We start from the raw sequence: 288,358 nt of genomic DNA, 5'->3' as shown, positions 1-288,358 counted from the left end.
TTTTTCTAAAATTCACTTTCATTTTAAACCAAGGTCAGTGTTGGGGAAAGTTACTCTTAAAAGTAATTGATTCAATATTGTGTTACTGCCTAAAAAGTTAACTACGTTACTTACAGTAGTTTCTTTTTATGAAAAGTAATTTTGTTACATTTTTGTGTAGCTTTTACGTTACTTATTAAATATAAGCAGGGCTTGGTTGTTTTTAATATACAAAATTCTATTTAAAGCATATGGAAAATCCTTTTTTTTACACCAAAATGTGTAAGGAATAAACCTCAGGCTGAAGGAAAAGTAAATTCATGTCTGTACAGTACAACACAGGAGAAGACGGTTCAACACTGTTCAGCAATAAAAAAAAACAATGATGAATGCTAAGTCAGTTTTATTTATTTATTTTTTTATTTTATTTTTGTGTGAGTGGGATGAATTAAATCACATTCACATTTAGTCTAGAACTACAGTAACATCATGTTCACACAACGACTCTGTACTTCCCATTTCTCCCAGTATGGGGACAGGAGACTTGTCAGTCAATAAATGGGAAAACAAAGTAACTGGTGTTACTTTTTTGAAAAAGTAACTCAGATATTTTCTTGTAAATTAAAAAAGTAATGCGTTACTTTACTAGTTACTAGAAAAAGGTAATCTGTTTAAGGAACTAGTGTTACTTGTAATGTGTTACCCCCAACACTGACCAAGGTATTTGGTTTCATTCAGTCATGTTAAATATTGTCTTTGCCTTTATATAACTAGTTAATTATAAACAGTCCATTATTTCTAATATAAACTCTATTTGTTAATGGATAAACCACTTGCCAATTCAATACTGTAAAAAGTGAAAATGTGCACTAAAAAAATCACTTTTGTTGTAAACCAAGGTATTTATTTGGTTTCATTCAGTCATATAAAAATACTTACTTTGACCTGGATAAGGCAATAATAGAGTAACTTTTCAGTAAAACCTGTTTTCAGAGGATTGTGATCTCTCATTTTGTTGTAGACCACAGAAGTACAAAAAAGTGTTAACCTCTGTAAAATACATACCTTACTGTATTACATGAAGATAGATGAAAGTTTTATATTTTTATTTTCATAATTCAAAATGTCCCCGAATGCATATTTTATTTGTCATAATTCAATTGCAGGCCCTGAAAGTGACAGTGTTTTTTACGACTTCAAGTATTCTCACGGCGCGTCTCTCAACGGACCCTCGTTCAGCAGAGGAGGAAACATGACAAATGGGGTAAATGTCATTAAATATGTATATATATATGTATATATAAACATTTATTTGTTCCATATGCACTCAGCATGTGTTTGCACATGTGTCTTTGTACATCATCAGGTGTGTGTGAACTAATTCTGCATCTCAGTTTCCCACGGTTGGGTGGGTAAAACACATTTTTCCGATTTCAGGATGACAATGGAAACACGTTAAATGTCAAATGGTCTTTAGCTTGTATATAATAACCTGGTTACACGTATATTTTTACAAATTTGAAATGCTATTCTTATAAAAACAATAGTTAATAGGACTTGAGAGCGGAAAACATCCATCAAAGACGTCAGTGGATGAAAAGCAGTTATACCTTCACCTAATTTGACATAGTTAGTCTGTAGTGTGTCCATATAGTCCAGTGTGTTTACTTTTATACTACTTGCATTAAAAAAAATACTTAAATTTGCAACTTTTACAACTAAATTTTTCTATATAGAGTTATTGCAAGAAATAACAGAAAAAGGCTAAATGAAAGCACTCCTCTCCTTTACTTTTTATGACTCATACCAGTGTTGTATTACCAAAAGTTTCTACGTATTCTGCCAACCCTTCTTTACATTTGGGCGTATCCGCTGGAATCTTAATGCCTTCTGTGTTTTTTAAATGGCTTGTATTTTTTTTTTTACTTCAGTGGAGCGTCTAATCCCAGCTGCATTGTGTTACTTAATTTATGCTTTTTTAAAGTGCATAAAACCCTGTTTTGACATTCTGCAAAAACAGTTTTGTCATTGATTTATTCACAGACATACTTGTATACAAATCATTCAGTTATTTTCTCTCAAACGGCACACTGTTGCTTCATTGTTTGAATAGACGTAGAGCTACTTCGCTTGGATTTTAATGTATGGACATGCCCATAGTTATACTTTCGGCTAACACTCTTGTTCAGGCAAAACAGTGCCATGGATTAAATTAAAATGATTGTTTTTTTAGCATTTTAAAGTAACATTAACATTGTATTTCTTTCCATTACAAATTGTGTATTTAGCATGAAAATTCAAGTGAAAAATCAAACCGTTTCTATCTCCAGACTATGCAGATGTGTTTCTGTGCAGTGTTTTCTGTGTTGTATCATAAAGTTATGACTAAAATTTGATAGTACTTAAAATGCTCTATTGTGCATTTAATTATAAATAAATTTTTTTTGCATTAAATGCAGTCAGGCTTACGGAAACAGCAATGTCCCCAGAATGCCTAACAGCAATCAGGCCGGCGCCATGTAACGGACCGTGAGACGCCCGTCTTCCCTGCAGTTTTTGCGTTAAAATCTTTGTATTTCGTGTTTTTTTTTTTTTTTTTTACAAATTAGGATCTCGGCATTAACATATAAGTGAAAAATTGACTGTTGATTGAAGGTTGCATTCAGATTTTTTTCATTAGAAATTTTAATCAAAATGAAACATTTAGTGAAAAATGTACTTATCTCTATGCGCAAACTATGATGTTTTCTGTGTATGATTATAAGATTAGGACTAAAGTATACACAGAATGATAACACTAGCTAAAATGCTTGATTTTGTATTTAATTTAAATTATTATATATCTTTTATTATTATTTATTTATTTGAATTTAGATTTTTTTTCAAATAACAAACTCGGAAAATAGCATAAAAATTTGAGTGAAAATTTTAAAAACTTCTCTCTTCAGGCCTATGAGTGTTTTCAGTGTATTATTCCAGAATGAAGACTAAAGTATACACAGTCTGATGGCACTATTTAAAAAGTTCTATTTTGCTTTTAATTATATATTAAAATGTAGTGTTGAATTACTTTTTTGCATTTCGATTTTTTTATGCCAAATTATCATATCAGCACAAGAGAAAAGGTTAATTTGTTTCTGTGTCCAGGCTATGCAAAGACAAGGCTTTGTGCGCCAGGCTGCCAACTCCCGCAGCTTCAGCGGTCAGCGGGTGACCAGCGGCCCCAGCAAAATCGATCGGCCCTTCTACAGTGCTACAGGCACCCTCCCTGACCAAACCCGGACCACTAACCAACTGTACAGCTACAAATCCACTCGCAGCGCTCCAGACCTGGGCTTCCAGTCCATCGGCAACACCGGCGCCACCGGCGCCACCGCCGCCAATATACGCACCCAAACCACCAGACAGACCCTCATCAGAGTGCCAAATACTCAACCTGCCCAGGCTTACGGAAATGGCAACGTGCCCAGAATGCCTAACAGCAATCAGGCCGGCGCCATGCAACGGACCGTGAGACGCCCGTCTTCCCTGCAGTCCAACGGAGAGTCCAGGATGTCCATGATCAGGACCGGACAGGCCAAGGACATCTCGTGAGTTTGGTAGTGTTACGATTATGATGTGATAATCTGTGACCGGTGTCTCACTCACTCGTTGTCGATAGGATGAACGCAGAGAAGCTTCTGGCCGATATGACGATGCAAGACGCAGTCGACTATCTGTTCAGCACGGATGAGAGCTTCCAGCTGTGTGGAGCCGCTTACATCCAGCACAGCACCTTCACCGATGACAAAGCCAAGCAAGAGGTCTGGACCATTGGTTTTATCGTGTTTTTTAGGCATATACTGAAGAAATTATTAGTTTTTTTGGACATTAACCATGGTATTCACATGGTATTCCTTTAAGTATATTTGATAACCCTGTCAACACCATAGTATTTGAGTTACAATATATACCAAAGCACCATCTAATAACATCATGGTATTTCTATAGAATATTTTTATGAGAATACCATGGTGTACAGTATCTTTGCATTGACAAAAAATTACCACGTTATAAATCAGGCTACCATCGTATTACCTTGTTTTTTAGACCTTGAAATAATGCTTTTTTTTGTACATGGTATTAACATGGTATTCCTTTATAAATATTAGTGTACTGTATAAATACTGTAGTATTTGAATTATATACCACAATACTGAATGAATGACTGATCTATGTACTATGATTGTGTTTCCATAGTATATTTTTATGAAAATACCATGGCACATTTTCTATGGATTGCCAAAAATGTACCATACTATTGCCATGATTCTTCTGGTATTGCCATGTTTCGTAGAAGTTATGTTTTTTTAATATTTACTATTAACATGTTATTAACATGGTCTTCTTTTACATTTTGAATTTTACAGTGCCGTGAAAAGGTTTTTGCCCCCTTCCTGTTTTTTTTATTTTTTGCATATTTTTCACACTTAAGATTCAGATCATCAAACAAATTGTAATATTACACAAAGATAAATACAAAATGCAGTTTTGAAATATTTATTTTATTTATTAAGAAAAAAAAAACCCTAAATTTAATAACTGGCTGTGCCACCCTTTGCAGAAACAACTGCAATCAAGCATTTATGATAACGGGCAATGAGTCTTTCACATCACTGTGGATGAATTTTGGCCTACTCTTCTTTGCAGAATTGTTTTAATTCAGCTACATTGGAGGGTTTTCGAGCATGAATGGACTGTTTAAGGTCATGCCACAGCATCTCAATTGAATTTAAGTCCGGACTTTAACTTAGCCAATCCAAAACCTTCATTTTGTTTTTCTTGAGCCATTCAGAGGTGGATGCTGGTGTGTTTGGGATCATTGTCCTGCTGCGTAACCCAAGTGTGCTTGAGCTTAAGGCCACAAACAGACAACCAAAAGTTCAACTTTTGTCGCATCAGTCCACAGAATATTTGCCCAAAACTCTTGGGGATAATCAAGATATTGATGGAAAATGTGAGATGATTCTTTTATTCTTTTTGTTCAGCAATGGCTTTTGGCGAGGATCTCTCCCATGGATGCTGTTGTTGTCCAGTCTCTTTCTTATTGTTGAATCATGAACACTGATCATAATTGAGGCGAGTGAGGCCTGCAGTTCTTTAGCTGTTGTTCTGGGTTCTTTCATGACCTCCTGGATGAGCCAATGTTGTGCTCTTGGAGTAATTTTGGTAGATCCGACATTCTTGGGAAGGTTCAGCACTGTTCCACATTTTCTCTATTTATGGATAATGGCTCTGTTCCTGGTTCACTGGAGTCCCAAAGCCTTAGAAATGGTTTCATAACTCTTTCCAGACTAATACATGTCAACTATTTTGTTTTCTCATCTGTTCTTGAATTTCTTTCGATCGCAGCATGATGTGTTGCTCTTTAAGCATGCTTCACTTTGTCAGACAGGTTGTATTTCAGTGATTTCTTGATTCAACAGGTCTGGCAGTAATCAGATCTGGGTGTGGCTAGTGAAATTTAACTCAGCTTTCTAAAATAAATGTGTTTAATCACAGTTCTTTCATGATTTAACAGGAGGGAGCAGTTAATTTTTCATGTAGGGCCAGGTAGGTTTGGACAGCTTTTTTTCCTTAATAAATTAAAATATCATTTACTCAGGCTATCTTTGTGTAATATTAAAATTAGTTTGATGATCTGAATCTTTTAAGTGTGACAGATACACAGAAAAAAAAAATTTGAAGGGGGGAAAAAACCTTTTCACGGCATGAATGTATAAATGTTAGAGCAAAGTACCATTGTATACTACTATCTGATTGTGTTACCATGATGTTTCTGTAGTTTGTTTTTTATAATACCATAGTAAATCTATTGTAATATACCATGGTTTTCATGAGATACTCCATGGTACTCCCGTGGTACTGTAATGTTAATATCAAGCTATATAGACAGATACCATGTTTCTACCATATTCTTTGATATTTTTTAAATGATTTATTATTGTTCGCTTTAATTTTTATATTTTAATTTTAATTGTAGTTTTTTAGAAATTTTGTTATATGCTTAGTTTTTTTAATACTTCAACTTATTGTATATCAGTTTTCTAAAGTTTCTCATCAAATTTTTTTTTGTATCTTATGTTACTTTACCTGTATTTCAATTTAAATAATATGTTTAAGTTCACAATAGCAGCACTGCATCTGATTGCATCAGTGTACTATGGTATCACCACAGTAGGGTTGCACTTTCTCATTGAGTGTGTCCTGCGTCACAGGTGCTGACCCTAAAGGGCATTCCTCCGCTGGTCAACCTGCTGAACAGCCCCAGTCCTCAGGTCCAGGAGACGGTGGCTGCTGCTCTGAGGAACGTGGTCTTCAAAAACCAGGCCAACAAAGAGGAAGTGCAGCGCTGTGGAGGAATCACACAGACTGTGCAGCTGCTCGGAGACACCAGCTCTGAGACACAGAAACACCTGACAGGTGGCCAACCGTCACATTCATGTCACACACACATGTGCTGATAAGAGGAACCATTCAAAGCACATGACAAGATACTAGACCACTCTACTGTATGCGTGTCCTCCACTCTAACTATGACAGTTAATTAATTAATCGGGGAAGTCGTGGCCTAATGGTTAGAGAGTGGGACTCCCAATCGAAAGGTTGTGAGTTCGAGTCCCGGGCCGGCAGGAATTGTGGGTGGGGGGAGTGCATGTACAGTTCTCTCTCCACCTTCAATACCATGACTTAGGTGCCCTTGAGCAAGGCACCGAACCCCCAACTGCTCCCCGGGCGCCGCAGCATAAATGGCTGCCCACTGCTCCGGGTGTGTGTTCACAGTGTGTGTGTGTGTGTTCACTGCTCTGTGTGTGTGCACCTTGGATGGGTTAAATGCAGAGCACGAATTCTGAGTATGGGTCACCATACTTAGCTGAATGTCACTTCACTTTCACTTTCACTTTCACTTAGTAATTAAGGTTTTTATGTCACTTTACGTTACTTTTAATATAAATTTAATTAGAAATTTAGCATTGCATTACAGGAATTTAATTTACTACATTTTAAAGTATATTTAAATAGGAAACACTTATTACATTTTTTATAATATTTCACAATATTAGTGCATTTTTTATTAAATAAGTGCAGCCATAGTGAGCACAACAGACTGTGTCACAAACAGTCGAGTAGTGTAATTCATAAATAAAGGATTGTTCTTTGGTAATTCATGTTTGTTCAGAAAACATTGGCTAGTGTTCGTTTGCGTAACTTGAAATGCTAAAAATGCATTAATATATGTAAAAAAAAAATAGAAATAATAATAATAAAAAAAACTAGATTACCTAGTCATACTATAACCAAAATACTTGGTTATTAGAATACTATAATTCAATTTTTTGGTTCAATTGAATTTTTATCTATTTTTTTAGGTTTGTTTTTAGTAGTTAAGTAGTTTTTATTTAGCTTTAGTTTGTAATTTAATGTTGTCCTGCTGAAAATTGTAATAATATTTCACAATATTACGGTTTTTACTACATTTGTAATCAAATAAATGCAGCCTTGGTAAACATAAGAGACGTTTTTTCAAAAACTTTAAACGCTAAACTTCTAAACAGTAGTGTTTGCATCTCAAGCTCTGTGTTGGGCTGTGTTTGTAGCAGTCTGATCTGATCCGTGTTGGTTTTCTGTGGTCGTAGGTCTCCTGTGGAACCTCTCCTCTGCGGATAACCTTAAGCCGGATTTGCTCCGCGTAGCCTTGCCTGCGCTCACTGAGAAAGTCATAGAGCCGTTTTCTGCAAGTTCAGATGACAACTCCAACAGCAGCCTGGCACCAGATGTCTTCTACAACGCCTCGGCATGCCTTCGGTAACATCACCCACACTGCATTCTGTTCTGACCGCTGTATGCCATGTAAACAAGGCAAACGTCACTACTGACTCCACGCATAATACTACTATTGTTGCTGGAGCCCTTATCTGACGCTGGCTAGATTTTCACCTGTAAGCTGTTCAAATATTTTATCTAGATTCATACTGACTTTGGCAAACCTACAGACCATCTAGAGTTTGAAACCTGTTGGAAACAAAACTGTAAATCACTTTCTGGATTATTTTTCAAGCTCTAAATTGATCGGCTGGCTTTATGTACAGTACCTTTTTGATGCACTTTTTTACAAGCTCTTCCAAGGATGATGAAGTCTGCCAGGTTAATGATACATTAAGGCAAGACACTACAGGCATTGGTCAATTTTGAGATTTTGGCTTAAGAACCTCATTCAGGTTTGGAACCTCTTGAGTGTGTTAGTAAATAATGACAGATTTTAAATTTTTGGGTGAACTGTCCCTTTAAGTTTTTGGACCATCAGAAATGTATAGATGACCACAAGTTATTTCCTGTGTAAGTGCGTGGATCTTGGCCAGAATGAGCTGCAGTGTTAAACTCGCTGTGTAATATTGACATCAAGCGTTTTTTGCATTACATGAATGTGCCGTTAAGTTGGTGGTGAAGTAATTGAGCACCATTTTTATAGGCTCAGATTATCGAACTAGCGTATACACATGGTAACAATCTGTCTTCAGATTGTTTGTTCCTTTTATGAATTATGAGATCAAGTTGAAGGCAAAAACCCAACATGACTGTTTCTCCTGTTTGTCAACAGCAACCTAAGCGCCTCCAAACTGGCGAACCGACATGCCATGCGCAACTGCAAAGGCCTCATCGACTCGCTCATGCGCTACACAGAGAACTGTATAAATGCCGGGACACCTGACAACCAGGTAAACATCTACTGAACACAACAGATCATGAAAAATCAAGAATGTATGAGCAAATCGATCTGTTGCTTTGTTTAAATTTAAGCATTATGGTCTGAATGGCTCTGTTACGAGTTGGTCTGAATCAAAAGATCTTTTAAAGCGTGTATCCTAATTAAAATAGGTAAAGTCAAAAAGTGTGATAATTTTCTCTCTAATCATGCAGTAAAAGAGTTTTGAGATGGCAAGGGTTTTTTCTAAGCAAGCGTCTTTATAGTGTGGGTGGAGTATGTTGGTGTGGCATTGATGAATTAATAGTGTTTTTTTTAAGTTATTATGTAGTGATGCCCTAAACTTTAAAATTCCCTGAAGGAAAGCGTGTATGAACACAAGGCGTTTCCAGCAGCTAAACTCATGCAGTCAAACTCTATTGTTGTGGATAGAAAAAATGCTGGATTACTCACATTTAATTAACGGCCAGATTTGATCAGAAACTCATGAACATGTCTCAACATCTGTGCTCTGTTTCACTTGATATGCAAATAATCAGTGCATGTCAATCTCTAAACAACACATTAGCCGTTTTTCCGCTGTCAGGCCAGTGCGAACCAGTGCTTGAAACGGGCCGGGCTAATAGCCTCGGACCTGTAGCACCGAGCCCAAAATCAAGATGCGTTTCCACCGTCGGGCCAGAAGCTCCACTGTGCTTCTCTAAAACCCACCCTTTACACACCTCTCAGGAACAATGTCATGCAACTCCATCATTTCACCAACATACAGAAGATTCATCAGAAAAATAATCAGAAAGTCACTGGAACTAGAGCGCTCACAAAATGAACATGATGAGAGCGGCCGTTTGTTTGCATGCTTTGTTAAATATTTAAATCCAAAAGCAACAATGTTTTACAATAAGTGATACATTGATCATATAATGAATTAATGTATCAGGATTGAAAATTAGTCAGAAATAAAAACGGTAGCATATGAATTATGCCTACTTATTCAGTCGAGTCTGTTTATGTTTATATGTCACATATTTTTTTTCCCATCAAAAATAACATAATAATAATAAACAAACATTGCTTGTAATCCTCCAACAAATGCATAATAACTATACAATAGCTAATTAAAATACTTATAGACGACTGGACACTACTGTTGCTGCTTATTTTAATATCTACATTCCTAAATTTTTGTGATAATAGTGGTTATTTGTGTTCTTGTTTTCCAGTCTTTGGAGAACTGCGTCTGCATTCTGCACAATCTCACCTACCAGCTGGAGACCGAGATGCCAACTCTCTTCACTAAAATAAACGCTCTGGCCAGTTCTGCTCGCAATCGCTCTAGCCCTTCAGAAACTGGTCCAATCGGCTGTTTCAGCTCCCAGAGCCAAAAACTGCAGCAGGAGGTCTGTGGTTTTACGCTTCATTAAAGCTTGCATTTCACAGTGTGATTGCCAGCTTAATACTTCAATAAAACTATAAGGTTCTTAAAATAATACTGAGATATTTGAGACATTTGCCAAAAGCATTGCATTACTGTGTGTGCTAGTTTTTATTGTGTTGTCCTTCATGTTTGTCATGTCTGGTTGCGCAGCAGAGCGTCTTTGACTATCCAGTGATGGAGGACAACAATCCTAAAGGTGCCGGCTGGCTCTTCCACTCCAAAGCCCTGCAGATGTACCTCAATCTGTTGAGCTCCAGTGAAAGAGACGCCACTCTTGAGGCCAGCTGTGGAGCGCTGCAGAACCTCACAGCCACTGATGGCTTGGTAAGACATCAATCACTTTGTTTTAGCATGCACATGTTCATAGGTTGGATTCAGAGAAAAAGGAGTCTGCTATATTTTAAATATGTTTTAAATAATAATGCTTTGTGTTATAAGCATTATTTTATTTTATTTTATTTTATTTTACATGCACCTCTTCATGGGTTGGACATAAACATTGTATTGTGATATATTTCAATAATAATGTTTTGTATATTAATAATTATTTTATTTATTTTGATGTAAAAAAATTTTTATAGAATGCACTTGTTCAAGGTTCAAAAAATCAAGTGCATTTCATTTTTTTTTTGCATGCATGCATCTATCAGTCATGAGTTGGACTCACAGATTTGATTTCAATATTATAATTATTTTTATTAAATGTTTTATATTAAGCATTGATATATCTATTTGCATGCACCTGTTTTTTTTTTTGGCTGAGCTCAAAAAGAAAAACCAAGTATATTATTTTATTGTATTTTAGTACTTAATGTTTAGCATTTTTATAATATTTTTTAAAAATGTAAGAATTTTTATTTTATTTTAGAGTGCACCTGTTCATGGGATGTATAAATGTATAGTGTGCATCTTTTAATGAATTGGATTCAGTCGTTTTATTTAATTTTATTATGATAATTATTATGATTAAATCATATTTTATATATTAACCATAGTTTAATTTCATAAAATATTTTGGGAAAATTTGAGATAGATCTATGAGCCCCTATCTTATTTTGCAGGTATCGAATGTATTGAGTGATACGATCATCCAGAAGCTCAACGGTCTTAAGTACATCAGTCCATTGTTGCAGTCGCCCAATTCTGCTCTACAGAAAAGTGCAGTCGCTCTGCTTGGGAATCTGTCCAGATCCACACGTACAAACAAAACCATGGGTAAGCCAATGTGTGCCATCACTCAAGGATAATACTGCGTAACATTGACGTGTTATTGTTTGAAGGAGTAGCATCATGGTTGCCGGTCTGTTTTGACTGCTTGTTCTTGTTTTGCAATCCCTTCTGATTGCTTTGGATCTCTGTTGCTGTTTTTGTCTTTAAGTTTGATTATTGCCTGTTGTTGTCTTTATGTTGTGTTCTGTAGTTGTGTCTGCTTTAGCACTGTTTTTGACCCAGTGTTGTGGTGTTTTTGATGTAGTGTGTGTTTTGCGGTCGTTCTGATGATTGTTTTTGTTCGTGAAGCTCGGCAGACTCTCCCGCAGCTGGTCGGGTTCCTGAATGCAGGGTTCACGAAGGGCGACTCCTCGCCCGAACATGACAGCACCATGGCCACAGCACTTCACAGCGCACACACCCTGATGAAGGCGGACCCTGAGATCAGCAAGAGTCTGCTGAACAACAGCCTGATCAACTCCCTCAACAACATGAGTCTCAATCTGTGAGTACGCACTTCCTACTGCTCATTCATCTCAGTAAACAGGGTTATTCTTCATATATAAATCAGAATAGTTGAATTAAGAAGGCAAAACAAAATATAAAGACGTAATTCCTCCTTGTTTTGTATTTTTATTGCACTTTTTAATATGCATATTGTTCCAAAGAAACATTTTTATAATAACATTAAATCGATTTTAATTTAAAAATATTTTATTTTTATTCTCTTGCATTTGCTTTTTTTCCCAATGCCAAATGTTTGTCATTTTTTTGTGATTTACCAGGGATCTGCCAAAGTCCAGCACTGCAGCAGGAGTTCTTCTTCACAGTCTGTGGTCAGAAAAGAATTTTCAAAGTTTCCTTAAAAAGGTAAGAATGCAAACATAATATTTGCTAGAAATGTTTGCTAATACCAGAAAATTGCTAAATACCAGAAAATCTGTGGGTTCTTTGCAGCAGAGAATTCAAATCGAGAACAATTTTTCTCTCTACAGTATAAGTTTTGTGAGCTGCTCTATGGTTTTTTGGAAGTGTAAAAGGTCATTATAGGTTCCTTTTGACCAGTGTTTTGGTTGATTTATTTATTTATTTATTTATATAGTGCTTTTTGCAATACAGATTGTTTTAAAGCAGCTTCACATTAATAGAAAGCAAAACAACAGTGTATATATTGTAAAATTTCTCAATTATGAATCCAAAACATCAATCAATTTCAATTACAAATATTTGTATTTTTTTCCCAAATGTTTATCATTTCAGCTTTAATCAGCTCTATACAGAAGATAATATTGTAAAGTAGTGGTAATATTGCTTAGTCTCTTGATCTACTTCAATACGGTTCATATTTTGTTCTCCATAATTTAAAACTGTATAATTATATTTTAGTATGAATTCTTATGAGCAATATTTTTTGTATCTATTTTTATTCAAATATTAATCGTCTTTTAAACTCCAGCTGAGCAAGCCAAAGACAACATTGGTAAGAAAAACAATGTTTGATCCCTTTATTCTAGGTGTGGATTTATAAAAACAACCGTTTTTCCTTTAAAACAGCTGGTGATTTAACACCGAGTCAGAGCGTCAGACGCTTCATTCCTGTGGGTGTGTGTTTGTGTGTGTGTGTGTGTGTGTCAGGCGGTTGAGGGTTTTGGGTGTGGTGCAGAGAGCTAGGTGTGTGTGTGTGAGTGCTTACGGGTGAAAAGCAACCACGCCTCACCACACCGACCCTGCAGTCACAGCTTTGTTTCGGTCTCAATAACCTGAAGAATCCAGCCTCACTGGTTTCACTCAGTGATCAGACTCAGATAATGTCATTCTAGCTGTGAAGTCAGACTTTATATAAACATACATCGGTAAATTCTGATGTGAGGACATGTTTACTTTTATTAATATTGGTTTGTGTCATAATATTTGACTGACCTATGTGTGTGTTTGTGTGTTTGTCTTGCAGCGAGGCATGATTAAGAAGTCTTTTGTGAATGACACAACGTCAGCTGCTTTCAAATCTCTTCAGGTGATCGACTAAGAAGCACTTTACAAACAAACTGCATTTTAATTGCATTGCATTTAAATTTTGGTTAAGTATTGCAGAAGAAATGGTGAGAATGAGCTTTTATTTCCTTTGGGGCAGGAGACGCTTTTTGCAACAATGCATAACAAATGCAATAATAAAAACATGATTTTATTTTTTTCTACGACTCGTAGTATTTTCATTCAGTTAAGATGATTTTATATACCTTTGTTTGTCTTTATAATATGTTCTAAAATGCAGATGATTTTATGAGAGTATTACAGGTTGTTTGTGCAAGTTTAAGATGTTATATGTTATACTGTATGATATATTATATATCAGACAATATAAATATGTATGTGAGTATGTCAGTAAGTCATCGAGTAAAAGGAAAGATTCTAGGAAGTTTCTTCATTTTTCAAGTTTCATCATTACAAATATGACTTGTAATGGCTGTTGTGTTAAGGGTGTGGATCAGTTTGTATGTTTCAGCTCACAGCAACTTCAAGCTAAGTTTCAATAAAGTTTTCAACAGCACTGGTCTGTGTCACATTTTAATTTGTATATTACATTTACAAAATCACTGTATTATGCGTGCATGCAAAAAAAGGGCATACTAAAGCATATGCTTAGTCTAAAAACGAATGTATTCTAACATATATACTTCATCATAATGTTTTGTAAACATTCATCATGCTTGCAATTCTCTGAAAATGCATACAACGCTTTTAGATTTCAATTATATCTCTTTTCACTTCACGGATTATGATTCATTAACATTGAATCAACAATATAATACAATCATAAATGACAGCTATACACATCATGGCACTTTCAGTATGATGACATGCATTTAATTAATACTGAAAAGAGTCATTCATTTCAAATGGCAAGTTATTTATTAGTCACTTTAAAACCAACTTCAGTGATACATATTTCAGTCAGATGGCTGTTTTTATTCTTTTTGTAGTGCTTAAAAAAAAGACGATTACATGAAAGCATATTATTTATGATTAAATCATCAGTGTGGTAGACGTTGCTGGTGTCTTAATGAAGCTGCTTTATTTACGTAGTCCTCTCTTACTCTTCGGGCCTTTGGTACTTAAAGAAAAAAAAACATTTTAAATAAAAGTTAATTATGCAAATGATCAGTGTAGCATGATATGGTTGCCTTTTTGTTTTTGGAGAGACCTGTGACATATTTTGGGGTCATGAAGAATACAAACGTTTTTTTTGCTGGATTTAAAAAGCTTCTTTGATGGCTTTCGCCTCAGTCTTTTTAGATCTGTTAATATTGTTTATTTTTAAGAATATGTGACCTTGCAGCACATAAGCAGTCTTAAGTCGCTGGGTATATTTGTAGCAATAGCCAAATATATATATATATATATATATATATATATATATATATATTGTATGGTTCAAATTTATAGATTTTTTTATTTATGCCAAGAATCATTAGGATATTAAGTATAGATCATGTTCCATGAAGATATTTTGTAAATTCCCTACCATAAATATATCAGTACTTAATTTTTGATTAGTAATATGCATTGCTAAAAGCTTCATTTGGACAACTTTAAAGGCGATTTTCTCAGTATCTAGTATTTTTTTTTGCACCCTCAGATTCCAGATTTTCAAATAGTTGTATCTCTGCCAAATATTGTCCTATCATAACATGTAACCATACATCAATGGAAAGCTTATTTATTCATCTTTCTGGTAATGTATAAATCTAAATTTTTGAGATATATCATGACCCAAAATACACACCCTTACAGTAGGTGTTGACAAAATCCATCTTCCTTTATTTAGCTGCCTCAGATTTGACTTATTTTGTACAGGTGGATTTCAGCATGTGTTGTCTTGATCTCTGGCAGTAGCGAGGTCAGATCAGATCTAATCTCCCATTCTTCTAGTTCAGGAGCCCCGGGTCTGTCTGATCCCCTATAACTTCCTCCTTAACCCCTGAACAGCTGCCGGATCTGTCTTTATTCTATGTGTGCCCTTCATAACAGAGCCATTAAGTACACTGGAGAGCCTGTGAATGTGGATCCTCTCAGGGAAACGCTTCGATAAATCATCTTGGAAGAGAATTTGCAGTATCATACCTATAGTTAACTACAGAAATCCTCTGTTAGACACCACTTATTCCCACAGATGAGCCCGATGGAACATCCCAGCTGTATTTCGGCTCAGTTCAGTACCGGTCGGTCGCATTAACAGTAACAGCTCGGCAAGTCCAAACAGATTTGGCATGAGTCAGAAAGAAGTCATGAGTTTGGCGTGAGATACATCACCTATCCGACAAACTACTACAGGGACTACAGGGATTTGTTAAGTCCGTTGAATGACTGGATTGAGCGCTGGGTTTGGAATAGCAGCTGTTCGTTATATTATGGTGCTTGTGGTCTATTATTAAAATGAATTAAATTGACTTCCAGAAGGCTCGAACAGATGACCACATTCTTGAAAAAAAGTTCCATGTTTAGTAGATACTAAATTAGTCCCATATACGTTGTAAAAAGTAAAAATGTGCATTTAATTAAATTATTTCTGTTGCATTAACTTAACTATTTAAATCAGTCTACTTTGATTAATTCCTTATTATTTTCCTGAATATTAAATTATTTTATTGCATTTACTTAATATCGTCAGATTGATTCATATATATATATATATATATATATATATATATATATGAATCAATTTGACGATATTAAGTATATATATATATATGATATAATAACTGTAATCTATATCAATATATATTGTTTTATATCAATATATTTTTGTTACCTCACCAACATTTTTTTTGCAAAAAAATATAAATATATTGTTGCATTAGCCGAATTGCATCAAATTGATTCAGTAATTTAAAGTTATATTTCTTTCTTAAATTAAACTAGTTATTTTGGATTAGATTACAAAACTTTTTTACAGTGTATATTTTTATATATTGAATAAAATATAGGAAATTATTATATAAAAACATGATAATACCATGTTATTGGACACTAGCATGATGGTATTTTTTGTAAGTCCATTATAGATTAAATAAATATTTTGACATATTGACATATTTGATATATTTTAAGTTTACAAAAAATAGTGTCTGTGTGTGTGTGTGTGTGTGTATATATAATTTATTTATTTATTTATTTTGTTTGCATAAAAATACAACCCGAATTCCGGAAAAGTTGGGACGTTTTTTAAATTTTAATAAAATGAAAACTAAAGGAATTTCAAATCACATGAGCCAATATTTTATTCACAATAGAACATAGATAACGTAGCAAATGTTTAAACTGAGAAATTTTACACTTTTATCCACTTAATTAGCTCATGTAAAATTTAATGCCTGCTACAGGTCTCAAAAAAGTTGGCACGGGGGCAACAAATGGCTAAAAAAGCCAGCAGTTTTGAAAAGATTCAGCTGGGAGAACATCTAGGGATTAATTAAGTTAATTGATATCAGGTCTGTAACATGATTAGCTATAAAAGCTTTGTCTTAGAGAAGCAGAGTCTCTCAGAAGTAAAGATGGGCAGAGGCTCTCCAATCTGTGAAAGACTGCGTAAAAAAATTGTGGAAAACTTTAAAAACAATGTTCCTCAACGTCAAATTGCAAAGGCTTTGCAAATCTCATCATCTACAGTGCATAACATCATCAAAAGATTCAGAGAAACTGGAGAAATCTCTGTGCGTAAGGGACAAGGCCGGAGACCTTTATTGGATGCCCGTGGTCTTCGGGCTCTCAGACGACACTGCATCACTCATCGGCATGATTGTGTCAATGACATTACTAAATGGGCCCAGTAATACTTTCAGAAACCACTGTCGGTAAACACAATCCGCCGTGCCATCAGCAGATGCCAACTAAAGCTCTATCATGCAAAAAGGAAGCCATATGTGAACATGGTCCAGAAGCGCCGTCGTGTCCTGTGGGCCAAGGCTCATTTAAAATGGACTATTTCAAAGTGGAATAGTGTTTTATGGTCAGACGAGTCCAAATTTGACATTCTTGTTGGAAATCACGGACGCCGTGTCCTCCGGGCTAAAGAGGAGGGAGACCTTCCAGCATGTTATCAGCGTTCAGTTCAAAAGCCAGCATCTCTGATGGTATGGGGGTGCATAAGTGCATACGGTATGGGCAGCTTGCATGTTTTGGAAGGCTCTGTGAATGCTGAAAGGTATATAAAGGTTTTAGAGCAACATATGCTTCCCTCCAAACAACGTCTATTTCAGGGAAGGCCTTGTTTATTTCAGCAGGACAATGCAAAACCACATACTGCAGCTATAACAACAGCATGGCTTTGTCGTAGAAGAGTCCGGGTGCTAACCTGGCCTGCCTGCAGTCCAGATCTTTCACCTATAGAGAACATTTGGTGCATCATTAAACGAAAAATACGTCAAAGACGACCACGAACTCTTCAGCAGCTGGAAATCTATATAAGGCAAGAATGGGACCAAATTCCAACAGCAAAACTCCAGCAACTCATAGCCTCAATGCCCAGACGTCTTCAAACTGTTTTGAAAAGAAAAGGAGATGCTACACCATGGTAAACATGCCCCGTCCCAACTATTTTGAGACCTGTAGCAGAAATCAAAATTGAAATTAGCTCATTTTGTGCATAAAATTGTAAACTTTCTCAGTTTAAACATTTGCTATGTTATCTATGTTCTATTGTGAATAAAATATTGGCTCATGTGATTTGAAAGTCTTTTAGTTTTCATTTTATTAAAATTTAAAAAACGTCCCAACTTTTCCGGAATTCGGGTTGTATATTAAATATCAACATGAAAATTGCAATGTTTGTGAAAACTAGCATGATGGCATCACTATAATATTCTTTAAAGTATCTTAAAGTGCCTTTAAAGACCATATGGTATACAAACTTGATCATTTAATACCTTGATATATATCAAAATAACAGGGTATTACCATGACACTAAACCATTTTTATATATATATATATATATATATATATATATATATATATATGATGCTATGCTAGATTAGCCTTTAGCGGCATTACACTTCTTAGCTTGGTCTTCACCAAGATCTGTCACACACTGAGGTCAATACTGTATGTTATTTCAGGACTATTGCTCATCACTATTCATATCTGAGCTGAAGGTAACATGTTTTACTGTTTAATCGTTGTTTGATATTTAACACCTGTAGGGGCTATGCAGGTTTTTAGCTGTTCACGCAGCTGAACGGGGTCACATCTGTTTTCTTTTTTCCCTCATGTAATGACAATATCACACTGAATTCAATTTGAGCTGCCTTCAAAAATATCGGATTTTTTGCAACATGACTACAACTTTAATGTTCAATGGACATTCATGATTGCATGATTGATTACTTGGCGTGAATCAAAAATAATTAGTGAATTATGAGGTATTGTACAAACTGTATGTTTACAATATAAATCCACATATAAACTTTCGTGCAAAACATTTGAAAAGAAATTAATACTATTATTCAATAAGGATGCATTCAATTGATCAAAAGTGACAATAAAAGCATTTGTAGTGTTATGAAAGATTTCTATTTTAAATAGATGCTGATGTTTTGAACTTGCTATTTATCAAAGAATCCTGAAAAAAATGTTCCACAAAAATATTCAGCAGCAGAACTGTGTTCAACATTAATAATCAGAAATGTTCATTAGCAGCAAATCAGTATATTAGAATGATTTCTGAAGGATCATGTGACACTGAAGACTGGAGGAATGATGCTGAAAATACAGCTTTGTATCATGGGAATAAATTATATTTTAAAATATATTCAAATATAAAACAGAGATTTTAAATCGCAATAATATTTCACAATATTACTGTTTTTACTGTATTTTTTAAACAACTAGATGTAGCCTTGGTGAGAAAACATTACAACATTAAAATCCCAAACTTTTTGCTATTGTACATTTCATCTAATTTCACATAGGCAAAAATATGATGATTAGTGTCTAAAATGTGGGCCAAATTAAATAGATCATGTGAACAACCTCACAAAAATAAAGGAGAAAATCTAAATTCTAGCACTTTGGTTAGTTGTATGATCGTAGATGCTTACTTTTTCTGATGGTCACTGACCCGATTCCTAAGGACGGTGATCTATGAGACAAAAAAAATATCACACGCATGAATCTGTCTCGGTGAATCATCACCGTAAAAACTTTTCTTCCTTCTCATGTCAATCAAACAGTGTTTCCGGGAACCGGCCCAGATCATTGTTCTGCCAAGTCTGTGCTGGGTGTGACTGCTTGTGTGTGTAATTGATAGTTGTACCGTACTGTACATCCCATAAACTCATCTTCTCTTAATATTACGACACCTCTAACATCATGTCAGGCTTTGTGGATGTGAAACCTCACCTGGTATTTCTGGCACATGTATCTGTATTGAAGCTCAAACTTCTCGGCTTGAAGTTGGCACATCCACTTCCAGAGTTCGTTAGCAGTTTCTCTGCATAAAAGCACATGAGGAACATGACTAACCAGTCCATGAGTGTGAAGCAACAGTCTGTGGCTTCATGCCTCAATGCATGTAATGCTACTTCACTATAGTTTATGTATGTGCTGTCATGTTTTAATAACTCCCTCACCTCAGTTTATCGGCACTCAGGTTTTCGATATTCAGTTCCTTACGGCGTTCACTAAGAATCGTTTTTTTCTTCTCCCTCTCTGTTTGCTTCTTAGGCCGACCCCTCTTGTCTGTCTGTCAATCAAAACAAAACAGAAAATAAGCATGTAGTGACAGTGCACCGTGACCTTTGACCTCTGAGCTCATTACCCTTTGCATGTATCCGGTGTACTGGAAGCTCGCGAGAACCTTCTTCTTCTTTGCGTCATCGTCAGCCTTCCTCTTGGCCTCTTCCTCCTCTTTTCGTGCCTTTTCCTCCTGAAAGATATATTAATTAAAAGGGTCGCGATATGAGAAATTAAATTTGCCTTGATTTTTTTGGCATATAAGAGTACCATTAAAACATCTTGCACGTTTCACAGCTTAAAACTTCCTCCTCATTATAAACAAAGCATTTGGTTAATCAAGCTCTGAAAAATGGCTCGTTTGGATCTGAGGCGCATGATGACATCACAGGGGCACAAACATTTGCATAAACTCCGCCTCCAGAGCAAGGTATCGACGAATAGTCTTCTTCTCACCATAGGCCAATGCAATGACATCAGCCAATCATAACAGTGGCCGATCACTGAGAAGCCCCTTAAAACAGGTCGTTTTAGACAGAGGGTTCAGAATGAGGGTTAAAAATAATCATTTTCCCACATATTTTCTTTCAGTGCAAAAAAAAAAATTAATAAAGTAAAATAAAGTAAACCTCAAGAAATATACATATAAAAAATACTTTTAAAAAAATCCATGTCACGACCCCTTTAATAATCATATAAAAGCAGGATGTGCGAAATGTCTGGTGACATTTGCTTCCAGTTATTTTAGCATAACCAGACCGTAGCAGATGCTGCTTGATATTGCAAAGTGGTATTAGTTATCATATTATATTAATTTATTATTGTAATCATAAACAGAATGGTTTGTAGCGCAAACAGTTTTCCCGTTGATTGCACTTTCGTTAATCATCTAACGTTTTTTTTTTAACCTGTAACAGCTAATGATTTGGAAGTCTCGCACATTCAAGGAAAATAGCTTATCTCCACGTTGTAAAATAGAAGGTGAACAACATCGATGTGATGGCTACTTTAACGAACTTACGGCTAGTTTGTTGTGCCGCTCTTTTTCGCGTTCTGTGTGGACCCGGTGCTGCTCCGCTCGTTCTGCCCTCCGGTTCTCCTGATGGTCAACATAGACAACAGGTACATTTACCCCACTTTGAAGAGGCACTTATCATATTTAGCACATCTGAAAGCTTTGAAACATATTTAGAGGCACTTACAATATCAGTTGGAATAGAAGATTTGTAATGCTTTTGAAAGAAGTCTCTTTTGCTCACCAAGGCTGCATTTTTTGATCAAAAATTCAGTGAAAACAGTAATGTTGTGAACTGTTTTCACTTGAATACATTGTAAAATGTTACTTATTCCTGTGATTAAATCAATATGCTGCTCAATAAATGTTTTTATTGATATATTGTCATTGATGAAAACAGTTGTGCTGCTTCATATATTTTTGTTGAAACCATGATACACTTTATTTTTCAGGATTTTTTGGTGAATAGAAAGTTCAAAACAACAGCACTTATTTGAAAGAGAAAGCTTCTGTAACATTATAAATGCTTTACTGTCACTCTTGATCAGTTAAATACATCCTTGATGAACAAAAGTACTTTTTTCTTTTCTTTTTTTTTAAATCATACCAATCCCAAAGTTTTTAATGGTCATGTCTCACAGTTTCCATTCGGATCTATTTGGTGATAATTTCACTTTAAAATTAATTTAACAATTTAATATCAAATACACTCACATGAATGCAATCGTTTTCAGAAGACTCACATGTAGTTTGATTTTGTTTACCAACAAAACCTAGTAAATCAATAGCATTTTTTCAGCAGGGTGATAAAAAAAGGGTTCACTTGCTGTGGTGAGGGTTTGTTTATTTATTTATTCTGTAATGTGTGACAATAGTTATGAAGAAATTAATTACATTTTTATAAGATTTTTATATATAAAAAAAGTCTTACAATCCTTTGGCTGAGGTTGATCAGCTCTTCTTCTTCTTTCTTTCTGCTCTCAAAGTGAGCCTCGATGAGCGTCTGTAGCTCCGTCAGGTCTTTCTCCATACGTTTGCGGTGAATGTCCTGAGGATACGTGTTCAAGGTAATTATATTATAGTGGTAATGTACAGTACAGTAGAAACTACTCTTGGCACATGTTTTATGACAGGTGCAGGTCATAAAACACTGTTTAGTTTGGTAGCAGATAATTCAGAGTGATTTATTGGCATGACAGTTATTAACATATATCTGTATCGCAAAAGCATTTGGAGAGCATTGTTGCTGACATGCACAACACGGCAAAGCAAAATTGCAGTAGTAAACAAATTAATGCAATGTAAACAAATTAAATGAAGTATGATGCACCATAAAATAAAATAAAATACTCACATCAAAATCAACTTTCTCTCCATCAGGTATTTTGGGAGGCACCAAAGCTGGCACAAAGGGTCTAATAATTAACAACAATGCCTTAGTATTTTTTTTCATGCTAATGGTCTTACATTTGGAAATGCATTGTTATACATTATACTTTATACATAAGCTATTTCATGTATAATTTTTTTTTGCATACATTTGAAAGTTTTACTTACTTATGTTTTGGTTTTGTTTCTCCTGCATCGTCCAGTTGGCAGGAGAGTAAAGAAAAAATTACAAATGTATGATTTAGTTGCAAAAGATTTTACTGTCGTTTATTTTAAAGGGGGTCAAAGGTCATCAGGGCTCAGTTTCTAGGGTGAAACCAGTTTTGAGTGAGTCTGATGTTATCACTTTACCTTCTTCCCCAGGTTCCTCAGCAGCATCTAAATGAGAAAAGACAGCTATGACAGCAATGTAAAGATCCACAATAGATACAGAAGCCTTGCAGGCATGTTTGTTATCAGAAACTAAAAGGTATTTTGTCTAAACTGTTTAAAAAAAAAATAAAAGGTCACCATTGTTTTCAGAGTATTTCATCTTAACAAATCTGGAAGTGTTCGAAGCTTCTTAAACATAATGGATGTGTTCCATTGAGCTGACAATAGCTGACATTGTTCTAAACTTCATCCCAAATGTGTCACCCTTCAGTGACGTATAATTATTGGGTGTTGTTGATCGGATTATAAGCACTTGTTGAATAAACCTTTATTTTATTACCTGTATGATGTGGATTGGGTGTTTGCTTCCTACTGGCCTCCACAAGCCCTAAAAAATAACACATAAACAGGAGGATTTACCTGGAAACACATAATGATCCGTTTGAAGTCTTGCCCTGTGTTTCATTATACACTAACTGTATATGCTGCTACATTACTTAGTTATTAACCCTGAGTGATTATAATTCTGAAGTACTAATATATTAAAATAAAAATGGTGTAGGAGTTACTTTGAAACAATTTTAACTAAGAAATTGGTAGTAAATTTCACAAATAGTTACAAAGAAATGGCAAATAACACACTGAATTAAAGTAGAAAGATAGTGAACAGTGAACCTAGCTAAATAACAGTTGTTTAAAATGATAAATGTTTTACTTTTAGAAATATTAACAGGCATTATCCATTTTATAAAACAAACAAATTAAGCTAAGAGGGTTTTATTTTCAGTCTCTAATCAAAAGAAACTAAGAAATTATATGATGCATGAAAATGGCTTAAAAATTGACCATTATTTTCATTCTTTTAAATTCATAAATTAAGGTACATTGTATTTGTTTATCCAAATATAATTTACCCTTGTTTTATTTCGGGAAATGCTCTTGACAAACTTTTTGAAATTTACCCAACCACATAATCTGTTCTTTTCTGAGTCCATGATGGCAAACATTTTTCATCACAAAAAATAAATAAATTAATAAATAAAATGAAAAAAAGAGGTATAATTATGACTTCCTGAATTTATATCTCTATTCTGTATCAGAATTGTAAGATATAAACTTGCAATCTTTATTATTATTATTATTATTATTACTCCAGTGCAGAAACAAAAAAAGCAAACAAACAAACAAATAAAAAATTAGGTGAAAATGTAAAGTCATAATTCTGTGGAAAATAAAAAAGGACTTATGCAATAAAAAAGTAACAATTAACTTTTTAAAAATTTTCATGCATGGCAGAAAAAAAGCTTGCACACAAATCTCATTCATTATTAGCTGTGGCTTTAGCAATAGCATTAGAACAAGCGCCACTACCTTCTACCTCCTCAAGCACCTCCTCATCCCACAACTCCTCTGAGCAAAGCAGACTCAGACAGCGTGAGAACATAATCATGCATATGCTTGCAAATGAGCAATGCATGCATGCAAAATACACAGACTCTCAAACACACACTTATCTGAATGAGGCCATATGTTGCTTTTATTAATATTGTTATTGTTTTTGTTTTGTTTTTTGACTTATTTTTTTAAGAAAAATATATTTCTTCTATAGACAATAAACCATTTTGTTCATTTTAGGATGTTGTCAGATTTAGCTCACTACTAGGGATAGTTTTGTCGCCAAAACAACTCCAAAATCCACACATACTTCAGCCTCATTTAAAGGCACAATATGTAATTTTTCTGCTTTAAAAATAGCAGAAATCACTATATCTATGTTATATATATTTTTTTAGTTGTGTACTTACATTATCCCAACAGTTTCCACAAACTTTTAAATTCTGAGAAAATTATAGTTTAATTAGAAGACACGGCACGTTTCTTTATTTCCGTTTTGTCGCCCGTCTATGGCGTCATATAACCTTTGACCCCTCTAGTTTATCTAACTTCCTGCGGAACCTGGCGGAATGCCAAATACAAAGGTGAACAGAGGCAAAGAAGAGACGAAAATGAAAAAGTAGTAGCTAGCCTTGATCGAGACTATTATATTTTATATTTATATTGTTTATATTAGTATTTATACCTCAATCAATAACTTAGTTATGGATCATGATTATGCTCTGCCTGCACGTTCTGTGAAGCGCAAACGTATGGATGAAATAAATGATCCAAGAAGGTTTTGGCACAAGAGAAGAAACAAGACACAGGTAAACATTGGAGCTGCATTTCCATGATAGAGAGAGCTTCGTGACAAGCTGAAACTACAGAGAGATGCCGAACACGCTTGCATTCTAATAAACAGGTATGCATCCATTCAGCTAACTGTATCTATCCGTATATTTTGTGAAACGATGATGTCTTGTGTAAAATGCAGACGGACTAGCTCTCATGTATAGTATAATGTAAATCCACATTTGTTCTATATCTAGCTGGATAAAGTAGCTTCAAATGCAGTTCACTATCTTGTTGAATATCATAGTACAAACTTAATTATAATTATTAATGAAAGGCGACCAGGTTTTTTACATATATTACTACTAGCTAGATGGAATATTGATTTGATAGGGGTCTGATAATTCATATATCTCTCCGTTCGAAAAGACTTGATTGTCAAAATACTATGTTAGAATGAGTGCAGAATGTGGGGAGCGACAGAGCGCGCGGTCCAATAACAAACAACTCCCATGAGCCCACGCTCTTTCTCGACGTCATCAAAGTACGTCTTATGTTATTATTTTGATTGAGTGACCCCTGGTGGCCAAAAATCCCATACTGTACATTTAACTCTTTGAATGCATATAAGGCGTTTGAGAGTAGATGAAGCAAATCAGGCCTCATTTAAACAATAAATTCTAAGAATCGTGAATGACGTCACGCAGTGCTGTTACATAATGTGGTTTGGGAAACTACTGGTCCTGATACTCCACCCTCGAGCTAATCCAGCCCATGAACACAACACATAAACTCCTCTGATATCGGTTTGTGCTGCCAAAGAACATGATCTCACAACACACACCCCAGCGCTGGGACCAAATGTTACTTTAGAAATATTCAGTTTAAATGCAGTACATGTACAAATATTTGTATTAATAAGAAAAACATATTTTTATTATATATAGATATTACATTTACACATTTACATAGATTTATAACATCAGTTATTGAGATTATGTGTCTATTTATTATCTATTTTTTATTTTAGGGTCATTGATATACTATCATGTTTTTCTTAATATTTTGAAATAGGTTTAAGACTTTTTGTTTTCACTTCAGTTTAAGGATTAGTAATTTTCTTGTGTTTTTTTTTTTGTCTTTTTGTACAGTTTTTTTTTATTAGTTTTCATTTTGATAGCTTTAGTTTATTTAATTTTAGTTGTTTTATATATATATATATATATATATATATATACTGTATATGCTTTGGATAAAAGCGTCTGCTGAATGATTAAATGTAAATGTAAATGTTTTAATATGTGTTTCATTAAACAAAAACTAAAGTCTTGGCAGCTTTTTTTATTTAAGTTACTTTTTATTTTTATTTTCAATAATTATAAGCCTGTCTATTCCCGTAGAATAACTATTTTAAGGTGGCAATAATTGTATTTACTAGCTACTATGCAATACTATATATAACAGAGTAGTAGGATTTGTCCCACTAATGCTTCGAAAAGTCATGGGATACCAAAAAATGTGGAAAGTGTCAGCTAAATTCTTCTGCTGATCCCTTATCAGTTTCTGTGGGTGTAATTTCAGTGGGCTAAACACACATTCCTTTCACATGAAGGGACGGTTTGTAGTCAAAATACATGTCTTTGTTCAATGCGTCCTCATTCGCTGTGAATCTCACTCTCTCCTCTACTGGTCAATAAAGGTAACATTTAACTGAGGTATCAGGGTAAAAGCCCAGGAGCCGATGTGCAAACTGAATCATCTTCAGGGAGGAAACCTGATTCCCATTTGGGCCGGCCGAGAGAGGGAGAGACTGAGATTGCCATTGTGCTCCAAACAACAGCCCTTCTCAAACACATGAACCTTTCTCTGCTTAAACTATGGTTTTAGGAAAAACAGCAGTAAAATCATAGAAAATTAAGCCTATCATGCATGCTTTTTAATCATTATGAATAATCAGAAGAATCATCAAATGCATTTGTTAAGTGTCTCTAAATAAAGTGTATTTATACTGAGTCACGCATGCATGTTTAATAAAACCGACTATTAAGTGAAACATCACTGCTATGCATTTGATCCCACAATAGCATAGATTTAGATTAGAGCCATAATTATAGATGTCCAAAAATCGGTGTAAAAAGGTGTGGAAGCTCAATTCTGCCGTATAGAAAACATCAAAATAATGGCATGCAAATCATAATGACAAAAAGTCGAAACTAAGAGAAAAAAGGTCATAATTATGGCAAAAGATTTATAATTCTTTTTTGTCATAATGACTTTTAATATCAATGACTTTTTAATTTCATAATTTCATTTTATGTAAGAATTTTGTCGATTTGTCATAATTATTATTTAGAATATGATTTTTTTCTTATGTGGTGGAAATGACTTGAAAAAAGTGAAATGTTTTATTTGAGAGGGTGTTTGTGTGAACATCTTTTAGAAATCTCATGACAAAAAAAGCTTTTTTTTTTCTTATGTGGCTGATGTAAAAGTTAAGATGTTCTATTTTAAAGTTGTTTATTTGAATTGATCCTTTTAGCAATTTCAATATGCTAGTTTTTCATCTACATTAAAAAGGTATTTTTTTGGGTTATCTAAATTATTATGTTAATTCAGTAAAAATCTAAATTAACTATTTAAGTGAAAAATAATACTTATTGTAATATTTCTATATTATTATATATATTATTTGTATAATAAAACTATTTATAGTTTTGGGGGTTTTAGGCAAAACTGAGAGTTTAAGATCTACAGTAACTCAGTGCAGATTTATTATTTACAGACAACCAAAATTTAAGATGAAAACTTACCCTCTTTCTCCCTGGACAGAAGCAAACAAGATGGGAACATTATATTAACTTCAGCAATCCCTATAAACATGTCAGTGATTGAATGTTTGTCTGTGAATAGACTTCATGCATTTATTACGCAATGGATATAAATGCTCTTAAATGAAGCACAAAGACACTTACTCATACTCCACATCCTCTCTGTATGACATGCTTAGATTAAGACCTGTTTCATATACAGATTACAGAAGATTTTGTCAGCTTTTTCAGTGATTGTACTACAATGACGACATATTAAAGGATCAATCCCTATCATGCTTTTGGTGGAGTTGTGCAGATATTGTTCTTACCTGTCTTTAGGTCGGTCAGGATGAGGTTACTCACCAGTCTGTTACCAAAGGCAGTTTGCTCTTGAAGATGATCTGCAATGATGTATAAATTGTCCCAAGATTACATGGCTATATATGTGATGTTTGGTTGACAGAGGGTGGGCTGGACATGCCTCCGCACATACATGCACCTATGAACACACATAATACATGCACAATGAAAACAATTGACACATTCTCTGTGTCTGTGCATCGTGTCTATTCTTAGATCGGCTGACAACTGTGTGCTCATATGATGATCTTAGAGCTCGGACTGTTTTGGAGTGATAGTTTTTTTTTTTTACAAAATAATACAGTGACTTAGGTAGTATAATATTTAGATACTGGTAAATTAAAGGAATAGTTCATTCAAATGTAAAAAACTTCTGAAAATGTACTCACCCTCAGGTCATCCAGTTTGTAGATGGGTTTGTTAGTTCATGGGAACAGATTTGGAGAAATGTAGCACTGCATCACTTGCTCACCAATGGATGCTCAGCAATGGATGGGTGCCGTCAGAATAAGAGTCCAAACAGCTGATAAAAACATTACAATAATCCACAAGTAATCCACACCACTCCAGTTAATGTCTTGTGAAGTGAAAATGTGTGTTTGTAAGAAACAACATTAGGATGTTTTAACTCTTAGATTGCACTTCTGGCTAAAATATGTGGTCATAATCCTTAATATTGTTTTCTTCATTGAAAAAGTCATCGTGAATCAGGAGAGAAATATGCACAGATCAAGTCCTCTAAAACAGTTTTAAACAAAGATTTATTTTTGTATTTTAATGTGAGAGAACAACAGAAGATTGGAGGAAGCGTTATTATGGATTATGGATTGATATTTTTGGCCAGAAGTTTTAAGTTAAAATGTCTAAATGATAGATTTGTCTCTTACAAACACAGCTTTTGGCTTCTCAAGACATTAACTGATGGACTGGAGTGGTGTGGATTACTTGTAGATTATTTTGATGTTATTACCTGCTGTTTGGACTCTCATTCTGACGGCACCCATTCACTGCAGAGCATCCATTGATAAGAAAGTGATTTAATGCTACATTTCTTAAAATCTGATGAAGAAACAAAGTCATCTACATCTATGATGGCCGGAGGTATATACTATTTCTGAAATTCATGCACCAAGGTCTTTCACATCTGTGAAGACTTGCATCTGTCTAGGCCATGGTAAAAATGTCTAGTAAATCTAGTTGAGCAGAAATCTGTCTAGGCAGCGCTCATAAACGTTCAGTCACTTTGACTTGACCTGTGGCTCATTTCCTGTGCCTGTTTGAAGGGTCAAAGCATGTCAAACCCTGCAGGTGAGAATATTAACACAATCACAGTTTCCAGTATTCATTCAGTGAGTAACTAATGTGACAAGTGTGACCTGCTGGAGAATCTCTACTCTTTATTGTCTCACTTATTAGTTTTTATTAGTCTTATAGAAAGTTTGAAGCTGGTCAGTCTCAGTAAACAATAGCTTCAGTGTACTGTATGTAGCCAGACTGCACATGTATTATTATACAGTTGTATTTGTACTGATTCCTCTTCTTATTCTCGTCCAATGGGAGTCTATGACAGCCCTATGAACGGAATATATAGGAAAATGACGAAAGTTGGCACACTTGTAGTGATGGTCATGAATAGTGATCTGACCAACTTTGGGGTCTCTAGGACCAATTCTATATAGCGCCACCCCCAGTTCAAAAATTCAACATTGAAATGGTAATAATTATATAATATACAACTCAATTTTTTCTGAAATTTGGCAGAGATAATCTATGGACCAAGCCACATAGAAGTGACTGAACAGGTTTTTGATATTCATTTCCATTCCTGAGAAATAGCCTACCTCTGGGACTGGCCTTGTATCCCTGCTTGCAGCTCTATTTATTATTAATAATATTTTATTAATTAATTTTTTCGAGACCACCTACTATAAAAAGTATTCTGTAAATTAGGTTGGTTTTATTTTCTTTATTTGTGGTTTGTTTATTTATTTATTGTTAAATTACAGTATATAATTAGTTAAATAAATAGCTAAAATGTATCTCACATGAAAAGATTGAAACTTGATTTAAGCCACCACTGTCATCAATACAAAATATGAGTAAAAAAACTAACATTATTATTTCTATTATTATATGGGCTGCATAAAGTAAAATAATAATAATAATAGCCTTTTTTATTAAACAATAATATCACAAATAATATCTATATCTATATATCTATATCTCTATATATATATATATATATATATATATATATATATATGTGACAATAAAATATGTGAGATATATAAATATAAATATATGTCATTTAAATTATAAAGTTTTTTATAATAATATTATCACAAAGAGATTCATTAAAAAATATGTAAATGCATTCTCATCCTAATAAATCACTATAACATTTTATTATGATATATACAATATATTATGTATTATATAAAAAAAAATAGATTTTTAAAACTGTATATTATCAGTGCTGATAGAGAGACTGTCTTCCTGTCCTCACTTGCTTATTAAAGATGAAATACTGACCTTTAAATGGCCTGCTCTTAAAACATGTTATTTGTTATGTCGTTGGATAAAAGAAAGAAGAATGTAGAAACTAAGCACAATGAATGCAGAACTGTACTGAGCTGGAAACGCTATTCAGACAGTTAATCCAGCACTAGAGTAAAACTTTATTATGTTCTAGTCTAGTGAATGCAGAGGTTATGTGAAGGACATAAAGGCAGATCTTTCATATTTCAGAGGTGAGTCATGTGACCAGGAATGGGTGAATGTCACAAAAATGAAATTGAAATCATGAAATGTTTCTCCTTTTCGACACTCTGACCTCGTGTGAATGTCCTGGACAGTGAGCAGTGTTTGGTCTTAGTAACTGGTTTTGTTGGACTTCTACAGCTGGTTATGTGTTTGGACATGTTTTGGATGAATGGCTTTGGCCTTGCATTTTATGCAGTTTTTCAGTTTCAAGTATGACTTATTAACAAGCTTTTTAAAGATCACTGTCAATTATTTTCAGTGCACTCCTAAGAATAAAAGCTCTTCACTATAGTTGAGATGTTTTATAGATATTCTTTATAGAGATAAAAGTGAATGATGTTTTATTTTCAGCTTCTTAACATCAGTGCTTTGGTTTTCTGGGTCTATATATACATTTTTTTTTTCAAACTGTGAAACCGTGTTTGGTCATAATTTGAACGTTTTGAAAGGTATTAGGAGCTATTGCTTCATAAACATAATTTCCATCATAAGAATAAATGACCTTGCAGCTTCTATTACTACTAAGGTTATTAATGATTAATACATTAAAGTACATGGTACATGCATTTCACGCACTTTTATCCAAAGAGACTCACATTGCGTTCAATGGTACCCATTTACCTTTAATAAGTTCTTGTTTTTCCTGGGAATCGAACCCATGACCTTGTGGTTGCTGGCGCCATGTTGTGCTGTTTGTGCTACAGGAAAGCTATTTAATAAATATCGATCAATTAGTGTATAAGTAAATAAATATAGATAGTTTATTTTAATACAATAAGTTCTAGCAGATAAATGCTGCCCTCTAGCAGCTGGTAAGTGTAGAAGCTAGGATTTTACTGATGGTCTTCATCTACTGGTATTGAAGATGAAATTAGGCTCTATTAAATACATTGAGAAAATACAATCCATTCTTTGTTTGACTGTAATGCAATTTAATCAAATATTGACTGCTAAACTGAGAAATATGCAGCGAAACCACTGGAATAGTCATTTTGGTCTTATCAGCACATCATGTTTTCCTGTACAGACTCACCATGTAAGTCAGCATGAATCATTTTATGAAGCAGAAAGGGCTACATACAAGAGTACATATTCTCCTCAGCTTTAGTCATTACCTTACCAAACATTTGTCCATTAAAAACATTCAGATGAAATGATAAATCACATGATAAACCATTTATTTACAGGACAATGTTGATGATGCTTTTCACACGAAGTTCAACCCTTTCTGACAACTTCATCACAGGGTTTTTAATTTGACGTATTTAATGTACACACTCACAAATCACTTGGTATTTTATAATTAGTTATCCATGTGTAACTTTTACTCTCTCGCATGTTTGCAGATGTTGATTGCGTTCACTCGTTTACTGTGCAGCATCAAACATTTTCTTCCTTCCTTCCATTCCAGACATGGCCTCCACATTTTTCCTCCAGTCACTGACCTCCACTGTCTTCTCCTACATCAAACACAAATGCAGAACAGAATTATGTCACAATACTGTGCAGGAGCGAGTAACCTTTAACGCTTTCATTTCAGCCATGGTGGACCCCCAGCACACCTTCTCTGTGTCTTCCTTCTTGACGGACTTGAGGTTTGCTCTGAGGTCCATGGACACCTTGTGTTTGGAGCCCAGCAGAGAGCGCAGGATGGCATCAGCGGAGACTCGGACTCTCCTCAGGCTGGGACGCTTGAATTTGCCTCTCAGGTCCAGGACTTTGATGTTCAGGTCCTTGATCTGCAGCAGGTTTGTTTAAAAGTTTCATCATTCGCTAGTTGTTATCAACTAATTTGGTTCCTGTATGAATATGATGTAATTCCAGAGTTCTACCTGATTAACATTACAGCATTATTTAGGAAGAATGAAAAATCCTAAACAGGTGCGACTCAATGAAAACAATTTAATGTCTTTTTTTTAAAGCATTTGCAATGCTTAATTTTTATCATTTTATTATTTATTTTTTTTCCTTTCAGTTTTCATAAAATGTTCTGTTGTTTTTCATATTTTTTAAACCAAGTAATTTTTTATTGTTATTATTACTATTATTATTTTTACCAGTACATGGTTTTAATATGTACTGACAAATTAATACTGAAAACGTGTTATTTCATGTCTGTTTCAGGGAGTTGCTGTGATTGTGAATGGCCAAAAAGACATTTTATTTTCCTACAGACGTGGCGTGTTGTTAAAGAGCTAAACTGTTTCTTTACTTCTCTTGTGTTGTGAAGCACTTTAGCCTCGATATCATAGCGCTCCTCGTCCACCACGTCGATTTTAGCGTGTAGTTCCCGACACAGCTCCTGATAGAGAGAACAAATATAGTGTTTACATGCCTGCAACTGTTTCTGCCGATGGTTGAAGAGTATGATTTTATATATACAGAACAATATTATTGTTTGTTTACAATATTCATGGTTCTTAAATAGCACTTTGGGTTTCCATGTTATCATTTTTGGTAATATCATGGTATTTTGTAAGGAATTTATTTATATCAGTAGTATGAGAGTGTTTTGCGATGTGTTGTGGATGATGTACCTGAAGCTCAGCAAAAGACATGCCACTCGTCTGTAGCGGAGGAGCTTTCTCAGACAGATATCTGTCCTTCTCTGCCTCTTTATCTACCAGCTCCTGCTCTAACTCATCCTTTGCTTTAGCTACCATAAGACTCTGATGAACACACAGATATTCACACTTTAACATCTAATATATGCTAGGAGTAAAAGCTTTTGAATGCACTTTCTTAATTTGTGATGCTTGTTCAATTTTGCTTTATTACATTTCATAAATGCACTCTACAGAAACACTACTTATGTTGAGTAAGAAAATGACAACTTTTGCAATGCAGTTGTACCTTAAGCATCAGCTTGCGAGATGCAGAGATCTTGGACTTTTTCTGTCAAATTTAAAATAAGTATTGGTTAAACAGAGCAAAGATTATTTATGCTGTCATCATTCTCACATCAAAATATGATTTGTTATGGTTACAGATCAGAAAAAGAAGTATTGAAAAAGTGGCATTCAGTGATGGCTTGTCACTCTCACCTCTTGCCTGCAAAAGAATAAAGACACACAATAAGATCATAAAATATGATTCTTGTTCATAATTAAACTTTTAGTTTCAAGGCATACAATGATGTCCAAAAGTCTAAGACCTCAAGAGAAAATGCTTTTATTTAGCATTCCTCAAACTAATACATTTTAAAAGAATATTTTAGTGATTTTTATAAAAAAAAAAGTGGATTGAGCGAAAATAATTTGATAATTTTTCAAAGTTACAATTACATCAAAGATAATTGGAGTGTTTTACAAGAAAATATTAATTATTTTAATAATGAAAATGCAATTATTTGTCTAATTTAAGTATGTTTTAACATTTCAGTCTTTCTGCTTATAAATGTCATGTCAAATTCAATGTGTGACTGCATTTTGAATTATTTTCTTTATATTATTTGTTAAATTTAGCACTATCTGAGTGAAAATTGGAAATCCTACGCAACAGTTTTCTTGTTTTTCAGATTTTGTGCAAAAAAATAAAAAAATATTTCTTAAGATGACATAAACATCTTCCTGATTGTCTGAGTTATTTGGCATAAATTGAGAAGCAAGAAGCAGAACAAATTATTTAATGAATTATTAATTTAACTATTGATAAGTGACCCAGAAATAGTGTAGAATCTTTATATATATATATATATAATTTTCTTTCTCAGAGTTTCAGTGTGGTCTCAGATTTTTGGGCTCCATTGTATTCACAGACTCCTAATCAGGCTTCATTAATTTTAAGGCTTTGAGTAAAGACATCACAGCCGGTAAATCCAAGAATAGAGCACATTTGTTGAGAGAGCCATAAGACGTCTAAGATGACGAACAACAGAAAGCAGAGACACAATATACTCACTCAGGCATCTTTACAATGGTGATTCAACCTAAGAGATAAAAATAAAGGCATTTGTTTCCAAAGGGCAGGACCATTGGGAAGATTTTCAAGGGGCTCAAGTATCAGACAGCTTTTCTAGAATCAGACGTGCTAATCAGATGTGATTATACCTCTAACAGCAGCAGCCTCACATATTTCACTCTTGAACTCATTGCGGGAATGATATGTCGACCATTTAGGTGTTGCTTTTTAAAATAAATGAACTGCTGCTAATTGATTGATTTGGCGTCTGTGCTGCATGTGTTAACCACTTCAAAGTCCTGACAGCGGCTGCACACACACACAGATGAAGTGGGCCCATAGGAAAAAAGGTGTTGGCAGAAGCCTATCATGGCGCAGTGATTTTGGCATGGTAACTATGCCTCACCGATAACAATCCCAGCTTTCTCCAGCCCATATCCACTTGCAGTGTCCCATAAATAGACCCGCACCAGGCTTTAGAGGCTTTAACCCAGCCCAAGTTTCCGCTCGATGATGTAAAACCGGTCTAGAGCACTTACGAAAACAAATATGGTAAATTACGCAATAAAAAGCGAGCATATCATCATAAATCTGGAACTGGATAGGTTTATTTAGCCGAACGTCAAATGTGGTTTCCAAAGTAATGTTTTTGTGATGTTTGGGGTTTCTGCTATTTAAATTGAGGTTTTATGCAGCTTTGAACTGGAAGACTTAAAGTAAATGTATGAATCAGCAAGATAAAGGGGTACTTTTTTAATTAAATGATCTGAGAGATAAAATCAAAGTGATTTGGGCAACGGAGAAAGATTATAAATCATAAAGCACTTTAGTAAATAAAATAAATTAAAGGAAAGAGTCAAATTTACCATGTGTATTGACGTCTCTCTAAATAAGTTGAGCAATATGGGTTTTTCCAATGACAGTTTCTTGAACCATTACATTTGATGACAGTAATATTGAATATTTGGTTACACATTTGGCAATATTAGCAAATACTGAGAAGGAAATGTTCATGCAGTATTCAGATTTATTTTTTATTTTTATATTTTGTTTATTCTTCTTAGAAATGAAGAAAATTGCAATGCAGACTAACCTTCCTTAACATGGAAGCAAACTGAATGAACTTACCTTGCGGTGCTCAGATGGGCAGAGAAGTGATGCTCTAGAACAATGCCTCTCTTTTTTAAGACACCCTCTTATTGTTCATCTCGGCCTGTTACTGGATGATATTATTAGCACACACACACACACACACACACACACACACACACATATAAAGCTTTTATCCAGCACTTGTGGAGGGCTGTTGTTGATAGGCCTTGTGCTGCACTTATCAGCCATCACACAGCTGTGGACTGTGGTTCCTCATGATGTTTCGGGCCTGTCGCACAACCTAATTTAGCTTTCATTTAAAGAAATTTCCACTGATCTTTTTAACATGTCCACAATGAGGTATATCTCTGTTCAAATCTTCTCTTGAGAACAAGCCTCTAGTAATCCATGGGTTTTGGACAAGATCTGAAAAAAGTCTTCCAATTTGCTATAGTGATCAGCCTCACTTCATGTTTATCAGTTGAATTCATAAGATCATTAAAAAGAATATATAAAGTTTCTCAGACGGTACTCTTAAGAAAAAGCCTCTGTACTGTGCAAATAATTTGTAAATAAAAAAAAGGTTATTGGACTGTGTTTTAAAATAAAATATGATTTCAGTATTTCCTATATTAAAAGTTTCATGTTTTACTTCAGCGTGTTATTTGCTATTTATTTGTTATTTGTGAAATTTAAATTAAATTAGCAAGTGAAATTGTTACAAAGTACAATACAAGTAGAGTAAAATTCACAAATAATTACAAATAAATGACATGTAACACTGTATTAAACATTACATTTTGAGATAAGACTGAATAGTATTTCTTGTAAAACATGTTTCAGTCATCTTTGTTTTATTCATTTTGAAAAACTTTTACAGTTTATAGCTCCAAACTTACTGTGTGATTAATATCGATCTCATTTGTAAAAGGAAGTTGACTCTTAAATGAAACTTATGAAAAAAAATGAAGTATAATGAGGTATAAAAGAGAAATCTTTGAGCATTAAAATCTTCCTTTGGGTTTCTCAGAAGATGGAAACTATCTTTCATAATCAATCAAATAGTTGACTTTAGGTATAAACTTCGTGGGTATCAGTTTGGCCTTTTGTATAATCATTTTTACATTTATATAATCATTTTAAACACATTAAATCTGCTGCTTCTGGGATGTTTCTCGTGAGAAAAAGCCCTGAATGTTTTGGAAGAGATCTCTACAATGTCTCAAACTGGCCGAGAATCCAAAGTCTACATCTCATTCAATTCTCCTAAGATCAAATGATCTGCTGTCTATATTACTTCTATAGCCACAGATATACTGATAACTACTGTTTTGATTTGTTTTCCCACTGGAATTTCAGAAGAAACATCTGAAATCGAATGAAAATAAATTGAGAATTAAATGAAGTCATAAGCTATAAAAGAGCAACATCTGAGCATAAAAATCTTCCACTGAGTTTTGCATAAGATTAATATTATCTCCCAAGTCTGTTTTACAGTAACAATTTGCTTTAGGGATGGGTTTTGCCTTATATCACCATTTTTTTCGATTATTTTTTTTTAATTCTGTCACATTGATTTGTTGTATCAGTGGAGCCATGCTCTACGTTTGACCCTGCTCTCTGATTAAAATATTAACTGTAGACAGCAATAATCTTTGTGAGAGATTATGACAGGAATGCAAAGTTGCCCATAGGTTGGCATAGCTAAACATAGAGCAGTCAGACAGCTGTTAACGCCACTCTGGTGTTTGTGAGATACTACGTAAAAGCTATTTTGATGTCTCGAGATAAATGCATGCATGCAATGCTTTTATCTGTGCTTAGGTTTTGCTTGCTTTCTCCAGGTGTTCTTTGCAGTTATACAACATCCTTCCAGATATCATAGTTAGAGAGATTACCGGCTTTATCAGGCCTGGTTGAAGTGTTCAAGCTGTACTGTCAAAATACTTTCAAGATTTCCATTATAAGTGATAAAATATGCACTTGTTTTTGTCTCTGTAACCATGTTACCAAACTCTCTGTGGTTGTGGAAAGCATTCGATCAATGCCATTTCTTGGCTGTATTGTGTTTGTGTGGGTGTAGATGTGTTTGTTTTTTTTTGCATCGCTTTCTCTTATCTGCATGTCAACTGGAGCATCATTTCCAGGACCTGCTTTCTGAGGGACATAACATAAGCTCTTCCATCATGCAGGTATTGTAACATGACTCAGATGCTGTTATTATGTCAAAAGGGCTTCCCAGATTGTTAGCTGTAGAGAGTTCTAGAAGGGTCAGTTGTGAGTAGCACCTGTCCTGTTTACTCTCATAAAGAGCTCTGCTGGATTTGGTTCTTGGCTGATGTGGAAACGCAGGATCATAGATGCTGCATGTCGGTCGTGATCGGACCGTATTTAGAGTCGCTGTTGATATTGACCGTTGGTGTGAGAGGATTAAACATCATTTAGTATGTGCTCGTGTTATTTTTTGCCTATAGAGGATTTGTTTTTATGTGGGATGAAGACAGGGGCTAGTTGTCACACTTTTTCCAGGGTGGGTTTATTTATCAGCCAGTTTTTGTATATGCAAAACCTTAAAGTATTGGCTACAGAAATGATTGATCATTTCCATTTAACGGGGACCAGCAAAAAAATAAATAAAAAAAAAGTGATTACTTCTTGTTGGTGAGGCATGTTGTCACATTATATGGGGTATAAGATATTGATGTTGATTTGAGACGAATAAATAATATGAAAAAGGAATAAAAAAAATTCAAAAATGTATTTTGTATGTATTATAGGGTTTTTATAAATGCTCTTTATTAATTTTAATGTATGGTTAATGTATAGTCAAATAATGTATAGTTATTTGTATAAAAATATAAAATATACAATGGAAATGTCTCAAATCTTATGTGTAATATTTATAATATATTTATGAAATTAATATTTATAAAAATAAAATAATAAATATTAAATTAATTTTAAATGATAAAGTCATATCAAATAAAACACTTTTGACAACTTTATATAAATGTTTAATTTTTTATCTAACTAGCTACACACATACACACACACACACACACACACACACACACACACACACACACACACACACACACACACACACACACACACACACACACACATTTTTCCTTAAAAATCACATCTTTACAGACACGAAGACCTTCCCTTGTGTGACAACTAGCCCCAGTCTCTTCTGCTGTAGTTTAATAGAATCATTCTTCACTCTGAAAAAAAGTCTGTTAAAAATTCAGACCTCCAGACAGCCAATTATCACTGGCTTTTTATAAACTGTTGAGCACTTGTAAAAACACAGGCCAGACTCATGTTGGTCTTTCTGTGTCTAGAGAGTGGAAAATATGTGGTGGTGGTTTTATACTTCTTCAGTGAGAAATAATGGTTGTGTTTAATGTTCAATTCAGCTCAATTCATTTTAACATATCTCTTTGACTCATTATTAAATCAAACTTTTTTTTTTACATTTTTTACATTTTTTTTACTTTTCCCGCCAGCATTTTTGAATAAAACTGCTGATGATTGATGATTTTCACTGCAATCTGATAGCTTCCAGTATACAGACACACAGTATACCACTTCCTGGATCAACATTTTATTCCATAACATTATGCAGTTTTCATTTACATGCTGTCTTTTGCTGATGATTTCATTATTTTTAATATGCATCTGTTTGAGATCTCTCGTTTCTCCGTCCTGTTCACGTGTGTTATTGTTCGGGAGGTTTTGTATTTGTTCAGAAGATGTGTACTAATAGCACACCCGGAAACACAAAAAGCCGTAAAAACTCGTCTTTGGCGGGAAGCATTGTCTTCTAAAAAATGAGATAACTTGTCAATGGCAGAGAACAAGTTAAATAATTTATGAATGTAATATTAAATGCTCGAAAATTTTGAGCTCACTAAATATGCAACATACAGTTGTGAGGTCATGTGACCTTGACTCAAAAACACTTCATTGTTCATTGCTATGTAATGTGTATTTCTGCATATTGTATTGATTCACTTGGCATAAACTTGAATTCTTAGCATAGCTTGTGTTTTTGCTTCTGGTAGATATTTCCTTGATGATGGTGGGAATAGCCTTCTGTTTCCTCCAGCAGCTGCTCTGAGACCAGTTTTGTTTATTCGTTTTCATTGTCTAATTCTGAGTTTGTTAGTCTTTAGTCTGTAGATGAAAGCGTAGTCTCTCTCTGATGGTGTGAGTCGGTCTGTGGTCTCATTAGATCAAGCCTGTGACAGGCTCAGAGACATAAACACACTTTGTTCTCATCATGTGTGTGTGATGTCATGGACAAAACAAGCCAGTCATCTGAGAGCGCAATCAAACCGTGTCTGTTCACAAACAATTCTTTGAGTCGTATTTGTTCAGATTATAACTGCATTCTTGCATTGTTAGTTATCATAGCATAATCCAGAAAATACTTAAATAAAAAATTCTAAATCCCAGTGCCCATGTAAAAATAACCCAGTTTTATTATTGGAAAAATGTCAGTTGATAATAATATTTAGATTCACAATAAAACTGTTTATTGGATTTAGTATAAACCGAACACCAAATTAGGCACTGATATGTGTGTGTATAACATTTATCAAACATGTTTCTCATGAAAGTGACCAGTCTGTCCTTCTGGCTGTATTTCTACTGAGCGTGAGCCAGAGCACCAGCTCCCTGACCAAAGCCAAAGCCCTTCGGTCCAAAGTTTTTAGCATAGCACCCTATATAAATAGAAATAAGTGTAAATAATAAAATAAATAATGTTTTATAAAAGCATATAAAAAAACCTGATAAAATTATATAACATGATAAAAATGCATTATACATACTAATTATAAATTATATTTTATAATATAACAATATTTATATATTAAATTGAAATGTTCTAAATTATAAGCATAATATTAAATCTAAATAATAAAATAAATATAATTATTTGAAATATAAATACAGATTAAATAAACAGTATTATCAATAGAAATTAAAATTTTCTGTTAGAATAGAAATGCTATAAAAATATAATAAGTAAATATAATATTACATTTAAATAATATTAAAATGTTATTATGACTATAAATTATAGAGACATTAAATAAATATTCTGTTAATATAGAAATGTTATTAGAAATATTAATTATATAAATATTATAAATAGCATAACACAGTACTATTGTTATATAGAAAATGTATTCTAAATCTAAATGATATAAATACACCTTAAATAAATTAGATTTTTATTAATTTAAATGTAAATGTTCTTTACTGTTTATATTTTTGCCTATTTCTCAACAAATCCTGAATATCCTAATATTGAACAAAAATAAACACCTGTATGCATGATATTTGATACTGACCTTTACAGTAAATCTCTCCATCTTTATCTGCTAGAGTTGTGGACTCCAGACTCTTTCCACACTTTGCGCATCTGAAGCAGCTCTTATGCCAAGACTAAAGGAGATGAAAAGTGATGCACGAGATTTCATTTTTCACGGTCAATTAGTTGGTTTTTATTGTCATGGCATGCTGTTTGGCAGTATATAAAACATCAGACATGTTGGGATTGGCAGTGATTTGTCAGTTTGAAGCATTAGTTGACTTTCAAATGAGAGCAGGTGAGGACACGGTGGAATTATGTTGGCATTGCATTGTTTTTAGTAGTCGATAATGAGGCTATTATGGCAACCAAGCCAAAACAATCAGTTAAATTGTTGGGTTAACCAGTTTGGTAGGGCAATACACCCGGGGTAATGTGAGTGTATCTCCACAAGTCTATTCAAGAAAAATGAACTCACGTTTCCCCCTCCAACCACCTTCTCTGCCGCGTACACAGCGCTTCCACAGCGAGGGCAAACGTCGGAACCGCCGAGCTTCTGCGCAAACTTTGATGGGTTGGGGTTGTTGGTTGCACGATGAGATGTTTGTCTGTGTGACAAATGCAAACTGGCTACTTTAAAGTACACTGGTAAAGACACAATGCAAATGAAAACATCCTACTAACCCGGCCGGTTTGATCCCGAGAGCTTCGCCCGTGTCCATGCTGAGGGTTCCCGCTCCTCCACCGAAGCCATAGCCTTTTGGGCCATATTTCTTGCCATAACAGGACTTGCAGTAGATCTCGTCCTGATGCACAGCGACTGTTGTGCTGTCCAGATTCTTTCTGCACACCACTGCAGGCCACATAGATGCACATGCATAATCAATACACTGCTATGCATTAGACAATTTGCTTTGTAGATAATGTTGCACTTCAGAGCAAAATAAATGCTTGCTTTTTCATATATTACAAATGTCTAATTCTCACAGAAATCAAATTCTCCCTTATCTTTAGACACAAGAGGTCCTTCCCATACACAAATGCAATTTCTTTAGATAACATATTAAATTTCCTTATATGAAATTTAAAGTAAAAACATATATGAAATCTATTATCTGGAACATTTTCATGTATTGTAAATTCTTAACCCATAAATATATCTATGTTTATTTGTGTGTAATACATTTTGGACGTTTATGTCATATATATGAAAACATGTAAATACAGGTGGATGCTATGCAAATCTAAAAGTATTAAAATATTAAAAAAAATATTACAAGAAAATAAACATACAGATTGCAACATACAAGTTGCATATAGAGTAAAATATAATGTATATTGTTGACATACAGGATTGCTACATATAATGCAATGTAAAAAAAAAATCATCATATAGATATTTTTAACATATGTACATATACAGATGTTGATTTTATACAGTATATGTTATATGAATTTATATTTCTATCTAAATAGAGAATGTACATATGTGAAAATTAGATAAATAAAATGTCACTCTTGATTTAGGAAAAAAAGTGTTAAATAGTTGTACCATTTCTTCATTCAAAAAAGCAGCTTTTATTGAAACCAAACTAGCAAAATGACTCATTTGTAATTTTGCAACTATACATTTTGCAACTATACAAACAATCGAGCAGATGAGATTTGATAAACACTATTAACTTATGCAAGTATACTGTACATACATACACATCCAACTTTATATAAAGAGCTTGGATTTAAAAGATTTAAAATAAAATAAAATGTCTTTATAGTATACTTCTTTACATTATGTTTGCAGTTAAGTAAGATGTACTGTATATCCAACTTTTAATATTTCAACAATTCATGGTTTGTTAATCTCAGAAACTGTAAAATAGCATTTTATTTATGCATTATTTTGATGTCAATATCATACTTACATTATATTTGCAGACATGAAACATTATAGAATTAGAAATGCAGTTCATGCCTCTGGAAAATCATTAACTGATTATGCAAGCTATCTCAGTTTGGTTGTGTCATAAGTAACAGGGAATTAGAGGAGACATGTTTGAATCCATATTGAGATATCTGAATTTTGAGGCAAACATTTGTGTCTCTGCTAATCTGAGCACAGTTTGAGACTCTTGAGATCTCTTCTAAAACTCTAGTGGATGTAGCTGAGAACCTTTTCTCTGGAGAAGCATCTGGAAAAAAACTTTAAACATATCCACTCTCCCTACTGTTTGGTGCCATAATAACTTTGAGAGTTTGGTGCATCATCAGTGTAAGTGTGTCTGCAAGTGTCATCTACACATAAACATCCATTTGTTCCACAGATCTGCAGGCAGATGCAGATGATGTGCAGCCATAAAAGGCAGACCAATCCACCGGGATTTTCGTTTGTACAATACCTAATATAGACATGCTGTTAAACGGGAAAGATTTACATGCTGTTCAGAGTTTCATTTCCAAACTCACTTTTGTCATTAGTTCAGAAGCACAAACTACTGCTAATGATGCAACGGTTATTACTTGATTTACTACAATAACTAGAAATAAAACTGAAATCAAAATTTATGAAAACACATTAAATATATTTAAGAAAAGCAAAAGTGATAACACAACAAAATTACAAAAACTTTCTCCAAAAAAAAAAAAAAACTAAATATTAATAAAATCGTGTATCTCAATACTAAAAGAACACTTAGTCATTCATAAGTGCAAGCTACTATTAATTATCGACGTGTATAATTCAGGGTTATTATAGTTAACTAAAACTAAAACCATATAAAAATAAATAAATAAATAAAAGATACAAAACTTAAACGTAACTCATTTTCGTTCTTTAACTTCATGTAGTACAATTACTTAAACTAAAACTGAAATAAAATGAATAAAAAAACTAAATAGGTATATTTAAGAATTAACACAAAAATTACTGAACTTTCAGAAAACTTTGTGTAAAATTGAAAAGAAATAGCCTATGAACAATTTACAAATAAAAACTAATTCAAAATAATAATTATTACTGTAATACTGCAGATATACTGGTACAGTTAAGCAAGCAATTTAATTCATGCATTTAATTCATATATATATTAATACTTTTTTTAGGACAAAAAAAAGAAAAATCATTAATTAGATCCACTGGCAGTGTTTGTGGAGATTTGTACCCAAAGAAGAACAAACTATATAACATAATAAGAATTTCCTCTGGGCTGGCATCATGCTATCACATTCACAGCTGACTATTTTCCGTGCTATATATGACCATCTGCATGAATAATTTTCCATTTTCCGGTTAACACCCTCTCTCTGCAGGACTAACCTTCACCACCCATTTCCACAAGGAGAATCTCACGCTCACATGCACATCCTTTCTACTTAAAATACTCCATCAGAGCACTGAAGGTGTCAGAAGAACATTGGTGTATCGATATGTGTCTGTCTGTCTCTAACAGATTCCCCGCTTGAGCTTAAACATCTGCTCCTATCTCACACATTAGTTCACATACTGTGATGTGAATACAGAGCATGAGTCTCGGGACAGCGGTGTGCATGTGTGTGACTCACTGCACAGAAAGCAGGACTTGTGGAAGCTTTGTCCTTCACACTGAACCTCTTCTGCGAAATACACCGTCTTCTTACAGCAGCCACACTTGTTTCCTCCTCCCAGCGGCATCCTGACAGTATCAATGCATGCAGACTTTAAAACATGCGTAATTTCTTCACAAATGCATTAGCTTTATTGCATTTGCATATTATTTTTGCAATTTCTGTTTATTTGTTTTCACAGTTTCAATTCAATTATTTTTCAATATGAAGATACATTTTGACTGGATAAAAGATAATTTGCCTATGCCATTGTTTTTAAAGTACAATCAAATGGCTGTTTTTGGTAAGTCATGGAAGAATATGCACATAATTATGGATGATTCATGTTAGCTAACATGAACTACCAATTAAAACAGTTATTTCAACAATTTCAACATTCACAAATATATATATATATATATCCCACTGTTACAAAAACATTAGTTTATGGAGAGTAACAGTAAAGCTCTCACCTGCAGTGATAGTTAGTCACTAGAAGAGAGAGTCTGGAGTGTTCCGCAGAGTCTGAGTCCTCAGATGAGTCCAGAGAGGATGAGAGACTAATGAAGAGATGAGGAGCTGAACATGAGAGAGAGAGAGAGAGAGAGAGAGAGAGAGAGAGAGAGAGAGAGAGAGAGTCATGTCTAACCCATCTGGTTCTTCTCAAATCACTATTTGGCAGTGATTTATGTCTATTATGTTATATATTGTTAGGTGGCCATAACAGGTGGATGATTTTTTACTATCTATCTATCTATCTATCTATCTATCTATCTATCTATCTATCTATCTATCTATCTATCTATCTATCTATCTATCTATCTATCTATCTATCTATCTGTCTATCTGTCTATCTGTCTGTCTGTCTGTCTGTCTGTCTGTCTGTCTAACTAGCATCAATTTACTATGGCCAACTAACAGTTAGTAGTCAATGTACATCTCTTCTTTAAATCTTTAACAGTTGATTTACCAAACAAACTAGAATCACCATGAATCAGTGAACACAGTAATACAGTTTATGTATATTATTTTCAGAACGGCAATGCTGTCATGAAGGAAGACAGTGTTGTAGTGGCCTGTTGAAAAGCTTACACGTGTGTTGTGACCTTAAACGGTGTTTGTTAGGAGGACTGGAGTCGCTCACTCTCCTCATTCCAACACAATGAAGCACAGCTGGACCTGCTGGAGCACAGAACTCGGCAGGAAATGAGAAGCGGAAGAAAGTCAGCTAGTTAGTTAGCTGGTTAAGAAATAAAGCATCTTAGTTAGTTGGTTGATTATTTAGTTATCGACCATTGTTGCTTTTGGGAAACACACCACCAATTAGCTCAGAAACAAAGTTACGTAAGCAGATTTGTTAGTTAAGAAATAAAGTTATTTGTTAGTTAGTTAGGAAATAAAACAAATTGGTTTGTTAGAGCAATAATGCAGATTTGTTAGTTGAAAAATAAAGCTAGTTAGCTAGCTGTTAGTTAAGAAATAAAGCAGATTAGTTTTAGTTTGTTGATTAGTTTTAGTTAGAAAGTGCTTGTTGTCTGCTTTTTGGAATCGGCCATTGTTTTGACCATTGTTGCTTTTGGGAAGTGCACCACCAATTAGTTCAGTTAGTTATTAGGAAATAAAGCCAATTAGACAGTTAAGAAATAAAGTTAGTTTTAATTTTAATTTAAATTTTTGTTAGAAAGGTGCTTGTTGTCTTCAATGTTCACATCTGTGCATATATATTACGCTTCTGAACTTGTCAAGTAACAAATAAAAGGCAAATATTGGTAAAAATCTAGTTAGTTAGTTAGTTAGTTAGTTAGTTGGATATTGGTTTGTATCTGTAAAACCAAATCAAGGCGAAATCAAATTGACAAAGTATTATGGTAATATGATAATAAAATGTGATTCTTGTAAAATTATCTTACAGTAGCATGTAATTACCATGAAATGCAGATATGGGAATCAATTTGTGCCCTGGTATGTATGTATGTATGCATGTATATATATATATATATATTTCAAAGCATGGTACCACTTTTCTACAGCACACATCTTCTGTCTGCTGATGGTGCTGTTCTTCCGGCACTGATTCATCTGATGCAATGACTTCCTTCCATTGCTGATGCAAAGAGGATGTTGAAAACTGATCCATAGCCTTGAGACTGAGAAAGGAGAGTCCTCAAGCTCTGCTTTTTCTATACAGCTCTTTGGTCACACACAGGGTCTGTCTCCTCTGGACGTCCACTATGAGAACGAGTGTGTGACCAATGCATTAATCCACCGCTGGAGAAACAGAAGTCCAGGACAGGAAGGTTTTCATGTAAATCTGAGCATATGTTCAGGCCTGAGAGACAGAGAGCGTGACTCGTGTGCTCTGAAGTTTATGTGATGAATTAAGGTGCTGCTGCTTCATTTATTCAATATTCTGGTCTGAATAATACTGTCAGTGACTCTACATCAGCATCTGTGAGTAAATTATTATTTTATATTCAGTAGTGCATTCATTTCCATTTTTTTAAATTTGCTGTTGGTTTGTAAACCCGTGAAAACCTGTGACAAAAATAATTAATATGGATGTTAAATTTAATGTGAAATGATTTTGCTTAATGGTTTGTTAAATTGGCGTTAATTAAATAAGTGAAGGTAATTATTAAAGAGTGGTTTGTATAGTTTTGTAAGTATGTGGCCATCTTGGAGCAGCTAAAAGGGATAATTCCATTAAAAATGAAAATTTATCATCATGTTGTTTGAAATGATTATGAGAACATTTTTATTTATTTTTTTGGTCTTCATCACACAAAGCTATTGAATAGTTTCGGAGGACTAAAATATAGTCCACATAATGTACTTTTATCACACTTTTCGATCTTTTCAGAGCTCTGTAAATCTGCTTTTGTGTTCCACAGAGGAACAGAGATTTAGAATGACATAAGCATAAGTAAAGTATGACAGAAAAATAATTTTTGGGTGAACTATCCCTTTAAGGAAAAATCAATTGGAGGTGTTGAATTAATTTGGGTCACTTACATTTGAGTCAATAACTTTTCTAAAAATATTTTGGAATATATTGTTTAGAATTTTAGGACGGTTGGGGAGAAAATTATTCCAGATTTAAGCAATCATACTTACATAGAAGTAGCCATAAATAAATGAATACAAATACATAATACAAATAAAATAAATTAATAAAATAAAACATAAAATATAAAGTAAAAAAGAACGGCATGTGTCTTGAATGTTCACTGCTGTGCACAAAAATTATGCATTTTCTTTAGGTCACTTACATGTCAGTCAGTAATATTTCTGAAAATATTTTTAAAATATTGACTAGGATTTTAGGATGGTGAATTATTAGAAATTTGAGAAATAATACACAGAAGTAGCCATAAATAAGATAATAATAAATAATTAAATAATCTTTAATAAATTAAAGAGTTTATTGACTGCCATTATTTATTTACGGTTTTATTTATTTATTTATTTATTTATTTTGCAAGTGTCTTGCACAGCTGTACAATATAAGTGTCTGCTCAGTTTCAGAGAACGGCCAGAAGAGGGCGCGCTCACTCTTCAGGACTGACGTCATGCAGCGCGACACACCCTTTCCTTCTTGCTTGTCTCTTTCACAATCACTTCGTCATCATAGCACCAGCATATTTACATCAAACCGTCTATGCTTGAAGTACATCACTCTAGATTTTGTTTTGTTCCTTGTACATATTTTCCCACCACAAAACAAGCAAAGCACGTGTCGAAGCCGGATTTTTTTTTTCTAGTACTGGTGATTTTGTGTGGGAGACCGTCATTGTAATTATGACTGTGGTCTTGATGGAACAAGCAGAGTTAAAGAGCATGAGCTGAGCAAATGAAACATGGCTGATGTGAACCAGAGATGTGATGGTCAATCAGTGTGTGTGTGTGCGTGTGTGTGTGTGTGTGTGTGTGTGTGTGCGTGTTGGTTGTGGATGCATCACTCCATCATGCTCAGATTAGATTCAGTCCAGTAAAGCCTGATAAACGAGCGGCTGCAGTTCTGCCTTTAATGCGGCTGAAACTTGAGTCTGTCTGCAGAGAGACTCGCCCTCCATATAAAGCATCTCACAGTCTGAAGGATGACATGCCACTTTAATCACCACCTTCATCATCATCATCATCATCATCCACAACAACATCACATATGGGTAATCAGAATCATCATCTTGATGTGATCTTGATATTGATGATAGTGTGGTGGGTGGTGATGATGATTTTGAATTGTGATATGTCTAATGTACTTTAAGACTTCGACATTCTGCTGTAGAGAGGAACATCCTGTACATGATAATCTGAAATAACCATCGTGATCCATTTAAATCCGAACCGAACGTGGCCTAAGAGCTCTAGACATGCAGGTACTGTAGGATCCATATTCACTTCTAATGGTCTTTATAAAAATATCCATCTAACCTGGACATACGCCAGCTGGTCCATTTACTAGTAAAGAGAATCTGTATTTCAATGAAGATGCTGGGCGAATATTTAAGAGGAGAGAACAGTACCTTTTGATTCAGAGTCTGGAGCAGAGATGGTGACTCTCCCCTGAATCACTGCAATGTTATAATTATCATACTTAAATAAAGGTTGGACGCTTTCCTTAGTATCTTCTTGAATGCAACTGGCAAGACTGTCTACACTGGAGCTGGGACGTTTCTCTGCCCTTCGTTTCTACATCAGTGGGTAAGCTGGTTAACAAATGCAACTAGTTACAGTACGTATGTAAAGTTAGCACAGCCTGGAGATTATTATTTATTGTTTTTGGGATGTTTCTTAATTGAAATGTATTACGCAAACATCCCTGTGCTTAACTAAATCCACACTAATGAGCATTAGACGGATAATGTTTAGGCGGCTGGCTGCACTTTGGGTTTTGACTGCATGTGAGTTGGATTTGCTTTCGGCAAAAATCCCATGATCTTAACATGTGCCTTGTGTTTTGTGGCTTGTTATTTGGTGTTTTAAAAGCCACAGGCAGTATTAGGATGACATCAGCACACTGGTATACATGATGTTGTGGTGCAGTGTTGTCATACAGATATAGAACATCCAGATGTTGCTAAGCTGACAGTTCAACCTTCTAATAGGCATAAATGAACACAAATATTGAATAAAATATTGTTTATTTATTTAATAGCACTTGTTATTTCATCCTGTAAATTTGTATTAAATATAAATATTATACTATATTTTATTAAATCCTGTAAATATTTATTAATGTTATTTATTTTTTAACCATTTTGTTTATTATTTACATTTCCTTTTAAATTTACTTTTGTAATTTTGTATTCGTTTTTGCTGTCATTTAAATATGCCTATATAGTTTAAATACATTTTATTTCAATTTTACTAATTACTAGTACTTTAACTCATATATTTCTGTAGCAAGAGAAGTATTTTTTTTTAATTTGCGGTTTTTCATCATATTCATATTTTGTATTGTTTTATTTCAGCTTTATTTTAATCACTGAAAATAATTGCTAATTGTGCCTTTATGCTGTATGAGCGGACTTAACTCGACTGGGTAAAGCCACTTTTTTGGCACATTGCATTCTGGGATTGCAAGAAAAAGTTGCATACAATGCTGCCTTAGCATTTTGCATCTTAAAAAAACAGCATAATGATGCTGCCTCATTTTTGTACCAGTATTCATTTTGCCTGTGATGCTTTAAATGCTGTCCAGGTAGGCAGTATATTTGGTTTTGGAACAGAACTAATAGTTCTTCCACTGTGTATGACCTCAGGGAGAGAGAGGCGTAATGTAATACTAATCTATATTCTGTATATGTTCCATTAAACAAGAGAGCTGCTTAAACGTTCAGTAAGGTCACATGTATGAGCGTTATTTCCTCAAAGTGAAGCTGGAATTGTCCTGCCCCTCAGGAAATGTCCTTTACAAATGATCACATGATGTTTAATAATGACATTTTGATATTTTAAGGCTTATTAACTACACTCCCTCTCACAACGTCACATTATTCCAGAAAATAATCCACAACTCATATAAAAGTACAGAGTTACACCCATCACAACATTCATTTTCCACTAAACGAATGATATTATTTGGAAGCTGAGGGAATTGGTGCTGTTGCTCAGTTGATTATTTTCCTGTTGGTTTTATGTTGTAAAATGAAGCCATTAAAGTCTCTGGACTCTGTTGGTTTTAAGGACGCCGGTAAATCTCCTCAAGTCCTCCACAATATTGGTTTTAGAGCCCGTCCCTAGTCGTCAGATGACTCATCGAGAGGAAAAGTTGAGTCGTGTTGGATTATAACATGAGCTGATCTCTCATGAAGGCTTTCAGAAACTTCTAGGGTGATCTGCTATGTCGTGTCGTTTCTAAGCTTTAAAGCCTAGTGTACCTTTTATTTTTCTGTCTTGAGTATCTGTTTAATACTGAACATTTTCCATAGTAAACTAAATTTGTTCTCGCTGCCATAATGATAGGATGTGAAACATGGTTTGATCTCTGTTTGATCAGAGCAATTACAAACAAAAAGCAATGGGCATCAAGGCTATAGTTATTGGTATTAAAAATGCTCTCAGAATAACGTCAGCTGTGCCAGACGGTGCTGGACTGTAGCATTGTAGTTAGATCCAAAAGAGCAAGTCCCTCGAGCTCGAACATCAAGTCCACTATTTATATGATTACTGCAGTGGATTTACGCTTGTTAATGCCCACCAGACTGTAATGCATTTGTCAGTTGTGTCACTGTGAGGTTTTCACTGCAGTTCACATGTCGCATACGAAGCTCCTCTATTATTTTCGTCCTTTAAAATATGATTTTTATCTTACGGGTTTGTAAAGCTACAAGTCTTGATCTTGTGGTCTCGCTCTTGTGTCTTGAGACCACATGAATGTGGCTTTGGTCTGAGTTTCATTATTTAAAGACCACAGTCTATTTCGAGTGTACTAAAGGTGATTATTACTTCAACCACTAGTTGGCGCAGTATCTTTACCTTTATGTTGCTATTGAATCTCTCAGTTGAGTTCTTTACAGTGAGCGTTCTGGCTCTTGATCTCGATCTGGACCACGATTTTACTTCTCAAGGTTTTGATGTGAGATGAATTTTATTCGCATGTAGTGTGGGCTGTAGGTTTATATAGCTCATTCGCTCACGAGAGAAGAAACCTTGAGAACATGAGCTTTAATGAAGTCATCAGGGTGGAGTGTATTTGTTTATAGGTCTAATCAATAATTGTGTCTCTGATTGTCTGCAGACAGTAGTTCAGATTATACTGTAATGTCTCCAGAACATTTAGGCCAATATTACTCTTTAAGTTTTGTTATAAAACTGGCCTATTAAACTGCATCTATTAAAAGACTTTCCCTATCATTAACATTCGGTGCAGCTCGTTTTATTGCTGGAATCAATCTAATATCCTGCTGTAATGTAAAACCTATGAAATGTCTTGTCTGGAGATGTTCTGAATAATTAAATGTCTGCTTTGGCCTGCTGCTCATTTCAAGAGAACAGATGAGTTTAAACTGCAAACCAGTGGCCGGATTCACGAAAGAGTCTTAAGAAGAAATATCCTCTTAACTGCCTTTTTCTTATTATTTTTGACGTAAGAAAAAAGTTATATTTTGTGTTGCTAAACATGCTGTTTCAAGAATATTCTTAACTTTTTTCTTGTTCTTAAGATGAAACTAAAGAAGAATTCTAAAGGAAAACTAAAGAATTTGAAATCAATTTTCTTAAAAAATCATTGTAAATAATTTGTTAAATTTAGGACACCCCCAGACTTGTCTTAAAGGGTTTGATGAAAATGAAAATTATGTCATTAATTACTCACCTTCATGTTGTTTCCAAACCTGTAAGACATCTTCGGAAAACAAGATATTTTTGATGAATTCTAAGGGAGGGTCAGAGAACTATCAGACAGCAATGTAATTACCTTGATCAGCGTCCAGAAACATGGCAAGTAGATCGGTAAAATAATCCTTGTGACATCAGGGGATCAACCCTAATTTTGCGAAACTACAAGAATAGTTAAAATACTTAAAAAATTAAGAAAATCAAAAATGATGACTTTATTCAACAATTCGTCTTTTTCAAGTCATCCTGGTGCCATTTTGGATAAAAAAACATTATGCTGTTATTTACTTTTATTATGCATATTTTATTGTCAATTTCATGGTATTTGTCATTATTTGATATAAAAACAGGTGCAGTGCAAATTATTTAATTATACACTATATATGCACAGTATATGTATGTATACCAGATAAAAGTCTACATTTATAATTATATGCAGATTTTAATATATAATATAATATAATAAATATATAATACAACTATATTTATATAATCTTGAATAGTTTGATTTTTCTATATATATATATATATATATATATATATATATATATATATATATATATATATATATATATATATATATATATATATATATATATATACATGTACAGTATATACTGTACAGAGGTGCAGCAGAAGCTAGAACTAAAATGAATAAATATAAAATACAAAATAAAGAAGATGGTGCATGAAATGCATCAAATTGGTCTCTTGTCACATTAGAAGGCAGCTGACTATGTAGACAGTAGGCAGTGAGAGGGTTTGGTGCAGATGGGACAGTGTGCAGTGGAATGGACCATTAAGATTCCTGTGGGAAACAGCATCAAGTGTTTAAATCGTGTTAGTTGTATGACAGACAAGGGTGTGGGCCGAGTCGATTGGATAAGGAGTGACTCGCTGTAGGAAATGCCCGTGGATCGTTGGATGTTGGATCCTTTTAGCCCACCAGCACAAAGTATTACTGCCATTAATGATGTCACGCTATCGTGCTGTTTTCCTGATCTCATAGAAATCCACACTGACAGGGCCGGTTGGTAAATGTTTTTTTCCCTTGCATGAGGTTGTTTTCCTTTGATAATTGTATGCACCACCTCTAGAAATTCACATTTCAAAACGATTAAACATAATTACTTAATTACAGTTTTCCTGTTTTATCCTGGCTGGTTGTTAGTAATAGTGTCTGTGCTTTAGATGACAGATTTAGTTTGATTTCATGAATACATGTACCAGCTTGTTGAATATGGATCTGAGCTCATATAAAAACAAGTATATATAATAATAATTTGTCCACCAAAAATGTATTTACTTATTTTATTGAAAATATTGAAAATTATTTTATTGAAAATCACAGGAATTTATTCTAAATTTCCAGCATCATTCCTCCAGTCTTCAGTGTCACATGATCTTTCCGAAATTATTCTAATGTGCAGATTTTCTGCTCAATAAACATTTCTAGTTATTATCAGTGTTGAATACAGTTCCTGCGCTTCATATTTTTTGTGTAAATTGATACATGATTTTTCAGGATTCGTCGTTGAATGGAAATTTTAAAAAGTTTGCTCTTTGCTGTCATTTTTTGATTGATTTAATGCATCCTTGCTGAATAAAAGTATCAATTTAATAAATAAAAAAAAATCAAATAATAATAATAATAATTTTAAAAACAATTGCCTAAAATACAATTTATTAATAATTTATTTAATAATACTTTTTTTAAATTATTTATTTATTTATTGATACTTTTGCTTATACATTTGAAGTATATGATTATTTCTCTTCATCCCCTGTTTTTCTGTTCTGTACTGCCTCTGTTGGATAAATGTGATCTGAAGCATCTTCTGGCTGGTTTGACCCATGCTCTCTCTCTCTCTCTTTCTCTCTCTTCCTCTGACAGACTCAATCTGACATAGTGTAGAAGTGGCAAAAAAAAAAAAATTATTGAATCTGGGCCTCGGGTCTAAATTTAACGGACAAAACCAGGTCTGTTATATAAAGCTAAGACAAGTCACATGAGGACAGCGACTGCTGCAGTATGAAGAGCCCAAATCCCCTGTCCACACTGACGAGGACCAAGCCTTCATGTGTTTCACAACTAGATGTTTCGATTTCAGGAATATCAAATGTTGTTATGTTTGTATAGGCAAAATTGAGAGGTTTTGCTATGCATTTGCTAGGATGTCTCTAAGTGGTTACTTGAATGTTATGGGTGGTTGCTAGGGTGTTCAGAGTAGTTGTAGGTGGTTGGTAGGGTGTTCTGAGAGGTTGCTAAATTTGCTTGGTGATTGCATTGAGTTAGTTGTTTCATGCCAATGCTAACGAATGGTAGTTTGGTGTAATGTAATGCTGTATGCTTTCATGGGACACGTCCTCAAGAGACCGCCTTTGGCATGATGTCATGAAAAACATAAACATGAGTTGCTGGCGTGTGTTTGGGTTTGAGGAAACACTGTGTCAGTGTGTCTCACGCTGAGGGGAGGGAGAGCAAACGTCTCCTGCTCTCTGTTTGTCTTGCTCATTGGCTCGAAACGTGTCCTCACTGTCTGCTCTTTATGTCCAGATGTCTTGAGTCTCCGCCTTCCCTTGAGATTCTGCAGACAGCAGTAAAGGTTATCACAGGGATTCTGGATTTCAATGCAACTCCCAACAAGAGGTGAGATTTAATGGTTTTTATTCAAATAGTTCATGAGTCTGTGTGCTTTGTGCTTTTATAGGTTGTGCATTGAATATTTTAGGAGAGATCATAGAGTTGATCTTTCTGTCTGTGCATGCGTGTGTGTGTGTGCGTGTGTGCGTGTGTGTGTGTGTGTATGTGTGTGTGTGTGTGTGTGTGTGTGTGTGTGTGGTAGAGACTGAATTCAATCAGCAGCTGCTCAGTAGTTGTTTTCTGGACACTTATCTAAAATCCTCTTCCTCTGAGTTCGGGACTGCTGTGTCATGATTACTCCGACCTGGCTCTGCGTTTGTATTGATTTATGCTGAGTCTGAGGTAGTGCGGTCATATGCATGTGATGTGATTCACTCAACATGTTTTTCAGGTGCTTTTTTCCACTTTTTTTTTGTGTTGTGATGCATTAGGTATATTTGTTGCTTATAAGGGAGAACCGGGCTAGTTGTGACAGATTTATTTCATTTCTTATTTCCCACAGGAGATTATTTTATATCTGTATAAATGTATATAACTTGAAGCATTTGTTTAACATTTCCAACATTGATTTAATATAGCGGGGCATGTTGTCACACTATATGGGGTAAGTTGTCACATTGGGTTCCTGCTGTTTATTGGCATGGATGTGAAAAAATAAATGTCTTTGTTTGAATTGTAAAATATTGTCTGAAGTAAAATAAAGTAACATAGCACAACATCTGTATTTAATCTATAGATATTGTTATGAATTTCTTTTAATGTTTAACCTTTATCATCTTTAGATTGCCAGTGTGGGTTTTATTGTGTATGATGAAATATGAAAATATCCTTACAAAAGGATCCTATTTTGGTTTGTAATGATAAAAATATGACAAATTATCAAGCTAAATATCTCAATGTAAGATATGTATTTCATATAAAGTCAGTTGCTTATCTAACAATTATTACAAATATAATTAAATGTAAAATATGATTGCAGAAATCATGAAAGTATCATAATTCACAACAAAGCATACTTATTTAATAATGTTTATTTAAGTCATTAAGTATGTGTCAGCTGCAGTATTTAATTTAATGTAATTTAATTAAATGTTTTTCATTTCAGTGGAGATGATGAAATTATAAAATAATAGATACATTATATTATATAAATTGTACAGTATAAATTATATAATATAATTAATTTTATTGTATTTTATGCATACTTTAGGGTGGGTGTAGTGGAAAATAAGTTATACGTTTATTAAGAAGTTTATTATTAAATTAAACTACTGCTAAAAAGCAAGCATTTGTATAATAGGAATTTGAGTCTATATTGACTGAGATATAGCCCTTCCACATGTGACAACTTGCCCCTTTTGCATGACAATATTTTAAATTAGTTTGAGTCCCTGTCTTTTGTCAGAGAACTTATAGCCAAGATGTACTTATGCACACACACACACACACACACACACACACACACACACACACACACACACCACATGTGCTGCCATGCTGGCTTGGTCATATTTCCAAATGTGGCACTTGTCAGTGCAGATAATAAGCACTAATAAGATGTGACGTCTCTGTCAGGTCACCAGAGCCCTGCCGGTCTCATTATCAATATCTCTGTCATCAGTCCTTACAGAGCTACTGCTGATCTGGAATCAGGGCTCATGACCTACAAGACAATCTGCAGGAGTTCAATGAAAATCCAGAGTTAATATATGACCATTTTCATATAGATTCATGTGGCCAGAAGTGACCGCTACAGTCATGTGAATCTCCGTGGTCCTTATGGCACAGGATAAATCAAAACAATTAATTTGAGCAGAAGTGGACAACAGTGAGACTCTACAGGCACAATAGAGGTCCTATTATTGGGAAGAAGGGGATGGTTTTGGTGCCAGACACTGGAAAAGCTTGAGAGATGGCAGACAGGGCTGGCAGTGCATGCTGGGAGTGCCAAGTGGTGCCAGTCTGTCAGCAGACCTTTGATCAAACCCCTCCAGAGAAGAGCATCTGGTCCGGCCAAAACGACTGCTATGTGTCACTGAGGCCTAATTATTATCAGCTATACAAATGACCTTGAAAGTGAAGGGAAATAAATTCATTGACCACATTTATAGACATTTTATCTATCGGTCTATCCAATCCATCCATCCATCCATCTAGTATATATATATTTTTTATAATGACGTATGAAAATATGATTACAAAAAAGCATTTAAAATATGATTTTTGTTTTCATATTAATGAACGATTAAAATGTCCTTATTTAAGATAATATATTTAACTATGTGTTATATAAATTTCCCCCACCTCCAGTTCTTATTTAGTTTTTATATTCTATTTATTTTTATTTTTATTTCATTTGATTTTGTACTTTTCTTTACATTTGATTAGTTTTGTGTTCATTGTATGTGGGGACACTGTGTGTGTTTATTTTATTGATTTGTTTTACTCTGTCTTCTGGTGTATTTTTTATATATTTTTTTATTTATATTATGCTTTTGATTATTTAAATTTACAACTATAACAACTATTGATTTTTTTAATTATTTAAATTATATTATTTATTGGTTATGTGCCTTTCTCTTGTACTGTATAAAATAATATATTATAAAATTATATTTATTTTATTAATTATTTAAACAATTATTATTTACACAACCTCGACTGATGGTTTTATATTTTATTTTTGGGATACATTTTTTATTGCTCTTGCACAGGTTTTATATTTTAATTTATTCATTTTATATTTAATATTTATACATGCACGACCTCCACTGATTATTTTATTTTATGTTGTAGCATTTACAGTATTTTACTCTCTTCACTTGTACTGTATGAGAGTAAACCATTCTTAAAATGCAAACAATGCTGTCAGCTTGCTTTCTTATGTTTATTCATGATTTTAGGATAAATATAACTAAATATAGTCACATGGTTAGATTAAAAACAAATAATTTTATCGAGCTGTCAAATCTGATCATGTTCTCTTGACGTCTTCTCCCAGAGCTTGATCTCGTGATCTTCTTGGACCATGAGTGGTGTTGTGAACCTGAAGACGGTGTCTCAGAGCGGCTCTGGTATTCCTCTGCCCCGGAGCCTCTCCAAACAGGACACCAGAGTCTTGAGGGGCGCTTTACTGGGTCCAGTCGCCCAAAACCAGCTGTCTGGACGAACATCCACGTTATCTTCCTCAGCCTTATCCATATCATCTCTATCAATCTCAAAGGAGTTACTTCGAGGGTCTTCACAGGGAACACATGGGACGTCCGGTGGCACAAAAAGGCCCTCTTTTGCTCCCCGTTCAGCCCACAGCAGCCCACATGTGCCCAGACGAGAGATGATCCCATTCAAAAACAGCCTCCGGAGGAGCTCGTTGTCTCAGGATGGATCCAGAGACCTAGAGAGACACTCCAACAAGAACTGGAGATCTGGCCATCATCACTTCAGGAGTCTAGACAATGAGGTTGTTGAATCTCCTCGAGAGCAACAGACGGGTCAAGCGCTTCGCAAGCCTACCAACGGGAACATGATTTGGGAAACGTCAAATGCTGTTCAGAGGGACTTTCAGAAGCAGCGGATGAAAATGCTGGCTCATGGTTACGGCAACAGAGGAACGATTGCGTCTAAATCCCAGGTGAACGTCACAAATGAGGGTCCTCCACGCATGGCAGCGGTGGCACCTTTCAGATACGGGTGAGATTGTTTTTTTTTTTCTTATTGCTATTGGTTTGTATTGGACATATTTAGCCTATATTTAATAGCACATGCTCAATTTCTCAGTATTTTTTTCTTTTTCTTTTTTTTTGCTTGCATTTAAATGACTTTGGCTGTCATCTAATGCATTCTTTATATAGACTTATAATGATAAATATTTACTGGCTTACTGTATTGGCCCAAATAGTAAAATTGGTACAACAAATAAGAACTTCTTTTTTATTTAATTTTTAACGTTTGAAACGTTTTAACGTTTAAAAATACTGACAATTTAGTAACACTAGGTGCGTTTATATGGACACTTTTGGCTTCCATCGGAATGAATTCATTATGATTGATGAATCTGAATGTAGTGTTTACATGAAAGCTAAATAAAGTGATGGGGTTGATATGCGGGTTTATATGTCACAAGCTTTACAAGCAAGTGATAAAGATCAGATTTACTCTTTTGACATGCACACACTTCTGTTGTCGCATGCTGTTTTAAAAAGCACATGTGATATTTATCTACTTCAGGTTCTAAGTCACCTCTTAGAAAGTCAAACAAATATTCATTTAAATACCAATAATATTGCTACAATATATATAGAATTAATGGAGCTGCAATTTTTTTATAGCTCTGTATGATCAGCTATTGTCTCATTTGTGGCTACTATTTTTAGATAAATTTATTTGCTGAAATATAAAGTCTCATCCATAAAAATTCCCTTTAAGAATGAATAAGCTTCAAACTTTCTTGTTGTTCTGTCTGTGCCTCAGGCTGCAGGTTGGAGAGGACACTGAAGCTTCTCTTGAGGATCTGAGCGATTGTTCCTCAGACTCTGTGGAAGTGTGCTGTGAGGATTTCGGTGAGTCTCTTCTAAAAAAAAAAATACTCCAATATTCATGGCTGCAGGATTTTTTTTTTGGAATGGCCATTCTCATAGAGGACTGTAGATGGTAGTGATAATTAGGTCTGAGGCTGTGGTTGGTGTCTGATATCATCACAGTACTTTTGTGTGGGATGCTATGATTCAGATCGATCAAAATATGAGCAAAAGTATGAGTAAGTTTCCAAAGTCTGAAGCTCTTTTCAGATTCTTGATGGATTCAGTCAGACCTCATGTAGACCTCAAAATATTAGTGAAAAACTGTCAGCTCATATTGGCCAGACATGGTAACGAACCGAGACTGATCTATGATTTGGGATCGTATTTAGTACTCTGACTAAGTAGTGTTTTTTGTGGAAAATAGTTTTTGAGAAATGTGTTTAAGATGTTAAATGCCTTGATAATGCGTGGAAAGATTTGCAATTTATAAAAGTAGCTGTTGCAGTAGAAAGTTGTGTTTGCATATTTAACAGTGATTTTGTTGCTTTTAGGCATATTATATATAATGTTTTATTTTATTTTTTATTTTTTGCATCAAGCAAATTACGTAAAAACCTAATTCTAAATGTTTGCATTCTAACATTTTTTAATCAGGATTAATTGCTCTTCCCTTCATTTGAATTATTGTAATCTCAATGAATTAAAATACATATGCATATAAAAAACTTACATATATATTAAATATGTGACCCCTTGAGCACAAAACCAGTCTTTTTTTTAAGCATTGTATGGGTCAAAATGATCTTTTTTTTATGCCAAAAATCATTAGGATATTAAGTAAAGATCATGTTCCATGAAGATATTTTGTACATTTCCTACTGCCAATATATTAAAACTTAATTTTGATTAGTAACATGCATTACTAAGAACTTAATCTGGACAACTTTAGAGGTGATTTTCTCAATATTTTGATTTTTTGCACCCTCAGATTCCAGATTTTCAAATAGTTGTATCTCAGTCAGATATTGTCTGATCCTAATAAACCATACATCAACGGAAAGATGATTTATTCAGCTTTAAGGTGACATGGGAGTAAATGTACAAAGGATAATTAAACAATGTGTGTATATACGTATATATATATATATATATATATATATATATATATATATATATATATATATATATATATATAGCCTACAATGTGTAGAAGAATGTAAAGCAAATCGTCTTATTACAGAAATTCTCAGATATGGGAATAATGTGCAACACCGTGAGTTTACAGACTGTGTTCACATGTTTCACATTAATATACCACATGTGTGCACTGGAGACAAAACCTTTTGTGACCTTTAAAGTGTAAGATTTATATTGTGTCACTCAGTAATTCTTGGGAGGGGTGTGAATTTAATGTAGGAATGATGGCATGTGAGCAAACAAACAAACAGACAAGCACAGCCATATGTTGGAGTCTCATCCGCACACAAACCCTGAATGAAGCCCGGTCTGAGTAATATATCAGTGTGGTGTAATGGCTACAGATGCCAGCAACCCAAGGGATGTTCTCATGTCTGCAAACATCTGCGCTGCTGGCCAACCACAGCCTCCGGATGGGATCCAGATGATTGGAGAACCTTAGGCTTTCTCAGGAGAGAGGGCTGTGGACACATCAGGACGTGTGTTTCATACGCTGAGGTCTCTCACCTTATGTGTGGCAGAATCCAGTACTGTTTCATGTGAGTGTCGGAGCATAGTGAGTGATATGATTTTTTTAAATACAATTTTTTTAGACAGATGTGTTGACAGGGAAGTTGATTTAAGACTTTTGAGATCTCTTTATAATTGGTCAGGTAATATCTCAGTTATTTCTTTTAGACATAATTGAGATTAAACATAGTTTACAGATTTTTATTTTGTATTTTTTATAGATTTTTAATATCTTAGTTGTTGTTCTTAGAGATAATTAAGATTAATTGGATAGCCTACTTTTACTTTTAATTAATAATAATATTAATTTGATCATTTATGACATTATTATTATAAATTATTTCTACACATCATTGAGTTTAAATTTTGTTTTTATCGATATCTTTTTAATACTTGAAGATATTTAATATCTTTATACTTTATATTTTATATCTTTATATCTTAGTTGTCAAGGCCTAAATCAGATATTTTTAGTCTCTCTTTTTACGGTATTTTAAATTTCTCCGTCATTATTCTTCAACATATTTGAGATTAAACATATACTTTAAATATATACTATACTTTTAAATGTAGCTCTCTCTCTCTCTCTCTCTCTCTCTCTCTTTTGTTTATATTTTAATATCAGTTGTTTCTTTTAAAAATAAATATTTTTTAATAGATATTGTAAATGATTTTTTATCATTTTTCTTAGAATTGAGATTAAATGAATACATAGATCTTTATATAGTAGTATTAATAATCTTTAATATTGGTAATATCTCTATTGTCTGTTAGATATAATAGAGATTACAGAGACTTTTCAGGTCTCATGTAATTTTATGAATATCATTTTTAAATATATTATTTTTAGACGTTTTTTTTTTTAAATGATTATGATTTCTAATAAATTTCCTTACACATAATTGAGAATAAATATACACTTTTTTTTGGATATCCTTAATATCTCAATTGAGAACAAATGGTGACTTCTAATCTTCTTAGTGTCTCAAACTGTGCTTAGATTTGTCAAAAGTTAGCCAATTAAACCTCAGAAACCTCAGTACAAATGCAAACGTTTGATCTAGATCTAGTTGACCTGCTTTTTATTGATCTAACTAAAATAAAGGACTATTTAATCTTTTTGGGACAACAGTTCGGTCCACAGGAAGTATGTTCTTCTTTTAATGATGTCAGTGGAAAAATCCCCCACAGAATGACACGGCCACTCGTGATGAGTTCAAGCAGAACACCCCATTCTTCTCAGCCCAGTAACATCAGAATTACCTCACATGCCCCGGGACTAGCATGTGTTTGGCCAAGTGTCGGGACCCCCTGCAGGAGCGCTGAGCTTTTGATTGAGTCATTGTACCAAACTGGTCAGTTGCATCAGGCCGGTTATGTGCCTGCCGGGCTCCTGTCAGACTAACAAGGCTCGTTTGTGAAGTGATAAAGACAAACAGAAAGTGGATTTATGGCATGCTGTTACCTTATTTACGGTGGAGAGACTCAGCCGTCTTAATGGATGTAGTGATGTATGTAGCAGCGTTGCTATGGTGACGCTTTTCCAGCGAAGCATTGCAGAGAACTCCATAGAGAGATGTGTATGGAATATCATGAGCGATGATGCTAGGGACCTAAAAACAACACTGTGGTTTTATGAAGTGAAGATGGATGGGTTGGAGGTGTGACGGAAACTATCTGGACTTGATTGATTTATTATAGAAAATAATTAATTCCCATACTGCAAAACAGTCCTATTCTTAATTTATTGGCTTGTTTGTTATATGCATATTTGAAACAAGTTTAATTTACTTTTTTAAATCTGTAATCATAACATATGCACTGTGCATTGCGACTGTTTTGTCTTGATCCATTGGCTCATTTAAGGATTAACTTTGAGGATAAACACCACTAAATGTATTTAATTGATAATTTCTGACTCTCTAGGTTTGCAGATTTAAGAAAAATCTTGACCTTGAGATTTTTCTTTTCAAGGGTTGCACAGGTAAAGTTTGCTGACAAATATATCTGGATCATTTGCAGATCCTATTATGCTGAAAATATTTTATTTTGTTTATTAATGTTTTTTTTTTAATTAATTAATTATTTTTTTGCATCATGAAAATTAAGTGTGAATTATATTTCTTATTGTTTTGCCAGATTAATCTTATTATATATATATATATATATATATATATATATATATATATATATATATATATATATATATATATATCATTTCTTTTGTTTTGTTTGATTATTTAAAGAATGAAATAACTAAAATGATGATTATATTGCATTTTTGTATTATAGTACTAAAACAATGTACACTGCATTTGCATTAACAGATTGCAAATAGATAGATGGATATGTTTTTTGTGTTAGATTATTTGCAGAACTATAAAGCTAGTGTATACATTATTATATTATACCACTAAAGGCAAGATAGATAGATAGACCCTGGAAGGGGGAGGGGCCAATCAATGGGGATGGAGGAATAGTGTGTGTGAAAATATACACTACGGTGTACTGGATTCATTTCATATTCTAGTGTTGCAATTTGTCATCTCCCCCTATCAGCTCACACTTTCTGCTGAGGCAGAGAGACGCACCGGAAAATGCAAGAGAGAGAGAGAGAGAGAGAGAGAGAGAGAGAGAGACGGGGGAGGGACTGTTGTTTCGTGCAGCACTGCTGTCATTTGGCTTCTGCACAGCTCAGCGGTAAGGCGGCCTGGCGAAGGGAGGAGAGAAAACGAGGGAGAGAGAGAAAGAGGAGAGAGAAAAGGAGAACCAGGGCGGCAGCTGCTGCAGCCTGACAGGAAGGAACGGGAAAAATAAAGGGTGCACGAAATTGGCATTTTCTTCCTGTGCAAGAGAGAAAGAGCTGCACATTTGTCCTCTCCTCCATGCTCTCACTCTTCTCTCATCCAGCCCTAAATGCTCTCCGGTAGAGGAAGACGCTTGGGGGTTGAATAAAAGGCAGGCAGAGCAAGGGCACATCAAGGGAAGGTACAGCCATGGCTGCCAAGAGAGGCAAATCCGGTGTGCCACAGAGCGTGGCACGGAGCGAGCTGAAGATGTACCGTGTGGGCAGCATGGAGGGGCGCATCCCGGTGCCATCCAACCTTCGCAAACAGAGGTCCCTGACCAACCTGGCCGTGCTGACAGATGCAGAGAAGAAGATGCAACTCTATGAGCCCAAATGGTGCGACGACATGAGCAAAGCTGCCTCTGGACACCTGAAGATAGGCAAGCCCAAACCTGTGGGTGGCGGAGGGACGGTGGGTTCCCAACTCTCTCGAAACCTGTCCAAATCCGACCACTCCCTCTTCCAGGGCAAACCCAAGACGTTCACCCCTCTCGCTGCACCTGGCACCTTGGGAAAAGGCCAAAGTCGGATTCCTCGAGGCCCTTACGCGGAAGTAAAACCCTTGAGCAAGACGTCCGATGACTGCAAGTCCGACGACGATATCCTGTCCAGCAAAGCCAAAGCCAGCGGGAAGAAACCGGCAGCTGGGAGCTCTGGAGACCCGGAGGCAAAAGGTCAAGGTGAGGAAGGTGCCGATAAACCCTTCCTCAAGGTGGACCCGGAGCTGGTGGTCACCGTACTTGGTGACCTGGAGCAGTTGCTCTTCAGTCAGATTCTCGGTGAGTACGGATTTTCCGCTTTCATGCCCACTTACTACCAGCTGCAGTTGGTTGCTGAATCCCACAGATTGACTGGAAAATATCCCACCGAGCGCATGCTGTCATGATTCTAAAGGTGGTCTCGGACAGCTGGACAATGTAGGGCTTTGTTCTGGGTAGCATGTGCGTTGTGCACCCGCCGTCTTTTGCTACTGATGGGCTAGAAATCGTGTTCATAGATTATTCCAGTTGGCGTGTGTCCAATGATTGAATGGCACACTGATCTGCTTTTCGACGCCAGCCTGGTGCGGTGTGCTGGTGTTGCCGATCTGCTCTCATCTGTGATGAGGTAATGGCTGCTATATCAGGGACACTGGTGGTACGAGAAAAGGAAGAGGCCGTGGAATACATAAAGGGAGCATAATGAATTCAGTTTGTAGTTTGTCATCAGCCTCCTTTGACTGCGGCTTGATTTGTAGACGTTGCTAAATGTTGTTGTCGAGCACATGAACAAAAGCATGCATGATCACCTGTCACACTGGATGAAATGCACCTAGGCTTTCAAGGGATAATTAGCAGTTTTATGCATACTGTAGAATTTGATTATATATTTTATATATAATCGGATCTGGATACTGTTTGTTATGTCCATGTCATTAATCAGGAAGTATGTTTGTTGCATTTAAAACAAATATCTCATTTTGTTTGTGCTGTCTTCTAAACACAGCATGCCCTGCATTCAAATGAATGACCTCTATTTCAACCATGTCCAGACCTCATATTTTTAAACAACCAATTTGGGCCTGAATACTTGCAGTTGTTTGTGTGGAAACCTAGATTCTTATTCTCCATGCATGGCAATGCACAGTATAATTCGGTGGATGAGAGTAAACGAATGACCTGGAATAAACTCTATATCAAAATGCTCTCTGTAGCTCTTGCTTAAGTATCCATACAGGATTCCGATCGGAATTATAATTTGAAAAACAATCCTGCAGGGAATCCTAAAGGGAATAAAAAGCAAGAACTTGAGCTAGAAATGCTGGAATATTTCTAGCAGCACTGCATTTCCATTAGGATGCTTTTGGAATTTAAAATTTTAATTAATAAGAAATTTTTTAAATGTATTTAATTTTGGTTTGGTGGTTTAATTTATAATTTGGTTCTGAACTATAGCAGAAAATCCAATAGGAATCTTGCATGCATTCTTTTGAGATTTTTTGCATGCTTTTATATAGACTTTTTCATGCAGGACCTTTTAATCACAAGGTCTCTGTTAAGAATAATCTGTTGAATCTCTATATCAAAGCACTTTATTTTAATATATATAATCATAATTACACAGAGTTCATGCTCATTTGTTCTGCATAATAAACTGCTGCATAATAGACTTCCTTATGAGTTGTTCTTTTGGACCACATAACATCTGCACACCACTTTTGGGAGATATGAGCTTTTATGAGGCCACTCTAATCATATTGGTTTCCTTGACTGTGCTGTGGGTTTTTAAGTGGCTGATATCCATATCAATATCTAGAGGGAAGGGTGACTGAAAACTGATGATTTACTGTACTATTGTAAATATGCTTTTTATTTGTTCCTTCTTTTACGTAGTTAATTTCTAAGTAATATATTTTGGGTATGGTTCACCCTTAGGTTGTTCTAAACCTGGTATTTTGAAGAATTCTTTGGGTCACCTATCTCTTTAATAAAATAACCTAAGAAACTGCACTGCATAAGATACACATTTTGGAGTATATTTGTAATTTTGTTTTACAGCGCTGATTTGTTTTTCAGTATGAACAGATTTAAAACAAGTGGAAATACACTTTTTTTTTTTTATTATTTCTCTTAATATCTTATGCAGAAGTAAGTCAGTCTTATTTTCAGTTTTTTTTAGATGCTTTATCTGGAAAAGGAAAAATACTGTATCATTTATACGGCACATAAACATTTACTACGCATTCACTCAAAAATACTTGGAAAAAAAATATATGTATTATATATTAACAAAACTGCTAGTAGAATTGATCTTATTAATCGGTTATGTTTATGCATAATATTAAAATGTATGTTAAACTATACTAAATGTATACAAAATGTTTATTTCAGCGTAGGTAGCAATGCGTGATATGAAGGTGTTTATAATATATGCGTAATGCATTTAAATGAATCAATTTATCAATTTAAAATGTGTTTTGTGCTGGCTCTTTATTTGACCATTATGGTAGAAATGAACGTTTTTAGGAGGTCAGGACACAACACAGGTGAAGCTGGCTGATTTGTAATAGTTATGTACCTACTTTACAATGAAAATGAATGAAATGCTTTCATCTGATTTACTAATTCCACCATGCAAGTCTAGTGATGTAATTAGCTAGAGCATGTGTAAATTCTCTCGTGGGAATGAAGTTGATTGACATGAGTTATCTGCTGTCCAGTAATGCTTGTAAACCACCTCTCTCTCGCTGTCTGTAAAGCAGTCCAGTCGTTAATAAATGTCAGGCCAGGCGTCTTGCCTAACTGCACCATGGGATTGATTGGGCATGCTGTTGACATGCTGATCGCTCGCCCACGCAGGTTTTCAGGAGATTGTGGGGCAGTTTACAACTGTTTGAACAGAAAACATTCATTTATTTGGACGAAAGCAGACTTTTATCCTTTGTTCTCATTATTGTGATTTGAGACTGTCTGGCTCTCGTAATCTCATTGTTGGCGTTTGGTTCATTTAATGCTGCCTCTGTCCAAGACTGTTAGCTTTCAGCAAAGCCAGGTGATTGATCAAGCCGAGCTGTTTTTAACATCTGCTTCACCTTTGTGACGTACTGTAAATGAAAGGATGTTGGCTATTTAAAAACAAAGACAAACACTTTGAAATGTCAGCTTCGTGATTCAACAGGAAGTACAAACTGGTTTTTAGTGGCGAATAAAGTTCTCAATCTGATCTTTGACTATTTGAAGAAATTTTGGTGTAGAAACAAACAATATGTTTTTATAAAGATACTAAGTGTGAGCTAATTTTAAACTGTTTTATTTTAATAGTTTTAGTTTGTGTGTTTTTTTTTTTTACAATATTAATAGAATACTGTTCAAAAAGGGTGAAGTCTGTAAGATGTTATATAAATGATTGATTACATTTATCAAAAATACTGTAAAATTTTACAATATTATTAGGATTTAATGAATTGTTTTCTGTTCTGAATATATTTGAAAATAATTTATTCCTGTGATGCAAAGCTGAATTTTCAGCATCATTACTCCAGTCTTCAGCATCACATGATCCTTCAGAAAACACTCTAATATGCTGATTCGCTGCTCAAGAAACATTTCTGCTTCACATTGATGTGGAAACCACGATACATATTTATTTTCAGGATTCTTTCATGAATAAAAAATTCAAAAGAATAGCATTTATTTGAAATATGCATCATTACTGAATAAAAGTATTAAGTTATTTAAAAAACTAAATTACTGACCCCAAACTTTTGAACTGTAGTGTGTGTGTATATATACATATATATAAATGCATGTATATATATATATATATATATATATATGCATTTACAAGACTTAAACTGAAAACAACTGGCATAAAATACAATATAAAATGTGATAAAATGGTGCAGATATTTAGATTTGCATACTTACTGTACATGTTCGTTATGTGTGCAGATCCCGAGTCTCAAAGGAAACGGACGGTTCAGAATGTCCTGGACCTCAGACAGAACCTGGAGGAAACCATGTCCAGCCTGCGAGGGACTCAGCTCAGCCAGAGGTGAGTGAGAACCAGCACATGTTCATGGCATGAAAAATCACAGGCAGACTAATTCACGAGGATGCCAACTGCTGCTTTTCAATGAATCGTAAATCTAGGAGAACGCTCCACGATGTTCTTTGGAAACATTCTTCACGCACATTTGTGTCACAAAAGAGCACGAATATAAACAAGGTTTTACATTATACACAAACGATTACTTTTTCCACAACCATTCAGCCTCCCACGTCTTTTGGGAGAGTTGCCCCTTCAGTCGTTCAGACACCTGGCTGCCACATTCACAAATGCACAATGAAACACTTTCCATCAGTGAATAACAACAAACACACAGAAATCAGCTGGACTCCAGGTTTTGCACGGTCAGATATACAGCAATACTTTTAGTCTTTCTTTCTTTCTTTCTGAAAATGTTCTTTCTCTTTGTTTTGAGAGTGAGTGTTTTTTAGAACATTTCTATGTGGTTGTTTAAACATAAGATGATCATTTTTATTGTGAATGAATACAGTATATCTCATATACACATGAATCAAAAACATTTGCTATGCTAGTTCCCGATGGACGGTTTTCCCTTCCCCACAGGTGTGCTACAATAGATGTGCTTAGCCTAGCAATTCTGCTAACTTTGATCTCAGTACCTTCCTGAGTTTCACCCCTAGAGATCTCAACCTGTCCTTCCTCCTAACATCAAACCTTTCCCTGCAGGCTAACCATTCACTCCTCTACTACTCTAAGTTTCAGAGCAGAAAACTTTTGTAGTAGACATATAACACGCTTGAGACCTGCAGCTAATGCTGTCTCCATTTTAAAAGCAGCGCTTGTATAAGACGGATGAGCTTCCAAAGACTTGATGGCGCAGGCGTAAAAATGATTCACACCAGATTAACCGCACTGAAGCCACAGATTCAAAGCCACGCTGACGTATGTGTGCATAATGAGCTTTCCTGTAATGGGATACTTCTGTTAGCCTTCAAGACATAGAGATGCATGACCTAATACGACTCAGAATAGAGGTGCGCTGTTTGATTTTTATTATCGTGTCGATTCACATCATACAGAACACCTGCTCGTCGGATCTGGATTCTGTCCAGATGTGCACTTGAATTGGAAAATGTGATTAGTTAATCACCGAACCACATGGATGCTTTTAAGTTCTCATGTTCTGTGTTTGTTTAGGAAATTGTTTGTGATGTGTTATGCTTTCACAAACAAGCCTTTTATCAGTTCAGCATGTTTCCGTAATGATGTGTGATGAGTGTTTAATCAAAACCCACAACATCACAGTGGTTTAGAATCATTGATGTACTATAACAGTTTTTATTTTAAATTAGCTTTTATTTTTAGATTGTTTAATTTTTTTTTTTAATTTACATCAAATTTTTGTAATTTTGTTGTGCTTTTGCCAGTTTTCTTCTTCTTCTTCTTCTTTTTATTTTAGTTATTTTAGTACATCAAGTTACACTAAATGAAAATTGAAAAACTGGAAAGCAGCTGAAAAAAGTTATACTATAAAATTTAGTTTAGTACATTATGAAAATGAGAAATGCTGCCTTCAAAACTACCTTAATAAAATAAATAAAATTTTAACTAAAATATTTTATTTAAGGTTTTAGTTAACTATGACAAGTTGTTCAATTTGAGGTATCATATCATTGTCTAAGCAATCCAACTAACAATTTTCATTAAAATTTCAGAAGGACGGACCTGAACCATCTCGCATCATCGTAACAACTGCATAGCAATGCACAATCAATCACTCAGAGCACCTTAGCAACTGTATACAACGCCTTGGCAACCACTCACAACATTATGGCTTTATGCTGGTGAAGTTTGCATTTTCAAACACAGTCATTGTAGAAATGTAAAATCTGCTTAAAGCCTGCTTTTGCCATTACAGTCATTGTTGATTTTAGTAATGAGAAAAATTCTATAAATGTTCTTGCCACATCATGTGCGCCGTGGAGAGAGCAGGACCTTTGCTTTGGCTTCATGTAGGATGTGATGTGGCACTGAAAGTGAATGGAAAAGCAGCTCATGAGGTTTGGGAGTGGCTGCGCTGTCTCTATGAAAGGTCCAATGCAGTGAAATGAGGCTGTATGTGTGTTATTTTCAGATGTCTTTTGAAAATACCGAGAAATGAAACATTTATCCTGTCTTGAAACTCCCATGTGGTCCTTTATTGTCAGTCCAGGTCTTCTTCTAGTAATGCCAGCTGCAATGAGAGCCAGCAAGAGTCTAGATCATTCGTTCCATTTCTTAATCAGCTCAACTGATATAGAATTCAGATGCATGCAAATTACAAATATGTGTAAAACTGAACTATTTTTTTTTCCACTGATGCAATTGTTGGGCCGAACGAATAGCCTAGGACTGAACAATTAATGAAAATAAAATCGCTTTTTACTAGTGTTGTCAAAACGATTAATCCCATCCAAAATAAAAGTTTTTATTTACATAATATATGTGTGTGTACTGTGTATATTTATTATGTATATATGAATACACACTCATGCAATATTTATCTTGAAAATATTCACATGTATTTACATGTATGTATTTATATTTATATAATTGATATTATAAATATATTTAATATACAAATATAACATATAACATAAAAAATTGCAATCTGATTTTTTTCTTCCCCGAATCATTCAGCCCTTTAATACTCCATTGACCACTGAACAAAATTGTGAAAAATTATGAGGTAAACTGCAATAAAAAAGTTGTTTTAAGGCTCCTTGCAGTATTATTTTATTTTATTTTATTTATTTTTTGCTGAAATAAAATACAATTATTTCTTTGCATTAAATACACATTTTTACTTTATAGTTCATCATCATCATTATAATAATAATTTTATATAATTGTTCCGGCCAAATTGTGTCGCTCTAAAATCAAGCACAGCAAACCTGAGCTCTTTTTTAAAAATGAGTTTATTCCATTTGTTCATTCCAAATAATTTAATCATTAGTATTTTTTCCCCCAAATCACTCAGTCCTAAAATAGCCCATCAACAACAGACAGAAATGATTAACAGACCTGCTGGCAACCAAGTTACATTGACCAAGCGACCCATTTTTGCAAGAATAACAGACCAAATAATCCTCCTTCAGCTGCGTAACACTAACCAAATAACCCAATGCCAGTGTTCGTGTGCTGTTTTTGCCTCAAGCGCATCAAATATTTCAACCCACAAGTGTGTGTTTTCTGCCATTTCGCAGCTGTCTGATGGATTATACTGAGAGAAGTGCATAAAAATAGCTCTTCCATGTTCATGTGGTAAAGGAAGTTGTTATATTATTCATTTGAGCTGGTGCATCTGGTTATGCAATCTTCATCCTCAACAGATAAATTCTCCCACAGATGCATCCTTTTCTTTAGTAGGCCATGAGTTCCTGTGGCTCAACAACCTTATTATGTTGTGTTTTACATGCACCAGCAACTCTCTATTTCTATCTACAGTTGTCTGGACAGCAGCGTCTGCTACGACAGCGATGAAACCAACGCTCGTAGTATCTCCAGCCTCTCCAACCGCTCCTCTCCTCTCTCCTGGCGCCACGGACAGTCCAGTCCTCGTCTGCAAGCAGGCGATGCTCCTTCCTCAACGGGCAGCAGCTATGTGTTGGGCAGCAAGGCCTCATCTCAGTACACCTCTCACACCATGCCTGCCCGCTGCTCCAGCCGCCTCAGCCACACGTCACGCAGCGACTTCATCGAAGGCCTGGACCCCGGAGACAGAGACCTCAAGTCTGGTTACCTGAGTGATTCTGATGTACTCTGCAAGAGCCTTAATGACGACGACGATGAAGACAATCTGGCCAATGGGTGAGCGTCTGCATGTGTTGCTTTGCTAAATATCTCTAGTTTACTACACTATATAAAAAGAAAGCTTCCAAATAGGGCTGGGCAATACATCTAACAATATGACCATGCGCATCTAGTCAGTAAATCTGGTTCCTTGATTACCTCTAAATCACCATCACCTGCTTATAATTGGAGCGGCATTTAATAGACAGAACCGTAGATCCCTGACAAGCTATGCAATATCACGTTCATTATCCCAGATGAATCGCCTTCGATAATGAACGCGATATTGCGTAGCTTGTAAGTGATCTACGGCTCTGTCTATTAAATGCCGCTCCATTTGAAAACAGGTGATGGCGATTTAGCGCTAATCACAGAACCAGATTTACCGACTAGATGCGCATGGTCATATCGTTAGATATATCGCCCAGCCCTACTTCCAAAAGTAGGTTTTCATAGCGATGCAATAGAAGAATGCTTTTGGATTCCTCAAAGAACCTTTCTGTGAAAAGTTCTTAAAATTTTTTTTCAAAATTTCTTATTGTGAAGAACATCTCAAGACACCTTTTCCACAATAGAGAACCTTTTGTGCAGTGGAATAGTCCTATGGATGTTAAAGGTTCTTCATCAATGTCAATAAAGAAGCGGCACTTTTGAGAGTATAAGAACCATTTTGGGTTCCAAAAGAACTTTTTAGTTAACAGTTCTTAAAAGAAGCATTTGTTCCTCAATTTTGAAAAACCTTTTCCCACTATAACGAGTTTGTGCAGTTGAAAGGTTCCATGGATGTTTAAGGTTCTTCGTCCGTCCATTGATGCGAATAAAGAACCATAATTTTTGAGAGTGAACCATTTTTTCAGTAAAATGTGCTTAGAACCATTTTAGACATCTAAAGACCCTTTTTCCATTATAAAGAAACGTGGAAATGTTTCATAGATGTTAAAGGTTCTTCATGGAACCATTGATGCCAATAAACACAACTTTATTATTGAGATTGAACCATTTTTTGGAACCATTTTGGTTTTCAGTAAAATGTGCTTAAAAAAACAAATTTTCCTTCAATTTAAAGAACATTTTTCCATTATAAAGAAACTTGGGAATGTTCCATGAATGTTAAAGGCTCTTCATTGAACTATCAATGTCAATGCAATCACTTTTTAGTGAACAGCTCTTAAAATAAGCATTTGTTTCTCAATTTTGAGGAACATTTAAATAATCTAAAGAATATTTTCCTACTATAAAGAACCTTTTGTATAGTGGATTGGATCCATGGGTGTTAAAGATTCTTCATGGAACCATTGATGCTAATATTTCAGTACAAAGCTCTTAACAGATTTTTCTTCTTCTTCTTAGTTTAAAGAACATGTTAAACATCTAAAGAACCTTTTTCCATTATAAAGAAACTTGTTCCATGGATGTTAGAGGTTCTTTCTGGAACCATCAGTGCCAGTGAAGAACTTTTATTTGTAAGAGTGAACTGGCAGGCTTTATGAAGACATTCATAATGTGTTAATAATCTCATGAATGGGACTGTTATCCTGCCATGTAAGTATGCTAGATTAAAAAGTCAACAGTGAGCAGGGCATCAAAGAGGGCTTATGCTAATGAGAGGCCTGCAGAGATGCCCTCCTCCTGGCACAGCTTCATAACGTTACTACAGGATTCTCAGACATTTAAAAAGGATGCTCTAAAATGTATAAAACTTGTGTAGTTGGGGCTCAATGCATAATATTTTCACTGCAGCTGTGAAATCTGTATAGACTTCAAAGTTTGGGGTTGGTAAGATTTTTAAAATATTTTTGACTGAAGTCTCTAATGCTTAAAATACAGTAAAAAAAATATATTATTACAGTTTAAAATAACTGTTTTCAATGTGAATATATTTAAAATAATAATTGATTTCTGTGATGCACAGCTGTATTTTCAGCATCATTACTCCAGTCTTCAGTGTCACATGATCTTCAGAAATCAGAATAATTTGATGATTTACAGCTCAAGAAACATTTCCGATTATTATCAAGGTTGAAAACAGTTGTGCTGCCCAATACTTTTGTGGAAACTTTTTTTTCTTTGATGGATAGAAAGTTCAAAGAACAGCTTTTATTTCAAAATAGAAATATTTTTTAACATGTCTTTACTGTCACTTTTGATCAGTTTAATGCATCCTTACTTTATAAAAGTATGAATTCCATTAAAAAAAATCTTCTGACCCTAAACTTTTAAACACCAGTGTGTGTTGACTGTCACTCTTGGTTCAGTTCAGTGATATTGATTATTAAGTATGGCAGATTGTGGGATTGACTCTGGAAGATGTGTTGTGAGCATCAAAAAGATTAATTCTCAGCTTTATGCAAATGAGAAGCATAGAAACATATTACTTCAAGAGAAGGAACATTGGTTGTACCCTATAGTAATGTATCATAAATACACAGTTGTAATCTCCGTCATGCTCATGCATCATATTTTGTGAGAACGCTTCACTACTTGAGTTCCACTTTAAAAAATAAAAAAATTAAAAAAAATCGGTGTTTTTTAATTTTTTAATCGGTGTTCCAAATTTCTAAAGATTTCATTTTTTCATGGTATTATAGATCAAAGCACGCGTTGACATCTTCACTTCCCTCTTTGAACTGTCTCCAAAGCCAAACTTTTTCTGTGCAGCTTTAGCAGCGAACCTGCAGCGTTTCAATGCATCCAGTAACATCCAGTATTTTCAGATGTTTTTTGAAAATACTGTGAAATGAAACATTTATTCTGTCTAGAAACTCCCATGTGGTCCTTTATTTTCAGTCTAGGTCTTCTTCTAGTAATGCCAGCTGCAATGAGAGCCAGCAAGAGTCTAGATCATTCGTTCCATTTCATAATCAGCTCAACTGATATAGAATTCAGATGCATGCAAATTACAAATATGTGTAAAACTGAACTATTTTTTTTTCCACTGATGCAATTTTTGGGCCGAACGAATAGCCTAGGACTAAGTGAAAGTGACGTGACATTCAGCCAAGTATGGTGACCCATACTCAGAATTCGTGCTCTGCATTTAACCCATCCGAAGTGCACACACACAGAGCAGTGAACACACACACACACTGTGAACACACACCCGGAGCAGTGGGCAGCCATTTATGCTGCGGCGCCCGGGGAGCAGTTGGGGGTTCGGTGCCTTGCTCAAGGGCACCTCAGTCGTGGTATTGAGGGTGGAGAGAGAACTGTACATGCACTCCCCCCACCCACAATTCCTGCCGGCCCGAGACTCGAACTCACAACCTTTCGATTGCCAGTCCGACTCTCTAACCATTAGGCCGCGACTTTCCCCAATTAATGACAATTAATTAAAATAAAATAGCTTTTTACTAGTTTTGTCAAAACGATTAATCCCATCCAAAATAAAAGTTTTTATTTACATAATATATGTGTGTGTACTGTGTATATTTATTATGTATATATGAATACACACTCATGCAATATTTATCTTGAAAGTATTCACATGTATGTATTTATATTTATATAATTGATATTATCAATGCATCCAGTAACCATCCTTGTCATTCTGCAAGGTCATCTCAGATTTATCATCACTCAATGATTTTATTGTAATTTGCATGCCATAGTGACCTTGTGCTCCTCTTGGACTCGGTCAGCACGCAGCAGCAGGAGTGACAGCAGGTGTCTGCTCTGAACTCAGTCACCTCCAGATTTGAGGACCATAGCCACTCCTGTACTGGCCTCGATTGTCTTTCTAATTCCTCTTTTTCAGCAGAGAGTTTGAAGTTTTTAGCACAGCTCACTTCTCGGTCACACCCCCCCCCCCGAATACACACGTTGCACGCGTAGTAAGATGATGAAATCCAGGCCAGGACTCTTGGGCGTGAATCTGGGCTTTATCTGGGAGGCTCATGCGGAGGGATTTAGCGAGTGCCGCATGATGGTGGGGTGATCAAACCCAGCCCCCGTTCAATGCAGTGAGAAGAGAGAGCGAGAGAAACTTACATAAGAGAACAGCCCTCAACAATACAGATCATCAGAGAGCTTTGGGTCAATTGAAGGAGCTGTGGCTTACATTATTGGGCTAGATTTATCCCTCCTGTTGTGTTTGAGTCAATTTGACCCACAATTAATTTTAAACAGTTTATTTCTACTTGAAATTTTGAGAGTGCTTTCTATTAAGGATCATGGATGTGCATGCAAAGCTTCGACACATGGATGTGTTTTGGATAGGCTGTATATTATATAATATTATGACTCATGTGTCGGAGTCATATTGACCGCTATTGTTTTTAATGCAATTTTCCCAAAATCAACACTATATAATCACTAAAGAGTCAGGTAAAAAACTAAAACCTTTATTGTATTTTGTCAAACACTAAAATATACAATACAATATGAGATTTAGGACTCAAAGTATAAAAATATAACAAAACAAAATAGAAAAAAACAAAAACAAGGAATTGTTACATTTTTTCGCAGGTTTTAAATTCTCTAACAAGCTACAAGAGTGGGTTTCTGGTTTCACGTTAATCCTCTTTTGTGTTTTTTTTTTGTTTGTTTTGTTTTTTTGCAAATTGCATTGAAAAGTCCATTTGACCTCCAACACCAAAGTTCTTCTCCATTTTCGAACACAGTGGGTTTGCACATGCAAACACTTAGATTTGTTGGATAAATTCTTCATAGTTGTCAAACTAATCTAATATTTTAAAAAAATCTGAAATTATAAGAATTTCCCTCATTTTCTGCTTGCCATTAATCTAAAATAACACAATTGCTGAACATTTAATAATACAATTTTTAACATTTAAATATATAAACAAATATTTTTTTGATGCATTAACTGAAACTGCATTCCCAGCATATTTTGCATAGGACTGAATTGGGAATGTAAATGTCTTATTTTAAAAGTGTTATTTTATGCAAGGAATAATTTAGTAAAATCTAAATTATGTATGTATTCATTTAAATCTACTTAAACTTAGTTAACATGTAGTTACTCCTATAAAATTTTCTTAAAATCTAAGTGTAAAAAGGCTTGTTTCAATTGCATTAAAAAGTTCTCCTGAATTTAATTCAGCTCAATGTATGTTTATAGCTTTTTTTAACATGTTCATACTACATGCTTGCAGTAGATTTTTGTAGCTTTTGACAGCGAGTGGCATGCTGGTGATTTGAGCAGAAGAACTGCAAGAGTTAATTCAGTGAGGACGAGTCTGGATGTGGTAACCATGGAGATAAACTGATGAGGAGATGGAAGGAAACGGTGAGGTTTTCCCTCACAGATGCTTCAGTCGCATACGATCAATTCCATGTTCTTGTTGTTGTGAGTGTGCATGTGAATACATATCATGGTACTTTTGATATGCATCATGAAATGACTGATTATGATACAAGACAACAGAAAGGCTGTGATTATGTTGGAGGTTTGTGTCAATAAAAGTGGAGAAAATAGCACAGTTTAGCACATATCACATTTGCATGAGCTGAGCTGGAAGATGACAGTATATTCACTTTTGCTAGATAAGTAATCGTAGCTAAGAGCTGGTTTGGAAGCCAGCTGCTGAAGTTTGCTGCTCCTCAGTTTATAAATACAGGCAAAAAGCTAAGACTGTAGTTAGACAGATAGCATGTATTGATTGTGTCTGGCCTTAGACGAGCACATGTTAGCGTCTGTTGCTGTGTGCCTTTTTCCCCTGAGAGTGTCATTGGATAGTGACCCGTTCTGTTCCTATTCATGGTCAAACTCATCCTGGATATTTAATGGTAATGCAAAGTGATTTACTGATTTTCAAGTGCTATGTTTTTAAGACAAGTAGCATGTTTTCCCAGCATTAAGACCAGCATTAGGGCAATTAAACATACTTCCACTCCTGCTAATGGAAATAAGCTAATTTTTTATTTAATTCTTATATTATATTATATTATATTATATTATATTATATTATATTATATATTATATTATATTATATTATATTATATTATATTATATTATATTATATTATATTATATTATATTATATTATATTATATTATTTATTATATAAATGTGATATGTTAATTACTTACTATATAAAATAATATTTAATTTATTGTTATAAAAATATAATTTAGTACTTAAATATTTTAATAATTAAAATGTTACAAAACAAATATTTATAATTTTAAATGTATCATTAATAAAGTTAATAATTAATAAAACAAAGTAAAAAAATAGATATATTTTCATATAAAATAAATATTTGCATGGTAGTATTTTTATTTGTGTTGAATCAATTTAAACGAACAATTTATAATCGTGCTATTTAGTTCACAAAATGAAAGTATCATGCGTTTTGTTGATGGGATTTCATGGTAAAATGTGCTTAATTGCTGAAATAGAAGAATATCTTAAAATGCTCCAGTTTGTATGCTTTTTATTTACTTATTTAGATTTTTTTATGGCATTCATTCACTGAAGAAAATGATTCATTGAATTTACAAAAAAAAATGTATGGTAAGTGGTTGCAATCTTTTTATTTTAGCTATATTTAAATAAACTAATTTAGTTGATTAACTTTCAGAAAGAAATGTTTATTTAAATGTAGCTAAAATAAATTGATTGCAACCACTTACCATACTTTTTTTTTTGTAAATTCAATGAATCATTTTTTCAGTGCTCTTGCACAATACCGCTGCAAATAAAGCTTATGAAGGTTACTTTAACCTTCTTTGTATGATCTCATGTTCTGAGGTCTGAGTGCTGTTCCATGTTCTGGTCTCCATATGTCCCTGTGGTACAGATATTACGCTCTCATATTTCACCCTAAAGCTTGACCACACAGTACATACGAGAGGATGATTTCAGTGCTGATATTCCTGTTAGTCACACTGTCTCTGATGGTCAATGCTCCGAGATGCTGAAAGATCACAGGCTGAGCAGCTTGACCTCAAAACGTCTATCTGACACTTTCTGAGAAGAGAGCGAGCCATTCGTTTGGCAGTTAATGACCTGATGATTTATAATACACACAACAGCAGCAGACACTACAGCAACTTGTTTACATATTTGTATATAGTTGTATTTAGATGATCCTTTCTGCAAAAGGTATTTTTATTGGCCACTGGGTAAAAAGTGTAATAATTGATATTAGTAGTAGTAGTAGTATTACTTTATTGTTCACCCTAAGCTGAAAATCCATCTTTGGTCTCACCATACAATCACAAAACATTTAACAATACACAACATTCAATAAATACATCTAACCATACACAACATCCACAATGACAAAATTAAAATATACATTTCCTGCCTCTCATTCAAAAGACTTATTGCATTTGGTACGAAAGTTTGTTTATAAATTGCTTTAATTGCTTTTGGTGTTCTGTAACTAGGACGTGATGGTAATATTTCAAAAACATGATTCAAGGGGTGTTTTGTGTCTTTTGTTACAATCAAAGCTTTTCTCTAAACAGCAATTTGGTATAATGGAGCGAATGACTTTTGCTTTTTATAAGCTACTCTTATAATTCTGTCTAATTTAACTTTATTCGCAGAAGTAACTCGTCCGAACCACACAGTTATATTATACCCTAAAACACTCTCAATTAAACCTGTATAAACTCTTTGCAACACAGCTTTGCTCACACAAAATTCTTTCAGTTTCCTTAGCAAGAATAGCCTTTTATTTGCTTTCTTACAAATGAGAGCCACATTATCAGAGAAGTTCAATTTACAGTCAATCATGATTCCTAAATACTTAAGTCGTCACTGTTTCAACAGTTTGATCACATAACATTATGTCTGTTAGAGGCTCTGAAATTTAAAATCAACTCTTTTGTTTTACTTACATTTATCAATAAATAACTTTCTTCACACCATATTAGGTTTAGTTTTTATTTTCAGGTTCCTGATCTGTACTCTAAGATATCTGCAGTAAAATATCTGAAGGGTTAAAGAATATCTTCGTCTGGTTGTCTGTGAACATGCAGCAGCTGTAGCGGTGTCGATGCATGGGCTGGGATGTGTTGCCATGGTAACCCCCATCATCCTGACTCTCGTTGACCCAGTGAAGCCGTGTGTGTGTGTGTGTGTGTGTGTGTGTGTGTGTGTGTGTGTGTGTGTGAGTGCAGATGGAAAATGGCTGCTGATGAACGGCTGCATGCCACTGATTCTGGATGTGCTAGTAATCAGTTCAGCTATGGCTTTTTTCTTGTTTCTTTTCAGGCAGGGTTTTTACGAGGCATTAGGAGTGCAAATTACGTCTGCAAACTGCATTGGGATTGTAGCATTAATGGTTATTAAAATGAGGAGTAAAAAAGACATCTCTGCATTTCTTCCCTTCTCCAGCTTGTTTTCAATCTAGTTGTCTTATAAACCTAGCATTGTGCGTTACGATTATTGTCAGCTCTTTCATTGCTTTGTTCTTTTGTAAGTCGTTTTTGATAAAAGCGTAAGCGTTTTGTGCATAAATGTATTGTTGCATAATGTAAGTATAGAATTAATGTGTATTTACTGTTCATTTATTCTATAGAAAATAAGCACTGTAAACAAAATATATAATAATTTAACTGAAAGTATTGTAGAAATGCATCAATGTTACCTTTTATATTTATACAGTTTTAGTATGAAATAATATTTTTAAATATTTTGTTGTTGTTTTCATTATTTTTATTTGTAATTATATTACAGAAAATATATTTAAGACAATGCCTTTCATGGAAAAGAATGAAAGTATTTATAATAATATTAATTATTACTGTATAGAATGATATTTAAAAGCACAAAAGTAGTCATATAATTTATTTATATTTATAAACTTTATTATTGCAATTATATTTTACAAAACAATAGATGTCATGGTAAAACAAAAATATTTATTAAAATAACAGTATAATTTTGAGAATAATGAGAAAAAAATATAATTAATTGTATTATTTACATTAATATTTAACAATACAATACCTGCAATAGCAATCCCTAGCAACTACTAGCTAAACTTAGTTCAAGCTAAATGTATATGCAGTTTGTTAGAAATTCTAGACACGCAAGTATCTCTGCAACACAGGATTTAGATATTTTCAAAGCCTCATTCACAAGAAGCTTTCACAGGATGTGATCCATTAACCATAGGAGGAAAGATGACCAGATCTCTGAGCATGTGGTTATCAGCTGTCCTCCAAACAAATAAACACACCGTGAAAACATCTGGAGAGGTGTCTGGGGTCTTGAGGGGTGTTATTGTAAGACTCCCGTTACATACACACTCTCTATGTGTGGTCAGGCTGAATGCTGGACGCATCAGTAACTCTACTGCATCAGTCTTGTGCAGGACAGACTTCTCTGTGCTCATAACAGAGGGTGTGACGAGGTCTTACTTCACATGTTGTGACCCCTGCTGGAGACATACTGTAGCTGAAGAAGCCTTTAGTTTAACATGCAAGTCTTTTTTATTTTTCAAGATGTGCAATGCAAAGCAAATGAGATTTTAAAACGTAGAGAAGCACAGAAGCATGTGAAATGCATGTGTGTGACACACCCGTCGGTGAAATATTATAACAGCTTCTCTCTGCTGTGGGTGTCTGGTGTGGGTGTCAGTGAATTATCGCTATTATTAGGTTTCTGCTGTGCTGGTGCAGATCCGTGTGCTGTGCATTGACATGGAATTGCCGATAAACAAGTAAATAATTAAAGAAAGGTTTTATCTCCATGCAGAGATTTAAAATGAAATGGAGACTTTTACAGGAATAGTTCAACGAAAAAAATAAAACATTTAATTTGCTGAATATTTACCCTCAGACCATTCAAGATGTAGATGAGTTTGTTTCTTCATCAGATTTGGAGAAATGTAGCATTTCATCACATGCTCATCAATGGATGCTCTGCAGTGAATGGGTGCCGTCAGAATGAGAGTCCGAACAGCTGATAAAAACATCACAATAATCCACAAGTAATCCACACCTCTCCAGTCCAGCAATTAACACCTAGTGAAGCCAAAAGCTTGTGTGTTTGTAAGAAACAAATCTATCATTGAGATGTTTTTAACTTCAATCGATTGCTTCTGGCTAAAATACCAGCCCATAATCAATAATAATGCTAAAGTAATCCCATCTGAATCTGGATGATATCCACACAGATCAAGCACCATTTACAAGTCTAAAACAGCTCTAAAGAAATATGTGAGTGGATTTTAATGTGAGAGGACAACAGGAGATAAACTTTTCCACAGGAGGAAGCGTTATTATGCCGTAGATTATAGACTGTCACTATTTTAGCCCAAAGTAACAGTTTGAAGTTAAAAACACCTCAGTAGTAAATTAGTTTCTTACAAACATGCAGCTTTTGGCTTCACAAAACATTAATTGATGAACTGGACTGGAGTGGTGTGGATTATGATGATTGTTTTTATCAGCTGTTTGGACTCTTTCTGATGGCACCCATTCACTGCAGAGCATCCATTGGCGAGCAAGTGGTGTAATTTCTCCAAATCTGTTCCCATGTACTCAGATTTGCTGAAATATAAAAATATGCAAATATGCAGAGATCCTAATATGAACTTGAGAATTTCTCATTAAAATTTCTTCCCAGAGCAAATGATCTGATGAGCTATCCATGCTCATTTTATAGCTCTATACACTTTATATTATTGTCTATTGACTCATTAGTGTATATTTTATTACTATAAAAATAAAAGGAGAACCATTTGAGATGAAGTTGATGTCTAAGTGATTCATAACTGAGACATATATATCCTGAGCAATGATTTTTCTTCTGAACATGTTCATAGAAAGTGTATATCTCTTTTATTAATGTTCCAGGCTTGAGTTGCTGTATTGTGGTTTGAGATATTCACAAAATTTGTTTCCAGTTCTGTGAACATAACTCACCATCTTACATCTTGATCTAACAGATGCTTTGTGTAAAACACTTTCTAAAGCACTTTGTTACATAAAAGTCAGTCAATTACCACACAGTAACACGTGCATGTGGAGCATTTGTTCATGCAAAAGTGGTTTGATGGGTTTGAAGTCATTTGATTTATAGTTTGACTGAAATCTTGATTTAATAATTGGGTATAAAGTGAATGATGTGTTATTCATGCACTGCATTGGTCTGAATCGCAGAGTTCAAAGTAGCCTGATGTAGTGATGTTATGCATTTATCATAATGCCAAACAACAGAAATAATTATCTAATGCACAGAAGTAAGTATTTTATAATACTCTGTACTGTATTTTATTGCTTTACTGAAAAAACAATTGCAGTCTATTTTACTTCCATGTGTTTTAGATTAAAACTAAGGAGCCCCACACATGACATGCAAGAAAAAAATTAATAAATCATTCCCTCGATGTACTTAAACGTGCACATGACTACTATTTCGTTCCCTTGATTTACTGAATCATGCACACAATTTATAAATCGAGGTAACGAAATAGTCTACTTTTTTCTTCTGAATGCCATACTAAAACTGAAAAAGACGGTTCTAAATTTGAGGTTGCACTCCTTATTCTTAACTATTTAAACATTAAGGTATTGCATTATGAGAAAACATTTTTTTTTATTTAATGTCTTAATCTGACTCTTTTTATAAGCCTTAAAATATATTTATAGGGCTGTAAAGTTACTGTAAAGTAAATCCGTTTACTATTTACGGAAACACGCTGTTTACACATTATGATTATCCATGCTTAGTAATCATGTGCATGCATAACCTCATGGCTAAAAGAGCACGGCCACACACAGTGTGTTTGGTATAGATATCTGTGTGTATATGTGTAGACATGGTTCGGCACCACTGGAGCCACATGAAAGAAATGAATGACAGCAAACCATCCGAGCTTCATTTCACTCAGTAACGTGCTCACAGCTAATATATTCCTGCATTTCCCTGTCCTTCTCACGCTCACATGGTGCTCATTGAGTCTTCCCCCTCCAGACTCTGGCGTGAATGAAGCAGAAGCTCGAACATCAAAGGTGAACAGAGATAAAAGATATTCACTGTGAGTTTAGCCATCTGGAAAAGCCATTAAGGGACTGTCATGGAAAGTTTGTGTGTTTCTGGCTTCAGCTGCTTCAGACACAGCCAGAAGTTTATCTCACCAGTATTTCAGTAGATGTGGGTGTTGTAAAAAAAAACCTTGTACTGTAAACTGTACTGTACATTATAACAGGTACTCCGCTTGTGCTCTGTGATGATATGTTGATTTGATACACTACCATTCAAAAGTAAGATTTCTTATAAAGGCTGCGTTTATTTGGTAATACGGTAATATTGTGAAATATGGTCAAAATGTGTATATATAGTCAAATGTAATTGATTGCTGTGATCAAAGCTGAAATTTCAGTAGGACTGGAGCTATCGATTATTTTAGTAATTGAGTATTCTACCGATTATTCCAATGATTAATCGAGTACTTCGGATAAGAAGTGATTTTTCTTTATTAAAGAGCAATGCTAAATATACAAGAGAAAATAAGATAGGTCTCTTAAAATAAATCAACTTATTTGTTTCCTTTTCATAAAAATATACTGTTTTATTGCTGAAATTGCATGCATTAATAACCATGAAAACTAAACCCATTTAATGCATTTACCATAATTGCCAAATTACATACAAAATGCAAATACAAATGTATCACAAAAAAAGAAAAAATAATAATATATATATATATATATATATATATATATATATATAAACAACAACAACAACAACAAGAAATAAATACAAATAATAATAATCATATCTAAACATTGCATTTATTTTGTGCAAATTAACTTCCGAGTTTCAGCCTAACTTAAGCTCAAGCATGACATAAGCCTTTACTGTCTTCTTGGAAGGCTTTGTAAGATGCAAAAATCAATGGACAGGAAGATAACTTGGAACAAGAACATGAGTCCAGACACAATTTCTAAACACATTTTTCTGTAACATGAAATTAGTTATTTGGAGAATATACCCTCTTAAATGTCTCTTTGTGTGTGTGTGTGGGGGGGGGGGGGATTATTTATTACCGTTTTACCGTAAATTAACGTTTATCGGGTTGTGCGTCAGTAATAATGGTCCGTGAGGAAACACAGTGTTCCATGTGTAGTTAATGGACTAAACAAAGCATAGATTTTTTTATTTTTATTCGAGTTACTGAAGGAATCATTTTAGCCCTAATTTTCAGCATCATTACTCTATTCTTCAGTGTCACATGATCTTCAGAAATCATTGTAATATACTGATTTGCTGCTCAAGAAACATTACTGATTTTTATCAGTGTTGAAAACAGTTGTGCTGCTTCATATTTCTGTGTAAACCATGATATGTTTTTTCAGTGTTCTTTGATGGATAAAAAAGTTCAAAAATCGCATTTATTTGACATACAGTAGAATGTTTTGTAACATTCTAAACATATTTACTTTCACTTTTGATCAATTTAATGCACCCTTGCATGAATAAAGGTACAACCGCAAGCTTTTAAATAGTAGTGCATACAACATACTGAATGATTACAATATTCATGTGCCAGGATTTACAGCATATGCTACTCCAACATACCTAAAATACTGTGCCATTACATGCACAACAAAGTGTGCAATAACCATAAAGTGATGCATGAAGAATTAACAAAAGTTATGCTGTTTTGCATTATTTTATTATTTTTGTTATAACTAGAAGGTTTAGTGATAATAATAGTGAAGTGACATTCAGCCAAGTATGGTGACCCATACTCAGAATTTGTGCTCTGCATTTAACCCATCCGAAATGCACACACACAGAGCAGTGAACACACACACACACTGTGAACACACATCCGGAGCAGTGGGCAGCCATTTATGCTGCGGCGCCCGGGGAGCAGTTGGGGGTTCAATGCCTTGCTCAAGGGCACCTAAGTCGTGGTATTGAGGGTGGAGAGAGAACTGTACATGCACTCCCCCCACCCACAATTCCTGCCGGCCCGAGACTCGAACTCACAACCTTTCGATTGGGAGTCCGACTCTCTAACCATTAGGCCACGACTTCCCACGTTTACTAGTGATACTGGTATTAGTTATACTTTAGACAGATACTTTCAATGTATGCAAGTTGTGTGTGTGTGTGTGTGCGTGCGTGCGTGCGTGCGTGCGTGCGTTCGCGCGCGCGCGTGCGTGCGTGTGTGTGTTCCATATACACACACATATATATATGTAAGGTTTGATAGAAATGTCCTGCAGTCAGTAAGTGACTGTAAGTGCAGCAGTCGGTCGTCTTCATCAGGTCCAGCAGTAACGTATCTGTACTGGCTCTCGCTGGACGCTGCTGCACATCTGGATGTGATTACAGCTGTCCGGGAGGTGGGGGTGTTTAACGGGGGTGTTGCCTGTGTAAGAGGGACTCCTGGTCTCAGGCGGATAGTTTCTGTGGATGTGAGTTGGATTAAGCGTGAACAAAGACAGGATAACTGTGCGTGATTCATCAGCGATGAATGAGGGATTCGCGCGCAGGGAGTTTCGCCCTCTGACGACATCCGCGTGTCTGAACAGGACCATGTTCTTTTCAAAGTAAGTAAAGTTTTGTTTTTTTTGGGCAATTATGAAAGGAAAAAACTTTGCCAGCAATATTTTTTCTTTTACTAGTCCCCTGTTATTTTAAAGGATTATCAGTTGTGGACACTGTTCTGTATTACTTACAGTTCTAAATTCTGATTGGATGAGTTGCGTTGGAAGCCAATGTAAACAAACATGTGACCACACATTATAGTCGAATGCTGTATTAATGCATCAAGTTGCAGCCTACAGTTGCTAATTAACCATGTTACTTGGTGGAATAATTGTTTATTATAAATAATATTAATATTAAAATAAACATAACTGGACATAAGTGTCTTTTTGTACAGTGTGTTTTTGGTATAGTTTATATAATAATATGTTTATTGCTATTTTGAATTAGTTTTTTTAGTTTTGAGTTTTAATTTTAATTCATGTTTTAGTAATTTTATTATATGATTTAGTTTTTTAGTTTCTGTTTGACTTAACCTTTACAATTTTATTAAGTATTATATTTAGAATAATGTTATTATTATATTATTATATTTATATTTTATGTATATTTAAATTATTTATATATATATTTTGCCCCTCCTTGAACTGCCACCTTAACGTGGTGGAGGGGTTTGAGTACCCGAATGACCCTAGGAGCTATGTTGTCCGGGGCTATATGCCCCTGGTAGGGTCTCCCAAGGCAAACAGGTCCTAGGCGACGGGTCAGACTAAGAGCGGTTCAAAACCCCTTATGAGAAGGAACAATCAAAGAACCGTGACGTCGCCCGGTATGGCGCAGCCGGGGCCCCACCCTGGAGCCAGGCCCGGGGTTGGGGCTCGTATGCGAGCGCCTGGTGGCCGGGCCTCCCCCCACGGGGTCCGGCCGGGCTCAGCCCGAAGGAGCGACGTGGGGCCGCCTTCCCGTGGGCTCACCACCTACAGGAGGGACCGTAAGGGTCCGGTGCTTAGACAATCGGGTGGCAGTCGAAGGCGGGGGCCTCGACAGCCCGATCCCTGGACACGGAAACTAGCTCTAGGGACGTGGAACGTCACCTCACTGGCGGGGAAGGAGCCCGAGATTGTGCGTGAGGTAGAGAGGTTCCGACTAGCGATAGTCGGACTCACCTCTACGCACAGCTTGGGCTCTGGTACCACACTCCTCGAGAGAGGATGGACTCTTCACCACTCTGGAGTTGCCCAAGGTGAGAGGCGGCGGGCTGGTGTGGGTTTGCTTATAGCCCCCCAGCTCAGCTGCCATGTGTTGGAGTTTACCCCGGTGAACGAGAGGGTCGCTTCCCTGCGCCTTCGGGTCGGGGATAGGTCTCTCACTGTCGTTTGTGCCTACGGGCCGAACGGCAATGCAGAGTACCCAGCCTTCTTGGAGTCTCTGGGAGGGGTGCTGGAAAGTGCTTCGACTGGGGACTCCGTCGTTTTACTGGGGGACTTCAACGCCCACGTGGGCAACGACAGTGACACCTGGAGGGGCGTGATTGGGAGGAACGGCCCCCCTGATCTGAACCCGAGCGGTGTTCAGTTATTGGACTTCTGTGCTAGTTACAGCTTGTCCATAACGAACACCATGTTCAAGCATAAGGGTGTCCATCAGTACACGTGGCACCAGGACACCCTAGGCCGTAGGTCGATGATTGACTTTGTGGTCGTTTCATCCGACCTCCGGCCGTATGTCTTGGACACTCGGGTGAAGAGAGGGGCGGAGCTGTCAACCGATCACCACCTGGTGGTGAGTTGGATCCGATGGCGAGGGAGGAAGCTGGACAGACTCGGCAGACCCAAACGTACTGTGAGGGTCTGCTGGGAACGTTTGGCCGAGTCTCCTGTCAGAGAGATCTTCAACTCCCACCTCCGGCAGAGCTTCGACCGGATCCCGAGGGAGGCTGGAGATATTGAGTCCGAGTGGACCATGTTCTCCACCTCCATTGTCGAAGCGGCCGCTCGGAGCTGTGGCCGTAAGGTTTCCGGTGCCTGTCGAGGCGGCAATCCCCGAACCCGGTGGTGGACACCGGAAGTAAGGGATGCCGTCAAGCTGAAGAAGGAGTCCTATCGGGCCTGGTTGGCTTGTGGGACTCCTGAGGCAGCTGACAGGTACCGGCAGGCCAAGCGGACTACAGCCCGGGTGGTTGTGGAGGCAAAAACTCGGGCCTGGGAGGAGTTCGGTGAGGCCATGGAGAAGGACTATCGGTCAGCCTCGAAGAGATTCTGGCAAACCGTCCGGCGCCTCAGGAGAGGGAAGCAGTGCCCTACCAACGCTGTTTACAGTAGAGGTGGGGAGCTGTTGACCTCAACTGGGGATGTCGTTGGACGGTGGAAGGAATACTTCGAGGATCTCCTCAATCCCGCTGTCACGTCTTCCATTGAGGAAGCAGAGGCTGAGGGCTCAGATGTGGACTCGTCCATAACCCAAGCTGAAGTCACCGAGGTAGTCAAGAAACTCCTCGGTGGCAAGGCACCGGGGGTGGATGAGATCCGCCCTGAGTACCTCAAGTCTCTGGATGTTGTGGGGCTGTCTTGGCTGACACGCCTCTGCAGCATCGCGTGGCAGTCGGGGACGGTGCCTCTGGGATGGCAGACCGGGGTGGTGGTCCCTCTTTTTAAGAAGGGGGACCGGAGGGTGTGTTCCAACTACAGGGGGATCACACTTCTCAGCCTCCCTGGGAAAGTCTATGCCAGGGTACTGGAGAGGAGAATCCGGCCGATAGTAGAACCTCGGATTCAGGAGGAACAGTGTGGTTTTCGTCCAGGCCGTGGAACACTGGACCAGCTCTATACCCTCTACAGGGTGCTGGAGGGTTCATGGGAGTATGCCCAACCAGTCCACATGTGCTTTGTGGATTTGGAGAAGGCATTCGACTGTGTCCCTCGCGGCGGCCTGTGGAGGGTTCTCCGGGAGTATGGGGTCCGGGGCCCTTTGATAAGGGCTATCCGGTCCCTGTACGAACGGAGCAGGAGCTTGGTTCGTATTGCCAGCTGTAAGTCAGACTTGTTCCCGGTGCGTGTTGGACTCCGGCAGGGCTGCCCTTTGTCGCCGGTTCTGTTCATGATTTTTATGGACAGAATTTCTAGGCGCAGCCAGGGGCCGGAGGGGGTCAGTTTTGGTGACAACACGATTTCGTCTCTGCTCTTTGCGGATGATGTTGTCGTGTTGGCCTCATCAGGCCAGGACCTTCAGCATGCACTGGGACGGTTTGCAGCCGAGTGTGAAGCGGCTGGGATGAGAATCAGCACCTCCAAATCCGAGGCCATGGTCCTCAGTCGGAAAAGGGTGGCTTGCCCACTTCAGGTTGGTGGAGAGTTCCTGCCTCAAGTGGAGGAGTTTAAGTATCTTGGGGTCTTGTTCACGAGTGAGGGAAGGATGGAACGGGAGATTGACAGACGGATCGGTGCAGCTTCTGCAGTAATGCGGTCGATGTACCGGTCTGTCGTGGTGAAGAAAGAGCTGAGCCGCAAGGCGAAGCTCTCGATTTACCGGTCAATCTACGTTCCTACTCTCACCTATGGTCATGAGCTTTGGGTCATGACCGAAAGGACAAGATCCCGGATACAGGCGGCCGAAATGTGCTTTCTCCGCAGGGTGGCTGGGCGATCCCTTAGAGATAGGGTGAGAAGCTCAGTCACCCGGGAGGAGCTCAGAGTAGAGCCGCTGCTCCTCCACATCGAGAGGGGTCAGCTGAGGTGGCTCGGGCATCTGTTCCGGATGCCTCCTGGACGCCTTCCCGGGAAGGTGTTCCGGGCACATCCCACTGGGAGGAGACCCCGGGGGAGACCTAGGACACGCTGGAGAGACTATGTCTCCCGGCTGGCCTGGGAACGCCTCGGTGTCCCCCCAGAAGAGCTGGAGGAAGTGTCTAGGGAGAGGGAAGTCTGGGGTTCTCTGCTTAGACTGCTGCCCCCGCGACCCGGCCCCGGATAAGCGGTAGAAGATGGATGGATGGATGGATATATATATTTTTTTTTTTTTTTTTTTTTTTTTTTTTTTACTTTTTGTATTTTAAGGTTTTTGTATTATATTAAATAGTTTTAACAATAACATACTGTTGCTTTTAGTTTACATATAAGTAATTGTGCTTCTGTCATTTTAATTAATAATTAAATAATATCCGAGAAAGCTATTATTTATTATTTAATATACATAAACTTATTTAATATTTATATTTGATGTATTTTTACATTTTAAATTTGTATTTTTTTTTTGCATTTTATTTATATTTTAAGTTTTTTAATTATATTTAATATTTTTAAGAATAACTGCTGATTGTAGTTTACATTTTAGTAATTGTGCTCTTGTCATTTGTAATGAATAATTTACATTGTATTTATTATTTAATACACACATACTTATTTTATTTTGATATATATATTTTTTTATTTAATAGTTTTAGTTAACAATAACAATGCTGCTGATGTAAGACAGTGTGTATTTCTGTATTAATCATATCGTAGTGCATATGCCATCTTGATAATTCTCTTCAAAGAAGAAACAGGGCGACTCTTATTAGTTAGAGACAAACCAGAAACTGTAACACCAACCTGCAAGTTCATGTTCATGTTTACAGAGGTCAAGGTCAAGTCTTGAGCTGCTAATTAGGACTTCCAAAGGTCTACAAAGGCTTTTCTTCCTTTTGAAGTGCAAGGATATTGTATTAGTCAGGTCACTGTTGGAGTAACCATGCTTGTTTGAATAAATAGCTCAAGACTCGACATGATCCTTCTTCCCCCAGAGTATTGTGTCACTAGTGGATTCAATCCATTTTTTTCTCCTATATGGGTGTAACTCAATTGGGAGGAAAACATAACAGCTTAATATTTCAAGCCCAACAAAACATCCCCACCCAAAGTAATTTTTTTTTTTTTTTTTTATCACGGTGAACAAATGAACCAGCCAACTTGAACTGTAGCCAGGAATTACAATGCGTTAAGATTCTGTCATCAAATATTGGTCTTCCAGTCAAACTGAGCTGAATAACTTCACATGCACTGCTCCATTCTCCATAAAGACCCCAAAGGAGCTGTGAGAGAGAAACCCAGTGCAAATATACTAGACTAAGTTATTTATAGTTCTTAGTTTTTTATCACATAGATTTTATTCAGGCTCCCTGTATTTAATAGTTATGAACAAATTATTAGAGAAACGAGCACCTTTTGTCTCCAAGCGTCTCATTATCAGACTTCTGACTATTATCATAAAGATTAGTCCATTTATACTATATATCAATTATTTTTCACACAGACTAAATATATAGAAAACCGTTTTGTGCATTTGCAGAAAATATACCGTTACTTAATACTGGAAATAAATGTTTCCAGTATTCAGGGTGTTTTATGGTGCATTTTCTGTTTTATAATTAATGTCAATTGCATAATTTTTTTGTGTGTGTGTGTTTTATCTTGGTGTGCACAATGCATCTATGTGTGATTATTGGCCATGTGACAGTTTATGATTCATCGTTTAGCTTTGTTTTTCCACCTGTATTATTATCATGAAGGTTATCAGTACAGTTTAAGGTTAAAAGTAGATTCGGATATATGGAGCCAAAAGAGTCTCAATAAAGATAAATGCACACACAACATTCACATATGCACACACAGGATTCATAAATACAAACACAGCTGACACAAATGCGCACAAAATTTACAAATTCACACACAAAATTTAAAAAGCACAGAAGATTCACAAATGCATACAAAATTCAGAAATGCACACAAAATTCAGAAATACACACACAATTCAGAAATGCAAACAACATTTACAAATGCACTCAAGATTCACAAATGCACAGGACAAGATTCAGAAATGTATTTCTGATGCACACACACATATATCTTGATTTACAAACTGCTTGCGGTCTGTGAACTTCACTGCATTTGTGTGTGAATTTTCAAACTCCCCTGACTTGGCTCGACACACAAATGCCTTTTTTTTAAACAGGGAATGATCTGCAACCAATCAGATATCTCCCTTGTTTTAGCCAATCACAAGAACGCACTCCATGTGGGGGATTGTTTACTTATAAGCCAATCACATGAACGCGTTCACACAGCTCGATATGCCTGTGGGGCGGCATATTATAGCCTACTTATTTATGAAATTGTATCAAAATACAGATGTTTAGATTACAATTCAGGTTTATTTTTTATTATTTTTTACAAAATATAAATTTAAAAATGTCTCAATACATATAGCCCAGTGACTGCAGAAAAAAAAGTTAACCATGGATTTATAAATTTGCAATAGGCAATTATTTCATTTTATTGAAATATTTTAATGAAAGTAAAAAAAAAATACACCTTTTTGAATATTTAAATATATCTAAATATTCTTTTGGATGCAATATAGAAGTCACTTTAATTATAATTTTCGGTCCCTACATGAAGAGAGAGTAAGTGGTCCGCTGCGAGAGGAAAGTGACTCCGACTGCCAAAAGTGGGTCTCCGGCTGCGTGAAGAAAGTGAGTCGTTCGCTTAGGAAAGTGAGTTGATCGCTGCGTGAGGAAAGTGAATCGTTCGCTGAGGAAAGTGAGTTGCTCTCTGTGTGAGGAAAGTGAGTCGTTCGCTGCATTACTCGTGAGGAAAGTGAATCGTTCACTGTGTGAGGAAAGTGAGCCGTTCGCTGCGAGAGGAAAGTGACTCTCCGGCTGCGGAAAGTGAGTCTCCTGCTGTGCAAAGTGGGTCTCCGGCTGCGTGAGGTAAGTGAGTCGTTCGCTGAGGAAAGTGAGTCTTCGCTGCGTGAGGAAAGTGAATCGTTCGCTGAGGAAAGTGAGTTGCTCTCTGTGTGAGGAAAGTGAGTCGTTCGCTGCTTGACTCGTGAGGAAAGTGAATCGTTCACTGCGTGAGGAAAGTGAGTCGTTCGCTGCGAGAGGAAAGTGACTCTCCGGCTGCGGAAAGTGAGTCTCCTGCTGTGCAAAGTCGGTGTCCGGCTGCGTGAGGTAAGTGAGTCGTTCGCTGAGGAAAGTGAGTCTTCGCTGCGTGAGGAAAGTGAATCGTTCGCTGAGGAAAGTGAATCGTTCGCTGAGGAAAGTGAGTCGTTCGCTGATTGGCTTATAAGTAAACAATCCCCCACGTGGCGTACATTCTTGTGATTGGCTAAAACAAGGGAGATATCTGATTGGTTGCAGATCATTCCTTGTTTAAAAAAAGGCATTTGTGTGTCGAGCCAAGTCAGGGGAGTCTCAAAATTCACACACAAATGCAGTGAAGGTCACAGACCGCAAGCAGTTTGTAAATCAAGATATATGTGTGTGTGCATCAGAAATACATTTCTGAATCTTGTCCTGTGCATTTGTGAATCTTGAGCGCATTTGTAAATGTTGTTTGCATTTCTGAATTGTGTATTTCAGAATTTTGTGTGCATTTCTGAATTTTGTATGCATTTGTGAATCTTCTGTGCTTTTTAAATTTTGTGTGTGCATTTGTGAATTTTGTGCGCATTTGTGTATCCTGTGTGTGTATTTATGAATTATGTGTGTGCATGTATGAATCCTATGTGTGCATATGTGAATGTAGTGTGTGCATTTATCTTTATTGAGACTCTTTTGGCTCCATACGGATACTTCAAGTAGATTGGTATATATATTAACATTAAATCATTTTAGGAAATATGTGGTTCTATAGGTTGACAAACAGTTGGTAAAAAGGCACAAATATGCCTTCTTGTAATACCTGTATCATTGTCACAGTCAGAGCTTTACTGTAAATAGGATAATTTTTTACAGTGTGCACTGTAAAGCTGCTAAAGAAACTAGCTGTACTTCTTACGTTGTATTTCTTTTTCCATTTCCAACTCGTACCTTTTGGGCTGCGCTTTCTCAGCAGCTGTGATGAATGATTTCCTGAGTTATTTGGCGTTTTCCACTGAATGTTCGGATGAGATTGATGGCACCGTTGCCCATTCTGGAGACCACAGCGGTTCCTCATGAAACGTCCCTCAGCCCAGTATAGAGACAGAGAGCATTTCCTGAGAGAGGGAACATTTTATTACTGAGAGTGAGTCTGATGAAGCAAAGTTTCCCTCGGCCCTGTTCTGTGCTCAGACATCAGTCACAGATAATGTCTGTATGTTTTAGCTTCAGCTAAATGCACTTGTCTGCAGCAGCATTTTAGTATGATTTATATACTACAGTATTATAGTATTTATTCATATTTTGAATTAGCTTTATTTTTGTAATCTTATTTTTTGTATGTTTGTTGCTTTTTTAATATATGCTCTATATATTCTCTTTTCTCTATTTTAGCTTTAATTAATTTTTATTTCATTTTTAGTAATTGTAATACTTCAACTATTAATTCAGTTAGTTGCCAAGTCAACATTTATAATTTCTGCCGATTTTTCAAAGATTGTTCTTAGCTATCTGACATACTGTATTTTATTTACATTTTTTTAAATTAATGATATTTTTTAAGTTTCATGACTTTTTATTACTTAAAAGCATACATTTTTATATGCTTTTATTTGTATTCATTTTTAATAATCATAGCAAAAAAAATTTATGTTACAATTTTTCTAATTTTAGTTAGTTAGAAAACATTTCAAATTTCCACACATTTAGTTTTTCATGTTTTTCTGATCTAATATTTATCATATATTTATATTTTATTTTATTTTCACTTCAAACAAGTAACCTGGCAACAACACTTTAGCAACTTCTTTGACATTTACCTAGAATGCTTTGGCCTTCTTACAATGAGTTTTTCACATGGTAACCCATTTTTATCTAAAATTTAGTTCATTTTAGAAATTTTATGTTTATTAAAATAGTTTTTGTTTTTATATTTTAGCTTTAATAATTTTTTTATTTCATTTATATTATTTTTATTGTATTTTATTTATGTATACATATTTTTATTTTATTTATTTTTAGTGCATCAATTGTACTTCAATTAGTTACCAGCGCTTCAAATTGATATTTATTTTTCTTATTAGTTTTTGCATTAAATACATGTTTTACATTTTTCTTAAAGTGATGTAATATTTATTTTGTATTTTAATGCGATTTAAATACATTTTAAGCAATACATGTTTTTCAATTAATAAAAAGATTAAGTTTTATGACTTAATGGTTTGATTTTTGCAAGTGGTCACTCTTATATTCTTTAGAAAATGTAAAAATCTAGTCATTGACTTGTTCTTTGGTCTTCTCCTCATGTTATATCTCAGCATTGGTAATCACAATTCCCATTTAAATGAAGCTAAAACTAGCTGACACAGACTTTGGCTGGCTTTTAGCTCCAGTGTGCCACCATTACATTTCAAACGGGTGGAAATAGAAACTGATGTGGAAAAGAAAAGCATTAAGAAATGTCTTTGCGGGAGTCGTCTCTAACCGTTGAGACATGTAGGCAAGTCCGTTCTCTCCCCTCTGTGCCGCACAACCTGTAATTAGCACAAATTGCTGGCTCCTTAAGTTGTTCTTCCGAACATCAACAAGCCATTTTTGTCCTCTGATTCTTTGGCACCCATAATTCTCTTTTCCATCTCCGTAGACTCTGCTGAGTCAGGAACCACAAAGTACTTCAGAACCAGCGTGATGAGGATAGAGACGGAGGTTCATTACTAACATCCCACGTGTGTCATCTGCTTAAAGGTTCTTCAGTGGCTCTTTAAAGCACCTTCTGTTCAGAAAGATGGTCCAAAAGCATCTTTCACTGCATCCATCAGTATTTTATCCCTTTGATGCAAGAATTATAAAATTACTGAACAATAAAAAAACTGTTTTTAAAGAATGAAGTTACCATTTTAAGAGTTAAAATGTTTATTTATTTTTACTTTTTACTTTTAATTACAGATGTATTCATAACATATATATATATATACAACCCGAATTCCGGAAAAGTTGGGACGTTTTTTAAATTTTAATAAAATGAAAACTAAAGGAATTTCAAATCACATGAGCCAATATTTTATTCACAATGTTATCTATGTTCTATTGTGAATAAAATATTGGCTCATGTGATTTGAAAGTCTTTTAGTTTTTAATTTTATTAAAATTTAAAAAACGTCCCAACTTTTCCGGAATTCGGGTTGTGTATATATATATATATATTCATAATAAGTTTTATCTTGAGGGAGTTGCACATCTGTTAACTGAATCTTTTTTTTTTTTTTTGGATATAGAATAAAATCTTTTCTTCTTGTTATTATTTTGAGAGAATTATACAGTACATCTCTTTTCTTCATGTTTTTACTTTATAAAGAACGTAATTTTTTTTAAGTTTTTTTTCTTTTTAATTTTTATTATTTTGTGAAAGTTAAACACTCAATTACTTTAGTGTTTTGTTTTTAGTTATTAAGAATTTATTTATTTAACTAATTATTTGTTTGTTTGTTCACTTTTATTTTTAATTCATTTAAAATCAATTTAATATTCATAATTATTATCTTTTTTTTGTCTACTTTGTTTTTTTCTTTTCATTTTTTTACTATGAATATTGCAGAAATGCCTGCAAGACAGAAATGTCTTTTTTATTATAATTTTGAGACAATTATACTTCTTTTTACTTTTTATTAGGAATGTGATTATGGTTTTATTATAAAAAAAAATTCTCAGATTACAAACATCCACTTATTTCAGTGTTTTTACTTATCGGCAATATAATTATTCCCAATCTTTCTCTCTCTCTCTCTCTCTCTCTCTCTCTCTCTCTCTCTCTCTCTCTCTCTCTCTCTTTCTCTCTCTCTCTCTCTCTCTCCTTTTATTATTTGGATAAAGTGAAACATTTGTTTATTTAATCATTCTCAAGAATATAATCAAGAATGTAATCATTCCCAAACTGTATCTCACTGTATCTCACTTAATCTGTAATCACTTTATCTCAAGATTTTTATTTTGAGAGTTTTCCAAATCTATTTACAAGAGCAGATCATGTAGATATTGGAGAGCTACTTAAAACATCACAACTCATTGTATTTATTTTAGAACAGAAAACACAATGACATCTAAAGAGGAGAGTTTGAAGAGGAAAGTTTTCAAATGTGCAGATCTCGCATGGCTTTTGTCTTCACATACATATGTATGTTTCAGGCCTAAATCACATTTTGTCATGCAAGACTAAAGATGAATCATTATTATCCTAGTGTGGCTTTCCCTCTTTCAGAACAGATGGACAAACCCCAAAGCCGTAGCCTTTGCCAGAAAAAAAAAAACACCATTCATAGTTACGGCACTGATGCTTTGCCATTTATAAACTCACTGACCTTAAGAACAATGCATTTATTTTAAACCTCTTCAATCACTACCCATCATTCTTCAGCAACACATGCATCTACATCCCTTCCAATGTTTCTGGGGAGTAAACGCAAGCCAGAACTGAGCTTGTGTGGTAGATCGAATCTTTGCCATCACGAGACCCTGCTGTCTGTTCGTGGGTCAGGTAATGGAGCAGAAAAGTTCTCACAGGAAAGACAAGTGACAAATGATTTCTCTGATCACTGAGGATCTTAAAATCAGATCTTATCTGACTTGTCAAATATAAATTCACATTTGAGAGAAGAAACAACAGATTTGTGAGATAAAAACTCACAATTACATTTAAAAAAAAAAAAAAACTTTAAACTCAGAACTCTCAGAAAAAAAGTAAACATTGTGAAATAATATAAAGTTGTAATTACAGGTTTAGGACTAATTTTGAGATATAATCTCGCAATTCTAAAAAGAGAGAAGAAGAGCAGGAACTGTGAGATAAAAAGTCACAATTATTATGTTTAAAAAAACATGAATTGATGAGAAAAAAGTCACAAATTCCTTTTTAATTTTGTTTTATTCTGTGGAGGAAAAAAAGTTCAAAAGCAAGATGTAAACTAAGAATTACTAGTTTTATAATTCGCAATTATGAGATAAAAGCTCTAAATTCTGAGGAAAAAGCTCAGAATTGTGAGATCCAAAAATGCAATTATGTTTTTGATATTTTTATTTGCTGACACAAATGACTTTCCATAGAAATCCCTAAGTGAGAGTAAAGTCATTAATTTCTTCAGTCCAGATCTACTCTTTCTGTACACTCTTAAAAATAAAGGTGCTTCACGATACCATAGAAGAAGTTTTTTGTCTCAGCGGTTCCATAAAGAACCTTTAACATCTGAAGAACCTTTAACATCATGTTTCACAAAAGGCTCTTTTTGGCAAAAGAAGGTTCTTTGCGGAACTGAAGTTAGTTCTTCAATGGCATTGCTGTGATGATTCTTTTAAGGATCTTTATTTGTACATCAAATATTGATTCATTTGTGTCTGAATTTTATCTCCCCAAAATACATTTCAGAAGAGAATCCAGAAACAAATGAATCATAATAGGAAATCATCTGACTCTAAGCAATGCGGTATGTTCTGGGTATGGTCCTGTGCTATCGTGCATGATTCAAGCTTTCCTGGTTTCTTCTAAGTGTCTGTATCTCCTCTCTCTCTGTGTGTGTGTGTGTGTGTGTGTGTGTGTGTGTGCAGCTGGGACGAGAGCAGCTCCATCAGCAGCGGTCTGAGTGATGCTTCTGATAACCTGAGCTCAGAGGAACTCAACGCCAGCTCGTCTCTCAACTCCCTCCCCACCACACCTGTGGGCTCGCGACGCAACTCCTCCGTCATGGTGAGCAGATCACAGACCAGGGTTTTTGTGCAGTGAATGGTTTGGCTCGTGTTTTGGAACCTTGTTTGTTTGGATTTAGTAGAACTTGGCATAAATCTCTACTGGTATACACTGCTAGTTAATAAATAACCAAGCAGGTTTGGGACATCATATAGTTTGCACTAAAACATGATTAAATTCTCCAGATGGGAAGACATTCTTGAAAACTTTAGACTGCAGCTGTTGTAAAAACATGTAGACATTGGAAGAAATGTTTTTTCTGTGGTAGGGAAATATCCAGAACTCATCCAAAAGTCATGTTCCTAGAGTTCCTAAGTCTGTGCTTTAGATCAGTCTATAACTAAAAATGATGCAACAATTTGAATATGAAGTTGGCCATATTCTGTCCACAAGTTAGAAACTTTACTTGCTGTTGGTACGAATAAGAATGCATTAAATTGATTGAAATTGGCAGTAAAGACACACATAATGTCACAGAAGATTTAGATTGTAAATAATTGCTGTTCTTTTGAACTTTCTATGCATCAGCGAATCCTGAATATACATGGATAATAATCATAAATGTTTCTCAAGCAGCAAATCATGTTAGAACGATATATAAATTACATTTCACAGTATATTCAAGTAGACAACAGAAATTGAAATTGTAATAATATCTCAGCACATTTTCTGTTTTTACCGTATTTCTGAACAAAGGAATGCCGTCTTGTTGAGAATAGACTTCTTTGAACTTACTTAACTAATCATATGGATAATTAGCCATTATTTTTTTGTTCTGAAATGAAATATGAACATGCAACCGGTGCTTAAAAACTAAAACTGGATGCGGGCACCAAGGCACATATTAAAATGACTTCCATATCTGTTCTTGACATTGTTTTTCAGTTCCTTCTCTGGTAAACACTGACATAAAATAACCTCTGAGGATTTGTTCAGTGTCGAGACGAGAGAACGCAAGATGTCTTTGACAGTTTCAGGCCGTGGTTTGGTGTTTCTGCCATCTTCAGTTGAACGTGTCTCTGGTTTGGTAGTCTGCTGTTTTTCAGTGTAACACGTAAAGCCTGAACACTTCTACAGCTGATAAAAAGCTCAATTAAACCGTTTCTGGTTTGCAGCTTTGTTTTTGTCACACTAAGTTGTAAATGTTATCGAAGCATCACAAATAATGATTACTAATAATGCAACACAAGCAAAGTATGAGACACACGTGTATCACATTCACCCCGTGCAGTCAAAGTCAGGCCGGGAGAACCAGTACTTACTGTTAAAGCCTGGCTTTGATTGTCTTGGATGAATTAAGAGCAGCTGTTTCCCATTGTGCAAGTCTTTTGCTTGTTTGAAGCGCTCGCTATCAGTTCACCATGAAATCAAATCTTTGTTTTCCTCATCATTAGAGACACAAATATTAATTCTCATACCGACGAAAAGGAAACAATATTACTTTTTTCTGTTGCTATGGTAACATCATCATAGCATGGTTACATGAAATTTTGAAGATGTTTTCAATGTGCCATCTTGTCTTTACTCTAAGACAGAGTGAAAAGAGAAATGCATTGGCAAGTGCTCGCAGTGCAATGTCCAACGTTTTATCCATAATTGGCATGTTTTATGCAGTATATATATAATGCAAAGTTATTTCCATCTGAGAAAAGTGCTCTGTTTCTTTCATGTGGACTTCATTATTGAAGTAAAACCATCCATAGAATAGCATCAGAGGATCCAAGGGTAAATGTGGGAAAGTCTTTAAGAGTAAGGGCCCTATAATACACCCGGCGCAATACGAAGCAAGGCGCAAACAAGTGTGTTTGCTAGTTTCAGTTCGGCGCCGCTCGCATTTTCCCATCCAGCGCCATGTTGTTTAATTAGAAAATGCATTTGCGCTCAATTTATATATAAATGCCTACATGTCATAATGGATATCAGAATTATCTATTTGCTCGCACACAAGCAGCTCCTTTTCCTCATTCTGTCTTTGTGTTTGCCAAATTCAGCCGTGTAAATAGCAAATCCGTCATGACACGAGCACAACTGGCTCTTAAAGGGAAAGGAAGATGAGACTCTGATTGGTTTATTGCACGTTACGCCCAAAAAACACCCATAACTCATTAAGAGAATAGGGACAACCCGTTTAGACCATGCTCCCGGGCGCGTGAACCGTTTTTCCGTCATTAAAATAGCAAAAGTGGATTTGGACATGCCCTGAGTGCACCTGCGCCGTGCGCTGTGAGCTTTGCATTTAGATCGTTAAAACAGGGCCCAATGAGTAAGATTCCCTGAGCTTAGTTTTTTTTCTTTTTTTCTTGAAAGCTCATATTATAGTCAACACAGAGGCTGGCTTTTGATTGCGGTTATTACATTATAGATAACAAATATTGCTACAAGTGTGACTGCATCATATAATAATTGCTGTTATAATGTTCATCATCTGGCTGACTACGTCTTGTATACATTTTTCTGAAAAATCCTTTCATATGCGCACAAACTGACAGTCACCACTTAATATTGTAGAAACGTAATTTTCTGTAAAGTTGCTTTGTAATGATTTGTATCGTAAAAAGCGCTATACAAATAAACTTGAATTGAATTGAATAACAGAAACACTCGCATCATTCATAGTGTATTTGTGTTTTTCAGTGTGTTACACTGTAAGAAGACCATTTGGTTTTACCTTGGAAAAAAATGTTACATCATAAATGAGGGGAAAGTAAGTCATAAGTGAGCTTGCATGGAAATATGCACTTTATAATGTCCAAGTCAAAAAGTATAGACTAATTACATATCTATAGACTATCTATATATACTTCATGTATATTTCAAAGTACGAGATGCATGTATTTTATTCATTTATTCTATGAAATTTAGTGCAAAAACACTACCATTCAGAATTTTAGGGTCAAGATTTTAAAAATGTTTTTGAAAGACGTCTCTTCTGCTCACCAGGGTTGCATTTATTTGATCAAATATACAATAAAAACAGTAAAATTGTGAAATATTATTATAATTGTAAATAACTGTTGGGTATTTGATTAAGTTTTAAAATGTAATTTATTCCTGTGATGCAAAGCTGAATTTTCAGCATCATTACTCTCACTGCTCATTACTGTACGTCTTCATAGTGCACCATCAGAAATCATTCTAATATGATGATTTGCTGCTCAAGAAACATTTCTGATCATTATCAGTGTTGAAAACAGTTGTGCTGCTTCTTGTTTGTTTGTGGAAGATGTGACACATTTGATTTTTCAGGGTTATTTGATTAATAGAAATTTCAAAAGAACAGCATTTATTTGAAATGTAATGTCTTCGCTGTCACTTTCGACCAATTTAAGGCATTCCCGCTGAATTAACATTTTCATTTCTTTAAAGATAAAAGTTTCGAACATTCAAATCTGCTCTTCTAACAGACGCTGTACTCTGTGTTTAGTTGCGGACGGATGCAGAGAAGCGTTCTCTGGTGGAGAGTGGACTGGCGTGGTACAGCGAGGACAGCAAGTCCTTACGGAAAGCTGATGGTGTTTATGACACAGGCAGCCTAAAGTCAGAGCCTTCCAGCAAGTGGAGGAAAACTCGGCTGCCGGATGGTTCTGCGCAGGACAAGACGGGGAAAGGAGAACTGAAGAAACCTCAGAGTCTAGAACAACCTGGGAGCTTCAAAAAGGGCCGCAATACACCTGTGGGCGTCACCTCTCCCATCACACACACTTCACAAAGTGTGCTAAAAGTTGCAGGTAATTGTAACTTTTTTATTTTATTTTGTTTTATTAAAAACTATATATATATATATATATTTTTTTTTTTTCTATTGTGTTTGTTTTTTATTTCATATTTTGTTGCTATTTTGTATTTATTTTTTTTATCTAGTTATTTATGTTTATTTTATTTGCAATTTAATTGTTTAATATATTTTGTTATATGTTATTTATGTATTTTTTTGTTTGTTTATTTTATGGGGGGTATGTTTACGAGTATTTAGGTTTAAGCTTTTACATAGACTGTGTATTTGGATTTAAACATATTTTAGACATAAATTCATTCCGGGGACCTTTTTGTTCTCCAAACATGCATCTTCACGTTGTCCTCCAGCATGCATCTCCAGAAGGGTTATATATTAATGGGACTATATCATGAGTTGGAAATGAATCAGTTGGACAAACTTCTGTGGTTGGTTATGTTACTGCTGTCATCCATAACCTGTAATAAATGAAGACCATGTGCTATACAGAGTTTGGTGAAGTGTCTCTTAAGCAGATATCAGAATGATGACTGGTGGAAACCAGAACCACATGAAAGCTATCGGAGTCTTTACTTCAATAGTTCAAAGTTTTATCTTCATATCAATCCATGTTAAGCTTTTCTATTCAATGAATGCATACAGAGACCAGGGCTACAAAAATAGACAACGACAAACATTAAAAGGGCCATAAAGCTAGTCCATGTGACTCAGTCTTATGATAGATTTATGTGAGATTTAAGTCATTAGCCACAAAAAAAGATGGTGGGGGGTCCTCCTTTTCGCTGCCTCTTTCAAACCTCATTAAGTCATGCTGGTTTAGAATTACACGAGGATGCATAAATTAGGGTGAATTATTCCATTAACTCTTCTTCATGATGTCTTTGACTTTCCTCAAGTGCCTGAGCAGATTGTTTGAGAGAGAAGCCTGTCAGGTTCATCTTTGGATGTAGTTTACCTTTCTATGCTGGATCCATAGTTTACAATGACATTTAAATGTCAGCGATCCAGTGCACTTAGAAGAAAACCAGCAGCTGTTTGGCATCATACGGCATTTTACTTTGTCATACTGACATCCTGTTATAAAAGTATCCTCACAAATGGCAAAAACAAAGACACCAATTTAAGAAATATAAAGCCGAGAGGTCATAACACTGAATAAAAGATTCCGTTTCTGTTGTTTTAAGGTTGTGTGGCCAGTTTGAAGTAAAATTACTCACTGTGTACAGTATATAAAGAAATTAATTTTTCAGCAAGGATGCATTAAATTGATCACTAAAGAAATGTATACATTTATCAATGTTACAAAATATTATTTTTTCAATTTCAAATTGATTCTGTTCTTTTGAACTTTCTATTCATCAAAAAAATCATGAAAACTAAAATCACAGTTTCCACAAAATATTCTGCAGCACAACTGTTTTCATTATTGCTATTACAATAATAAATGTATGTTCAAATCAGCATATTAGAATGATTTCTGAAGGATCATGTGACACTGAAGAGTATTGATGCTGAATATTCAGAAATAAATGACAATGAACAATAGATCGAAAGAGACCATAGTTATTTTAAACTGTAAAAATTTCACAATATTACTTTTTACTATATTTTTGATCAAATACTACTAGATGTACATACTACTGTACTGTATATACAGCAGAAATCATAAGAATAATAAAAATCATAATACAACTAAAATCTTGAAACCATAAAGTTTTTATTATAAAAAGTATATCAGCAGTTTTATCTAACAGATGTGTTTTAAAAAATATTTTGCATGAAAAATGTGCTTGAGTGATCTCATAATGGCATTTTTAAGTGGAAAATTAAATTAGATGCAAAAATAAATCATAGATAATAAGCAGGCATGTTTTCAGGCATTTCCCAGCATGCCACGCTCAGATAATGCTTTCCGCTTGATAATAGTTTATCTGTAGGCACTTTGAGAGCTTCTGTCAGTAGTGTTCGTTCAGTGATTAAAGCTTCATTGAAACTCATCTATCCGTAATTAGTCCTCCAAATGTCATTAAACCTCATTCGCTGGCTCTTTTTCACTGAAGTATGCAGATGCTCAGGTCACACGTGTGCTGTTTAGATCCCGTGTAGGCCGAGATGCTCTTTATCTTTGAAGGGTCTGTAATTAAATGCAGATGCATGCTTGTCCTCGTCTTCATCAGCGATGACTCACATACTGTAGATTTAGGCCACAGAACCTTAATCATGGCTTCAATCGGGTCCTCTCCATGACTTCCTCTGAAGTCATACCCCAAGGCTTTCCTACTCACCTTTCTAGTTACACGGCTCTGACCACACCGAGGACACTGATTCAATTTTGCGTGTGTGAAAGGACATTAAGCTTTATTGATGATGAGGTAAAGTACTGTGGTGGTACTGATGATGGTATAGTGATGGTAATAGCGTGGTATCTTGATATATTGCATGGAGCTGAATGAGTATCATATTCATCTGTGTAGTTTTTACATGACATTTAAAGGTACTAAGATAAATGCAATGGGGCATATCTAAAAACATTTGGTATTTCCATCCTAAAGGAAGATTGTTTGCTCACAGGTTGCTTTTCATGTTTTATAATAATCAATATAGAGTACGATTGTACGAACATCCAAAGGTTTCTGAGTTTTGGCTTTCATTTTGGAAATGGCTCGTTTAAAACGGTTTTAAAAGATAAATAGTGTTTTTAATTACGACTAAAGCTAAAACTATTACTTGTTTGGTTAACTGAGGTCAGTGTTAGTTTAGTTTGACACTGTTATTGTTGTTTTTCATATTTTGAATCCGTTTTTATTTTTGTTGTTTGTTTTAATAGCCTTTTCATATGAAATTCAGAAATAAATAGCAAGAAAATATTTTTTTTGTCATTATAGTAGTTATTTCAGTTTTATTTATTTCAGTATATCAAGTCCAACAAAATACTGAAATAAAGCAGAAATAAAATCAATATGAAATATTAAAATATTTGAGAAATTGTAAAAATGTTGCGGAGATAAAACTAAATTTACTCAAACAAATCTGTAAATCAAAACAAAGTTTTAAAAAGTATAGCAAATAACTGCAATTTAAAAACTAAAAGAAAACCAAAAATATATAAATAAATGAATTTTAACCACAAATAAAACAATATGAGATTTTAAATTTAGAAGAAATTTGATAGAGATATTGGTTTGCAAAGAAATGGAAAAGATTGTATAGTTTCAAATGACATGGACATGGATGTATGGAAGTAGAAGTCTAAATTATATAAAAAGTTGTAGATCATACCTAATTTTAAAGGAGTGTTTTTTTTATTCAGAACAATACAATGAAAATATTTTTTCTGAAATGACAAAAAAATGAAGCTGCCTATAAGTATTCTGTATTTCTGAAGCCAGCAGTGTTGTGTAAATTTAGAAGTAATATTTCACATCTATATTGGGTTTAATGCACATGCACAAACGAGTGGCGCTTAATGACTGTTGTCTCTCTTTCTTTATAGTTTCTAAAGGAGACACTAAGGCAGTTGACAAGGTGAAAATGTCTGTCAAGGCAACGGGTCTCCAGCGTTCACGCTCCGATGCGGGCCGGGACAACGAGCACCGCAAGCCTCCCTCAGGTCTGGTCAAACCCTCCGCCGGAGCCTCCTTTGGTTACAGGAAACCTCCGACCACCGGAACCGCCACCGTCCTGACAGCAGGAGGCGCCACTATCACCAGCGGCTCGGCCACTGTGGGCAAGACCCCCAAGACCTCTGGCATCCCCATCAAACCCGTCCCAGGTGCAGGCGGACGCAAAAACAGCCTGGACGCCAGCGGCTCCGAACAGGGGTTCCTGGCGCCCAACGCTCGCGGGAGCATTCAGTACCGCAGTCTGCCACGGCCTGCCAAATCCAGCGCTATGAGCTTGACCTCTCGCCCTGTCAGCGGCAGCATCGACGCCAGTCTCCTCACCCTCAAACCCGTACCTCCTCTGCCCAACACCATGCCCACCAGAGGAAAAGATGGAGGCGGCTTAAAAGCGGCTAGTCGCCCGAGCACCACTGGACCCGTCAACCAAACGGACCGAGAGAAGGAGAAGGAGAGGGCCAAGGCCAAAGCCGACCTGGAGATCAGCTGTCTGAAGGCCGAGAACCAGACTGACAGCTGTGCAGAGACTGTGGAGAAGATCCGCCGAGGGAGGAGGACCAGCACCAGTAAATACCAAGAACTTAGCTCTCCGACCAGCACGCCAAGGTACGACCCTCTGCACAAATACATCATCAAATCAAATTCACTGCAATCAATTCATGATATTAGTAAATAAAATTAAGTAAAAAATAAAATATGTATTTTTTTTATAAATTACTTAAAATATATTAAATGTAATTAAAATGTATAAAAATATATTTTAATTAAAATGTAATTAAATGTTTGTGTCTGTAATATTGCTATTCTATTATTTATATATTTATTTTATTTTATTTATATTTATAAACAAATATTATACACACACAGTAAATTTAATCTATGTAATTAATTAAAAGAATCATTTTAATTTTTCCATTTTTGTTTTGTGATAATTGTGTTTGTTCTAAATTAATGACCATTGGCTATTAAATGGCATGCTATTTATTTATTTATTTGAAATACATTTTATTTTTAATTAATCAACTGGTATAAAAGTATATTTATATTTTTAACATCTATATTTTTAATGTTCTATGTTCTATACAGTGTTCTACATGACAATGCATTTTGAGTTGTTTTTTTTATATAAAATTATTTCATTTTAAAATATCATGCAATGATTGTCATGATTTGTTAAATGGTTAAATATTTTTTTTAATATATTTTACACCTGATCATAACAATTCATGATATTTTCAAATAAATAGGGTCAACTAGGAAAATTAAGTGACTTTGCTGCACTTCAGAAATAAAATGGGGGGAAATATCTAATATAAAGTGTTTTTTTTTCCTTTAATAAAATAGTTATAGGCAACATTTTTTCAGGAAATATTCTGCAGATGCCCTGTGTGTTTTTATTATGCAAGTTATGCTACTCAATTATTTAAAACCCTTTCTGGAAATGGACATCAAGAGCCTTTGAGGCTGATTTTCTGGTTGGCAGCGTGTTCTTCTTTGGATGCTCTGTATTCCCTTCAGTACTTATTTACAGAAGGTCTTTGAGTTCATGACGTTATTGAAGATGCTGCTGTGGTGTTTGACTCTAACAGGTTGTTGAGCAGTAAGTCTCTAGTTCATCCTCCCAGTCTGGCTCACCTAGACAAGCTCAACTCTAACAGTCTGGACTCCTGTATCACCATCCATGACCTTCCTCCAAAGATCCCTCCCTACTCCAAGCTGCAGGACCTGGCGGGCTCCCGCGTTTCCCCTCGACTCACCCCGAGCCCCGCACCGGTGCTCCACATCGACTCTCCCAGCTGTTTCTCAGGCCAGACGCTGTCGGTCAGCAGCTCCCCCATCCTCTACCCCAAAATGTCTGGCCTGCACCGCAGCATGGAGTCGCTGCCGCTTCACATGAGCGTCCCCACCAAACCGGATCTGGGAGAGCGGGATGAAGCCAGGAGCACTGGGACGTGGGGCGCAGGGAGCCGGACGTCCATCACTTTGGGCGACAGGTGAGTTTGGGTCTGGTTATTGGTTGTATGATGTTTAACTGAGCCAAATAGAGCAAATCTGTCATTTTATATAGAATAATGAATAACAGAACCTGGTGAAACAGAGCAGCGTAAGAAGTCACCAGCATTGTTTTGTACAATTAAACGCTCATCACAATCATCGGCATATTAGAGTGATTTCTGAAGATCATGTGACACTGAAGACTGGAGGAATTATGCTGAAAATTCTGCTTTGCATCACAGGAATAAATTACATTTTAATGTATATTAAAATAGAAAAAAAATATTTAGCATTATAATAAAGATTTCACAATATTAGTTATTTTCCTGTATTTTTGTTCAAATAAATGTAGCTTTGATGGAGTTTAAGAAACTCTTTTAAAAAAAACTTTAAAAAATAATATTATTATTATTACTATATGATTTCTATTATACATAATTTTGCGTTATGTACCACACTGATATTACTGTATGAACTTAATTTTCCAAAATATTTGCTGTAAGAGAGTCGCCCCCTGCTGGCATGAGATCAACACAGCAAGACACTGAATGATAAGTTAAACAATCAGATTACTCGTATTGGACTGAACATCAGTGTAATGCTAACCCTGTTAGTTTGGGGTGAGCTATTTATACTGTATGTGCTGCTCTCTACCCCTCCCAGTTTACAATCTGATAGGAACACCTTTCCCAAGAAAGGATTAAGGTACATATATTTGATCTAAACTCAACTAGTACAGCATTTAAATGTAAGATGGTCCTGACCCGTGTATGTTATGCTCTCTTCTGCAGTCGCTATGGCAGTGGCCAATCAGAGGGAGAAGTGAGGGAACGCCGTCATTCCCACACGATCACGAGCATGACGGATTCGGAGAGCCCACCACAGCTGCCCTCGCCGACACACGTGACACAGACCTTCCTGGGAAAAACACCACCGACCAACGTGGGTGAGTGAAGTCAAACACTTCTCAGGTGTGAGATTTTACAGCAGATGCAAATGAAATGACGCTCTCTCTCTCTCTCTCTGCAGTGGCACCAATCCCAAGTTCAGGCGCCGGTTCCCAGATCACGCGCTCCAACAGCATCCCGGCGAATGACATGGGCTACGAGCTTTACGGCACATCTCCTCTGGGCAGCTCTCTGTCTCTGGCCGACCGACCAAAGAGCATGATGAGATCCGGATCCTTCAGAGAGCCTAGTGAAGACGGTGAGCCATGGAGAATCGAACCTAGCCTACTCCTTGATTTGATGCAACATGCATAAATGTGACCCTGGAGCACAAAAACTGTGTTAAGTTGCATAGTTATATTTGTTGCAATAGCCAAAAATACAGTCATTTTATGGGTCAAATTTTTATTTATTTTTTATGTCAAAAATCATTAAGATGTTAAGTAAAGATCATGTTCCATGAAGATATTTTATAAATTTCCTACCAATAACATATTAAAACTTAATTTTTGATTAGTAATATGCATTGCTAAGAACTTAATTTGGACAATGTTAAAGGTGATTTTCTCAATATTTTGATTTTTTTTGCACCCTCAGATTCCAGATTTTTAAATAGTTGTATCTCAGCCAAATATTCTCCTATACTAACTGGTTTTGTGGTCGAAGGTTATAAAAAGTGTTCAAATGTAGATAACATCTCAGACTAACCTTAATTTGTTTTTTTGTTGCTTTTAATGGAGAGTAGAGTTTTAATAGAACTATAATAGCAATAGTTTTGTGGTTCAAGAATTAGATTTTTTTTTTTTATCTCATTTTTACTAGTAGCTCCATAGCAGTTTGATTTTAGTATTACTTATATACTTTTATAGTATTTATTCATATTTGAATTAGCTTTTGTTTTTAGGATTTAGATGAATTTTTTGGAATTGCAGTTCTATTTTAGTTGAACAGTTTTCATACTTAAACTATAGCTACAATTTATTTTAAGGTGTCCTTGTTGCAGTTTAGACATTTAGGTTTTTTTTATTGGATATTTGTATTTCATTTCAGTTTTTATTTCAACTGGTGAAAAAAGTTTTAGTTTTAGTTAGCAACACTGCTTCATGGCCAAAGAAGATATCTAATAATACTTGAAAATGAAATGGAAACTTAGCCTATTTCCAATCATAATGCGCATTTCTTGTCTTATTTTGTATAATTCATTAGTGCATGCTATTCTAATCAGCAATCAGGTATAGATTTATTATCTTTATTTTATTTAGAAATAGACTATATTATACAAATAAAATTGGTTGCAAGCAGTTTCTTGTTAACTACAGTTATAAAGCAAAATGCAGAAATGACTTTTATTTTTAATTGTGAAACTATGTCTCTATCCTGTATCTGTGTGTAATTTAGCTCTCTTTCTCTCAGTTCATGGATCTGTGCTGTCTCTGGCCTCGAATGCCTCATCCAACTATTCGTCGGTGAGTATAAACTAATGCACAATGTAAAAATTAGGTCGGTTTCTGTATTTGAATGGCTTTTGTATATGATTGACAGAGAATAGAATACTGATTTGATACAGTCGGCTCTTTATTTCCAGAAATTTCTCTTAACAACCAGCCTTTTTTCTCTGTTTCCTGTCCTTGCTCACTCTTTCTTGGTCTTTATTACCATTTCTGTACCGTACACTCTAAGACTGAAGAGAGAATGCAAGGAGAGGTAAGGATTTTCTCATGCAGAGCATGCCGGCTTCTCTTTCTCCTTTGCTTCCTCTTATATTCTGCTATTGCTCAAGAAAAATCAAAACATTCAGATTCACTTTTGATAGCATTTGCACGATAACTGACACATAAACAACCATCTATAGTTCTTTTTTGTGTAACATCATCTTTACACTAATTGCTTTATAGTTAAATGTCAAACTATTTGCTGACCTGTGTTTTGAAAATGCCTTGGATTGTTAATTTGTCTAACTCATCCTACCTTCTCAGCAAATCCGGTTACTGAGGCGTGAGCTGGAGTCATCTCAGGATAAAGTGACCAATCTGACCAGCCAACTCTCAGCAAATGTACGTGCAAAACACCACTGCATATACACAACAGCAGATGTCAGATTAGTATTTTATTGGTATTATTTTAGAGTGATGCATTTCAGAATTTCACAATTCATAATTGCATATTATATATTTATCAAACGTTTTATTATTTTATTTTTTCATTTATTTTGATTGTTTTTCATTTAATATTTGATTCTGACACTTTTCTCACCTTTTCAGTCATCGCTGCTTGTTTCACAGGATTATTAATTAAATAATGAGTATTGCCATGTAATGTGGATTATTGTAATTTACAATATTTCTAGTGTCTTAAATCCAGATCACTTCTCACTGCAAGTTCCCACTAACCCCAGCTGCCTTCAGCTCACCCTGCACTGATCTGCTGCTTCAACACAGCTGGCTTCAGCAATGCACTCGCACACTGGGATGACTGTTCAATCTGAATGGGATTAGAGTTTGTGTGATTCGGACTGTATTATAGGCCACCTATTATGTAAAAATCACTTTTTCATGTTATTTGAAAATAAATGTGTGTTGGCCGTGTGTGTACAGTACACAACCACCCTATAATGATAAAAAATCCACCCGCTTCTTTTTTTTCAGTCCCCATAAATCATAAGCAGTGTCTCAGAACAAGCTGTTGCAGAATCCGTAAAATGTGATGTCACATTTTACAGGCCCCGCCCACAGGCCCCGCCCACGGACACTCTTTTATTGCTCGGGTCATATTATCAGCATTAATGGCAGTATCTAATTTAAACATTTTTCTTTCACAGCTATTTATAGTTTAAGCGCAATAGGACATGAAAGAGAACTTAGTTTAGAACTCACATGCCATGTGACAGCTGCTTTCTGTGCGATTTCTTTGGATGTGTGTGATTAGAAAACCCCTATATCAGACGTTTAAATTAATATGGCTTTAAAATGCATGATTTCAGCACAATAGACATGATGATCAAAACCAAACAGATGTTGTAAAGGCACAGCCCTATTCTGAAAAAGGGGACAGGGAGCACAAAAACTGTGTTTGTGCTTCCACTCAAAATAGGCGTTTTCAGAATGATGTTGTAAAATAAATGATCTGTGGGGTGTTTTGTGCTGGAAAGACACACTCTGGGGACACCTGAGACTTAATAGGTGACCTTTTAAAATCACTAAATCTATAAAACTATTTTACCAAATCATCTCAGGGAAAAGTATTCCTGTCTGAGTAGGGATCTACAGTACAGTGTGTTTTATATGGGTGGAAACAAAAGTGCCCTCATAATCATCTCCAGAGGGGCTTTAACGAAACATTTTCATTTCTGATGCTGATCCCAGTGCATATATGATTGTGTGTGTGTGTGTGTGGGATGGAGGGTTGTGGCCCTATAGTCCTAACAGCACTGTCCCTCTCTCCCTGGCTGATGTCCCGTCCCGGCTTCTGATGACTGACTGCTGCCTGGGGTTGCTGGTTGTTGCAGTCAGGCCAGGTTTGTTGGACTGTCACTTGCAGCCCTGTCCGTCGCTGTTGCATGTGTCCCCTCGCCCTCACTGACTGATGATGTGGAATGGAAGTCATTTATGTTTGCTCTGTGGCTTTCAGGTATCATCTGGCTGGGTTTTGATGATGTCATAGAGTTGGTCTTGCGTGCTGTATGAGGGAACAACAATCGCAAACATTGACATAGTTGTGAATTGTGCACTAATTTAGGATAGCTTTTTTTATCTGAACAAATCCTTAGCCCAAATTATTGATTTCTGTGTGTAACTTGTACCACACAATTTGTGCTATATACGTGTCCACCCTAGAAAACCATAAAAAATATATATATAAATATACTTGAAACACTTGCAATCCCATAGCAAACACCCTAGCACCATGTGACCATGAACCATGTAACAACAGCCATAGGAACTGCATAGGAACATGATAAAAACACTTTAGCAAATGCATAGCAACACTATTCAATTTGCTTTATTGTCACTGTACATAATAAAATAACATTCTGTCTGATGAGTCTCAGTCACAAAAGAAAACAAAATAAACAACAACAATGAATAGTCACCAACAATAAATAACAAACAGCAACAGTTGCAACAAAAAGTGCAAATTATATATTCAGTGATGTTCTCAGTGAACAACTGTAGCAACTACTGAGAATACCTATGCAACCTTAGAACAGTACCCTAGCAACCACCCAAAGCCATTGAAATATAATAACAACTACCTTAGTAACTACCTACAGTAGCAACCTCTCAAAACACATTTGAAACACCTTGCAGTGCCACAGCAACCTCTGAACAGCTTAGCAATCACAAAGAAACCTCAACATCCACAACATAACCACATAGCCCTAGTAACCACATACAGTAGCAATGCCTTGTTAACTATCCATAACACCCGAACAACCACTTAGAACTCCAAAGAAACCCCATGGCAAATCCAATGTACTGATAAACACCAAAACACCTAAGCAACCTCATATAAATGCCCTAGCAACCACCTAGAACACCCTAGAACTAACAGCTGCATGGCAATGTTATAAAAAAACATTCAGAACACTTAAGCAAATGCATAAGAAAACACTAATGCACTAGAAACCACATTACAATGACCTGGCAACCATCCATTGCACCCTAGCAAACGCATAACAAACCTTTAGCAACCATTTAGTAACATTCTGCAGCAGTTGCCTAGCAACACACTAATAATCATTCAATAAAAACTTCAACAACCACCTAGAAACACCCTGATAAGCACTGAGAACACACGCCTGGAAGCCACATAGCAACATACCAATAATCATTCAGAACACCTTAGCAACCACTGGGAACACACCTCTGGAAACCACCTAACAACACACCAATGATCATTCAGAACACCTTAGCAACCACCGAGAACACACCTCTGGAAACCACCTAGCAACACACCAATAATCATTCAGAACACCTTAGCAACCACTACACCTCTGGAAACCACCTAGCAACACACCAGTAATCATTCAGAACACCTTAGCAACCACTGAGAACACACCTCTGGAAACCACCTAGCAACACACCAATAAACATTCAGAACACCTTAGCAACCACTACACCTCTGGAAACCACCTAGCAACACACCAGTAATCATTCAGGACACCTTAGCAACCACTACACCTCTGGAAACCACCTAGCAACACACCCATAAATCATTCAGAACACCTTAGCAACCGCTAAGAACACACCTCTGGAAACCACCTAGCAACACACCAATAAACATTCAGAACACCTTAGCAACCACTACAACTCTGGAAACCACCTAGCAACACACCAATAATCATTCAGAACACCTTAGCAACCACTACACCTCTGGAAACCACCTTGCAACACACCAATGATCATTCAGAACACCTTAGCAACCACTACACCTCTGGAAACCACCTAGCAACATACCAATAATCATTCAGAACACCTTAGCAACCACTGAGAACACATCTCTGGAAACCACCTAGCAACACACCAATAATCATTCAGAACACCTTTAGCAACCACCGAGAACACACCTCTGGAAACCACCTAGCAATGCACTAATAATCATTCAGAACACCTTTAGCAACCACCGAGAACACACCTCTGGAAACCACCTAGCAATGCACTAATAATCATTCAGAACACCCTAGCAACCATATAGAAACACCTTAGCAACCACTGAGAATACAGGTATACCTTTAGAAACCACCTAGCAACACACCAATAACTGCTTGGAACACCTTAGCAACCAAATAGGAACATCCTGGCAACTAATGAGAACACATCTCTGGAAACCACCTAGCAACACACAAATAACCACTCAAGATACCTTAGCAACCCCATAGAAACACCCTGGCAACCACCCACAGCAGCCTAGCGTCACGGCGGTGTTTTTCTTCATGAAATGTGTGTGTAGTTGCGTATGTGATGCGCCAGCTGGAGTCACAGTGAGTAGCATGATGGGTATTGGTTTAGTCTATCATCTCACTCTCTCCTGTAACGTGTGTGTCGTCACATGGCAACCTCATGGTTTTGTCGTTTCCAGCCTGCAGGTCGTCCTCTGTTCACCCTCCATTTATCCATCCATCCATTTCCACAGCTGTTCTCGATTCCCGTCCTATCCCGTCGCACTTTCCCTGCCCAGATGGAGACCCACATGAGTGTGTGTGAGTGTGTGTAATGATCAGTAGTGTATGTCAGACACTAACCTGCACCTGTCTCTGTGTCTGCAGGCGAACCTGGTGGCAGCGTTTGAGCAGAGTCTGGCCCTCATGACGGCGCGACTGCAGAGTCTGTCAGTCACTTCTGAGCAGAAGGTCAGTGTACAGAAACCAACATGCTGTTAGAGTTGACACTGTAAAATTTGTGCATTTGCCTATTATATAAAAACTATTATTGAAATCAGCAAATCACCATATAAGAATGATTTCTGAAGGATCGTGTGACATTGAAGACTGGAGTAATGATGCAGAAAAATTCAACTTTGATTATGGCAATAAATTACATTTTACAAAATATTCAAATGCAAATCGGTTATTTTAGATTTCATTCTTCAAAAACTGGTTATACGCAAATTGACTGTTATTAGAATTTTAAATACTAAACAGTTCAATCTGTGAAATAATGTGAGTACTGTAAGTTTCATCAGAAGTAAGGCACAGGGATGCACAAAACACACAAATGTGACCGTTTCATTAAAACTGACACCAAAAACAGCCAGAAAAGGCACTTGTGTTAGGTTTTAACAATGAAGTTTCATGGTTTGTTTGTGAAGAGTTTTCTTTTGGAATCAGTGGAATCAGATATGTTCATCTTTTTAACATTCAGTATTATCTTTGGCTTATCATTTCAGGATTCCGAGCTACAGGACCTGAGGGAAACCATAGAAGTCTTAAAGGTCAAGAACACAGAAGCCCAGTCCATCATTCAAGGGGCCCTCAATGTTCCCGAAACCACACCCAAAGGTTTATTTTTTTTATATATGTACATTTATTCCTTATTTTTGTGCATAAGGCCTTCTTCGTGGTTTTTAGACTTGTTTTTAGACTTGATGGAAGTGCGCGCTAAATGAAAGCCGATTTTCCCCTCAGAGCTGCAGATCGACCGTCAGAACTCGTCAGAGAGCATCTCCAGTCTGAACAGCATCACCAGTCACTCCAGCGCCGGCAGCCTGAAGGAACAGGAGGCCAAGAAGAAGAAGAAGAAGAGCTGGGTGAGGATGGGAACAGTTTTAGATGGTTTTATCTTGGGTTCAGGCTGCTCATTTAGCTGATCTAATATGTGTAATGTAGATGGTCTGTTTCAATGCTGTGATTTAAGTATGACTGTGATCTCTTCCCTTCGCTTCCCTGCTCCTTATTTCACAGGTCTATGAGGTGAGTCATTTTCCCAGCCCATCCCATCCACATCCATCACAATCACAGCATACTTAAAACTTCTGAAGAAACAATCAATATCTTCTTTGCCATTATATTATGTGGTCTAAAACTCAGTCAGTAAGTCTCAGCAAATTAAAATTGTACAGTATAGTCTGAAATTGATGCTTTCAGGATTATAATCTGATAAATTTGTGTTTTAGTAGTATATACTGTACAATATATTAATAGACATACTGCCTGGAAAATTAATGTAACACATGACTGACAGGTGTCCTATTACTCTCCATAATTTCGTGCATTCTTTAACTGTTTGATATGTGCTTTGTGATTACTACTGTCATAATTAATGCCTGAAATAAGCATTATATTATGAAACTTTACAGGGTGAACAGCATTTTAATTTAACGTGTTCATTAACTATTTTTATATACCATTACAATATTTTAAAAAAATTTGAATTAGCATTTGTGGTTATTTTTTTTCATTTAATTTATAATTAATTTTTGTTATGTGTTATTTTTGTTATTTCTCATTTTATTAGGTGTTAGGGTTTTTAAATGTCTATATAGCTTTATTTTATTATTATTTCATTGTTGTTTTAAGGGTTTTAATACTACTTATTAAATTTCTTTCAGTTAACTTCAAAAGCAACATGTCTAATTTTATTTCTACAATTTAAGTTTAAATTTCATTTAATGTTTATATTTTATTTTATATTCCAGTTGAAAGTAATTCTAGTTTTAGTTACATAAACATTAACACTGCTGAGAAATAGACATTCGTTGCATTGCACTACCAATGCTAATCGAATGCTCTGCTTGAAGCTTTTTGGATCATTTTAGCCACAATTCATTGTTAAGATGTGCCATCACAAACATCAAATCATATATGCCTCCACTGTGATTGTGTTTTGCTGTTTGCTGTCATTATGATTATGACAAACCTTGGATATGAACACTGAATTAATTATTATTTTTTTTTAATAGACTCTCAATATGAAGTAGTCTTTAGCTGAGCGTTGACCCTCATTTCTGCTCTACAAATAGCTAAGGAGCTCCTTCAACAAGGCTTTCAGTAAAAAGGGATCCAAAGCACCATACGCAGATATAGAGGAGATTGCAACGCCAGTCACATCCACCCCATCTTCACCCAAAATCCAACATAACGTGGATAATGCCTCTGCAACGGCCTCAACTTCAACATCGGGGTAGGAAATGCGATTGTTTATGTTCTTCACAAGATGATTTGAATTATTCAACGTCCATCTTTCATTGTTGACGCCTGTATTTCCGGCAGATCGTGCGAGGGCCCTGAGGACACTGAGCATGAAGAGAAAGTGGTGTCAGAGTTACGCTCAGAACTGTGGGAGAAGGAGCGCAAGCTGACGGACATCCGCCTGGAGGCGCTGAGCTCCGCCCATCAGCTGGAGCAGCTGCAGGAGGCCATGACCAACATGCAGGTGTGTGTGTGTGTGTGTGTGCGTGTGTGTGTGTGTTTGAGAGACACTGTACAGGTGAATACAAATATTTAACTGTAAAACTGATTTCAAGCCTCAGATTTATATTGGTTGTCTACATGAGGGTTTTGTGAAATTGCTTTTGGCTGCAAATAAAAATATGTAAAATTAAATTAAATGATAATAATATTTTTTAATTATAGTGAATGTATTTAAAGTTATTATTATTGTTATTATTATAATATTGGTGTACTGGTTAGTTATTAATAAAACTAAAAAAATAATGAAAATATATAATTATTTTTATTATTATTATTATATTAATATGTACAATTTAATTAGTAATAACAGTGATCAAATCTGTTATAAAAATATTAAAAATTCTTCAGTATGTGTTTAAAAATATTACCTTTGTTAATTGTTATTATTTAGGTGTATTAATTAGTTAGTAAAACTGAAAAATAATAATTGTAAACAATTGTAATAAAATGTGCACGATTAGATTAATAACAATAATTTTAAATAATTGTAAATTATACAGTATATTTTTTAAATAATATTTGTATTGTTATATTTGTGTTAAATAGGTGTTAGATATTAACAATACAAATAATTGTACATTTATTGTTATTGTATTATTATTGCTGTGGTTGCTATCTAAATATGTATAATTTATTTAATACTATTAATTTTCAAATATTTAAAATGATGTGATATATATATATATATAAATTATTATTATTTGTATTATTTAGGCACACTTGTTATTAATAATAATAATAATAATAATAAAATTGACACATAATACTTGGGTTTCTTCATTTAAATCCCTTAACAAATGCATTGACAGATGACGGTGGAGAACCTGAAGGCGGAGAATGACCAGCTGAAGACGTGTGGCCCCTCCTCCAGACCGCCAAGCTCCACCTCCCAGTCCTCCGGGCTCGGTTCATTGGGCATCTCATCACCACGGCAATCTGTGTCATCTTTCGGCAAAACCGGCATGGGACAAAATGAGCCTTACCCAGGTCACACATTTACACAGAGATTTCATGCATGACATGTGGAGTTCTCACATCCAAACACTCTTGAATTCTACACTTTCTCACTGTAATTGCTGATCATCTTACAGATGTCTTTCAAAGCCCCACCACGACTTTGCAGAAGGACGAAAATCTTGTCAGAGTGTTGGTTCGCATACCCCATCAGCACCTATTCAAAGACGTGAGTGCTTTACACAAGCATGTCAGCTGATCATGTATTTTACAATATAAAATCAATAGTTCTGATTCTAAATTTGGACTTATATTATATAATATATATATTAGCCTATTTATAAATATTTTGAGTTAGCTTGTATTTTTATAATTTTAGTTTAAGTTTTAGTCGTTTTAATGTGTGCTTGGACATTTGTATTGTATGTAATCTTAATTTTTTTTTTTTCTGTTTAAATAATTTAGTACTCTAACCTTAACTTATTGTATTTCATTTACTTGTCAAGTCTGTGTTTTTAATTTATTTAATATTTGTTTTATTTCAGCTATATTTAAGTTAATTTAAAATATTATTACATAATTGTTGTTTGTTGAATTTGTAATATTTTTAAATAATCTTTAATAAAACAAAGAAAATACTACTGTTTAAAAATTACTTCACATAATTTTTTTTTAATAAATGTCGATTGATGTAATTTAAAAAATAAATATTGAATTAGAATTAGAATTAATAATTAATTGTAATTTATATGTTGTTTCATAACTACAAAAAAGCTGATCTACTTTACATTTTAAAGCTGATTTGAAAGTGTCTCATTGATAGGAGGTGAAACAGCTGGAGTTTTTCATTGGCACGGTTAAAGTCAGCGGACGGACGGACTGGTTTTCACTGGACTCTGCAGTTATCCAGGCTTTTAAAGTGAGTGTCCTCTGCAGTCTTCTGAGGGACAGAAACAACCCCTAATTTAGACACAGAACCACTCAGACTTTGTGAATGTGTAAAGCTCTTCTCCTGTCGCCGTGTGTCTGTAGGAGTATTTAGCGGTGGTGGACCCCGGCTCCAGTCTGGCTCTCTCTCAGGACTCCATCTACAGCTACAGCCTGAGCCATCTGAAGAGGGTTCTGGGAGCGCAGCCGCCCGAGACGCCTCCTGTGCGCCTCTCTAGAGGCTCTTCCTGCATCAGCGTGACTCTGAAAGGTCAGTGTGTTGAGGCTGCTGGTTAACAGTGGAACCGTACATGAACATGTCCATCTCCAATCTTCTGCTGAAGGTATTGAGTCACCTCCAGCCACTCACTTAATAACTGAAATGTGAACATGTCATCTATATCATCAATTTTATTTATATATACCTGTATATATTTTACATTTTTAGATATAATATGTGACTTTGGACACAAAACCAGTTCAAAATTGAGATTTATACATCATCTGAAAGCTGAATAAATTAGCATCATTGATGTATGGTTTGTTATGATAGGACAATATTTGGCGGAGATACAACTATTTGAAAATCTGAAAGTCTGGAATCTGACTTGCAATGCATATTACTAATCAAAAATTACTTTTGATATATTTACAGTAGGACATTTACTAAATATCTTAATGGAACATGATCATTACTTAATATCCTAATGATTTTTGGCATAAAAGAAAAATCTATAATTTTGACCCATACAATGTTTTTTAGGCTATTGCTACAAATATAGCTACTTTTTAAATACTTAATTGTGACAAACCAGATTATACCTAGAAATATATATCACAAGAAATATATATATATATATATATATATATATGTGTGAGTGTATATAATATTTCATTTATTTATTTATATTTTAAGTCATTTTAGTATGTCAAATAAAACTCTTATTGTTATTATTTTTAATAATAATATCATTAGATGCACTGGTTAATGCTACTACTACTAATAATAATAATATTACCTTTACATATTTAATTTATAATTTTTATTTCTACATTAAAAATAATAATAATTGTAATTGTAAAAAATAATAATAATTGTGGACAGTTTTATGCCTTATTTCCCGCATCTGAAATTCCTTCCTTTTACGGTTACAATTTCAAACACTCAAGTTTTACTGTCCGTAAGCTAGTAAATGATCTGACACAATTTTTCAAAAAAATGTTCATATAAAATGTAAGCCATTATTTTCAGATTTCCATCTTCAATAACCATCAACAAGCAATGTAAATACCAACAGGCCGCGCTGCAGTGTGAATGAAGTATGTTCATAGCCCAGATCCCCAGAGAAGAGCAATCCAGCACTAATGTTTCTGACTGTAACAGCAGCCAGCAGGAGGTGTGATTGAACAGCAGATCCACAATCCCATCATTCCTGCGCTCCCAGTCTGATATATGACCCAGGGAATCAGGGCCATTACCCAGACTCCTCTGTGCTTGGTCTAAGTGTTATTTTAAGCACAGGCTGCAATTCAGAGTTGTTTATTGAGGTGGTGTGATGCTATAGACCACCCAGACTAAAGAAAACACACTCGTTTGTCTATTCTCTCTCTCGAAGAAGAAAATGTGTATTCCCTCTTTCTTCCTGTACTGCATTAAAAAAATAATTTACATATACTCTTAAGATAATAGCCTAGATCTTTAATCAAAAGCATTAAACCACATCTTACAGATTAATAGTTACATTAGTCAAGGTTATATTATCATCATCAGCCTGAATAGGGTGACATTATAAACATATAATGCAATGGTGTATTTTTTCCCATTGATATTGTTCATTAAACTATTATTTCTATTGCACTTTATATTGTTTTGATGCTTGATATCACTTGTAAAATTGAAAATAGCATGCAAAATTCTTGACTGATCAAAAATCAAGCAAAAAATATAATTATTATAATCAACATCTATATATATTATAGCATCTATAATAATAAAAAGTGGTTATTTGTTTGAGCCAAAGGGTCCTTGATTTTTTTACATTGTATTTTATTTATATATTTATATACATTTGTTTTAAATAATAATGACAATAATATTTATTATTATTATTAAATAAATATATGATTTTCATGCTTAAATTTATATTTGTAAATCTATATTAGAAATAACCACAATAAACCTCTACAGTAGCTTACTCTCCAATCTGTAAAAAAAAAAAAAAAAAAAGCTTGTTAATATCCCTACACACACACATATTTACTGTATATACATATATAGGGGTTATTGTACTATATTAAAAAGTCACAGCTTACTCTTGAAACTCAGCAAATTGCTTGTAGATGTCAGTCATTTGTTGCTTTGGATAAAAGCATCTGTGAGACTAGTATCGTAAGACATGTTATCTGTATTGTACTGACTGTCCCCTGACTGCAGGACTGAAGGAGAAGTGTGTGGATGTTCTGGTGTTTGAGACGCTCATCCCCAAGCCCATGATGCAGCATTACATCAGTCTGCTGCTAAAGCACCGGCGCTTGATCTTATCAGGCCCCAGTGGCACAGGGAAGACCTACCTCAGCAGCCGGCTCGCCGAATACCTGGTGGAGCGCAGTGCTCGAGAGGTTACACCCGCCATCACCACCACCTTCAACATGCACCGCCAGTCCTGCAAGGTACACGGACAACTCATTCACAGTCATAGACCTGCAGACTCTCCATATTCAGTAATATCAGATTAGAACACAACTTTTGATCTTCTGTAGTACAACTGATGAACTAAATTGAGCTGAATAATGAAACGCGTTATAATTCAGATAAATGCTGTTCTTTTGAACTGTGTGTTTGTCGTAGAATCCTGAAAAAATGTACACATCAATAATAATCGCATATGTCTCTTAAGCAACAAATTAGCATATGTGACCCTGTATAAAAGCAGTCTTAAGTCGCTGGGGTGTATTTGTAGTAATATTTTGTAAATCTCCTACCGTGAATATATAAAAATGTAATTTTTAATTAGTATTATAATTAGCTTAGAATTCATTTGGACAAAGTATTTCGATTTTTTTGCATCCTCAGATTCCAGATTTTCAAAGAGTTGCATCTCGACCAAATATTATCCAATCCTAATAAACCATTCAACAATTGAAAGTGATGATGTATAAATCTCAATTTGGAAAAATTGACACTCAAGACTCAAGGTTTTGTGGTCAGGGTCGCATATTAGAATGATCGTGTGACACTTAAGACTGGAGTTGATGATGATGATGAAAAATCAGTGTTGCGTCACAATTTAAAATATATTAAAATACAAAAACAGTTATTTGAAATTGTAAAAATATTTCACAATATTACTGTTTTTGCTGTACTTTGGATCAAATAAAAGCAGGCTTGGTGAGCAGTAATGTTTTAATATGCATAAATAACAAATCACTTAAACCATAATGAACCCGTCAGGCTCTTGAAATTTGCCATTATGAGAAGTGAGACTTACAGTATGATTCAAATTTTAGCTGAATCAAATTTGTTTCATAATTGATTAACTTTGCAACACTGACGTCGTTATTTAACTAAATTAAATCAACACTGAACTGAATTGAGCTGCAAAATGACACTGTTGTATTGTGTAGAGATTAATATTGTGAGTTTCTACTATTAGAATATATTATAATAAAGATATCATTTTAAATTAGCAATACACAATTGCCATGATTAATAAATGAAATGATAAATGAATTATGACACTGTTGTCTTCTGTACAGCTGAAATTTGTTTCATAACTGATGTATTTTGCTAAATTGCCACTGTTATATTCTTATTTGTTATTGTGAATCTGTGTTGCAAAAAGTGCTACATAAATAAAAGGGATTCGACCTCTGACTGTGGTTTTGTCTTTTTATCCCAACAGGACCTTCAGCTCTATCTGGCCAATCTGGCCAATCAGATCGATCGGGAGAGCAGCACAGCTGAGATCCCATTGGTTGTCATCTTGGACGATGTGCATGATGCAGCATCCCTCAGTGAACTTGTTAATGGTGCTTTAACCTGTAAATATCATAAATGGTGAGTCTAGGAAAGTCTACACCATCATGACTAGTGGGTTTCCCAGTCATCTTAAAGGTGTCAAGAGCTGTTTTGTTTCTCTTTCTCAGTCCATATATAATAGGAACAACCAATCAGCCAGTGAAGATGACCCCAAACCATGGCTTACACCTCAGCTTCAGGTTGGTAACATACACAAGATCCTTTTAGCTTCCTGTGGAGTGTCAGTGAGGAACAGCTGGGACGTGTTGCCCCTCCTGCTTTTGTTTTCATTGTCACTTTAGGTGACACTAACATGTGTTTGCCTTTTTACTACCTACATACTACAAAATGATGCCTAACTCTTATATTTTATAGTGTTAAAATTGACATTTTATCATCCCTTATACTGTATGGCCTGACTCGCGTTTTCAACAAATAATGACAAACCACAATTATAAGCATAGAAGTGCTAGTTTTTGCTCGTCTGTTTTTTCAAACATAAAATATAATATCAAAAAATGTCACTATAAATATAAGTTGCAAGTCCATTCGGTCATTTATTTGACAAGCAGGGTAATATACATTCAGCTGGTCATAATTGCGAAAGAAAAAAAAGCTTTTCATGATAATATAAGACCTTCATCAATGGGTTTGGGGTTTATTTTTACACAATGTCTTTCTGACTGTTCATTAACTCTATTAAATGCATCCTTGCTGGATAAAACTATTCATAAAAAATAAAAAGTTACCCCAAACTTTTGAGTGGTGATCTATTTATCCGTTTTCATATTTGTTTTACATGTTTCCTCTATACAGGATGGTGATGTTTTCCAATAACGTCGAGCCAGCAAACGGGTTCCTAGTACGTTACCTGCACAGGAAGCTAATGGAGGCTGAAGATCCCAGGAGCGTGAAGAATGAAGATCTGCTGCGGGTGCTGGACTGGGTGCCCAGACTCTGGTACCACCTCCACACCTTCCTGGAGAAACACTGCACCTCGGATTTCCTCATTGGTAATTTTCATTTTTATATAGGCACCATATTGGATTAGAATAAGGAGGATTTTTTTAAACAACAAGCTTGATGTGCATAATTCAGGGAGCATTTCATCTATGTGTGTCCAATCTGTGTTGCCGTAGGTCCCTGCTTCTTCTTGTCCTGTCCAGTAACAGTAGAGGAATTCCGCACATGGTTTATCGATCTCTGGAATCACTCAATCATCCCGTACCTGCAGGAAGGAGCCAAAGATGGCATTAAAGTGGGTCAGAGTATCCCAAACTTGAAGATTAAATTTAACCTGTCAGTCAGAATGCAGCTTCCTAACTGTTAAAGTGAGCAGTTTTTGGTGGAATCAGTGTGAATATGTGCGTCTGCAGGTTCACGGGCAGAAGTCGGTGTGGGAGGATCCGGTGGAGTGGGTCAGAGGATCTCTGCCCTGGCCGTCTGCTCAGCAAGACCAGGCCAAACTCTTCCACCTGCCTCCCCCGAGCACAGGCCCCGGCAGCCCCAGCCAGCCAGGAGACGATCGGCCACATAAGGAGACGCCACCCAGCTCCGTCGAGTCAGATCCACTGGTCAGTATACATACGTATTTGTACCAAACATTTTTGAGACTCAGCAGTGCAACAGTCTGATTGCTTCATGCCACTCCTCACTGATGCTGGAGTTTGTGCTGAAGGTGCCCCGACCAAGTATTGAGTGCAGAAATTAACATTCTTTAAAGAAGAAATCCTTTTTTTAATTGATCTTATGAAATATTCTATTATTTTGACATACTGGACTTTCATGAGCTGTAAGCTTTTGCGAAAGTTCTTTTTTTTTTTTTTTTTTTTACTTTTTGCTATATTGCTACCTTATGTTAAACTGCTTAAATTACTTTTTTCTGTGCATCATTGTACACTCCATACACTGTAAGGGCAAAGCAAAAAAAAAAAACATTTTTAACATCTTTGCAAATTTGTTAAAAATAAAAAAACTTAAATGTTTCCATTATCTGGAACAGTTGAAATTTAGCTCAGGAGCATTCATATTGCTTTTTGATGTTACTACACTTCAAGTGAAGTTAACCTGTGGCAAATTCAATTGAATGGGTCTGATTTGGGAAGGCACGCGTCTCAATAAAAGGTCTAACAGCCAATAATGTCTATCAGAGCAAAAACCAAGCCCTGAGGTTAAAAGAACTGCTGTAGAGCTTAGAGACAGGATTGCATCAAATCTGGGGAAGAGTTCAGAAAAAAAATTCTGCTGCATTGAATGTTCACAGAATCACGTAGACTCCATTATCCATAATGTAAGACATTAGGAACGTCACCGACTCGGACCCTTCCTAGAGCTGGCCTCCTGGCCAAACTGAGTAATTGATGGAGAAGGGTCTTGGTTAGACTGGTGACATAGAAGCTGATGGTCACTCTAGTTGAGCTCCATGATCATATGTGCAGATGGGAGAAACCTAGAGAAGGACAAACATCAATGCAGCACTCCACCAATCTGGGCTTTGTGGCCGTGTGGCCAAACTCAATCCTCTCCTAAGTGAAGACACACGAAAACACACTTGGAATTACCAAAAAAGGACCTAAAGGACCCTCAGACTCTGAGAAACAAGATTCCCTCGTCTGATGAACCTCAATTCCAAGCATCATGTTTGAAGGAAACCAGCTCTGCTCATCACCTGCAGAGTAGCATCCCAAAGTAAAGTGTGCTGTTAGCAGCCTCATGCTGCATGTGGGGCTGTTTTTCAGCGGCAGGGACTGAGGGACTCATCAGAGCAGAAGAAAAGCTCAATGCACCAAAATATTGAGATAACCTTAATAAAAACCTAGCCCAATTAAAACTGAGCAATTAAGACTGAGCAGAAGGTTCACCTTCCAACAGGACAGTGACCCTAAGCACACAGCAGAAGTGGCTTATAGACTACTCTATGAATGTCCTTGAGCGGCCCAGCCACAGTCTGGGATTGAACCCATTCATATATTTCTGGAGAAACCTGAAGATGTGTGTCTGCCTGTATCCAACCTGACAGAACTTGAGAGGTGAAGAGATGAGAAGAAGAATGGCAGATAATTGTCAAATGCTGATGTGCAAATCTTGGTGAATACCCAAAAGGACTTAAGGCTGTAAAAGTGCTTCAGCTAAGTACTGAGTTAAGGGTTTGAATACTTAATACAATGTACTTATTTCAGGTTTTTTTATTTTATTTTAGTTTTATTCCATTTCCCATTTATATGTTCATATTCGTATCTGTACTTAATATGAAGCAATTAATTCCTGACAATTTTAATAGACTTTACTAATTAAAATGTATGTATTTATCCGAACACAAGTATTTTTGTGGTCACATTGGAAATCTAAATTTTATATAAGCTTTTTTTTTCACATGCAAAAAATACTATATGAGTTATACAGTATAACTAATATATGCACAATTCAAACCTTGGTTCATTCCTTAAGTGGAGAAACATTTATTAAAACGAGGAAGTACTGAATATAGTATATTTAATGGCTTCCCCATATCTCATTATTTTCTTGTTCCTGTAATCTCTGCTCCTTTCCCAGATGGCTATGCTGCTGAAACTACAAGAGGCTGCCAATTACATCGAGTCACCAGAGAAAGAATCAGATCCAAAACTCCCTCCTCTCTGAACATCTCCTCCATCTCTCCTGCTGTCCATGTCCAGGTCCAGCTGCCCCGCACCTGCAGATGACACTGTACTGTTACTATAAATGCTGTGGGTGCATTTCACCCACTCTTTTATTATATTATTCATCCAACCTTTTTTATTTCAGTGGAATGTCCCTTACAGAAAAGCACTGTGGTGGTACCATGGTTCAGTGATGCTATCAGATGGTAATACCGTGGTACTTTCTCATACGGGTAGTTGACTTGTTCTGCAGTATGACATGCTGTACGATCATAAAACAGCATTTAAACGATCGTTTAAACAGCATTTTGCTCTTTTAAAGTTATTATGCATGCAGCATGCATAATAATGAATGAGCTTCTATGAATCGTAAGAGTATTTTTGCTTGTAAAAATGGATTTGTTGCACCTCAGGACCTTTAAAGTGAACTAGTGATGGCAAAAATAGTGGTTATGGCAGGAAAAAGTTCAGGAAGAAATGGTAACCCATTACAGCACCAACAACTACACTTTACTGTATTCTGTACATTCATTACAAAACAGTTAAAATATGGTGGTGATCCATAAAACTGAGTAAATACCATGGTATTATCTTTTAGTGACCAAACCATGGTAATACCACCACAGCCGGATCATCCATGGTAAATTTTAGTTTTTACCATGGTACTTTTATGTAAGGGATGGCAAAAAAAATTAATTTGTCATGAAATGTAACTCTTTCTCCTAAAAAAAAAAATTGGGAAAATGATCATTTTATAGCACTTCTATCTACATATTTTGGTTTCAGACGCTTTGGTACGCATGTAATTCTCTTTGCGGGAACTTTTACTGTTCCACTGCTGCCCGTATTAACAACTCAATGATACAGGTGCTAAAATCACTAGTGTGCGAGAGTGGCTTCATCTCGTGGTAATGAATAAGAGCCAACATGGGAGATATTGGGAAATATTACGTCTCACTTAATAATGTAACTCTTTTCAGGCCACTTTAGCCTATGCTGCTTTTTGTATGTTTAATTTCTTTCAGGTTTGAATATGGCCACAGCATAAGCTAGTTTAACCCCAGAAACAATTAAGCAGAACGCATTAAACCTTTTCTTCTTCTTTCTAACACAGTGAATGCCTTATAACAGATTCTAAGTGTGCTATCATGTTCCCTTTTCACTCTGTAGAGTTAAGCAAAGTTCAGAAATAAACTTCCATAAAATGAATCTGAATTAAATCAGAAACGCATAGGAATTTACTGAATTGCATTTCAAAAAAGTCTTGATGTATTGTGGTTTGCAGGAAACAGCTGAATGGTATTTTCAATCTTAAAACTAAACAGGCTGTCTTTGAATTTCATTCCATTTTAATTCTAATTCCTAAAACTTTAATTGAAAGTAGGATTCTGCATCCTGTTTCGAAAGGCGCTTAACAATAATAAACTGAAGCTGGTGCTCCCTCAAAAGTTCCCACCGACACAAAAGCACCTCAGTAACACGCTGTAAAGATCACTTGGATTCGGAGAGATGTCCCAACCACAAACGGGCCATTTTTGTGCTCTTTGAGTTACTGTAATGATACTGTAGAGATGTTTCGCTTGGCTTTGGCACTGATCTCAGCTCAGGGGTTTGGTTATCTCAGGCCTCTAACTAGATTCAGCTACAGCTACCTTCTCAGTTACTGCTCTCTTTGTAGCAAATGGTGCAAATGTAGAAAACCAAATATTCAGTATGAGCCTTTCATTTGAAGTTACTAGAGACTATCACCCCCAATAAAGTGCACATGGATGTGAAGATTATTTGGTGCTATTCTGTATCACTATTGGAAAACATGACTTGGTTTAGCAAAAATCGCACTTGAAATCCATTAGCCTTACTCTTGTGGTATTTAAGGGGATCTTTACATACAACCAAGTAATCATTTTATTTATACAATCCTTTTAGTTGTAGTTTTAGAGCTATAAGCATTAGGTTTCTTTAGATGTAGTTTAAACATTGCACTAAAAATCCACCTCGATATCGCTATGTCAAAGTAAATCAACCTCCTAATGTCTAAAAACATATCAAACCGCGCGCCATTTCTCTGAAGCTTACGATTAATATCAGAGTCTGCAGTTCTGTTGAGCACTAACAAGAGTAGTGTACACTACATCCATACGTCCTCAGCGCTCACACAGAAGAAGATTGGCTCTCAGAAAGCAGTGGTGGACCAGTAATTTCCCATCTCTGTACCTGAAACTAGTATCCAAACACGCATGTAGCTAAAGTTAAAATTTAACTCAAATCATTCCATTCATTTCTATTCATCTATACTGCATTATCATTACTCTACACAGTGTAAATATGATTTTTGTAGTTCCTTCTCCAAGAAATGAGGGTTTGTGGAGTCTATTAGCCAAATAGAGAGAGACTCGTAATGTTCAAGATGGCAAAATGATTTTGTTATTTTAGCCTCCTTTAGTTGCGCCGCTGCTGCTGCTGCTTCAAGTATAATATGTGACTTTTATATTTGATTACATTCCAGACATAAGATAGTGTGTCAATGGCTTTTGTTGCTTATCTGCTGAAGATCCTAGTTGGCCATTTGCAGTTTCATTTTATATCAATAAATGCCACTGCAACAAAATATTACATTTCATAACCGTAACATGTCGGTGAATTACCACTGATATTGAATCTGGATCAGTGAATAAAACTAATTATTGAGGGAATAAATCTCATTCAAGTGTTTTCATTGTCAGCAGCTATTCTTTGTTTCAAAAAGACGTTTATTAGTGTGACTAAAGCCGCTGAACACTGTCTGCATCATGTTTCTGGTTATTGTGCCTGTGACCGTGTGATAGCTGTGCTGTGTTGTGCAAAGTCCCATTTAATGCGACAATTCAGCAACTTTTTACCGTCTACTTTGTCCTTGAATGGTAATGACAGCACATGGATGGTGATTGGTAAAACTGGATTTTTATGCTGATTTCACTGTCTATCGCTCATAAGATTTGGTTTGTGTCTTCTTCTGTTGCTGTTTTCACTCTTTAATGCACCTTTTTATGTGGACTATATTGTTGCAATAATTTGTTGTGTGTTAAACAGAGTCAGGAACTCTTTGATAAAGTCTTTGGGTGATTGTATGCCTTGATGGTGCTGTCTTGAGGTCAGGGTCAAATGAATGAGAACTTACAGTAGGCCTATATCATGTGGTGTGCTTTTATGTAAAGTATTTCAAAGAGGAACAATGAAAAATATAAAGATAATATTACAGATACAAAGTGGTGAGAAGTTGCTGAATGGTCCTTTCACTTCATGCAAAGCTTGATATTGATTCAAAAGTCCAATATTATTGCATACAAGGTAATATGACAGTAGAAGATGTAAGTTCCAATGTGCAATGGGTTTCTAAATGTCGTAAACGCATGTCACCTTAGTGTGAAGCAGAATTACGGATGTGTTCTACCTAATTTGGGGTCATATAAAAGGAATGATATAAGTTTCTTTTTATTGTAATGTTCCCCCAAATGATTGTTTGTACAACTTCATTTCCATTTTGTACAGAACGTTATAAATGTAAACATTGTACATAGCGTGGCCCTGCATTTGCAACAACAATCATTTAAGAAAAATACATAATGTCATTAAGAAATGTGGTTTGTAAGGAAGACGTGTGCTTTTGTTACTGATGGAGTGGCCCGGTACATAAAGACTGTCATGCTTTGGATGTTCAGAATATGACCACCAAGACATTGTCCATCTGTCATAATAAAACCACAACGTTCGTTAACTGTGTTCTTTGTTGTGTCTTATGTTTTCACATGCTTTGAAGTACAGTATGCAAAACTTTTAAACTACCTTTGTTCCTTACCTTAAACATGCATGTAATTTGTGGAATTTAATAAGTTTAGTATGTACCTAATTTTCGGCAAAATATAATTTGTATAATTTGTAATCTACCGTTTGCCATTATTAAAGTCTTCCTTGTGCAATTTATGTAGGCTACTTAATTTTCTTTATTCAACATATAAACTGTTTCTAAATGAAGCACTTAACACCATGCACTTATATTATATACCTATGCACTATGTACTCAACCATGTAGTGTTTGAATTATATAAGGTGCTTTGTCATTAATAAAAGGAGTCTGATAAAGTTGAGTGCATGAGGTGTTCAACATTCCACACTTCAGGGGCATCCCAAATCACATAATTTAGCACTAATCTATGACATTTTGTAATAATAAAAAATAAAAATTGCACTTTAAATACCCGGATGATTCACTTAAGTAATAAAGTGTGGAATGTTGAACACTTCATGCACTCAGCTGTAGCAGCTTTAATTACGTCGCGAAGGAGGAGGGGCTATCAAACTCAGTTTATAAATGAAAAAAAAAACATAATTCATATGGTCGAGTACATAGGTTATGAGTGCATAGTGTAGTTTTCGATCAAGTGCATCATCCGGGTATTTGAAGTGCACTTTTTCTTTTTTGGAATTTTAAGTGTGAACACACTACAAACACTATTTATAAAACATCTTAGAATAGTGCATAAGTACCCAATTTGGGACGCACTTTTTAGACTACATCTTGTCGTTACTAAAGCATTTAAATGCAGTTTAAATCTTGCCTTTTTATTTTCCGAAATTAAAAATCAGTTTAGAATGTATAGGCTACTTAAAATGCCCCTCGCCCACCCTCAGTAAGCTACTCGCACACTTCTTATCAGCAGTGACACTCGACTGTGAGTACAGTGTTTATATACACCATAAGTGAGCGTGATGCTGAGAGCTCTGCTCTCTCACTAGTAACTTGAAACTCTGGAGGGGAGGAGTTGAGTAGCACCACATGCCTAAGGCTATAAATCTGGGGTGACCCATCTTCAGACTGAGCCGAAGGACTTACTAGGTCAGAGGGATCCCAGAAGCGGACAAGCATGCCGGCAAAACCAGCCCCGATAAAGAAGTCGGCTAAAGCCGCCAAGAAGGAGGAACCGGCACCCAAACCCGCACCCGCACCCGAACCAGCGCCCGAGCCTGCTCCCGCACCTGAGCCCGCGCCCGCTGAACCAGCCCCCGCCGAAGCTGCTCCAGCGGAGGCAGCACCCGCTGAAGGAGCCCCGGTGGAGGCACCTCCTGCTGAAGCACCTCCTGCTGAAGCACCTCCTGCTGAAGCTCCCCCTGCTGAAGCACCACCAGCCGAACCTGCTGCAGGTACTGAGTGTGTACCGAGACCCCAACTAAGTACATGCAGAGTATACACATACACAAAATGGATGAATATAAATGATATTGTGCTATCACTAAATAATTTCATTTCTTAATGTTTATGCATGGTTAAATATAGGCTACTAAAATGAAATTGAGACAGATAATGTGCACATTCATACAGTCTGATTCCATTATCTGTGAATGCCAGGAATCACAAAATGACCAGAAAATTGTTTGACGTATCAATATGTAGGCTACTTGTTTCTGTTTTAAAAAAATATATTCTGTGCATGCAAATCAAGCCTCATATATTTGGTACATTCTAACATTTTACTAACATTTGGAAATTATTTGCTGGCCACATCGCATAAGAAGCCTCTGCAAACGCTGCTGAGGCCTCCCTGCCTTCATGTTCATGTACTGAGTTTGGAAACTCTGTGTACTGAGATCATATTTTGGATCCCAAAACCTGACCTGAGCTATTATTCAATATTTTTTGACAAAACTAATACCTGACGCTCTATTATATGCCGCTTTTATTAATGTACCTATTTAACACCAGCTGATGCTGAAGCACCCCCTGCTGAAGCCCCACCAGCCGAACCCGCTGCAGGTGTGTACGGAGACCCCAAACTAAATGCATGGATCTTAACAAGTGCATTCTAAATGGATACTTTTATTGGGTGAATATCTTTAAGAAAGAGCATAGCTTTTCTGCAAACAGTAAAATCAGTTATATTTAAGTCCAAAATTGTAAGAAAAAAAGAAATGATAATTTGCATAAAAATAATGAGAATAATCCAGTCATGTTAATGAATCGTGATTTAAACCAGCATTAATGAAATTGATCACAGCAGATATTGCCATGAAGTACATTCAAGTACAATTTAAATAATAAATCATCACAGTGATGGGAACATTTTTATCATTTATGTGTAATAAGATTTAGAAGAAAAATGTGCCTAAAAAATAGTGTCATTTGCTTTATGCAAGATAGTTTCTTTTATCTTACAGTGATTTGGTGAAATATGACCATGCTTCTGTAAGATCCACTCTATCATTTGTAATAATACAAATGCAAACAAACAGATTAACACATGCATGTTGTCATTTAATAATTACCTCCTAATGCATGAGAACTTAGTGTGCATTGCTACTGGAGCCAAGAACTCTTGGTAGCTACTTGGAAAACATCTGACTACAGCGGATGGTTTAAAAAAAACACAAGTGAGCATTTACACCTGTTAACCTCTCCTCGCTTCCACACTAAACTGATCATAGCAGCTGTTCACCCTGACCTACTCCACGCCTATTCTGCTATACTTTTGCTCTACTTCAAGTATGCATTTGATTTCCAGGAATTACTTGATTTATTTTGCCTTTTTGGATTAAAATGCATTTTTCAAAAATACCATGGTAGCCATAGTTTCCATAAAAATATCATAATGCGACTGTTATTTACCTGTAGTGAAAAGTACTGTAGCAGTTCTATGGTAAGATGAAGATAGTCCATGCACCATTTGATTAACATGCTACTCCAAGGTGCCAAATGCTATGTTATAGTACTTTTCTCTTTTGCGCTTACTAAACATTTTTTTGTAATGTGTCAAAAATCGAACAGGTACCAGAAAGATTTTGCAATTGTTCACCTATTAATTTATGATTTACAGTGGTAACAATAACTGGTGGTATTTTCTTGGAAGCTGTGGTTAACAAGGTGAAATGCAGTCAAATTAAAGGATTTTTAAAAATTGTTTTAGTGTCTTCAGAACATAAAGCTTAATGTGAGCTTCTACAGAAGCTCAGTTCCTTAATTTTTCACTATAATGTGTGAGCATTCACAAGAGAATCTGTTCTGCTCTCTAACAAAAGCAAAGCATGCCATTCACCACCTGTGCAATTGTTATTTTAACAGCAGCTATATCCACTGAGGTATTTAGAGCTTGCGGCAAACACAGACAACTCTATTTACAGTCCCACAGAGAGCTTAACTCAATGCATAAAGAAAATAGTAAATATTTAACTATAATGTTTTAATTAGCGAGCCCAGTCTTTTGCAGTCACAAGGTAAGTGTGTAATTAAGGGGAATTATTTCGTGATGGTTGGTTTTAGAAATATTCTTTTTATTAAATGAAATAATGATAGCATTAACAGTATCAGGCATACACAAAATGGGTGAATATAAAAGATATTCATTATTTTGTGTACAGCTTATATACTACCACTAAATTATTTCATTTCTTACTGTTTATGCAAGGTTAACTATACTAAAATGATCTTAAACAGATTCATCCAGTCTGATTCCATTATCTGTGAATGCCAGGAATCACAAAACGACCAAATATTGTTTGATGTATCGATGTGTACTTGTTTCTGTTTTAAAAAAATATATTCTGTACATGCAAATCAAACCTCACATATTTGGTCCATTCAGACATTTTACTAACATTTAGAAATTATTTGTTGGCCACATCACATAAGAAGTCGCTGCAAACGCTGCTGAGGCCCCGCTAATGATAATAGCAAAACAGCTACTGTAAGTTTATTTGACAAACTGTATTTGTCAGTCAACATGAAAGACAAAATGCTCGCAACCCATTTTAAAAGCATGTTCAGTGTGTCAGTATTGCCTTCATGTTGACTCTCTAATCTAATCAATGCATTTTTATAATAAAGGCGATGCTAGAAATGCACCAATTTTATATTTAAGGTACTGAATTTGGAAACCCTATGTGCTGAGATCATATTTTGGATCATGCCAAAACCTGACCTGAGCTATTATTCCATAATGGTTGAAAAAGCTAATGCCTGACACTCTATTATATGCCGCTTTTATTAATGTGCCCTGCTTATTTAACACCAGCTGATGCTGAAGCACCACCTGCTGAGGAAGTCAAAGCACCTACACCTCCTCCACCTGCAGGTAAACCCACAGGAAATCAAAACCGCTTCAGATCACCGACATTGTGTCATTACCAATTGAAACATCAGTGTCTGATTTTAGTTTGAAATATGAAATGCGTGTTTTCCTCTCCAGAGCCCACCAGCGAGCCTCTCGAGCTCGGAGTTGAGGATGTCAATGACACTTCCGTCACTATCTCATGGAGACCACCAGCCACCATTGGAAACTCTGGTCTGGATGGATACACTGTGGAAATCTGCAAGGAAGGAAGTGAGTCTGATCATGTCAATTAAAAAATTCATCGATCTTGCAATAAAAATGCCTTTTTGTTCTATAAATCAAAAACGCTGCCTGTTTAGGCATCGTCTGACTTGATGGGCAAGTACACCTGGGTAATAAAGCCCTCACTGAGGATTAAACCTAAAATCTAAAGCCTTTTCATTTGATTACGGTGTCTTGCAGAACACATTTGCATTCATTTCCATCTTGAAATGCCACCTCACAATACCATAACCTAAATTAAATTCAGCGAAAAGTTCATTAACATTTTATTAGCTGGTCAAAGCTCTCAGTTGCACCTGCCCCCAGTATGTCAACAGCAACATACACCCACCTCAGTTGTGTCCCTATATGGAGTGAGGCATTTCTAGAAGTCTGACAGCAGAAGAGCATGGCTGCTGCGCTCATGTCAGTCGCACACACATAAATACAGAATGCTGATATAGCCATTAAAGTGCAAATACATTCTGAAAAAAAAAAGTATATTCACTCACATATCGATTTGTTATGGAAAAAATAAACTGACTTGTTTCAATTGTCATTTTCCTAAAAAAATTATAATAATACTGTAATAATATTTATATACCGAATTATATTATAAAGTCACATTTCTAATAGCTTTACAATGAATGTGAAATTATTTAGCAAATCGATTTTTATTATTATTAATAGAATGCAATAAAATTATTAAAAGTTCTTAATATTTTTGTGTATTATTTAAAATGTGACACATTTAAAATGTTTTTATTTTTTATTTTTTGAATAATAATAATTAAGAAATATTTAATTTCAGTGTTTATATCATTATTTTTTATGCATTTTATTTAAAAATTGGCATTCCAAAAGTTTTACAGTCAACGTTCACAATTAATCCAACATAATTTGTTATGATTGTTAATCGGATGCAAATCACTAAGGTTGTGGTGCAGATACATATCAAACTATTAAATGTATTACTATAATTAAGTATTATTATTTACATTTTGCCTTTCAAACAGCTTAAAAATCTATGTACATTTAAACAACAATACATTTTTTGAACCTCTTGGGATGCAAATCATATTGGATGTTCTTGCAACTAATTTTATATTTTTCTATCCAAGCTGGTGACTGGAAAGCCGCTAACGAGGAGCTGACTGTGTCCTGCCGTTACATCATTAAGAACCAGACCACCGGTGACCGCCTGAACATCAGGGTGGTGGCTGTAAACCCTGGCGGCCGCAGCGCTCCTGCTTCTCTGGCCGACGCTGTCCTGGTGAGAGAGGTTGTGGGTAAGTCAACATTTTACTTCCCAAATACTGTAGCTTTAAGTTAAGTTATAAATTATCATGACGTGTTATGAGTTTCCTTCGCTTGGCCACAGAAAAAAAGAGCAACCAGGGACATAAAACAACAAAGACCAAGCAGAAATCCACATGATTTATTCATTACTGATATAGCTGCCAAATAACCGTGCTGGCATTCATTTAATATTCATGAGCCATGCTGAAAAGTTTCATAATGTGTTTCATAATATGCATCCAAAGCCAGTCTTCCTTAGACCAAATAACTGTAAATGTTGGAACATAGAGTTACCCAGCCATGGCTGCTCTAAAGATCGGGGGCCACTTCTCAGGTCTCAAGTATCCCAGACATCTCGAGAGGTGAAACTGGTACCACGTCAAGCCCACTGCTCATGCTGTGTTACAGGGCCCCCTAATTGGCTCTGAGAGGTTGCCAGTTGTGAAAAAATAAATCTAAATAAATCTAACTGACAAGCGTCTGGCTTAAGCGCAAAGATGTGTTCCCTTAAAAACCCTCTTAGACCAGACAGCAGTGTTAAAAACATCTAAAAAAAAACATTTTAAAAAATCTTTGTTGTTGCATGACTTTAGACAGTTTTTAGTAGTGCTTTTTAATATAGGTTTTTCAATACAAATTAAATGTAATAGTCCGGACAAATATCCATGTTGACAATAATTTTGTTTAAATTTGAAACAAATGTATAAGCACTTAAACACTGACTATGTACATACGTGCACACACAATATTGTCCAACAAAAGTCCAAGTATGTCACATTCAGCCTCATTATCGCAGGAGTTATGTAAACTAGTTTTTGTGCACAAATGCTTGCAATCCCTTTACATACTCTAAGGATGTCTGGCGTCTAAAGAAAGAAATCATAAATGTAGAATGGAAAGTCAAGCTGGATTGGAATGTAACTTGAATCCAGTCTACGCAGAAGAGGGGGAGAGAAATTTTGGCATATCTCCGATTAAAGGTCTTCTTTCTGCATGCCCTCCAATGCACGGAGGCATGTCATGAATTGTTTTTCCAATAAGAAAAGCCTCTGTTGCATATCCTTGGAAAATAGTTGTTAAGTGCTGTGCATTAACAAGGATTATGTGAAGGTTTTACATGGCTTCAAAGCCATTGACAGCTAGCCACCTGGACCAGTGTCAAGCTGCTTCCTTTAAGAGCGATGGCGACAAGTGTAAATGGGTCGAGTCGGAGGGCGGGATGCATTTCCCAAATGTTCTCGGACTTTCTAAAGGAGTCAAGTAGCATATAAGGTTACCCCAGGAGACTTTTTAGCTCACTAGAGATGCTATGTTTATTTAGAGGCATGCTGTTGCTTGTACGAGTTAGCATCCGGCTAATGCTTCAAGGAGATTTCACCCTTTTATATGCATTGCAGATTAAAATGCAGACTGAAATGCAAAAGCTTTTAATTCCATTCATGTACTAAAAAAGTTACATATTTTGTGGCGTGGACTAGCATCCATTAGAAATCAACACTAAACTGCAACTCTAAGATGCAGCCTTTGAAATTATTTGTAATTCAGCAGTTTTAATGTAACTAAAGCTCTCCATCATAAGTTATTAGTGGCAGGCGTGTGATAAGACTGATCTATTTTAAGTCGTGATGAGTCCAACAGAGCCACCATTAACTTGTTGGCTAGCTTAGGGTGTATTAGAGTAATTGACTCCTTATAATGTGTTTAGCTTCAGTGCTTCTGCATATGGTTTTGCAAAAGATTTTGGTAGTGTTTTTTTTCTGTAGACTGTTTAACCAACTCAACATGCAACAGACTAACTGCAGCTCAGGATGAAATTACAGTTAGCTTGCGCTCTGGAAGCCAGGGTCACGTTAAGGTTAGCAAGTCAGTTTGGTTCAATAAATACTGCTATCCTAGCTAGCAAGGAACATTCTCAGAACTTTGGCTAAAATTCTCTCTTTGGCAAGATACTCTAAAATTGTTAAATCTCTGAAGATATAACATAAATCAAATAATCATATTATGTACCATTTTTCCTCTCTACAGATCGCCCCAAAATTCGTCTGCCACGTTTCCTGAGGCAGCGTTATGTGAAAAATGTTGGAGAGAAAATCAACCTTGTTGTTCCCTTCAGTGTATGTACTCTCTTGATAATTGTTAAATTTACTGCAAAAGCATGATGATGACTATATAAACTCTTTTAAAGGTAGCTTAACTCCTGCTTGCTTATTCATGTTTTTGCCAGAACTTTTAACAGGACATGGGCTAAATTTGGACAAAAAATACTTCAATTTAGAATACTTGGAATAAGTATGCTGACATGCTACTCTTACTCAAAGAGTATGCTGTATCAAACTCACAGTTTTATTTCCTGTTGAAAACTTTTCCTGTTAAGACAGGAAGTTGCACTGGATATATCGCAGGACTGCCCTGGTACTATATTTTGTTGTTTTTTTTAAATAGCCAGTGGCCTTTTGTTTATATCACAGCCAAGATTTACTGCTTTAACACTAATCACACCCTCATAAAAAAAGTACAAACAAGCTCCTTGGTGGTCAAGATGTTTGCATTTGTAAATGTATATATATTTTTTATTGATAAAATGTATTGGTGAAATGTCTAAAGGTTTATATTTAACATATGACAATCTTTTTTATTTCTGAAATTGTATATGTAATGTGTGGCAACCTTCATTTGTAACTAAACTTAATTAATACATTTTATTATTCGTTGAATTAATTAATTTATATTGTTTTTGTTATGTAAAGTGTTCTTCTGTTCTAAAAACAATAAAAAAGAAGTATAATTTAGCATATGTTTAGAAAGAGTATTTATTATGGATTACGGAAATAATATGTTTAAAAGAATGTAGTTAAGTGTGAATTGAATGCAATGTTTTCTGACATGTAATTGCACTTAAATGAAAAGTTTTACAGTTTAATTTTATATTAAATGCAAGTAGTTGACTTTTAGGGTGCTTTTGTTTTAGCAGACTTCAATTTTTCACCATTAATTTTATAGTCTTTGAAAATAGTGGGGAAGTCGTGGCCTAATGGTTAGAGAGTCGGACTCCCAATCGAAAGGTTGTGGGTTCGAGTCCCGGGCCAGCATGTACAGTTCTCTCTCCACCTTCAATACCACGACTTAGGTGCCCTTGAGCAAGGCATCGAACCCCCAACTGCTCCCCGGGCGCCGCAGCATAAATGGCTGCCCACTGCTCCGGGTGTGTGTTCACAGTGTGTGTGTGTGTGTTCACTGCTCTGTGTGTGTGCACTTTGGATGGGTTAAATGCAGAGCACAAATTCCGAGTATGGGTCACCATACTTGGCTGAATGTCACTTCACTTTTTTTTCATATGGTTAAAGTATGTACTGTCAAATTGACAAGCATTTCTGGTTACTTTAATTTTAGTACATTTTAAAAATATTTTTACATTATATATAATATTAAATAACAACCACAGTTAAAATTAAAATCAAGTATTTACATGTGCTTAAATATGTTTATCAACAATCAAAATAAGTGTACATACGTGCATAATAAAATATTTTAAACTATAGGTTTAAAGTAAAACTTTTAGTTTATCGTTATTGCTAAGTGTACCTTTTAAAAGTGCACTTAACTGTGTTAGGAAAATTTCTCTTTAAGTATAATTAGTTAGACTTTTATTTCATTAATACTGCATAATCTGCAAGCTCAGGTTTTTTTAAATATACTTACTGTATATAATTTAAATATATATTGTAAGTGCACAATTTATACAATTATTTAAACTTTGTCACAAGAAAGGATTTAATAGGACTAAAATAAAAATGCAAGAAGAAGACCACCAGTCAGTCTATTCTAACTCTGTTTTCAATTAATATATCTGGAAAAAGTTGATTTTGTCAAATAAATTGTGGCTAACAGTCTTTTTTTTTTTTACCTGCAGGGCAAACCACAACCTGTTGTGTCATGGACAAAGGATGGCCAGCCTCTAGATCCTAAAAAGGTGAACATCCGCAACACCGACAAGGACAGCATCTTCTTCATCCGTGCCGCAGAGAGAGCCGACTCCGGCGTGTATGAGATGTGCGTGAAAGTGGACAGCTTTGAGGACAAAGCCGAGGTGACTCTGCAGATTGTTGGTAAGTGTTCATACACACCATGGACCATGGTTTATGTTAGTTTTTTTTTAACAGTTTACTTTGTTGACCTGTTCACCAGAGTTGCCTGGACCTCCAGCCAGCATCAAGATTGTGGACTCCTGGGGTTTCAATGTTGCTCTGGAATGGACTGAACCCAAGGATAATGGAAACACAACTATCACTGGATACACCATCCAGAAGGCTGACAAAAAAACAGGGGTAGAAGCTCTTTCAAAAATTAAGTTTATGAAAAAATACCATGCTATTAATGTGATTTTTTTTACTTGATTAACATTGCAATAGACATTTACCATGGCTGTGTAATGTTTGTTATGACGTGATGCCATGTTTTAACAAGGTATTCTTGCTTTGAAGTACCATGTAAATGCCAAGCTTAAGGAGCCATTCATGTCAAATGCGTGTTTGCATCTAAAAACACTAGATGCACCACTTGCCCCGTCTCCAGGGTCTTCTGATTGGTCCACTGTTTTGGCACTGACACTGACGAGCGGCGTGGCACGTAAAAGTTGAAATTCTTTTCTCTTGACACGGCATCCTAAAAACGTGGCGCTCATGTGAGATGCTGACATCGAGACTCAAGTGCAGCCGTCATACTTGTACATCTAGCACATGCCGCATGCTTACATAAAAAAAAAAACAATGGAAAACAATGTTTCTTGGTTTTACAATACTTTTTACTATCCAAGCTCATCATACAGAGACAGCTATAATTGTGCCATTCATAGTTTAGATTTCTCCCATTTGAAGTTTTTTGAGTGACCCGTCTGGTCCTCAACATTATCACTGCTTTGAGCAATAGGGGTGGGATTGTGTTTATTGTATCAATTGCACAGTGTTGCAGGTTCATAAAACTGTTTTGAAAACTATGTTTATTCATGCTGTTCCTTTCAATGGCACTAGTCAGCCCGATGATCTAATTAACTGTCAGTAGTCATGTCTGGAGTATATGGACCTGTGCTGCTGTCTCTCCACAGGACTGGTTCACAGTACTGGAGCATTATCACAGAATGAATGCCACTATTTCAGACCTGATCATGGGTAACACCTACATGTTCAGGGCCTTCACTGAGAACAAGTGCGGAATCAGTAAAGAGGCCACTGTTACAAAGACCTCAGCCACCATCCAGAAGACAGGTGAACCAGCTTTTCTGCATCTTGTGTATTGACATTTGACTGTTGAATTGTGTTTCTAATTTACACACACACACACACACACACACACACACACACACACATATACACAAATACACACAAATACACACACACACACACACACACATATATATATATATACATATATATATATATATATATATATATATATATATACATATATATATATATATATATATATATATATATATATATATATATATATATATATATATATATATTAGTATTAAGTATTATTATATATTTTTTTAATATTTTGAAATTAGTCTAATTTTTTATGTTTTCATTTGGAATTTTGTTTATAATTGTAATTACATTTTTTTTTTTTTTTTTTTTATGTGCTTTTGTAAATTTTGATTTCATAATAATAATAAAATTGTCAATTTTAGTTGTTCCAGTTAGAAAGGCAACATTTTCGTTTGAAGTTTTTCATCAAACGATTGTATTTTATTTCGGCTTTATTTTAATTTAATTTATTTTAAAAATGTTTTAGTAGTTTTATCTTTAGTTAAGAATAGTAACCCTGGTCTTCTCTTTTGACATTTATGCATGTGGCAGATGCTTTTTTCCTATGTGACTAGCATTCAATTTACAAATAATTTGACATCCACTGGCATCTTGTTATTCTTACTTCACTGATCCTCATCATGTGTTTTTATAGGCATTGACTACAAGCCTCCAGAGTACAAGGAACATGACTTCAACGAGGCACCCAAATTCACCACCCCCCTGGCAGACCGCAGCACAACTGTTGGCTATAACACCAAGCTGCTTTGCTCCGTTAGGGGATTCCCTAAGGTACTTGGTTTTTCACGCACCCATAAGCAAAACTAGTGTGCTGGAAATAGTTTTCAGACAAGGTTTTCAAGGTTATGAACAAACACTGTTCCAGTAACATTAATAGAGCATTCATTCAGCTTTATCTGGTCTTTAATAATATTCTCAAAACGCTAGCACAAAAACATTATTTATACATTGTTTATGGGATGTTCAAGTTGGACATTTGTCTAACATTTTTGAAATGTTCCTACTAGTTAGTTTCAAATGGTTTAAAGAGCATTCAAAAGTAACATAATCATAATGTTTGCAAAATTCTAAAATGGAACTTTCTCTTAATGTTGTTTCTAACATTCACATAACCAAGAAAAACATTTTAAGACCTGTTATGTTTTATTAAAATATAAGTTTTGAGATGATCCAAGAAGGCTTGTAGTTATTTTATTTGATCTAAATGAATTGAACTTTGATGCACCGCATACTGTATGTATGCATTTTTACAATCAGATGGTTTTTAGTCTGCATGCAAATATTAAAGTTTAATACTCATGTTTTAGTGTACTGTTTAAATGGTAATTCGTGTTTACATGGCACATGCATTTCTGACTACATCTGAATGTGGTTTGTTTAAGAGATCTTATTGCAGAACACTCATCAGATCACCTGAATCTCTTCAGGTGTAAACATCATCCTACTGTATATCCGTTCATCTTTCTGAGCAGTCCAGCCTCATGCAGTTCAGTAATGTGTTACATTATTGTAAAGATGGTGTTGATGGGTATTTTGTAAGGAGGTGTCAACAACAAAATCAACACTTAATCCATCAAGTTCAGTGAAGGAATCCGCCACTAACATGCCACCAGAGATAGTGCAGCTCCTAGAGGGGAAGATAACTAGACCAGCGACAGATAAGTGGGATTCCTACATCACTATGATGGGATGAGCTTCCAAACACCGATATGTGGATGCCATGACACTGGGATCAGACAGACGCATGGATGAAAGTGTCCAAAATGAACACTCTCCAAGTGCCAAATGCTTGTAAAAATTGCTTTGGTGGGAGAATAAAAACCCAGTGGCTGCTAACTTTATAGGGAAATGTGACATAATGCATGTTATTTTGTTGTGTAGCTCAATGGAAAGTTTATCTGCCTAGTTTTTCTTTAATATCAGTACATATATTAAATATTTCCATATTAGTCTAAGCCACCAAAACAAAATTGTTCTAATTTCTCTTCCACTCGTAGAAAAATTAGAAAATGTTCCAAAAGCATTTTTTGCAGTGATGCTTTTGTAGAAGAACCATTTTTGGTTGCCATTAAGTGAACAGTTCTTAAAAAAAATTTCTTGTTATTGATAAGAATATTTTAACCCTTTAACCGTCACCCCGTCCCATATACGGGACGCCTACGTTTACTTTACTATATTACAATCAAATCTAATCTAATCTTGACAAACTATATATCGTTGGAAAGGCCTAAGACTCCTGAATATATATTTTATGAATGTTTTTTGTTAAAAAATTATGTAGGAAAAGTAATAGATTAATTTATGACAAGAGTGCACCCTCAAAAATCTAAATTATAACAGGAGTTTTGACCTTTGTTTCAAAAAAGAATTCTTCGTTGCCTTTTTCTCTATCACATTTTAGAAATCATCAGAAATTATATATTGACTGAAAACTTCAAATCTCAAAATTCATCCTTTAAAACCCATTTTAAAATCAGACATTGAATCAGTCAGATCAGTCATGAATTATAAAAATTTAGGTTTGTATCATGCACATTCAAGTCTATCTTCAAAAACGTGAGTGACAGTTAAGGTTAATAATCAAAAGAACCATCACTTCCAATAAAGAACCGTCATTTTTAGAGTGTGTCATTGGCTGTTGTGTGATAAAAACAATTCTAGTGTCTTTGTCCATAATTTTTATTGTATTTTTGTATTATTTTTTTTTTTACCAATTATAGACTGCAAATGTCAAATTGTTATTGTTTTCTGACCTCTTTGCAGCCCAAGATTCAGTGGATGAAGAATCAGATGATTATCGGCGACGACCCCAAGTTCAGGCAAATCAACAACCAGGGCATCTGCTCCCTAGAGATCCGCAAGCCCGGCAACTTTGACGGTGGCGTCTACACCTGCAGAGCCAAGAACGAGCACGGAGAGGCCTTGGTGACCTGCAAACTGGAGGTTAAACGTAAGTGACACAAGTGTGTTTTTAAGGTGCCAGTGATACACTTTGGAACATGCAAAAAAAGGATTTCCCAGTCATGATGGGTTTGTGATAGTCTCAGTCTTGATTGACAGCATAATGAACCAACTAAAAGAGGGTTTTCTGTCCTTGGAAATAGCCATGGCCATGGAAATCGTATGACTGTGACTCCAATGCCCAGAAAGCCACGAAAATGTCTATGGAGACTAAACGCATTATCTAATTATGCTCAGCTCCATAATATTTTATGGAAGTGCAGTGGCTGTGAAATCATTTTCTGCACGTAATCATGAAGGACTGGAAAAGTTGTGGCATTTTGTTGCTGAATTGAATTACGGTGCATTTAAATATTTAATATTATGTTGGGTTATGTGCAAATAACTGAGAATGCACGTTTAAATCAGCTCTTTAGATTTAATCAAGGCCACATTTAGAGTGATTCAACATCATGCAGACATGTTTGACTGATAGAAAATCAAGAACATTTTTCTGGTGCTGAAAAGAAGCTCTATATGTTAAAGAGAAAATCAAATCATGCTGATTCATGGAATGATATAAAACATTTTAATGATAGAAACAAATGATATGGAGTTTATATTTAGAACTGAAATGCAAGTACAGTATGTCAAATAGATGTCTAGGTCTATCAGATGATACTGTAATGATAGTCAGATGATCTTCGGTGTGTTAGAAACAGGTTGGAATCATTCCATGCTGACTTATCAAATGGAGCATCACTTTATTGACGTGTAATATCAGTGTAATCTAACCTAAGATATGTTAATACAAATACAGCTTAACCCAATCCGTGTTTTTATGTTTGTCAAGTTATCACTCCACATGCGTCTTCACTGGGTCGGACAGATTTATTGTTATTGTAAAATGATTTACAGCCTTCTGAAAGCAGAGAAGATGAACATGTCAGACAGAACAAGAGTTGCACATGTTTGAGATAAAACTGGAGTGTCGCTGGATGGTTAACATGCTTGTTTATACGGGTGATAACTTTACGGACATTTATCCCACGCGTAATGTTTTGAAAGCTAGTGGACTGAACTGCATTCTTCCTTTGGTTCCCAACAGAGCCTGTGATTGGTGATGCTGATAAGAAATAAGTTCAACACCCACATTCATACAGGTCAGTCTCTATTTTTAGATGTGTTCAGGAGTCTAAATGCTGCTCTTTGAAATTTTCTGTTCGTATAAGTATCCTGAAATACATCACATATTTTTATGAAGCAGTACAACTGAACGGTTTTCAACATATAATCTGATAATTACCAGAAATGCTTCTTGAGCTGTAAATCATCATATTAGAATGATTTCTGAAGATCATGTGACACTGAAGACTGGATATGCTGAAAATACAGCTTTGACCACAGCAATAAATTACATTTGACAAAAGAAAAAAGTTCATTTAGATTATAATAATATTTCATAATATTACAGATTTTACTGTATTTTTAAGCAATTAAAAACAGCCTTGGTGAGACTTTTGAACTATTATACTTACTTAATATTTCATTTCATATTATATACTTCACTCAGTATTTCATTTAGGGCTACAAAGACCATAACTTTGCTTGAAAACTTTTTTTTTCTCACTGAAATATGTTTTTGGCATTAGTAAATATTTAACGATTCCCTCTCTCTTTTTCAATCAAATATATAAATGGAAAATATTGATATAGTTGATTTTGTCCAATAACACTTTAAATTGTATGTTGAATTTATAGTTAGTTTTGATTCCTTCTATTGTCCTCATTTGTAAGTCACTTATATAAAAGCGTTTGTGGCTAAATGACTAAATGTAATGTAAATGTTTATCACAAGTTTATCATGTTTGTCACAAAAAAAATGTAACACAAAAGAACAGTTTTGAGTTTTTTTTTCTTTGGAAAAGGAGCTTTGGATTGCCAAAAAGAGTCTTGGTTCTCTGTCTATTTGGGTCTTGACAAGACATCTGTCTTCCCCTCCGAGCCTGGCCTTACATGGGGGACACTAAACTTGGAGATTGCGGCCCCTGCTGCTGGAAGTGTCCGAGTGGCAATTCCCCATAAATTAAACTTGTTATGACTCTATACGTGTACCAGCAGAGAGACTAAATTACATCCACCTGACTGTGCACCGTTAGACCCCGACGAGTCCTCATCTACTGCTAGATCTCACCACAGAACACAGTAAAACATGTTGCTTGATTGTTAGAACTATTTCAGGCCGACTGACACCTGTTCCTTGTTCTTCCTCTCTGCATGCGCTCCAGTCCCAATGAGCAACAGAGAAATGTGGGATCCCTCTCGAAAGGTGAGAACTCATTCCAGAATGTTCCAGCTCCAACATCAGCTCTGATAAGCTACTTTCAAAGCTATTAAAAAGTTGAATAAATTAATCAGTTGAATTATATATTCATGGCAGAAGGTTGAAATCCTTTTTGTTGATAAAATAATTTTTAAATGTAATTATTATTTTATTATTATTATTATTTATATATATATATATATATATATATATATATATATTTGTAGTGCCTGTAGTGTCTTTATTTTTTATTATTTATAATTATTTTATATTTTTCTCCCATTTTATAATGGTGAATTTAATAAATAATTTCATTAATAATAAAGGAATATCATTTTTTTACAATTTGAATGGTTAAAAGCAGTGTTGTTTTAGTATTACTGATATACTATTTTAGTTTTTGTTAATATTTTAATTAGATTTTATTTTTATAGTTTCTGGTGTCAGTTTAGTTTTATTTATTCATTGTTCGTTAACTTTTGCCTATATATTTTGTTCCTCCAATTTTACAGTGGTTAAAGTTGTAAATAGTTCATTGTATTATTAATAATTATAAGAAGAAACGTGATAATTTTAATGGCTTAAAACAGTGTTTAGAATCATTAATATGTTATTATTAATATGTTTCCATTTTAGATTGTATTAGTTTAGTTTCCCTTTAGATTCACAAATTTATTCACAGTTTAAATTTTTTTGCCTTTTTAAAAAATATATGCCTATATATAATTTATGAATGTTTATTTTGTATTATTTATTTTTAGTTATTTTAGTAGTTTAAACAGAAATGTTACCTTGGCAACTTACTAAAATAGGATTTAAAAAAAATGTATTTTTAATGTATTTTATTTAAGTTTCCATTAAAGCAGATAAAGCAGTTTGGTATATTAATATGCAATTCAACTGATATGCCATATGTAATTTTTTATTACTAATTTGACTCTTTCTTTCACTTTTGTAGGATTGTGAAGACCTCTTTTGCTGATGAGAAAAAAAACACATGTACATATGAAATAAAAATCTATATAAAAATAGAAATTTTCCTCCCATTTCAGAATTTAATCCTTGGTCTCACAATTATGAAAAAAGCACATATATTTATTAAATGGACGTTTAGATCAGCAGCTGCCTGCATGTATTGATTCTTGTCTGTGTATCGCCACACATACTCGTCCCTGAGTCCAGTGATGTAACTCAGATCAAGTCCCATCCGGACCATCAGGAGTGTTTGATCAATTAAATGATAGTCTTTCACCCACACAATGTCTTTTGTCATTTGTCATAATGTCAGTGCACTGAATGTAACATTTAAAGGAACGTTCAGGACTCAACAGACCGAGTGACCCTGAACACTGTCCGCAGTTGAGCCTGAATAGGGTGACATTCATTAGTATGGAAATTATTTATTTCTGTGACGCAAACTTTGTACAGACACCTTCCCAACCAGTGGAAACTCAGCTGAGAGCAGACGGGTTACTGAAGGTCACACACACACACACACACACACACACACACACACACACGCACACACACACACACACACACACAACACACACACACACACACACACACACATGCATGAAGATAAATGTGTCTGTGAGAATGCAAAGACTTTGAAAGGACTATGTGCTATATGCATGATGTTCATTATCGACTTCACAGGGTTCTTGTCAGAGAAACCTAAAGCCTAGTGCTTATTTCGTTTGGCCAGCATCATGAAACCCTGCGCCAACACATAAGAAAAGTTAGTGATGCAAATGCCTGTTGGAATATAAGAAATAAAACAAATCTGGTGGGGTTTATGCTTAATACTAATGATACATAAAAAACATAGGCCTTGTTGACCCCAAGCAATATGATCATTTCCACAATCCCACTGGATCTCATATTGTAGAATGGCCTTGATTCAGTTCAATGTACTTTACCTTTCTTCTCATTAATGTGTGTGCGCAGTGTGTGCGTTATTATATTAATTGAATCTTTTTACATAATCATAAACACATTGTTTTCTAGTACAAATAGTTTTACTTGTATTTAGTTTTGCTTTACTGTGGCTAATAAATAGGTCATTCACAGAAAAATAGCTTACTTCTGCATTGTAATATGAGGTAGAAATCAAAATCTTCTCTAGAAAAGCTTCTCTAGTGAATTCCAGTCAATCTTGTTTTAAAGACAAGATTTTTGTATTTCAATATGGATGTTTATAGTTACATTTTTTTCTAATAATTTTACAAAAAAAAAATACAAAAAGATGATTACAAATACAGTACAATGCGTTTGCATGAATGAACTGTTGAGATGTGTGTATATTTCTAAACAGTAGATGGCAGCAACTTTACTGTTTTTAGCTGTTAACTCTAATTAATATTATATACAGCAAGTAATATACCAAAGCATAGGAATACTGATGCCAGCATACCAAATACTGAGAAAGTGGGAGAAATAATCATTTCTTATTTCTTATCCCACTATTTTTTTTTTCAACAAAACTGCATTCTGGGATTTCGTTCTTCATGAAGATGCATGCAATGCTGCCTTGGCCAAGTGAATCTGGAATAGTCTTTGTATAGCATCAGGACAAGCCTATAATGTCTTAAAATGTGGCCTTTAGAAAACTCATGTCCACAACATTCCTCAACAGTTGTCCTCCACTTGAATCCTAATTTGTGAACAAGGCCATGTCGTTATCAAATCTGGGTCTAAAGTATGCTAACACATCCTTGAGGTACTATGTAAAAATCTGATACAGTGTATTTCTATGTAGACTAGCAATTAGAAGATTTTTTCAAATGTTTTTGACAGACATTTCCTATGCTCATCAAAGCAGTTATATTGTGAAATATTAATAACAATATAAGATAGCTGTTTTCTAGATGAATATGTTATAAAATGTGATTTTTTTTCCTGTGATGCAAAGCAATATTTTCAGTATCATTACTCCAGTATTCGGTGTCACATGATGTTCATATTTTATAGAAACTGTGATGTGTTTCATTCAGCATTCTTTCAAAAGAACAGCATTTATTTGAAATGGAATCTTTTGTATCACCTTAAAAGTCTTTACTGTAACATTTGATCATTCAATGCGTCCTCAACTCAAAGCTTTTATTTAATTTTGTTAAATAACCTTTAACATGACCCAGTCACTCAATAACATTGAATAACATAAAGACTGTACTAGATTCAAAACACCACCAGAATCCATCACAGCGCTTGCTTTACCTCTAAACCCACACAACCACTTGACTTATTCAGTGTGGACTGAACATATTAGATCTTTCTTTTCATAAGATACTCAGAAGTTTGATTGAATCTGAAGCTGATTTCATCTGTGGATTTTCACAGCTGCCTGTGCCATATGAGTCTGCTGGGTTTGAGGTCACAGTGCACAGTCTGTTGAGATGGTTATATACTACATGGGAGAGCAGAAAGTTGAAGAAATGCCAATTTGAGCCCAGAGACTGGGAGCTGAATCTGAAACCGAAACGGATCTGGTCAAGGAATGCTGCTGGATTGCTATAGGACATTGCATGATTTGAAATCAATCTGAATAAAATCTTCATAAAAATCTGGAGATAAAAAGTGTCTGTAAAGATTTTTTTTTTCATCCAAAAATTTAAATGTATTCCCTGCAGGCCATCCAAGATGTAGATGAGTTTGTTTCTTCATCAGAACAGATTTGGAAAAATTAAGCATTGCATCACTTGCTCAGCAATGGGTCCTCTGCAGTGAATGGGTGCCATCAGAATGAGAGTCCAAACAGCTGATAAAACATCACAATGATCCACAAGTAATCCACACCACTCCAGTCCATCAGTTAACATCCTGTGAAGACAAAAGCTGCGTGTCTGGATTATTGTGATGTATTTATCAGCTGTTTGGACGCTCATTCTGACGGCACCCATTCACTGCAGAGGATCCATTGGTGTGCAAGTGATTTACAGAAATGCAACATTTCTCCAGATCTGGGTTTGGGTTGATAATCTGTGCTGCAGAGTAAATATGATGTTCACCACCACTCAATCTAATTAAGAAATTATGACTTTTCTGTTTAATTATCAATAACGTTATCATAAATTCTCCAATCTTTAATATCCACAATCTTGGAAATGCAAAACCAGGATACACATCTAGTTTCCAAAGCTGTGATGAACTGTAATCTGATAACATACGCAGCATTCCTCACAGAGATGAATGATGGAGCCGGCTGTATTGTATCAGGTTTATGGTGCTTGTCATTCGGGGCGGCATCACTATTGTGGCATCGCAGCTGGACAAACAAATGATGCTCAATAGATGTTCTGTCTACTGCAATAAGAACTGATGATATAGAGAAGCACAGACAGCACTCAGCTGAATTTGAGTGCACAAAACGCATGCTGACAACAGACTGACATGTATTTCTAGAATATGGTTTGCATAAACAGCCTGTCAGTGGTGTTTTGTAATGAGATAAAGTCTTAGTCAACACCTAACTTGAGAACTGGAAAGGAAAAGTTGTATAAAGTGCTCTGGGCGGTTGCTACAGCGCTCTGGAATCTAACTAGGCAGCTACTAGGCAGTTGTAAAATTGATTTGGGTGGTTTATATTTGACTCTCATTTTGAAGGCTGCACCCTCAGGAAGTTGCATTTGTTGGCTACATATTTCACTGGGCACCATTACATTCCAAAGTAAGAAAGAAATTAAAACAAATTATGCCTCACAATTAATAACAGTCAACTTTACGTTGGTTACGTTTCCAAACCAAGACATCCTCGATGGGGCCTACAAATGCGACCTCTGGGGGCGCAGCCTTTGAAATTAGAAATTTGTTTTTTTTATTGTTTCTAAAGTATTTATTAATATTTTAAATTAGCTTTTATATTATAATTTTTGCTTTATTTTCATTTATTTTATTTTTTATCAAACATTTGTAATGTATGTAACTCTATATTGCATTCAGTTTCAGTCTTACGTATTTTATTAGCTGACATTTTATTTCAGATTGGTTTTTTATGTTTCAAAGGGTTTTTAGTGTGTGGGTTTTTCATTTTGTTTTATTTTTTATTTAATACATTTTTATTTTAAATTAGATTTTTTTGTCATTTTATTCGTCTTAGTTTTTTAAATACATATTTTTATTAAGCTCTAATTAATTTATTTTAGTTTCAATGTTAGTAATTTTAGTACTTAACCTTTAGCCACAGTTTGTACAATAAAAGTTGTTAGACTTATCAGACCATCATAATTAAGTACACTTAACTGTAATAGCCTGCATCTTTCCTCTGACACGCCACAGTATTTTTACGTTTAAATTAAGCACCTGAAGCACTGTACATTTTCTTAATGCATCCAAGGAATTCTTGCTCCGTCATGCAGCCTGGTTCTCTGGCCAAAGCTGGCCAAAAACTGCATCCCACTTTGCCAAAGGAGAGCTCTGCAGGCACAGAAACAGGATGACTTGGACATCTGCCACGGCCCGGAAGACTCTACTGCTGCCTCAATAATAATAAATCCAATCATAGAGCTACACCCGTTTGACATTCATAAAACCCAGCTGACACTCTACAGGATTCTATGTAGGTTATTACATCGGCAGTTTTCTAAAGCACCATGTGTTTATGTATACCTGACAAAAACACAGATATAAAAAGGAATAAAAATTACGCAGTAAATGGAATGCACTTTAGATCTACTAGAGCATTAGTTTGGTTTCTGTCTAGTTGATTAAATCCCTGTAATGGTAGAAGCTTACACATACTGTGTAACTTCAGGTTTGGAGTTTGTTTTTCCAATCTGAAGGAATTCGCAATCATGTAGAAAGAATCCAGGCATAGCGGCTCTACCCCTTGGGCCAAAGGCCTGACTTTATTTAATTGATTTTAGATGTTGACGGATTGGACTCCATCAAACCTATTTAATTAGTATTGAGGAGGCACCAGCCTGCAAATGGAGATAGACTAAAGGGGGTGGGGGACTAAAATAATTCAGCTGATCTTTTTAAATATCATACAGCACAGCTAACAAGCACCTTGTAGAATTATATAATGAAACTACATGAGTTTGCCTCCTACTTTAGGGAGGAAACACAGCACAGTTCATTAGACAGTGACGCTGCGAGTCGGTCTGACAGTGTAAGATATGGTGACTGTGAACTGCTTCTATTATTATGAGGTTCTGGAGTGTGTGGACGGATTGCTCTGCTGGAGAGTGAGTTCTACAGCAAGTCCCATCAGTCTTTAATAATTTACATAGAGCACATTAAGTTACATGCTGCTGGAGCGCAGCAGGCTGGAGTCAGGGCAGGGCCAATGAGTCATTATATTTACTGCAGACAAGGAGCTTTAAAATATGCCATTCATTTCAGTGTCATATGGTCAGTTTGCGCAGGCTCCACCGGAAGTAAACGCAAAGTGGAGGCTGCCATCTTTAAAACTCTCAGTTCTGGGATTGGATCATTTGCCAGCTTTAAAAAAATTTAAATTATTACTTGGTGAAGGGTTATGAATTATAACCTCACAAAGTGATATTTTACAGATTGAACAGTGATCAATGAAGCACCATAAGTCAATAGTGTATACCCTTATATGTTATGTATTGTCTACTGATTAGTAAGCTGGATAGCTAACATGTTACTGTCATTGTTAAGTAGTAGGCTACCAAATAGCCGTTCCTGGCTGTCTTTCTGGTTAAATACGTAAAGTTCACAATAAAAGCATCATTGTTTTTGCTCAAAAGCACATCAAATTTGTGGTGGGAGAAGCAGAAGTCTGGTTGCTGAAGACATCTGCTGGTTGAAGTTGGGCAAATACAATGAGAACACAAATATACACAAAATACTAGGCTATTTAACTTTAGTAATATTTTATCACTTTGTAGCCCTTATTTCTTTTTAAAGAATATTATTTAAAATTTTACTCAACTTTAATTCATTTAAATAACTGACTGGTTCAAGGGTTCACTTGAAATCAACTACTAGCCTATAGTAGTAGGCTACTATCAAACCGTTTCAGAACATTTCTGTAACGTAACAGTAACGAACTTTGACGTTACGAAGGCTCCATCACGTGATAGTTCGATCAGCTCCGAAACTCGAAGCAAAGGATTCATAAACGTTTCGACGATTCGAACAGATCTGTAACTAAACAAATTCCGCAAAGCGATTCGTACGAACAGTTGCTTTTGAGTTATGAATCGGTTCTTAAAAAACTAGTCGATTCTCTAAAACAAACACGCCTGTGAACATTGGGCTCAGCGTTGTTAAATTGTGTTCTGATGACGAACGAAGCTTTTACGGGTTTAGAATGACAAGGGGGTAAGTGATTAATGACAAAATTTTTATTTTGGGGTATCCCTTTAGACATGCGAAAAAGAGTGAATTTTATTTGTTGTGTGGTGTTATCAAACCGCTGTCACATTTTTTTTACCAGGCTTCACCACTATACCAGATAAACTGTAGCATACGCGGGAATCAGTCTTTTAAATGTCAACGGTTATTTTGACGACGTTTTTCTGAAGATGGTGCTTTTTGGAGCTGTAAGTATTGTTTTTTTATGTAAAAATAATCCGGTAATGTTAAATGACGCAAAACCTATAATTTGGATTTTTATAAGATTATATTTCGTTTCTGTTTGCAAACTTTGTTTTTTTCATTTGATAACCTGTGACCCCGATTGATCGATTCCTTAAGAAATTTTGTTTTTGCTGCACTTCACTAGCAATATTTGTTGATTTATATATAACGCATATATTGGCTATAAAAAATACATTTAATGTGAACAGCCAGTCGGTAATGTATCGTTAACGTATACTTACATCTTGCTCTTCATCAACCAAGTCAGATGTTGAGCTTTGATTCAGTTCAGTGAAGTATTCCTCAGAATTATTAAAACTTGTAAATCTGTCTTATTGATTTATCCTTTAATTAAAAGAACCGGCTTATAATCTCGTGAAGCAGATTTTTTTTTCGCGTTTTCAATTCACTACAAAGAATCGGCTCATAAGAATCATTCTCTCTGAATCTTTCCACATTGATCGCCTTGATTATTATATTGTTTTAAGCCCGCGAGGACAGTACAGTCGACAAAGATTTATTGACATTATTTCTGCGTACATACTCACTTTATTCATTAACATTCAGTACAGTTTAACATGTAATGTCTTTTGTTATTAATACGCTGAAGATTCATCAGCGCAGCAGCGAGAGAACGCATCCTCTGAAGCCCTCCGCATCTTTCGCGCTACTCTCTGCAGCTCATTGATTGGTTACTTGCGTCTCTCTCTGTCCCTGGCCCCGCCTTCTCGCGTTCGCCTCCCCTCTTCTCCTCTCACTCCAACCTGCAAGATTTTCACAGCTCAGCATTCTCCTTACATGTAGCTAGTGCAGGTTTTTAAAAGCAGGAGGGGTGGGTTGGGTTTCAGAGTGTGCAGTGGAAAAAAAAACCTCCTTACCCATTTGGAAATGGGAGGAGTTTTTATTGAGCCGTGATTGAACCAATGACAGCTCAGTGCCGGGAAATACAGCAGTGAAACACCAGGGGCTGTGCTACTGAGCAACGATTGCAGGGTGTGAGACTAGAGATGTGTGTGTGTGTGTGTGTGCATGAGAGCATCTTTGCATCTGTCCCGATCCGAGCTATTGTGTGTGTGTGCATGTGTGTGTGAGCGTGGGGGTGCATAGCCTTAGAGGAAGACATCAGGGGTGTGTGTGTGTGTGTGTGTGTGTTTGCACAGGTCTGATATTTTCAACACAACCAGAAGAGGATAAACCAAATGTCCTGATTGTTGTCACTTTTCTCCCCCCCCCCCCAACCCAAGCTCTCCAAGTGCCCTGCGCGCTCTGCGAAGTTTCTTTCCTCAACCCCCCTCTGCATCACCACCCTCCTCTTGGTGCAGTACATCTCCAGTGAGGATACACACGCGGTACAGAGGTAAGTACAGTATCCCCCTTTTATGATAAAGCATGCCTTTTATACAATGCACTGTAACATTTTAATGTTTAGACAGGAATCTAAATATAGTCTTTCAGTCATTATAACAAAAATCAGGGAGAGGCGGCGTACGGCAGAGAGGAGAGAGAGGAAGATCTTTGTCAGCGAGTGGAACTTTCTCAGCGCGCAGGAGAGTGCGAGTACGTAGCATCCTAGTGCTGCAGTATCACATTACATAATAGTGGCCGATGTGCGTAGAATAGAACTTGAGAGTCTCATAATTTGTACGCACAAATTGCTTCTCTTGATAACTCAGAGATGCGGTCTGACACATCACTGCTGGCTCTGTAGATCGAGTGTGCATGATCATAAAACACAACTGCAGCTGTTTGTGCACTTTTTAATGTTGTTATGGCAAGTTTTTTTAATGGTTTATGTGCATTGAAACACTACCATGTTCTCTAGAATTGTTCGAGTTGATAGTACAAGCTGTTCTGCAGACTGTTTAGGGTTGGCGTTCAGCATAGAGCTCGTTACTGGCCGTTTGGCTGCTGATCGTGCCATGTTTTTGCTGATCAAGCTGTTCCGCCGACAACAGGCGCAGATTTACTCGTCCTGTCTGCTGGCAAAGGATGTTATAAACCTGATTACCTAGATGTTTAGGGGAAGTGAACTGCATCGTCTTGTTTTTCTCATTAAACACGTGAAACGAACTGCGCTGAGGTCAGTTGCAGAAGTCTAGCGTTGTGTTGTATTCATTCTTGCTTGTACATGCACTTTTCAAAGACAACCCAGCAGAGCCGATAACAGCAAAAGGCAATTTAAGAGGTAATCTCATTGATTGCAGTGGTGACCGGTGAATAGCTCTGGAGAAAGACAAATGGAGACAGATAGATGACTGGGAGGTGCCCCGGGCCGCAACGCTTCGGCTAAGTGCTTCGGGTCAGTCCTTGGGAGCACCACATGAAAACAGCACTCGTTTAGATTCAGAGTAGACCTCGCTTTACTCAAAGCAGAGGTGAGACAGAGGAGGCATCGCCGCATTGGACACATTCAAACACACACACACACACACACACACACACTTATGTGAGGGTTATGTGTGGAGGCTGTTCAGTGGAGTGAAACCATTTCCCCTTCCTGTAATAAATCATGCTCCCTTGCTGCAGTACATGGGCCAGTAAGGTTTGAAGAAGAACATTGTCCCTTTTTTGTTTTACAGTAATGAATAGGACTTGGGTAATAATGACGCAATATCAGATTCAAGACTCATAACTTAACAGACTCCTAATGCAATGTTATTATAAAGGACATCTCGCTCATCGTGAGCTTGGGGACGTTGCATTTGGTTTATGTTCTAGTATTTACTGTTTTTTCTTATTTGGAGTCGAGGTGACATACCCAAACCTCTTATTTTTCGATCTATATCTCTCGCTCTCTAGAGTGCCATACGTTTTTAAAAGTGGATATCTGCTTGATGGTTCATGAAATTGAATGGTCTTTGCCTGCTGTAATCGTGTCTTGCTGAAATTGGGATGCGTTCACATAAAGCATAAGGGTTTCCCTGTGGTTCGTCTAATCAACATGGTTGAAATTACTGTGGGCATGCTTTAAATGTATTCTTTTCTTTCTTAACAAGCTGATTTCATTACTTTCATAAAAGCCACAATAGGATATCATTATTGTCAGCAAGTCACATAGTCAAGATATAAACAGTACAGTTATGTAGCATACACTTTTGAGAATGAATAAACATATTGGCAGGCTGATATATTGAGTGTCAGTCAGATTATTTATTTGAGATTATGGGCATCGCCTATTGTGGTTTCCCCTTGTGTCAGTTTCAAAATAGAAAAAAGCATCCTCAAGCAATTAATAATTTACATTTTTGGTGGTTGTACTTTTGTGCATTTTGAGTAAATATTGTGTAAAATAGGTGATAATCATTATCTTTGTTGTATTTAATTTAATTGTATTATTTTTATTTTCCATTGCCCATCCAAGTGTTTTTATTTTATCTCATTTTATTTTATTCCCTGTTCTCAAGATACTGAGACCCGTTTTTTAAATTGGTGAAACACTTCATAGTGTACAATCAAAAGGGCCACGTAATATGTTTGCCATAAGGCAGTGATTTTCAGACTGGACATTTGCCAGGTCAATATTAATGAAACAATTGATCTGTCATCAGTGATGCTGCACTGAAGGAACCATGAGCAAGCTATTTAAATTAGTCATATTTGACCAAGCTTTGAAAGCCTTTGTTAACACAGTTTCTTTTTTTAAATCACTTCCAGTTTTCGTAAAGCTGCATTTCAAGCTGCGTAGTAAAGGTGTGGTTGTATCATGTTCTCTCTCTCTTTTTACCTACCTTCTCTTTTTTTTCTCGCCGACACAGCTTTGCTTTAACAGCATCTTCATTGTCACATCAATCACTCCTCATGTAATGGCTTCATAAACTCTTGAGTGCTTAAAATGGACAATGCAGAAAAACAATTCCTTGTTTCACAATTCTAGAGCTCAGTCACGGCAGCTGTTTTGGCCACTACATCTGTTCATTCACAATAACAAAAGGGAAGCTCTGTGGTTTGGGTTTATTTGATATACTAATGGAAGTGATTGTCACTGCAGTGTTTAGTGAAAGCCAGAATACAGCCAGTGAGTCGACTCTTTTGAGATTCATCCAGTGACACTTTCTATCTATTATAAATCATATGCTTAAAAATTCATTCTAAAACAAAGAATCATTCCATCATGACCGAAATCATGACCAAAAAAGTTGTACTGTTCTTTTAAAAAATGTACACGTTACAGATCTACTAGGAGAAGTGTTTTAGCAATGTTAACCATTTTTAAGCATGCAATTCAATAATAATTTTCACACATTTAAAAATTGGAATAATTAAATCTTTATGTGTCAATGCATGAAAGACAACAACAGTGATTCGTTCACAAAATTCACAATACTGATTCGTTCACAACATAAATGCCACAACTGAACTCCACACACAAAAGGTTGCATTTAAGCAGCGATCTTCCCCTGTCCATCAGATGACTCAGAACTGATGAAAGAGCAGCAACCGAGTTTGACGTGTTCGTGACAGCTCCATAACATCATATTTAGTAAGGACAGCCAAGGTGCTGGGCTGGTAGATTCAGTGCCCTCAGGCTGCGAGATGTTTCAGCATGCTGACTAAATCAGATGAGGAAGGTGTGTGTGTGGGAGTGTTAGAGAACAAGCAATTTTACAGTTCTATGATATTGACCCTTTGCTAAGCTCCGCCCTCTTTGGTTACCATTGCTCGCACAGATAAGTATTATAGACCCAAAATGAATTGTGAACAGTGTGATTTTCAGTAAAATGTGTGTATTATTTTTACATGGACTGTGAATTGAGAACATTTGTCTTGACACAAATTGTTAAATTACACAGTAAAATAGACTGAATCAAAATGGAAAAGAGAAAAGCCTCATTTGAAAGTGTTTATAAGGCCATCCTTAAAAATATTCTTGTTTGCCGTAACCCGACCGACCCTGTCAATTTAGGACCAATTTATTTTTTTTGCTTTTAGTCTGACCGACTTGCCGATTGTATATTTGCGTTAAGACCGACCAATTTTTTTTTTTACTTTTCAAACAACTAATACAAAAGCAATAAAATAATATTAATTATATTTAAGTAAGTATTGTAAATATATACATTTCCTAGGCCTACATACAAACGAAGGCTATCTTCCTTAATTAAAAAAAAACCTGTGATGTCATCTATGTTTACACGGATGTCACACTATGGCCTGTGCGTTCGCTTCGCCTCTCATTCACTGTCAGAGTCAATGGTTCGCGCTTGGTAATGATGGCTGTGGCTGCAGTAAACAAAATGTTCGTGGTCACTGTTTAAAGTCATACGGGTTCGGGCACCATAATACATCTAAAAAAATTCATTAAAGCAGCTAGACACTGCTTTAACTTGGCACGAAGCTCTGGAAAAACTGTGCCCAGATCTTTTCCCATCCCTTGTCCCGTCTAGTCTAAAATCGTGTCCGTGTCGACTGTCACTTTATGTTCGAAAATCTATTGCACGAATCGATTGGACCAACCAACACAAGTTTCGAAAACGAAAATAGGAAATTGATTTTAACGACCTTGACTCGGAGCGCGTCCAGGTGTTTGTTTTTTTTTTGGAGCGTGTCCAGTTTTTTTTTTTTTTTTTTTGGAACACGCGTCACAGCAACTGCAGCTTCGGATACACGCTTAACAGCAAATAATACTTCTGCACAATGTTTCTCTTTTTACAACAGAAATGTGAATTTTGCCGGTATTCAGACAGTCTCATGCATACAGATACAGATTCAGGCTAGAATAGCCTTGGGCTGTCAAAATAGCTGAAAAACTAAATTGGAATTTTTTACTTAAATATGATTGTATTCGAATTTAAAATGCAAAATTTCAGTTAGGGTTAAGAAAAGCTTTTTGCTTCTCTTCTGAGGCCTCAAGATTATTCTCTTCTGATTATTCTCTTATTCTCTTCTGAGGCCGCAAAATATTACTGCACGTTTATTCAAAGCATTAGAAAACATGACTGTGAAAAAAAACAACATAATATTTAAAATTATTTTTATGAACCAATTATTATTAATTAAGTTGCTTAAAGAACTATAAACAAAACAGCGTCATGTATGCATGCATTGTAAAATAAATAAAAAGGGCGGAAAACCAGTCACACAGGATAATTTTTTTTTCATTTAAAAACATGAGATGCAGTGGGATGGGGAACAAAAACCCAACATAAAGTCTCGAGATCTTTTTAGAAAATAAAATAAAATAAATTAATTTTACATGTCTTTCTAAACATGCGGCTCTCTTGTGCAAGTCCAACGGTGTCCCTCTAGAAAATGCAAGAAATATGCGTTCTGTGTGAATGGCTTGGTTTAAGTTTTGATGTAAACAAGATCTTCTCCACATTGATGTTCTCTTTTTTTTTTTTTTTTTTTTTTGAAGTGGCTTCAACTGGATAGCTAACATAACCTTATAATGCAATGCCACATAAATCGTCATCGCATCTCGTGCGCCACTGATAAAGATCAAGTATACTTCGGCCGTCCGTGCACTGTCTGCATTATGTCCTTTTCATCATCCGCTTATGGGCATTTTTTGAGACCCGCGCGGACGGTGAGCGTACACGAGGCGAAAGATGAGACAGCAGCTACTGCGTGTCGAGCTCGTCCGCCTTTGACAGTTGTGTAGACACGGCTGTGCACGCGGCGAGATGGAATGGAACACGGACCGTGAAATACCGGGGCTCATAAGGCAGCTTCCTTAATGCACACCTAAAATTCAAATGCAACGTTTTTGCATTCGAATGTGGATTTTTATTTTACATTTTTTATTTTATTCGATTTCTTTTTTGACAGCCCTAGAATCGCCTATGCGATTTTTTTGTTGTTGTTGACATTTCTTATCGTTAACACAGCCATGTTGAAGCCTGCAGTAAATGGTTTGCATTATGGCAGTCCACTGCTTATTGCTTTTTGAAAATGTTGCACTCCAGTTTGTCATTGTGCACGTAACTTCACGCCAATAAATCATCAGAAAAATTGGTCTTTACTTTCGTCCTGCCTGTTGTCCGTGGATTTACCTATATTTGGTGATATTTGCAGTATAGAACTTATTTAGACATGCAAAATCGATTTTACAATCGATTCAATGAACACTTGTTACTCAAATCAAACAGGATTTTTTCACAAAAGTGACAACCCAAGAAAGCAAAGTAAACGGTCTCTCATTTGTAGGTTGCACTGATACCTAGTGGTGGATGCAAGGAAAACAGTATAGCAGTACCTCATTTTTTTTCTTCTCACCGGAAATTCATGCAATAAACATGTTTTTGACAAAGATTTTAATTTGTTTGTGGTCTATATAGCCTGCATTAAAATGAGGTTTGCAATTATGCGCCCGAAGGCACGGGTTGAAGACACAGTCAGTGACGTCACGATATGCTAATTTGTTTAAATTCATACGTCATCACCTTCGCCAAAAATTTCCTTTTTTTTTACATTGAAACTTGAAAAAAAAATAGACCGACCTACCGACCCTTTTTTTTTTTTAAATTACTGTTAATGCAAACCAAAATATTTTTAAGGATGGCCTAACTGATAACGTAGTGTATGCAAAAATGAACTTTTATAAAAATAAACAATAAAATGTACATTTAAAAAAAATTAAAAATACACAACCTTTTAACACTTTCTTTGATAAATTCTTTCAAATTCAATGCAAAGCTATTTAAAGACAGAACTTTCAATTACAGTTTGGTGGACGACATGATTGGTCAGTTACATTTTAAAGGCGGGACTTAGTCAAAAAAAATATGTAAGATATCTCTGTTTTCTGGACTTTTATTGGCTAAAAGTTGTCTCTTCTTAATGATATTATGATATTTGACTGGCAAACTGATAGATAGGCATTGACCTTTCTGCGATTGTGGTTTATGTAGTCAAAAGTAAAATCTATTATGATGGAAATAACTCTTGGCACTGGTGGCATTTGGCTTCATGCTTATTTGAGAATACTGTCTTTTGTGTGTTTGTGCATGAGGCAAATTATGTATACATTCTTATAAAACGTCACATATTATATTTGCAATTACATAATCTTGCAGCAATAACCCGTTAGGTGAAGCAGCAGTGCTTTAAAACGAGGCGTGAATGCTAGCAAATGGCTGGGTGGATGACTGTGGGCCACAGCGCTTCAGGCTAACATAGACTGCTGCACGGCGCTCAGTTACTGGTGCAGTGTGTGTCCATCCCCCCGAGACACACACACACACACACACACGAGTACTGCTCAGAAAGCTCTTCTACAAGCCACTGCCAATTCTGACAAAGACAAATGGTATTGAAATGTATTCTGCTGAATTACACGGTTTGTGTGTGTGTTTATCTTTTATAAATAAGCACTGTACCTTTACTGTACTTTTGATATAGGGCTGGACCTGGACGATTATGGCCTAAAGTCAAAACCTCGATTAATTGAACATTTTACCTCGATTACGATTAATGAACGATTATTTTGTTTCTGTTTTGTTTTTTTGCCCTCATAGTTCACTGACAAGATTTGTACTGTAAACAGGGCCATAGCTGGGGTTTGTGGGGTCCCAGTTCAGGTTGTACCAGTGGGCCTGTTTGAAAGTGTTTAATTTGTATGTTTGTTCTGTTTATTTGTTCATCAACATGCCCGCCACGTCCCAGAATGCAACGCGGCGCCTATTAGGCGCGGTCACTTTAAGAGACAATGAATGCATCCAATAAAATACACGATTTTTATACGATTTTTTTTCTCAACTGTTTACTTTAACTTAAGACATAACTGACAGTTTTTTAGAACATACTATCCAAGACGGATATTTTCACATATTTTTAATGTATTTGTCGGTACAAGAGCAAAAACAGACAAATTCGGTGTTCAAGCGTTTTGAGACGCCTCTTTCTGTGTGAGCCTGAACACCAGAACACCGCGGTGCTGAAGTGGGCTCTTACACATCCTTTTCTGTTTGTTTAAACTGTGATTTGTTTTTGTTCGTTGAGGTGCAGGAGGAACTTAAAGGAGAACTTCACAAATAAGAGCTCGGTTCAGTGTTGCTGTCCGTGAGACGCGGCTCTCTCTCCGCCTGCGCACCGAGCACAGCGCGCGAGTAACCAGCTGCTCACTTCAGCTTTTCCGCATCTTGTTTGAATGCTTTAAAGTCTTTTGAATGGTTACATTTGCAAGTGGCAAGGCTTAATAACACGTGAAAATGATACGCTTTCGTGACGACACGAGGCAGCGTTCTGTCAACTGTCCTGAGCGTCTTTTTAGACTGGCCTCTGCCAGACGGTTGAGATCGACTAGAAAAGGTGGGATATTTTTTCCTATTGAAAGAGCGATCATAGCTCACTATCAGCAGTTATTTTATCTATGTTCGTAACATTTCTCACATATTATTGCTCGGTGTAAGAGATAAATAAAGATTAAAGGTAAACAGTACCAGTACGAGTGATTGCGTGTGTGAATTAGTCATACCGTCTCTATATTATTGTGAAACTGGGGTTGTAAATAGCCTAGTTCCTTCAAAAGTAGAAAAATATGCTATAATAAGTTTTGAGATTCTAAGATACTTAAGTGATAAATCACAGGACAGCGCTGACAACTGCGTTCCTCTGTGCGCGCGATCTTCACAGCTATGAGTGTTCGTGCCACAATGCAGCTGCGCGAACATGGTAGCTCGATATAATACACATCCGATCATCTAATCGCTTGAGCGTCCAAACCATAAAACAAATACAACTGACAAAGTTTAGTGAAGACTCAAGACTCACTGCTCGTGCGCCATCACTATGTGATGAACCGGCGTTCACCTCACCGTGTTTTGCTTTTATGCCACTGACTGGCAGAATCATGTGGCTACACACGCTTTTAAGGGGGAAGTATTAACAGGAAATAACCGAAATAACCGACATGGGAAAATTACTTCGGTTAGACGTTCTAAATTTCGGTTTCGATTACTTTTCGATTAATCGTCCAGCCCTACTTTGATATAACCTACCTTAACTTACTGATTGCCATATCATGCATGTCTGAAGACTGATGTATGTTTGGGACCATTGTTATTTTAGTATTTTATTATTAGTAGTATTATTTTGGTATCACTATTATAGTATTTTTGAAAATTATGAATTAGCTTTTGATTTTATATTTTCAGTTTTGTTTTCATCCTTTCAGTTTTTTATGTGCTTTTGTCATTTTTATTAGTTTTTGATTTTAAGATATTATTAAATGTTTTAGTTTTTTTTTTTAAATGTTATTCAAATATTTAAATGTTTCTATTTAACTTAATTTTTTTCAGTTCTAGTAGTTTTAGTGCTTAAACTTGTTTTCAGTATGAATAGTTTACAAAAAAACAAAAAGAAAATCTGCTGAAAATTTGCTCACTCTTAGGCAGTAGATGAGATTGTTCCTTAATTTAACAGATTTTGAGACATTTAGCATTACATCACTTGCCCACCACTGGATCCTCTGCCGTAAGCCAATTTTGCCAGAATGAGAGTCCAAACAGCTGATAAAATCATAATCTTTTTTCCCTGTAGGGAAACGTTATTATGGATTATGAACCTGTATTTTGACCAGAATGAATGATTTAAAGTTAAAGCATCTTGGATGGATTTGTTTCTTACAAACACGCAGCTTTTGGCTTCACAAAATTGGAACTGATGGACTGGAGTGGTGTGGATTACTTGTGGATTATTGTGATGTTATTATCAGCTGTTTGGACTCTCATTCTGACGGCACCCATTCACTGCAGAGCATCCATTGTTGAGCAAGTGATGATACATTTCTCCAAATCTGTTCAGTTAAGAAATAAACTTATCTATATCTTGGATGAGGGTGAGTCAGTTTTCAGCAAACTGTCATTTTTGGGCGAACTTTGTTTTCTTTAACAATAACAACACTGTTTGGAGCATGTAATCATGCAGATCAAACCAATCACTTTCATGTAAACATTATGTTTAAAATATTCATGACTTTATACTGAATTGTGAAGGCAGATAATATAAACGCCCCTTTACAGAGCAGCCAAACAGTTCTGATCCCAGTGGCTATTCAATGCAGTCCCCAGAAACCCCTGAACGTCTCTGATAAATGAGTTATATTGTTTATGCGTGTCACACCAAACTCCCCAATGTGCTTGTTGGACCTCTAATGGAAAAACCTCAGTTAAGTACGTAATTAAGCTCACGTAAAATGTGAATCCAGAACTCTTTGTATGATAAGTTAGAGTCTTGTCCTGGGATGAAGGATATGTTGCACTTAATTAAAAACACTTTGTTATTCTCATTTCCTATCGCAGCCTTATGCATTATTCAGCGCAAGTGATTATGATATAAAATAGTATGTATAATTGCATAAGCATACATTTGTCAAAGTGTGTCTTGTTTATAGTTCCTGCATTTCAATTTCATGATATGCAAGTTGAATTCACAATGGAAAATATTTAAATGTTACTACAAGCTACATGCAAAGTGAAAGTGGTGTCTGCTGCAGACAGGTTTAGCACTGCGCTTTGATTCGGCGTCTGCTTTTATGTCGGCTAATTTAATGAATGATCGATGATCCGTATTGCTGCATGATCAAATTACCAGCTAAAACCACAGGCTGATAAAACAAGGTGCTGGAAAAAAGGAGTTCATATATTCTGGTGCTATAATAGACCAATTATACTGCTCTGCTGCCCCCTCCTGGTGCTCTGTCATTAGGGACCAATAATAGCACTGTGTCCTTCAGTGGATGACATAGAAGTTGTAGTTTTCCTTTATATGTTCATGCTTGTGAAAGGAAAATCTGGTTTTAAATCTGTTGTTTAGAGAAATCACAAAAGAGAGTTCTTAAATATCTCAATTGTTGCTTTCTAGTAAGTGAGATTTAATTATTTCATCCAAACAACTTTGATTTCAAAACAAATCGATTGGACATTAAATGGGTGGAATAATCCATACCTTTATAAAATGAGGGATTCAAGCTATGTCTAGAAAGCAGAAAATCATAGAGACTTGAGGGTGCAGGACTTGATTTGGACCTTGAAGCAACTATTGTGACAGTTACCGTTATATGAATTTGGGCTACTTTTGATTGGCAGCTCCGCCTACGACTCACTTCAATCTGCAGTCCGTTGCCTACACCTGCCTTAGTTTAGACTTTAAAAAAGATTACTAGTAGAGACCAAAAGGGGGCTTGGAAAATTGGGTTATGTTTGATTTTGTTTGATTTTTATTGTTTTGAGCATTTTTACATTGCTACAACAGCACATTAAACCAGCAGCCAGGCACCTCGCTTTACACACTGATGATACTGACATTTTCAGAAATATTATCTTTTCTTTTTTTGTTTTTGTTCCATTATAGTGGTTTACTTTTGAGCTTAATAAAGCTCTTTTCCTATTGAGCCTTATGTTTACATGTGTCCCTCCTTTTGTTTCTTCTCTTTGAGCCAGAAGTTGTAACAAATTGGGGGCTCGTCCGGGATGATTTTTTAATGGATGGGTGCTTTTTATTTAAATTCTTTTAGACTGATGCATGCAACACCTGCTGAGTGGCATTAAACAGCTTGAAAGATCAATTTTTTATATAACTTCAACTGGATTCGTCTGAAAGAAGAAAGTCGTATACACCTAGGATGCCACTGGGGTGAGTAAAACACAACCTAATTTTGCTTTTTAAGTGAACTAACTCTTTGAGCGCAACATGTAGCATAAAACCCTATTGTAAATAACTATTAAGAAAAAACTATAAACAAAATTCTGAAAAGTTATTAAAAACATGAAATGTGAAGTCTCACACACAGAATTCTGGGAATGTATGTATATTTAACAATATTTTACTGTAACATTATATGAAACGTCACGTTAGATTTATAAAAAAAATTTTTACCGTAGAGTAAGGGAATTTACCATTAAGTAATTAGCATTTTTTTATTTTTACTATTTCATTTTTACTGTTTAATTTTATGCTGTTAAAATTACAATACATTTTACAGTGACTAGCAGCTCCCAGAATACCTTAGCAACCATATAGCAATACACTTCATCAGAAAACTTTCTTAGAAGCAACGCCTTGTCCAATTTGTTGGGTCCAAATGCAGTAGATTTTTTTAATGTAGCACTGCAGGTTTATTTGCCGCCAAAGATAGAGCACCAATGCCAGGTGATTAGTCAATTTGCTTGTTTCTCAGTGGGTCGGACAATTTCTGGGGTATTTGCTCACACTGACCTAGATTTTGTTCATTTGGAAATCTGTATCCGGTTCGGGGAAGGGAAAAATCTCCTCTTCTGTGCCTGTATCTCCGACTCTTTTGAAATGCAGGTCGAAGCAGCACATGTCACTTGTGTTGAAGGCCTGACGCGAGTCATGTGAGAGGGCCTTTAGAGAGCGTAGATGTGGGCCAGAGTTTCTGACTGGCCTAATTTGTTCGACCTTGCAGGGGAGAGAAAGGCACTGCGGAGGAAAGAACAGGTTTGTTAAAGAGACCCGCTCCCTCACTGTGAGGCCGTGACTCCCCCCGCAGGTGCTCGCTGTCTCTCACTTCAGCCTCATCTGAATGTACGCTCAAATGTGTGCTGCTGCAGCTAATTTGCTCTTATGGCTTTACTTAAAGTCTGCTGCTGACTCACTTGTTCTCAGTGTGTGCTGAAAAGCTTAACAGCCTGCAATCCTTGGGGTTTCCTACTCCGAAACACTTGCTGCTGTCAGCTGTAATTAATTTTTAAATGTTGAAAATTTTGCTATTCAAGTTGAAAGTGCAGAGGTTATTGTAGTTAGGTAAATCAAACTGAATCTGTAAATAACTTTTGTTACTTTAAATAACGAAATAACATAAAAACTTTCTAAATTTAGTTTCACTTTAGGTATTAAAATAACTAAAACCAGAAATTTCATAAAAAATATATTTATGTTTATATTTAGTCATTTAGCAGATGCTTATTATCCAAAGCGACTTATGTCAATGTCAATGTCACCTTTATTTATATAGCGCTTTAAACAAAATACATTGATTCAAAGCAACTGAACAACATTCATTAGGAAAACAGTGTCAATAATGCAAAAATGATAGTTAAAGGCAGTTCATCATTGAATTCAGTGATGTCATCTTTGTTCAGTTAAATAGTGTCTGTGCATTTATTTGCAATCAAGTCAACGATATCGCTGTAGATGAAGTGACCCCAACTAAGCAAGCCAGAGGCGACAGAGGCAAGGAACCGAAACTCCATCGGTGACAGAATGGAGAAAAAAACCTTGGGAGAAACCAGGCTCAGTTGGGGGGCCAGTTCTCCTCTGACCAGATGAAACCAGTAGCTCAATTCCAGGCTGTAGCAAAGTCAGATTGTGCAGAAGAATCATCTGTTTCCTGTGGTCTTGTCCTGGTGCTCCTCTGAGACAAGGTCTTTACAGGGGATCTGTATCTGGGGCTCTAGTTGTCCTGGTCTCCGCTGTCTTTCAGGGATGTAGAGGTCCTTTCTAGGTGCTGATCCAGCATCTGGTCTGGATACGTACTGGATCCGGGTGACTGTAGTGACCCTCTGATCTGGACACAGACTGGATCTGGTGGCCACGGTGACCTCGGAACAAGAGAGAAACAGACAAATATTAGCGTAGATGCCATTCTTCTAATGATGTAGCAAGTACATAGGGTGTTATGGGAAGTGTTTCCGGTTCCGGTTTACCTAATTAATGCAGCCTAAAAATCCTTTAACGGATTTGGATAATAAAAGCATATTAGTATGTTATGTGTATGCCAGGTTAAAGAGATGGGTCTTTAATCTAGATTTAAACTGCAAGACTGTGTCTGCCTCCCGAACAATGTTAGGTAGGTTATTCCAGAGTTTGGGCGCCAAATAGGAAAAGGATCTGCCGCCCGCAGTTGATTTTGATATTCTAGGTATTATCAAATTGCCTGAGTTTTGAGAACGTAGCTGACGTAGAGGATTATAATGTAAAAGGAGCTCATTCAAATACTGAGGTGCTAAACCATTCAGGGCTTTATAAGTAATAAGCAATATTTTAAAATCTATGCGATGCTTGATAGGGAGCCAGTGCAGTGTTGACAGGACCGGGCTAATATGGTCATACTTCCTGGTTCTAGTAAGAACTCTTGCTGCTGCATTTTGGACTAGCTGTAGTTTGTTTACTAAGCGTGCAGAACAACCACCCAATAAAGCATTACAATAATCTAACCTTGAGGTCATAAATGCATGGATTAACATTTCTGCATTTGACATTGAGAGCAAAGGCCGTAATTTAGATGTATTTTTGAGATGGAAAAATGCAGTTTTACAAATGCTAGAAACGTGGCTTTCTAAGGAAAGATTGCGATCAAGTAGCACACCTAGGTTCCTAACTGATGACGAAGAATTGACAGAGCAACCATCAAGTCTTAGACAGTGCTCTAGTTTATTACAAGCAGAGTTTTTAGGTCCTATAATTAACACCTCTGTTTTTTCAGAATTTAGCATTAAGAAATTACTCGTCATCCAGTTTTTTTATGACTTATGACAATAGAAGAAATCAAAAACAAATATAAACATGGAAAAAAACTACAAAAAATAACAAAAACAATAAAATTACTAAAATTTTAACTACAATTAAAATGAAAACTGAAAATATGTAAATTGATAAAAATATGAATAAAAGCTAAAAATTTAAAAATAAATGTATTAATAAATATAATAATTGATGATGATAATGTTGATAATTGATAATGTAAAATATATTAAAAAAACTAAATGTAATGTTATGCCTTTAAATGACTTCTTTTGGAAGATTTTCTCATCAATATTTGGTATATTAGTTTTGAACAATTTGATTAATCATTTGGCATGTTATGCATTGAAATCTAATGAAAATTTGTATTATATTGCATGTGTTATTATATATTAATTGACTGAGAAACCTAATATGTAGGCATTGCTATCTTAAAAACTAACTACATCATGCTAGCACGTCGAGTCCTGATGTTATATCTGCCTACATCTATCTGTCAGGCTCAACCTTGCCATTTGTGCTTTTCCACCGACATGCCAAAACTCTGACAAGGGCATCAGTGATATCAGGTTTACACTGCCAATGCAATGTGTTGGAAATGCAGCAGTGAGTTCAAATTCCCTGCTCTGCAGTCGCCAGTTCAGTTTGGATTGAAGGGGAGATCAGAGCTGACAGGAGCAATGGCTGTGAAACGCCCTGAAAATGACAAGTCAGATAAGTGGAAAAACAAATGACCCCATAACTTTTAATGAGCACATCCATAATTTTCATCCTCTGAAAGGAGAGGATTGTCTTTACGTCTCCGGTGAGAAATTAAGACAAACAATGTCAGATTTAACTGTGGAACATGATGGGACTTGTTTGACTCGTTTCTTACTGTGTGTTCACACCGCTGGCGCCGAGAGCATCAAAGTGGCCGGAAGTCATTCATTTTCAATGTGAGCCGGCGGCGAGGAGCGGCACGACTTTTAAACAAATTTCCTTGATTATACTTACATTAAGTAATGCTTATACTTGATTATATTTACTTAAGTAACATTTTCAATGCAGGACTTTTAATTGCATCAGAGTATTTTAACAGTGCTTTATACATTATTAGGTAAAGGCTCTTAATACTTCATCCACAACAATATTTAATGAGGTTAACTTATAACGTTACCCTCATTTTGGCTGCACAAGTTTAACAAGCTTGTTTGCTTTGTGGCCGCCTTAAATACAAGATAAGCATTTGATCTACGTCTGAGCGTCAGAGCACTCACGAATATTTCTGCAGCGTTGTGAGCAGGGTGTCCAGAGCAATTTTTGACGCTCTTGACGCTCTTGGCGGTGTGAACACACAGTTAAAGGGAAAGTGCATAAAAAAATTGCAATAGTATGATTTACCTACTTTACTCAGAGCAGTTTGAATCTCTTTATTCTGTAGAAAACAAAGAGAGAGATCCAGACCATCATACCAGTGTTATTTTATTAGTATTTTAGGACTGTTTATATGCTGTAGTATTATTCATCTTTTCTATTAGCTTTCATTTTTATACTTTCAATGTTTATTTTAATAGTAGTTTTGTTCTTTTTGTGTATTTTATTAGTATTTGTTTCATTTATTTATTTATTTATTATTTAATATTCAATTTTAACTTTATTTCTGTATAAATTTATCTTTAAATTACAGTAAACTAAATATTTTTCAAATGCATCTTTCACTATTCAAAAGTTGCCATGTTTTGTGAATCAACATAAATCTATGAAAACAGAAAATATATAGAAAACTTATAACTGATTTGATATATATATATATGATATGATATACACACATGCACACACACAGAGTTATATTTAACAGTAACGACACGTGATTATGGAAGCCCATTTCTGCCACAGAATAAAACATTAAAAAGATAATTGCAAAAATTTTTCTTGCAACTTCGAGTTTATGTCTCACAATTCTGACTTTTTTTTGTTTTGTTTTTTGTTTTTTTCTCAAAAGTGCAAGATATAAACAAATTTGTAACTAAAAGGTTGCAATTATCAAATTTTTTATTTTTATTTTCTTGGTGGAAATGGGCTTCCATGCAGTATTACATGTCTTTAAAAGACCTGCTTGAGGTACTTTTATGGTACTTTTGAATTCTTTCTGAAGGTTTAAAATTTAATTTACCATTCATTGTAATTGGACAGCAACCGGCAAAGTCAAATTTAGAGTTTTTCCTTTTGTATCTTGCAGAAGAATAGAAGAAGAATATCTTGCAAAAGAAAGTCATAAAGGTTTGGAAAGAAATGATGGGGAGTAAATGTGACATGGTTTTTATTAATGTCTGTATCCCTTTAAATTTCAGCCTTACTGTGATGCTGTCACATGCAAATTTTAACACTGGCCCAAAAGTAGTTTTTCAGACAGAATGACGCACAAGTTACCTTTCCCAAAAGGCATATCTGTTTCCTTCAGCAAGTCTGCAGTCTTTTTGGAAATGGATTTCGCTATCAATCAAAATAACTGCACATTGGGTCTGCAAAAACAACTGGACAGACGGATGTTAAGTGTTTATGATAGGATCCAGTCTGGAATGCCTTCATTATCTAATCATTAATAGCAAAGAGATTATTGTTTACTAGGAGTTTTTCATTTAGTTAGTTTGGGCAAGTAAGTAACCACCTAGCAATCATCTGGCAATGCACTCTTTCAAAGTATAAGCTGCATAAACTGACAGACCTTGCGAAAACCAGCATGCGACTTTCCTGTTCAAATCTTGGAACTGTGCATTTTATACATATTATTAGATTTGTGTTCAGAGCCCTAGTCTGTTACTTTTTGCAGCATTACATCAGGATATCACCACCTCAGCTAGATTTCTCATTTGTATACAGATTTGCATGACATATGGTGTTGGACGTTGAAATTACAGTTCAGTATTTGCATTTCATGCCGCTTCTTTGAGTTTTGAGTGGTTGTAATGCTCAAATTATATAACAGCATGCTTTCATACAGCTCTTCTATTTAACAAAACATGTCATTAAATCTTCTGTAGTAATTTACATAATTGGGCAATGCGTCAACATGTAAAAATGTTTTGCTGTTTTCATAATACAAATGAGCTTCACAGTTAAGTCTGCTTCAGTAGCACCATGAACAGGTGAAAGATGGAGGAAGAAACCAAACTCTTTATAAACAATGATATTTGAAAGTCATTTAATTATAAACATGTTTGTATCTGAAAAAGTATTAGTAAAGGTATATTTATCAGCCATCATTTGATATTTCCCGATTTGCTCTGTAATTCATCTTTAGGCTGAAGTGTAATTGAAATTGAAGAAAGCCCAATTATTGATCATGTGGTTAATTAGAGCAAATGGGCTCAGGCCAATCTGTCTAGTCACATTCTGATGAAGAGTGTGTAGGTGAAAGCGTTTAAGCTTTGACATAACGTCCACCCCATAATCAAAAGGCAGAAATAATATTTAGGTTAACGAAAATGTTTTTAAAAAACTGATGCAAAAAGAAAGACTTTGAATCTGATGAGAATCACTATTGATGATAGGAATTATTTGTGTGTATGATTAAATCAACTTTTATAATGTTTAAATGCAGATAAACAGATTTATTAAAGGTGAATTTATACATGTAACCTGATCATTTTTATAAGATTGAATCTATTGATTTAACCCTGCCATGAAACAGGATAATCCTGTGGCTGATTTTCAAATGGAGTAGAGGCTTATCCAATTTAATTGCTTTGATTAAGAAACAATGTCTGGTTGTGCTGCAGCATGATAGATGCTAAAGCAGGGTATACTCTCGATAGAAGCAACACTCCAGTGGCCGAGAACGAATGAAGCTCTTCAGCTTTTCATACAGATTAAATTATAGTTCAGACAGAGTAATCAAAATGTCATGCAAACCCTCTGATGCTGACTCATAATGGAACTTTGTACTTGCACTGTATTTGACTTGATTTCTAAAATCCATTTCCCTTTTTTCAGAGGGCATGTGATGCTACTTTGGTACAAGCGCACCATATTGAGGTGTGAAATTAATTACATAAATACTAATACTAGGAAATGACCTCAGAGAGTGTGTCAGGTCTGTGTTTGATTTTGAAGTAATGGATATTATAATAGGGCACTGCTCGAAGACTTACAGCTTGAAAACTTGTGAAGAAATCAAATACTAGATGGACATTTTGATTCTTTATGCATCATATTCCATTGATATGCATTTGACAGATTTCAAAGGTATTTTTATTTTTCGTGAAAACAAGAAAGTTTCAAAAGGAAGTATATGCCATCTGTGCTTTTCTAGTGATAGCATGGTGCTACACCTGACAGACCACTGCTTACCTAGCTGACTGTGTTAATGAAGTGTGTGTGTTTGTGTGTGTGAATGAATCAATCCGCTCGATGCGCCCTCTAGCTTTATATTTCCGGTTAAACCCCTGCATTGCAGCATTACTTGCAGAAGCAGAGACAGAGAGAGAGAGAGCGAGAGAGCGAGAGAGCGAGAGAGCAGGAGAGTGAGAATAAAACCTGGTCTAAACCTGGTCACATCAGAGAGAAGCCCTTACTCGACTCAAGTTCTGTGCAATTCAGAATTGTGTTGAGAATTGGCTTTTTACATCTAGAATGGTTTCTGGAGTCAAGTAAGATGTAGAAATGTCATTTGAATGTAAGGAAACTGAATTAAACTAATGTAGTTTGTTCTTTTAATAATATATTTGGTAAATAAAATATATGCAAATCTGATGGACATTTTGTAGCAAAATTCAGTTTTGTTGATCGCTGTTTTAATGGATACTTTGGTAGACATGTGCAGTATGTAAAAGAGTGTATTCTGTATACCAGGTAATAAATAGGCTTAATTAGTCAAACTTAATGATTAACTGATTATTTTTGTTTCTTGTTGGACTATCGAAGTTCCTCTGGTCTGGCTGTGTACTGAATCACTTTTTAATTATAATTCAGAAAGTTCACCCTCATGAACTAAACAGGGGCCTGATATTAATTTCTGAGCTCTGCCTTTAGAATCTACTGAAAGCATAGCTCCTTACCCTTCATGTCAGGCAGTTCATTTCAGACTCCTGAACAAAAGCAGTAGTATAAGGCCCTTGTTTGAGTCGCATTAAATATTCAAACCATTGTCTAGGCTGAGGAAACTTGTGTGTTTTTTAATGCAATTAATGTTAATGGGCATCTGCTTACATGCTGGTTATGTCTGTGTGTATGAATAGACTTTAGGAAGATCAATAATTGAGTGTATCCCCTGCTGTACAGCATCTTTGTGTATGTACCACACTGCGCCCTAACAAACCTATGATTCACATGTAACGTCACATTCATACTTTTGCAATTATGTGAGCACCAACTATTCTAGCCAGACATAGTTGTCTTCTAAAATGTGAATGGGAAATGGGAATGTTATCAAAATAGTAGGGATACACCGAATATTCGGCCACCGAAAATTTTCGGACGAAAATGGCCCAAAAGTGCATTTTCGTTTTCGGCCGAAAGACTTTTATCACCGAAACAACACTGCCGAAATGTTGTGATGACACAAACAGAAAACGCGACCTGCACCTGCATAGCGCAGACCACGAGCTCCCCGCGACATTCACTTCACACCAGTGGGTCTTAATAGAGAACATTCTCTCTCTTCTTATTCCTTTATTCGCAGCACTAAAGCGTCTCCTAACAAAGAGATTGAGATGGACCACGAAGTGAAAACAAAGAAAAGTACAGTCTTATAGAGTATGTTAGCACATGTCTCACTGAGATCTTTTCGGATCCTCTGCACTTCATCGCGAATGTGCTTGATCCACGTTATAAAGACCATTACTTGGATGCAGAATTAAGGCAGCGGGCACGAGAAATGATCCAGGCCGCGCTGGATGCGGAGAACCCGCGTGGAGAAGGAGAAGCGCCAAGCGCAGGAGACAGATCAGAGCGCAGAAAAAAAGACTCGTCTCTGCACCAGATGAGGGGCATGCACGAATATATATATAACGAATTATGTGCCCAGCTACATCTGATTCAAATATTATGCTAATTAACAGTGAGTGGTGGTTTCAGACATTACAGTGTCACACTCGCACTGACTCTTATTCTGCCTGAAAGAATGAAAAGACCGAGCTGAAGCTGGAGCAATTCGACCAATCAGATGAAAGCAGCGTTTCAGCTCCGCCCACAAGTGCGAATGAAATATTGAAGCCATAAACCGAAATGATCAAAACATACACGGACCAACTGTCTTGTCCATGTTCTCTTACTTGAATCCTCTTCTTGAGATTTGAGTCTGTGACCTTCTGCAAGCCCCACCTTGTTCACGCAGTGATTGACGTGTCGGGAGGGGGCGGAGACGTGATCGGCTCAGAATGCATTTTCAATGTGCACATTGAATTTTGCTACATTCATTGTGGGACATTGAATGAAAATGCAATTGTAAGTGTCTTGACTGTGAGTGTTAATGCATTTAAGAAAAATTGCATTTAAATGATAATTTTGCCACAGTTTTTGCTTGAACATGTTATACATGTCTAATCATTTCTGTAATACATTTTCATTTTCATTTTGCAACTTATAAAGCGTTAAAATTAGTTTTCATTTTACATATTAAAACTGGTGTATGAAATGGCAAATGAAAATTATGTAATTTAATTTTCATTTTCATTTTGCACCAAACGTTGCACAAATGTATTGGAAAATGTACATGTAAATACAGAAATGCATTGTCATTTTACATATTGCATTGTCATTTTGCATATTACATCCCAAATTGAATATTGCTACCCATACGCTTCCATAAAAAAACACTTATAATTAATTAAGTTGCTTAAACAACTATAAATAAAGCAGCATTAGTATATATAGTTCAATACAAAGGGCTGAAAGCCAATCACACAGAGAACATTTTTAATTTAAAAAACAAGTTGCAGTGGGAAAAAACCCCAGCATAAAGTCTCGAGATATGTTTTTTTTTTTTCAAAGTTGAACTTGCATTAATTTTACATGGCTTTCTAAACATGCAGATTTCTTGTGCGAGACGCGAGTGCAACGGTGATAGATGTCCCTCTAGAAAATATGTAAACTGCAGTATGTGTTCTGTGTGAATGGCTTGGTTCCAGTTGGGAGGTAAACAAGATTTTCTCTGAATTGATGTTCTCTTTTTTCACAATATTTTGAATGAACAATCCATGGATAGGCTGATAAAAACGTTATAATGCAACAACACCTCGTCATCGCATCTTGAGTGCCACTGATAAAGCTGCCCCTTTAAAGCACACCTAAAATTTGAATGCTACATTTTTGCATTCGAATGTGGATTTTTATTTTACATTTGACGAATATTTGAAATTCTAGTATTTTTTTTTTGACAGCCTTAATCTGCATACTTACAGAATGTGTTTGCACTTGAGTATGAGATGCTACATGTGTAACATTTATCTAAACACTAAAATAAGTACAGAACTGTACAGAAAATCTTCCTGGAAGTTTTGCTGCAATATACCTGCATCATATGTGTCCCATGGGCCTGAAGCAATGCTGAATGTTTTATTAGTAGTGCTGGTTGAGGTGAGCATCACTGTTTTATTTGAGGGTTATGGTTTTGAACAAACCCCTAACAATTCTTTTTATAGTTATGTGTATCATTTGTTCTATGGTGTAAAATTCTTACGAATCACTTTTGCCTCTTATTTGTGTACTTTATGAAACACAGGTAGATACTAGGGCTGGGTATTGTTCAAAATCTTTCAAAACTGGTGTATGAAATGAAAACTGGTGTATGAAATGGCAAATGAAAATTATGTAATTTAATTTTCATTTTCATTTTGCACCAAACGTTGCACAAATGTATTGGAAAATGTACATGTAAATACAGAAATGCATTGTCATTTTACATATTGCATTGTCATTTTGCATATTACATCCCAAATTGAATATTGCTACCCATACGCTTCCATAAAAAAACACTTATAATTAATTAAGTTGCTTAAACAACTATAAATAAAGCAGCATTAGTATATATAGTTTAATACAAAGGGCTGAAAGCCAATCACACAGAGAACATTTTTAATTTAAAAAACAAGTTGCAGTGGGAAAAAACCCCAGCATAAAGTCTCGAGATATGGTTTTTTTTTCAAAGTTGAACTTGCATTAATTTTACATGGCTTTCTAAACATGCAGATTTCTTGTGCGAGACGCGAGTGCAACGGTGATAGATGTCCCTCTAGAAAATATGTAAACTGCAGTATGTGTTCTGTGTGAATGGCTTGGTTCCAGTTGGGAGGTAAACAAGATTTTCTCTGAATTGATGTTCTCTTTTTTCACAATATTTTGAATGAACAATCCATGGATAGGCTGATAAAAACGTTATAATGCAACAACACCTCGTCATCGCATCTTGAGTGCCACTGATAAAGCTGCCCCTTTAAAGCACACCTAAAATTTGAATGCTACATTTTTGCATTCGAATGTGGATTTTTATTTTACATTTGACGAATATTTGAAATTCTAGTATTTTTTTTTGACAGCCTTAATCTGCATACTTACAGAATGTGTTTGCACTTGAGTATGAGATGCTACATGTGTAACATTTATCTAAGCACTAAAATAAGTACAGAACTGTACAGAAAATCTTCCTGGAAGTTTTGCTGCAATATACCTGCATCATATGTGTCCCATGGGCCTGAAGCAATGCTGAATGTTTTATAAGTAGTGCTGGTTGAGGTGAGCATCACTGTTTTATTTGAGGGTTATGGTTTTGAACAAACCCCTAACAATTCTTTTTATAGTTATGTGTATCATTTGTTCTATGGTGTAAAATTCTTACGAATCACTTTTGCCTCGTATTTGTGTACTTTATGAAACACAGGTAGATACTAGGGCTGGGTATTGTTCAAAATCTTTCAATCCGGTGCCAATTTCGATACCTCAGTTTCGATACCGGTTCCTAACCGTACTTTTTTGATACCATATGTTTTAAAATCCATTTCAACATCAACACAAATACATTAAACACAAAACTTTTATTTTTCACCTTAATTAAAACAAATTCTGGTAACACTTCACACTCAGGATAACATTATTAATTCAACTGGTTTTGCTTTTTGGATAGGGGTACGCCATTCAAGGTCCGGACTGGGACTAAAAAGTTGCCCTGGACCACAGCAGCCCACCACATCATAACGCAAACGCCCCTGTTTTAAACAATTTGTGCGCGTTCGGAGCTTGCGCTCACTCATTCAAAGCACGCACTACGAGCAGCATTTCAGACAATGCGCGTACACAGAATTTCAGACAATGCGCGTACAGAAAAATATTGCGTGTATCGTAACTTCTGAATGAACACATAAACACACAATTATATAAAAATAATTGTCTCTGCAAGTATTCTCGTAAACACAGTCGGTTATGTTTTAAGTGAACGTATACAATGGCCTGCTTCTTAGAGAAATTCGCTGTACTGGATAAATCTTTCTCTCTCTCTGTTTTTTAGACGGCGTGAAAGGGGGCGTGTTTCAAGATAGGCAATGGAGTAGACCAAACTAAACAGGGAGGGAGGGCAAAACACTCATCCAAACAAATGCTTCATTAAATTGGTGGTATTGCTGGCTTTGGTTGCAATACTCTTATCGCATATGTTGCACTTTGCTGATTCGGCATCCACTTTTATAAAGTGTAGCCACACTTTAGACCTCTTTGGAAAAAAGAAACGTTTTGGAAAAAAGAAACGTAAAGCGGAAACGTTTTGAGAAAAAACAACTACACTTGTGTTGTGTGACTGCGAGTATCTTCAGAAATCCTCCCCGTCACGTCACGTGGTGGTTTAGCTTGGCTAAAAACAGAATTCTGCTGATTTTTACCTTCAAAACAATGCAGAAAATTAAGAAAGTGCAGATTCAATTTGGGATTGGTGATGTGTTATATTCAAAAGTAGAAGAAACATTTGAGGTAAGAAAATGAGATTTGTGTCTCAAGTTGTCAGTTCATAATTATGAAGCATCCCGTTCAACATGGCAGTCTTTATGGAGCATCTCAGTCGTTCTTCCCCAGCTCGTGTCTGATTGGACCAGTAATGCACACATTGCCCAAATGATCCAGCGAAGCTGTAAATCTGCCCGGGTCGGGATGGCCATTCTGTTTCAGTGTATAAATCATGTAACAATCAGTGAAAGAGGTTCTGTCGCAGTGAAAAAGGTTGTTTTTTTGTAGTCTTGGTGAATGGAAATATGGTTGTGTTGAGTGACCCATGAGAGCAGAAGAATCTGGTTTGTTATCATGTGTAAGTTCAGTTTAATTATGAACTATATTAGACCCGTTCTGCACATATTATTTCCTACAGAATTATGCCATTTTTCCACCACAATGTGTGCAAAAATGAGAAAGGTTGTCGAATATAATGTAACTGTACTCTATCAGCATAAGTGCAAAGTCATTTCACAATCAAATAACTGGATGATGGTTATTATCTTGAATGGAAACGATTAAAGATTACACATGAATCTGTGACACTTACTGTTAATTTATGAAGTCACATCTTCCTATAAAATCACACACTTCTCTAGAGCTAAAATTGGGACATTTTGTACAATTTGGGGTTAATTAGATGGACCCGAGCTGGTAGATTCATGTATCGTTGTCTATATAGGTCAGTTCTTGGGCTGGATGTAGGTTAGATTATTGTCAGGAAAGTCATATCTTCCATCAGGGACTTGAAAGCCTGATGTGATGATCTTTATAATGTCTACAGTGATAATTGAGGGTTATTGTATTTCCTGACATTTAATAGCCTTTACCAACCATTGTGTAATCTTCATGAATTTAATATTGACTCACTCAAACTGGTGAGTCAGCTTTGGTGCACAAACATCAGGTTTCATAGAAAAAGCAGTACCTGGAAATGCAGCTCAGTTTGCATGGGTTAAGACCACTGGATCGGGGATGACAGACCCCATCTGGCGTGGGCCGGTCGGACTGTGTTATTAATGCATGGACCCAGGCCACCTCAGCACTTCTTACATGCACACTAGAGTATTCACATAGAAAGGATTTCCCTAAAACCAACGGACAGAGCTTTTATTATAAGTGGTAATAATGTTAATATTGCTATATATTGGCCAATATGTGAAATCTGCCATTTTTAAGATTGTTTTAAATGTGACATAACGAACACACAAATCAGCAAATCAGAGATCAGCTTGCCCAGTTAACAGAAAGCTCATGATTCTTAAAAAAAAAAAAGATTTTAAAGTTAATGTTTGTTTAATTTTATCAATTTTGAGTACACCTCATATACCATTTTTAAATTGTATTATGTTTTGGTTCCCAGATGATCTGGGTTTTTCAATTGCTGATGTCAAAACTAATCTAGAAAACAAAGTGTCCAGTTTGTCAGTGTATTTGTGAAGCAGCAGACTATGATAGGCCCAGAATGGGTCTCCTCAGTCTACTGCAGGACGTGTTGATGTCCAAAAACAAACACAAACAAAACCAAAAGAGAGGCTATTACATTTTGGCATTATATCAGTAATCCTGCACTTTAGCAATGTTATTTAATTATTGTTTATATACTATTATAGCTAGAGCCCGACCGATATATCGGCCGGCCGATATTATCGGCCGATATAAGCTAATTGCATTTAAATCGGCATCGGCATTTATAACGGCCGATGAAACATGAGAAACAGAGTCTCATGCTTCACTCATGTTATGAGTGTTGCATAGTGTGCCCACCAGAGGGAGCTCTGCAGCTCCAGAGTTAACAACAGCGCCAGAAGTCCACTACAGAAGAAAGTGATTAGCCAAGGAGATGAAGGAGATGTAACTTGTAGATGTAACTTGGAGATGTAAGAGAACAATTTGGTGAATTCAGGCTGGTTACGTTACTCTAACGCTAATAGCTTCCTTTTTAGCAGGCCCCTTAAATGCTTGCTATTAACTTGTTTGAAGGTGGTTCTTCTCAAAATTGACAGCGGTGTGTTCATGACACTTACGTTAACCATTCAACTTCGAATTGATTCCGTAATCTTCCGGTAATAGTAGGCAAGACGATGTTCTGTGAGAGCAAATATAGTGTAGTTACAGTAACTACAGTAGGTGCGTCAGAAATGATTAAACCAGAGGGGACATGTAAATAAATGTGAGCTGAACAAGCGCTTTTTTTTTATTTTTATTTTTACATATTGTTTCAAAGCAGCTTTACAGACATAACAGGAAAATGTTGAAATAATATTGTTAAATATAAGTAGGTAATACCTATTACTTGACAAATAAAAAAAATATATATATATTTCTCATTTTTGCCTATGTAGGAGATCCCAGTTTATTATTATTATAATTCTAATGATGACATGAGTAATGAATGATACATGGTGATATAATTAATACACATGCTTATTCTTTCTCCGTCTCTCTTTCTGCCTACAGATGGCTGAAAAAGGTGAATGCTGTAGCAGCAAAGTGTGGGACTACTTCTGCAAATACTTTAACTTTAGTATTATAATTTATTTACAGTACACACACAGACTGTTAAAACCAGCTTCAACTGGAAGAAAGTAAAAGTTTAAAACCAGACTGTTTTTTGATCATTAAAAAATATATACTTTTGATGTGCAATTGTTTAGTCATTGAGACTGTAATCTAAGGCTTTTTTTTTAACATAGTCCATTCTGGAAAATGGTTTATACAGCCCACATACATAGAACAGGCAGATATTTTGCTATTGAATGTTGTGTAAGTGCAGTTTATAGGAAATGGGTCTAATATCCAGATTATTTTTTAAATCAAAATATCGGCTTATAAATCGGCTCTTTTCGAGTTAATATCGGCATCGGCATCGGCCCCCAAAAATCCATATCGGTCGGGCTCTAATTATATCATTCATTAATACATTTGAATTAGTTTTATTTTTATGTTTTCCATTTCAGTTTTTATATTTTATGTGATTTTATTAATTTTTTTATACCTCTGTATAGTTACCATTATTATTTAAGTTTTAGTAATTAAATTATTTCAGTTTTCATTTCAGTTTTTTTGTTTTTCATCTATTCTTTTCAGTTTTCATTTAATATTTATGGTTTGTTTTGTTTCAAGTTTATTTCAATTCGCTGACTGTTTGTATAGCAACCGGGACTTCTACAACCCGAATTCCGGAAAAGTTGGGACATTTTTTAAATTGTAATAAAATGAAAACTAAAGGAATTTCAAATCACATGAGACAATATTTTATTCACAATAGAACATAGATAACGTAGCAAATGTTTAAACTGAGAAATTTTACACTTTTATCCACTTAATTAGCTCATGTAAAATTTAATGCCTGCTACAGGTCTCAAAAAAGTTGGCACGGGGGCAACAAATGGCTAAAAAAGCAAGCAGTTTTGAAAAGATTCAGCTGGGAGAACATCTAGTGATTAATTAAGTTCATTGATATCAGGTCTGTAACATGATTAGCTATAAAAGCTTTGTCTTAGAGAAGCAGAGTCTCCCAGAAGTATAGATGGGCAGAGGCTCTCCAATCTGTGAAAGACTGCGTAAAAAAATTGTGGAAAACTTTAAAAACAATGTTCCTCAACGTCAAATTGCAAAGGCTTTGCAAATCTCATCATCTACAGTGCATAACATCATCAAAAGATTCAGAGAAACTGGAGAAATCTCTGTGCGTAAGGGACAAGGCCGGAGACCTTTATTGGATGCCCGTGGTCTTCGGGCTCTCAGACGACACTGCATCACTCATCGGCATGATTGTGTCAATGACATTACTAAATGGGCCCAGGAATACTTTCAGAAACCACTGTCGGTAAACACAATCCGCAATGCCATCAGCAGATGCCAACTAAAGCTCTATCATGCAAAAAGGAAGCCATATGTGAACATGGTCCAGAAGCGGCGTCGTGTCCTGTGGGCCAAGGCTCATTTAAAATAGACTATTTCAAAGTGGAATAGTGTTTTATGGTCAGACGAGTCCAAATTTGACATTCTTGTTGGAAATCACGGACGCCGTGTCCTCCGGGCTAAAGAGGAGGGAGACCTTCCAGCATGTTATCAGCGTTCAGTTCAAAAGCCAGCATCTCTGATGGTATGGGGGTGCATAAGTGCGTACGGTATGGGCAGCTTGCATGTTTTGGAAGGCTCTGTGAATGCTGAAAGGTATATAAAGGTTTTAGAGCAACATATGCTTCCCTCCAAACAACGTCTATTTCAGGGAAGGCCTTGTTTATTTCAGCAGGACAATGCAAAACCACATACTGCAGCTATAACAACAGCATGGCTTCGTCGTAGAAGAGTCCGGGTGCTAACCTGGCCTGCCTGCAGTCCAGATCTTTCACCTATAGAGAACATTTGGCGCATCATTAAACGAAAAATACGTCAAAGACGACCACGAACTCTTCAGCAGCTGGAAATCTATATAAGGCAAGAATGGGACCAAATTCCAACAGCAAAACTCCAGCAACTCATAGCCTCAATGCCCAGACGTCTTCAAACTGTTTTGAAAAGAAAAGGAGATGCTACACCATGGTAAACATGCCCCGTCCCAACTATTTTGAGACCTGTAGCAGAAATCAAAATTGAAATGAGCTCATTTTGTGCATAAAATTGTAAACTTTCTCAGTTTAAACATTTGCTATGTTATCTATGTTCTATTGTGAATAAAATATTGGCTCATGTGATTTGAAAGTCTTTTAGTTTTCATTTTATTAAAATTTAAAAAACGTCCCAACTTTTCCGGAATTCGGGTTGTAACACAGCTGCAGTGACACGCAGTCTTTACCGATTAGTGATTGGCTCTTTTGCTCAGAAGGCGGGGCTTCGTTCGATAGAGCAGCCATATTGAGCGTTGCATTTTTTCCCATACAAAACGATTTGAGTGACATATCTTGGGTTTTCTATAGTCTTTGGCTCTAGCCAGAGCTTCCCCCCCATCATTCTCTCTCTCTCTCTCTCTCTCTCTCTCACTCCCCCCCAGCCCCGTTGTTAATTTCTCTGAATAATCAGTATTGACATCAGCATATTGCTGTGCTGTCAGCTCTCTATTGTGGGAGATCACAGGGCCCTGTAGCCTACTGGGCAATGAATCTTTCATTCATGTCCATCTATATTTATGCATATTTTTTATTCATCCTTTCTCCCATTGTCTGGACTCAAATGAGCCGAGGAAACTCTTCTGCACAGCACAGGATCTGATTAGTAGTGGTGTGGCTATTGATACAACTGCTCAGGTTGTAACAGGAAGAAAATCCCCTAGGCACACATTGAAGAAGGGACACAAGCCATACCTAGAGACCAGAATATCACAGAGACGTGCTAGTGCTGGACTGTTTTCACACAATACAGTAAAACACCACCTAGCAACCACTCAAAACACCCTAGCAACCACCCAAAACTATCGTCCGATTCTAATAAACCATACATCAATGGAAAGTGGAAAGAGTATTTATTCAGCTTTCAGATGATATATACATCTCAATTTCGAAAAATTGACACTTAAGACTGGTTTTGTGGTCCAGGGTCAACATTTAGTCTTTAATGCAGTAAAAAAAAGTCTTGCCTGCCATTCACTTTGCCCAAGGAACAGTTTGTGCTTTAAAAAAATGCAATAGATCACGTTGAGTATTGCAGTTCATTAAACGGCATTTTTTATTTTATATTTTTTTTTTTTTTGAAACAACAATTTATAATCACTCATGCCAGTACTGCAACCCTCATCCAAAAATTTCAGGACTAGCTGTAACCATGGCTATTTTTATAAAATACTTTTTTAATAATAATGTGACATATAATGTCTTGCAAAATGTCACATAGTTGCCAGGTACATAGTCTAGATGTCTTCATTTTGTTTTTCCTGTCAGGATTGTTTAGCGCACATCTCCTGGTTTATTACAGATGGGCCCGTGAGACGCGCATGAGAAATTGCATTGTATTGTCTTTGTTATTCCATTTCCTCCCACACAACACAAGTTTCGCTGCACACCTGGACAGTTTCCCCCTGACATTTCAGCAGCCAAACCCTGAGGGGTACAAATTTACATACTGATCATTGGAGATTGTCCTTCACTAGCGGCTCAGGGCGTAACACACTGCATTCGGCCGAGTGTGAGCAGAATCCATAATGAGAGAGAGCGAGAGACAACGAGAGGACAGGAAGAGAGATAGTAACGCTAAACAGAACAGAAGAACAGAAGAGAGTTCAAAGGTAGCAACAGAGTGACTGTGATGTGAAGTTGAAAGAGGGAGGTTAGTGTCTAATGAAAGAGCGGGGACTGTACTGCAGTGAGGGGACTGCAGCTTGTGTGGATGCGAGGGAGATCGTGAGATGAGCTCTAGCTTGTGCTGCTCTCCCGTGCTGGATGGTAAGGGCTTTCCCATTTCTGCAAGACTCCACCCCCACTATTTGAAAAGCATGCTAAAATTTTTCAAGCTGTTCGATAGATGTTTGCGCGTACAATAGCAGGTTGTTTTTGTTTCGCCAGCTGCATGAACAGTTTGCTTCACTCCCTGATTTCAGAAGCAGGAGTTTGAAGCAGGACATGAATGCATGAAGCCCTGAAGATCAACTTACCTGATGTAGAGTCTTGTGTAAAAGACTACAAAAAAACAAACAAATCAATTGCTAGTCTTATTGAAGCAAATATATTTGAGGCAGAGTGAAAGTTGTTTTTACTCTGCTGAAATTACTTCCACATCTGTCCAGACTGGTTTATGTTAGTTAAGCTTATTTATTTACTACATCTGCAGAGGTTTTGTTAAGGTTATCTGCATTAAACCTTTGAAAGATACTATATATATATCTATATATACATATATATATATTAGGGGTCGTGGCACGGTTCAACTTTTTCACGGTTCATTTTGAGTCACGGTTTTCGGTACGGTTCGGTATGTGCTATGTTAATGGAAAAACTATACTTTCTAATAAAAAAAGAAAAAGACTATTCTATCCAACTACAAGCAGCAGCACACATAAATACAATAGAGTAAAGATAGAAACAATAAACAGTGATTTTTCAGGGTTTTTTTTGGCAGGTCTAGCATACGTTTTTAGGTAAAGAAATTGAATAAAGTAATCAAATGTAAAACAGCATTGCATATTGAACTATATAAATTAAAGATAATTCTTTATTAAAGTTATAAAAGCTTTTTAATCAAGAGCAGGGAGTGATTTCTTTGTTGTTGCTGTTTCTATTAATGTAAAGACTGTCACTTTAAGAGAATACACTGATAGAGTGGCCTGCGTTCAGCCGGCTATGTCTGCTGTAGGATACTTACCAAGATGGGCATTTTCACATAATTTTTGTCTGAATTTGTCCATTTAAACACAATGCTTCAGAGAGATCTTATATTTGTGTTTGCGCGTTTCAGATGAGCGCATGCACAATTCTTCTCACTGCGCGCGCGAGCTCGCGTCCTCTGGCTCTTAAATGTTTAAACTGACAAAGCTTAAATGAGTTTAGTTTAAATACATATTAACGTCTGCTGTTCAGGTCTCATCTGTGCGCGGGCGCTTTCAGCACCCGGATGATGACAGAATAAATGACTGCTCATATTCCAGCATAAGTCGTTCACATTGATCAAGAGTGAATGGTTTGTCCAGGTTTTTTTTTTCCTCATCGCTATTGTTGTAATGTCTGGGAATCCAGAATGCGCATCCATCAACAGAAACATATATTAACTGCTAACCATATTACCAAACCATATTACAGATGCTTTGGATTTAAGTTGAACCGCGTTCCCAGCGCGTACCGAACCGTGTGTGGTGAACCGAACGGTACGGGTTTTTTTCAGCGAACCGTGCCATTTACATACAGTTTTTAACTGTATTTTGCTGCTTTGTTTTTCAAGTTTTGGCTGTAAAATAATAATAATAATAATTGTAAGTTTTGAATTGGTGAAGATTGCAATTACAAACATTTTTATTTTATTTTATGTTATTTTATTTATTATATTATTTTTACTATTGTATAATCAGAAAGTTTACATATATTACCTCTCATGTTTAGCCGGTCATGAAATTTTTAAAATGTTGTTTTATTTTATTTTGTTTCGTTTTTTCGTATTTAGATAAATCTGTCCCTAAACGTCATGTTTAAAACTTGATCAATCTTTTCCTTGTCCAAGTAGGATAACACTACGCATGGCAGTGACCAGCTGTGGCGTTCATTTCAGATGGTAGTGTTGCTTTGCTGGGTTACTGGATTGTTTTTTGATTTTTCTATAATCTGCCCCTTTTCAGGATTTGCAGGACTGTCCATCCAAAAATCTCCTCAGGAGAAAACTCTTAAGGAGATAAGCAGGCTCTTCAGTACAGATGGCATTGCCAAGGGTGTAGATACTACTGTAAGTGAATGTCATCAGTTATTGCGTGAGGATAGTCATCATCCTAGCGGCTGTGCCAGTGAAGCAGATGTGACTATCTGTCTCCATTCATAAGACAAGATGTTTATGAAGCTCTTTGCTTGTGTAAGGATGTTTCTCAGAAGAGCTCGAATTCTAACAGGGTCTTTAAGGCAGTTAAGAATTACATAAAATAACAGCATATCAATGAAAGAGCACATGAAGATCACTGCTTGTAGCTTTAACTTTACCTATAATTTGATTTGCTTTATGGCAGATACAATTTCTAACCTTATTGATTTCCTCATGGATCTGTTTCTCTGGTTTTCCACACCAACAGAGGCAAACCTCACTCTGCACTCTCTAATTTCTTCTGTTTCCAGGTCGTTTGTGATCTAGATGGATGTATGTCTAAATCCAGAGCGTGTACCCGTCACATAATCAGGGTGAAACCCCACGCGCTGACTGACCGCGTATCCCAGTTCTGATCTCAAAATTCATTTGCCTCCACAATTCAGACAGATCACATCTCCAGTCTCAGATCAGTCAGTTCAGCCTCTTCAGACCCAAGATAATCAGCATTTGCATGTACATTTCATGAATTTAGCAGTGTGTCTTACAGGAAATTCATTTAAATACAATTACAGTATAAAATCATATAGTTATATCAAAGGTTAATAAAATTAAATAAATTAAAGGTTTGTAGCTGTGTGAATCAAAACTTATAAACCTTTTTTAAATATGAAAATATAATATTATAACATGTTATCAGATATTTTGAAATGTATTTAATATATTAATATAATTTATATTATTATATTAGATATAACACACACGCACACACACACACACATATATATATATATATATATATATATATATATGTTTAATACATAATATTTCATGTATAAAAAATTTTTAGAGTTTAGTCTGTTATTTTTATTTATTTATTACTTTGATTTGAAGTTTGATATGTTTTAATTTTATTATTTTAAAAAGGTGTTTTTTGTTCTTGTTGTTTTTTTTTTTTCAAAACTCTTCTTTACTCAAGAGATCTGAAATCCGTATTGGGAAAGTTGCCAACCCCCCAAGGGTGCTTTTATCACATGCTTTACTCTTGAGGAACAGAGATGGTGACAGCGTTGTCAGTCAGTAAATAGGGCCCTGTCAAATCCACTTTATTTTTTCCTAAATTCTAAATTCCTAAATTCCATTTTTTCCCCCAAACTGTGTCATTTCTGTTTTCATTTTTCTGAATTCTGTTCTTTTCCCATTTTTATTTTACTCCACCCCTTTTCAATAGTTAAATTTAAGTTTATTAATCAAAAAGCAAGACTAATTATTTAAAATCATGAAACGTATACATTTTCACATCAATTTAATAAAAGTTTAGCAAAAATTACGTTTAGGGCCCTATGAATTTTTTTTTTTCTCACCATATTTTTTTGTTTACAAATTCTGTGTTTTAGCATGTCTAATTACTTGAATGCATAAAACAACTTAATTTATTAACAAACCAGACTTTCATTTTGATGGGTTACCTTGAATACTTTTACAGTTCTGTGTATGTGATGTGATGCTAGTTTTACTCAAAACAAACGGTCAGATGCTCATGAAGGCTCTCTCAGAGCAGTTCTGGAGATGTTGAAACCTGCCCCATTCATTAACAGAGACACTCAGAACATGCAGGATTCATATTTTAATAAACTTTTGTGGCATTATAGTTACAGATACTAGTCCATATCGCGATTTGATTTAAGTGTAGTGACCTACTTTTGATGAATTCATACAAAATTTGACAAATTCTGTGACATTCTGCATTAAACAGTGAAATCCGTTTCTATGACTGGATTCTGTCCGAGTTTTCCACATCACGGAAATCATAGGGCCCTAAATAAAGCAGCTCTGAGCACAAATGTCAGCTCAACAGTGGATAGATGTCGAGCTACTCCACAAAATCAATGCAACCCCTCGAACTCTGGTATCATCAGTGATTGCCACCTAAAAGTGCAGATTGGTTTTGCATGTATTGAAGGGTGGAGGCTGAGGATCTTGTCATTTTCAAGATTTATCCAGCATGGATTGGAAGGGAGATGTGCATTTGCTAAATCAAACCCATTTGATTCTTTCAGAGAAGAACAGAGAACAAATGATAGTCAATAGCTGGCTTTGTTTAGATTGGTATTGATTGGTATTTAATATGGTTGTCTATTGGCGGTTGGCGGGGAAGGAAGCAATCACAAGAGCAGAATGCTGAAAATCCTAGAAATCAGAAGGCAATGCTGTGACAGAGACCATATATAATATTTAAACTGACTGAAACTCACAGATTCGCGTTGATTCGTGTGTGCATTTCAATGCCGTTTTATTAACAAAGAAACAAAACTCGTTTTCTTTTCATCCAGTGCACAAAGACCTTAATTGTTAATTAGTAGTGTGTGAAATTTTCATTTGAGCAATTTTATTCACATCTCATTTGCAAAGGCTAAAGTAAATCTCTTGGTCAGTACCTGTATAAAGTCAACCACTAATAATAAGTATGTATTTTCTCATTCGAAGCTTATAGAATACATGAATGTCCATTCAAAACAATACTTTAATTAGCACTTTGAACATTTAAACCTACTCAGTATTATTATTTTTGTTAACATCCTTGTATAATTGCATATAAACTCTTGATCAAAAGCAGTCTCATTTTCTTTTGCTTGCTGACAGTGACATCTGCTGAAGATATTTCAGCAACAAATAAGAGATTGACTTACGTATAGTAATTCTTAAAAAAAAATAGATGTTAATCAAAAATGTATTTAGATTTGTTTTAACATTTTATTATGAATTATTTTTAATATTTAAAAAAATAATTGTAATTTTATTGAAGATTTGTTGTAATATTTTATTAATAAATCTTTCTGAATAATAATTCTAAATCAAATAATTCTTATAATGATTTTTCTGTCGTTAGTAAATACTTTAACTTTGTGTGTGTGTGTGTGTTTGTTTAAAGACTCTAGGATTTCGTTTTTAGGTTTAAAAGACCCAAATTTATTATTTAACAAAATCATGTTACTTTTGATAGTGTTTAGTTATTGCTGTGTCTGTCCACCAGCAATAATAAATCCTGGATCTAGTTTCGGACCTCTTTAATCTACATATTAATGTCCATACATATCAGAGTTTCTCGTGAAGACTGTATTGTCATGTTGTTTCATTTCATATTAAATATTATTTAGCAGAATGTTCAACCTGCCAGCAGCGCTACCCTCATTTAAAGTCATAAGTTTTATGGGTTTTCATTCAAGCTATCTGCAGTGACAGCAGATATTATCTGACATTATCTGAGGTGAATGCTGCAGTGATTGTCAAATCAGAGACAGAATTCTTTCCCATACAAGGATGTTCTAGGTGATGTGAGGAATAATCCTGTTTTGAACCTAAAGGAAAATTAGTGCAAATTTTACAGGAACCGAAACGAGTCGTCCCAGGACAAACTGTCTCGTGTTTTGTCCTGCAGTGCAGTGTTCTGTCGTTTATCTTGCACCATATCCTTTAACAGCCTGAAGCTCTGATGCTTTATTTCTCCCTTTCATTATTTAAATGCAAGGCCATCCATTTCGTTATTAAAAAGAGCCGCCTGTGACACTTCTGAGAGGTCTCAGCCTTGTTTTCTTTTTACTTGCTCTTATTTGTTTTTTATTCCAGAAGAAGCTCTTGGTTTGAAGTCTCTCATAATAATAAATATACTGTGAAAATTGCATTTGATGCTGCAGACTCGCAATTCCTACATAAAAGACAGTAGTGCGCTGATGTTTTTGAAGGCTACAGTTCTTTCTTCTCATCCCCCTTAAGATCAAAAAGCATCCAGACTTCAGTATATGTACTGTTATATGTATTTGTCTTTCAATTCTGTTAAACTCTTCCAAGGTCCCTGAGTGGTCGAGTCAGAGATCATGAAGTGGAACCTCTTCAAAAAGAAACCAGAAGCCATGGTGGGCCCTGAGCCCACGGGACCCGGCGGCACCCACCCGTCACACAACATGACGATGGCCCCCGCTGTCTCCACACCTGCGGACAACTCCACCGAGGCTGAGGGACCCGTCAACAAGAATGATGTCTTTGAGGAAATCAAAAGCAAGTTCCTCAATGAGATCGATAAAATCCCATGTAAGTCCTGCAGAGATGCTTTACAGTCCCACAACATCAAGATAATCAATAGTGTATCCATATGCTCAAGATGTTTTATGGATTTAAATGCTGGCCAAATTGTCAGGCCCCTAGATATCTGACCAAGCTTACCTTCTTTCTGAACTACAGTATAAGTGCAATGCAATAAAGATCAACTTAGTTTACTCAAAAATGAGAATTTGTTGTGAACTAACTCACTTCATCAGAACAGATTTGGAGAAATTTAGCATTGTGTCACTTGCTCACCACTGGATGCTCTGCAGTGAATGGGTGCCATCAGAATGAAAATTCAAACAGCTGATAAAAACATCACAATAATCCACAAGTAATCCAAGTTGTCTCGTCTGAATCAGGATAGAAACATGCACAGATCAAGCACCGTTTACAAGTGAAAACTGTCCAAAACAGATCTTAACAAATATATGGGAGGACTTTGATGTAAGAGGACAACAGGGGATACATTTTTAAATTGGATGAAGCATTATTTTGGATTATGTACTTGCTTCCCTGGAGGAAGCGTTATTATAGATTATGGACTGTTTGGACTCTCACTCTGATGGCACCCATTCACTGCAGAGGATCCATCAGTTATCTAGTTAGTGATGTAATGCTACATTTCTTCAAATCTGTTCCCTTGAAGATCAAACTCTTCTACATCTTGGATGACCAGAGGTTGAGCACATTTTCAGAAAAATGTATTTTTGGGTGAACTATACCATTAACACGATGTGCTTTACTCCTTCAATTCAACATGCTGTCACAATTCACTATTTAATTTTTTCTTGAAAACATGTTTGTCTTTGTAATATTTCATTAAAATGTCACAACTTCCTTCATCACTTTTGGTTGACGTTTAAAGTCACCTTCACGCTCTTGATGACAACCCATCTTTTAAATAATTTCTTGAATTTTTATCCCATGATGCTCTGCAGTGCCTCCATGGGCGCTCATCGCCATCGCTGTAGTGGCCGCCCTCCTCGTCCTCACCTGCTGCTTCTGTATCATTAAGAAATGCTGCTGTAAGAAGAAGAAGAACAAGAAAGGCAAAAAGGGAAAGGATGGCTTCAACATGAAGAACATGCAGGGTGGAGATGTATGTAACAGTGTTCAGTAGCACCCAACACGACAGTATTATATAATGTAGCTAAATCAACTGATGCACACTTCAATCTGTTTGATTTTAGAATTAAAACTAGATGGTATTGACCTTAAGTATTAACTAGGCACTTCAACAAAAATTAGTGCTGCATCATTAAGAAATGAAAACAAGCCTCAGAGCACGTTAGTATGTGTTCACTTCACTGATAATAAAGGAGAGTCTGTTATGTGATTAGCTTTATGCTTTTCTTTACTGTGTTTGTGAGTAATGTGAGTGTTTTGTTTTCTTTGAAGAGAAATGGTACATTGGATGTTTGAAAACAAGTGTGCTGCTCAAGTCATTTCGATCGTTAAACGATTTTAAAGTTTCATTCTATGGAATGAGTGGCTTTAATTATTATGTTATGTTCTAGTATGTATCATGAAATAATGTTACAGAATTCAGACCAGCAGTACAACTGTGAATGCAATATAGTTTCTTATTATTAAACAAAATGTAAATTTTGAGTAACTTACATTTTATTATCGATATTATCAGTTACAGCTTGTAGTTCAAAGCACAATGAGTCAGTTATAAAAACACTTCAGTTGTCAGTGAATAAATCAATGCTTTTGAACTAATTGGTTGAGCGTTAAGTGACTCACTCTTAAAGACAGTCACTTAATTTGTTGCTGAATGCATCACTGTTTTTGATTTAATCAGTTTGAACAACAAAAGAGTCAGTGATAATCTCCACTTATAATGCATTACAAGAAGTTTATTTAAAAATAGCTGGACGTAGACGAAACCAGTTGCCAGACATATAAGATTTACAAATCTTATGGTAAAAATAAGGTGGATATGGTAGGATTTTGTAATTAACGTTAGATTTGTTACCCCAGTCTATTATTACAAACACTTAAACCTTTCCAGAAACATACTGTTACCCTCAGTTTTGGGGAAAGTTACTTTTTAAATGAATGCATTACAATATTTTGTTACTTCATAAAAAAGTAACTAATTATGTTACTGAGTTACTTTTTATGAAAAGTAATGCATTGCTTTATTTTTTGTCACCTAAGCCAGGGTTGTTTATTAATTTTTATTTACAAAAAAAAAAAAAATTGTATTTTTGGCCACTTTCACACCAAAAGTGAAATTATTGAGCCTCAGACTGAAGAAAGTACCTCTTCCTTTGATCCTCAGTCCCAGTTTCTCTCTGACGGGGACAGGAGAGCTGTCAGCATTTACCCCAACTCTGGATGGCATAGTGAAGTTTGCTTGATTTACAGTCTTACGGAAAAGTACAGATATCATTCGATATAGAAAAGACACTCATTTCATAGTCTGATACTTCAAAACTGAATGCCAGAACTCTTTGCACACAAATGACTTAAACATGGCAGTGTGTCATTTCTCACACTGGTGTTGTTTACTGTCTTGACTGTCTTTGGTTCTGTTTTATGGTGTGTAGTGAGTTCAACCTCTCCCTTTCTCTCTGCTCTCCTTCCTCCCGCTATGTGTCTAATGCGCCGCATTTCTTGACGCTCTCGGGCGTCGGCGCTACGGTAGGTTGACGGATGAATGGCACAGCTGTTTGGCCGCTGAGTGCTAGCACCGCGTTTGTGGGATTGGATGGAATGGCTGTTGTAACTTCCTTGTTTTAAGCCTTTTGTACCTGCTGATTGTTAATACAATTAAAAACAAAGGAAAGTTACAATGCAAATGAAAACCCCACTTAAGTGGAGCAAAAATTATCTTAATACAATAACAAATAGTTGTACTGTAGGAGGTGTGAATGGAATAACTAATTATTAACTCACTAATACTGGCAAGATGTTTGGAGTTAGTAAGAGACTAGCCACGAGACTCACAATGAATGCATGTGTTAAAGGGCATGGCTGTTTTAACTGCACTAAAAGTCCTGATGTCTCAGGGGCTAGAACTAGCAGTAAACCTCAACTATATAAGCTCATGTTCTGTGATCATCTAATCGATTCAGTTTAATGTAACAAAAAATGTGAATTATTTTAAAAGCAAATGGAAATTAAGAATTTGTTTTTAATATTAGCACATCATCTGCTGTGCCCTTTAATTTGTTGCTATATGGAGATGGTCAGGAACTGACTCGAGAGTGACAATTCTTTTGGTGGCACATTAAAACTCCTATCAAAATATCATTAAATCAGTTTACAGTTATCATAAATCCTCGGCAAATTAGTTAATATTTCAAGCCCTAAATTATATTGTCCCCAAGATGTAATGCACAAAGATTCACTTCATATAGCATAATAATTCTGTTCACGTAAAGTGAAGCCAAAAACTATTTAGACGCTTCAGCCACACTTAAAATGGCTCAATGTAATTGTATTCGATATTAAAATATCAAACCAAGTGGCATTTGAGATGCAAATGATGCATCATTTCTTTTTTAAATATTTGTATTTCTATATTGTCTTAGGTAATGATGGTAAACGAAAACCCTTGTTGTAATGCAATAATGTAAGTGTGGTTAGTGTCCAAATACGTTTTGTGTCCACTGCTTTATGCTGGAATTGTGGCCTATTCGTGGAAACAAAAAATTAATTCTGCACATTATAGATTTTTTTTCTCTTCCTGCAGTTTGGATGATGTTCAGAAACAAACACACAAGAATGACATGTCAGCATTTCATATGCCAAGAATAGACCAAAGGAGTCTGCTCTCCTTTAAAAATTAGCTGTCATCACTCGTTCCCTGGAGTATCACTGATGAACAGTTCAATTTATCATGCTGATGATGAGAAAAGGCTTGCGTGCCAAATTATGCATATCAGTAAAAGCTCTCTTGTTTTTCATTTACTACCAAACCTGATTTGAATGTAGAGTCAAAACGTAATTGTATTAAAGAAGAAATTAAACTCTGGAAAGCCAAGATGAGCAAAGTGTCACCAATAAAAATTGTGAACTCGAGTCATTTGCAACATCCAGCCCTGAATAACAACATAATCTGAGTGCACTATGGCAGATAACAGTAGGTCAGGACAGGTAGAAGCATCTTTCCAACCTTACTGCAACTGAGCTTGAGGCATGCTTATAGACAGGAACCAGATATACTTTCATCCCAGATATGAACTCGCTAAAACAATGTATCATTTGCCCCACAGAAAAACCAGGATGATGATGATGAAGAAGGAGAAACTGGTTTGACGGAGGAAGAGAAAGAGGAAGAAGAAAAAGAAGTGGAGAAACTTGGAAAGCTTCAGTATTCGTTAGATTACGACTTCCAGGATAACAAGGTTAGGATATCAGATTAATGACATCATACGCTGGAATATAACCTAATAACATTGCTCAGAATCATATCTGCTGAATGAAATACAATATTTGTTTCTTACTAAATTTGGGCTGCTGATTCCAGTGCTAGTGGCTGTTTTTGGCAAAAGCACATCACATTTTATCACAAAATATGATGCATTTTTGCTTTCGACAGTCATTTAGGATGAAAAAGTCTTGTATTGTTCCTCATTCAGCATAAAAACACCACAGAGACATGATTCCCATCTTCCTTTGAGCCAGATTACAAATTTTTATTCAATTCTTTGCCCAATTTCACATGTATAAATGACTCCAAAGAAATTATTTTATGCTTAATTTCAAGGTCAGAGGCAGAAAAAAATGCCATCATGACTGTGTTTTCCAACATACTGAACATATTTTTCCACTCTTTTGTTTATTGTAGGTTAAGTGATACCTTTTAAATGGTTATTTATGTTGTTAAAAAAACAAAACATTTGACATTTGACTGCTTTTATTTTGAGAAGTGCATTATAGCTGAAACATTTTATGATATTTTATATGCATATGGGCCTTTCTACAGAATTGATGCAAAATGCTGTCCTACAACCAAAAAACATTTAAAAAGCAATTAGGTATTCAATTCACTAACCCCTAAATTTTTTTTATTTAAATAATTTTAGTAAAATTAATAAAAAATGTAGTAAAATAAATATATATATATTCTTTTTTTATTTATTTTTTTATTCTTTTTATTTTTTTTATTATTATTAAACTTTATGTAAAAAGTGTGTCCCGCCTTTTTCATGTCACTACCACTACCACTTTATTTTCATGTATGTTTTAGTCCATTGTCTGAGACCGATTTTAACTACACCCCTAGATTTATGATCAGGAAATATCCCTCTGTCCCCTTCTCTCATAGCTACAAACTGAGTTCATAGGGCCCATCATTTTGAGGTAAATGTGTTCACAGAAAAATCTGTGTTACTTTAAGGAATGTCACTACACCTTTTTATGCAATTAAGCACACTTTATTGGGAGTTATTATGAGTTATTAAGGGAACACATAATCCTCATATTTGGGAGAAAAAATAAACTAAATTTTAGTACAGTTATCCAATTTTTTTAATATTTTTTATTGGTGTTTTAGAATGTGAGTTAAAAGTCTGTAATGTGATGTGGTTGTTACTGTCACTACCGAAAATGTGTAGTCATTACCAAAACATGGGATGTTTTGTCAAAAATAAAGTATACTGGATTATCAACAAACATATTAAGATAGTTTTTGGCTCAATGCATATTTAAACTAATAAATCTTTGACTTTGAAATCAGTATGATCAACTTTTTGCCTATTACAAAGAAAAATTTTATTCAAAATACAACAAATCTCATAAATTACAAATGAAATATCGTGAAAAATGTATGAATTTTCTTTTTATAAAATAGCAAAAAAATCTATATTTACAATGTAGATGTAAGCAATATCTTAATAGGTCAATATAACCCTTCTAATTAAATTATTATTACTGTGTTTCGGTAGTGACAAATTTGGGGATAAGTCAAACATTCCATAAATACACATTTTTATTTTCTGAAAAATGTTTTTTTTTTTTTTTTTTTCCAGGACGTTTCCAACTCTTACTTTAGACCAATTCTGTAGAATGGCCCATATAGTTTTGTATGTATTCAAAATCATCAAATTAGGTAATAATATTACCAAATATTAGGTAATATTTTTTGATAATGAAACGTGTTGTTAGTTATTCATTTTGGCTCATATTAAAATATATTAAGATGCATTTATACACAATTATATGATTAAGTACGAAAGTCTTGGGGTAATTAACAGGAAGATTCTGAAGAGTTCTCGTTTTGTGTCCCACTGAAAAATAACAGCATGTTTGTGTTTGGACCAACATGAGGCTGAGTAAACAATGACAAAGTTTTACATTTTTTTGATTGAACTATTCTTTAAACTAATACATCTCTTAAACGTTCCCTGTATTATGATCTTTGAGGAAGTTTGTGCTCATGCTGCGATGTATCTTTCACTAATGATAGTATCAGCTGAGTGTACAGCTGTAGCTAAAGATGCTTACGGCTCAACCAAAATGAGTTTAAACAATCGTTAATGATAGTAAATCGTTATTCTTACCATGTGTTTTAATGCAAACAGTTTTAATATACATAAAGCCACATGATATTGCTAGAGGATTTTCAGACTGGTACACTCGAGTGGAAGTCATGAAAAAGACATGTACTCTACAAATGTTTAGAGTCTCTTCTGCTCACCAGGGCAGCATTTATTTGATCAAAAATACAGTGAAATATTATAAATGATTTCTATTTGAATATATGTTAAAACATAGTTTATTTCTGTGATGTACAGCTGTATTTTCAGCATCATCACTCCAGTCTTCAGTGTCACATGATCTTCAGAAATCATTCTAATATGCTGATTTGCTGCTCAACAAACATTTCTTATTATTATCAATGTTGAAAACAGTTATGCTGCTTTATATTTTTATGAAAAAACATAATAGATTTTTCTGTACATCAGGAAGAACAGCGTTTATTTTAAGTGTACTGTACATTTTTTGTAACATTATTAGTGTCTTCACTTTTGATCAAATTAATGTGTCATTGCTGAATAAAAGTATTAATTTCTTTATTAAAAAAAGTCTTTATAAACAATAACAAGTCATTTCACAGACATTTCTGGAAGTGCATCCCAAAGGCTAATTTCAGTGTCAATTTTTCAAGAAAATTCTGAGAAGCGGGAGACTATTTGCTGTCCATTTAATAACATTTAAAATGTACCAAACAGATCTCATGTGGGATTTTATATTATTTCTACAAGATATTCATTCCATTCACTATGTCTCTTCCCTTGTTTTTCTGTTTTTCATACACAGCTGACCGTGGGAATCATGCAGTGCGCCGATCTGATTTCCATGGACTCTGGTGGAACGTCCGACCCTTACGTTAGAGTCTTCATCCTTCCAGACAAGAAGAAGAAGTTTGACACCAAGGTGCACAAAAAGACCCTCAACCCAGTGTTCAACGAAACCTTTGTCTTCAAGGTAAGCGGTTTATTATTTAAAAAATGACTCATTGTATATATACATATATACATATATGTATGATTTCTCAAACAGCAAAAACAGGTTTTTTGATATTATATTATAAAACTTGTATGATCAGTAAAACCCTGACTCTTATGCATTACAAATATTGAATAAAATACAAAAATAGTGATATGCCTCCAGAATTGTAGGTCTGTCATTAGTGTTTATTGGTGGTTTTCTGCAACACCAGCATGTCTCGTATTGCTTCCAGCAGCTTCTGAATGAGCTTTAGTTTCCCAGAGTCAGTAATGAGCTCCGGGGGACCGAGCATCCTCTGGTGGACACTGGGAGATCTCTAATAGTCTCACACAGAGAAAAGTGATCTAGGACAGAAACAATTGGCCATCTTCAAAGCCCCTGCCTTACAGTGAGAACGGCTGACTGTGTTTCTAAAAATGGATCGGCCGTATCTGCACACTGTACGAGTGAGATAAAGAAAACAAAGCCAAGTGAGGAGGAGGCTTTCCTTTGCAAATGATTAGAAAAATAATTACAAAAAAAAATTATTAGAAAAATCAACTGTAAACTGAATGTAATTTTTTTCAATGCTAATATATACATATATATATAATTTATAAATTTTAAGATATTAAACCATTTGATTATATATAATTTTTTATATTTTAATATTTGAAAAAAAAACATTTATAGGCTTTGATTCACAGTCACTAATATTTAATATATTATACTATTTGATTATTTATTATAATTTCATATTTTAGTATTTAAACAAAAAAAATGAAGAAAGTTTATAGGCTTTGAGTCACATAGTCACAAACACATTTGATATATTATTTTTAAATATTATAGTATTTTATTATGCATTATAATATAATATTTAAAAAAATGTATCAGTTGTCATTCTTATTAGTCACACATTTTTCATATTTTTTTCGTTATACTTTGTGATCAAAAACATGTATGGTTTGGATTCACAATTTCACACTTTTGAATCTATATTATTTAATACATGTTTTATAAAATAATATAAATTTTGTATTTTAATATTTTTAAAACGAAGTCCCAAACTTATACTATTTCCTTTTATTTTAATATTTAAAAATGTCTTTAGGCTTTGCTTCATAAACGTATATTATATTTTAATATAGAAGAATAATTAATTACAATATTCAAAATTTTTGTTTTAATTAGCGAAAATATATTTTTAGACACATTTATTGAATAATCTGTTTCTATCTGTATATCGGTGGCAAAACTAAGCAAAAACAGTTTGCATCTCCTATATATCACAATCCTCAAAGGACAATATGTTCTATGCTCAGATTTCTGACTCAGCACTGCAAAACGCTTTGAAACACCTTTATGTATAATTTACGTTGATTTTTCTGAATGGTTTTCATGTTAGATCCCATACGAGGAGCTGGGTGGGAAGACGCTGGTCATGTCTGTGTACGACTACGACCGCTTCTCCAAGCACGACATCATCGGTGAGGTCAAGCTACCCATGAACACTTTGGATCTGGGTCAGCCGATCGAGGAGTGGAGAGACCTGGACAGCGCTGAGAAAGAGGAGGTGATTATTAACGAATCTGCTTTTATGATTTGAAAAGAAATCTCAGGATCAGTACCTTCAAATCATAAATGATCACCCATTGAAATCATCTTCTTTCAGCCGGAGAAGCTTGGTGACATCTGCATCTCTCTGCGTTATGTTCCCACTGCGGGCAAACTGACCGTTTGCATCCTCGAAGCCAAGAACCTGAAGAAGATGGACGTGGGCGGCCTGTCTGGTGAGAAACAAGCTGAGATATACGAGACCAGCGTAGATATCTTTAATCTGTCTGATGCAATTTACTCGACATTTGACCTTTTGCAGACCCGTATGTGAAGATCCAGCTGTTGCAGAACGGCAAGCGTTTAAAGAAGAAGAAGACTACGGTGAAGAAGAACACACTGAACCCGTACTACAATGAGTCCTTCAGCTTTGAGATCCCTCTGGAGCAGATGCAGGTAGATTTATGTTTAGTATTCTTATTATTTGTTTGGAAAAGTCACATCATGCAACATATTAGTACATAAGATATTTTCATATTCATCATTGCTTTTCTGTACATTTTTCAAAGAAAACCAAGACAAAAAAAAAAAAATGTAATAATAAATAGGGGAAAATAAATAAAAATACCAGTAAGAAATTTTGTCAAGATTTTAAAAAAGATCAGTGCAGGGTAGTAATATAATGTAATCAATTCTTATATTATTTCTGATGTATTTGAAACTTTTTCTGTTGACAGAATATAATTAATAACTTAAGACATTATTACAGGCTGTAAACCAATTCTTTGTAATTGTTTTCTTAGAAGCAGCTAACATTATTTAAAATAAATATTGGTGATCTGTAATATTTTATTTTGTTATTTTTTTAGTTTTGGGGTGTAAAGCCCAAATGAAGCACTTTAAAAGTAAATGGTAATTTAATATCCAATATATTTTACAATTACATGGACATTCACTTAAAAGGATTTTATTTTATTACAACTCCAGAAAATATGGTAATAATTAGCATTGTATCCAACACAATAAATCATCTGGAAAAAAAAAAAAAGTTTTTTTGGATAGGCAGGTGTAATAAAATATTGTGCTACATTTTTCTAATTCCCTCCAAATGATGTTATAACAGTTAATACCAGAATAATGGTTGATTTTTTGATAAAAAAAAAAAAACACATTCTTGACCATACAGTAGAAACAGAAATATTGCGCAATATTAATACTAATCAACTTCAAAACAACTGTTTTCCATTTAAATATAGACTGAATCATACATTGAAGCAGTTTTTACTACCAGATTTTATAATTCGTCTGGCTAAATGATTTTCCGTTTTTCTCTAGAAAATCCTTGTGGTGGTGACGGTCTTCGACTACGATAAGATCGGCAAAAACGATGCCATCGGGAAGATCTTCATTGGCAGCAGAGCCTCAAGCACAGCGCTTAAGCACTGGTCCGACATGTTGGCCAACCCGCGCCGTCCCATCGCCCAATGGCATCCCCTCCAACCGGAGGAAGACATCGATGGCGCTCTGGCTGCTCTTAATGCCAAGAAGTAACGTCTCACATCTCCTGACCTGACTAACCTACTAACTAACCAACCCGCCACTGCATGACACCCCACACTCATCTGTATGTGCTCTGCCAGTTTGTTTCGCATAATCACCAACAGATATATTGGAAAGAATATACTTGAAAAGATGAAAAATATCACATGTTCGCCACATAGTGTAAACCGAGGCAGGAGAAACAGTCATGTTTGGTCTGAAACAACATTTGCAAATAACACTGTGCACCTAAATAGCAAACGCAAAATGACATTAGGAGAAGTAGCCAGCAGAATGATATTTTACACAGATAAATTTGCTAGCCAAATACACAATATCCAAATACAAAAATAGTAAAAACCAACAATGAAAGTGCAGAAAAAATCAATAAATGCACCTGAAGAGACCAATTTTGCACCTACATGTCATATTATTTTACATTTTCAACTGGATTAGGTCTAAATATTACTAAAGGATTTAATTTTTTTCCGTGAACAGAGAATAATTCGTTTCAGGATGTTGTTGATTGAATGGAATTTTGTGCCTAATCATAAGTGCAAATAATAGTGAGTTTATGTTACAAATATCTACACATTTGCACAATTACATAGCAATGATCACGTTCACTTAAACATCGTAGGAGAAGCAACCGGTGTAGGGCAGATTTGTTTACATTGTCGATAAATAAATTAGGCATAAGACAAATAAAGACGTCATATTTGCATATATGTGCCCAAAAGAAAGAGATTACAAATCTATGGATTTGTAACAGTGCTGTTAGATAGGACTGCGTTGATAAATGGGCTAATAATTCATTAAATTCTGCAATAAACATATAACATGCGTCAAGCATGGTTTACACGGTCAGTGTAAAGGTATAGACACATCTCTTTTACTGTAATGCTGCGATTACAGTGCCAAATCCAGACATTCATGTATCTCACATGTAGAAGATCCCATCTGGCCAAACCTGACAGGCACTAAAGCTGGCTGTGAATGTATTGTGGGATCGTACAAATGATATTTGCACTCAGTCGTTGTGTCCTCGAGAGTTCGCTGTCGTGTTTTTGTGATCTCGGCCATAGATTTGAATACCTGGTTTGTTCATTCAGTAAACTCCACTCTCCGAGATGCCAAAGTATTATCTGGAACAGAATAGTAACTGGGCGTGTGGTAAACGATACTAATAAAGCAATCTGAAGCATTCAGCTCCACTCTTCATCCCCAACGATGCTTGTGTATATATGCATTGATCAGATTGGTTTCTACAGCATGTACCTATAAATTGATGTACATAGAAGCATGTTTTAAAGATAGAGCATAATTATATTGTGTACGTGTGGCATTTGTCATTTTGATAATAAATGTAGAGGGGAAAAAATGCTCTGAATGCACATTTTATGAAACTTCCCTGAAAGTGTACAAGACATTTAAGAATATATTAATATAGGGTTTTTGAAAATACTTTTCAATTTGCAACAGAGAATTAAGAGCTGTGTGTAACGTGAGACTCGTGCTTGTGGTGTCAGTTTCATTTTATTTGCATTTGTTTCCCTTTCTTGTCCATGTATTTGTCACGTTTCTGTGTTTATTCTGTCCTGTGGATGTGAAAATAAACAAAAATGTTCAGGTTGTGAATTTACAGGAATGTCTTGTTAGGGTGAATCTCACAAAAACACATTCGGGTTACAAGACACAAATTGTATTTTGCATTAAGAAATGTTTAGGACCATTTTATTGTATTGCATTGCATTGTTTTAAGTAAAAAAAAAAAAGTGCTAAATTTTTATAAAATAATCCTAAAATAGGCTTCATTTGATCCTTATTTCTTTCTTTTGATATGACCTGAATGTTGTCCTGTGAGATTCACCTTTTAATGTACAGTGTGTAAAACCAATTGCTGAAACTCGAAGCCATATGCATGGGCCCTCGCAAAAGCTCATCGTTTTCGGACAAAACAAACACCTCAACAGAAATCAATAATATTAACCTTCATGCATTTGAGCCAGAACGATGGGAGAGCAACTGTCTGTTCAAAGATGCTTTTGGTTTTGAAGTTCCTCACAATAACTGAAAGGATATGAAAGTGATGCCCTCGTGTTTATACTATGACAACTGGACTCATTTGAGCGTATTCACATAATTGCTTGCAAATAAAATTATTAAAAGATATGTATTATCATAATTATGGTGATACAAGTGTACAATGGCATGGCTTTATTATGCAATATGTGTGCAATTGACAACCAGCCCAATAGATCTATTGTTTATTTGTAAATTAAATTAAATTGAATTATTTTCGGAATATCTACGCTATATATTTTCACATAATGATCTTTTGTTTTTCCGTGTTTTTGGAAAATTACTGATCAGATGGCACTGCTGAAGTATTTTATTTCCATGTTTTAGATTGGGGCAGCTGAATGTTTGTCTAAATCAAAATGCATAGAGCCCAGGATGGGTAATTAATGAATAAAGATAGTCTTTTAGTGGCCATTCAGATATGTTCTCATATTTATAGTTTTTTATTCCTTTATCGAATGCTCGGTCTGTTGTATGAAATCATTTCTTTTCTATGACTTTCTGTTCGGTGGAACAGCCTTGGACTGTCTACAGCTGCTTAGAAATATCTGTCTGCTTCTGTGTGTTGTACTTTGCAATAGGACCAATGTAGAATAATGTCTTAATGTTTCTTCTGTGGACATGAATCAAACCGCAGGGCTCTGGTGTTCCTCTGCAGAGCAAGCAACAAAATCCCAGTCTTCCCTGGGACACTGTGGATGCCCTTCCCTTTCTGTTGAGACAGTTTTCCATTCATTGCATTCTAATATCAAACCATATTGTCACAAACTTTCCCGATTGCAATACTGCCAACATCTTGGCTTACTAACATCTCCTAACCTCCCTGTAAAGACTCATCCAAAGAACTGATGCCTTCCTTGTGCATTCGTCCAGTGTGGAGGTTCCAGTGTTGTTGATTCCTTTCGTGGATGCTTTGGCATGCTTTGAAATTCCCGGCTCCAATCTTACCACATCGGCTAATGAAGAAAAAAGAAAGCCTTTCCTCTGGCCGCTCTTGTAGCTTCTTGTCATCCAGTACAACCAATGTAAAAACCAACCAGTAGAACATCTACATGCAGATTTCTCCACAAGTTATCGATTAGTTAATCACAGGAAATAAAGTTCTTTTGAAATAAATTATTTGTTTGGAGTGGTGTGTCAGTCCTTGAAATTAAACATGAATGTGTGATGAGTGACTGAATGAGTTTTATTCATAGGCTACTGTGGATTCTTTTAAGAATACAATGTGATCTTGGAACACAAACCACTCATAAGGGTCAATGTTTTAGAATTGAGATTCATGCATCCCCTTACGAAAAAGTTGTTTATTCAAGTGTGCTGTTAGTATACTTCTTTTAAACTAAATATAGGAAAGAATGCTTTAGTTTACTTTTTATGTACTTCTCAGAAATAAACTTAAAATGACATTTAAGTATACTTGACTTACTGTATACTAACAAAAGTCTAAATATATTTGAGCTATACTCCTAGAATCTGTGTTTTCATTATTATACGATAGAGGGCGCAAGTACACATCTTCTGCACAGAATTTCCAAAAAAACACAAGGGAAGAAGAAAAAAGGAACACCAGATACTAACACATGTAATCTGACTTGAAACAGCATCAAAACTGTAATGTTATGGAATAAAATGTCGACTGATGAAGAGATAATAATTACGGTCAAGCTTTGTTGTGTTGATGGACTCCATCTACGTTTTGATTATCATTCTGAAACCAATTCATAGGGTTTTTTTTTTCAGCTTTTTGTTCAAAATGTTATTTCTTTATTTATTTTTTCAATGTTACTTACCCACATTAGTAGTAAAAAAAGAATGCATGAAGCTAGAATAAAATGTTTTTGTTAACAAGCAGATACCATGTTCTTTCTTTGGATGTTTTGTTTGTTCAGATATTCATATAACAAAATATATACACATTAAAACATAAATAGGGAGATAGTAGTATACTTAAAGTATGATGTAAAGTTCAATTAAAGAAAACTAATGAGTATACCTGCAGTATAAAACTACTAAACTAGTAGTTTACTGACAGTATACTTCAAAGTGTACAAAGTATTTAATTAGTAAACTATCAGTATACATATAAGTTCACTTTCAGTATAATTGCAGTACAAACTACAAACAGGTAAACTATACTCAAAGTATGCTACTGTTATACTTAAGGTATACTTAAAAGTATGCTTTTATATACTAGAAAGTGGGCCAATTTAGTCCCATGGAGTATTGAAACATAACACTTACAAGTATACTACTAGAACACTGATATTTGTCAAGTCAAGTCTATATATATATATGTATGTATGTATACTTGCTACATAAAGTATACTTAAAAATATACTAAACTTTACTTAAGTATACTTAATAAAATTAACTTGAAGTATACTACTTTTTGGTATGGGTCATCTGAATGCTGAATAAATATGATCCATTGATGTCTGGTTTCTTAGTAAAAAGCAATATTTGGGTGTGATACGACTAGTAGTCTGTCAAAATCTGGAATCTGAGGGTGCAAAAAAAAAATCTAAATATGGAGAAAATAGCCTTTTAAAGTTGTCCAAATGCAGTTCTTAGCCATGCATATTAATAGTCAAAATTTAAGTTTAGATATATACGCCAGGGAACCATCTTGACGATGATCTTTAGTGATGAGATTTTTTGGCAAAGGAAGAAAAAGAAAAATCGATCATTTTGAATGTATTGTTGGCTTTGCTACAGATATACCGTGCTACTTTTGGCTGGTTATGTGATCCACTGTCACAAATTGTAACCAAAACAACATAGGCCTATATATTTTTCATATGTTTTTGTAGCTTTTGATACCTTAGTGATTTCAACGCTATTCGAATAGCTAATTTCTCACGAGGAGATCCCTGAAACCTGTTTGAATTGCTTAAAATATATAATGAGTAATAAGTAGTATAATTATATAATATACAGTGAAATGTATAGTAAGTATTGTTCTGTGATGAAAATCAACTGTTACTTCGTCGGTGAATTTTGATCCACTGTAAATGGTCCGCTCTGCTCTGTGGTGAGAAAAGTAACACCACGTGACAAAGCCCATCTACTTTACCGGCGCGCTGAAATAGTATATCTTAAAGTAAAAGGAAAAATGTTGAATGTAAATAAAACACTTAATAATCATAATATAAGAGGTATTATTTAAGCCAACCGTATCCGCCCATTCTGTCGTTTATTAAATTTATAAGATTTATCCTCCCGTGCAGCAGGTTTGATGTGCGCATGCCCAGTAACCCGGATGTGTCCATCCCCTATCCTAAATCTGACAACGAGACTTTTGTTGTTTTTTTTAAAATAGTAATTATCAATTTTCCACTAGCCAGAAAAGGCTACGGTTCATATGTGCAGGTAATGGGTTTGTGTGTGATTTATATATGTGATGGTATTTGTTCTAATCAAACGCTAACTACAGTAATGTCATGCTTTTAGTACACTGTTGTGAGTGTGTTGTGTTGTTCTCCTTCAGTCATGTCCTCTGATCTGGATCTTTCTCCTCCGGAGGTTCCTGAACCCACTCTCTTCGAGAGCCTCCTGCGTTATGGATTATTTCTAGGGGCTATTTTTCAGCTCGTCTGTATTTTAGCAATAATCCTCCCCACATCCAAGAGCCACGAACAGGTGCAGATTACCGATTCTTACTATTCTGGAATTTGGGTTTCTTCAGATGTTTTTATGTCAGGGTATGATAGTGATTGCACACGTTATTGCAGCATAGGCCTTTTAAAGCAAGCAGCTACAGGCCAAAACCTTGACTGTTGTGCTCTGGTCACTTTGAAGATTTTGGGCTATTTGGTTTCCACAAAAAGTCTCCTTTCAGACTAACGTTAGTGGAGAGAAAACATCCTCAATACACGTCAATTATGAGTATTATTCATATGAGGGATTTTTCTAGTACTCCAAAATTCTTCTAAGAATACAATATGACCCTGGACCACAAAACCAGTCATAAGGGTCGATAAAAAAAATCTAAATAAATAGATGCAATGCATTCCATTGATGCATTGTTTGTTAGGATCGGACAATATTTGGCTATTTGAAAATCTGGAATCTAAGGGTGCAAAAAAAAAATCGAAATATTGAGAAAATCATCTTTAAAATTCTCCAAATTAAATTCTTAGCAATACATAATACTAATAAAAATTACGTTTTGATATATTTGCATTAGGAAATTTACAAAATATCTTCATGGAACATGATCTTTTCGTAATATCCTTAAGATTTTTAGCCAAAGAAATAAATTGATTATTTTGACCCATTCAATGTATTGTTGTCTATTGCTACAAATATCCCCCAGCGACTTAAGACTGGTTTTGTGCACCTGGGACACAATTTCATAGCACTTCAGATAGGGTCTGCAATTATGTCGACAATATTGCAAGAAATTAAGCAGCTCATAATATCGTTCACCTTATATAATGTAACATTGTGGTTTTTTCTCCAGCCTTTATCCAATGTTCAGACTTCTCTTCTGGAAATGTCTATACAGTCTATGGGAAATGTATGCAAATTATATATCATATTTAATTAGGTAATGCATCATTTGCGTATTTAAACAACATTCCAGAAAACTTTTAATACTGAGATTAATCAGCTGGGGAAATATGTTAAATCTTTTAGTTCTAGATTTATTCTGTTCAGTTCAAATTATTTTATTCTGCTGTGTTTCGTAACTGAAGGTGGAGACGCCAGAGCCGGCTGACGCTCGCAGCTCGGATCAGAGCCGAAAGCCCAAGGGACCCGTTCAACAAATCCGGCAGAAACTGAAAAAGGAGAGCAAGAAGAAGAGATAGAGAGTGTGTGAGCCTGTGTCTGACAGACTCACTAATGATGGATTCACTCACAGCATTAGAGGACGTGGATCAAACCAGACATTGCTCAGTTCAGTCGTTAGATCATCTGGTTTGAGTTTGGGGTTTACCATGTCTTTCAAAACAGTGTTTGTATGACATGTCTTGTATGTATCATTGTTTTTAAACAATCATTGTTTTTGTTTTTTTATGCTAATTACAAGTACATTGATATGAATAAACTGATGACCATTTTTCTGTTTGTTTCTTTCTGTTGTGGTAAAAAAAATACTTAGTACTAATAGAATGCAAGTCTAATGCATGCAAGATATTTATAAGAATAATAAATATAAGATAAAATATATAATATAATATAAAATATATAATATATATATATAAATAATATAAAATATAATATAAAATATAAAAATTATTTTCTTAAATGTTGTATTCCCATATGCTTTTCTTTTCTTGAGGTTTTCTGATTCTTGATCTTAGCGTTTCAGGCAACATGGTGCTCACTGTATAATTACAACTAGAAGAGTTTACTTTTGTCAGTAAATTATATTATAAAATCTCTTACTTGATAAACGACGTACTTGCTACTTGATAAAATTGATAAATGTATTAAGATGTATAAGTGTGTCGTGAAATGTGCCACGTATGGTAACCCATACTCGGAATTGGTGCTCTGCATTTAACCCATCCAAGTGCACACAGCAGTGAGAAGTGATTTTGAGTACTTTATAATGCAAAATATTTTGCATACAATTTATATAAAATGTATGAATGAGTTCATTTGCAATTTTAATTTTGCATAGGAAAATGCTTTGTCAGAAAATAATTTACTGGCTTTCATTTATGAAATGGTAGCTACAGTTTTTGAACAAAATATTAAGCACTCTGATATAAACATCAGAATTTAAATGATTGACTTAGCTGTTAGACAATCTAATATTAACTACTACTAACTAATCAGCATCCACTTTTATTAGTATTATCATCTGACCATAATTTTGTTTTTCTACTCAAGTTCCAACTTGTTACTTAAAACAAAAACAGACTTTAAAACATTTTATTTAAATTGCACACCGATAAATATGTCTTACAATGTCAAATTTTCATAAAAACATGATTTGAGAAAATAGGCATGATATATTTATATATATAAACAACAGTAAATCACACTAATATTGCATATAACATGATCTCACTGGTCAATTTTTTTGTGTACAAATCATAGATATGAAAAACCAGAAATTTAAATATATATATCAATTCTTGATGTCTTGATCTGTGATGATGCAGGATCTAGAGAGAGGATGATGATTTCTCTTCCACAGTTGACATTAGAGATTATTTTTATGAACGAGGTCCTTTCTTATAACAGCATTCACTGCAAGGAAAAATACAAACCAAATCATTCGTGGTGTTTACAGAGTTTCTTCAAGTCTTTAAATCAGAACAGAAAGTCATAAATTCACCGTCGTTTAAATGTTGCAGAAATATGTTTGGCAGTATTTTTGTTTTCCAAGACAAACATTTAAAGCTCTTAAATCAAGATACATTTATTTCAGATGCAAAATGAAGATATGAAACCTTGTTTTCTGAAAAACCAACCAAATAGTTGAGCTTATGGTTAAAAGAAGCAAATATCTGTCAATGAGGCATGAAAACTAGTTTCCTTTTGAATTAGGTGTATTTTTTGAGACCGTTGGCAGATATTTGTCCTTGTTTTAACCATAAACTCACTTTATTTTGATCATCTTCACAGAAAACAACAATTAATTTTGCTGCTCAAGTAAAATCATCCTAATTTAAGAATCTTTAGACATTTGCAGTTGAAAAACAAAAATAGGTTGTTTTCTGCAGTGTGATAAGACAGGTAAAGTTGGTTTGGAGCAAAGTTATTCAAGCCTTATTTTTATTTAATCTTGTAAAATGAAAAAGAAAGTATAGTTATTGGTTGTAAGCTTGCACATTTTTTGCTAATACAGCTCATTGTGTTCCCTAGACATTTAGAGAACATACTAATGTATTTCCTTCATCAGTTTATTTCCGTACATTTTCTTTAACTAGTCTTACAATCTTAACTTTACCTTCATAACGTCTGCCAAAACTGTGTTTGCTGAAGTGTGCATTACTGTTTCTTTTGCTCAGCATTGATGACATAATCAAATCAAAGACTATAAGTATTAAACTTCTGTTCCAGACATGAAAGGTTATACGTGCTGCTACTTTACTAAGTGATCAGATGAACTATTTTCACCTGCTCTACCATGAAACTTATTAACAAGACTTTAAAGATATTGAATGGTGCATCAAGGGTCAGTGACTCGCTGCAGCACACTGACTGACCGCTAGATGGCAGCACTGAGTCTGACGCGACCCTCTCGTGCTTGCTTTAGTTGTGCTTCCTGTTGTTCTACTCAGACAAGTTAGTGGGCTAAAAATGGAAAGTTTTCAGTCTAAAATTAGATTAGGGGACACTAGGGATAGCGTTTACAGGTATAATCAGCCTGAAATAGAAGCTGAGGCGGGGGTGGGATTCTTTGTGATGCACACACAGCCACCGCAGATAAAAACACATGTAATATTATTAAAATATGGCTCACGATTATCAGCTGCACCAGGTTTACGAGAATGAAGAATACGTTTTGTTTATTTAGGGACCGAATGCTTTCCTGGGGGATCGATGGTGTGTCCTGTTTGTCCCTGTGTGTGTGTTTTAGGTCAGTTAGAGCTCAATAATTAATGACCCATATACATTAAACACATCTCAAATCATCTGAAACTACAACTAATCATCTTATAATTTAGTTTCATATTAACTGATAAATATCTAATAAATTCAAACTAAAAATCAAATGTGGTTCTTTAAATTATAGTGTCTTAAAATATACATTTTCCCCATAAACACTAGTATAAATTTATAAACTAAAAAAAAAAAAATCTTGATGTCAAAAAACTTTTGTTGTTGTTTGGTTTGGGATGAAAACAATAGATAAGAAGATCTACAACTAAAAGAAGGAAAAAAAGCACCTAAAACTAAAACCTGTTCAAAGCTTGTGTGTTGTAGATCACCGATAGACACTGTTATACTTGATCATTATAAAACAAATATATTTAAATAGTGCAGGCAGATGCTTCAACATAAGCATATACCATTGTTTAACAACCTTGTAGCTCACTATACGTCTGTATTTAATGGTTTATGTTATCATTAGTTATCATAATTAATTTCCATATATAGAAAATGAACTTTTACTTCAGAAAACCGACTATTCTAATTAAGCAACAGAGCTGGGTTAAAAATTTTATTCCGTTACTGATTACATGATGAAAATTGTAGTTATTAACGTAATCTAAGATACTCACTTTAGGTAATGTATTCTGATTACTTTTACCTAACTTTATCTATTGTCGGGGATAACTAAATATTTTATTTTTAAAGGAGTTCGGCTGAAATAAAGTCAAAAATGTAAATATTTAAATATTTTTTGTCCAGAACTGCAAGATCAACAATTTGTGAAGTCACTGGATATGATGAAGAAGTGTTTGACAGCATGTTTCACATAGTGTTAAGTAATTTGTACAATTATTTGTTTTTAAATATGGTCTTATTGCTTGAGAGGTGCTTTTTTCTTCCAAATTGAGAAGCATGGATCACAAATTTATTTACATGAATTATATATGACATATATTTCTTGTAATTAAGGCTGGGCAGAATACTTGTAGATGTGATTAACTGGTAGAAATTTGTCAACTGGTAGAGAATTTGGAGTATCATCTCTACGGCGGTTACAACTTATTGTTAAAACTTGTCGTTTGCACACATTTTTAAGCATTGCATTTTAAAACAAGTGATTTTTAAGCCGTTGAAGCGCAATAAGCAGCAAAAGAGAACTCATGTCATTATGCATGTGCAAACCTTTGCAAATATCCTCGTTAACACAGTAAGTTAGGTGTTAAGCGAAAACAATCAGCTGAGAAGTTAATCAAGGGAGTAATAGTATATTGGATCCGGGCGGCTCTTAAAGTGACAGCAGTCTAATATTCCTGCTGTCTGTCATTCATATTAATCAAATAACAAAAGAGAATATTCCTCACTGCTCTTGACTAAATAACTTTTGTAACTTTGATCAGAAGAAATTTAACTTACACAGTGAAGAATATATGATGTACGTAGTATTTCTGAATTATTTGCTCTACTGTAGTTTTTTTTGTCCTATTTCTTATAAATAGTTTCTTATTCCTTTTTTAATTGCTGACTGTTTACTTGTTTTCAGTGAGCTTGAGGTTTTTTTTTTAGGCTTTTTGTGACACTAGTGAAAAGAATTATTACATGTCCATGGTATCAATATATATATATAGTTACTCATATTGTGATATTTTGGTCATATCGCCCACCCCTACATGTAATCCATAAAAATGTAACATTTTAAAATGTAATATAATGTAATTACGTGTACCTAATTTTTGGAATCTTATTACTCCAGATTGCATGTAATCAGTTACTACTCAGCACTGTTAAGCACAACAGTATATATACTGAATGGTAAGCATACAAACCGTCATCCAGATTGGCCTGATCCAGGTTCTCCTGCTTGATGGTGACTCTCACAGGACTTATGTTTCTCTGGTGCTGCACTGGCAGGTATGTCTGCTGATGGCTGCGGGCCGGAGGGGATCTCCCTGTGGTTGGGGACGCCCTCGAGCCGTACGCCTTCTGATTGGCCGCGGCGGAGCAGATCTCTGAGACATCCAGGGTGGGAAACAGAGAGGCAGCAGTTTGGAAGCTGTCTCCCGCTATGGTGTGCTGGTAGGTGTTGGGTATGAATGCAGACACAGAGGTTGGGTGACCTGCTGCGTGAGCTGGCGAGCTGGAGAAGACTCCTGTCACCGTGTGACCCGGGAAATAGCGCATGGGTGTGTGTTGTGGGGCAGCAGGGTACATGCAGTGAGCTCGCTGGTATGACGAGCCACCCGGCATCACGCAACCGTCTGCAAGATGACAAGAGGGAGGAGAAACGCCCATGATGGGACGCCCTGTGCAGCCTATCTGTGCGTATTGGTATTCTTCAACCGGCTCTGGTTTAATCTGTGGCACTAGAGAAGAAACATTTGGAATCAGAACATCTGGATCAGTTTAAAGACAAAGGTATTTGTTCATGAAGTGAAATAAAATATGCATTTGCAATATTTTGTAAACTAAATCTTGGTGTCATTTGTCAATTGTTTTTTTGGAATAAAAAAGAGATATGTAGGTCTATAACAAACAAAACAAACAAACAAAATTATTAAATTAATACGGTTCAAAACTATTTATGGTGTTGCATTTTAAAAGAAAAACGCAGGTGTATTTGATCATAAAGAAACTGGAGGTTTCACCTGAGAGGGGTGTGTAGGTGAAGTTTTGAGGCTGGCTGCATCTCTTCTTCCCGTTCAGAACGTGAAATTTGACTTTGACTGGGTGGTAGATGTTGGGATCTCGATATGGAGGGATTTCCAAAAACAGCAGGTTCTGATCGGAAACACAACTTACATTTAACAGCTTTATTCAAGGCTATGTATTACCTTGCTCTCCGAATAGTCTGAAATACTTACAGATGTGCATTTGTCTCTGTAAACTTTCGCCTCAGCCTCCCATAACTGTAAATCAACTAGAACAATGAAACAGTCATTTAAATGGTGAAAAAAAACTATAAATAATTTTTCAAACATAAGATGATAACGTATATTCTTTATGAATAACAGCATCTTATTATCAGCATTTCAGAATGATTTCTGGAGATCATGTGACACTGGAATAATGATGATTAAAATTCACAGGAATCAATTACAGTTTACAATTTATTCAAATAGAAAGCTGTTATTTTAAATTGCAATAATATTTTACAATATTGCTTTATTTTTGATCAAAATTCAGCCTTAGTGAGAGACTTCTATTCAGAAAAAATCCTACTGACCCCAATCTTTTGAAGGGTAGTGTACTTTTTTAAACTAAGAAGTTAATTTACATCCGCTCACAAACACATGCCCATGTGCATTCTCACTATTTAATGTTGGAAGTCACAACAAATATCTGGTCTGTGACTTCTACATAAGCAACAAAGAGAAAGTTTCATGCATAGTGGATGAAACTCCCACTCTCCTGCTGTAACTGCTGCTCTGCAACCCTCACGTTGAGTACAGGAAAGGAAAGAGTCTCTGTGCTTGTAGAAGTTATCTGTGCAGAGCAAAACCACATCCTCTCGCACCGCACTGCACACTTAAATGGAAACTGCAGCGAAAACTCTGCTTTGCGTCAGAAAGTGTAGGATGTCTCTAGGATGTCAGTGTGAGTCATGGCTGATGTATGCTACTGTCTTCAAGTTCTTCGACTCTTGAGTTTTCACTCGACCTCTGCTGGACGCTGTTATTCAAAATATAATTGATGTTTTGGACCATTTTCCTGTTCTTCCACAAATAAATTCATAAAATGATTAAATTAAATTACAATTTCTCCTTAACTGGTTTTGCATCTGTCAGTTGAATTTAATTTTGAACTTTGTCCATTTCATTTTCATGCAACTACTTCCATATGCTTTTGAATGTTTATGTACATATGCTGTGTGCTGCAAAGCAAACATTGGTTTTAAATCAGTAAACTGTACCTTCATCTTACTGCGTTTATGTAGACTATTAAATAAAGACATTATTAAAGATGCATGCATAATAATTATAAAATGAGTAAATTATTAAGAGTAGTTTTAGATTTAGAGTTTAGCATTTCAAATTCCAATTAGACATGACAACTCTATAAAAGTATTTCATATCAACTAACAATATATATATATATATATATATATATATATATATATATATATATATATATATAGGTGTTTGGTACAGAATCAGAGTCTTGACGTTATGTATAGTGCGTAGGTGTTGGTTCTGAGGTTTCTGACGTCTTTAAACACTGACAGACAAACTGGCGGCAATGTAGATGTGTGTGTGTGTTTATGCAAGCTTTGCAAGGCTTATCTTTTTTTTCACTCTTGTGTTGTTGCAAAGGTTGTCCAAACCATACTGCAGTCTACCATGCCACCCAGAGCCTTATGGCTCCAGTCTGGACCACCATTTGTCATCATATGCAAAGCATATCAATACAACTTTAAACAAATCATATGTCAATTTTCTCCACAGATGGCTGATAGTGCCTTGAGAAGTCAAATATTAAAAGAGTTATATGTCGATGGTTGGAGCTGTTAACATGCTGAAGATCAACTTTCACCTATTGTCAGCTTTTTTGAGAGTTATTCACCCATGTATAGTGAAATTAACATCTCTTACTGAATTCACACCTTAACGATTCGTTTTCACTGTAACTGTAGACCTAACTTTGAAGGTTGAGTGCCTAGTATTGAATCGCATTAGAGATACAGAGTGACTACAAAAAGGATTTGGATACTTTGGAATAGTCAAAATGTTATTGCATCAGATTACAAAATCTAAAATCAAATGTCTTTTATTTTATTTTATCATCTGACGCAATCCATTTTTGGAGCCACTGACGACCTCTTTGCTCTTTAGACACCCACATTAGCCACTGAAATACACATTGGTTTACCATTACACTTATGATCAAAACAAGAGTGACCAAGCCTCTCGCTGCAGAGTTTTACTCACCATGCGTTTTCTCAAGGAAGATGACTTTGGACTCTGATGTGAAGTTCTGGCCCCTAAGGATCATCTGCGGTCCACCCAGAACCAAACAGTGGTCCAAGTCATGATGATCTACCACTGGATGCTCATGAGCAGACCTTTGAGCTGTAACAAAACCCACGACATTCATGCATTTAATATTGAAAATATGATATTTGACCATTCTGATATCATCAGCATCGTGATTGTGCCTAATTGGCCAAATAACACGTGCACATTCTGTATGGTGCCACAGATTTTTAAATAAATATTATATATATATATATATATAATATTAAAACAAATTTACAAAATGTCATTTATTAAAAAAGGCAATAATAATATAAAATTATATAAATTATATTGGGTTGGCCACATTTTATAAATGCAAAAACATGCATTAAAATAGTGAAAAGTTGTTATGCATACAGCATTCAATAGTCTGTGAAACCACTTGGAGAGAGATCCACTGGCCGCTGGGTTGAGGAACATGGACACGGAAGACCATTCTCACTCGTGTGTTTTTCCGTCCCACATCTGTCTCTCCTTTCCTCAGCTCAATGTCGGCATTTCTCAGTTTCAGGATACCAGCACAGTCAACTCTAAAAATGTGAACGAACAATTATCAGGCAAACAACTGGGTATTTGTTTGATCACTTAATGTTCCTTTTATTAATAAATTCTGGGCTTCTTTTTATATTCTAAGAATGGAAATTATCGACTACCTATTTAAATAAGATACAATTTGGGCTATTTGATATTCTTTTCTTACAGAATATTTCTCCAGGTTTATTATTGGATGTCAGTTTCAGGCACATACTGTACACTAAAGTCTACAAAACCGCTGCTGAAGGTATTTTCACCATTACTGACCAAGAATGTTGCTATCCAATAGCAGGTAATGTTTTTACACTATATGAGGTAAGTTGCCTCAAAGAAAACCTGCCATAATAAATGCATGTTATAAGCTATTTAATGGCTTCATCTACATTTAAACAATTATGATATATATATATATATATATATATATATATATATATATATATATATATATATACAGTATATATATAAAAAATGTAAAAGCTACTGTTTTTGCCAAAAAGAGATAGTTTGGAAGACAAAATTCACAGATTGTAGAAATAGGCATTTAAAACCACTGTTGGATTTGTGCAATTGTATATTTGACTCAAAACTATTCAGCACCCGTGACAACTTGCCCCAGTTGTCTTTATGTGATATCATTATCATTATCTTCTTACACAGCTCTCATGTTCTCCTTGGGTTCCAGTGGCAGCTCTAGGATCTTGGTTCCGTTCAGCATTCGTTCCTGACTGTTGGTGGAGACGGTTTTGCCGGTGATGCGGTGGACCTGGTAGAAGGCATGAGGTCTGAGGTTCCTGTCGTCAGCCGTGCCGATGAAGACCTGTAGAGCCAGCGGCTCGGTCCCGGTGTACCCTCGCAACTGAGACAGTTCATAAACCACAGTTTATATCTGCACAGTATGCCAACAATCAAAGGATGAACTAGCATTTGAAGATAAACTGTTAATAAAAAAAGCCCTTGTGGTTGCATTAAAAAAGTGCCTGAGTGTCTCAATGCAAATTGTTTTTGCTCAGTGTCTTTGGTGATTTTTAGTAAATGTATGAAGTCATTTATCTTCATTTCCAACAGATACGATGCTGATACTCTGCCTGAGATATGCATATAGCTGAGAGAAAGGTTAAGTCAGTATAGATGATATGACATATTGTCTCAGCGATAGCAATGACAAAAACATGGATCCTCATTTTCCTAAATGTGGACACAGCACTAACAGGGAAATAACGTCACAACAATCATTGCATTATCTCTCTCTCTCTCTCTCTCTCTCTCTCTCTCTCTCTCTCTCCTCTTGTTTCTGTTATCAAGCTCTTCACTGACAGCCGTCTCAGTTTCGCCGACACACTTTCAATCGCTCTCACAAACTTTCTCACACATTTTTACATGCAGCGATTCTCGAGAATTGTTATATTCGCTCCCCACGCATGCTTACAAAACCAAACAAAACCAACATTTCTGTCCTCCCACGACTTTGACTTTTCTTCTAAATACGCAGAGTTGTCCTTGATTTACCTGAACGACAGGATGTCCTCCGGAAGATGCTTTGACGGCCCCTCGGCTGCCCTCGGTCTCGTAGTGGGCCCGGTGGTGTTGTCTGGGTTGAACCTCTATCCTAAGCTCATAATGCTCAGTGCTGCTGGGAAGAGGCCATTCCAGAGCAGGCAACGCAGCCACTGGCATACTGAGACATGAGATACTAGTCAGTCACAATAAACATCACAGATCACCTCTGGGAACAAAAAATATATAGGGGCCACAACTAGATGTGCAAAAACTGTAATGTGATGCATAATGATAATCTGGCATTCGTACTGCACAAAGCTTGCTCTTTCTTTCTTCCTTTGATAGGAAACTAAAGGTTCCATAAAAAAAAAAAAAACATTTCTTAGTATAAAAAGCAGCTAAATAATCTAAAGAAACGTACTACTACTAAAACAAACCTTTTTTGCAATCGAATGTTTACAGGTGTATTAAATGTTCTTCATTGAACTACTGATGCCAATAAAGGACCTTTATTTTTGGTGGATAATGGCTGTTAAACGAACAAATGTAAGTCTGTTGCTTTGTCACTGGATTGATTATATCATACCTACAAACCCCTGCGAGAGCCTGACTGGACCAGTTGGCAGGCATGAAATAGCACGATTCCACAGCGAATTCTTTTTTCACTTCCGGCATGGGTGGGAACATGCCCACGTGGCTTTCCGGGTAGACAGCATACTCTAGATTAGGTCGGACAATCTTAGTAGGGATTGGTTTGGTCAAGCTGTGGCTGAGGCTGTTCATGGAATCCTCCAAGTTTGCCGGAGGATAGAACTTGGTGGGCTCGTCCCGGCCAAAACGGGGGCTTTGAGATCTCTGTGTCTCGTATTCGGCGTAAGTGCGCTTCCCCTGCGGAGAAGCCGAGCGAGAGCGTGGAGAGGTGGGACGGCGGTCCAGGACGGTGTCTTCTGTGATACTGGTGCGAGGGGACGTGTTGGGAGAACCAGACGCTTGGATGGCCTGCATCATCGGGCATAGGTCGGCTTCGGTCAATCCGGCTAGCGTTCCTTCACCAACACCAGGAGAAATGCACGGGGAGTATGTTCCAGGAGAATAGCCATCTGAATGCCAGCTAGTAGACGAGGTGCTGCTAGCCGGACTGAGGCACTGGCTCTCCCTGTAAGGGATGTCTAGCATGGGCCGAGTGATGTACACAGGGTTGGTGTGGACGTGGTCATGCTGGTACAGGTCAGGACAGGTGATCTCAATTCTCGGGCCATTGGCTTGGGGCGCTCCAGGATGGCTGGCAGGCATGGAGGGGTGTCTATAATCAGATTGCCCATACGTGAGAAGGTCATCGGTAGGGAGATGGTGGGGAAGCTGGCACGCAGACTCCTCATCGTACACAGACGGGTCTTGATAAACGATTGGGGAAGTTTGATTGGTACCATGACTGGAGGGGATGCCAGCGTCATCAACTAATAACAAATGGGAAAACACATTAACAACCATCTCACAACCTTTTAGCTGTGTATATTACTATATGTGACCCTGGAGCACAAAAGCAGTCTTAAGTCTCTGGGGTATATTTGTAGCAATAGCCAAAAAAAAACATTGTATGGGTCAAAAATATCGATTTTTCTTGTATGCCAAAAATCATTAGGATATTAAGTAAAGATCATGTTCCATGTTGTAAATTTCCTACCGTAAATATATCAATACTTAATTTTTTATTAGTAATATGCATTGCTAAGAATTCATTTTGACAGCTTCAAAGGTGATTTTCTCTGTATTTAGATTTTTTTGCACCCTCAGATTCCAGATTCCAGATTTTCGAATAGTTTTATCTCAGCGAAATATTGTCTGATCCTAATAAAACGAAAGCTTATTTATTCAGCTTTCAGATGATGTATAACTCAATTAGACTGTTTTTGTGGTCCAGGGTCACATATTAATCAAATTGGATGTATGTATGTATATATACAGTACAGACCAAATGTTTGGAAACATTACTATTTTTAATGTTTTTGAAAGAAGTTTCTTCTGCTCATCAAGCCTGCATTTATTTGATCAAAAATACAGAAAAAAATGTAATATTGTGATATATCATTACAATTTAAAATAATTGGTTTTAAATGTATTATACTTTAAATTATCATTTATTTCTGTGATGCAAAGCTGAATTTTTAGGATCATTATCACATGATCCTTTAGAAATCATTCTAATATGATGATTCATTATCAAAGTTGGAAACAGTTCTGCTGCTTAATATTTTTTCAGAACATGTGATACTTTTTTAGGAGACTTTGATGAATAAAAAGTAAAAAAAAAGAAGCTATGTTTTTAAAATATAAATATTTTGTAATAATAATATACACTACTGGTCAGTAATTTGGGGTCAGTAATTTTTTTTCTTTCTTCTTTTTAAATAAAATCAATACTTTTATTCAGCAAGGATGTGTTAAATTGATAAAAAGTGATAGTAAAGAAAATATATTATTAGAATATATATTATTAGAATTTTTTTTTTAATTTTGAATAAATGCAGTTCTTTTTAACCTTTTATTGATCAAATATATTAGACAGCAGAACTGTTTCCAACACTCATAATAAATCAGAATATTAGAATGATTTCTAAATGATCATGTGATCGACTGGATGTTACATGTGACACTGAAGGCTGGAGTAATGATGCTGAAAATTCAGCTTTGCATCACAGGAATAAATTATTTTTTAAACGTATATTCAAATAGAAAACTATTATTTTAAGTTGTAATAATATTTCACAATATTACTGTTTTTTCTGTATTTTTGATCAAATAAATGCAGGCTTGATGAGCAGAAGAAACTTCTTTCAAAAACATTAAAAATAGTAATGTTTCCAAACTTTTGGTCTGTACTGTATATATATATATATATATATATATATAAATCTGAATGTTTCCTGTAAATAAGTAGGCTACATATTTGGGTTCACACAATGTGTAGCAACCTATATCTACTCCAACTCTCCAAAGCAAAATAGAACAATACAAATAAAATAAAATAGTAATAGAATTAAATTATTTGAATTATACTGGAGTAGCATACCATAGTACATAGTTATAATGCGGTACCATAAAGTATCATTATTGTATCATACTTCTCTCTTTGTAAGGAACACGATTAATACTTTGACAGTTATTTGTTTTGTATGCAATTAAAAACATGGTCAGTTATAGAGGACAGAAAAAAAACACTTGTTATTGGAGGAAAGCATGTCAAAAGTTCTCAAATGATTAGTAATAATTAGTGGCACACACTAACCTTGGTCATCTGGAGGTAAGTCGGGTTGGTTGTACAGGAAAAGTAATGGAAAGTCCAGTTCTTCTTGACCGTCGATGTTTTCGTAAAAATTACTCATTGGACAAGTTTTCAAGCCAATGTTCCCTCAGTAAAACTGATTTAAAAAGACAAAAAGAAAGAACGAAGTGTCAGTCCCTCGCGCGCTACTAATGATTCGATTGCGTGTGAGAGCGCGAGAGATGCTGCGCAGCTTCCTGTTTGAAAAAAAAAAAAAAAACTCAAACCTCTGCGTGTGAAACTAAGAATAGGCCTACAACAAACATGTATACGATTGTTTTGTGACAAAGTAACAGAAAATGGTTCTCAGTGCTGCAGAACCAGCGAATAAGAACTAACAAACAAAAACAGAAAGACGTTAAATCTTAAGAGAACATAGACATATTGTAATGCGTGTCTAATTCAGTATTTAAGCAAAACATATTTTGACATGAGGTTTATGCTTTCATTGTGCTGCTACTCGTTTAAAACCCTTACTGTTTAAGTTGCAAATACAGTCTGTTATGGGAATCTATTATTTTATCTTTCAGACTCTTAAAGGCGCCGCGGATATTTTTTAAATGACAGGTGCAAATGATGCGAGTCTCTTTGTTTTTTTACAGTGATTCCTGTCGTTTACACCTGTCCATCCTCACCTTATGAGGGTTCTTAGTAACAACAATGGCTCCATCTGCTGGACTGACCTTTGAAAGCGTCTGTTCAATCAAAATGAGCACTTGACATGACATTTCCAGCAGTAGGCTATAACAGGCTACACTGCATCGAAAACACATCCCACTGCAGGAAGGAAGTGTGCAATTAAAAAGCATTTTCAAACCTATATATCAGTATTTCAGTAAATAAACGCCAATTAAATAGTATGTTCTAACCTCCCCAAAGTTTTGTTTCAATTGCAAAATAACTTATTATATAATATAGAATTATTAGTCATGTGCATTTGTGCAATTCGTAAATAAATAAATAAATTGCATGCATTTTAACTGTGTTTTCCTTTTACTTTAGATCTTTATATTTAGTTTGCATTAATTTATTTACTGTTTTATTTGAGGTTGCACCCCCTTGCACCCACAGCATGTACGGGTCTTAACAATATGACTTTTTTCCAGTATTATTTTCTTGCATCACTTACATGCCACCATCTTTCTCCTTTTTATCTCACAGCTGCATGCTTCGAGGGTCGTTGTCAGTCAGTGCTGTAAGCCTACCAATATAAGCTTGTTAATAGTACACGTACACCTATCATGCTGATAGTATTTAAAAATCTGTAAATTATGTCCATAGCCTTATCTGTATATTTATTGTGCATTTGTAACATATTATAGACACTGTATATGCTTATTGCACTTCTGGTTGGACGCTTATGCATTTCGTTGCCTTTTACCTTACATGTGCAGTGACAATAAAGTTAAATCAAATCTAATGTAGTTGTTTTTGCTGTGTCATCCGCCATGTTAACTGATTTAATCATGTTATTTCACAGTGTTACTGTCAGGGGTTTACAGTGTAACTAACACCACTGACAAAAAAGCATTCTAGACAATATTAAAAAACACATTTATTTTTTAAAATACACTGTTATGCGTTATGACCTTGTATAAAACGAAAAAGAAAAAAAAACAAGCTTCATCAATTAATATGCACGGTAGATTTAATATGCGCTATATGTGTTTATGTGTTTCTGTGGAGGAAATCAATGTCAAAATTATTCTTGCGTGCCTGAAAAACAACCGAGTCAACGTGAAAGGAGCCTGTCTATCATCACCGTCTTCGGTGCTCACGTGCGTCCGGTAAGAGAAGTCAAACGCGTTAGTTCGGAGCTCGCGCTGGCTCCTGTTGCCACAGCAACCACTGAGGAGAAATCCGTGCAGCTTCTTATGCTGGAGCATTACCGCAATGAGGGGGATGTAGCAGTTGTGCTCGGACAGATGGGACCTCGAGATTGACTGTGACTCACCACAAAGCGACGAGAAACGGAAAATGTGGCGCTTATAGTCGACTGTTATGATATTAGATGGAAGGGGCTGGAAATCAAGACCTGAGGGTGAGTGTCATTGCGATAACTGCGGATTATAGACGTTTACAGCTTGTGTTATAAACCTCTAAGTCTTAAAAATAAATTATTAATTTACTTCAAATGTTTATACGCATTTTCAATATATAAACAACAATTCGCCGTAACGCATTCGATGGATATATATCCGCGACTTTTCTAAAGGCAAACATGTGATGCAAATTATTTTTAATAATTAATCATATTTATCCAAACTGTCATTTAAATACTAAAACGGCTTATGAGCTAGAAAAGCGACGACGCGACGTAAAATCGTCAATCATAATGCTCGCCGCGACAGATATAGTTATTGGCCACAACTTGTGTTTGTTTAATGCAAAAACTAGAATCGTTTTATAATATCACAACATTTTCTTAACAACATTCTTTAATAAAAAAATAATTCATAAAAAAAAATAATACCTGTTGGATCTAATTAGCGATCGACATAAAAAATAACAGCTAGTGAATATTTTTGTTGCTAAATGACGCATAGTGATTGCTGTTGCTGTGAGACTGTTGTTGAAGTTGTATTAGTTTGATTAGTAGCCTAATATGAACAGTATCTAAAATGGTTTTATAAACAGCTAATTAAAGGTAGGCTAATTAATTTGCATAGTTCTTCCTGTCATTTATCGTTTGCCAACTGGCTCCATGACAAAACCATTGCATCTCTCTTAACTCTCAACTGATGGATGTGAATATTAGTCAAACTTTTTCTGTGAATGAGTCTGCACCTTAAAAATGGTTAATGAATAAAATAAATATAAGCCTATCTCTTTTATTACAGTAGATGCACAAATCAGTCGTCAAGAGCTGCTTGAATGATTTGAAGAGTTATTGTATTGAGTACAATATATCTAACAGTATCAGACTCCTCACTAATGAACTGTGAATACAGTCCTTGAGAGAACTAAGAGTGAGAGTCTTAGCATGTTATATAAAGTCTTATGTGGAGGATGAATTGTAATTACCTCACTAAAAAGCCTCTTGAATGCCATCATTAATAGTCTGTCACTTTAAAGAGTCGGTGCTAGATGCAAGACACAATCATATTATTAAAACGATTAATGTATGTTTAAAAGCATTATAGTTGCACAAAAGGATCCAATTGTAGCTCTCATGAAAAAACATGCAAGAGTCTTCTAAAGATGGACAGACTCTAAGAAGTGCTTTGCACCTCAACCCCAATTATACTTATTTATGGCGACAGTGTTCAGCCTTGGCAATGTTCCTGATTGCAAAATGGCATGTCTTGCCAAAACCCAGCAGTCACTTGAGGATGGGTTGATAATTTAGGACTTTTAGTGACATTACAGAAATTCTCTCTTCCAAATCTGGGTCCACAAATAGCTGTAACCCCTTCTTCCAGGAATCAGACAGGGTCACTGTAAACTAGGCCACTGGTTTTCATCCTGTGAGGATGGTCTGCTTCATACCTGTGCTTCAATGAATAGAATGGCTAACTTGCATGTGAAATCCTCACTGAGCTGTCACACTAAATCAGAAACAACAACTACAAAAAAACAAGCACTTTTTTTCCCCTTTTTTTACTGCATGGCCAGAAGTGACAGAAAATAAGGCTCTGCTCCAAAATGAAACTGGTTTTAAAAGAGACCTCACTAGTTATTTGTATCTATAATAAAATAGATAGATTTGTAGATTGTAGATTAACAGCAACTGTGTTATTGTTTTTAAAAGCTTTTTTAACCCATTGAGCTGGTCTGAAAATGTATCTGTAATGCTTCTCTAGCAGTTTATCTTCATTACTTTCCTTGTTTTGCTGGAGAGCCTGATATCCTTCCGTTCAGTTGTCAAGACAAAGGTACATTTAGTGCTGATGTCCGGATGGCTTCGCTGGGTGCGATGAGTTACTGTCAGTTCTGGCAGAAATTAAATTACTGGTCAAATTGAAATGACAGGAGATTTATTTACGTGTGGTGCATTCGGTCTCATTAGTTTTGCACAGAAATCAATAGGTGCATCGTTTACTGATAATACAACACATTCCTTTCAAGATGTTAAACTAGTTGCCAATACTACTTTCTTAATACACATCCCAGATCTTATTTTAAAGTTCACATTATAAAAAATGCTTTGTTGTCAGTAATATTAAATAACATTTTGGCTGACATCACCAGGCCACACGGCCAGATAACTACTGCCATTATTGTTGTAGGTAATGTAGCTTTTCTAGAATCTTGCCAGTAGTTACCAGCAATTTATAGCTATTTACTGAAACAATAGCAACTAACAACAAATAGTAAGAATTGTTACTAGTGATATATGAAGAGATGCTCTTGAGGATGAACTTGACCTTTAGCTTCCACCTCCCTGTCAAAAGCCGGGTGGCATTTCAGAAGGGTTCCTGATGGATAAAAGCCAATTTCTAACTAACTGAATATGAGTTATTCTTGGAAATACCTCACATTACAGAGCCTTCTGTACCTTCTTGCAGAATTTAGTTTCAGTCCTGATACACTCCTGTAATTCTCAAGCATTAATTACACATCTAATCTGCATTTTGTGGCACTAGTGCAAAAAAAACATCCCGTCTAGGAACTGAAAAAAAAAAGAAACATCTGCTTTATTCCAACTAAAATCACTTGAACACACACCACATCATAACAATGCAAGGAACATCCCTGGAGAACTCTGGGGGGCATGAGGGTGGTCCGTTATCTAAAGGTTATTGCACTTTTATTTGAATGCATCTTAAAGGAAACAGATAGGCCTAGTTATTTCTGATTATTTGTTTTTAAAACAGGCATTATCGGCATATCTAACTGAAATCAGTCATCTGTTGGTTTGTAAACATAAGTTGTTAGCCTGTAACCACCAGATTGACATAAAAGACTGAACAGTGATGATTAACATATGCATCTAGGGTCTAAATTCAGAGAATCATTATAAGTATTTCTTTTTTTTAACCCATTTAAACTTAACATGGAGTTATTATAAATCTTAGAGTGTATTTAATGTAATGAGCTAAAAATAAAGGTTTATGTGTTCAAACTAACAGTGAAAATAAGAAGCATTTCAGAAGGCCTGCATGCTCCTCAAAAGGCTGACGTAAACATTGGAGCAGGCAGGTGAACTGGTATTATTTATGTAACCCACAGGACCAGGACACAGATGGTGTTTTCCTGTGAACGCCCCTTGCATCTTTATTTCCGCTTCTCACACAAACACATAGCCTACACACAGACGCAATTATCTCCTGTGGTTACTGGCACTACAGGTCACCCGAGCAAGAAGATGACAAACACCAACTGACACTTCACTTTTCAAATTCAGTTATTTTAGAAACAGGACACTTTAGATATCCTGAACGGACAATGAGCTAAGTAAATAGAAATTGATTTTTCATTACAGAGCTCAGTATTGAGAGTTTTCGAGAGTATCTCAATAAACGTTCACTTTACCTAAAAAAAAAAAAAGATAAAATAAAAATGTTGTATAAAGACAATTGAACTTAATTTAAGACAAACAATAATTTTTTGCATTGAGATTTTCATGAAAATTAAGCATTTTTTTCCTCCATATTTCTCATGACTTAAATGAGTTAATGAGAATTTTTAAATTTCTTTTAGTTTTAATTCCCATTATTCTTAATGGTTGTTTTATTTAATGTAATGTAATGTAATTAATTGCTTTAAGGTCTTCCCCTCACATATAAAAATAAAGAAAATGGTCCTAAAAATTATTTTAAAACGAATTACTTTTTCTTCATGTTTCTGACAGGTTTCGTAAAATATGGTGCATAAGACATGGCCCATAAATCGAAGTATTAACTAATTTAGGCACTTGCATATGTTTGCATTTCTAGACTACACCTCTTCAGTTTTCTTGACAATGTTCTATAGCCAACATGATGATAAATTCAGATCCAGCCCATGAATTTCAGCAACACACAAATTGCATTTAAAAATAGACCTTTATTTACAAGCCACTGAAAACTGCAACCATGTCTGCAGCCAAGTATAATGCATTTAATATATTCCACTGCAACTGTACTGATTACTCAGCTAAATGTAGATGTGCCCTAAGCATGTATTGACTCGCTGCCGTTTTAATGGCAAATAAATTCTGTATGACGGTTGCGTTCTTTTAACCTTCACTCCTTTTGCTTCATCTTGGATGTCAGGTTTGACCAACTGGCTTTTATTCAACAGACTCTGCTGCCATTTACATGACCGAGCTGAGGAACCCTTAGAGACAAGCTGCCATACAATGTCAAAGTCATCATTTCAGTGCATAACTGCATCCTTGACTGTTGGACACGGGTGTGTGTGAGTGCGTGACAGTCCTTATCACAGTCATCAAGGTTGGTGGGGGGGCTGTATCTTCTAGCACTGCACGCATGCTATTTATAGACTGGCTTCAAATTCGAACAACCTGTGCATTGAGACATGGAAAGAGAGAGGAGGAAAAACTTTGTAAGGTTCGTAGTGGGAAATTAAAATTTGCATGTTAACATACACTTGCATCACTTGTTTGCCTCTCTGTAATGTTTGCCAACAATTATCCACTAGCCTTAATATTGGGAGGAACAACTATATGCATGCTTTCTTCACACACGCCCACCCCTCTGTTGACATCTATACACCTGATAGGAAGGGCTTGATGAATGCAAAGGGTTTTTAGCGCTGCTGGCTCAATGACACTAGAACGGTTTTACTCACACAAGGTAAGAACAGAAATCAAGCTATTCCCTTTTGCATTCTTCAGATCTACTGAAAAATGTGTTAACATTTCGCATTTTGCAAACAATTATATTCTTATCTAAATAACACGTCTGTGTCTTCTCTCATTTTTTTGCAGAATGAAAAAAGTGCTTGGAGGGACAATGTGAGCATTCAGAGTTGAAGATCATAATCAAGTGTAGCCATTACTGGAAGAAAATATCTGGCAGTATTCAGGATGATTCTGCTGACTTTATCTGAATTAAAGAATTCTTCCTCCTCATTCTAGAATCAGCTATGGAAAACAAGGCAAAAACACACTCTGTGTCCAGACTGATTTCAAAGGAACTGGCAGATGCTTGCTATGGAATATTTTTAGACCTCTCTGATGTCAACTAACTTTATTGCTTCTTTGGTTTTGTCTTTCTCTAAACCATGCTGAAAAAACCCAAATAAGTTCTTTAATTGAGTGCGGACAGTGAATGGAGATCGTCATTTAGCATGCAATGAATTTCTCAATTGTGTTTTAGTATAATCTGCTTGTCATATATACATCAGGTTGTCTCATCATCGACATATGTATAATGTTAATAAGCTTTCCTTCAAAACTTACATTTGCTTTTGTGGACTTCTAATCAGCAGTATATGCAGCAAGCTCTTGAAATGATGAATTTAAACAATCCTTTTTGGTGAAAAACACAAGGCAGAAAAACAAGGGCTCAGGTGCTGCTCCTATAGCATACTAAAATTTGCTTAATTTGAACATTTGCACCTGCTTCCTGACTATTTCACTCCTCTCAGCTGTGGCCAAGCTTCATCTCTCAGGATGAGCCAGAAGTCGGACTCAGACACTGAGAGCTCCCAGGCACCGGTGATTTATACGGTGGAGGAACTGGAGTGCAAGATCTGCTACAATCGTTTTGACACACGAGCCCGCAAGCCCAAGGTGTTGAGCTGCTTGCACCGGGTCTGTGCCAAATGTCTAAAGAAGATGGTGGAGCTGGACTCATCACCGAGCATCATCAGCTGCCCCTTCTGTCGCCATGAGACTCACGTCCCTGACGAGGAGATCTGGTTGCTTCAAGATGACAGCAACATTTTGGCTATTCTGACTTACCAGGACCGGGCTCGTAAGAGCGGCACCACACCCAGTGGTGAGGTCCTTTTGACACCCAATAGCCTAAGTGGAAGCGAGCAGGCCCACAGCTCGTCCGACTGCCTGGTCATCACAATCATGGAAATCCCTGGAGAGTCACAGTCCTCTGACTCTATGAGCATGTTGAACATGGTGCGCTTGTATAGGACGGCCAGTTTGGACTCCTTGCCTTGCCACCTGCCCATGCAGAAGTGTCGGGCTTGGACGTCTCATTCGGTTCCTCGCTTTCTAATGGGTTTCCTCTGCTTGGTCTACTTTAGCTCACTCCCACTGGGGATCTACTTGCTGATGATCCAGCAGCTCACGATGGGAGTGATCTTGGTCAGCCTGGTGCCCTCCACCTTGGTCCTTTGCGTGTTCTATGGCTTCTGCCAATGTCTGTGCCATGAGATCATGGAGGCTATCGCCACATAACAACCTACGTCAGTCCTTGGGCTGATCTTTGAACTAGCAAAACCTGTAAAAGAACAAAAGCCAAATCACTGATGCATATCTACTAATACCAGACACCGCATTTTTTCCGTCACACCAGATTATACCAGCATCTACCAGTGAACTCCTTGTAACTCACATCACATTGTATGCAGGGTCAACTGTACTTGACTTTAGCAGTTAAAGCTGGATGTATTGATTTTGGACTGCATCAGATCGCTGTGGTTTTGTATAATGTCTAGCTCACCCAATGGGTCTTCAACAACTGTGATATAAATAACACGCAACAGACAATGAAGTCCTTCCACACTGTAATATGGAAACCACAGGATGTGTTCAACAATACTAGATGAATTTGTTTGTTTGTTTTGTGTCATCTTCTGCATATCTGTGGTATAATTTCAATCATTGTCTCAATGTTCTCATTGAAGTTCCTAGTTGCCTTTGTAAGGCATGTCAATGGCCAAGCTGTAATGTATATGTAAAATAAGTGAATTTGTGTTTGTCATTGCTATGAGAATGAACAAATACTGTAAAGCCACCCATTAGATATTCAATAAAGATTCTTCCATATCTAATAGAACTCCAGATTATACTGTGAAGTACACTTACCATACTTGATCACTGTTTGAGTATCCACCTTTGTCCTACGTCCCATGATGTTTTGCGCAAATAATGGGAGTAACTTCCATTTACACAAAACAATCAGCAAAACGTTTGCTCTATGAACGCAAAAAGAATTTTAAAAAACTGGACAATGAGGTGACATTATTTTACCCAGCCTTCAACCATTGATCATTAAAAGTTTAAAAATGAAATGTATTAAATAAAAAATGTAAGTGTAAAAGCAAAATACATTTAACATTCCATGAATAACTCCTTAAGATCCTCCTATCCGCAGCAATGTTACAGATGTGTTAAATATCATTATAGTAAAATGTGTCTATATTTCTTAACAATTACACTTAACAGCATATGTGTGAAAACAAACCTGGAAAGAGACATGAGGATTGGGAAGCAAAATTAAAGATTCTTAGTGCATTCCAGGGAATTATTCATACACATATATATATATATATATTACAGTCCATTCAGTCAAAATAATGGATAAGAATTATTTGTAGCACAGACTTATGATTTAAAATTATTTGGAAAATTTTCCTTGTAAGGAAAAAGGTGGATAGTTCTGAAAAAGGACAACAAAAGGATACATTGGATTCTTTACAATTGGCATCCTAAAATGTAATGAATTTAGTAATTAATTAATTAATCTTAATATAAAAAGGAATACTCTCCAACATCACAATTTTAAGTGTGTGAAGTTGATTATAATAATGACTGAATTATGTTAGTGCCTATTACAGCTTTGCTGTTATGTTAACTGAATGAGCTAATATTACTGGTGTTGCTCAGGAGATTTGACCCATGGGTGCATACATGATGCATCAAGCGACGCACAGCTTTCAAACAAGCCCAAATAACCACAAGGGAGTCAATAAAAGATCTCCGTCTGTTCCTCCACAATACCGTACCACTCTCCCTGTGGACAATTAACTTCACATAAACCTACTTTGCACAGCACACACATTATTAAACACACACACTCCCACAAGCAAACATATATACAGACAACCGCACATAGAAATTCCTTATGCATGGATCTCTTGATCGAAAACATTGTCCTCCGAACACTGCATGTGTTTCTGAGAAAAAAAGAACTTTGACATAATGATCTCCAGCGCAAGGTATTCTGGGAGCATGGACTGCAAGGTTTGGGCCTAATTTTAACAAGTGTCCCATAAGACCGGCCTCTATAAAAGCTTTGGAAAAAAGAACATAGCTGAGCATTCAAATACAAGGAGGTTGGCAGAAGTGTCTCCAACGGATGTATCACTTAAAAACAGGCCTGTCAAAACAACTCGCAAGTTTCTAAAGGCTATGAAATCAGACGGATTTCTTTGAGACTCAGTTACCAGTAAGTGACTTTTTTTCTTTTAGAAAATTGTAGGCATACAAATGGGTGTAGCCTCTAAATTTAACATTATCACATTAAAATTATATTAGATATAAGGCAAAATGTGCTTCAAAGTGGTACAACCGTTCTTAGGTGGCAATTAACTTGTGTTTAAACAAAATAAATGGTTATGGTTTATTAATTTAATTGGGATTAGATCGAGAAAAAAAACTACAAGATTAAACATTTTCCCATCATCTAGTTAAGACCAAATCTACGCCATATATAATTTCAAATATTTTAGTTCAGAATAGGCCAGACCAATTCTGATATTGAGACCAACAATAACTCTTAAATATTGTGCAAAGTTTAGGTCGTTCACCAGTGTTAATGAATCACTAGCGGCAGTCGGTGGTGCAAATCCAAACCAGAAAGAGGCAGGTGAATGAATGCGAGCGGGCACAGGCCACCCTGAGCAAAGTGACAGCCTGCTTCCAGCAAATGGCCAACTCCTTGGGGAGCAACATGGATAGGAGCTTCCTTAGAGAGGAGCTGGAAGAAACCAGGACAGCAGCTCATATGCTCAGGTAAGACTGGACAAGAACAAACAGAAGACAAGCAAGAAACAGTTTGCCAACGCTAGTGGTGCAGAAATTTTACATTGCCCTTTTAGTATTTTTCTGCACTGCAAAAAACTAGTGGCTGGCCATATTCAATTACGCCACATTCAAACTGTTGAGAGTTGACTTGATCGACTCATATTTCAGGGCTTCACCGGAGGCTGCTAAGTCTGCTGACAGAAAATGAGCAAGGACAAGAGGACAAAGAACAGGCTGAACGACTTTGGTTGATCTTCTTGTCCAGTTTGTAAAACTTCCAGCGGGACCTACAGAAGGTCAAAGTCTTGCGAGAGTTATTTCCTCTGATCCAGTGCAAAGATCGACAAGCCCTCATCAACGCAGGTTATGAGGATGGAACTTCGGAAATGGCAGTTCGGACAGCCATAGTGCAAACACCATGGTTATCAGTAGAGGAGACTGCAAGCCCAGACCTGAAGAAGCACATAATGGAGATTGATGTTCAGCTTAAAGAAATGTTTCAAAGAGTTAACATTCCACTGTGGTCTATTGAACCCACACAAAAAGCCTGGGTAGAAGGCATTTCGACCCAAGAAGGTAGGCAAGAAGAGGATGAAAGCTTGGAAGACATCATGGAAGTGGAGGTGGTGTCTCAAAATAATACATTAGGTTGTTGAAATCACCGCAACTGCAAAGTAGGCCGTCTACTATGTCTGCTTAGCTAGGTTCTGAAACTAGGTTAAAGACAAGTTTTGAAATTGAGACACTCTACAATAACTTTTCTGTCCAATAACATTGGTTACAATTGTTGACCATAATACTCTGAAAACCTTAAAACACATTTTTCAAACTATTTTCTTGGCTGATCAGTTGTGCACTACAAAGCTTTTATATTCTATATATCAAAAAGAGAAAGAAAACAAATCCCGAACACTGTGCAAGATTAGTTTTCTTTATCCTATGGTTTTGATCTTTTTGGTCTTTTGTCTCCTACGCATCCATCAATTGTCATCGGGTGTGCAGAGATTGATTGTTCATATACCATTTCAAAAGTGAAAAAAAAAAAATTATGTATATATATATATATATATATATATTTCTTTCTGGTCTTATTTTCCCTCCCTTTACTCCAATATTTAGCGACACAAACTCAATTCAATCAGCATTTTATTTAGGACAACATGGAAAAATATACACAGAAACCCAATACAGGAAATGTACATTACGAACAAGAAAACAGACACAGATAAAACAAGAGGCAGATGTTAATGTTCATGGTCAGTTCTTGTAGGTTGCGTGCAAATGGGCTTTGAATGCTGCAACAAAAAGGATTTTAAAAAAAAGCATTAGACGCATAATTTACCAAAACGCTGAACTAGAAACAATTCTCAAAAAATACTGCAGTTTTAAACAACTGCTTGACTCTGGCATGATCGGTTACCTTCCTGGTCATCCCATAGTTCAGCAGCTGCAGAGTTCATTGGACTATCATTGTTGGGTTCTAAAAGCAAACATTCATGAGTACAATGATCCAGACAAGAAAGCTAGTGAATTACTTAAATCAGAACAAACCTGCTGCTTTATATTACAGGGGAAAGTATTTGACCTTACATGAATTAATCTGAATAACTATTCTATTTATCAAGGCATAATCATAATGTCCAAAGTTTGTTTCATGTTATGGTTTAATTTCAATTAAACATCCTGAAGGTTGTGGCCAGATTCCAACTCATAAATCAAAAGTGTGGAATACAAGTCTCTGAGTTTTGCTCTGCACTACTCCTATCAAAAGCATAACCTACCTCCTAATAAACTCTGAATGGACAATAGAATGGAGCGGACATCATATAGTGCAGACCACTTGTCCTTTAAAATGTCTAGGCAGATGAAGCCATTCTCATCAACATTTGGGTGGAAACAAGTGGTGACGAATTTCACCCGAGGGGCATTGTAGGGGTACCCGCTAGGAAACTCCAGGGAAAGTTTGTACCTCAAACCTTCATAAACCTGAGCAGGGACAAATAAATAGATGGTTTAAGGAATAAATCCTATCTAGATTAGTATGTTGCATGCAAGAAAACCATTTCGCGGGGAAGAAAACTGTTGTTCTTACCGTTCCTTGAGCTCCATCTATTGTGCCAATCCATTTGAAGAGATTGTCAGACTCTGGAAATGCTGAAATGCCCTTGTCTCCTGACATCTGCATTTAACAAAGCACCGAGTTAAACTACAGTTACAAAGGCCAAACCAAATACCAGCTGTACAAAAGGTACTCACCATTAGCGTCATCAGCTCTTGCTGTAGCCTACGCAGGAAGAGGAAACATTGACAATTAACAGGAGTAATTATAAAAAAAAAAAGCACTAAAATTATAAGATTTTAAATGCCAGTCTTTGTCATTTCAATAGCGTACAAAAAGCCCTAATGGATTTCCATTCAAACTATACTACTTCTGAACACCAATAATGTAAACGTTCCTGTTGGAAATCACAACACATTTAAAGGATTTTAAACCGCAGAGTTATTTCTTTAACATAGAAAGAGAATCCGTGTATTGTTTGACTACTTGTCAAGTTTGATGCACTGAATACTTTTGGAACAATTTAACTTAACAGTATAATTGGGGGACTACAATTTTATCAGAATCATGTGTTACTCAGTATTAACTTTCTTGTGATTCTGCCTTTATTACAAGTTCAATAAACAGTTCTGACAGATGAGCAGAACTCTTCATTGACACGGTTTAATTCCAGTGCAATACACAGTATTTCAATACAAATACTGTTTGAATTAATACACTTTTCTCAACCGAAACTAAAAGAATAAACTGTAGTGGTTACAGAAGCATAATTATTTGCTTCCTTTATAATTTACTTCAAGTTAGGAAATAAATCCCGAAAGGAATCATAGATGCATTTCCGAGAACGGCCAGTGTGTAACACATAGAAGCGTTCAGTACATTTGAAGTAGTGATGGGCATTTCGGCTCTTTTTCGTGAGCCGGCTCGTTTGACTCAGCTCACTGAAAAGAGCCGGCTCTTTTGGCTCACAAACGGCTCTTTAAAAAACAATAATGTTTTGTCTATGATAGGTGTGAAAACAATTCTAATTAAATTAGTAAATGAAATCATACTCCCAATTTCTTTAAAAGTGCATTGATTTATGAAAAAAAGAATACTACTAAACATTTGCATTTAAATTACAACTTTTGAATGTATAGAAAACAACAACAACAACACTACAAAACAAATACAATCTGAATCTGAACATCATAATAGAACCCATATTAAAGAAAAATAAATAACTGAAAGGATTAAACTGGTCCCTCTTTTTGGCATGTTATATAGTCAGCATGAACTAACTCACTAGTTATGTTTTGTATAACCAGCATGAACACACACACAAAATGCTGATCATATTTTTATTTTATGAGAGATTTGAATTCAGAAATGCAAGCTGCCTTACTTTCGAGGGGCTGATGATCATTAAAATGATTCCAAATGCGGCTGTGCTTCCGACTCATTTTCCTGCTTTTGTTTTGTTTTCAAAAGCTGTTGTGTTTTTCCTCTCCTCTGAGTTAGACACTGTGTGTGTGGTGTGTGTGTGTGTGTGCGCGTGTGTGTGATGGCTCGGCCCCTCCCTCATGCCGTATAATTGGTTGACACCGTGTATGATTGACAGGAACAGAATGTGAGGCTGATCAGACAGTCGAAATATCATTTTTTTGGTTCTTTGAATTAGTCGATTATTTTAAATAAAATAAAATGCATCCATTATTTCATTACATAATGATTTAATTTCTATAGGCTATTTGTTTTGTTAAGAGTCGGCTCTTCAGATATGCGAGCCAGCTCCCGTCGTTCACCTACAAGAGCCGGCTCATTCGCGAACGACCAATCACTAATTTGAAGGGAATATCAGCAGCAATCAAACCTTTTAGTGACGGATCCTTTCGACACGCTGACGTTGGTTTCGCTGCCCTTCAGTGCTGCTGTGGACGAGGCTGCTGCGGGGTCCATATTCTGAGAGGCCATGGCGTAAGATCTGCGAAGGGTTGACAGGAGGAAAAAAAATACTTTGTTAAAACTTGCACATCTAACCAGTCAAAGAGGTTTACAACACCAAAAACTCGTTTACGTGGTATACCTTGCGTTAGTGAGCTTCACTCCAATCTGATTTAACTAACCGACGGGTGGAAACTGAATCTAGTTGATGTAAAACTAGAGGCTTAAACGAATTGTTTTTAAGAACAGAACTGAAATGGCTTACTTTAGAATTTGAGGTATACTTCTACATGCCTACGTTTGTCGAAATCCAGCAGCCAGTGATAGGCTAAACAAACCGATGTAACCGTCATTCAAAACTAACGATTGAAAAGCAGATCTATTCTAACGTTACCTGAAATATAATCAACTACAACACATACACACTCTCAAGTTAAGGTTTCTAGTTAACGAATTCGCTAACACTTCGTTTATATAAACAAACAAACTACACAAATCATCTTGATATAAACATTAAAAGCAGTATTGTTTAAACGATTCGTATTATTACCGGCTGTGTTCAGTGAGTGCAGTCGACAAAACTAACCGATCGATCGACGAAATTTTTAAATCACATCCCGCCCCACTGTTTAAACTTAATCTCCGCCTTACCATCAGTTCAACCAATCAGAAGCACAGATTACGAACAAGGCGAATGCTTAGAAACCAATCAGCACTGATGGTAGGCATTAGACACTTTGATTTGATTGGGTAATACGACCAGAAGGGTGTGGCTATAACCGTTGACTAGTTTGAGTCATTCAATGCATCAAATGAACTAGTTTTCATTTAAAAACACCATTTAGTAAAGAACTGTTTATTTGGTAAATATACTTGCATATATTAATAAAATGTTAAACATTTTCAATTATAAAATACAGTAGGTGAGTGTAACAGGTATGAAATTCATTAAAAAAATAATTTAAATACCAACCTCCCCCCATTTTTTAATAAGCTATAAAATCAGTCAATTAAACTTTTTTCATTTAATAAAAAAAAAAACCCAAGCATATATAAATTAGAAAATATACTATAAGGTAAAAACATCCCGGCTCATTGTATAGTTCTGCTGTCAGAGAAGTAGCTTCTTTGCTTTTGTTTTTCCAGAACAATTAATTAGTTAACTAAATAATCTCCATTTTAAAGAAGATATGACATTTCATAAAAATGGGACATAAATCATGAGAAACACACAAACACAAACATACAAAATGTCCATTAACCACAGTATTTAAAAAAAATCCATTAAGGCTCTATATGTGCCTCATTAAATATTCAAGTCTTTTAAATACAAAGTCATGAAAAAAAGCACACATTTGTTGACAGAAAAAAAATCAGATCTAGACCAGTTTAGAAAATAGCATGTGAAATGAAATGTTGAATTTTGATTTTCCAAGTAAACCCCCAACGCAACAATTTCTGGGCAACTTGCTCATAATGCCTGGGTCTTCTATGAACATCGCACAAACCAAATAAAAAACAAAGTTACAGTTATGATAAACTGGTAACACTCAAGAGTGTCCGTGGTCCAACGACTTGCGTGGCACTAAATGACAAGATTATTTTCTGTTTTCTGTGCTTCCATTGCCTTCTGCATCTTCTCCACCATCCATATTGGCACTAGAAATGGTTTCAATTCATCCAGCTTCAATTCAGGACAGTCCCTAAGATTCCAAGAACATTTCATGATGCATGTTACTTGTAAAATTCATGTTTTATTTAGTAAGAAAATGTTTATTTACTTGTAGTCTTCACTTCTGGCAAGATCAAGAATGTCCTCTTCTATTAGAAGATAGGCCTGAGAAGAGAGAGTTTAAATATGATGATGACCAATTTTAATTTAATACTTCATTTCTTGGTTATTTATTCATTTATTAATGGAGTAATATACCCAAAAAATGAAAACTTGCAGAACATTCACTCACCCTCAGGCCATATAAGATATAGATGAGTTTGTTTCTTCACCGGAACAGATTTGGAGAAATGTAGCATTGCATCACTTGCTCAGCAACGGATGCTCTGCAGTGAATGGGTGCCATCAGAATCCAAAAAGCTGATAAAAACATCACAAGTAATCCACACCACTCTAGTCCTTGCATTAACATCTTGTGAAGCCAAAAGGAGCTTGTTTGTTGGAAACAAATCCATCACTAAGATGTTTTAACTCTAAACCCTCTCTTCTGGCCATAATCTACAATGCTTCCTCCAGTGCAAAAGTCCTGTTGTCCTCTCACATCCACGATCCACTGTTTTTATTGTAATTGTTGTTTGATCTGTGCATATTTCTCTCCTGATTAAGACCAGGTGGATTTTTACTGGAGGAAGCAATATTATGGATAGGGAAAAAGGTCGGAGTTAAAATTGTTTCAATGACGTATTTGTTTCTTACAAACACACAGCTTTTTTCTACTCAAGATGTTAACTGATGGACTGGAGAGGTATGCATTACTTGGGATGTTTTTAACAGCTGTTTGGACTCTTATTCTGATGGCACCCATTCACTACAGAGCATCCATTGGTGAGCAAGTGATGCAATGCTACATTTCTCCAAATATGTTCAGGTGAAGAAAAAATAAAATCTTGGATGGCATGAGGTTAAACCTTTTTTTTTTTCAGGAAACTTTCATTTTGAACTGTCCATGTTTTAAAACAGCATGCCCTCACCATCTTTCCTCCGGTGGCTCTCATGTGCTGTCTTTCTGAAAGCCAGTGTTTGTCATGGGCATCAGCGGCATACTGAGACACAATAGATATTACCTCCACATGAACACAGAAAAAGCTTAATATATGCTCAGAAAAAGACTAAAAGTACCTTGAAGAGCTCTGCATGTTTGATGTAGATTCTTCCTCTTGTCCCGCCCATCCCCAAAGCCCTGACATTATATCAGTACATGATGAACGTATACATCCAAACATTAGCTACTGTGAAATATTTAATATAACATAATTTGAGCAAAACTTTATACACTTACTTATTTGCCCTGGATCCCAGAACGAATGTGCTGCTCTCTGTCAGTCTGGATGGGTCCCACTATACAGACATCAACACACTCACATTGATATCACATAAACATTTCAATATCAGTCCTTATGCTATTTTAATCCAAATGCACATACCTTAGGTCCTTCTCGCTTTATTGGCTCAGATATTTTGAGTTTTGCTCTGCGGAGGATGTTTAAAAATGTCAAAAACATACATCTTTGATGTGTGGAGGTATCAGATAAAGAAAACACGGGGTAAAACACTTACCCAGTGTTGTATGAGGCTGGTCTGTCAACAGCAGTACCTGGAGGACGACCTTTCCTCTGAAAATTAACATTAATAAACAAACATTAGATATTTATAGCTGTTAATAGTATGGGGACAGAAAGGTTTTTTAAAATAAATTATTCAGCATGAATGCATTATATAAAAAAAATCTAAATGCTGTACTTTCCACTAAAATTTGAAGCAGCACAACTGTTTTCAATTTTTTTTAAAACATATTAGAATGATTTCTGAAGGATCATGTGACAGTGAAGACTGGAGTAATGATGCTGAAAATTCAGCTTCGATCACAAGAATATATTACATTTTACAGTATACATAAAAAAAATATATATATATATTAAAATATTTCCAAATATGCCTTTTTTTTCTCTTTTCTTTTTTACCTTTTTAGGGATGGGACTGTCTCTCTGGCCTGAGGTGTCGTCTGGCTGCCGTGCACGCTGTGAAATGAAAATCGATAAGAAATAAAAAATAAAATAAATAAATAAAAAAAAAAAAAATTCAGACCTGAAAAATTTTACAATTCCAGTTACATTTATAGTTTTTCAGCTATGTGTGCAGGTTTTTACAGACTAATTAAGATATTAAATTAAATTCTGGAGGAAATGCATCACATTTACCTTCACTGTTGGGTCAGCACTAGGTTTCAGGGACATTTTCTCTGTATCAGGAAAGAGCTGCTTTGCCTAAAACAGAAACAGAACATCAACTTATAATTTGATTTACCACTAATTTTAGCATTTATATTTGTAAAAATGTGCATAAATGATGTTGTACATGTTCCAGGCAGTTTCTGCAGGCGTCTCTGATGAGCTGGTTGGGCTGGACGTCTCCTCCTACATTCTCTTTCACATTGCTGGCCGCCTTCTCAAAAAACTGCCAAGAAGAAAAAAAAACATGATCACAGCAATTTAAACACACGCAACCAGTCCCAAAATAATAATGTGATCGATCAGTCACCTTCATATATTTTCTGAACACAGCACGGATGTCTTCATTGAAGCTGGGCTGCAGAACGGTCCGCAGGAGGTCCATGGAAATGACAGGGTCTGTATAACTACAGTACACACAATAACATGCTCAATCAAACACACTGATGTCTTGAAACAACCACAAATAACCTACAAATGAGCGCATTATCCTGCGATGGGACAAAGTTTTGATGAAAAATCCTCATTAGAGGACTTACCTAACCGCCATCTGTGAGCGCCGTCCTCTGCGATGGACCTGTCGGTGTTTGAGCATGATGTTCCAGGGATTCTGCCATGCGGAAAAAATGTAAGAAAAGGTAAATGGCCATAAAACAGAATGCAGCAATCAAGATCCAATCAAGACAGGCCTCTTGCACGATTAATAATATAATGAAAGACCTATTAATAAATAATTTACACTTTCAAGTTTATGCATGTAATCAGATGGTCTGACTATTTTAAATATGTATATGTGTGTGTGTGTGTAATGTGTGTATGTATATATATGTGTATACAAGTATATATATATATATATATATATATATATATATATATAGTTCTTAAAAAGAAATAAAAGTTAAATAATTACACAAAACATTACTGTAATAAAAAAAGTGTTTAATTAAAAAAAAAGATGATTTCACAATGCAAAAATGGATAATTGTAGTACTAAAAACAGGATTGATTTCCTCTGTGCACAACTTTTTTTTCTTTTCTATGTCTTTGGTTGAAATATGACCTATAAAAGTTTCATGCTCCGTTATGGTGCATACAGCGACTGAAGATGAAGATGTTGAAGATGATGACACGAGTTTGACTCACCACTGTCTGGATCCGCTGCTCGGTGAAGTCCTGCTGGAGCCAGTCTCTGCGTCCCTCGCTCCTCTGGGCCCCCATCATTCACAATCAATATACTCTGAGCGGATCAATGAGGATCGCTAGAAAGGCTCCAGGGGTCTCTAGATGCTGATCACTTCACCGCTGCCACCTGTCAGCAACTCAGTGCAGTCAGATAGCTGGCGAGCTAATTCAGAAACTTTTGAGAATAACCGGTTTAACGGCACGCGTTTCAAAACAATGAAGTAATCAGAAAAAAAACAGTGTCAATGTTCGACAGCTCGATGATTTCTCAATCGTTTCCTCAAGCTAATGCAGTGACGTAAACAACTTTCTGGCTCGAATTTCAAAATAAAAGTCTAAGATTGGTGGCGGGCATGCGCATCCGCACCATGGGCGTGGTCACGCGCCAGAGTCGCTTACACAGAGCGAGCGGCCATCTTTGTTGTGGCACGGAAGACGCTTCTTTGAGAAGAAATATATGTCCAGATAAATATTGGGAATATTCCAAATATAGGAAATAAATAATATACTTCTTACCAAGGATATTCGACGTCACCTGCAAACTATGCATTTGACATGACACACCATATATATATGTATCTACTCCAAGGTACTTTAAATTATACCAGGTAAATATCAAAATAAACAATGGTAATATCATGGTACGTTTTGATAGTGTTACTGTACAACGTTTCTGATGACGTTTCAAACATGCACATCAGGTATGTACAATAAATCAAATAAAACCGCAAGAGATTGGTGCATGATTCCAATATTTTACTGAGAGCTTTTCTGATTCAGAGGAAAAACTTTATACCACTTTAGGTGATGGGAAATGCCACAACACTTATAATATACAGGTAAAAGAAAAATGATATAAGCATAGACATATTTACATTCACTGAATCTTTGTCTTCATCAGAATAAGATCACAGGGGAGACATTCATGGCATTTTAGAGGACGCTGAATCAATAAATGCAATGGAGACCAAATATAAACCAATCAACATGACTGATAAATACAAATAGTTTAAAAGCCTAGTGTGGCAAAGCGTACGACTAATTAAACAATACAGATCTGTACAATTCATCTTTTTTTTTTTGTAATGAAAAATATCAGGTCATGCAAAACAAAAACCCAAACATACTTTTGTAAGAAAACAAAGAAAAAAAGGTTATAAAAATAAAGTTATGAATAAATGGATGTTTTTGCTGGTTACACTGTATGCATTACTGATGCGATCGTACACCATTCTACTTTAAGATACAAGATAAAATCCTCCTCTTTTAATAACACTTTGGTTTAGTTTAAAACAACCATTTCATAATTTCTATAATTCATAAATGGTTATTTAGAACCAAAATGTTAAAATTAAAAGCATGGTGAAAAAGACATCTTTTGTTTTCTTTCCAAATAAATGCACAAGAGCCGTGTAGGAAAGCGACAAACTTCATAGCCATGTTCTGTACAACATCTACAGTTTTGCTGGTGATCCACTGGGACTAAGATATCCAACAAGTGCCCAATGTAAAAATCAAGGGTTATATTGGATTTTATGAATGGCAAGCTGGGTTACATTACACGTCAAACCACTGGAATGCTTTTAAACTTTTATATAAAAGCCATTTCCCAAGTTTGGTCTCAAGACAATGTAGTCCACTAATAAAAACAACAAAAACCTATACTTTCTTGGAAGTGATTGGGCTTACAATATGAATTTCTACATACATATTTGCAGGGCGAAAACAAACAAAAAATAAGATCCACCATTGTAGTGTTAATAATAGCAACATTTCAAGTCCAATTGTAGCAACAAATCCATCAATAACTTTGCTCTTTTCCTTTTTTTTTTTTAAATGTACATTCAAAACGCTGCCCAGTGATACAATTTAAACCAATAGCATCACGTAAACAAATCTCTGATTAGAATAAAAAACAAAAAGTGTCAACTTTTAAAGCACTTTTCACGAAACTGTGAAATCAAGGCAATAGCAACCAATTCTAATAACTGGACACCAATGCAGTTATTAAAGAAAGAATAAGCCACTCATTTTCTGCTTCCTTTTGAACACCCGAAATGAGAGGCAGTTACACCATATTAACAATCTAATTCATTCTCAATAAAACACCACAAACAGTTGGAATAATGCTTTCATAACTAATAAGAAATTTTACTTTTCTTTTTCCCCTTGCTAGACCTAAATGCTACAACTGATGTGACCCAGAATGCCACATTAGGACAGGCTTGTACTGTACAGAAACCAAGAACGCAATAAAAGTAGAAAATCCTTACGGTTCTACAATTTCAGATTTGCTATCGTGTTCTGTACAATATTTTAGAAACAAAAGAAAACGGACTGGCTTTCACTGCAGATGGATGACCGGGTGGAAACTAGATTATAAATATTTTTTCTGCTTCTTTACCGACCTTTTGTTATTACATACAGTAAATATTCTGACATGAAGCAACCAAACATAACCTCTAAACTCCAAAAGAAACGGGTTTAACAGGAACTGATGAATGCTTGGAGAAGCACTAACACAAACGCATGTCAGGATGAAGGCATTTAAATATAGCTGCCTGATCGCCGATCGTCTTCTGAATCATCTAAAACAACAATATACAAGCATCGGTGCATCAGCTCATTGACAGCTTCATATTCCTGCCAATGAGAAAAGCACAGAGTTAAAGAGTGAATATCACAAAGCCTGTCTTATTTCAAACCAAAGAAAAATGCCATTTTATTTTGCTTATAAGAATATGAAGCCCATTTAAAAACTGTTACGTTTTTGTAATTTTATATTATTTTTATATACATTGTAATGCACAAAAAAAAGGAATAATAATTCACTACCGTAATGCAAAATATATTTAGGTAGTGAAACCCCAGTGCTAACATGTTGCATTGTGTTTTTTAATTTGGGCTGACTATTTTTTATAAATATAATTGTAGTTGTAACTTTTTAACTGTAATACAGTAAATAATTACCGTATAACAACTGAAAATAATGCAATGAAAGATTAACCATTTACAATAACGAAAACTACAAAAACTTGAATGAAAATGGAAAAACTTGCATGATTGTTGAAGATGATGCTAATGAAAAACTTAAAAGGCTTTCTGCTTTTTCTTTACGCAAAATATTTTTCTTTCGATCTTGGGGTGAAATGACATTTCAATGAGATTCACCCTAAAAAGGCCAACAAAAATAAAAAAAGATATACATGACTACATTTACCAACAAAAAAAGTGACCAAACTATCAATACAATGATATAAAACCCAACAATTATGAAAGCATAACTCAAAAGACTTAAAACAAATAATATTAAATAATACAGGCGGAAGAAAGTAAACAAATATGGGTCTTTCTTCTTCTTGGGTGAACATTTACATGTCCAGTGCCCATCTAAACCCAATAGCGCAATATTAAACCTCTCATACAATCATAGACTTTTTCCCATGAACATACATACATGCACGTGGCCACACGCCCAGCGCCGCTGTCTAAATGTTTGTTGTGTCCGGTGCAGTCTTGTCAACAGGACTGCTGTTGTCTTGACTCCTAGCCGAGCTCTGCTCCTGAACCGGTTTGGAGTCTTTGTCTCCTGTACTGCTGGAAGAAGGACCAGGTGAGGGCAATGAACGGCCGTAGACCTTATACGCCGCCAGGAACTCCTGGATTCTCTCCGTGGTAGGCTCCCATTTACTAAAGCCAGCGTCGTTTTGGAGGAAAATGACCGCCGTTCCATGGACAGACTTGTAGTAAATCTCTTCTCTGAGAGACACAGAGGAGAAACATGAGTTAAAGGAATAGGTTACCAAAAATGAAACCTTATGGTGCGTTCACACCAGATGCGAATGAAGTGTTAAGCATGAGTGATTTACATGTTAAGTCAATGCAAAGATGCAAGTAGACATCCAGCGGCGCGATTTGCGCAAATGAGAATGATGAATGACGCACTGCGAATTAAGCGTTTCGGGCATTTGCACAAATCACACGTTATGCGTGATTTGTGTAAATTGAAACATCTGAGCTTTGCCGAAGATTTGTGCGCCGTTAACAATTCAGGAGCTTACTCTAGTAGTGACGTGATTACGACGTAGCAAGTGGAGGCAAAATTCAAAACAACAAAGAGGAATTATTTTTGTGTTTAACCACAAAAGAGCTGTTCGTTTCTGAAATTGGCGAAACATTTTTAAATAGGTGCAGTCTTTATAAATAAACCGCATATTTGAGTTTAAAATAACTACATTCTCACCTGAAATACTTTTAAAACTACATTTCATGACACGATAACAGTAATATTTAGAAAATGATCTGAATAAGATCCCAGAAGCCCCTCCCATGACTCGAATTCATGTCTTAATAAGGGAGTTAAACGCACGAATGAAGTGAGTAAACTCAAAATGTTCAAGCATCCAACTATGTGCGAATAGCACAATTTATTTGTCTGGTGTGAACGCCCTATTAGGCCATTCAAAATGTAGATGAGTTCGTTTCTTTATGGGGACAGTGTATGCTCTGCAGTAAATGGGTGCCGTCAGAATGAGAGTCCAAACAGCTGATAAAAACATCACAATAATCCACACCACTCCATCAATTAACGTCTTGTGAAGCCAGAAGTTGTAAGAAACATGATTAAGATGTTTTTAACTTCAAACCGTTGTTTCCAGCTAAAATACAAGTCCATAAATCGAAGTCGTGGCCTAATGGTTAGAGAGTCGGACTCCCAATCGAAAGGTTGTGAGTTCGAGTCCCGGGCTGGCAGGAATTGTGGGTGGGGGGAGTGCATGTACAGTTCTCTCTCCACCTTCAATACCACGACTTAGGTGCCCTTGAGCAAGGCATTGAACCCCCAACTGCTCCCTGGGCGCCGCAGCATAAATGGCTGCCCACTGCTCTGGGTGTGTGTTCACAGTGTGTGTTCACTGCTCTGTGTGTGTGCATTTTCGGATGGGTTAAATGCAGAGCACAAATTCTGAGTATGGGTCACCATACTTGGCTGAATGTCACTTCACCTATAATCAATAACACTTCATCCAATGACAAAATCAATCCCATGTTGTCTCCCCACATTTTTAAGTACAGTTTTTACATATAAACAGCTCTTGATCTGTGCATATTTCTCTACTGAATCAGACGAGATTACTTTTTCACTGGAGAATGCAATATTATGGATATGTTCAATGGAAGCAAGGATTAAAGTTATAAATACCTTGATGTATTTGTTTCTTATAAACAGCATTAATAGACGGACTGGAGTGGTGTGAATTCAGAATCAGTTTGGACTCTGATGATTTGGGCAGTGAACGAAACTAAAACCACAAGGAACAGACCAACAAATGTCTGACCTTTTGCAGATGTGCTGAGAGCCGCTGCGGTACTCGTGCTCGAAGGCAGGCACCATCATCTGGTGTCTGCGGAAGCGGCTGACCTCCATCCGTGTCAGGGCAGGGGTCGGCGGGTCACGCCACTCCGGCACAAAGATGATGAAGGACAGCGGCTCGCTGGAGCGTTCCAGAAGATCCTGAGAAAGATGGAGAGAGCGATGAGAATCTAAAAAGTGAAGTGACATTCAGCCAAGTATGGTGACCCATACTCAGAATTTGTGCTCTGCATTTAACCCATCCGAAATGCACACACACAGAGCAGTGAACACACACACACACACACACACTGTGAGCACACACCTGGAGCAGTGGGCAGCCATTTATGCTGCGGCGCCCGGGGAGCAGTTGGGGGTTCAATGCCTTGCTCAAGGGCACCTAAGTCGTGGTATTGAGGGTGGAGAGAGAACTGTACATGCCGGCCCGGGACTCGAACTCACAACCTTTCGATTGGGAGTCCGACTCTCTAACCATTAGGCCACGACTTCCCCAATGTAATATAACTTCCCCTATATGTAATATATTCTGATCTAACAACTTTGGGATGACGTTAAAGGGTTACTCCACTCCCAAATGAAAATGTTGTCATTAATCACTTACCCCCATGTCGTTCCAAACCTGTATAAGCTTTGGTTGTCTTCGGAACACAATTTGAGTTATTTTGGATGAAAACCGGGAAGCTTGTGACTGTCCCATAGACTGCCAAGTAAATTACACTGTTAAGGACCAGAAAAGTATGAAAAGCATCACCAGAATAGTCCATTTGCCATCAGTGGTTCAAACGTTATGAAGTGAAAAGAATACTGGCAGTCTATAGGACAGTCACAAGCCTCCCGGTTTTCATCCAAAATATCTTCAACGGTGTCCCGAAGACGAACAAAGCTTTAACGGGTTTGGAACGAGGGTAAGTTATTAATTTTATTTTGGGGTGGAGTGTCCCTTTAAGATTCACTCACCTCAAAGTGTGTCACCATGGCATCCATGAATTCCTCACAGAACGGAGGGTTGGCCTCAAAAGAGCCGCTGGCTGGAGAGAAGCTGAGAAATGGCCTGTGAAGACAGAGAAGAGTGACACAATACGACAAATTAACCTCTCTGAAAGAAGCCAAGACTGCTTTTAGAAAACAACTGAAATACTGAAAAAAATTACAAAAGTCAGAAAATGTAAGGATGGTGTTTAATAAAAGCGAGAATGGTTTTGGTTTTATCATTTTTAATAAAATTAACCAATTAAATGTATTTAAAATAAAAAACTAAATACATAAACCCTGAAAATATCAAAAAATGCAATGTCCAAAACATTACAGTACATTACTGTAGCTCTTTCAGTAAAATATAAATAAACAAGTGATCACAAGTTAATCCTCAAAAGCTGTTGGAGCATCACTTTTCGTTGCCTTTTCAAACTATAAAAATTACATTAAATGACCAATAACGGCTTATATATATATATTAATATATTATTAACTATTATTAACTATTTCTTTTTATTTATTATATTATTTAAAAGCCCTTGCTACGTGTACTGTGTTAAGCTAACTGAGACTTGTAATAGCACTTATATATCATTGCTCTTTTTGATTGCTTCCACTGTCCTCATCTGTAAGTCGCTTTGGATAAAAGCGTCTGCTAAATGAATAAATGTAAATGTAAATAACACATTTACATACCCTCGAGATCCAAAGAAGCCGTCAATGTCTGGAAATGCAGAGCAGAACTGCTTGAAATAGCAGTTAAGAGGAGAAGCGAAGCACTCGAATGTAACTCCAAACTGTTTGTTGAGAGCCTCAAAGACAGGAACAGGCAGCGCTCCCTGCAGACCAGACCCCTCATTCACTCCGGAGCCAAACAACACCTGTGATCCACAAGAGGGCAGAAACACACATTGGTGCTGTATTTGGCTTCCTGATTGATTACCAATGTCTGTGATATGAGTATTACCTGGTATCTTTTGATAAGGCACCACACACGAGATAGGAACTTTTCAAACCTTGTGTCATCAATACAGCTGTACCGATATAAGAGTTCCTGTTTGTGCCAGAGAAATAAAGGTAAGAAAATAAGAATCCAAAGTATCCAACCTTAATCGGTTGTGAGCTAGGGCTGGGAAAATAAATCGATGCTTTGAGAAATGATTCAGCATCGATTCTGAGATTTTCCAAGGCATTGCGATTCTTTCATAAAATTCGAAGTTGAGTGTGCGGATAAAAAGTAAATTAGAGCGCCATCTACTATTGAGTTCAGAATCGATTCCAGAGAGAATCGCAATGCATTCGGAAGATCTCAGCATCGATCCATGACTGCATCGATTTATCGTTGCGGTCCTATTTTGAGCTAGTCTAAGCATATACACACACCAGTTTGCTGAAATGGCCGCGGTTGACCTTCACCATTTCCCCTTTATACCGCAGACAAGCAACGTCATTCTCGAAGTGCAGCTCAACACGCGGCTGAGGAGGAGACGGGATGGACAGTCTGACTGGATAACAATACACCAACCGGTCCTGGACCTCCTTCGGCTCGGTGCCGTCCACTTTAAAGCAAGAAGAATAAATCACAAAGGCAGTGAAGGGCCAAAAAAAAAAAATAATCATCATCCTATTTTTCTTGGAGCTGGTCGATTTTTGTCCACACGAAATCCTGACAGACCTCTCCAGCTCTTACCTGAGATGTTGCAGTCTTTAAGCAGAGTAAGGTGCACCTGGCGGATCCTGCGCACATATTCTGCAGAAATATGGTAGATTTTTGAACAGATGCCCTCGACGGAGTCCTTCGCGACAGACGCCACGTGAGGCCCGCACTGCTTCCGCAAGTGCTCGAGTCGATCCTGAGGAAAGATCGCGTTACGGTCATACATATGATGTCTAGGTAGGCAGATCAGGACAAAACTAAACGAATGGGAATGTACCATATAGTCCTCTTTGCTGGCAGAATGGTCTCGTCTCAGCCAGTTCATCGTGTCCTCGACGTTCCACTTCACCACTTTCCGACTCTCAGGAGTTGCATTTCTGTGCGACCGGGAAATATTACTTTAATACAGCATTCCTGTTCATCTCAAAAAGTGTTTTAGTAACTGATATGAATAATTACCTGGAGTCGATCATTTTCTTGGCCGCCTCTGCATATTTAAACAGGAGTTTCCTGGCCTCTTCCTTGTATTTGATACGAGAGAGCCTGAAATGTGTTGGAAAATTATTAAAGCGTTGCTGTATTGAAACATACGACGCAAAAACAATGAGAAACGTTGAACACGGATGTTCTAGAACCTGATGGGGATGTCGTTCATGATTTCTCTGAACATGGATGTGGAGATCACCGGGTCGCATTCGCTGGGCAAGAGCGGATCCAGACCTTTATCCACCACCTTTCTCTCCAAAAGCCAGCGGTTGAAGGATTCCCGCGGGGGCTCTATGCCTGAAAACAGTCAATCAACTGTTTCTATCAATTATTTCTAAACAATATTCTATAAATTATACTTTTATAGCATTTATAAAAGTTTGAGGTCAGTAATGTTAAAGGAAGAATCTCATTTAACATTTATTTAAACAAAAATACAGTAAAAACAGCATTTTTGTGAAATATTACAGTTTAAAATCACGGTCTTATATCTGAATATACTTCATTCAAAGCTGAATTTCCATCATCATTACTCCAGTCTTCAGTGTCACATAATCCTTCAGAAATCATACTAACATGCTGATTTTCTGCTCAATAAATATTTATTATTATTATTATTAACAACAGCTGTGCTGCTTCATATTTTTGTGAATACGTTTACATTTACGTTTTTTTTTTATTCTTTGATGAATAGAAAGTTCAAAAGAACACCATTTCTTTTCAAAAAAATATTGTATAATATTAGAAATTTCACGTTTGGCTTACTGAATAAAAGTACTAATTACTTCAAAACAAAAACAACAACTGAGCTCCAGTTTCCATACATTAACTTTGCACTGCACTCATAAATCATTAATGCTAACCCAAACTGGAATTACTGGTATTATAAAACAATATACTACTAACTTCACTACATTTTCAGCAGCATAAAAGTAGAAAACAGACAAAATACATAGTGAATTTGGTTAAGGGTCTCTCGCATGTAGAATGTAAAGCTTTTTTATGGGAACATGTTGAGTCAGATGTGAAGGCAGCGGTGTGCTCATACCCTCACGCTGAGAGCACAGCTCATGGTAGTGCTGTCGTAGTTTGGTGGTGAGTTGAGCTCTCTGTAACTCGATCTCAGGGTGTGGAGGCAGGTGGTCCGCCGGGGCTCGCTCGCGGATCACAGCGTTGGTCTGAACGTCCAGGTCCCAGTACACCCTGAAACACAAAGACCAGTTCAGACACGCCATGTCTACAGAGCTGAACCGCTCTCAGGATACCTGAAATCACTTTTTACTTTCACTTTTACATTTGACTGATGCTTTTAGCCAATGCTACTGATAAATGAGATGTAAACGGAGTCCATACTCACACAGAGGGGCGGTACGGAGCCGGTGCAGGGACGCTGGTCTGCCCTTGTTTATCATCTGTGGTGTTGACCCAGGGTTTGACTCCTGGCGTGCTCGGAGAAATCGGGACAGTGGGAGTGGTTGGAGTGACTGGAATCTCAACCTGAAATCAAATACACGTTATTCACTTAAATAGGATCAAATGGGTTGCTGATAAATAGATAATTTTTTATGTGCTTTATGTATTATAATTGGAGGTGCATGATAAATATCGGCCGATAATTAATGCCCATCTCGTCAGCTGATAATGAACGTGGATTTGCGCAGCTTGTCAGTTAACAATGACTCCTGATGTAATTTACCACTGATTAGAGAACTGGCTTGATGAGATTTGGTTTTATTATCGGACGATATTTATCGTGCACCTTTAATTGTAATGTATGTTTGTTTGTATTTTTATAAGATGATATTTTTTTTTGCCAGCTGTTATTAAAAAATAAGAACCTGTTCTTAATTAACTTTCCTGGTTAAATAAAGGTTAAATAAATAAAACAAACTATTATGCAGAAAACGGACCTTTGGCCTCTTGAAACTGTTAGGGTCTGCTTGAGCGTCCTCCGATGGATGTCTTTTACGCTGACCGTTGCCCAGACCTGCGTCGCTCATCGCCTCGCCAGACACTGGAGCCGCGTTCAAGCCCAGAGGATCGGACTAAAACAACAGCAAAAACAGGACAGTGTTGTTGTTATTGTTAACTAAAACTAGTAGTTATCTATGGAAAACAATTTACTTTTATGCATTTAGTGGATGCTTTTATTCCAAGTGACTTACAAAAAGTTGCTATAATACGGAAAACATAAGTATTAGATGTCATTTAATTTAAGTTAACAACTAAATACTAAAATAACACTGATAAGCGATTAAGTACTGCTTTAAAAAATTTAAAAAAACCAAACAGCACACATGACTATGCAATTACTAAAATTAAAAGTTTCAATTTGAAAAAGCCAATTCAAAATATTAATACTAAAACTACATAAAAAAAATGTAAATAATGTATTATTTAGAACTTAAAATGAAAATTTAAATTTTATATATTTATATATATATATATATATATATATATATATATATATATATATATATATATATATATATATATATATGTATATATATATATATATATATATATACATACACATATACACACACACATATATATACTGTATAACCATTATCTAAACTAAACACAAAAACAAACAAAATAACAATGGTGAAAAGGTGACTGTATACAATAAACGCTGTTAAAGTTTTCCCCCTAAATCTTCCATCTGCAATAAAGAAATTTGTTAAAGTATGTAATAATATATGTATAAATAACCTCTGACACAGAGAAGAGTGAAAACTTCTCACATGACCGTTAAGTTACCGAACATCTGAACATAACGAACCAAATGCACATTGACGGATCTTCTTCTGTCTGCTTGCAGAAGTATATTTCTGCAAGCGTAAATATTGTGGAAATATCATAGTTAATTGTGTCTAGGCATATGGGGGTCGTCATGTGTGTGTGTGTATAAAGACCTCTAACACTAGCTTTCTCTATTCTTTTTTTATTCTATCTGTTCTGTTTTTATTTATTATATTATTTACAAGCCCTTGCTACGTATACTGTGTTAACCTAACTGAGACTTGTTATAGCACTTATATTTCATTGCTCTTTTTGTAGTTTTGGATTGCTTCCACTGTCCTCATTTGTAAGTCGCTTTGGATAAAAGTGTCTGCTAAATGAATAAATGTAAATGTAATTGGTTCGGAAGCCTGAACTTACAATGACATCATGCTGGCCCAGGACAGGCATCTCCCACAGCGACTGATTAGTGAATCGATTGAAGTAATACGGCCGACTCTCCCTCTTACTCCAACATTTGGACCATCCAGCCTGAACCAGCTCATCTGTAAGTGAAGCTAAAAATCAAATGCACAGGACACAGCAGCCCCAAACGGAGTCACATCTGTCAATTAAAGCCTGAGAGATACACACCTGGCAGCTCTTGGATGGGTTTGCTGGTCGAGGGTGATAAAGGAGCCGTCTGTGACGTGGACCCGGTGGGCGACATGACCATCGCCGAGTCTGCCTTTATTGTTGTGTGGTTTTCACTCGTCATAGCTCCTCATCTGTCCTGTCTTAAGACAGAACATACTGCATCTTTACAAAATGCAAGCATTGTAATACTGTGAGCACGACATAGAGTGGCCATATTGAGCATATGACAACATTTTCTGTTTTGGAGTGAAATATGTCGGCAGAGGTGAGTGTGAATGAAACACTTCCCATGATAATAATGAATCTTAAACCTAATAATGAAAGTGAAACTTTGGACTAAAAAGTGTTTCAAACCATCAATTCATTCATAAAACTGATTCCCAAAGAGTAAAGTATTTTAAAAAATAAAATAAAAAAGACAGCACATTAAAAAAATAAAATTCAATAATCACAAGCTTGGCATTGAATATGGTCAACATGTCACCGAAGCTTTTGCCTTTTCATCCCACTTTTGCTTGTTTTCATCCCACTTGTGATTTTTGTGAGTTGCAGGCTTTTATTTATCTATTTTTCATATATATATTTTACCCTTTGGGAAACCTTTTTGGTCTATGCACCTCGTTTGGATTGTTTTGACGGCACGCTGAGTTATTCATAAAACTGAGCAATGCCCTACCAAAAACTAAAGCAATATTTATGAATATGGTAATTATACTGTAAGATAACATATTTTAAAAGCATAGTATTACTACAGACAATAAATGCACAATTAACAGATCAGTGCTCTAAAAGCTTTGTATGATAAAGGACTTTACAATTATTTATTAAGATTGTAATATAGTAATAACAATAGTATAGCATTTGAAAAAGCTATGATTACCGTGGTATTATTTTGTATGGAATTTCCAGGGACCTTCCAAATAATGTTAAAAGGTTATTACTGGGTCATCATAAGATAAATATTGAGTATTATATTAAAGTGATGGTAATCCCATGTAACGTAATGTGTGTAAAAAAACAAAACAAAGTCTGTATATAAATACTAGCCAACGTTAATATTTTACTTTAGTTCAAACGTTACTCTGAGGAACTTCTAAGAATACTATGGTAGTACTGTGGTAAATGTAAGGAAACTGAATAATGGTGTTACGCTTAAAATTAAGAGTGGCCCGAGCTGACATGCATTTAAATACTAACAAAAAGTAATTTATGGTAAAACCTCATTAAAGACCCAAACACAGGGTTTATTCCACGAATGAAAAACTATGGCGGTAACATGGTACGGTGATGGTATCGGAGAGTAATACGCTTCTACCACCGTGTTACCGTGGGTTTTTTGTTTCGTAAACCCAAGTATCACACCATACATCTTGAATCTACTCTACGCTAATGTTTACTGCATTTATCATCGTTAATAAGAGCGCAAATGAGCGAAAGAAGGGCACGCATGCGCCTGCTACGCCGCCCGCCCCAGATCGAGCCAAACCCCGAAAACAAACCAAAGAGGAGGAGAAAAACATCCAACAAAGAGCTCCGGCAGAGCGAGCCGATGTGCAGGAGAGAGCGGGGAAAATACGACCAAGTGGCGGAGCAAACAGGCTTCATTTGGGCACAGAGAGGATGGGGATACACAGCGCCATCACAACAGTGTGTCAAACCGCTCATATACTGAGTTTAAACCCAGTCAGTCTTCGACCGTTACGATTACAAATTTTAGGCGCCACTTTTGCTTCGTCGAAACGGTCGACAAAATGGCGCGCGGTCTCTCTCTCACTCACTGCGCAGTATAAGGTCTGTTTATTGCGTGAGTTACGCGCGTTTGCAGCAACAGCGGGGATATTAGTGTGCCCCGTGCATTCCGCCACACGCCTATAGCTCTACTGGTGCTCTTCGGTGGCTGAATCGCTTACCTTGGAGAGGTTAGATCGGACTCTTCAAAAGGCTTTGCGCTATTCGGTTCGGACCCGCCTCCGCCTCTCCCTCCCCACCGACTCCGCCATCTTGTATCGGGCTCTCGGACGCGGTTAGTGCGCATGCGCGGCTCTACAGTGGAAGGCGACAAAGCCGCGCGGCCATTTGTAGAGAGGCGCTCATTCAGTCAGTCTACTCTACTAGGAAAAACATAAACAAATTATATTATAACTAATCTTAGGAAGCTATATGTGAATGTTCTTCTTTGTTGTCCTGAAAATGTTTGTACTTTTACTTCAATAAAAGTGTCTATGTTTTGTCTATGTTATTTTGTCGTTTTTTTTCGTCTCCAAAACAGGCTATTTCCATTTAGCGTTATTTCCGTTATACTTTGAAGGCAAATGAAGGGCTAAAATTTTTTTTTAACAAAGACTTACTTTTAGTTCATTTTACTTAATGGCATTCAAATGTATATGTTCTGAATTATTATTATTATTATATGAAACCTAAACTTCAACTTCATCTTTAATTTATAGTACTATATAGCACAAGTGCTTCACAAAATTAAAAATCAAAACACACACACATAACATACAAATAAAACAAACACTTGGAGTCAAAATGTCTCTAAAATATTTTAAATATGCATCAAATAAAGGCTGTTTAAATTATTGTTTTTTTATTAACTTTACCACAATTCCACTTTTGAACATTTTACTTCAATCATTACTTCATTTGAACTATTGTGAATTGCAGTTTTGAATTCAGCTCATTTCCTGTTTGTACAGGATGCCATTTGCACTACATTCATACATCATGTGTGCTTTACTGACCTTTCTCCTTCATTCACGCTGCTCTCATTTATTTTTATTTAAACGTTATATTGCTGTTTACACTTCTGGTTATTGCTGACTGTGTCTGTATTCTGCAACATTTCTAAACACACTTTGAATCTATAGAGTTTTAGAAGGCATTTAATGTCAGTGTTATTGTAGTATTATTTATATAATCTCATAATGCTTAAATATTTTCAGTTTTGAAGTTTTAGTAATTTTATGTGCTTTTGTCATTTTTATTAGTTTTACTTTGTGTGTGTGTGTGTGTATTTAGCTTTATTATTAGTTTCAGGTTTAATAGTTTTATTAAAATGATTTTATTTTAGTACACTGTAAAAAATGACTGTGATTTTAACGGTAAAAAACAGAAAATGCTACAGTACAAACCAGTTAAATGGTTAATGGTAATTTCCTGTAAAATTTACGGTAAATTTAAGGTAAAACCATTAAACCTAAATAGGTAAAACAGTTAAACTTAAAACGGTGTTACCGTATTTTTTACGGTATAATTCTGGCAACCACAGCTGCCAGTTTTTTTACCGTATATTTAACCTTTTTTTTCAGTGTATTTTATCACTGTTAATTACAAGGCAGCATTTCTAATTTCCAAGTTTATTTACACAGAAATTGCTAATAAATCTCCCAAACAACTAAACGACTGTGGCAAGTAACACTGAACTGAATGTGAAATCTGAAAGATAAAAAAACTTTCAGTTTTCTTGTAAAATATACTCCGATACTCTTTGTTTTATTTACAACTTTATGAAAAAAAACATTTCACACATCAATTATCCTATAAACATGTGAAAGGTTTGTGTAAACAATATGTTCTCAAATCACAAATCAGGACTTCTGAGGTATTTCTGCTCTTTTGTGGGAGGAAAACCAGATCAAACGTTCTCTGTTGTGTCTAAACTTGTGCTGTATCCTCAAAGAGCATGTGACGCGTTTCCTCGCCCACTCTTTTCAAACAGGTTTAAAAAAGAAAGTTTGATGTGCTCACCCCATAATTGGTGGCCAAAAGCTTGAAATAATTTTTTTTCTGACCTTGATCCTTCAAAGTAAGCTCCACCTTGCTCCTCCGTGGTTGTAAGTCGAACCCATTTCTTGCATCATGTGATTCAATGAAAGCTTGCAAAATGGGCTTCCAAGAAGCCATGAACTAATTGAAGGTTCAGTCTCCCAAAATTAAAGGGCAGAGCGCTGGAGTCTGTTTAATATCCACCGTTCCAATATTACCTTACTGGAAATAATGACAACTTCTGGAAATGCTGCAGCTTTGCAGTGAAAAAAATTGAAATAAATGCTGCATTTCTTTGTTACATGTTAAGGTTTTCATTGCACGTTATTATGAATTACTGCCATTATTGTTGGTGCAAGGTCGTATGACATGAAACGAAGAGGAACACCCTTTTTCTTCACAAACTGCTCTTATAAATTCTGGAAGCCTGTGAAAAGGGGACAAAGTGAATCTGACTAAAAGAGGAAGGAATACAGCGAGGTTGCAAGAAAACATCTGCTTCTTCTGAGAGTTTATATCTGAGAAACATTTCCACACCGCTGTAAGTATTCGATTATTGTGAAAGACACTGTTTTGGGAGGGAAATATGGGAATAAGCTGTAAGCTTGCACAAAATGTGTACAAAGTTTATGGTTTCATTTTGTGGCATCACTCAAAAGGGATCGAGTGCCTCCAGCACAAATGGAGGTAGGTTTATGTTTCTCAATTGGAAATGTGCATTATTTTATTGAGCTTTAATAAGGTTTTTACATTATTGGCTCATATGATTTATACAGTGTCCTTCATGAAGTGCTTCCTATGTAGAAAATCTGCAGTCTGTGGTACACTTGACCCAAATTCTCATAGAAATATCTGAAATGTTTTGAATTTGCTGTTATTGAATTAATAATTAATATTATTTATTCATTTGATATAATTGAAAATGCAAATAAACATATTTATTTTAAATCATTTAAATATATAATTTACACACAATCACTGTGCAGTATTTGTGAGCAAAACAAAATTTGTAATTATTATGCATCAAAGTTTAATTATGAATAATAATTACATAGAAGTATAATATTATATATTTATTCTAAATAATTAAAAAATAAACTTAAAACGATTGTTTATTTAATAAATGTGTTTATTGTTTTAAATGATTTAAAATTAAAATTATAATTTATTTATTAAAATATTTATTTATGTTTACATTTTTTCAGTGTCACTTAAAATGACTGTTTATCTATACTGTTTATTTTTATTATTAAAAATCTGATTTATTTATTAAATGTATTTATTTATGTTTAATTATGAATAATAATTGCATAGTAGTATAATATTATATATTTATTCTAAATGATTTAAAAATAAACTTAAAATGATTGTTTATTTAATGTATGTGTTTATTTGTTTTGAATTATTTAAAATTAAAATGATCATTTATTTATTAAAATATTTATTTATGTTTGAATTTTTTCAGTGTCATTTAAAATGACTGTTATCTTTGTTTATTTTTATTATTTAAAATCTGATTTATTTATTCAGTTTAATTATTTACGTTTAATTATTTTAAAGTACTCTTTAAAAGAACATTTACATTTACACAGTTTCTGTGCTTTCCCGATGTGAACCAAACATATGTTGAAAATAAAGTAGGTGTCTATTTTGCTTGTACAACATTGTTTTAGTTATTATGTTTTCGTGGTATTGACCTGGAGAAGCAAATGAGTTTGTGAACTGTAGTAACCCCAGTCCCTTCTCAAAGCAACCATCACCTTACGGCCGAAAACACTTTTCCAACTCTAAACAATGTCCACTAACACAGACACAAATCTCATGTCATGACAATTTCTTGTTCCCTAAGAAAACTTGATTTATTGCAAAAAAACACTTATGTTTCACGAAGAACTGAAATGTAAAGACATGTGGCTTTCATTCAGCATCATTGTGTGTCAAAGGTCACCTAGGGTATTGCACACGGACAATGCATTTGCAGAAAGACTTTGTAATTACCTCTGGACACTTAAAGGCATTTGTGAAATCTTTCCGCCTGCCTGAGACTGTCTTCTTTGAAGCAGGGTAAATCAGCCGGACCCCGGGGTCAATGACCTTATAAAGCCCATTTGCGGGACGCTTTGTTTTGATCCTGTTTGTTCCTGTTGGATATATCTGGGTGACTAAAGACAGCTGCCTCCAGCGTCACACACACATGCGACCTCCAAGAGAGCGACCTCATTCAAGCCTTTCATTCGCTGTGTCTCTATCATACTGAGCAGTGATATATTAAATGTTTAGATGTTGTGTTTACGATTATTGAATTTCTCTGGGAAGTTATTATATGAAATATTAAATAGAATATAATGAATATACATCATCATTACATTATTATTAAAAATTATAAAATATCATAATTAATATTTATTTAAAATTATTTAAAATTGTTTCCTTTACTTAGATTTCTTTTTACATAAAATTTTAATTCATACATTTATTTATTTTAAATTATTTAATGATACATTATATTTTTAAATAAATGTATAATTATAATTAAATATATATTTATATATTGAATAAAATTTATAATTTATTTATTAAAATTACTTAATTAAAATGTAATGCATTTGTTTATTTATTTATTACATTTATTTATTTTAAATTATTTAAAAATAGTGCAAATTATACTATTATAATTTACTTATTAAAATTACTTTTTTTTAATGTTCTTCATTCATTGGTTTTAAATTAAATGCACTAAATAAGTTATTCAAAATCTTTGAATTTATTTAGAAAGATTATTTATTTATTTAAAATTAAATTTAAATGTATTTATTGCATTAAAATGTATTTATATACTAATCATTATTTAAAAGTACATTTACATAAGTGGTGGAAGTTCTGTATCCCAGTGTAAGCAAAACTATTTTATTTTTGTTTCTACAATTCTGAATAGTTTTATGCAGTACTGGATAAATGCTTTTTATGGTATACATTTGCTGTTGATTAGTGTAGTGATTTAAACAAACCTCAAAATGTAACTCATCCCAAACCATTTGAACAGTATGAATAAAAAAAAAGCACCAGAACAGCATTACAACAACCTCAAACACTCAACTGCACTGCAGCAATGCTCTCAATGGGGATGCTCTCTCTCTCTCTCTCTCTCTCTCTCTCTCTCTCTGCTGTCCATTCAGTCTCTCCTCCTCTGCTATAAACACACACGCAGACAGAGACCTTTCACACACACTGCTACAGAGACAAGAGACGACAGACCTGGACTTCTTTCACTGGATATTTTCTTACATACGCTTGAAAGGCAAGATCATTCTCTTATCTACTTGCTGTTTGTATATTTAACTGAAGAACCTATTATCCTGCCGCCGCACTGAAGAAGCTCTGTGGAGCAGGAGAGTAAAGCTGCACCATCTGTGTACAGACGTAACTCTGGTGCCATCTTTAAAACTAATGCACGAGGAAGGGCTTTTGGTGCACTATAGTTTCAGATTTGAACTAACATAATTTTTTTAATATGTTATTTGGATTTAAGTTGTATTATTTAAACTTCTTTTTTTTACCTATAATTTGAATCCATTTAAATTAATCTTTTACTTTACTGATTCATTCATATCTGTTAATTCATTATTAATTACTTACGTTATTAATTCTCTTTAGTTCATTTCAATCCATTATATAAACTCATGATCTGAAATTATTTTAAACTTGACATCTATTTCTTCTTATTCCCTGATTATGTATGTATTGAATAAAAAGGACATGTAAATTGATAATATGCATAAAGGGACTTTTTTTGTTGATGATGATTTGATGATCCTGGACTGAAGAAAAAAAAAAGATGTAGAATTTACTTTGAAACAATTTTCACTCAGAAATTCATCACTCAGAATAATACATTTCACAAATTACTAGGGTACTACAAAAACACTAACATGTTGAATTTTGAATTATTAAAACTGAAATAATATTTTTACAGTGTGATTGACCCAAGTTTCTTTCAACGGTCTCTTGCTTACTCTGTTAAATTAAGTAGACTACTTGTTTTTCAGGTCTACTGAGGAAACATGGGACTGCTGCAAGTCGCTGTCTTCTTTCTTCTTTCTTTAATCACGATGACTTTAGCAGAGCCGCCTGGATGCAAGATCCGAATCACTGACAGAGGACTGGAGATGTGTAAGAAATCTGACAATAAGATCAATATTTAGACTTAGAATGTAACTATCCTTAAGTAGCCTATAAACATCTCGGACTGGCCTCTGTTTGACGTTTTTACAGTGAAGGCAGAGACAAAGAAGTTCGTGGAAGAAGAGTTGAGTAACATCACCATGCCAGAGATGCGTGGTGAAGAGGGCCGCTTCCAGTACACCATCAAAGAGTATGTGTACTTCATCTACTCTCACTGCGTCCTTGTGCGGTGATTCACTCACAAACACCACCAGCCTAAAAATACACATCAGGATTGAGCAACAATCAGAATAGAATTAAGAATGCCTTTTAAATTCCAATTCAGTTCCTGATTTTGAACTGAGGACGCTAAGACGGTGCACTAGAACTCCAAGAATGGAAGGAAGTAGAATCATTTGAAACTATTTGAAATTTAAAGAAATTCATATAACTAATTCGTAAATGCAAAGTTTAGAATGGTAGAACGATAGAATGATAGATAGATAGAGAGAGAGAGAGAGATGGATGGATGGCTGGATGGATGGGTTTTGGATAGATAGATAGATAGATAGATAGATAGATAGATAGATAGATAGATAGATAGATAGATAGATAGATAGATAGATAGATAGATAGATAGATAGATAGATAGATAGATAGATAGATAGATAGATAGATAGATTTATGGATGATTTATGGATTTATGGATGGGTTTTGGATGGATGGATGGATGGATGGATGGATGGATGGATGGATGGATGGATGGATGGATGGATGGATGGATGGATGGATGGATGGATGGATAGATAGATAGATAGATAGATAGATAGATAGATAGATAGATAGATAGATAGATAAAAGGATGGATGGATTTATCAATGGGTTTTGGATGGATGGATGGATGGATGTATAGATAGATAGATAGATAGATAGATAGATAGATAGATAGATAGATAGATAGATAGATAGATAGATAGATAGATAGATAGATAGATAGAAGGATGGATTTATCGATGGGTTTTGGATGGATGGATGGATGGATGTATAGATAGATAGATAGATAGATAGATAGATAGATAGATAGATAGATAGATAGATAGATAGATAGATAGAACGATAGATAGATAGAACGATAGATAGATAGATAGATAGATAGATAGATAGATAGATAGATAGATAGATAGATAGATAGATAGATAGATAGATAGATAGATAGATAGATAGATAGATAGAAGGATGGATGGATTTATCGATGGGTTTTGGATGGATGGATGGATGGATGGATGTATAGATAGATAGATAGATAGATAGATAGATAGATAGATAGATAGATAGATAGATAGAGATAATATCTAGCACTGGGTCTAATTCTTCTCTGATGTTTGTTGAGTGTGAAGATCACGGAGCTGAACCTGACCTCTGACCTGCGCTTCCAGCCTGACGTGGGGCTGCTGTTCGAGGTGCAGAACTCCTCCATCACCCTCAACTTCCAGAGACGCATCCTCTACTGGCTCTTGTGAGTCTGAACACATCTGCAGAAGTCAAACAACAGACATGAACAATTTGAGGTTACATGCAACTGAACGAAATGAATACATTTCTTCAGCAAGGATGCATTAAATTGATCATTTATAATGTTACAAAGGATTTTTTGTTCAAATAAATTCTGTTCTTTTGAACTTTCTTTCCATCAAAGAATACTGAAAATAGACATGTATAACAGTTTCCACTAAAATACTTATCAGCACAACATTTTTCAACATTGATAATAAACAGAAATGTTTCTTGAGCAGCAAATCAGCATATTAGAATGATTTCTGAAGATCATTTGACACTGAAGACTGGAGGAATGATGCTGAAATTACAGCTTTGATCACAGGAATCAATTACATCTTACACTATATTCACATTGAAATATAGCAATAATATTTCACAGTACTCTATTGTTGATCAAATAAATGCTGTGCTGATGAGGTGTCCTTCTTTCTCGTCATCAGTTATGATGAGGGAGCCATCAACGCCTCCGCTGAAGGTGTCAACATCTTCACAGTCCTCCATCTCACCAAAGACCAGGACGGACGTCTCAAGATCTCCAATGTCACCTGTAATGCGTCCATCGCCAAGATGAGGGCCAGATTTAGTGGGACACTCGGGTACTTCACTCTATATTAAACTTGGAGCATTGAAAATGACACTTGATTTGATTAAAAGTACAATTTCTTTGTTAATGAAATTGTTTGCACAGCATTTTGCATATCTATCTGATTCATGGCATATTCTTATGTGTCTCAAAATATTCTCACAGGAGGGTTTATGACTTTATCGGTGCTTTCGTGACTACAGGAATGCGCTTTCTTTTAAATAAACAGGTTTGTTTGCTCTTTTCCAGTCAGGTTTAGCAGACATTTTAACACATTTTAATGAAAGATAACTCATCTCATGTCTCTGTCAGATTTGTCCTGCTTTGAATCATGCCGCACTAGTTCTGGTTAACCAGCTACTGGAAACAATCCCAGGTTAGAGAACGATGTTGATCAGAGTAAAACTGTTGTGGTATATTGATCTGGCAGACTTGTGTGTTTACGTGAATGTGTTTTTCAGTGCGCACAGAGGTGGACAGTTACGTGGGCATCGATTACTCACTGCTAAGTGACCCTGTGGTGACGGAAACTAGCCTCGATATGGATTTTAGGGTGAGTGACAGATGACTAGTTACTGAGCCTGATATGCAAGTTTACAAAGGTTTTGGGTCAGCCAAGATACATTTTAGGCCTATTTAAATTGATCAAAGAATTCAGAAACACTGATAATAATCAGAAATGTTTGTTGAGCATCAAATCAGCATATTAGAATGATTTCTGAAGATCATGTGACACTGAAGACTGGAGTAATGATGCTGAAAATACAGCTTTGATCACAGGAATCAATTACAATACATTACAATTAATTACAGAAGAGTAATTTTAATTTGAAACAATATTCCGTTTTTTACTGTAGGTTTGATCAAGTATATGCAGCCTTAATGAGTTGCTGCTGTCAAATATATATATATGATAAGATGTTAAAATATCTTAGTTAATTATATTACTTCATATGTTTTACATACTGTATATATTGATGTAAATCTATAAATTAAATAATGCAAGCCTTAACTTCTTAAAAATATATTTTGTGTTCACCCAAAAGACTGCAAATGTACTTTCTTGCTGCTTGAAGTACTTTTTCTGTTAATCTATATATTTTGGAATTTGAGGGTATAAATGAAATACAGTTTTTAATAAAAAAATAAAAAATTGTGCTGTTTACACAATATATTAAGCATATATATATATAATTATGTCAATTTTTTTATGTATATGTATGTATGTATTTCTTTCCCTCTCTCGTCTACACAGGGCATGTTTTACAACCTGAAGAACGAGAACGAGGTGCTCGTGAACTATGCTATGAATCCGATAGTGAGAGAGTATGATCGTATGATCTATCTCGCGCTCTCTGAATTCTTCTTTGACAGCGGCCTCTTCTCTTACTTCAAAGGCGGACTGTTCCAAATGCAGATTGCAAACGAACGAGTAAGACAGCATCCAATACACTTCAGGGGTGTGATACATGAATAAGACAAAAGCAACTATTGCTTGACTCCTTTCAGATGCCGAAGGACTTAGAGATGCTCCTCAGGACCACCTACCTGGGGACAATCATGATGTTGGTGAGCAAAACGAAGATGCATGTACAATATATCGCATAGCAATGTCCAAGCAAGCATCTATTCTCTGTGTTTGTCTGTCCAATCAGAACCCGGCTCTAATGGAGCATCCTCTATCGCTGGAGTTAGAGGTCACATCTCCTCCTCGCTCCACTATCAAGACCTCTGGCGCTAATGTGGCTGTCAACTGTAACGTCAAAGTGTTGGTTCTTCCTCCAGGAAAACCAGCAGTCCAGCTCAGCAGCATGACTATGGTACACACAATATATACAACCAATAGTTTCAGAATAAAGGGATGCTATAAATGCACCAAATCTCATCTTGTGCCAAAAATTCATCGTGTTTTTAGGAAGGCAAATTCAATGCAAAAGTATCAATGAAGGGCAAGCGCTTGGCCATCCATTTAGATCTGAGAAGGTAAATATGATGCACAAACATTAAACTGTATTTGACTCATTGATTTTAATCTGAGACTCTGTTTATAGGTTTAAAATTTTCTCCAATCAATCTGCTCTCGAGTCTTTGGCTGTAAGTTTGCATTTCCAGATACAAATATATATATATGTATTTGTTGTCAAACTAATCAAGAGCAAATAGTCAATGTAATGAATATTATTCCTTCAGCTTATTCCACTGCAAGGTCCGTTGAAAACGATGCTGCAGATATCTGTGGTGCCTCTCATTAACAGTAAGTGAAACAATATGTTTATATTCATTTACATCTCATGCTTAAGGCTGCATTTACTCAATTACAAAAATAACAGTAAATTGTGAAATATTATTACAATTTAAGACAAGTGTTTTCTATTTGAATTTATGTTAAAATATAATTTATTTCTGTGATCTGCGGCTGATATTTTCAGCATCATTTCTGCAGTCTTCATTGTCACGATCTTCAGAAATTATTCTAATATGCTGATTTCCTGCTTGAGAAACATTTTTTAAAGCAATGTTGTGCTGCTTCATATATTTTTTTAAATACTTTTTCCCCCCATTGTTTTTAAAATTACATTTAATGTCACATTAACTTCAATCTGTTCTTTATGAAAAAATAAAAATCATTTTACTGACACCAAGGTTTTGATGAAACATATTCACTAAAATATTTAAATGAGATCTAAATGTGTTTTCATGTAAGATTACATTAAGCGAGGTGTGCAGATCCCTCTTCCGGACGGGATGGACTTCATTGAAGAGGTGGTGGAGTATCACAATGTAAGTGGCTCGTGAAACTCTTAACATCTTTAGGAACTTTTGATATGTTCAGCTATGATTTCTCGCTCTTTGATTTGACAGGGCTACATCATCGTGGGGGCAAACCTACACTTCAGAACAGGTCTGAGAGAATTAATCAAGAGGAAGCTGTCGGGTGAGACAGACAACTCAATTTAAGACCAGAGAAGAGTCTCTGCACAGATACTAAAATATGGAGCAATAAATGGAGGTTTAAAAGAGAAGAACTAACCTTCCAGCAGAAGCATGAAGTTGATTAACTGTACAGAACATTTGATCCTCAAGACCTGCTATCATTACAGCCAACATGACCTCGAAATTCAACCCATTTATTCTCTGAATACACATTCCTTTATGCCAACATGCAGTCCCTATTGTTTCAATAGTTCATGCAATATTATACTGCTTTTATAACGAACATTGGCAGTGTCTAACAATAATGAGTGCAAATTACCAACCTTGTCAGCAAAGGCTGTTTTCACTATTGCTTTAGCACAAATAGAGCATTTTCTTCTATTTACACTTTGTGCAAACAGTATCTATCACTATTTGCTCTCAGTGTAAATAGCTGTTGCATGAAGAATACACCAGTATAAGCAAATAAGGATATATTTACTAAAAGCAGCATTAGCGTTTGGATATGTAGAGATGCTCTTGAGGATGGTATTTCAATAGAAAACAGATCCCCCACAGAGCAATACAGAGTTACATTCAGTCATGACTCAGCTCTACTATCAAACACCCACCCAATTAATCAGCGAATTAATATGAAGTACCAAACTACATTTTTTACCCACATTTCAGAAGCCAAATGGGTTGCAAATACAGGTTCATGTTGACTTTAAGGTATTGCACAAGTGTCTGAACCCTGAAAACACATGTATAAAACAATGTATTTGTACTTTAAGTTGATTTTTATGATTTTTTTTCTTGTACAAGTTCTATCGTATATTGATTGTTTAATATGAGATTGGTTTTCCATCCTCATTTGTGAATGAAATCACTGCACCTCTTTATAAAAATCAGCAAATGTTACCATCTTAAAACTTGTTTAGTTCATCACTGAAATGATTAAATGGGTTTAAAATGTACCGTTTTCAAAAACTTAAAGATCACAAAGAAAAAAAAATTAAAATCATAGAAAATTTCTTTAATTACAAAACAAACTGGGGGTGGGGTAAAAGGCACAAAATTATTCCCTTAAGAGCTCAAAAAGTACCAAAGCTCATGCACATCACTTTAAAGCACAAATCAAACGAGCAACTCCATGACACTTCAACAAATGTCTAGTTATCTGAAATAATCTGTGCGATGATTAATAAAAGCTACAGTTTCATGTTTAATAGAGAAGACAAATTAAAATTGTGCAATGAGCACTCACTGCTGATCGGATTGAATTTCATTTCTTAAAAAAAAAAAAAAAAAAAAAAAAATCACCATCAAAGATCGACGGAGGCATATAGACATAATATGATGAAACATCCTTACGTACAGTCAGCATGACTTTAGTTCACAGGCTGGCAACTAAACTACATAAATGCATGATCAGTTTTGAGTGGTCAGTGGTCCATACATCAGAAACATTTTACGAGTGTGACAGTACAAATCAATATTTAAAAGCAGTAAAAATCCCTGAGTGTGTTCTAGTAAGGTTGTTTTGTGATGAAGCGACTGAACATTGTGAAGGCCGCTATGGGTTTGTCAGTGGGAACCATGTGACCCGAACCCTGTGGAGGACACAGATCACATATTAGACGGCGGCCACAGATGCATATACACCAGGTCAAACTAGTTTACAATGGAAGTGTATGAAGTTCTTCGTTGTAAACCCAATTAAGCTGCGTTATGATGTAGGCAGCTCAGGAGATGTTTAAAATGATACCATGTCTCACCTTCACTGTGAGGAAAGCGATGTGCGTGAATTCCTTTACAAAACCGCCGATCTGCTGAGTTTCACCGTTGAAATAAAGCCAAGATCTGCGCTGCACCTGAACCTGTTGGAGAAGATGAAGAGAGATTGTTCTACATTGATTGTGCTACAACAACAAAAAACTCTTAATACATAATTTTACAAAAACGGCAAGAGCTTTTTCCAAAAAACAACAACAAAAAACTAATAAATAAGTTGAAAATATAGAAAAGAACATAACACACAAATTTTACAATTACTTTAAGATTTGACACAATGTCCACAACAATGGCTATATTCATGGCAAAAATAATTCAATTGCATAACTCAAATTCAATCAACATCCTTTCAATATAAAATTGACAAATTTAACAATTGTATCTAAAAAAAAAAAAAAACCCACCTAAAACTAAAATAATAGCAATATTCAACTTACTATAGGACAAGTTCTAGAAATATTTCAGAAGAAACTTTAAAAAATGTAAATTGATATATTTTCTGAATAGAAATTTTACCTAGTATAATTTAAAAACGGACTAGTAAATATCTATTAAAATATTCTATTAAAATATACTACAAATATATTTAAAATATAACATCTATTAAAATGTTATATATTTTTAAATATTTTGTTTTTATTATAAAAAAAAGTTACATAATGTTTTTCTAAATATGATTTGTTATTAATTTCTCAATTTAAATACTTCTATAAAAACAAACAAACAAATAAATAAATAAATACACAAGATGCAGTCTTATTGACTGAGGGTCAGGATGCAGTTTAAAACACACACACACACACACACACACACACACACAGACACGCACACAGACACGCACACAGACACGCACACAGACACACAAATGAGCAGTCTACAGACCAAGACTAAAAGAAAGAAAAGACATATCTGTGTTCAATAACTCACCTCTTGCTGAAGTGACTCCACAAACCATTCGTCTCCTAGGAAGTTGCAGGCCATATCCACATCTCCATTATACACCAACACACGGTATTTCTGTTGAAAAATAAAAATAATATAACTGAAATCAATAAGAGCTGGTGAATATTTGATTCATAAGCATTTCCATCACTCACCAGTGCTCCGAGAAGCTTCAGGTACTGTTTCTTCACATTGCCGAACAGCCGGTTATAGTTCAGATTGACTTCAGCACTGCAAACAAACAACCGGACACCTGCAAATGAAAATCCTCAACCACAAAACTCATTTGCATGGTTAAATACCATTCAACAGAATCAACACACCTGCAGATGACCCAGTCCAAAGCCTTGGGTGAGATGTGCAGAGCAGACTTCACCAGCGGGTTGTTGAGGTACAGGGTGGATGGAGTCGAGTTGGTACACGGAGGATCCAGCCTCGAAGATTCGAACAGGGAGACCATGCCTCGCCATTTCTGATTCAGTGAGAAGATTCATGTGGATTAACCCTCGAAGCACCACATCAACGTGTTAACACCATGACCAGGCACAAAGCTTTGTTCTGCATTCTTCTTAAAGGGACAGCTCACCCAAAAACCAAAGAGTCCTGCAGAGTTTAGCTCCAAACCTAATCAAACACTCCTAAACAAGATAAATCAATAAACTTGTGGGCAGGGTCATTGATGCAGGCATGTTGGAGCTAAACTCTGCGGGACACTGGCTTTCATTGAGTGGAAATGAGCGTGAGAACTGCCAAACATGTTGTTTTATGTTGCACACAACAAAAGAAACTCATACAGGTTTAAAACAACATGAGAGTGTATTAATAACGAGCATTCAGAGTCGATAAGCGATTTGAAAATGAGGCTTTGCATCCTGAAAGCAACACATAAACTGGTTTCTCTACCTCGTTCTGTGCTTTGGACCATGGATGGTTGAGGAAGTGGTGGCCCAGGTCTCGGATCACAAACTGGCCGTTTTCAAAGCTATTTCAGAACACAGGACAAAACGACACTGGAACGTCTTCTTATGAACTGAGGTTAAACCGTTGTACATCTGATCCGAGCTCACCCGTATCTCTGCTGAACTCCTCCGGCACAGGGTGCATACAGGTTATACATGTTGAGTCCTGAATTGTAGACTATATTTTGAGCTGCATAGACCTAAAGATTGATAGGAAGATGAGAAAAGATTCGTAAAGAACGTTGAATCTTAAGACGTTAGTAGAGCATTGTTTAACTTACAGAAGTCGAGCAGTTCACATCCTGGTTATTGTAGAAGTTACACAATCCATCTTTGCAGCAAAAAGTCTGCAGGTCATTCCACAAGCTATGCATAAAAAATACAATTGGTTTGGTTTGCATGTGCAATATAATGTATAAGAGAGTGCATGTTAAATAGAGCCACACGAAGAGTGTCAGGAGGTGAAATAAATAAATCTCACACCTGCTCCCTAGAAGTCCATGATAGTACGCAAAATAGATCAGTGAATTGTCATTTAGTTCATAACTGGACAAGCCATTTCCTACAGCAATCCCCTTTAAGACACAAATACACAGACGTCATTCACTCTGCTTCCTCAGTGTCTGAATTCATTATGAGCAATACAGTCAAAATAAAGTCCCTCCTACCTGTAAATTAATGCTGCTGTCCTCCATCACGATCTCAGCCAGCGTTGGGATGTAAATGCCTCCGTAACTCTCGCCGGTCAGGAAAAACTCATTCTTGCTGAACTCCGGAAACAACCTGAAAAACTCTTTCAAGGCCAAGTAGTTGTTTGTGGCCACCTGGAAAATCAGCGATTATATGGTTACCATTTTGGTTTTTCATCATAAACAGTTTAATATACACACACACACACACATCTTTGTTTTCTTCCCCTTAATATGATTTGAATCATACCTCCGTGTCATTGGTGGTGTACTTCTTGTCATCAGAGTAGGAGAAGCCGACACCTGCTGGTGACTCCAGATATAAGACATTTGCAATCTGGAAAAACAGCCCATGTTTAGTACAATAAAGCTGGTTTGCTACAGCCAAGAATGAAAGAGCATAAGAGCATGTGACTGGCTTGAGGAAGAGTCATAGTCCAGTTACCGAAACTGACTGCAGGACTTCCTCATTTCACACCACAGAAATAACTCATGAGTTAATGCTATAGTATGTGTATAGGCCAAAATCCATACCTTGTTCCAGGCATAAGGATTATATTCTAGAGTTGCACCGTCATCTTGGATCTGTGGATAACCAGTGAAGGGATAAAATACATTAAAGGATTTAAATATTTTAATAAAATTAAATGGGTTTTTTTTTGTGTTGTAATATCTGACCAGGAAAGGTCCGTGTTCTGTGAGCAAACCATCCAAGGAGCTGCATCCCGGTCCACCGTTGAGCCACAGAACAACCGGACTCTTGGCCGGATCTTTCTCAGACTCAACAAACCTGAACAACAGGAACACAATAATAATGGTGGACATTTACATATGAGAATTTACAAAATTATTCTTAGGGTCATTTAAATGAAAGTGAAAGCTGGACGGTCCAGCGCACCAGTAGTGAAGGTGTTTGTTATCTGCCACATTGAAGTATCCAGAATAATGCTTGAAACTGGGCTGCTTTGAAAGTCCAGGCAGATATTTGATCTCATCAGCATCTGGAGCCCCAGAAACCTCCTCCAACAGCCCCAGCAGCAAACACACCAGCACAAAATGCATCTGAAACACAGCAAAAACACACCAGATACAGACTTAACCTTCTTATAGAACACAAAACTCATCAATTATAATAACCTGAAGCAAAGAGGTTACCAAAAACCAACGGGGGATATATAACCTTTCATGCAACTGAGTGCACTAATCAGGAAATTGAGGGTTTGTTCTATAATGACGGTGGAAATGTGACGCATGGACGGATATTATTCTGCAAACGAAAGATTAAAATAATTCACAGTATTGTTATTGTGTTAGTCTTACCTTTCAAGGTGTGGGAACAAAAACGTTTACCGGCTAAGTAAATTGTTTAAGTAGTCCAAAAAAAAAAAAAAATCATGTGACTTTAACTTTCCCGTGATGAAGACACGTGATGTTTTCCGTCCACGGTGTCAAAATAAAAGTGCACTTAATTTAAGCAGTCAAATATTCTAAAAACAAATAAAACAACCTATAAATATTAATATATTTTCATGCTAATATTTTGGGCAGTATTGGAAATACATTATAAAACAATTTTTTAGTGTTGATTTTGTGAAGGTAATGCAACGATAAATAAAAAATAAAAAAAGCTTTACTATTGATACTTACATTTCTCAGATACTATGTACTTCTTCATGTATTCTTTTTATTTTATATCTGCACATCAGTCTAAATGGAAACTAAGGAAACACACAGACATCACAATTATTTGTGTGAGCCAAGTCAGTAAGTTTCAGTCCAGTGTAATACATTAACTAGTAGCCTATTTTCAGAAAAAAGAAAATCCTTTTGACCCAAACACAAGAGATCATTTATAATAAAAATATTTATTATTATTTTCACTATTCAAGAATGACAGCAACGGAATAGTACTTTTTAAATCAGCAGTATGGTCATCAAATTATTTAAAGAGAAAAATAAAGGTTTTGTTTGGGTCATACTTAGGCAATGCATGGTGATTTTGTCGAAGTAGTTTTAATAATAATTTCAACCATAAACAGTTTGTACAGTACACAGTGAACTTAACGTTCTTCCAGGACAAAGAGGCAACAAAACAAACAAAATTAAACATACAGTAATAAGAGATGATACAAAATTTAATAGAACATAAAAGGACTATACGATACAACAACATTAATGCAGAAACACACACACACACACACACACACACACACACACACACACAAAAACACAGTAAAATGAGTCACAGACCAGTACACAAATGCAAAGTTAATAATAAATATTATTTTACTTTAAGTAAATTCATCCTAGTTTAATAAACTAAATGTTATTAAATATAAATGACAATGAAAAGCAGGTTTTATGGGAAGAGAACTGCGAGATGATAAGGTGGTGTAGTTCAGTCTAAAACTTGCACTTTTACTTTGGAAATTGTGGTTTAATTCCGTTGACGATCTTCCACAGTCGGCGTTTTTGCATCCGTAAGCTGCTTGTTAATCAGACAACGCTTCTATTTTCGTTCTTGGTGCCAACTGTGGAAAAAAATGATCAATAAAAAGCTAATAAACCGCTGATGATTTAACTGCAAGCGCTGCATTGTGCGTTCAACTGTGTGACGCGCGTGCAAGCGAAGGGGAGACAGAGTCAGATTTCGAAATAAAAGTGCACATAATTTAAGCAGTCAAATATTCTAAAAACAAACATAAAACAACCTATAAATATATATATATATATATAATTTTTTTCATGCTGATATTGAGTCCGGTATTGGAAATACATTATAAAACACTTTTTTTAGTGCTGATTTTGTGAAGGTAATGCAACGATAAATAATAATAAAAAAAGGTTTACTATTCATACTTAAATTTTTCAGATACTATGTACTTCTACATTTATTATTTTTATTTTATATTTGCAAATCAGTCTAAATGGAAGATAATAATAAAAAAACATCACAATTATTTGTACAGGAACCGGAATTGTCGTTTACAAAGGAACATGAGAGCTTGTACTTTTATTTTGGAAACAGCGCCATCAACACGGTTTCTAAGCAACTCGTAGTTCCGCAATCCGCACAGAATCACCGCAAGGTTGCGGCAGTTTTCCGAGCGGGACTTTCGTTTTAATTTCTCGCAAAAACTGGACGACACGAGAGAATCGCCGGACAGTTTCCAGGTTCCGATGGTAACGGTAAGACTTTGTTTCCACGATCTGACAAAACCTTTCGCATGAATCGAAATTTCTAGAGCTCCGGCTGCATTCATTGTTTTAAATGTAAGCTAACGTTAGCTTGTTTGCTGCCATGGTGTTCGAAGCATCGATTGTTTTTTTTTTTTAATTCTTGAAAGCCTTAAATGTCGTTTTGGTTGTAAGAATACAACGTTTTAATCGTTAAACTCGTACATTAACGCAAACGATTGTTAAAAAAGAAAAAACAATTTAAGCAACGTTAACGTTATTGTGCGGAGCAACATGGCGCCTGATCGAATCCCATTCTACACGAAGTGTGCACGGTTGTCTCTACAGCTTTTAAAAGGACGGAATATGCACGACATGAACGATTTTTTTTCCACAGGAGGAACGTTACGTGGTCTTTGTCGTTTGCTGTAACACGCGCTCGTTCTTTTACATGGTTTGATCTCGCGTGACGTCACGACACGTTCACAAAATGTCGGAAGGTTGTTGTGGCGCCAACGAGGATGCTGTCCGTTTTTTCTGTTTCTGCCTTTTGAATCATAAACAGTGGAGCAAATATAACAATGGAGGATTATAGGCAGTGTAACAGAGTAATAAAATACGTAATCGCGTGAAATTCTATAGTAGAAGTTTACCGTTTAGACTTTTTCAACAATGTAAAACCGTAAAAAACATATTTTACAAGCCATACTAATTGAATGTCTAACGTTCAAGCATTAATATTAATAGGAGTAGTAATAGAGTGCCAAAATACTGAATTTTAAGTTTTTTTTTTGTTATTTAAGCCTCTATTTTACTTGTCGTCCAATGCCTGTTTATTAAAACACTTCCTAACATTAAGATACATCAAACATGTATAAAATCCTATTTGGATAATTTTATTCGAATTAACTTTATTTATATAGTTTAATAACATTTGAACTCTCCCTTTGAAATTTGTCATAGAAAATGCTTCTTTTCATTATTGGTACACACTTACTGTCTCTAATTTGTCAGATTACAACACATAGCATAATATTTGATAATCTAATAATATAAAATTCATGCTTTCACTCTCCATTGTTGGCAGTTCATATTCTTGAGGTAGAGTCGTCTGAAAAAGTGCAAAATCATTTAGGTGGAACGACCAAATTTCATGGTAAAGTACTGAACAGCTTTGGAAACTTGGGGGATAATATCATGGTTTGCAATTTACCAAAATGTCTGCAGAATGCCAAAGTGGACCAGAAGTCTACAACATCTGTGAGCTCTTACCGTCCAACTACTATGACGAAAACAAAGTAAAAAGCGAGCCAAGAAACTGTGACAATTGCTTGCAGATGTGCGTTGTAGTGGAAAATTTGTCTAATGGCAAATATTTGATATTGATACCCCTTGAGCCATGATGTCCAGTGTATTTTTGTTGACCTACTGACTGGTTCACCAAGTGTCTTGCCTCCATGTTGTGGATACCGAGGTTGTTGAATTTTTAAACTTTGGACAACCTGCAGGAAACTTTTGGGGAGCATTTTATGTTTATCCCCAAGAGCAAGTCTATTCACGGATTTGACGTTATCTTCAACAACAAGCTCGCTTATTTTCTGTTGCGTGCTCTGTGGAAACCAATTTGTGGTCAGTTCTTCCAACAGGTTTGACCTTCCTCTTCATCCAGAGTCTTTCATCAAATACTTCAGAAATGCAGTTCATTTAAAAAGGCAACCTGAGAAGCTTCTTTGCATGAGACTTGAAGTGCAGCTGCAAAATCCAAGGACTTCTGTGATCACGAAGCCAAAAAGTTCATTTATTTTCAGCAATTTATTTGGTGTGAGTGACAGTAAAGTGTTCATATGCCAATTTATCAGGCAGCAAAACACTGCACGTGAATTAAACGTATTTATAATTCTACTTGTTGCAAAATTTCTCAAGTTTGTCTTTAAAGTCAACATGAAACTATATTGGCATAGTATTTTAGAATTTAATGGGATTTTAATTTAGAAAAATTAATAATGATCAAACAAATCATTTTACAATCAGATATCAAGATGTTTAAGAAAGTAAATGTGGTCGATTTTGATTTCATGTTGACTTCTGCAGTGTTTTTTTTTTTTTTGCTTTGCCCAGTCATTTTACTTCTGGAATCTCTCTTTTCTTACATGTCGATGCATCATCAATTTCAAGACCTTGGGGGAAATATAGCTAATCAAATAGTCTTGTAACTAAAATCAACTTCAAGCGTTCCTTGAAAACGGGCCATTAAAGTTCGTAGAGGCATGTCGCACAGAAGAAGCCGGAGTAATACGCCACCCTCGTACACTACCAACAGCAATGACCCTCGTCAACTGGAGCGACGGATTTTTGTCGGAAATTTGCCAACGGCAAACATGGCGAAGAAGGACATGGAGGATCTGTTCAGGCCATATGGGAAAATACAGGGTTAGTAGCGTACAAATTCAAAGCCTTTTTAGACGTTTCGGAAAATTTAATGGTGTTCACTCCAGTTTTAACTGGTTTAACCCACAGTTCTTTAGACAATAAAGGGCTACTACTACTTAGATCTAAAGGCTTTGGTTAGAATTTGCAAAAAGCAAGGGAAGCTTAGGCCAAAAATCCACCAGAAAGCGCTTTTTTTTTTTTTTTTTGGGCGTAAAACGAAAATGATTGTTCCCTTTTCCAGCTTTGTCCCTGTTTCGTGGGTATGGATTTGTGCAGTTTGAGCGAGTGGAGGATGCGGAGGCCGCTAAAGCCGGACATAACGGCCGAATTTATAGAGGTTATAAACTAGGTAAGGCCTGATTTGGTATTAAACACTGGAGTGATTTGGGGAGTTGTTACATTTAAGTTTTAAATTTTAGCTTAAGAGAAACAAATCATAGGATGACCAGTTAATTATATTACTGTAATAACTCCAATATGGTAAATCTAATAAAGCCAGACTCTCCCTTAAATATGTTCCTTATGCAAACTGCATTTTTATTTTGTTTTTTTCTTTCTTCAGAGTTTTTGTACATGTAAAGGTATAAGCAATGCATTACAAATGTTATATATTGGTCTTGTATGACTTTCAAAAATGAATTGATATGCAGATCCAATGTTTTCCCATTTCACTTGTTCTTTTCGACAGCTGCAATTTATAATCTTCTTGACTGTATAATTAAAATTATACAATAGTATCTGAATTTTGATGCCATTTATTGATTTTCTCATGCTATCATTTGTAGTTTTTTATACTCTATTAGTCCAAAGTGGCAGTTATTGTTAGTAGTCTAATAAGGTTTAATTTGAGAGGTGTTTAATAAGTGTTTACAGCTAGGAATGTCAAATACTGTCGTACACATGATGCACAGGTTCACAAGATCCTTACTTAAATTTCAACTGCTATTTAAATTTTGGAAATGTTTACAATTTATACATAACTTGTCTATTTTCATCTGATGCAGAATGTCAAATGTTCATCCTCTTGAGTAAAAGAAAAACTCGTTTGGCTCTGAAATATTTCCATCTTTTGTCATATTGAACGTTTGGATTGGTTTATTTGCAGATGTAAATATGGCAGCGGAGAGACGACAGAATAAACCCAGGTCAAGCCCTCCACGCAGGTAAAGTATCGCTGGGATTTTTGCTAATGAAGACGACCTCTATCGAGAATTTTGGTAAACATTTTTCCCTCCAGAATGGAATTCATCGAAAGTTCTTAAATGCATAAATATCGTTGTCGAATGAGCAGAAATGGTTCGGTCTATACTTCTCGTGGCTCTTCGGTTTTTAGTTTGTTCTATTTTTTTCCTTTTCCTCACTTTTAGTTGTGTCAGAATTACATGAAATAAAGCTGAAAGGGTAATTTGAGTACTTTTTCCCCTGGTGTGTCTTTGTCTAAATGGTGTGTTACTCAATCTCTTCACTTACTCTGCACGGTTTTTTGAAATCGTCCAACGACAAATCGCTGCTTCCTGCTTGAGTCGTCTTCGACACTCCAATTAAAACACCTCAGAAGTTTTTTAATATTAAAATGCATCAAAACATAACCAAGAACCTAATGATTTCATCTACTCAAGTGGGATGGAAACAATTAAAACTAATTTAAGCAGTTGATTCAATTATTGCATGTTTATTTTTGGAGGTTGGTGTTTTTCTTTCCATTCAATTCATCGTCACCACCTCAGTTTAAAATGAAAATGAGACTAATTATCTTGCAGTCGTGGAACAGTGCGGTTACTTGCGTTGGTTTATCTTAAAGCGGTTTTAAAATTAAAAACTTAAATTGCTTGCTTATAATAAAAATAAAATAATGCTGCCGGCAAATCAGCATTATAATAAAAATAAGTGCGTTTTTTTTTTTTTTCACTGAAACCTGCTGTTCATTTTACTTAAAAGTAACTTGACAGATGGACCCCGGTTTTCATGGTTACTTCAAAAGATAATGTTTGACATCTTACCCATGACACTCATTTTTGGAGAGCTATATTCAGAATTTGCAAAGAGAATTTGTGATTTTTGCGACCAATAAGATTTATTTTCGTTGCCACCCTCTCATGGTAGCGGGACTCTGAAATGAACTCTAAAAGCACTGAATTGATTTTCTGGTAAAAGTAGTTTACATTTGCCTTGTGTTTTTGTTTTAACAGTTTCTGTAACAATGTCTTCTAAGTACTTGATGGTAAAACTCTCTCAGTGAGTTGTCTAATAGAGCTGTTAGTTTTGGGGGGTTAAGTGTTTAGTTTGGCATGTGTTGATTGAGGGTATTTTGTCTGTTCAGGCCTGCCAGCTCTTACGGGGACAGTCGAGAGCCCCGTCCTCGTTCTCGGTCCCCGGTGCATGGGCGAGATTCTCGAGACCACCGTGACAGTCGAGAGATGAGAGGCGATAGCCGAGAGCTGCGTCCCGGTCCACCTAGAGAGCATGATGCTAGAGGGCCGCCAGAAGAGCGATACAGGGGCTCAGAGAGCAGGGAGAAAGATCCTTCCTACAGGTGCACTCAATGCATTTGAGCTGTTTTTTTTTTATATATATATAGGTTTTGTTTTCCTGTGTTGTAACATAATCTAAACAACATTACTGTGCTTCCACAGAGATGAAGGGTATGATCGTTATTACCGTGGAGGAGCGTATGACTATTATCGGAAGAAAGAGCCGTATCCTGAGCGTTATAGGGAACCCTGGAATGGCAGGAGAGAGTCTGAGGGTTGGTTTGATTGTTTACAATCAGAATATAAAGGAGATTTATTTAATAAAGAAAATTATCCTATTTTAAAGATCAGTAATTTTTTGCATTTTGATCAAAGTTGTTTATAGTTAAATAAAATAAAAAAACTTTTTACTTGAAATATAACTTGACTAAATATTTTAAAACCAAAAATTATAAAAAGGAGAAACAGTTAACTATCTTTAATAGTGAAAACCAATATAGAACTGTAATATATCAAGGATTCTAAAATAAAAACGATTTTTCTTCCAAAGTTCTTTTTGTTATGTCCCTGAATATTTTTTTATTAAACTGAAAAATTCAATTTTTTTCTATTTTAATAAGCAATAATAAAAGGCATTAGAATAAATACTACTGTAACACTTTTTGTTATTTTTCTATTAAGATTATGGGATTTTTTTTTGTCAATGAATATATCACAATGCAAAAATCTTAAAATCCTTTACATTTCCCTATGGAGTTTTTCCCAATTATTGGTTACACTATTTGTTCTAACAGTTTTTTTCAGCAGCATTGGCAATTCAGTGGGTTAGTTTAAAGCGAAGCAAAGTTTGACATGCACACAGTTTTGGTCATAGATGGTGCAGAGGGGAGTATGTGTGAAAACTTAAGAGTTTGGTTCTGAATTTACAGAGGAGCGGGTGCGTCCTGAAGAGCGCCGGCGAAACGAACTTTACCGGCAATATTATGAAGAGCTGCAGAGGCGCTCTGATGCCGAGAGACCAGTGGACTGCTCCGTCATAGTCGTCAACAAGCTGCAAAAGTGAGTCATGTGACTGTTTTTGAAATTATTAAAACATCAGCTGTTTTCTTGGAGAACCGGTTGCATTTTCTGCTATGCGTTTGTGTGTAGGGAATATGCGGAGACGGTGGGCAGGCAGGTTCGGGATCTAGGAATGGTGGTGGATCTCATCTTCCTGAATACAGAAGTGTCACTGACCCAAGCTCTGGAGGATGTGAGTCGGGCTCGTACACCTTTTGCCATCATCATCACCCAGCAGCACCAAGTACACCGTTCCTGTACAGTCAACATCCTCTTTGGGACTCCGCAAGGTGTGTGTCCTACTGTCCTTCAACAAAGAGTTTTGAGTTCATTAAAGCAAGTTCACTTGCTCATCAGCTTTAAGCTGGGAAAATCCAATGCAATTAAACACCACAGCTACTCAAAACCAGCCCGGTGTTTATATGAGATTGCAGTACAATAAGTTATAATCTACATTTTAGATGACCACAGCATACTCTTGTTGCAGAGCACAGGAACATGCCCATGCAGGATGCCATGGTGCTGGTGGCCCACAACTTTGACTCTTTTAAAGTTGAACACCGTGCTAAAGAAAGGGACGAGCTCGTGAGGAAGGCGGCAAAGATGGCTGATGAGGTGTTGATGAGGAAACCTGACAGAGAGGGTCACCCTGCCTCTGTTCTGACCCACATCACGCTGCTGTCCGAGGGCAGGTATGTCAACAAATACTGGAATTCAAAAGTTTGGAGTCTGTAAGATTTTCTGCTTTTATTTGATCATGAATTCATTCAAATGCTCAAATATGAATTAAGTGTTTTCTATTTCAATTTCAAAATGTAATCTAGTCCTGTGATACAAGGATTCATTTTCAGCATCATTATGGGCTGTGTTCACACAGAGATGCAGCCCTCAGGAATGTAAAAAAAAATAAAGCACAGCACAAAATGCTTCCTCGCCAATGTTGCCGTCAAATCAAATAGTTGCCATTCCAACCATAGATGCACAGTAGTCAACATTTGTGGATCAAAACCTTTCATCAAAGTGGTTCTAATACCAAAACAATACCTGTTTTTGTCTTGCGACAACTTTGATGAACATTTTTTGATCCACTTCAGAGGTTGACTATTGTATGTAGATGCCTCATTAGTTAAACCGTCTGCGAACCCTCGAGCGCAAGTTATCTGTCTGTCTACAACAGCAAGTTATACGCATGTATATCATCTATGAATATTCATTGATTATATTGGTTAATGATATCAAGTTAAATGTTCCAAAATGGTTGACGTTTCAACATATCTGGAGCAGTTGAATGTGGCATCTATACATATCTATGATGCCAAATTCCTACTGTAAACAAATGCTTGCTTGCCCCGCCTCTGAGGACCTCTGAAGGGTCCACTGTTTTGGAACTAATATTGATGAGCGGCGCGGCATGTAAAAGTTGAAATTCTTTAACTTACAACTTCATACACATCCATCTAGCGTGTCTTTAGACAACCATGGATAAGTAGCACAATGGAATGGAAAACTCATTCTGTATAAACGGACCCTTACACCATTTTTCAGTGTCACATGATCCTTCCGAAATCATTCTATGCTGATTTGCTGCTTAAGAAACTTTTTACTAATGTTAAAAAGTTTTTCTCTTGTAGAAATATATATATATTTTATGAATACCAAGTACAAAAGGAACGTTTATTTGAAATGGAAGTCCTTTGTAACATTATAAATGCTCTTGTCACTTCTGATTAGTTTAATGCAGCCTTGCAGCATAAAAATAAAAGCATTAAAAAGTCTTTTTTTTTTTGTAATGTGCTTCTGTGTTTACTTAACAGCTGAAAAAGATATTTTTAACTGTTCACTTTAGATTACATGCTATTTGTTTGAATTTGTGAATTCAAATATGGATTTTTTTATGTCAGTAGAATTTGTTTTTTTGCTGCATTACTGAAATTGGCATTGAAACTCTGGACATTTTACTGGTGTTAAATGTCAAATATAATTGATCATCTTTGCATCTCTCAGGTTTATGACTCCAGAAGAGTTGGCCAGGCTAATTGACTATCTGAGAGACAAACGTGATCGTCTCGTCCGAGGCACTACTGACACGGGTAACTCCATAAAGGCATTCTAAACTCAATGCTGTGTATTACGCTTTACACCTGAAGCCTTACCCCTCACCATTTTTATTCTCTCTAGTTGCACACCCTCCACCAGTGACCCACGAACCCTCTCAGCCCACACAGTCTCTATCTGCTCCAGCTCAACCTGCATACAGCAGCCTGCCCCTTCATTCCACCCACCTGATTTCTGCGTCCGCCCCCTCCACCACCAACCAACAGCAGGAGCTCCAGGCTAAGATCCTCAGCATCTTCAACAGTAGCAGCGGCACATCTTCAGTGTCCAGCCCCACTCCGGCGTCCCAAATGCAGGGCTACTCTTCGAGCCTCGGACCTCAGACTGCTGGACTCCAGTCTTCTCACGCCGTCCCTGCTGCCACCGGCATGCCCAAAATCGCTGCTGTCCAGCCGCAGAGCAGCATAATGAACCCTCGGCCTGCCCTGAGGCCTCCTGGGGCTCGTATGGCCGGGCCGACAGGGGCTCCGAGACAGGCAGCCACCACAGGCACTGGCATCAACTTTGACAACCCCAGCGTGCAGAAAGCCTTGGATACGCTCATCCAGAGCGGACCCATTAACCACTTAGTGAATATGGGATCTGTGGGTCAAGGGAGCCGGTCAGCACAGGGAATGGGTCAAAGCATGGATCCATCGCCGATGTCCCATTATTCCCGCCATTACTGAAATGAATAGATCTGATACGAAATCGAGAAGTCTGCATTGCTCTGAATGATCATAAATTATTATTTTTTGCTCCCATGTAATTTGTGAAGAAAAAAACGAGTTTCGTGAAGTCATAGTTTTTACGGTTTATTTTATTTTTTACTCTGTGTTAGAAGAAACCTTTACGGAGCATGATTGATTGTTTAATGTATCAATAAATGAGAGAAATTCTGTTGTTTTATATGGAATTGGTGCATTGTATATACCAGCCAACTTCTGACTTAATAAATTCATTTTTAGATAAAGACATTTTTGTCTCTCTTTAATTTGTTTCTCTAGAATATTTCTGTCCTACCTACAGATTTTCCCCCAATTTACAGTCTGGATGCAAAGTTGTGGAAAGTCAAAGCCAGTCAAGAGATTTTGGGCAGTTGAAGGTGATCTCACAGAAAGTCATGTATTGAATGACAGGCACAGACTGTTTTTTTTTTGTTTTTTAAAACTGATTTTAATTGGTCATGCATCTAATGCAATCTTACAATAAAGCTTTTTTGCTTTATTGGCATTGACGTTTCCACTATGAACTTTTAACCCACTCATCTGTAAATTCAGAACCCCACCATTGGAAAATGTTTATGCAAACTTTCTCTGCAATGTTAAGTAAAGGTTCTTTATTGGCATTTTTGGTCCCATAAAGAACCTTTAACGTCCATGGAATCTTTCAATTCCGCAAAAGGTTCTTAATAGTGGGTAAAGGTTCTTAAGATGATTAAAAAGTTCTTCACACCAAGGAATAAAATGGTGAAATGTTACTAAAAGGTGCTTTGAGAAACAAAAATTTTTTCTATTCCTGCAAAAAACTTTTTTTTTTTTTACATCTATTTTATTTTTGTGTCGCAACAAGGCGCATGTTGTTGAGTGTTCAGAACAACTTAAGTTCTTTTAAGTTTTCTTTGCAGCATTTTTCTAATTTGTAAGCGTATGACGCTTAGTGTTTTAAAATCTCTTCATATTTTTTGTTTATTCCAGCATTAATGGGATAAAGCATGTTCTTCCTCGTCAATCTTAAATTTTTGCTTAGTATTTATGCTGCAGAAATAGCATTCCACACTGTGTGCATGCAATACCCAAGACGATGTGCTATATTTTTCCAAAATGTATCATATAAACCAGCACACAGCGCTGTAAATCCAGTTCTCAGTAAAATATCAGTTGCTCCAAAAATCCTGGTCCACATGATGTTATATTAAATGGCTGTGATTGAATGGCACTGTGCAACATTTTCACATACAGACCTTTTTTTTTTGTTGTTGCTGGTTATGCCTGGTTTACATCAAATGCCAAATTCAACCTTGTTTTAAAATTAAAACACTAGAATGTGAATCTGTTTAAACAATTATAGTTGTTTTTCACAGAGGAAGTATTTCTCAACACTTACTGTCTTCGCTCCAAAATCCAGCCACAAATGCTCTTTAGAAAGGCCAGAGGTCTTCTGTGAACGCGTTCCTGAGATGTCTTGATTTGGTTGACTTTGCAAGAAATACTCTGGGTTCAAGATGGTTGACTAGTCAACAGTGAGGTTTACTCATTAGTCGAGACGTTTGTTTCAATATTTTCAGCAAGTCCAGTGCTTTAGCTGACAGTTTTCACAGTAAAACCTCCTGAGAAAAGTACTTGAATCACGGCCAGTTCAAGTCATGGAGTCTCTACTAATGAGCTGATGATATTATTCAGGTGTGAAATATAAATGGCATCCAAAATGTGGTGTGTTGAAGAATCTCAGGACCAGGATTTTGAGCCTTTGAAAACCTGCTTGGAATAAAAACTCGATCATATAATCCGTAATAAAATGGTATTCGTTTATTGCATTTTGTGCTGACAAATCTATAAAATGGAATGGGAGTTTTGCAGAAGCCATAGAGATAAAGCATTTGAAATTTAAGATAAAACTACATTATTTTCTTTATGTACCATGAAACACAATAGATAATACTCATCATTTATCTTTTTAAAATATTCAACTTGCACTGACACAAAAAATAAACACCTCAACACTAACTAGTTCTGTAATATTTACAGGACCCACATCCGCTCTTGCCTGTGGTCCCAGATCTGCTGTGTGTACGTCACTGTACACACACACACACACACACACACACACACACACACACAACTGAAAAACATACAGGAACACACTACATGGAAATATGACCATTAAACCCTGAAACACACAAAACGAAAATCGCTTTTTTTCCTTTCAAATGTTCATACAAATGTTTTCATTTCAAATGAATCAAAAACAATCCTGAGGGATTCTCTCATGTTCCATGTAAAACTTATGTTCTGATCTAGAATTAACTGCCCTATCGTTTGCAAAGCGTGAAATCAGTGAATTGCCCAAAGCGAGCCATTCAATAAATCACA

General features: G+C 35.8%; 16 protein-coding genes, 2 long non-coding RNA genes and 1 pseudogene across 34 annotated transcripts in view; 10 read left to right on the top strand and 9 right to left on the bottom strand.

The window, feature by feature from the left end:
* pkp1b (plakophilin 1b) overlaps positions 1–13,914 on the top strand; it is a 15,002-nt gene extending 1,088 nt beyond the window's left edge. The window contains exons 2-13 of the mRNA XM_059570410.1: positions 1,146–1,243; positions 3,127–3,569; positions 3,641–3,782; positions 6,237–6,441; positions 7,656–7,824; positions 8,618–8,735; positions 9,943–10,119; positions 10,311–10,481; positions 11,219–11,372; positions 11,676–11,871; positions 12,152–12,236; positions 13,318–13,914. Of these exons, the coding sequence (XP_059426393.1) occupies positions 1,146–1,243; positions 3,127–3,569; positions 3,641–3,782; positions 6,237–6,441; positions 7,656–7,824; positions 8,618–8,735; positions 9,943–10,119; positions 10,311–10,481; positions 11,219–11,372; positions 11,676–11,871; positions 12,152–12,236; positions 13,318–13,392 (2,033 nt within the window). The 3' untranslated portion in view covers positions 13,393–13,914. The remainder of the gene's footprint in view (positions 1–1,145; positions 1,244–3,126; positions 3,570–3,640; positions 3,783–6,236; positions 6,442–7,655; positions 7,825–8,617; positions 8,736–9,942; positions 10,120–10,310; positions 10,482–11,218; positions 11,373–11,675; positions 11,872–12,151; positions 12,237–13,317) is intronic.
* Positions 13,915–14,347: 433 nt separating this feature from the next.
* On the bottom strand, positions 14,348–23,727 carry LOC132160442 (troponin T, cardiac muscle isoforms-like). Its single transcript, XM_059570124.1, has 11 exons — positions 23,211–23,727; positions 22,850–22,876; positions 22,667–22,688; positions 22,464–22,524; positions 22,041–22,157; positions 21,116–21,193; positions 20,180–20,287; positions 19,992–20,104; positions 19,762–19,852; positions 19,461–19,501; positions 14,348–14,478 (listed from the first exon to the last, which is right to left on the bottom strand). Exons 1-11 carry the CDS (start codon positions 23,272–23,274, stop codon positions 14,439–14,441), a joined length of 762 nt encoding a protein of 253 aa, XP_059426107.1. The 5' UTR covers positions 23,275–23,727; the 3' UTR covers positions 14,348–14,438.
* An 8,282-nt stretch (positions 23,728–32,009) lies between these two features.
* tnni1b (troponin I type 1b (skeletal, slow)) lies at positions 32,010–36,080 on the bottom strand. The gene is made up of 7 exons (XM_059570409.1): positions 36,001–36,080; positions 34,860–34,900; positions 33,826–33,861; positions 33,510–33,641; positions 33,185–33,274; positions 32,535–32,711; positions 32,010–32,432 (listed from the first exon to the last, which is right to left on the bottom strand). The coding sequence occupies exons 3-7, from the start codon at positions 33,832–33,834 to the stop codon at positions 32,340–32,342; spliced, it is 501 nt and encodes a 166-aa protein (XP_059426392.1). The 5' UTR covers positions 33,835–33,861; positions 34,860–34,900; positions 36,001–36,080; the 3' UTR covers positions 32,010–32,339.
* A 4,356-nt stretch (positions 36,081–40,436) lies between these two features.
* On the bottom strand, positions 40,437–45,439 carry csrp1b (cysteine and glycine-rich protein 1b). Its single transcript, XM_059570408.1, has 6 exons — positions 45,343–45,439; positions 44,849–44,958; positions 41,975–42,143; positions 41,769–41,898; positions 41,331–41,424; positions 40,437–40,697 (listed from the first exon to the last, which is right to left on the bottom strand). Exons 2-6 carry the CDS (start codon positions 44,955–44,957, stop codon positions 40,621–40,623), a joined length of 579 nt encoding a protein of 192 aa, XP_059426391.1. The 5' UTR covers position 44,958; positions 45,343–45,439; the 3' UTR covers positions 40,437–40,620.
* Positions 45,440–55,027: 9,588 nt separating this feature from the next.
* nav1b (neuron navigator 1b) lies at positions 55,028–128,828 on the top strand. Of its 3 annotated transcripts, XM_059570405.1 has the most exons (31): positions 55,028–55,358; positions 58,354–59,042; positions 59,823–59,911; positions 68,858–68,960; positions 72,423–72,785; positions 99,682–99,820; positions 103,245–103,548; positions 107,047–107,779; positions 108,763–109,167; positions 109,832–109,873; positions 109,960–110,114; positions 110,198–110,374; positions 111,529–111,581; positions 111,796–111,819; positions 112,092–112,169; positions 116,381–116,464; positions 117,001–117,112; positions 117,239–117,360; positions 118,573–118,733; positions 118,823–118,985; positions 119,833–120,010; positions 120,115–120,206; positions 120,801–120,896; positions 121,010–121,175; positions 123,339–123,574; positions 124,807–124,961; positions 125,051–125,122; positions 125,739–125,935; positions 126,062–126,180; positions 126,299–126,496; positions 128,475–128,828. In XM_059570405.1, the coding sequence occupies exons 2-31, from the start codon at positions 58,381–58,383 to the stop codon at positions 128,559–128,561; spliced, it is 5,565 nt and encodes a 1,854-aa protein (XP_059426388.1). In that variant the 5' UTR covers positions 55,028–55,358; positions 58,354–58,380; the 3' UTR covers positions 128,562–128,828. The 3 variants fall into 3 exon arrangements, with proteins under 3 accessions (XP_059426388.1, XP_059426389.1, XP_059426390.1); XM_059570406.1 differs by lacking the exons at positions 55,028–55,358; positions 58,354–59,042; positions 59,823–59,911 and adding an exon at positions 64,253–65,206; XM_059570407.1 differs by lacking the exons at positions 55,028–55,358; positions 58,354–59,042; positions 59,823–59,911; positions 111,796–111,819 and adding an exon at positions 64,253–65,206.
* Positions 128,829–133,461: 4,633 nt separating this feature from the next.
* LOC132160736 (myosin-binding protein H-like) lies at positions 133,462–150,048 on the top strand. 5 transcript variants are annotated; one of them, XR_009438068.1, is made up of 14 exons: positions 133,462–133,738; positions 134,298–134,348; positions 136,600–136,659; positions 136,774–136,908; positions 138,021–138,188; positions 140,224–140,312; positions 142,109–142,304; positions 142,384–142,523; positions 143,300–143,459; positions 144,160–144,296; positions 146,289–146,475; positions 147,574–147,628; positions 148,754–148,794; positions 149,747–150,048. XR_009438068.1 is itself a non-coding variant. In XM_059570404.1 (12 exons), exons 1-12 carry the CDS (start codon positions 133,462–133,464, stop codon positions 147,603–147,605), a joined length of 1,632 nt encoding a protein of 543 aa, XP_059426387.1. In that variant the 3' UTR covers positions 147,606–147,629. The 5 variants fall into 5 exon arrangements, 1 of the variants encoding a protein (XP_059426387.1); XR_009438069.1 differs by lacking the exon at positions 134,298–134,348; XR_009438070.1 differs by lacking the exon at positions 136,600–136,659.
* Positions 133,560–134,416, bottom strand: LOC132160737 (uncharacterized). Its single transcript, XR_009438072.1, has 2 exons — positions 134,313–134,416; positions 133,560–133,672 (listed from the first exon to the last, which is right to left on the bottom strand). It is a non-coding gene; the product is annotated as an uncharacterized LOC132160737 (long non-coding RNA).
* Positions 150,049–156,150: 6,102 nt separating the features above from the next.
* LOC132160735 (synaptotagmin-2) lies at positions 156,151–206,436 on the top strand. Of its 3 annotated transcripts, none has more exons than XM_059570402.1 (10): positions 156,151–156,302; positions 157,584–157,696; positions 193,999–194,238; positions 195,192–195,352; positions 198,483–198,614; positions 201,532–201,699; positions 203,111–203,278; positions 203,378–203,495; positions 203,582–203,715; positions 204,595–206,436. In XM_059570402.1, exons 3-10 carry the CDS (start codon positions 194,025–194,027, stop codon positions 204,808–204,810), a joined length of 1,311 nt encoding a protein of 436 aa, XP_059426385.1. In that variant the 5' UTR covers positions 156,151–156,302; positions 157,584–157,696; positions 193,999–194,024; the 3' UTR covers positions 204,811–206,436. The 3 variants fall into 3 exon arrangements, with proteins under 3 accessions (XP_059426385.1, XP_059426384.1, XP_059426386.1); XM_059570401.1 differs by lacking the exon at positions 156,151–156,302 and adding an exon at positions 157,200–157,332; XM_059570403.1 differs by lacking the exon at positions 156,151–156,302 and having other exon boundaries at positions 157,269–157,696; positions 198,492–198,614.
* A 3,674-nt stretch (positions 206,437–210,110) lies between these two features.
* manbal (mannosidase beta like) lies at positions 210,111–211,942 on the top strand. The gene is made up of 3 exons (XM_059570118.1): positions 210,111–210,249; positions 210,368–210,519; positions 211,578–211,942. Exons 2-3 carry the CDS (start codon positions 210,370–210,372, stop codon positions 211,689–211,691), a joined length of 264 nt encoding a protein of 87 aa, XP_059426101.1. The 5' UTR covers positions 210,111–210,249; positions 210,368–210,369; the 3' UTR covers positions 211,692–211,942.
* Positions 211,943–212,549: 607 nt separating this feature from the next.
* On the bottom strand, positions 212,550–225,249 carry LOC132160733 (nuclear factor of activated T-cells, cytoplasmic 2). Its single transcript, XM_059570400.1, has 10 exons — positions 224,764–225,249; positions 222,064–222,934; positions 221,487–221,655; positions 220,634–220,836; positions 219,804–219,976; positions 219,360–219,500; positions 217,296–217,351; positions 217,080–217,212; positions 216,261–216,797; positions 212,550–213,084 (listed from the first exon to the last, which is right to left on the bottom strand). The coding sequence occupies exons 1-10, from the start codon at positions 224,858–224,860 to the stop codon at positions 213,038–213,040; spliced, it is 2,427 nt and encodes an 808-aa protein (XP_059426383.1). The 5' UTR covers positions 224,861–225,249; the 3' UTR covers positions 212,550–213,037.
* Positions 225,250–226,581: 1,332 nt separating this feature from the next.
* On the top strand, positions 226,582–233,862 carry LOC132160732 (E3 ubiquitin-protein ligase RNF182-like). The gene is made up of 2 exons (XM_059570399.1): positions 226,582–226,840; positions 231,674–233,862. The coding sequence occupies exon 2, from the start codon at positions 232,361–232,363 to the stop codon at positions 233,102–233,104; it is 744 nt and encodes a 247-aa protein (XP_059426382.1). The 5' UTR covers positions 226,582–226,840; positions 231,674–232,360; the 3' UTR covers positions 233,105–233,862.
* A 1,604-nt stretch (positions 233,863–235,466) lies between these two features.
* Positions 235,467–236,629, top strand: LOC132160731 (regulator of G-protein signaling 9-binding protein-like; annotated as a pseudogene).
* A 175-nt stretch (positions 236,630–236,804) lies between these two features.
* Positions 236,805–239,697, bottom strand: ube2c (ubiquitin-conjugating enzyme E2C). Its single transcript, XM_059570398.1, has 6 exons — positions 239,587–239,697; positions 237,932–237,959; positions 237,768–237,854; positions 237,457–237,661; positions 237,096–237,155; positions 236,805–236,970 (listed from the first exon to the last, which is right to left on the bottom strand). The coding sequence occupies exons 1-6, from the start codon at positions 239,685–239,687 to the stop codon at positions 236,933–236,935; spliced, it is 519 nt and encodes a 172-aa protein (XP_059426381.1). The 5' UTR covers positions 239,688–239,697; the 3' UTR covers positions 236,805–236,932.
* Positions 239,574–240,259, top strand: LOC132160730 (uncharacterized). Its single transcript, XR_009438067.1, has 2 exons — positions 239,574–239,706; positions 240,221–240,259. It is a non-coding gene; the product is annotated as an uncharacterized LOC132160730 (long non-coding RNA).
* Positions 240,260–240,935: 676 nt separating this feature from the next.
* Positions 240,936–245,100, bottom strand: LOC132160429 (deoxynucleotidyltransferase terminal-interacting protein 1-like). Its single transcript, XM_059570114.1, has 13 exons — positions 244,761–245,100; positions 244,157–244,227; positions 243,928–244,024; positions 243,745–243,843; positions 243,588–243,653; positions 243,351–243,407; positions 242,947–243,002; positions 242,814–242,859; positions 242,669–242,727; positions 242,509–242,569; positions 242,361–242,432; positions 241,439–241,494; positions 240,936–241,360 (listed from the first exon to the last, which is right to left on the bottom strand). The coding sequence occupies exons 1-13, from the start codon at positions 244,836–244,838 to the stop codon at positions 241,243–241,245; spliced, it is 936 nt and encodes a 311-aa protein (XP_059426097.1). The 5' UTR covers positions 244,839–245,100; the 3' UTR covers positions 240,936–241,242.
* A 440-nt stretch (positions 245,101–245,540) lies between these two features.
* pcif1 (phosphorylated CTD interacting factor 1) lies at positions 245,541–258,709 on the bottom strand. 3 transcript variants are annotated; one of them, XM_059570396.1, is made up of 16 exons: positions 258,580–258,709; positions 256,667–256,809; positions 256,454–256,578; positions 255,199–255,333; positions 254,646–254,785; positions 254,337–254,491; positions 253,438–253,585; positions 253,262–253,345; positions 253,080–253,179; positions 252,836–252,998; positions 252,529–252,704; positions 252,113–252,199; positions 251,842–252,026; positions 251,128–251,221; positions 250,136–250,311; positions 245,541–248,558 (listed from the first exon to the last, which is right to left on the bottom strand). In XM_059570396.1, the coding sequence occupies exons 2-16, from the start codon at positions 256,788–256,790 to the stop codon at positions 248,288–248,290; spliced, it is 2,163 nt and encodes a 720-aa protein (XP_059426379.1). In that variant the 5' UTR covers positions 256,791–256,809; positions 258,580–258,709; the 3' UTR covers positions 245,541–248,287. The 3 variants fall into 3 exon arrangements, with proteins under 3 accessions (XP_059426379.1, XP_059426378.1, XP_059426380.1); XM_059570395.1 differs by lacking the exon at positions 258,580–258,709 and adding an exon at positions 258,169–258,555; XM_059570397.1 differs by lacking the exon at positions 258,580–258,709 and adding an exon at positions 257,550–258,149.
* A 2,113-nt stretch (positions 258,710–260,822) lies between these two features.
* Positions 260,823–270,626, top strand: pltp (phospholipid transfer protein). Of its 3 annotated transcripts, none has more exons than XM_059570393.1 (16): positions 260,823–260,978; positions 264,484–264,607; positions 264,710–264,809; positions 265,989–266,114; positions 266,596–266,751; positions 266,904–266,967; positions 267,051–267,114; positions 267,200–267,291; positions 267,994–268,170; positions 268,248–268,307; positions 268,394–268,558; positions 268,654–268,721; positions 268,790–268,832; positions 268,929–268,992; positions 269,443–269,519; positions 269,601–270,626. In XM_059570393.1, the coding sequence occupies exons 2-16, from the start codon at positions 264,499–264,501 to the stop codon at positions 269,694–269,696; spliced, it is 1,461 nt and encodes a 486-aa protein (XP_059426376.1). In that variant the 5' UTR covers positions 260,823–260,978; positions 264,484–264,498; the 3' UTR covers positions 269,697–270,626. The 3 variants fall into 3 exon arrangements, with proteins under 3 accessions (XP_059426376.1, XP_059426377.1, XP_059426375.1); XM_059570394.1 differs by lacking the exon at positions 260,823–260,978 and adding an exon at positions 261,021–261,124; XM_059570392.1 differs by lacking the exon at positions 260,823–260,978 and adding an exon at positions 263,675–263,866.
* A 477-nt stretch (positions 270,627–271,103) lies between these two features.
* Positions 271,104–287,473, bottom strand: ctsa (cathepsin A). Of its 2 annotated transcripts, none has more exons than XM_059570391.1 (15): positions 287,373–287,473; positions 274,934–275,097; positions 274,714–274,825; positions 274,570–274,620; positions 274,286–274,372; positions 274,015–274,170; positions 273,830–273,921; positions 273,628–273,712; positions 273,455–273,546; positions 273,291–273,369; positions 272,711–272,859; positions 272,543–272,618; positions 272,373–272,462; positions 271,430–271,531; positions 271,104–271,264 (listed from the first exon to the last, which is right to left on the bottom strand). In XM_059570391.1, the coding sequence occupies exons 2-15, from the start codon at positions 275,095–275,097 to the stop codon at positions 271,181–271,183; spliced, it is 1,419 nt and encodes a 472-aa protein (XP_059426374.1). In that variant the 5' UTR covers positions 287,373–287,473; the 3' UTR covers positions 271,104–271,180. The 2 variants fall into 2 exon arrangements, with proteins under 2 accessions (XP_059426374.1, XP_059426373.1); XM_059570390.1 differs by lacking the exon at positions 287,373–287,473 and adding an exon at positions 275,356–275,489.
* ncoa5 (nuclear receptor coactivator 5) lies at positions 277,054–286,243 on the top strand. 4 transcript variants are annotated; one of them, XM_059570386.1, is made up of 11 exons: positions 277,054–277,224; positions 279,388–279,642; positions 279,884–279,991; positions 280,748–280,805; positions 281,963–282,175; positions 282,276–282,388; positions 283,043–283,172; positions 283,263–283,462; positions 283,660–283,864; positions 285,177–285,262; positions 285,351–286,243. In XM_059570386.1, the coding sequence occupies exons 2-11, from the start codon at positions 279,480–279,482 to the stop codon at positions 285,953–285,955; spliced, it is 1,881 nt and encodes a 626-aa protein (XP_059426369.1). In that variant the 5' UTR covers positions 277,054–277,224; positions 279,388–279,479; the 3' UTR covers positions 285,956–286,243. The 4 variants fall into 4 exon arrangements, with proteins under 4 accessions (XP_059426369.1, XP_059426370.1, XP_059426371.1 ...); XM_059570387.1 differs by lacking the exon at positions 279,884–279,991; XM_059570389.1 differs by lacking the exon at positions 279,388–279,642 and having other exon boundaries at positions 277,061–277,224.
* Positions 287,474–288,358: the final 885 nt, after the last annotated feature.

The sequence above is a fragment of the Carassius carassius genome, chromosome 17 (genome assembly GCF_963082965.1).
Source record: "Carassius carassius chromosome 17, fCarCar2.1, whole genome shotgun sequence".
Lineage (NCBI taxonomy): Eukaryota > Metazoa > Chordata > Actinopteri > Cypriniformes > Cyprinidae > Carassius > Carassius carassius.
This window is presented reverse-complemented; position numbering and strand designations above follow the sequence as displayed.

Excerpts from the sequence above, each read along its gene's own strand:
- LOC132160442 (XM_059570124.1), bottom strand. The coding sequence starts at position 23,274 with ATGTGTTATTTTTTAGGGCTTGTGGAGGCCAGTAGGAAGCAAACACCC. Across the intron at positions 20,288-21,115 it reads AGCGGCACAACAAACTAGCC|GAGGAAAAGGCACGAAAAGA; the intron begins GTAAGTTCGTTA and ends TATATCTTTCAG. Across the intron at positions 14,479-19,460 it reads GTCAGTGACCATCAGAAAAA|TACCAAAGGCCCGAAGAGTA; the intron begins GTAAGCATCTAC and ends TTTTTCTTTAAG.
- tnni1b (XM_059570409.1), bottom strand. Across the intron at positions 32,712-33,184 it reads TGCTTCACAACACAAGAGAA|ATCAAGGACCTGAACATCAA; the intron begins GTAAAGAAACAG and ends AACCTGCTGCAG. Across the intron at positions 32,433-32,534 it reads AGAAGGAAGACACAGAGAAG|GAGAAGACAGTGGAGGTCAG; the intron begins GTGTGCTGGGGG and ends TGTTTGATGTAG.
- csrp1b (XM_059570408.1), bottom strand. The coding sequence starts at position 44,957 with ATGCCGCTGGGAGGAGGAAACAAGTGTGGCTGCTGTAAGAAGACGGTG. Across the intron at positions 42,144-44,848 it reads CAAGTCCTGCTTTCTGTGCA|TGGTGTGCAGAAAGAATCTG; the intron begins GTGAGTCACACA and ends TGTGGCCTGCAG. Across the intron at positions 41,899-41,974 it reads CTCGGGATCAAACCGGCCGG|ACAAACATCTCATCGTGCAA; the intron begins GTTAGTAGGATG and ends TTTGTCACACAG.
- nav1b (XM_059570405.1), top strand. The coding sequence starts at position 58,381 with ATGAGTGGTGTTGTGAACCTGAAGACGGTGTCTCAGAGCGGCTCTGGT. Across the intron at positions 99,821-103,244 it reads GACGCAACTCCTCCGTCATG|TTGCGGACGGATGCAGAGAA; the intron begins GTGAGCAGATCA and ends CTCTGTGTTTAG. Across the intron at positions 111,582-111,795 it reads CCTCATCCAACTATTCGTCG|ACTGAAGAGAGAATGCAAGG; the intron begins GTGAGTATAAAC and ends GTACACTCTAAG.
- LOC132160736 (XM_059570404.1), top strand. The coding sequence starts at position 133,462 with ATGCCGGCAAAACCAGCCCCGATAAAGAAGTCGGCTAAAGCCGCCAAG. Across the intron at positions 140,313-142,108 it reads ACCTTGTTGTTCCCTTCAGT|GGCAAACCACAACCTGTTGT; the intron begins GTATGTACTCTC and ends TTTTACCTGCAG. Across the intron at positions 142,305-142,383 it reads GGTGACTCTGCAGATTGTTG|AGTTGCCTGGACCTCCAGCC; the intron begins GTAAGTGTTCAT and ends CCTGTTCACCAG.
- LOC132160735 (XM_059570402.1), top strand. The coding sequence starts at position 194,025 with ATGAAGTGGAACCTCTTCAAAAAGAAACCAGAAGCCATGGTGGGCCCT. Across the intron at positions 195,353-198,482 it reads AGAACATGCAGGGTGGAGAT|AAAAACCAGGATGATGATGA; the intron begins GTATGTAACAGT and ends TTTGCCCCACAG. Across the intron at positions 203,496-203,581 it reads GGACGTGGGCGGCCTGTCTG|ACCCGTATGTGAAGATCCAG; the intron begins GTGAGAAACAAG and ends GACCTTTTGCAG.
- manbal (XM_059570118.1), top strand. The coding sequence starts at position 210,370 with ATGTCCTCTGATCTGGATCTTTCTCCTCCGGAGGTTCCTGAACCCACT. Across the intron at positions 210,520-211,577 it reads CATCCAAGAGCCACGAACAG|GTGGAGACGCCAGAGCCGGC; the intron begins GTGCAGATTACC and ends TCGTAACTGAAG.
- LOC132160733 (XM_059570400.1), bottom strand. The coding sequence starts at position 224,860 with ATGAGTAATTTTTACGAAAACATCGACGGTCAAGAAGAACTGGACTTT. Across the intron at positions 219,977-220,633 it reads AAGGAGAACATGAGAGCTGT|AGTTGACTGTGCTGGTATCC; the intron begins GTAAGAAGATAA and ends TCACATTTTTAG. Across the intron at positions 217,213-217,295 it reads ACAGAGACAAATGCACATCT|AACCTGCTGTTTTTGGAAAT; the intron begins GTAAGTATTTCA and ends GTTTCCGATCAG.
- LOC132160732 (XM_059570399.1), top strand. The coding sequence starts at position 232,361 with ATGAGCCAGAAGTCGGACTCAGACACTGAGAGCTCCCAGGCACCGGTG.
- ube2c (XM_059570398.1), bottom strand. The coding sequence starts at position 239,687 with ATGGCCTCTCAGAATATGGACCCCGCAGCAGCCTCGTCCACAGCAGCA. Across the intron at positions 237,960-239,586 it reads AAAGGATCCGTCACTAAAAG|GCTACAGCAAGAGCTGATGA; the intron begins GTTTGATTGCTG and ends CTTCCTGCGTAG. Across the intron at positions 236,971-237,095 it reads ACTATGGGATGACCAGGAAG|CATTCAAAGCCCATTTGCAC; the intron begins GTAACCGATCAT and ends TTTTTGTTGCAG.
- LOC132160429 (XM_059570114.1), bottom strand. The coding sequence starts at position 244,838 with ATGATGGGGGCCCAGAGGAGCGAGGGACGCAGAGACTGGCTCCAGCAG. Across the intron at positions 244,025-244,156 it reads CGCTCACAGATGGCGGTTAG|TTATACAGACCCTGTCATTT; the intron begins GTAAGTCCTCTA and ends TGTGTACTGTAG. Across the intron at positions 241,495-242,360 it reads GAGCCACCGGAGGAAAGATG|GCCTATCTTCTAATAGAAGA; the intron begins GTGAGGGCATGC and ends CTCTCTTCTCAG.
- pcif1 (XM_059570396.1), bottom strand. The coding sequence starts at position 256,790 with ATGACGAGTGAAAACCACACAACAATAAAGGCAGACTCGGCGATGGTC. Across the intron at positions 256,579-256,666 it reads ACCCATCCAAGAGCTGCCAG|ATGAGCTGGTTCAGGCTGGA; the intron begins GTGTGTATCTCT and ends CTTCACTTACAG. Across the intron at positions 252,705-252,835 it reads TAAAGACTGCAACATCTCAG|TGGACGGCACCGAGCCGAAG; the intron begins GTAAGAGCTGGA and ends CTTGCTTTAAAG.
- pltp (XM_059570393.1), top strand. The coding sequence starts at position 264,499 with ATGGGACTGCTGCAAGTCGCTGTCTTCTTTCTTCTTTCTTTAATCACG. Across the intron at positions 264,810-265,988 it reads TTCCAGTACACCATCAAAGA|TGTGAAGATCACGGAGCTGA; the intron begins GTATGTGTACTT and ends ATGTTTGTTGAG. Across the intron at positions 268,993-269,442 it reads TGTGGTGCCTCTCATTAACA|ATTACATTAAGCGAGGTGTG; the intron begins GTAAGTGAAACA and ends TTTTCATGTAAG.
- ctsa (XM_059570391.1), bottom strand. The coding sequence starts at position 275,097 with ATGCATTTTGTGCTGGTGTGTTTGCTGCTGGGGCTGTTGGAGGAGGTT. Across the intron at positions 273,713-273,829 it reads CATGGACTTCTAGGGAGCAG|CTTGTGGAATGACCTGCAGA; the intron begins GTGTGAGATTTA and ends TTTTATGCATAG. Across the intron at positions 273,547-273,627 it reads ATGTGAACTGCTCGACTTCT|GTCTATGCAGCTCAAAATAT; the intron begins GTAAGTTAAACA and ends ATCAATCTTTAG.
- ncoa5 (XM_059570386.1), top strand. The coding sequence starts at position 279,480 with ATGTCGCACAGAAGAAGCCGGAGTAATACGCCACCCTCGTACACTACC. Across the intron at positions 279,643-279,883 it reads GCCATATGGGAAAATACAGG|CTTTGTCCCTGTTTCGTGGG; the intron begins GTTAGTAGCGTA and ends TCCCTTTTCCAG. Across the intron at positions 280,806-281,962 it reads AGGTCAAGCCCTCCACGCAG|GCCTGCCAGCTCTTACGGGG; the intron begins GTAAAGTATCGC and ends TTGTCTGTTCAG.